The sequence below is a fragment of the Indicator indicator genome, chromosome 1 (genome assembly GCF_027791375.1).
Source record: "Indicator indicator isolate 239-I01 chromosome 1, UM_Iind_1.1, whole genome shotgun sequence".
Taxonomy (NCBI): Eukaryota; Metazoa; Chordata; class Aves; order Piciformes; family Indicatoridae; genus Indicator; species Indicator indicator.
In genome coordinates this window covers 9397049-9670932 of record NC_072010.1, presented here as the reverse complement: position 1 = coordinate 9670932, position 273884 = coordinate 9397049, and the positions used below count along the sequence as shown (strand labels likewise).

At 39.9% G+C, this 273884-nt stretch overlaps 2 protein-coding genes across 4 annotated transcripts; one reads left to right on the top strand and one right to left on the bottom strand.

Annotated features, from left to right (window-relative positions):
• The first annotated feature begins 85635 nt into the window (after positions 1-85635).
• On the top strand, positions 85636-192407 carry NOX4 (NADPH oxidase 4). 3 transcript variants are annotated; one of them, XM_054385493.1, is made up of 18 exons: positions 85636-85692; positions 86506-86601; positions 97815-97925; positions 98900-98984; positions 99603-99700; positions 101739-101766; positions 104941-105013; positions 109406-109486; positions 113785-114013; positions 115328-115492; positions 115641-115703; positions 133076-133136; positions 158496-158577; positions 179835-179954; positions 183449-183557; positions 184126-184194; positions 186263-186363; positions 192287-192407. In XM_054385493.1, the coding sequence occupies exons 1-18, from the start codon at positions 85636-85638 to the stop codon at positions 192405-192407; spliced, it is 1749 nt and encodes a 582-aa protein (XP_054241468.1). The 3 variants fall into 3 exon arrangements, with proteins under 3 accessions (XP_054241468.1, XP_054241484.1, XP_054241476.1); XM_054385509.1 differs by lacking the exon at positions 179835-179954; XM_054385501.1 differs by lacking the exon at positions 85636-85692 and having other exon boundaries at positions 86529-86601; positions 97819-97925.
• A 22606-nt stretch (positions 192408-215013) lies between these two features.
• TYR (tyrosinase) lies at positions 215014-266944 on the bottom strand. The gene is made up of 5 exons (XM_054386288.1): positions 266102-266944; positions 255915-256131; positions 246401-246548; positions 222685-222866; positions 215014-215237 (listed from the first exon to the last, which is right to left on the bottom strand). The coding sequence occupies exons 1-5, from the start codon at positions 266942-266944 to the stop codon at positions 215014-215016; spliced, it is 1614 nt and encodes a 537-aa protein (XP_054242263.1).
• Positions 266945-273884: the final 6940 nt, after the last annotated feature.

The window sequence follows — 273884 nt, the reverse complement described above, 5'->3', positions numbered from 1 at the left end:
TTGCAGTAGCCTTTCATTCCTTTGAGTCACAAAGCTAACTTCATAGGTGACTGGGAGAGTGGCTTCAAAACTTTTTGGAAGTTGGAAAGAAGAAGCAGCTTACAAATCACTTACAAATTACTGGAAGAATGGCCATTTCAGTGTGGAGGTAACAGTGTCTGAGGACAGCTTTTATAACTTCTCTAATAAAGGTGTGTTTGCTTATAGCTGCCAGTCTTTGTTACAGATTTAACTGTAAATGAAAGGATGCTCAAATGCACAGAGTTCTGCTGTGGAACTGGTGATAGGCTGGCTTATGTGAGAGGGTTATGTGCCAGGGTTTGAGGGAATACCAACAAGGGGACGTCATGTGAGCTACTGACTGCTCTTTAGAGTTGGAAAAATGGATCAAGTCTTTTTAACAACTAGAAGTCTCATGGTTACAGATCCTTCAGCATGGGAGTGGGTAAGAATTGGAACAAGCTCCCCAATGAAGTGGCATATACATTCTTGCAGGTTAGCAAAACATCTGAACAAATCCCTGTGCAACATCATCTTACTTGGACATTAGCTCTGTTCTGAACAGGAGTTGATCTGATTTGACCTCATGGAGTCCATCCTAACATTCTTCTACTGATTTTAATGGAGAGATGCTTGTGGATTAATATGCAGCTTGCTTTGTAAATGTTAAAGCCTGTGTTTCTCTTTTATAATTTTGCCATACAGATAATGAAATGAAAAGATTTGCCTAGTTCCCAAGGGTTCTGTAGGATTAAATCATTTATTTTGAAAAAAAGTAGAGAAATTCATGAGCTCCAAGTCTCTATTATGCTATAGAACTACTCACTAATTAAATCTGAAGTGTTTCTGATAGAAGTTATTATTACATGCTTCATGAGTGAATTAAATTAGATGTATTGTTGTAAAATGTCAGTAGAAGAGCAGGAAATGAAATCTAGAAGACTTTTCACCTAAAAAACTTTTCTTATACTTTAATCTAGCTTCATATATTCAAAGTATTCAAAATACCAGCTTCACACTTTTTGCTCATATAAGGCATGCAAATAATAAGTAGAATTATAGCTTGTGCTTTCCTTCCTCTTGTATTTGCTATAAAAATTACATAGATAAAACTTTCTCAGGGGCCTAGAAATTATGCTGCTTTTGATTTTTCTGTCACTGTAGTATTTTAGAAACATCCTATTCTACAAGATGCCACATATGTCTGTATACTGGAAACAAATCTTGAGATTTCTTAATACAGTACAGCATTTTGGGGTAGTACATTGTAAAAGAAGGAGGAGGAAGGTACTGCAAGCTAGAATGAAGGCCATCAAGTATCTGTGCTAGATATGGAAAGACCTGAGGTAATTCTGAATTGTAGCAGAGATCATCTCTGCACAGGTGTTGCAAGATGGCAAAGGATAAAGCTAAATAAACATACCTGCACTGATTTAACAGCTCAGCACACCGTATGTGGGAGCCTTTGCTGCTTACTCCTTCTGTTGGCTTCACAAGTCACTTTTCTCCCAATTCTGCTATTCACTGGGCTGCTCATGAATCGATTCATTAGGCTTCAACAGCATGGCACAGAGGAGTATTTACTTCTCTCCACTTTGCTACTGGACTACAGTGTGAATTGGCCTGTGTCAGATAAGCTGCGGACACTGCAAAAGGTGATCCAGGGAGTATCTGCCCTTTTTGTGGAAGCAGGATTTGAATTGGCTGCCCCGTGCCTGGGGGAACCGGTCAACAGCCAGCTGACATGAGCCAGCAGTATGCCCAGCTGGTCAAGAAGGCCAATAGCATCCTGGCCTGCATCAGGCATAGTGTGGCCAGCAGGAGCAGGGAAGTCATTCTGCCCCTGTACTCAACACTGGTTAGACCACACCTTGAGTACTGTGTCCAGTTCTGGGCTCCTCAGTTTAAGAAGGACATTGAGATACTTGAACATGTCCAGAGAAGGGCAACGAGGTTGGCGAGAGGTTTTGAGTTTAAGCCCTGTGAGGAGAGGTTGAGGGGGCTGGGGTTGTTTAGCCTGGAGAAGAGGAGGCTCAGGGGTGACCTTAATGCTCTCTACAACTACCTGAAAGGAGGTTGTAGGCAGGTGGGGGTTGGTCTCTTCTCCCAGGCAACCAGTGGCAGAACAAAAGGACACAGTCTCAAGCTGTGTCAGGGGCAGTTTAGGCTTGAGGTGAGGAGAAAGTTCTTCACAGAAAGAGTGATCTGCCATTGGAATGTGCTGTCCAGGGAGGTGGTCGAGTCACCATCCCTGAAGGTGTTCCAAAAAGATTGCATGTGGCACTTGGAGCCATGGTTTAGATGTCACAAAGTGTTAGGTATTAGGTAATAGGTTGGACTTGATGATCCAACCTCATTGATTCTGTGATTCTGTATTAATATCACCATGAGAATATAAATGGCCTAAAATTACTGCAGAATTCTGCCCACCATGGATGAACAGCCTTGAATCTTTCTCTGGATTGAGAACAAGTCTTTACAGAAAGACTTGTTCTTCTGTGGCTGTTATCAGCTTTTGCCTTTCTAGGGCACTGATCTTTCACATATAGCAGATTGTTGCAGTGGTTCTTCTCATAAAGAGCTGGAATGCCAATGTGTAAAACATGGAAAATTGAGCAGAATTAGTGACATACACATGGAAATTCTCTCAGGCGTTAGGGCATAGCTGATATCAAAATATATACCTTCCTGCTCTGAGAAATCAATAAACTACAATTTAATCATGTTGTGACTGCCTTCAGATGAGCATTCTGACTATTTTTGCTTCCTTCATAGCTGCACTGGAATGCTGTAAAACCTACTAATACCCTGGGTTTTGCAGGCTATGGGAGCAAAGGATAAGAGGATTTTTTTCTGTGCTTACCTAGATAAGGTTAAATTTTATTGCCTGTTAAATACCCCTCTTTACTGATGGCAAGTCACAGCCAGTATGTATTCTTTGAATTTTACAGAATAGTGGTGTTGCTGTGATTATCACTCATGTGTGTATTTTGGCAGTTTTGGTCATCTGTTGCAGCTGGAAGAGATTCAGTATGTTTAGTCAGAAGCAGGGATCCATTTCAGTTCTGTTGGTGAACGAGACATAGCTTTAAATTTTAAAAACAAGTTAAAAATAGACCCCACTGCTGTGGACATTTGTGTTTGCTGTGTGATTGCATCATAACGCAAAGTATGAGGCTTATTTTTTTTAATAGTTTCCTGTTGTGGATTTCATTTTCTCAGAAATGAGAAGCTAATAATTCTCAGTGGCATTTTTAGTGGTTAGATGTAAGAAATAAATATTTGCTCCAGACTTTTACAATGTCTGTTTCAATTTTTGTCCTAGTCAGGACGATTTTGTAGTTGGAGATTTCATATTCTTTTATTTCTTTTATTATACAGAGAAATTAGAATGCTTGACCTTAGATTGCTCCATTTCTCCTAGTCAGTTTGAAGCACTTTGTGCAGGGTACTTTTAATCCTCACTGAGTTTGAAGTACAGAGTCTTTCTGACTCATTTGAGGAGGCTGTAGTGGACAGGAAGGTCTCTGATTTCTCAGCCCTGTGTCCTGACCACAGGACTACAATAACTTCCCTGAATCCAAAGCCTGTATCATTCCTTAAGTCTACACTTGACTTTTAAATAATGAGCCAACTAGTTCTTGGTCTTTGAAACTGCTGTCACTGCAAAGCTGTTTTGACAAAGCTAGGTGTGCACTGTGTGCATGTAGAAAACAAACAAACAAATAAACAAAATACTACCACAGAAAATTCCACTTACTACACCATTAATTTATGCCATCAGTAAAAAGTGAAGAGGGTTTTTTCCTTCCCCCATTTGTCTGCACATTTCAAATATTGTCTTTACTTGAAAAATATCCCAGTGGCTCAAATGAACTGCACCCCAAGCACACTCCCAAATACTTCACTGATTTTCAGCACCGCACAAAAATCTGTACTGTTAGCCTGAATCACAGCACTCTTACTCTCTAGTTTCTTTAAAAAGAAACTGCAGTGGTGTGAAATTGGAGTGATATAGAATTAAATTGGTCTCCTGAACTTTGTGTGATCACCATGCACAGGACAAATTGAAGTACACTCAACTTCATGATAAAAAAAAGCAATTGAGAGAGCAATAAAAGGATATGCAGCTGTAAAGGAAAAAAAAATGAGCAAAGGACAGAGTTCAGATTAAAGACAGAAGCTGAAGAAAGGCAAAACAAGAAATAAACAAAATAACTCTTGTGAAAGTCCTGCAGTGGTAAGGGGAAAAATGTTTTCTCCTGACCTGACCTCTAAAGAGAAGTCATCAGTTCTCTGAAACTCTATGTGAAAAGGAAGTGCTAACATCTGTTTTCTCATGTTCAGTCAGTGAATTTGATATTGTTTGAAGAAAGAAATTAATTCCAAGAATTCAGTCATATTGGCTGTTGTACCCAGCCATGTAAGGAAAGCCCTCTTCTGTTGATCTTTATATTGAAAATGCATCATTTCAGCAGAGCTTGAAACAAGCACTAAACTAAATTGACTGAAATAAAGAATCTGGCAGATTCCAGTGTGAAAGAAATTGGATCTCTGAGGTCCACTTCTTCCCTCAGTCACTACAAGATTAATTACTTCAGTTGTAAATGCCTTTTCTTCTTTTGTTAAGTGATACCTTAATAATTCCAACACCACTGTGGTTCAGTTACAACTGCTATCTGCCTTTCAACCTTCAAATATGAGGTCAATGAAATTAGTGACTCTGAGGAGACCTGTCACATATACTTGTATTTTAATTTGTATATGAATGGCAGGCATGAGAGGGCAAGTCCCATTTGTGTCTCAATCGGGTTTCATTACTGGATATCATTACCACAAAGAAAGATCTCCTCACATGTGCTTCAAATGCTGTGTAAGAAGTGCAAACCAGACTCATTTCCTGCACCCCCATACTGGAAGACTGAAGTAAAGGAATGTATAGCAGTACATACAGGGATTATTTTATTTTGTCCCGCCTGACTCTTACTGGAGACACAGAATTCAGCTCTGTCAAAGTATTTGGTGATAGAGCATTTAACTCTTAGTTCTTGCCCTTCAGCAGCTGCTGATGGTCAGTGAAATTGGTACAGACTTTAGACTTTGCTGCTAAAAAAAATAGTAAAACAAACCCATCGATAAGAACTTACAGGATCTTTCCTGGATGCTAAGAAGGAACTGCAAAGGCTGACTGTATTCTGCATCCAAACCTGTAAATGTGATCACCTGAATAAAATTACATCAGTTTTGTATAGACTGTATGGGACATTTCATGTATTTTGTATTATAGGAGCACCTACAACCTCAGACAGGACTGGTGCTATGCATATATAGGACTGCCAGTGAAATATGGCACTGTAGCCATACATACCTGGCTGAAGGTTTTGATGAGCATTTTACCTACAGGTGCAACCATTTTTTTCTTACTTGAAGAGCTTAAATAAAGGCAGTCTGATTTACTACAGCGTTTCACTTAGTCCTTGGAGAAACTCTGTTCTACATTCTGAACCCACAGGATGAATCCGTTAGACAGTCCTGCAGAGGGAGGTTAAAAAAGGAATGTTGCCAATAGCAACTTGTTCTTCTCTTGGAACAAGCCAAATTTATTTGAAAAGACATCACAGAAACAGGGAAGATGGGGAGAATTAATGGAAAGCTTGTATTGTGCTATTTTGAATTTATAAATGAAATAGCCTTAAATTGCATCAGTCCTTCTGATGCTCTTAACTACCTCAATATCAGCTTTCTGGACATCACAGTCAATCCCCAGCATTTGTAGTGATGCAAGACCATGCAGGGGTGATGAGGCTGGCAATGTTGGTAGGATTGGTATTCTACTAGACAAAAGATGAGGATCACATGAGAATCCCTTGCTCTTCTGCATACAACTGTAAAAATTCTTAGAGCTGGACTGCAGAGCATGAGGAAGAGTGAAGGAAAACACAATAATTGAGGATCTCTGAAAGCAAAAGGTAAAAGAGAAGAACTAAATTTCTGAGAACTTGCATATATAAGTAATGAAGCTTAGAATATCTTACACATGTTGCTAACCCTTAAATGAAAGAAAAGAGTGATAATGCATATTCTTTATAAACGCTATTGAGAAAATGTAATCGAGGCATAATTTCCCTGTTTTCCCGCACTACTTACATGTAGCCACCAGATGGCAACCACAGACTGCCTACCAGTCTGAGCATAGTCACCTCTTAAATTTAACTTTTGTGACTCGACCATAATCCGACAGAGCCACTTTGGTTTCAAGGGAGTCAGCGAAAAGACATGCAACTGTAAAATGAACATCACAGGTTTGGTTCTTCTGATTTACACTTATACTTGCTTTATAAAAGTGCAGCTACAGCATTTACAACTTGGGAAAGTGAGGAATCAGGCCTGTGGAATTCATATGTCTGCAAAGATGTGGCTGTGTCAATGCATTTAAGTTCACAAATTCATTTGTTGAGAGTTACATTCTTCTCACAGATGTTTTTGTGGTCTGGTCAGGTCATGTCCAGAGCTTGTGATACATGTTCAATGGAGTTACATTAGGCTAAGCTAGTGGAAACATTGGCCCTAGTTTTACATCACCTGGTGTCATGAAACCTACCAACTACACTGACACTCGTTAAATCTCATACGTTCCATATGAGAGGCTCTTTTCAACTTTCTTCATCGCTATTTGGTCTTTCCTTCCTTCTTTTGCTTTCTTTCACCTTCAGTCAGGTCTGCTAAGTGGGAGATATGAAAGTAGTATAAATTAATTGGAATATGCCTCCTATGGAAAGCCCACTAGGATCCCATTTGTTTGCTTCAGCTCAGCCTTCCACTCTTGTATACTGATGCTAAAAAAAATACATCTGTTCTTCCCCTTTGACATCATCAGTAGCATGAAAGTTGAAGGCTCACTTACATAAGACTTAGTTACTTGAAAGCATATTCCATAATTCCTCAGAGAGATGATTGTTGGCATTTTGAAGAGAGGGAGTTCTGCTGGACTGTGCAAATTTGTCATGGGATGGGACCTTCTTAGAAGAGGGCTTAACATTTAAATAATGTGGAGATGTTATCACCAGGATGAGTAGGGTCACATCCAAGATCGTAGAGTTTATCAAGACAGAACCAAGGGAAACACCAGGCATTCCAGATTACTAGCACTGTAGCATTCACTAAACAAACAACATCACTTAAGCCTGTTGTTTTCCTGAGCTCTTAGAAATTATTTAAATTTTGGTATATTAGCTACTTAATTTAGAAATTACTGTCCAAGGAGGACACAAAAATAAACACACGAAAAATTTTCCTGTGAGCTGCCCAATGTGTGCTTTGTATTCATTTTATATTTTGCCTGTGTGCTGTAAGTTTTTCTGAACTGGCAGGATTTGAGGAGTGTGCAAAACCCAGCAATTTGATATCCTTGGTGCTCCAGTGGATAATTTGGGTAGGCAGCCTAAGAGAGGCCATAAATAACTGAAACATGCATGAAACAAAACTAAAGAACATTTGTTTATTTCCAGAAGAAATCTCTTTATATTATGGAGCTTCTCTGTACTTCCTGGTTGCAAAGAAGGGCAGAAAATGGCTCTCTAAATCTAATTGGACTTTGGCCAGCCTTGAGAATATTGATCTAAAAGGACTATGTGATTTTTATTTGGTTCTTGAATTATTTTTTTTTTCCTTAGAAGCCTTCAAAGGAAGATTAAATTCCAAAGAAAAACTTGCATGGATGAGTGGATGACAAGAAAGGCTGCTAGAACTTCCCCCAGACTGCTTTGTAATGGAGGATAGGATGGTGTGGGGTAGGGGCAGTGTATGCTGTCTACAGCAAAATGAAATACCAGAACTTTTTGCATGGTTGGGAGTTTAGAATGGGTGGTGACTGGGAAATCTTGTGTAGGGTGAGGAAGAGCCAAGTAATGGACTTTTCTTCAGTCAGCATGTGATGCAGATGAACAAAGGGAGGTTTTCCTTCGTGCTGCAGAACTACTTTTCTATAGATAAGTCTAATCACTTTCCAGCATGAAGTCTTGACCATCAGCAAGCTCCTGGCTCAGCAGGCTCTAGTGCCACCCTGACATGACTCTAGGCTGATGGAAATCAAGTCATGTACAAGTTAAAATGAAACATTGTACTAGAGTACTGGGATCACAGTGTCTCATAGTAGCACAGTGTTCTTTTTCACAGAATCCTGTTGGATTGTAAATCTGTAGCTGAAATACAGGGCCACAGGCTCTTTTCTTTCTCTGTTTACTTGGTGGTGCTGCAGGGTGATAGGATGCAGCTCAGGTTAGCTAGTTAACAGGAGGGAAGTTGGGGTAATACACTTCGATGTACCTAGAAGGGTGCACAAAGTGAGAGCCACTCACATGGGTCTGTGGTAAAGCTTGAATTAAAGTTATGCCCCAAATATTGCCAAAATGTGCCTACCTGTTTTTCTCACTCCCTGCCTTCCCGCTCCTTCTGGAGTGGGTACTCAGTCCAGAGCTGAGAAAACAAAGGGCCAGGCATCAACAGCTGGGGTAAACAACCCAACTTGCCTTGTTGAGGTAAACAAGAGCACATGCCCACCTTATGGATGTTTGTGCTGTGCTTGTGTTTCTTCCAAGTACGGGCATATTCTGGCTAAATGCTCTGCCATTGGCTAATATTGTGTTGACCAAGTTTGACTATTGGCTAAATCCAAGCCTCGGGGAAATTATAAGTATTACCCAAAATTGTGAACAACTTGCTCTTTTGCTATTTTGCACTTTTGCTCTGCTTCTGCTCTTTTGCTCTTGCTCCTTGCACGTGCACTGCTCTCGTGCAAGGAGAGAAGCTGCTACTCGGGAAGAACCCTCATGCCTCAGTTTACCCGGGAACCAGCAAAGAGACCTTTGCATAACCTGCACTGAAACTATACAGCCCGCTTAGCGTCGTATCTGCAGTCCCACCAGTAGGAAGAAGCTGCCTATCTGCACTTTGAACGGGCAGAGACCTGGGAAGTCAAGCCCCGGGGAAAACTTGCCCAAACCCTTTCGGCAGTTCTGTGTGTGTCTGCTACAAGCACAAAGCTGCAGACCTGCAAGCCAAAGCCGCCTTTGTGCACCCGCTTGCAAAGCCAGAGCTGCCGCTCCTGTGCCACCCTCTAAATTGCGGGAGAAGGAGCCACCCGTCGGTCCATGCCTGAGAGCCTAAGTGCCAGGGCAACCCAGCTGCCCCGGTTGAAATGGGGCAGCCAGAAATGGGGGAAATGGGGCAGCTAGAAATGGGAAAAGCCACCGAGAGGAATCAGCAACCCTCGCTCATTTTTGAGCTGAGCCAGGAGAAAACCTGCTCCACCACCACCCCCCCCTCCCCCCTCCCCCGCCCCCCACCATGCTCTCCAGCTACTCCGGTGGAAACTGGGGAACTGCTCGCCCACAGCGTTCTGCAGACTCCACCACCAGCACTGAGCGAAGCGCTTGAGAGCCTGTTCCAGGTGAACCTGCCTGTCAGCAGCCTCCATGCCGCATCTCCCCAGCAGCTGGAGAAAGCTGCCTCCATCCGTCCAGAAGGGACCGCCCCCGGGAGCCAGCCACGGCAGCAACCACCTTAGCAACGAGCCTTTGCCAGTGAAACTGTATCTTTTGTAGAGCTCACGTGTTTAACACAATTTTGGTTCTGTTCAAAATCCCCACGCTTTAACCCGTATGGTATTGGAACCTGTGGATTACAAAGCAGCACCGTCCAGTTATGCCCAGGGTCATAATTCATGAGAAAAAATTGGTTTAAGTCTCTTTGAAAGGTCCCTTTAGTTGTATGTGCCCTGACACCTACCCTCACTGCTGTATTCAGCTGTCAGGTGCCTGCAGAGTCTCTCCATGGTGGACAAACGGCAGATTGCACCCTAGTTTTCTTACTGAGTAATTGTGTTGAGTTTTCTAATTTAGTTCAAAATTGTTAAACCATACCAGTTTATGGAATTATAGTCACAATCGTACACTAGAATCTGCCTATATGTACTGTTTAAAAGTTATTAATACTTTTGCTAGTAAACAATATTATTAATAGTTTGTATTTAATAATTTATGGTAATAACTATGACAGGGTCCCTCACACTTAGACCTTCCCTCTTACACATTGGCTGAAAAAGAGCAAGAGGCAGAAGCAGGGTAAAGCCTCAGTTCTGTGAGCAGCCATTTCAATTTATTTTCCTTGGTTTTGATCTGAGGACTGGTCTTCAAAAGGGACATAGGTGTGAAGTTGATTCTTAAATAGCTTCTTGTCTCAATTCTATGTTAAACAGCAGGCTGCACAATTGGAATACTGTATGGATGAGAAATCACAGGCCCACTTTCCTTCCCATGTATTTAATTTGCTGGTAGCTTTTTTGAAAGACTTTACCATTGGGTGATTCCTGACCTATTTTGTTTCACATTTGTAGACTGGGAAGGATTGCAGCAGTTACTGTTTATTCTCTTTTGGAAAAAAAAAATGCTGGCAATGCTATTTTATTTTTATTTTCATCTTATTAAAAAAAAAAAAAGTTACTCATGTCCTCAGGCAAGGTGATCATTTGCCTTCAGTTTAGGTAATATGAAAGAACCTCCCTGTTAGAGCTTTTGCTTTGAATATTGAATGTCAGTCCTTCACTGAAATAAAAGATCCTTGTATCTTCAGGATGTTTTCAGTTAAACATGGATACCCCAAAATGTTGGTACCTTTCTCTTTCCAGGCTTGAAGATCAGATGGTCAGTCCTGAATAGCTAAGCTATTGTTCATTTCTATTAGAGTTTTTTAGACTTTCTGTCTTTAAAAACAAAATCCAAGATGCCCCCAAAAGCAATTTCACACATCTGAGATTCATAAAATGGACTCTTGCTGCTGTGAAACAATAGCATGATTTATGATAAAAAATAGTTGTATTCAACTTGGTATTGCTCTAAGGAGGTGGTAAAAACTGACCTTCTAGAATATATACTGTATAATAGATCTCTGTATACTGTGTATAGATCTCTAATATCTGCTATAGTATAGACTTCACTTTTAGCAAACAGACACAGGAAAGAATAAACATGTTATATTGCTGTTACTTAAGAGGGATACAGACTATAGAGCACTGCAGGAACTGTAAATTACTTGCCAAAGTTCTCTCTGCTGCAAATCAAAGAGTTATATTACACCTTTAAAACACGTTTGCAACGGTCCTGTCTATGGAATATTTACTTTATGAAGGATCCTTGAGGGTGCTAAATGCTTTGGTTGAGGGTGAGAGATAATTTTTAGGTTAGATAAAGTACTCTTGCAAACATCTTTATCTATTGTTTTGCTGGGATGTTTGGATACTTCCTAATTTTTTGAATGGAGTTGTTAGTAAGGATCATGTTATGGCACTGAGCCAACCAAGTGCTTTTAGCAGGAGAAATGTTTGTGAAGCTCAGTTTGACTGTTGGTCCTTGCCTTGATCCTACTGCTTCAGGAAGTGATTGTGCAAGGACTATACTCTTGGACCTTTTTGATGTGTTGTGTGCTGCATGGCAACAGAAGAGCACAGAGGTTGTTTTTGCCAGATATTATACATAAGGAAGTTCCATCTTGCATATTTGTGGGTTTTTTTAGAATAGAAACATCTTGAACTTTTATTATTATTATAGACAATACCTGTTTATGTTGCAGTGAACAGTGGCGCTACTCCTGAGATCACATGAAAATGCCTCTGCATTTACATTCCTATCAGCTGTATCCTTTACAGTACATGCTTTTATATCTTTACCTGCTTCTCATATACTACACTGGGATGCATCTTTGTGGGGAGATGAGTGTTGTTTAACAACTGCAATAGAAGCCTGTGTTAAGACTTTAAAAAATGACTAGGTGTTGCAAGAATTCAACTCGAGAGAAAACAAAAGACTGTAGACTGTTTTTTGATGCTGTTGTTCATCTGATTTTTCAGACATGAGAATCTGCTTTTGGAAAATAAGTCTCTCTGGATTGTGTGAAGGTTTATGTCTGTGAGACGGTCTTTACTCTCGCTCTGACTTACTATGTCAACTGGAAAGTGATCCCCTGTTATTTTGGGGACTCATTATTCTATAGAATAAAACACGCTCATTTTTATTAAATTTTGAGTTTCATTCACAAAAATTTATACTGCATCCTTCAAATGAAAATTATTACAGTTAAACAGGTCTTGGCTTTTCAGTCATTTGTGCTGCTACAACTGTGTAGAGGACAGTAGAGCAAAAGGAGAATGCTTTTCAAGATAGAAAAGAAAAACTGCTTTTGCAACCATAGTGATAGCATACCAATTGTACCTACAAAATTCTTATTGAATAACAGAATTATGCATTGGAACAAAGGGGCGAGGCAGAAAATGAAATGGGTGTACCTGAAAGGATCTTGAACAGCCTAGATCAGCAATAGATTGGCTAATCAGATTTGCTGCCTTGAATTTTACCCCAAAATAAGTTGGAGCGTAGCTTCATTAAAGGACTGCAGTGTTTTGTCTGTGTGACACCATAAAGAAAGCATTTTAGTTTTTCAGGCCAGTGTTCTGCAGGATGAGAACAGTGCTCTGAGGTTAGAGATGAGCACTGTAATAACATTAGGCCAAGGAATGTTGTGTGGATGCATATACCTGTTTTCTTATGTGTGTGTTTGGTTTCTAACATATTCTAGAGTATTATGGCTCATTGACTCCTCTGTGTATGAAATATAAGAGAATTCAGCAGAAGGTGAAGGATTCTGAAACCAGAATATTGGCCTCTACATTGCTCTACAAAGCTCAGAATGAATTGAAAGTAAAGCTACACCTCTTTGTTTGGGACTTATTTTAGGATAACTGCAGCTCAGACTGAATGAAAGTAAAACTACACCTCTTTGTTTGGGACTTATTTTAGGAGAGCTACCAGATGGAGTCATAGAATCATTTAGGCTTGAAAAGACCATTGATTCCAACCATTAACCTAACTCTACCAAGTCCACTCCTAAACCATGTCCCTAGGCACCACATCTACACATCTTTTAAATACCTCTAGGGATGATATTATGAAGAAATCTTAACATGCCACACTATAAATTCAGGTTGTAAATTTTGTTCTATACATTGCATGCTTACATTTTCTTTTAAACAATAATGGTGAAACAATTTGTTTCATTTAGATTGAAACTTCCCCATGCAGTGTTAGTAGTTTGCAAAGTGAAGTTCTGTGTTAGGATGAGAGCCAAAAAGTGAAACTATGAATGGGCAAATGAGCAACTAATTTGTAACAGAAATACTCCTTCAAATGTAGAATTGCATAATTGGAGCGAAATTACTTTGCTCTTCACAAACTAAGAATTTGGGATTTTTTGTGGGATTATAGTTCTGCATTAGGAAATTGACAAGTTTTGCTGTAAATTGTAGTCTAGATGGGGCTATCCTTCCCATTATGAGGGTTCACTGGGATGATTTTTCTAAGTTAAATAAAAGTTTGATCAGATTGGGTAGCTTTACTCTCCAGGATTAATGTGTATGGCTCTTGAGTAGTTTAAATTTGAAGACCCTGTCACAAGGTCTCCACTATGATTAAAACTGTCAGTTACTGAAAGGCAGATCAATCTCAAAAAGATTTTTGGGTGTAATACATCATGCAGCCAACCTTCTTTCCTTGTAGGACATTTATAGTTGTCATTACAGTGGCTGTCTGAAATGAAGAGCAGTCATGATATGTGGATGTAGTCTACCTGGACTTTAGCAAAGCCTTTGACACTGTCTGCCACAAGAAGCTCCTGGCAAAGCTGGCAGCTCGTGGTTTGGACAGATTCACTCTGAAATGGGTCAAGAACTGGCTGGAGGGCCGGGCCCAGAGAGTGGTGGTGAATGGTGCCACATCCAGTTGGCAGCCAGTCACTAATGGTGTCCCCCAGGGATCAGTGCTGGACCCCATCCTGTTCAATATCTTTATTGATGATCTGGATGAAGGAATTGAGTCCATCATCAGTAAGTTTGCAGATGACACCAAGTTAGGAGCAGGTGTTGATCTGTTGGAGGGTAGAAGGGCCCTGCAGAGGGACCTGGACAGGCTGGATGGGTGGGCAGAGGCCAATGGGATGAAATTTAACAAGGCTAAGTGCAAGGTTCTACACTTTGGCCACAACAACCCCAAGCAGTGCTACAGGCTGGGGACAGAGTGGCTGGAGAGCAGCCAGACAGAAAGGGACCTGGGGGTTCTGGTTGATAGCAGGGTGAACATGAGCCAGCAGTGTGCCCAGGCAGCCAGGAGAGCCAACGGCATCCTGGCCTGGATCAGGAATAGTGTAGCCAGCAGGACAAGGGAGGTTATTCTTCCCCTGTACTCAGCACTGGTCAGGCCACACCTTGAGTACTGTGTCCAGTTCTGGGCTCCTCAATTCAAGAGAGATGTTGAGGTACTGGAACGTGTCCAGAGAAGGGCAACGAAGCTGGTGAGGGGTCTGCAACACAAACCCTCTGAGGAGAGGCTGAGGGAGCTGGGGATGTTTAGCCTGGAGAAGAGGAGGCTCAGGGGTGACCTCATTGCTGTCTACAACTACCTGAGGGGAGGTTGTAGGCAGGTGGAGGTTGGTCTCTTCTCCCAGGCAACCAGCAGCAGAACAAGAAGACATAGTCTCAAGTTGTGCCAGGGGAGGTATAGGCTGGATATTAGGAGGAAGTTCTTCAGAGAGAGAGTGATTGCTCATTGGAATGGGCTGCCCAGGGAGGTGGTAGAGTCACCATCACTGGAGACGTTCAAGAGGAGACTGGATGAGGCACTTAATGCCATGGTCTAGTTGATTGGCTAGGGCTGGGTGATAGGTTGGACTGGATGATCTTGGAAGTCTCTTCCAACCTGGTTGGATTCTATGATTCTATGATTCTATATCAATCCCTGTGGACCTGGCAAAGAGGTAGCATGTTTTTCTTTTTAGAAAGGGTAGCAAGAGTGGAATAAAGTTCTTACCAGACTGATATTGTTTTTTAGTTAGTGTTTTTTCTTTTCTGGGCACTGGAGCACACTGGCTGGTAACACTCTAGGGATGGTAAAGTGCCAGTCTTGTACTGTATAGTGAAAAGATGTTTTTCCTTCCAAAACAGAGATGAAAAATATCAGTCAGCTTCTCTAAGAGGGACAGACTCTGGATTTACCTGTTCTATGTGTTTCTGCTTTCTTCTTTTGCATTCCCTTTTTTGCCTTGAGTGTCACACTAAAAGACTGCTTTTTTGTATCTCTTTGTAAGTAGATTCTGTTTACTATTCAGCACAATTTCTATAAAAATTAAATAGGAATTAGAGGATGACTCAGTACTTGAATCTTAGACCATTTCAAACAGCATCTTCATCCTGTAGCATTTTCTCTCAGTAGTCTAACTAAATGTATTCTCTTTCGTCTACATTTTTTAAGCCTGCTCTGGTATCAGATGGCTGGGTTACATTTCTGTAACCCTCATCAAGCACCATCATCTGTCCTTATGCATCTCTAGCATTCAGCTATGCCCGTTGATGCAACACTGCCAGGAGACAATAAATTATGATGATTTTGTCCATAGGAGACCAAGTATCTGATATCTGTTTTCACTCACAGTTTGAAACGGGCACAGTTTTTTCTTCAGCAGTCTGTTGCTGAAGGGCATGTCCAGGACTTTACTGCCAGCTTATTTAAAGCAAATTGTATAATTTGAAGCAGGAATCCTGAGGCCTAGCTATCCATTTATAAGTTTAACATGGGTTTAATGGAAAGACTTCAAAACAAGAAGATGCTGGTGCACATTTGACTGATGACATCAGACACGGTGGGTACAAAAACAGTGTCAATATGAAAATGGGGAACTCAGAGAAGTACAAAGAGAAGAACTGATGACGAACTTAGATAAACCCAAGAAAGTGTTTATTGGACTGGAGTATCACTATGTGATACACTCTGTGCTCTTTCTGTTACTGGAATGCCAAGGATTCTGCCTTGGTCAGTCTGTTCTTGCAAGAAAGATAGTCTGTCATTGACATCACCCTTTTTTTTCCTCTCAGTGTGGCAAAAGGAGCAGATGTCATATCCTTAGTGCCTGTGTATCTGAGTGAATCTTCCTCTGAAACAACAAACTAGTAATGGAGTCAAAGCTATCAGGGGCTTCCAGGGCTTTTGGAGCCTGGCATGGGAACCCTGCATGCGCAGAAAGTCACCAGATTTACTGCATGGTCACTGTCTACTCAGTAAGTCTTGCACAGTTGCTGTTTGGGCCATTTTGTGCTGGCCTTCTCCTGATGGGACTAGGACTGACATGGTCCATGACTGAAAAGAAGCACTGACAAATTTCCTAGCTCTTATATCCCGAAGCGTCAAGGCTGACTGAAAAAGATTGGTAGTCCCTGGAGTTCAGAGTCCCCCATAGCAGGTATCTGATGCAAAATAGCAAACCTGTAAAAATGCATGAAGTAATTGTTTTCCTCTTTGGATTGCTCTTGGAATTGTTGAGAAGAAACCTTTCACACTCTTACAAGCTTTCTTTGGAGGAGGATCCCAGTTATCCCTTCAACATACCCATAAAACGAGCAAGGCACTGCCAGCAGACTGTCTTTTCCTCCTTTAATGTTTTCATGGTGTTTTTGCAGGATTTTAGACATCTTGTGAACGTACAACTAGCAATGCTTGTTAGTTTTGCTGACAGTACAATGCACAAACTGTATGTGTCCCTGTATTTTCTTATCTGGTCTTCTGTCAGCATATCTTTCTGCATTTTTGCAGAAAGCCAATTAGCCCCTCTGCACCCCTTTAAAAGCAGTCAGAAATCATTGGATAAAGCTCACTGAAGTGAAACTGCTGTTTAAAATAGCATTTTAAGACTCCTGTAGTTAATAGCTTCCTTGGAAATAAATGTTTGTCTAATCAAAATAGCATCAAATCTTTGCAAAGGCATATGTCCCTTGTTATCTATCTGGAGCTCCAATAAATATAATGTTTTTCCCCTTGAATGTACCACCTTACAGCTAATGAAGCCAGGCCAGGGAAGGTAAGCTGTTTTCCATAACTTTAGTTACACATAGTATTTGTGTCTTTACTCTTTAAGAACATTGATTTCAGAGGAGGCTTTGAATCAGTTTTTTAATTTTGTATGATTCCTCTGTGATTCAAAGACCTTTTCACAATCATAGTACCAATCAGAGAATGCAAAGAATCATGGAATGCACTAGTTGGAACTCTAGAGGTCATCTAGTCCAATCCCCCTGCAGTAAGCAGGGACATCCCCAACTAGATCAGGTTGCTCAGAGCCCTATCAAGCCTGACCCTGAATGTCTCCTGGGATGGGGCCTCCACCCCCCTGGGCAACCTGTTTCTGTCTTACACCACCCTCATAGAAAGAATTTCTTCCTTATATCTAATCTAAATATGGCCTTCTTTATTTTAAAACCATTGACCTTGTCCTAGTGCTACATGCCTTTGTAAACAGTTCTCCCCAGTTTTCTTGTAGGCCCTGTTCAGCTACTGGAATGCCCCTATCAAAGCTCTCCAGAGCCTTCTCTTCTCCAGGATGAATAAACCCAACTCTTTCAGCCAGTAGGAGACATACTTCAGCCCTCTGATCATGGACCATCAGGTTCATGTTCTTCTTGTGTTGGGGGCTCCAGACCTAAACACAGCCCTCTAGGAGAGTCCTCACCAGAGCAGAGTAGCAGAATCTCTTCCCTGGACCTTCTGGCCACATTTCTTTTGATGCAGCCCAGGATGAGACTGGCCTTCTGGGCTGCAAGTGTGCATTGTTGGCACTTTATTTTTTGTAAAACTATAAGATATGATGATATTTGCTTATCTTTCACAGAATCACAGAATTATTGAAGCTGGAGTAGACCTCTGAGAACATCAACCCCAGCCTGTGACCTAACACCACATCAACTAGACCATGTCACTAAGTGCCATGTCCAATCTTTCCTTAAGTACCTCCAGGGACAGTGACTCCATCTTTGGTATGTTCTGCTCTTATATATCCAGTGTTAAAACATAACCTATTTTTCCATATCTTTAATTAACAAAAAAGCAGTAAAAAGAAACTTCCTAAGTTGGTTATTCAGAGCTACACACCTACCCACCAAGGAGTCTTAAAGATTTAAGTTATCTGCCAGTATTCTTACTCAAATATTTACTAGGACTTTCTTAAGCAATGAAATTACCTTATTATTTTCCCTTCTCTCATTTTTTCCTCAAAATCTAGAATCTTGGTTTCTCAACTGAAGCCATCCAAGGAATGCTTCATGCTAAGAAGAAGAAACAGAAAACATCCAAAGAAGATTAAAATAACTTTGCTGAAACCATCTCTGATAACTTGGCTTGGTCACCAGCTCCCAGTCCATAGCACTGCAAATTTTGTGCTAGTGTTTCGTTCACTCGGGTGTTTTACAAAGAGGGGAACTTGAATCTGATTTTTTTTTTAATTTGTCTTTTGGCAGTCTAAGTGACCTGGTAATTTATACAGCTGCCTATCTGAAGTACGTCACTACTCAAAGGTCTTCAGACATCATAAGCCCACATCTGAAAATGAATGAATATCTCTATTGTCTCCATTGTATGGAATATTTTTTTCATTTCAAAGAAATATGCCTAATAAATTAACAATAGGGCAGTTGTACTAAATACACACTGTTCCATGTTACTGTCTCCCTAGTTGCTTCAGCTGTCTGTCCACTAGCTAACAAGCAAAACTGTGTCATACCATTTTAATACCTTTAGAGTATGCTGCAGAGATGCTCCAAAGTCTCAAAATTTTTCTTAGCATGCAGAAATCGTTCTACTGAAGTTAGAGAAAGTATTAGACTGCTGCGTCATATAACCCATCTGAGATATTCCTAGCTCCTTGTTTGCTGCAGAATATAGCCATCTAAAGAGGTTAATCTGTACAAGAAGCAGAGATTAATCAGGCAAATCAAAATAAAGAAAATCACAAGTATGATGAGGTGCATCTGCAAAATGAGGATGTTAGATCAGTGTTAATTAAACAATGATTTTTTTAAAGGCACATGAATGCTATTTTTAATAAATGCAATGATTTTTCTTACCTTTAACACCTGCTTTATTTGTGTATATGTCTTTGATTAACAAACCTTGTTGGCTTTTTTCCTTTGTGTGTCGTTTGAAGCACAAAGTAATACCACAGTATCACAGTACATTAGGGGTTGGAAGGGACCCCCCCGCCAAAGCAGAATCACTTAGGGTAGTCCACACAGGAATACATCCAGGTGGGTTTTGAAAGTCTCCAGAGAAGGAGACTCCACAATGTCCCTGGGCAGCCTATTCCAGTGTTCCGTCACCCTCACTGTAAAGAAGTTTCTCCTCATGTTGAGGTGGAATTTATGTTCAAATTTGAACCCGTTGTTTCTTGTTTTATTACTGTGCCCCACTGAACCACTGAAGAGAGATTGGCCCCCTCCACTTGACACCCACCCCTCACATATTTATGCACATTGATGAGATGCCCTCTCAGTCTTCTCTTCTCAAGACAAAACAGCCCCAGGGATCTCAGTCTCTCTTCATAGGGGAGATGCTCAAGTCCGCTAATCATCCTCGTGACTCACCATTGGATTCTCTCTTTCTTGAACTGGGGAGCCCAAAACTGGACACAGTATTCCAGGTGTGGTCTCACCACGGCAGAGTTGAGAGGTAGAAGAACTTCCCTAGACCTGCTGGACACAGTTTTCTTGATGCACCCCAGGATCCCATTGGCTCTCTTGGCCACAAGGGCATGTTGCTGTCCCATGCAGAACTTGCTGTCCACCAGCACTCCAAGGTCTTTCTCTGTGGAGCCACTTTCCAGCAGGACAGCCCCTAACCTGTACTGGTGCATGTTGTTATTCCTCCCCAATATGTGAAAGAAAGTGGAAAGGAAGAGGAAAATTCTTGAGAAATTAAATTAAAAAATAAAAAACTTTTATTTCAAAATATTAGAAAAACCAGCCATATAATTTTTAGAAGAGTTTCTTTATCAAAATCAACATTTTACAATTTTAGGATTTTTGTCTTTTTACAAAATACTTTTGTCTACTTGAAAATTAAAATAATTCTAAAACAAAGTCACTAGTTTTAGATAACCAATTGAGAATAAAAGAAGAAGAATAGAAACTTTTTCAAGCAGAGGAGGGAAGGGAACCCTATTGTAAAAACTTTTAATTGACTCCTCATTTACTCTAGGTAGCAATTTCCGAAAGTTAGTATTTGAACTTTTTTCTGAGCCCAATTCAAAGCACACTGAAATCTATTAAGAGCTGTGGCAACAAGTTATAGTGGTGGAGATAGTTCAGATAGGATATAAAAGCTAAAACTTAAGTGAACACCTCTGAAGCAACAGTGAAACTTGAATTAAGTCTGAGGCTGTACAGTTCTTCAGTATGGACTTTCCATCTTCCACATAGTATCTACCTTTTGCAGGTGAGTTTTGGGTTGTTTATGATGTGAGCAACTCTGCCTCAGTGATTTCCTAGGCCAGATTTCATTACTGCTAGTGAGTGTAGTCTGAAGAAGTACCACTATATTCTGGACCACAACAACCCTTAAATTGACCTGGTATCACTGCTAGGCAGTGGGGTGCCCCAGCGTGGGGCACCAATTAATTATAGGGTGGTAGGTTGGAAATTACCCCCCAACAAAAAGTAGCCAGATCAGCTCAGTGGAAGCCAATGAATTGGTATTTACAAGCAAAATTACAACCTAGAAATGAAATGAATACGTACAAAATATACAATATTTACAGGTATTTACAATTATAAACAATGCAAGAACCCCCCTGGACAAAACCAAGGGGCTACTAATAGTTTCCCCCTCCCTGCTTGTAATAAAAATGTATATTTTTGTATATTTTTATATATTTTATAATTGATATCTTGGGTGGTGGTATCTTCAAACACCACCATAACTTATTTACAAACTAAGTATTCACAGGTTCAATTTCGTCTGTGGGTTTTACACTCCGCACATAAAGACAATTAAATGATTTAAGCACAGATCTAACATTTCCAATACAGCAATTCAAATTGGAAATACAGGTGCTGTGATTTGTGGGTTTCCCCCAGATGGGATTCCGTGGCAGATTTGGCTGGGTACTCAGGATTTGCTCCTCTGTTTGGTATCTTCCCAAATGCTGTGGCTATGATTCGAGCAGCCCCTGGTTCAGAGAGGGCTAGGGGGCTCCCTCGCTGGGCTGCAGCCTCTTCTGGGATTCAATTCCATTGGAGTTTCTCTCCTTTCTGTCCTGGTCCAGGTGCAAGGCCTGGGTGAAGTTGTTGGTCTGCTCAAGCAGATTCTTCAGGCAGCGCTTGGCTCTTGTCTCCTTGTGGTAAGCAGGCCCTCAGCTGCTACTCGGGCAGCATTTGGCTCTTGTTGCTGTCTGGGTGAGAACAAGGCAAGTTACCTGACCTGTTAGCTTTAAATGCTGTCCCAAGACAGCCCTTTGTTAACACAGAACCCTGATAAGTGGACCTCTAGGATGGGGCATATCCAAACATGGCCAGGAGCACACACAGTTCACAGCTGTGTTACAAAGTTAATTACAAATGGTACATGTTTTATCTGGACCCCAGGAAGTGTCCAGGATCGCACATTCACAGGTTGCTTACAATGTTAATCACACGTGCTATACATTTACCTTGGCTATCTGAAGCCCAGGAACTGTCCAGGTTAGCACATTCACAGGTGCTTAGCCCATTGTCTGGGCTAGGGCATGTCTGGGGGGTTGACCCTCCAGGACACTGCTCCCTCCCTGCTCCCCTCCCTACTCCCCTGTACACGGGACAAGAGCAGAAAGTTGCTGTTACTTAAGCACAAGAAGAACACATTCATGGTCAGCAGAAACACAAGTTAGTATCTGCCAGAGCAAGGAAGCCGAAAAGACAGAAAGTTAGTTTATACAAACCAACTTTGTTAGTAGTCTGTCCAATTAGATTATTTAGAGTTTATCATTATTTTCCTTTTCACATCCAACAGTAATTTATTTAAATTCTACTACTTTCTGTTCAAGATTTGTGGAAAATTTTCTAGGCAGAGCCTAAAACTACCACAGGCAGTCTGATTAATTTGCTCATGAATGAAAATAGGAAGAGACTACGTACAGTGAGGGCATAACCTCTCTCTCTCTCTCTTTTTTTTTTTTTTTTAGGCTTTTAAAGGTAGATGGCTTTAATTTATCTGGTTATTGAGGGGAAATGGAATGATCAAATAGGAAGATGGGTTCTATCCTTCGATAGTACTTTATGTTATTACAACGTCAAAAGTCAGGGAAATGTGCCAGGGAAAGGGAAGAGCATCCTATTAGAAAAGAGCATAGTCTGAAGTATTTTTTTTCAGTGTCTTGTGGCAGTGACATATATGAATAATCCATCCACTAGGGATAATGTGATAATGGTAATGCCATTGTGGATTGCATTTGTATCACAAATGTCCACTGCTTTTGGTCCTTCTCCACATTAGAGAAGAGGGAAGATGCGCCTTCAGGTGAGGTGATAATGCTCTGGCAGGCAGGCAAGCTGCATCACTCACTGAATAAGCAATAATATATTGATCATTCAGGAAATACCCTGCAGAGCTGCTTGCCCTGGAAAATTAATCCTTGACTAATTGATGCATTTTGTAGGAGCAGAATCTACAATAAGTCTTAAATTACTTTCATTTCATGTTCTGTAATTTCAGTTGTGTATGTTGTGGGGTTTTTATAGAGGATGGTTAAATATTTGGTTTGGGTTCACTGTTTAGTGTTAAAAAACCCACGACAACACCTTTTTCTTTGATCTTCAATAAATTCCTATTTTCTAGGTTTCTCACATCTTATCTGAGTTGGGAACAAAATTCTTAAGTAGGTAAGCTTCCCCTTTACTTCTACTGTACCAGGAGGAGCAGAAAACTGCAGAGGAGAGACTGAGCATTAGGGTAATTTTTTTCTTGTGTATGAACCAAAATATTTTTAATAAGATATGTAAGGTACTGCAGAATACTTTCTCTGCTGTAAAAGAACATTTTTCTGCCTTTCAGAACAATACATTGATAGGGCTGGGGGCTGATTGTATTTTACAGTCATCGTTCGTGGGTCTAGAGCAAATTGTCGTGCTAATGAAATAAGCCACCAAGTAAACTAGAAAAATACAATGTTATTGTGGCCTTGCCCTTTTCCCAGGGCTGATTCAGGTGAGTCTTGGCAGCTTGGGATTTTCATATCAGTGAAGTCCACAAACATTTATTTAATTTTCTGTCAGTATTCTCCCTCATAAGATTTTCAGTAGAGATATATTTGAGTCTTGTGTAGCAAAATATCTGGCAAGCAAGATAAGTATAAGAACTAAAATAGACATAACCAAAATTCTGTGGTCTGACACTAATAAAGACTGCTAAAATCCACTTATCACACAACCCTTCTTAGATTTGATATCTGTTGCAAAATAGAGTCATGCAACTCCATAGTTATCTTTTTCTACAAGTCAATGAACATGTCTAGAAAGAAAAAAAGGGCATATATTGGAGAGGCTGGAATTGCATTTCAGAGCCGTAGGAAAATCCATGACTTCAACATCAATCAATGATTCTTCAACTGAAATGCTTCCTTGTAAAATTCTGAAAATATTAAAGCTGGATGTACATCAAAAGTCATAGACAGATATCTAAATGCCTTCTGAAGTTGATAGGGTTGCCTGAAAACCCCCTCTGAACATGACTTAGAGAGACTTGATCATAGAAAATAGTTTTGCAAAGAAGCACGGGTGAAGAAAAGGAGAGTATGCATGAAAATATATGTGAAGCAGGTGAATATATGGATTTAAGTTCCAAAAGGTGCTTATCCAACAAATCCTTAAAATCTTCTATGGTGGAGGTTCCACCAACTTTATCAACTTATTCATGTCCTTCATTGTCCTTATTACTGGAAAGTTTTCCTTTTCAAATATTGAGCAAGATCTCTGCTACTGCAATTAAAACCCTAATACTGGTTTTACTCATGGTAGGCACAGAGAGGTTAATCCATATATATTTTTATGGCTACCTTTTATGTGTTTGAAAAGTGAATAGATGTCTCTCTAGTCTTCCCTCTCTAAAGAAAACAAGCAAATGTTATTTTATTTCTTCTAGTAAAGATTGGTTTTCTTTTTATTATCCGTGTTTCCTGAACTTTCTCCAGTTGATTCACATCCTTTCTGGACTGCCATGTGGAAAATTAAGTGACTCCACTATCAGACCTGTAAATAGGTGTCCTGGAAGAGATTCAGGTGGTAGATGGTAGTCTCTAGTCTGACAGAATGGAATGCTTCCAGATTCATGCATATGGAATATTGAAATGCAGGCATAGGTGAAGCTGTGCTTAATCAATCAAACCAGCTGTCATTGAACTTAATCAAAATCTTCTGCTCCAGATAAGATTGTCTGGCATTCCCAGATGATGTATCAATTGCATTATGAATTCAATGTATGTGGAGTCAGGTTTTGCAGCACCACACCCTTGTAAAGCTGAGACTTTGAATTTAGAAGATATGAAGTGAAGTATGAAGTAGCTGTCATTTTTTATTTATTTTTTTTTAACAGGCTGTTAGCATCAATCAGATAGATCATCGTGCTTCGGTGCACTTGACTGAGTTAGTCATTCTAACAGACAGAAACCCCAGGTGGATTGACTGGTAATATACCAATTTTTATCATGGGTTCCATTACATCCACTGGTTCCCTCATGTTGATATTTTGCAGGAAACACAGCACCTATTTTGAATTCAACAGAACAAGGGTTTGCTGGAAAGTAAAAACATTACACGATACCTCCTGGAAACACCTGGCATTTTCTTGTATGTTTAGAGAAAAAGAAAAAAATTCTTAATATGATGTGCCTGAGAGTCACACACAATGGTAGGGTTTGCAAGGGACCTCTGGAGGTCATCTAGTCCAACTCCCCTGCAAAAAGCAGATTCTCCTAGATCAGGTTGCACAAGAATGTGTTCAGGAGAGTTCTGAACATTTCCAGAGAAGGAGACTCCACAACTTCTCTGGGAAGCCTGTTCCAGTGTTCTGTCAACCTAAAGGTAAAAAAGCTTTTTCTTACGTCTAGGTGAAACAGAATCGTTATTAGCATAGGAATAATTTTGGCGCTTAAGAAATATCATTCAGTCAAAAAAAAAATGCTCATTTGACAATGCAGAGGAGTTGGAACTGTGGTTATTAACTTTTCTACATCACTCTTTTACTGTATAAACAGTGATGTACTAAGTTCAAAAGGCTAAGGCAAACTCTACTAAATCATATATTTTAATGTAGCTATAGAATTCACAGAATTAACCAGGTTGGAAAAGACCTTCAAGATCATCAAGTCCAACCTATCACCCAACACTATCTAATCAACTAAACCATGGCACTAAGAACACAGGTAAACACATATTTTACCCAAAACAGAATAAGGTGTAATGGCATCCAGTAGTTAGAAATGTATTTGAGGTGTATGATGCAAAGAGAGGTATGGAAATGAGAGTTTGGATTGGAGGTTAGAAGAAAAAAATCAGTCCGAACATAGAAGTATGGAGAATGCCAGAAAGATGCTCGCTATAAGCCAAGAAATTGCCTTTGTTATACATTAATCCCCTCTGTTCAAGAGGGTACAGATGCATATAAACCACCAGCAGTATTAAACATGTGCTGTCATCTGGCATTTTCACAAGTTCTTATTCTTTCTGATTCAAAAGAGGCCTATTTAGCTTTTCTTTCTGCTCAGGAAGGTAACCATGGTGCTAGAAATAAAATATATTGCCAAGAAAGTATGCTGCGTGCTAGTACCCACCTAAAATAATGTAAAACAAATAATGGAAGAGCTTCATACAATCTAAAGGTCATTGCATTTTTATTACTATAAAGAGCAGGGGGCAGAAAAAGGCATTAAGTTGAATACTTTATTAGAACAATAAATGTAAAACATCTAGCAGACTGAAACAGTCACAAAAGGTTTTTTTTCTCTCATGGTAAGAAAGCTGAGGCTGGGGACCATCTGGCCAGAGGTCAGGATGTTCCAGCTTATACAAAAAGACTATAAGGATAGATTATTTTCTTAGCTTACCATTGTAGCACAAATATATGACTAAGTGTGAAGGCATATCTTAATGGCCAAGCTAAGTCACTGAGGTCTAATAAAATGGAGGAATTTGCTCTCAGAAGAGATTGGTCTCGAAATGATGCAATTACTGGACATGCAGTAGAAAGTCTACTAGCTAAAGTATGCCAAAAGATAAATATTGAGGAGTCAGCTGTCTCGGATCTGGTGGAGGACCTGTTGAAATCTGTACTCTAGGCTTTAAAGCTAAACTGAGAATAAAACAATTTATGAATGTTGACCTAGACTTGAAATCTAAAGAAAGTCAGAGACATGAGCCAGAAATGTGTCTTTGCGGTAAAGGCTACTAATGGTATCCTGGGCTGCATTAGACAAAGGTTTGCCAGCAGGTCAAGGAAGGTAATCCTTCCCCTTTATTCATCACTAGAGAGACTACACCTGGAGTACTATGTTGAGTTCTGTGCTCCTTAGTACAACAGACCTAGACATATTGGATAGTGTCCAGCAAAGGGCCAGGAAGATGATGAAGGCACAGAAGCATCTCTCCTGTGAGTAAAGGCTGAGAGAGCTGGCACTCTTAAGCAGAGAGAAGAGAGGCTCAGGGAGAACTTATTGATGTCTGCAAATACCTGAAGTGAGGATACAATGAAAATGAGACAGTCTCTTTCAGTCACTGTGCTCAGTGACTGGACAAGGGGAAATGGCCCCAAACTGAACATCAGGAAACATGTTTTTGTTGCAAGGGTGACTGAGCACTGGCACAGGTTTCCCAGAGATGTTATGAGGTCTTCATCCTTGGAGGTAGTCAGAACTGTGTGGCCTTGGTCCTGAGCAACAAGGTCTACATGACCCTGCTTGAGCAGGGATGTTGAACCAGGTGACTTCCAGAGGTCCCTTCCAACCACAACTGTTTTGTGATTGTGTGACACTAAGAAAGTAAGGCATTTGCTATGGTGCTAAACATGAGAATGGCAAAAAGTGAAAGCTGATCATAAGTGCAGTTCCATGTCCAGGGAAAAGGTTCTGTCCTGTGTCATACTGTTATTGGATGACTCAAGCAGAAAAGAAACTTGCATTAATGCAAAAATTAAGAGAAGCCACTGCACTATGTGCTGACAGTGTGAAATAAACCAAACCTGTTTGTATAAAAGATTTTTATAAATGCAAGACTGGTTAGCAGACAATATCACACAGGTCCAAAGAAAATATCTTTCCTGGATTGAAAAACTACCTAGTTGAATAGATCGAGAATTCATTATATCTGCAGCTGAATAATAGTATTTAGTTTTTGAAATGGTAAAGGGAAATTACAAACTCCTAGGGAAACCCTTGGAAAAATGTGGGAAGGGGGTTATTCAGAGCAGAACTGCTCTAAATCAGGTTCATGACCCAGGAACACGCAGTCATCCAAAAATGGGCTACTACTACTCTAAAATCCAAAAAAGAAGTTCGGGTCATGGAAAAACTGATCTGCATTTTATCACAGCTAATAACTGGAGTCATTCTTATGGCAGGTATCTGCAAATTTGGCTTGCTGAAGTTGCTTTTTGCAAATCTGGCACAGATTGAAGCAATAGTTTGTAGCAACTGGCTTTCAGGAACTGCTCTGCTTCAGGGGAAAGTCATTATTAGAAACTGTGTATTCTGGAAGTTTTCTGCAGTAAAAGGAGAAAAGGAATCAGGATGTAGAAGTGATGAAACAGAGAGAATTCATAGTTCTTTGGCTGAATTTTTGAGCAACAATAGCTAAGAAAAAAATCACTTTGCAGAGTAAAGATTTTGGAAAAATCTATATATCTGTTGAACAGCAGTAGAGAGGAAAATAGGAGAGAGAAGAGGATGAAAGTACAGTTTGAAAGGCCTGCAGGGAATTTGATTTTGTGCAAAGCCATATGATTAAATGAGGGACAATAAACCATGAGAATTTCTGTTCAGGAATTATAGTTTTGACTCAAGGACCTGTGTCAATGCTTCTGGTCCAACATACGATCTGCACTGAATATCCCAACTCATTAAACAAAGTAATGATTTTATTGGTATGAATGAGGAATTCTGGTTACCTTAAGAAAATGAAGATTCCAGTGAGGTTTTAGTTTATGGTTCCGGTTAAGAATGAGGACAAGACTGCTAGACTATGAACAGAATTAGGGCACGTAATTTTAAATACTTCCTGACTGTAAAGTAGTTGACACTTTGGATGTAGCAGGTCATCTTGAGGTCTCACTCACAATGGTAAAATTGACCACTGGAACTATAAGAAGACATCAAAGATGTTGGACAAGAGTTGTTTTCATAGTAGATACCTTAGAGAAGAATTTGGGGCTGTATACCTGTCTTATGTGACACTTTGTAGTCATATTCTGTGGTGAGCACTTTGCCTCTTCCAGATCTGCTAAACATTGACAGGTCTGGAAGGGGTAGGTGTGACTTACCTGATCTCCCATGCATGAACAGTTTTATGGCAAGCCCTTCAGAAATCAGTGGAATGCCCTTTGAGTCAGCACAGATCATTGAAGACAGTATTTCACTGATTGAAGTGGAAGGGCTAATCCATTGTGTCATGTTTCCTTCAGGTGCTTATCCTAGTACAGTACAAACCTTTTGCGAAAAGCTGGTGTATTTGCAAATTGGCAGTGTGTGCAGTGGAAAGCTGACAATGTGAACTAGAAACTGGGTCCAGAGTCAGGAGGAAGAAGATACTTAAGCTGATAAAGAGATTTAAGGCTGCATGTGACACAGCCCCTCATAAGTTTACAATATCAGAATTTCACAGCTTTTCTATTAAAGAAGATTGGGACTTTTCAAGGCTTTTTAAATTTTGGTAGTCTTGTATTTATGCCTATGCTGCTTCACAGACTGAGCAAATCGCTGCAGGAACTGATCTGATAATATCTAGTATTTCCAGGTTTGAGGTCTGTGCTCACTGTTTCTATGCTAGCTGTGTTTTAAAAACCTTTTCATGTTAGTGCAAATGCTATTAATTTTGGAGGGAGTCTTGGTGCAGGAATATAAATTATTAAACAAAGAAATAACTTGCAACATTCAAAGTCTGGATTCCCATGAGAGGGACATTGAACCAGACTCATGAATTCCTAGAGATGATTAATGATTACAAATGAACTCTTCAGTCATCACTTGTGTGGGAAGAGCCTTGTATCCCTGCAGCAAATCCTTAGAATTTTGCAGGGCAATTTGCCAAATGGTTGAAGAAACTGTAATGCTGCTCTTCCAGTTAAAAGTGAGTGTAGGCACAAGTGTGGCATCTCTGATTCCTTCTTTAAGGCTTAAGTAGAAAAGAAATCAATTCTCAAGGACATGAGTACACCCTGCGTGACAGCTGTCTCTTGCTTTCTATCCATATTGTGCAGAGGTGCAAGTGGTGCTGGCTGTTTTGCTAAGACACTGATTACAAGGCAGAGAAGATAGACTGCAGCAATAAAAATTTTGCAGAGCTAAAAACACATGCATATCCCAAGTCTGCTATAAGGTAGATGTTTCTGTACTGCTGCTTGTGGAGAACTCATTTGCTAAAAGCAGCTAATGGAGTGAGTTTGTCTATTCTCATATCAGTTTAGAGTTTCTAATGTTAAAATACATGAAATTGATTTATCTTTTTACCTGGCTCTTCCTTGCCTGCAACAGTCATATTTTTTTTTCTTTTTGTGTTTTTGACTGTCCTGCCTTATTTCTCTTCCTTCTTTATAGTCTACTTATATGCTGTGATTTCCCTGAAATCTAGGGAAAATTGATCAGCATTCACAGTCACCCCTAGGACAGTCTGTTAGAAAGCATGTTGATGAAGAATAGCTGATGAATTCCCAGTACCAGATGTTCTGTCCAACAGCTAACAGTTCAGTGAGAGCTGTGCAAAAGTATATTGCTCAGTCATCTTCATGATCTAACAACATCTGGTTTATTTGCAGGTACCCTCTGCCTCAGTATATATATTAAATTCTGTGCACTGCATTATAAAGGTAACTCATTTATTTTGCATCAGGCTGTGGGGGAAAATAGCTGCTTTTGTCAGTAAATCAGTCTACTAGCTGTTGAAAGAAAATAAGTGGAAATAAATGAGTTTATTTGCTGCTGTTTCAATTCCCAGCTTTCAGATAATCCAGAAATTTCAATAGCTGTCTTCTGTCTAACTAAATCTTTTCCCCTCTACAATTGTTAAAAAAAAACCCCAAACAATTCAAACCAAGAAAAAACCCAACAACAACAACAACAAAATGGATAAACAATCAAAGAAACATAACAAAAAATAATACATTGACCCCCCCCCAAAATCAAAACTAACCCAGAAATGGGATGCACAGTTTGTTTTCATTAATTTTATTATTTCTGGAAATACAGCCACAAGTTGTTAATCTCTTGATTGTGAAATTTCAGACTTCTGGAATTCAGAAAGTTATGTTTTTGGAAGATCAGAGAGTTAGCAAAATGTCAAGCTGGGACAAAATTTATTCACAGTGCAGTATTGGTAGAGTCTGCCTGGACCTACACAATAATATGAAAGGGAAAACATTTTTGTTAAATCCCCACTTGATTGGCATGGGCACAAATGATTCCCACTGATGGCAATTTGAGGCTGCTTAGATTTCCAAACTTTGTGGTGCAGAATGGAGGATGGAGTGAAGTTCAGCAAGTCTGTCCTGGTCTCAACATGATGTCTTCTCAAACATTGATTTGGTAGTTAATTTCTTCTTGGCTTCCTAGATCCCACAGCTGATTTTATCTCACTTTTATCATTAAAGAACAAAGATACCTTGCTACTGCTGAGGTGGGTGGTACTTTGGACCTAGACAGCGCAGTATCTACTTGTCTACAGTGAGGAGAGTGGAGGGAGCTGCAGGACTCAAATTATAAGTGGAGAGCTAATGGGATGTGGATTCCTACAGGTGTGGCTAGAAAGGCTGTTGTGAGCCATGATGGTAGACATCATAGCCTCAATAGTAAGCTGTTCCTGCTGAGAAAGGCCACAATTAAACCATCCATATTGGAGGCAATCTTAAAAAAAAAAAAAAAAAACACAACAAAAAAAAATCCTGCATCGTCCTTTCTTTGGGGGCATGAAAAAAAAAAAACCTCAAACGATTTGTGCTGCTGCTGTGTACAAGAAGCCAGGTTAAATTTTTTGTTAAAGGTCCATGTCTTGTGCAGAGCAAAATGTTTTCTCTTTATGCCTCCTCACCTGTTTATCATGATATAAAGACTTTTTCCAGAGCCCTGGAGATCTAGACCCAGAGATTTGATAGGAACATAGTGAAATTCAGATGTTACTTGTTCATATGAGGACTCATTCTGATTTAATTTGATTTGCTCATTAATCTAGATTAGTAAAACACAAGGTATCTGTATGAAGGGATATCCTTGCTTCTTGCTGCTGAAATAGGATTTTAGTGGTCTGTTTATTATAAGGCTTACTGTGATACCCTTTTTATTTCTTCTAATAACAGGTCTGTTCAAATACAGAGAAATACTTAACGGTACCACAGTCTTGTCAACTAAGCACCACGAAAATAATCCAATGAAATCTTAGGTTGCAAGGCTAGCTTTATACTTGGTTACATTGGTACAATTGCATAGATGAAGTTTCCATCAACTGCAGTGGGAGATGCACTGCCTCCGTGAGAGCAGATCTGAACTAGTTCCAACTTGGGGGCTGTGAATCTTGACTGGATATATGAGCCTTATTATCTTCTTTGGCTGACATAAATCTGGTGTAAATATGAGCTGCATTTGGCCAGCAAGTTAATCACTGTTGACACAGACCATCTCCTTGTTGGTCATCTGGGATAACAGCAAAAGAAATGCTCTGTCTAGTCCTGTGCCTCACTGTGTATGTTTAAATATGTTTTGTTGTTGATTCTTTCTGTTAGCCTGATCTCTAATGGTGTGGTTAGAGCAACTCTGCTTAATGCCTGTTCTTCAGTTCAAACCCCAAATACAAAGGGCTTCTATGTAATTCAGCCTTTCAGTTCTGCAGTGAATATTAAGACTGTAGAACAGTACTTGGCTTTGATGGGTTATATACAGCTGGATATATGAGATCCTGCTCTTCTGCCTTGTTGAAGGCATTCTCAGGGCAGGGTTAAAAGTATTCCTCTCAAACAATCGATTTAAAATGCACTATACTGTCTTGATCTTAAAGCTCTCACTGACATCTTCACGGGAACATGATGTACTTACTGCAAGTGAATTTGCAAACATCACAAAGAAAACATAAGGTTTTCTTCTCTGCTTCCTAGAATTGGTATCAATTAGATCACAAGCTCCTTTTACAAGATGAGGGAGAGGAATTTGGATGTTTGCTGTGTTGAATGCCTTTTGTTAATAGCTTGAGAAAAAGCGGAGGTATCTAGATACATATCTAATTTGCTTATGTTGTCCTAGAGAAAAGAGCTGGTTTTAATGATTAAAAAAAAGAGCAGGTTTTAAATATTAAAAACAACAAACAAAAGACATACTGAAGCAATGTCATACAAAAATCCCCAAGCTGTTGCTTGGTGTTTTTTGGACAAAGACCTTGGCTGAAGTCAAAAACTATTTCTGTAGCATTTTCCTCCATCAGCTATAATGTGTGCCCCCATTTAGGCACTTTTTTTCTCTATCAGCTCTACTTGTCTTGGTGTGTTAAGGGTCATGGATGGCATTTTCTTTGTTAATGAGGGTGTGACTAACTCTTTTATTCTATTTCCATGCTGGGTTTCACATTCTATGATGAAGCAGTCTATCAATCAGAATGTCCATCAGCCAGGACCAGGGCTGTCACTCAGACCAGACTAGCCACCAGGCTCTTAAAGAGGGATGTGGTGTGGAGAGCCAGTGCTGTATGCTGTTCTCCCCAGAAAGCAGCTTCATAGAAAGCACAGATATATGATAGTATTGGACACTGTTACATCTTCATCTAGAGATGCAGCTTTGGGCAGGGCTTCTATTTTTGGTGCATTCCACCCCATGCACCTGACTTTGTAGAGAGAGGGGTTGGGTAGCTTACATGTGGGAAGATGAATATGAATGCTATTGAGTTTTGGAGCAGGTGATTTGAACTGCTGATGGTCGTTTGTTATTAGTGTTAGTGCTTTTTCTGTCTTGAGTGAGATCAGCTGTGGATAAGCATTCTTTTGTTTTGTAGCTTTTTTTTTTTTTTTTTTTTTTTTTTTTTTAGAACTGGTTCCTGTGTAACTCAATTGCCTTGAAAAATTTTGTACTGCTGAGTTATATTTCTAAACTGGGCTAGTTAACTCAATATTTTTCCCATCATAATGGAATATTAGGAGGAAAGTTATGCTGTAAAATTTGCTGAGAGCAACGCACGTGCATGTGGAAAGGCATCCTTTGTGAGGTGGTTTTGTTCTCTTTCCTCTGAGTTCACTTTTATGTCCTCAGTTCCTTCCCAAGAGTGTTTCTTCAGTTTGTGCTGCGTTTCCCTTTTTTCTGTTCTTTTTGATATTATCAGGTTCTTTGCTAAGCATAGCCCACTCATCTGTGCTTTGGGTAATAGCATTCTACTATTTGTTTTTATTTGAACAAAATAATTTTCATCCCCTAGAAGCTGCTAGTGACTGTAGCTAAATTTCTTTTAGATATAATTTTCCTGATTTTTTTCAACTTCCTTACATCATTGCTCTCATTTTTTTCCTAATATTAGACTATATGGTTCATCCGATTATATTATTATCATTATTGACTTTTCTTCTTTATTTACAAGGATTTAGTGACTCTAAGAACTCATGCTTTTGCACTAGTTCTTTTGACCAAATGCTATATTCCTTTCTCTTTAAAAACTCAGTTCTGTTGTGCTCTGCCTTTCATTTCTTTATTGGCTCATCAGTCAAGAATAATCTAGTCATATTTCCTCATAACTGGGCTCAGTCAAGAATAATCTAATCATATTTCCTTATAACTGGGCTATCTGTTTTATGAAGAAAGGAATTTGTTTAATTACTCCTTGTTCCTAAGTAACTACTCCTCATTTTAATGTATTTCTTTGGGGAAACCAAATCACCACCTCCTGTATTGTCCTGAAACACTTTTTCCTGTATAGGTTTGTTGTTTGAGTAACAAGGAAGGTTGCAGAACAGACAACAATACTTCCCTGATGTTCTCCTGAGATTTGGGGGTCTTGTAAGTAAAATATTGCTGCAATCATGAATTGTTTTTTACTTTGCTCTTCTGCTTTTCTTCTTGATTTGATTTGGTGATTTTGAGTAGGAGGATGGATACTCCAATTTGGAACAAGCATCACCAAAGCCTAGAAATTTTAATGTAAGTAGTCTGTCTCTTTAGTCTTTGCTCTCTTCAAAGAGCAATGCTAACAGCTGATTTGTGATGCTGCAGTCTCTCTGAGTTGAAGAAAATATATATTAATAGTGCAAATATGTGCTAGATTGGGTATTCAGCAGTGGCTGATTTGAATCAATAGCTACCTTTTGGCACTGCCTAGATGATTCTGAGGTGAAAGCACACAGATAATGACTGGACTATTGTGGTTCAGCAGAATCTGGGAACACATTTGAAATAAGGGCAGCAGCTTGGGCCACCTCTACTTTGCACCCTATGTGTGTTCAAATTACTGATGGGAAAGGCTTTCAAGATGTGTAGGTGTGATTTGGGAGTTCTCTTACTAATGCATTTGATAGCTTACTTTTGAATAGCGACTGTTTGCAATGAAATTTTAGCCTTGTGGAATTTGCTTTTGAGGAATAGCTCTAAAGTTTCATCCTGAAGTATTCTCAGAAAAATAGTTGTTAAAAAACTGCATGAGGATGGAATCAAACCCTTCTATCTGTCTATGACTGATGTTATTGTTATTTAAACTTTGGTATCTGCCTGAGTAGCCTCCTCAGAACAGCCATTTCCTCTAGTCATCATTAGAAATTAGTCTCTTGCTGTTGCTAGAGTAAGTTTTGTAAGGACCTTTTTGATCATTTTTTAAAGGAAGAAAAGAGTAAAAAGGCAGGGAGTCAGAAATATTTATTGTCTGAAATAACAGTTCAATAAATCTGTCTTTTCTCATTTCTAGAATTCCATTTGAATAATAATAATACAACAGATACAGTTGTTCATGTGGAGATTAGGTCAGTTGTCAAGAGTTGTGGGGAAATGCAGGTGCATGCAAAAAAAGAGGCCTGATTTAGAGCACCCATTTCCCATCTCCCAGGGGAATATATTTGTTTGATGGAAATGCTTCATAAGTGAAAACACTGGTCTTCCTTCTATGACACTTTTTAACTCCAGCTGCCAAAGAATTTCTCAATGCCAGAAAAGTTTCACAATTCGTGTTGTTTTGGGAGAGACAACTGAATTACCAAGCAGACATGCCTTGCTGCACTTGTACAGGACACAAGACTAGAGCCAATATCTCTTAGATATCCACTTGTCTCTCTAAATACCCTCGATTTTCTTATAGTTATTTCTATACACAGCAATATTAACAGGTGGAAATAATCTCATTTATTCAGTGATATTATTCATGACCAGGCATTTTAGTATGGCATATCTTGCTTTGAATGATTTGCATTACCTTTCATGGAAAGAAGGATGCTAGATTTGAAGACAAAAATGTATTTAGGAAGGCAAAGTCCCTGGGATCTACATCTGACTGGTGTACTTCTTCGGTTTTGTCTTGTGCCTTGATTTCAGCAGTTTGGATGAATAAACTGTAAACAAGGTCTGGCTCAATCAGTGCTGTAGGGCTGAAAACAAATAATTATATAATGTTAAAAAGTGTTCTCATGAAGAAATTACTATCACAGGGCAAACAATGCCAGAGTTCTGCTCCTAGACTTGTTGTGAGACATTGGGAAACTCAGATGTAATTACTACCCTGCCTCAAAGGGATAACTATGTGAGGATAAACATATTAAGACTTAAATGGTCTGTGATGGTAGAAACAGCTGGCCATGGAAAGTCTACGTGGAATTTGGTACTAACCTTTTGTCAGCTCTTGAATGTGATTAAACAGATATGATTTTGTTCAGTGTAAAATTCCCAATTCTAATGTATTTGCTTTAAAAAGGAAAAAAAAAAACCACTACCTTATGTCTATAGACAAAAATCTTAAAAACATGTTAAATGTAGCTTAGATATTTAAATGTGAAAATCTGCCTTTTTAATTTTTTTCCCCAATTTCATTGGTTGCAGTGGATTCATAGAAGTATTTTTAATGCCTGAGTGTGGCAATCTTCTACTAGCTGAATTATCATCCAAAGATAAGATCAAAATAATATTGTAACTCTTAAACCAGGAAAATAACATTTTATAGAACAAAACAAGATTAAAACTGATCTCTTGCTAGATGGGATAGAAAGAGAGTTGGATGCCACTCATTTCTGAAATTTCTTGGCAGAGTTTGAAACCACTTTTTGACAGGGTCATAAGTTAACTACTGTGGAATTAATCCCTGGTGCAAAGCTAGACCATTTCAATATGTGGTAAAAGTGAGAGAATTAGTTTTCTTAACCTCATCTATCTCAGCAGTTTCCCAGTCTGAGAGACATCCTATGGATGGTTCTTTGATTTAAATAATTGCTTATTAATATGCTTGACTTAACAAGAAAAACTGAGCAGCTAATTAATTCCTGGATGCAACAGACTGGTAGTTTTACATCTGAAGTTCAGGTTTATGATGGAGAGGTTATTGATTTATGAATTATGAATATTGAAATATGAAAATTAATTTTAACTAATATTAAAATTATTAATAAACGATTGATCACTATTTTATATACAGATTCTAGTGCATGATTGTGAGGTATATTCCATAACTCGTTTCGTACTTACAATTTGAACCCAATTAGAATATTTACAGAATTAATTTCGATTAAAGAATGAAGTTGCAATTCCGCCGCTTGTCCACCAGATGGCGACTCGACAAGACGCTTCGCACCTATATACAGGGAAGAGATACAGTGTTAGAGGTTCAAGCTAGAAATGTTACACGAGCTAGGCGCGGACTTTAAACTGAATCTTAGTGGGTGCTGCCCACGCGAAAATGAAAAGATACGCTGTGTCTTTTGTTTGTAGCAAAGTCAGTTGCTAGGCTACGCTAGCTGGCTGCTGGCTGCTCGGCTGCTTATGGGGCCAGTCCGTTCCAGGGATGGGCTCCTGGGGCTGAGGCTGCGGCTACTGGAGGGCCCACGGCGGGGCTTACCTGCGGACGGCGACGGTGGGGGCAGCCTTCTTCTCCCGCAGGGGCAGGGGGGAGAGGAGGGGTGTGCGGCATACACTTCTGCCGGTCGGCAGGTTCCCTTCTGGAAAGGGTTCGGGCGGCTCCCTTGGAGCGGCGGCGGGCGCAGCCGCGGCTGGTGGGGGTTGGTTCCTGCTCAGGTCTTGCAGAGTCAGTGAGGCTCCCGGGAGAGCGGCCCTGGCGGGGTCGGCCAGGTGGGGAGGGGCGACGGTTCCCCTGCGGGCGAGCTCCGACGCCTCAGGTCGGGCTCTGCGGCAGGTAGTGGTCGGTGCGCTGACGGAGTGGTCAGAGCTGACGGAGCAGCTCCCCTTGGCTCGAAGTGAGCTGGATTGACTCTCTCTCGCGGGTAGGTCCCGACTTTGAGTTACCCAGGGGTTTACAGGGCAGCTAAGCAGGCGGTTCCCTTTCTCTCTGCGAACAGAGCGGGGTGACGCAGGATGCGGCTAGGCGCTGTCCCTGCCTTCATGACCTAGCACACAGTTGTGGCTCGTTGTCTGCTGCTTTAAGGCCGTAGCAGACATTTGGGCTGCTGACACTAGGGCTAGTCCCTTCCCCGTCTGGGCTAAAGGCTTACCCTTGGAGTCCAGTCCTCTTTAAGACACGGTGGGCTCTCTCCTGGCAGATACGATGCTGTAGCTTTCTGGGGCTTCCAGCGAAGGACTCTCCTTTGCAAATTTCCAGGTAAACTGAGGCTCGGCAGCCCTTCCAGGGTTGCTGGCTTCCCTCCACACTGCAGGGGCCGCTAGTATGCTTGCAAGCGGAGCTTGATAGAATCGATAGCAAGGAGCTTAATAGCAAAGGCTATAGGGCTTAGACAAAGAGGCAAAGAGAGAGGGTAACTTCTTTAAAACTTGAGGTAATACTTATAAGTTTCTTGAGGCTGGATTTGGCCAGTGGGCACTCTTGTCAACAACCAGCTTTAGCCTATAGAAAGCGTGAAGCTAGAATTGTGCCCTTATTTGGAAGGAGCATGAGCATCCCATGCAATGGGTGCATGTTGCTGTTTATTCCTTAGAAGGCAGGTGGGGTTGTTTATGCTGTCTGAATGGTTCCTGGGTCCTTGTTCCCCTCAGTTCTGGTCTAAGTACCCACTCGGGAAAGGAGGGTGGAAGGAGGAATGTGGTAAAACACGTTGGGACAAGTTTTACAGTATTTGGGGCATAATTCTGGGCATATGGTGCCTTCACTACAAGGTTATAGCATGTTATTCTGAAAAGCAGGGTTTCCTTTTTGGGAAATCACAGAATATTTTTTTTTTTTTGGATCAGACCTTCAAGATCATATAGTCCAACCTTTGACCCAGCATTACAAGGTCACCACTAAACCGTGTCTGTAAACATCAGGTCCACACACTGTTTAAACACATCCAAGGATGACGACTCCACCACTGCCCTGGGCAGATCATTTCAACGTTTGAAAAGCCTCTCTGTGAAGAGATATATCCTAGCATCCAGCCGGAACGTCCCCTGGCGCAGCTTGTAAACATTTCTTTTGGTCCTGTAACTTGTTACCAGGGAGAAGAGGCTGGCCCCCTCCTCACTCCAACCTCTCTTCAGGTAGTTGTAGAGAGTGATAAGGTCTCCCCTGCACCTCTTCTCCAGACTGAACAACCTCAATTCTCTCAGCTTCTCCTCACAGGACATGTGCTCTACACCCTTCACTGGAGACACTTCAGCACCTCAATATCTTTACAGTGAGGAGCCTGGAACTGAACACAATACTCAAGGTGTGGCCTCACTAGTGCTGAGTACAGGGGGATGATCACCTCCCTGGTCCTGCTGGCCACAGTGTTTATAACAGAAGTTAGGATGCCATTGGTTTTCTTGGCCACCTGAGCACACTGGTGGCTCATACTTGTTCAACTATCAACCAATACTCCCATGTCCCTTTCCAAGTTGTCATGGATTGAGTTGAATCTGCTGGTGTTACTCATACCATGCTGCAGTCATGTCAGCTTCAAAAATGAAAGTACTGGCTGGAGCAAAGTATTATAGGGCTTGAAGTTCAGATTGTAACATGGGAGGCTTCCTGCTCTGGTTGCTGCTTCTGGGTTCTGGGTTCTTGAGTGTTCTTTTGTGTTGGAATGGTGGTGGGACGAGGAGGGATGGAGGAGTTGTTTTCTGGCTTGGGCTTTTGGCTTGCTTGTTTCTGCTTGCTGCTGCTCTGCACCGTGCTTTTTCTGCAAATAGGCTAAGGTAGTTATGCATTTTGTTCTGTGTTTATCTGATTTTGCTCAGTAAACTCTATTCTTATCTCACTTTTTTTGTGTCTCAATCCCAAGTTTTTGTGCGTTATTTTTCCCTCAGTTCTGTGTTGGGAAAACAGAAATACACAGGTTAACCCACTGGTTTGGTATGACTCATTTTGTTCTGATTTAAACCATTACACAGCTTTCCAGCCACACACTCCCAAGTCCATAGCTTACCATGGCACTGTTATGACTCAAGCGCAGGACCAGGCACTTGGCCTTTTGAACCTGATACAATTAACCTTAGCCCATCAATCTAACCTGCCTAGATTTTACTATTTGAGATTATGTAGACTCTTATTTTCCTTGATGGTGAATATTTGTGGAGTAATGATGCAAGAATCTGTCTGTGTGACAAAGGACAGACATGGAAGTTTTCAATTTCCTTGACTAGCAGCCACACTTGTTGCTAGACGTGCTTCTGCTATGGAGATTTGGTATGAAGTACCTCAGAACCCTTACAACTGTCACCTTTCTTCAGAGGAATAACAGACTCCAAGTGGTGACTGCACTTAGGACAGAAAATGGAAGCAAAGTTAGGTTAAAGGGGAACTAAAGGGGAGGATGAAGTTTTTCCTTCTCAGGTAGCTAAACCGTAGTCTCTGAGGTATTACTGGTTTGCAGTGACCAGTGATGAACAGAAATGGAGCTTACAGGTTTCCTCCAACTTTGTAGATTGTGAAGACACATGTGGATTACCCTATAAATTATTGCAATGTGAGTAATGATACCTTTGTACATATGATTTGAGTAATGAATAGGATATGATTCCAAGTTGCTGATCCTCAGTGTTGCTGCAGTCCAAGGCAGTTAAGAAAAAATTGGACTTGCGTTCTTAACTCCAGTGTATCCTTGAATGAAATGTGAAAGGACTGGAAGCTGTTAAAACCACCAAAGGATACCTCCTAGCCTCAGAACAATGAAGGAGCCTATAGTTCAGAAGAATGAGATGTAGTGAAAGAGCACTTTAACAGGACTGCCTGCTTTCCAAATCAGACTTAGTTATTGGAGGAAGGCTGCCTCCAAACTTTAAAAAATAAATTCTACAAAAGAAATCTGGGTTTATCTTGACCTGTGTGTTGTTCTTGCTTTCCAAAGTTGAAAGGCAGAACTTTGTGTATTTCCCTTAGATGAGAGAAGGAAGTTATTACCTAGACTGATTCAGATCTCTGTCCTTGAATTCACAGAGCTGAGATCACTCCTAGCTGTGTGAAACACATTAAGTGCAAAGGTGATGTGTGCAAGGACTGCAAAATTAACATCACATCAGAACTAGATGGCTTATTGATCTATTAAATAATCACAGAATGGTAGTATCTAGAAGGAACCTCTGGAGATTTAGTCTAACCCCACTGATAATGCAGGTACACCTAGAGGAGGTGGCACAGGAACACATCCAGGTGGATATTGAAAGTCTCCAGAGAAGAATACTCCACAACCTCTCTGGGCAGCCTGTTCAAGTGCTCCATCTGAAAGTAAAGAAGCTTCTCCTTAAGTTCAAGTTAAAATATTCAGCTGCAGTCTCAAAATTGGAGTATTGTATACATTAAATATTTCTGTCTTGAAAGGGGAAAATTATTAATTACCCTTACAATAATAATAAATGATATGGCAAACAGGTATTAATAATAGATATTAACCCTTTATTAATGAAATATGACAAAATTTGTTAAATAGGGTCATTGTATGGTTAGGATATATATTTACAATGGGAATATGAAGTCTTGGGGCAAAATACAAATGATTTTATGCAAACTAGGAGGCAATAACTTGGAATGAGAAAGTCCCTGAGAACAGATAGCACTTGATTACAGTGGGGGGAGGCTCGATAAGAACCTTTAAACCCAAAGGACAATGAATTGATTACTCACAGCTTGTTTTCACCCACATGGGGGATACTGCTGCCATGTCATGGCCCTACCATGACAATTTCCTTTAAGTATTTTAGAAGATCATGAACATCCTTCTTACATTGTGCTTTCTTAGAATAATTAAATGAAAGCCCATGTCTGAATCAGGTTTCATACCGATATGTTTGGAAATGTATTTATCTGCTTAAAATCATAGTGGACTCTATGCACTATCTAAATCTTAATTAAGCCCAGTGGTACCAGACAGAAACAACCTTCTTCACTTAGACTTTGTCAGACTACGGGTATTTGACTGTATTATGGTATGGTGACTGAGGACAGAATTTGTCCATTTACCTAAGAAAAAGAGAACTTCTCTTTAGCATGTACCCATAGTCACATTTTAGGGGAAGAACAAACTGTGTACTGCTAGCTGAGATTGTGTAGCTTGGACACCTGGAATGCATTCACTGCATTTCTCTACCTGGCAGTGAGGGAGTCCAGCAATAAAGCTAAAAACACAGAAAAGTGTCTCTTGGTATCTCTTCATTGTTATTTCAGCTTCATGCTATGGACATACAAATAGTTTCCATGGGAATTATTGTTGTTATAATTAATATTACCTACCAAGTTACAATTTTAGAAAGTTAAGCACAAGTGGGATAACTGAATGACTGATCAACTCTAAGATAATATATGAAACTATGTGAACTTGGCAGTGCTGCATGTAGGTGATGTCCCCTGATCTTACAGCTGAGTCTTGTAATATGTCTACTTCATGTAACATCTGTTTTCTATTATCTTGAGTGTATTTTAGCTACCTAACTCTTTCTACTGTTTCCAGTTGTAAAAGTGTTACTTTCACAAATAAAACAGTTTCAATAGGCGTGTCTCTACTGAGCAATGAATCTTGATCTCTTGGGAACTGGAAATGAGCCTTACCAACACTGATGGAGCTTGAGCGAATAACAGTTCTCTGTTTATCTGCAGAATGCTGAAGATAATCACTTCCTTTCTCTGGACAAGGAGAGCTTTCTTTAGTCCTAGACCTCTTGCTCTGCTCTCTTATGCACCTGCTGTGTTTTCCTCCCACTTACTACTTCAACAGTGCCATTGATTTATAGTAGTGTAACCCAGTGATCCTTCTGCAAAGGACAGGAAAGTTGATGTTGTAAAGAAGTGAAATTGGGACCAAATCTTATTAATGGATAAATATATAGGTTTTTACACATTCAGTCCAAATATTACACACCACTGGTACCTTTTCAGGATACCCTGTCTCATTAGGGGCATAAGAATGATCAGAGGACTGGAAGACCTACCATGCGACAAAAGGCTGAGAGAACTGGGTTTGTTCAGCCTTGAAGTGAAGGCTTTGGGGAGACCTTAATACCACATAGCAGTACATAATGGGTGGCTACTAGGATGTTGGAGGCTTCCATTTTACAAGGAGTCACATGGAAAAGACAAGGGGCAATGGATACAAGTTAATCCCAGGGAGATTCTGATCAGACTCCAGAAGAAAAATTTTCACCCTAAGAACAGTTAGACATTGGAATAATCTCCCAAGAGAAGTGGTGGATTCCCCTACACTGATCAGCTTTATGACTCAGCGTGACAGGGTGCTGGGCCATCTCATTTAACCTACAGTATCACCTAGAAAGGTTGGACCAGATGATCCTCGGGGTCCCTTCCAACCTGGCATTCTATAATTCTATGTAACTGAGTGAGTCACTGATCAATAGAGAACAGTGACAGTTTAGTCAGTTTTACCAGTTTTCTGTTAATGGTTTGATGGAATCCTCTGAAGTTGCCTAACACATGCCTTGTTGTTTGTTTTTTATCATGAAAACAGAGCAAGCCAGCAAACTTCCTGGTAATCCAAGGGATTTCTAAACTACCTGTGTATGAATGAATATCGTAGAAATTATCTGTTTCTATAAATGTATTTGCACATAGGGAAATAAGGACGTAAGGCTCTCAAGGAAACTTGAATAATATAACAGAGATCCATTTAAGCAGGGACAAACCCTCTGTTGCTGTTAGTCTGCTGAACAGTCTGGTACCTTTCCTTAGTCATTAAGTCATCTTTTAACAAGGTTATGAAGGACTTTGATGTTACTGCCTTGTCCTGGCGGCTCAACTAACCAAGAAAAATGAATAAAGTCAATTGCCAGATTACCCACTATAGAGATGTAACAGAAGTACATTGACTTACCCAGTATCACTTGTGCCTGCACACTGAAATTGCTGGACTAAGGCTCTGTGTTTCATGCTAGGAAGAGGGCTGTATGAGGAGGGAAAGGAGGTACGGGCAGTGTGTCTGCCACAGATTGCTTTTACACTGTGGATTCTTTCTATCAGAGACAGAAGCTTGCCATGCAAATAGCACCTACCACAATGGGAAATGTGCTCTGTTTGACATCTCTTAGCACAGTCCAAAACCTATTTAAGTTCTCAAGTCCACTCCAGGTCCTTCTAGACTGACTTCTTTGGCTAGCCTCCTATGTTTGATACAAAGTGGGCATCATCTTTTTTTCCCATGGCATGACAAGCTAGTTTCTAGTTTGCAAGTGTGCAAGGCGTTTTATTTAATGACAAGGCATTTTATTTAATGAAAAGGCATCAAGGATGAAAGACATACCATTTATGATGGGATAGATTATAATTTATTCTGGACACTGAGCATCTTCCACATTTAAGGCAGCAAAAGCATTGTCAGAGTGCAAACGAGAGTGTGGTAGTTTTAAGCTGTGCCTAGGAAAATTTTCCACAGATTGAGTAGGAAAGTGGTAGAACGGATACAAATTACCATTGGATGGAAAAAGAAAATAATGATCACATCTAAGTAATCCCCTTGGACAGATTACTAATATAAAGTTAGTTGTGTAAACTAACTCTTTTTTTCAGATTCTTCACTCTAGCTGATACTAGCTGGTGCTTTTTCTTAGCTGTTGCTGACCTTGGCTGCGTTTCTTGTTGTGGCTAAGTGCTAGAAGCTACTCTCTGCTTTTCTCTCTATCTTTTACCTTGTATAGGGTGGGGGAAGGGAGCAGGGAGGGAGAAGCTATTAGTAGCCCCCTGATTTTGTCCAGGGGGGTTCTTGTGTTGTTTATAACTTGTAAATACATGTAAATATTGTGTATTTTGTACCTATTCATTGCATTCCATATTTCTAGGTTTTAGTGTGCTTGTAAATGAAAGCTTCATTTGCTTTCAACTGAGCTGGTCTGGCAATTTTATTTTGGGGGTAATTCTCAAAATGAGTGGGGGAGTAATTTCAACCTTCACAAAGAGCAGCAGGCTGAGAGGAGGTGAGGAGGTGAGGTAGCTAGGTATGTATGTCTTAGTATGTATTTTATCTTGCTGTAGAATTGCCAGCACAATCCTTGCTATCAATACAGACTAGGGGATGAGGTGATAGAAAGCAACGCTGAGGAAAAGGACTTGGGGGTGCTGATGGACAAGAAGCTGGACATAAGCAGACAGCCCAGAAGGCCAGTCACATCCTGGGCTGCGTCAAAAGATGTGCTGCCAGCAGATACAAAGAGGTGATTCTGCTACTTTACTCTGCCCTGGCGAGACCTCACCTGGAGTACTGCATCCAGCTCTGGAGCCCGAAATATTGGAAGGTCATGGACCCGATGGAGGGGGCCCAGAGGAGGGCCATGAAAATGATCAGGGGGTTGGAGCACCTCTGCTATGAGGATAGGCTGAAGGAGCTGGGGTTGTTCAGCCTAGAGAAGAGGAGGCTCTGGGGAGACCTAATAGCAGCCTTCCAGTACCTGAAGGGGGCCTTCAAGAAGGTGGAAAGAGACTGTTTACAAAGGCCGGTAGTGATAGGATGAGAGGCAATGGCTTCAAACTAGAGTAAAGTAGATTTAGATTGGATGTTAGGAACAGGTTCTTTACCATGAGGGTTGTGCAACACTGGGACAGGTTGTCCAGGGAGGTGGCTGGGGCCCCATCACTGGAGATATTCAAAGTGAAGCTCAACAAGGCTTTGGGAAACCTGATCTAGTTGAGGATGCCCCTGCTGACTGCAGGGGGGGTTGGAGTAGATGACCTTCAGTGGTCTCTTCCCACTTGGACTATTCTATGATTCTATGATCTGTAGTGTAACATAGGGGAATAGAACTCATGGACAGCCTTGTTTTCTCTGCATCTCCTAACATATGGCCTAGGGCAGTGTTGCTGGTACTTTGCTATGCAAGAATCACAGGCATAAATCCCCATTAAAAAAAAAAAAAAAAAAAGAAAGAAAAGCAGGAGATATGCTGTGGGGGGTGGACTGTTTAACATTGGGTCTCTTCTTAATCCTGTCTTCTCTGAGTTAATTAAAACAGCTACTACAGGACTACTCTGTCTGACCTAAATAACATTTCTACAACACTGAATGCATGGCTACGTGGTATGTACTGACATCTCAGAGACTGAACCAAGTGAAAAACATGAAATAATTACAGCTAGAATTAAGGAACCAGTGTTTGCAAGTTGGTGTTAGAATTGATCTCTGGGTTTGGTGATTGTGTCCCCACAGGGGAGGATCTGCAGTGTGCACAAGAGGTGAAATTAGAATTCTGTAAAGACTTGGAGGAGAGCATGGATCTTAGCAAAGTAAGTACTTCTGTGAATTCATCTGTGCTGCTTAGTTCCTATTCTATTTTAGATCTGACATATTTGGTTTGGGTCCAGTTTATTTTAACTGGTCCTGTATCAACAACTATTCTTTTATTTCCACATTTGATTAGTGGTACCACAGTGAAAAAAAGACCTGTTTCCTCAGGTAATGCCCAGAAAAGTTTATGAAAAACCTCAGGAATCAAACGTTCTGTTGTGAAACTGTCAAAATCCAGGTGTTCTGAATTGCAACAAGGACTGACTTTGGTCAATGAAAGAAAAAGAAAAGATAAATAGACCATAAATCACTAATATTTTCATATGGTCTTTTTCTTGAATTCAAGATTCAGTGCCAATCCCATGTCTCTAAGGAGGCACAAATTACTTATATGATTTTATATTTGATTTATTTTTCTGATATGCTTCAGAAGCTATCCATTAAAAGACGCCTTTGGAATAGCAACTTAAAAGGATACTTCACTGCCTGGCCACTGGATACCCCCCCTGTTAATATAATTATATGCTTTCTTATTCTGTTTACAAACTTGCATAATATTTAAACCCCAGGGGGGAAAAAAAGTAAATATCTATATAATACATATACACTTTACAGATAAGCCTTCTAAATTTAGCTACATTAACTGCACCTCACAAAGGTGGCAAGACAGTCTGCTTCTCCTAAGTTCTACTTCTCTGTAATCATTATATCTTTTTAATGGAACAGTCCACAAAAGGACTGGAAAAATCTAAAGAGCTCATGTTATCAGTCACACAGATGGGCTCAGAATATAATGCAGACAAATTGCATGCTGCCTGCTCAGGCCAACAGATTGCCCATTAAGGACACATAATCTGATAATGATTTAGGATGCATTTGTGAGCAGAGGGGAGCTGAAGTTCTGGCCAAAGTTGTTCCCACTGAGTTGGAATAATACCAGTGGATGATAATTTATTAGCTAGAGCCCATAGAATTGAACCACAACTAGCTACTTGGATATATTACCTCAACCTACCATGCCAGAAATGGGCAGCTGTATAAAAGCAGCTGCTGAACCATACTCTGAGGCTGCTTTGTATTGGCTCTTTTCCACAGTAAGACTCATGAAGGGCATACAATAAGTGTGCCACATCACCATAAAGTCAGATTTGTACTTCTTACCACTTTTCCCTTTGATCCCTATTTCTTTTTCTGACAATCAAGTGCTAACACTGATGCTGATGATGCTTGCATTCTAATCCAGGTAGATAATTTTTAGTTATTTGATGTTATAGCCAAAAAAATCCAAACCCAAACAAATGAAAAAATTGCCTTTTAAATGCAGTGAGCACAAAACAACGGAACATACCACTATCTAGCCTCAAAATCCAACTTCAGTTCTTCCTCCAGCTACTGACTTTAATCTGCTTTCCTGATATACAGTACTTGAGAAGGTGGTTAGCAGGGTGCAATGAGCCAAGTAATCAAATAAATAATTTCTCTTTGGCTCACCTACTTTATATTAGTAAATACGATTATTTCTGTTTTCTCTGCTTATTTCATTAAGTGCTATCCCAACTGACAGAGAAATGGTATTTTATGTTGTGTATTTCTAATGCTTATAAGACCTTTGCACTGATTTATGCATTTCTATTTAATATTAGTAGTTATTAAAGTCCTTTCCTGTGTAGAAATTGAAAGATTTCATTATTTCATCACCCCAGAAGGCTTTGCATTGACAGTTTTGCTGTCATCATGGTGTTAGTCATTGCTGGCAGCATTTTTTTGAAAAGACTGGTCCAAGTTAGAATCATAGAATAGTAGGGTTGGAAGGGACCTTCACAGATCATTGAGTCCCTGCAAAGCAGGACCACTTAGGACAGGTCACACAAGAACATATCCAGGCATTCCTTACTTCACAGATGAATTCTCAAGCTGTTCTCCAAGCATGTGCTCTATACTGGGGCCAAAAGATGGCTTTGAAATTGCATTTTCTTGGGGTGAGCTCTCTTCAAAAGGAAATAGAGAATTGCTAGAAATATTTTTATTTATAAACTATCACAGAAATGAGATGTATATTTGGGGTGTCTGAATGGGAGTTTTGAACTGCAATTGGAATGCTGCAACACCAAACTATGCCAGGGTTGGTAATGGATTTCCATTTATTAATGACAGTGAAATACCTGGGTCTGCTCAGCTTGGCCTTCTAAGACTTTTATTATTCATATAAAATACTTTTTACTATTTACATAAAATATCTAAAAGTCAACAATTACAAAATTTCAAAGAGATTCAGTAAATTCTATTTATTTATTTATTTGTCTGCATCAATAATGCTTACAAACCTCTGATTAGATCAAGATCCCTATGGGCTTGGTATTATACTTCCTTCTTCCCTGTGAAGCTGACAAAGTGAAAACAAAACCAGAAAAACATTGCCCTCTTACACCATCCCATTGGTATAATCTGGAATATTTTAAAATATTTAAAATACAAAACCATTTAAGGAAACACTATAAATCAAACAGACATAACATCACAGTCTGTCTGAGAGAATTAAGACAATTAAATAAAGAAGAAAAGTAAAAAAAAGACTTGCATCCAGGGGGTTGTTGACTATCCTATGTAAATGTCACTTGTCTAACCCTCCTCTGGGTGTCTGGATCCTCCAAATAGCCAATGTAATTTAGATAAGAGATATGAACTAACACATACTGTTTTGTTTCTAGGGCTGTATTCAGATTCTTGTCAGGTGAAATTAGATCCTGTCAAGCTCTGACTTAGCAGGACTAGACTGCTTCTTGCAGCCAAACTACCTTCTTCTTTGTACACTCAGTGTTGAAGTGCAATGTAGATGTGATTCTGAGACCACAGGAATCCTTTTCTTGAAATTTATGCCAGGATTCTTGAAAGTCTGGTCATACATACACACAAAAAAAATGTTGGTTATGTTGTGGATTTTACCTGCTTGCTGAAGGGTGCAGATGGACTTGATAACCAGTGTTAGATGTCTGTAACTGAGAAGTAAACTGCCTTAGTTTTATGAGTAACAAGCAATATACTGTTATGCTGCAGGAATAAAATTGCTTTCATCTATCTATCTATCTATCTATCTATCTATCTATCTATCTATCTATCTATCTATCTATCTATCTATCTATCTTTAACCAAGCTGTTCTTTTAGCACATCAGATTTTTTTTTTATATACACAGAATACTTAAGCAGAGCCCAACATTAGTGTTTATTTTTCAAAGCAGCATCTGTCCTTCTCATTTCCTTAAAAGTATTGATGGTACAATAATAAATAACTAACAATCAGAGAGCTCTTTCTAAAGCACGATACAAATCAGAAAATCTGTTAGAGAACCAGGTATGATATTCAGCCAGGGGACTGAACATAGCTTTGGGAGTAGGAATTTATGACACTAAGCAGTTTCACATGAATTATTTCTCTAAAGAAATCCTGTATTTGAGAATTAGGCAGGGACAAGATGACATTTAGGCTGACCTACCAAGAAAACAAATTTTGTTTTTATTATTTTAACAAGAGCTACAGATGCTTATCTGAGCATCTGCTAAATTTACCCTGGTTTTGAAGTTTGATACAACAAATGAATACTCAGTACATTAATATGAATTATTAATAGGTTTTTAAAAATAAAAAGGAAGTCTTGACCCATCCTGGGTGGGCAAAGGCTATAAACCCCTGACCTATACTTTGTCCTTTTCTGAGTCCAAGAAAGCATTATTGTAATGTTAATGACATTGCCTCAGTTTAAAGTGTTAGTGTCTGTAGTTAGGGCTGATTTGATTACTTATTTCATATTGATGTAAATTTGTAAACTAGGGCATCTTTCAAAGGCTGCATAAAAGCTGATTTGTGGCCTGGAGAATCATGCAAATACTTGCAAACATGAGTTATTCTGGGTCATAGTAACAGAGACTATGAATAAATGAATGTTAACTATTTTTTCCCAAAATATGATTTTTTAAAAAGGAAGAAACTCTTTTGATTGCAATCACAGTGTTCTAGTCATTTTACAAATAAAGTCTCAACCTACAATTGCATTACAATTCTGCAAAGCTTCCCACATTTCCTGTGAAGTCACACATTAGCTAGAAGCACTTTGTTCTGCCACCTGGGGTGAATTGTTTTATCCACAGCAAACATCTTAATGGAATTCAGTTGCCTTAGACATTTCTGAGTGTGGGTTCCCATGGCTGTCCATGGTCCTACTGAAAATCACACAGGCCCAAAGGGAGCAAGTGAGTATGGCAAAGCCCACGAAGTTTTTGCCCCCAGTTGTCCTTCTGTCCCTGCTGGAGAGGATTTGGGGCCATTCCTTGATTATCTCTGCCACTCTAAGTACATTAAAGGTAAATTGTCTTCTTAATGAGGTGAATAAGTCATTGGGCCACTCCACCTGCTTGATCAATGTTGTTTTTCCTAATGTCATCTCATCAGCTGGAATGCAAATAATAATTCACCAGAGCAGCACAGGGCTCATCATTGTACAAGCAAACAGCCTCAGCCTTTGTCCTGCTTCATGGCTGAGACTGTAATCTTGCTGATCTCTCAACCATTGTAGCCTAGCAAGTCTGACACTCTGAATAAAATTAGAAACATCTCCCTTATCTTTAAAAATTTTACTCTTCTTAGTGCATACTAATAAGCTCAGTGTCAATTTGGTATTTAGTTGGAGTTTTTTTGTTTGTGGGGGGGTTTTTGGTTTGGTTTGCGGGGGGTTGTGTGTTTGGTTTTTTTTTTCTTTAAATTTGATTTAGCACTGGGGGTTTAAAGATTGTATAATTTAAAAAAAAGGGGAAAAAAGAAGAAAAAAAAAAAAAAGAAAAAAACCCAAACATGTATATGCCTTAAAAATTCTATCATTTACAATTTTTCCTGAGTAAGGAATACCCTGATTAGGTCTGCTTCTGGTTCTCCACAGTTAAAAGCAAGGATATTAAAATTGCTGACAAGTGATGGAGCACTTGGAGTGGATGGACAGGATAGATAGACAACATACTGTACCAGGAACATGATGGTTTAATTCTTATGTTCACTGGAGGGAAACTGGTCAGCTTCCAATGCACCTTAGCCTTTGCACACATAACTGGTACCATGCTATATTTGCTGCTGAAGCTGAAGTTGCACTATCATTAATGTGGGTCAGGAAATAGCTGCTTTCTCTCTCCCTGCTAAAAGACAGAAATATTTTGGGATATGTTTGTTAGTTCCTTGTTTCCAAGGAATTCATGATGGATTTAATGGGATGCTAAATGTCCTGATTTTTCCTCTGGGGTTAATTAAACTTAATTTGAAACACATTTTCAGAGATGACAGGCCATATCTCTGAAGGACTGAATGCCTTCTGTTCCCTCAATTAGTCTGAATGCATGTTAATTGACGGTTTGGTAGTATCTCCTAGATCTGCTATTTTAAGGTGAAGCATAGAAATATCTTTGTAATGTTACCTGACAAGCCCTTTCAACTTATCAACTCAATGTGTCTATTCTGGAGTGAGAGCTTTGGGGTTTTTTTCTCTACGTCATTTAGTTTTACAGGACTTAGTGGCTGAACCTTAAAAAGGAGGATTAAGGGTGGTAAAAATAGAAGATTACTCAATTATTATATAACAAATATGACAAGTTCCAACTTAAGATGAATCCAAAAAAGGGTGGGAACAAGCAGAAGAAAAAATAAAGAATTGCATGGAAATATAGTTTGGTTCTCACCAGGTTTCTTCTAAAAGCAAGGGAGATCACGAGAAGAAGCGATTTCTAATTCTTAAATAGCATAAGATCATAACTCTTAATTTAGAGCCAAAGAAAGGGATTCACGTGTTAGTATGCCTGTGCACTGTGATTCATCAGTAGTTGTAGGAGATAGTTTGAATCTCAAGGAACAAGTAGGATCAGAGGAAGGTGGGATGAGGTAGATTTTTTTTCTTCTTTGCTGGGAAATTTTTACTTTACACACATGATAACACAGCATTAAAATGCATTGGACCAAAAGAACTACTGAAGCATTTTTTCCTCCTAGTCCCTTTTACTAGGCCACTTTTCAATATTAACAGCATCCTTTTTAATGAAATAAATGAAGAAAATTCCAACTTTTGAAAACATGTTATCCTCTTTCCACCAGGCCAAAGGGAGGATTGATGACCAAGAGATTGAAGAGAATTCTTTACTTTTGTAGGGTGCTGTACATTTTTCTCTTTCTTTTATTTTTCATTATCCCCTTTGCTGAAAAAGAAAAGAGTGATTAAAAAATCAGAGAAGAAAACTACCCAACCAAAATTTTAGTCTGAAAGAGAAAGAAATTTTTTAACTCTACGTTATATTTAGTCAGTGGAAGAATATAGAGAGTTGAAAACTGAAGAAAATGTTTCCCTCTTGAAACATGCTACTTGAATTCCTCCCTTCTCCTTCACCCTTTATCATCTCTAGTTCATGTTCAAGTTGTTGTGATTCCATAATATTACTATGAAGGAATGGTCTAAATATTCATTAGAGACTTTAAACTTAGTCTTATACTTCCCTCCTCTAGTCTCAGTTCTGAGCTGCCTTTCTCTCTGGAAAGAGCTCTGAAAGGAGTAAACAGATGAAAGCATGAGAAGTGGCTTCCAGGACCACAGGGTGCCAAGCAGGCATAAGTGGGCTTATTTTGAAAACCATTCTTGACTTCTAAGGCTTCATAACTTCTGAAGGTTCCCTCTTGTTTCTAGAAAAGAGTCACATTTACTGACCTTGTGCTCCTTATCTGAAAAATATTTTATCTGAATCATTTATGGGGATGTCTGCCTGGACAGAGGGCAGGTTTCATGCACAAGGCTGAGATGAGACAAGGGGAACTCACTGTTATTGGGCTGGAGGTGTCATCATTCCCTGTTTCACCCCACACCAGCTCCTTGGAAATGTGCTCCTGCTGTTTCCTATGTGCAGTTTCCAGACATTTTCTGGTCTGACTGAGCAAGGTCTGCTCTGTAACTCCAACAGAAACATTGCAGCTGCAGCTCAGGAGGTTCCGCCTCAACACAAGGGGAAACTTCTTTACTGTAAGGGTCACAGACCACTGGAACAGGCTCCCCAGAGAGGTTGTGGAGTCTCCTTCTCAGGAGACTTTCAAGGGCCACCTGGATGTGTTCCTCTGTGACCTTAGCTAGATTGTATGGTCCTGCTCTGGCAGGGGGGTTGGACTCGATGATCTGTTTGGGTACCTTCCAACCCCTGACATCCTGTGATCCTGTGATTTAATGTGCATAGATTTTATTGTTATTTTCAGCCCTTTGTGAACACTACCAGCTCTTGGAACCATCAGGAAAGCATAGGCACAAGGCAGCACTCAAGCAGAGAGGAGATGGGGGTCTTAGCTGTTTCAGCAGTTGCCTGTATTTGACTCTTGCTTTATAAATTAGAACATTGAAACAGTCACTGTAGTTTCTTTAAGACTGAAACAGTTTTGGAAGATGATCAGTAGGAGCAAAGATACATCAGCTTGTCCAAATGTGAAAGTAATGCTGACAAACCTGTACTTTTTCTATGGTCTAATACCTCTCCCATGTTAATTAATTAAGACTTCACATCTTTTACCAGTTAATTGAGGTATAAGAATATGAAGAATCTTGCCCAAGGTCACATACTGGGGAACTAGTGGCTCTCAGGAGCCTCTGTCTTGCTCAGCAAACTTCCCTGCTGGAGTCGGAGCAGGCAATAGTGCTGCTTAATTGAATTGGCATTCTGTGTCCCATTTTGTTCCCTGGAAACTGCAGAAGTCTAGTATCAGTAGAAGCAAAATATTCCTGCTCTCTGATCCAGGATTCAATTTGAACCAGACATTTGTTTTGGTCCCTAATGAAAGTTCATTCCCTTTGGGAGTAACTCCCTGGCACAGCAGAAATTTTTCTGGAGGAAATGCTACTGGGCATCGAGGGTCTCAAGAGGAAGCTAAAAAAAGATAAAGTTTGAGAGGTGGTGTTTCAAAGCAGAGACAGATTGTCTTGGGAACCTTTTCTACCCTACAGCTGAAGCCTCTATTATCTGAAATTTGGCATCCTTGAATGCTTTTGATGGTGTTTATTTATTTTCAATTGCTGGTATATGCTTTAAATTGCAGAAGTGGGGAGTACTTTGCAGATTATCCATGAGAAATTGTCTCTTTCCCCAGGCACTACCCAAGACTCAGGATTGTTGTTTTGTTTTCTTCTTTAATTTGACTGCTGGCTGTCATTGTCGATCTTTCACTGGTGACCTTTCAGTCCCATACTCTCTCCAATCTGCAGTTAGTTAACTGTGAATATATGTAGTTAAGCTATGTCTCACAGCAAGGGAAGTATTAGCAGGCTGTATATCATTAAGGGTTTTTGGGTTTATTAGTCTTAGAGGGTTTTAGATCTATCACTGTGAAATTATCATGACATCTCCATCTGCTTTCTCTTGACAGAATCACAGAATCTTAGGGGCTGGAAGGGACCTCAAAAGATCATCTAGTCTGAGCCCCCTGCCAGAGCAGGATCACCTATACCATATCACACTGGAATGCATCCAGGTGGGTCTTGAATATCTCCAGAGAGGGAGAATCCACAACCCCCCTGGGCAGCCTGTTCTGTCATGCTCACAGTGAAAAAAAAATTTGTCATGTTTCCATGGAACTTCCTATGCCTCAACTTTCACTCCTTGCCCCTTGCCTGTTCTGTCATTGGGCATCATTGAGAAGAGCCTGACTCCATCCTCTTGGTTCTCACCCTTTACATATTTATAAACATCAATGGGGTCACCCCTTAGTCTCCTCTTCTCCAACGTGAAGAGCCCCAGCTCCCTCAGTCTATCCTCATGAGGAAGATGTTCCACTCCCTTAATCATTTTTGTGATTCTCCAATGGACTCTTTCAAGCAGTTCCCTGTCCTTCTTGAACTGAGGGGCCCAGAAGTGGACACAATATTCCAGATGCAGCCTCACCAGGGCAGAGTAGAGGGGGAGGAGAACTTCTCTCAACCTGCTGACCACACCCCTTCTAATACACCCCAGAATAGCATTGGTCTTCTTGGCCACAACAGCACATTGCTGGCTCGTGGCCATCCTTCCATCCACTAGGACCCCCAGGTCCTTTTCCCCTTCACTGCTCTCCAGCTACAAAATGTAGGCTTTGTGTAGTCTGTGAAGTGAGCCAAAACTATTCCCTCACCAACACTGTCTTAATTGTAAAGCACTGCAACTGCCACCATGCTTTAGGTTTATGCCAGATTTTGTACTTCCTCATGTAAAATACTTCAGTAATGAAAGTTCTAGTAACACCAGTCATACAGAGATTTGGAGGCACCAACCAAAAAATTATTGATGTTATTGTATAAGGGGAAAAATATTTTCTTTGGAGATGTAATTAACTGACAAAATTTTATTTGCTTTGCACTCTGTCTTCCAAACACAGTCAAGGAATTGCAATTGGTGTTCCCTGGCTGGGGAACCTGCTGGTTCAAGACATGCTCTTCCATCTGTAAATCCCAGAATCCTTCAAAACCCGAATCTGCATCCCGACATTTCAGCCCCTGTCTATCTTCTGCTGCATTATCAACTAGAAAACGTCACAATATTTTCACCTTGTACTACCTTTGGTGAGATTCTTGTGACAATAAGAATCAGCCCCCACATTTACTGGGAATTTGGAAATGGCATCAAATGTGCTTAAGCTTCAAAAAGAGAAAGTGGCAAAAGACTGAGGTGACTGTTAGACATTGTTATTTATTTTTATCTTGATGCTTTGCTATGGAGCAGGTCACTAATAGGAGATCACTGTTAATATAGAAAGATAAAGGTGTTTCTTCACAAGTTGTATTTGAGTGTAATAGAAATTCAAACTGGTAAAACTGCTGCAAAAATGAAGTAAAGCTTTGATAAATAATAACTTACCTTTTTTTGGGGGGGGTGGGGGTAGAAGGGGAGCAGGGGTGTCATCACAGTAATAAAATAAAAATAACAAATTCTTGTCCCAGGCTACAGGCTTGCAATCATAAATTTACAAATGATTGTCATAATATTTTCATAATGAGTGTCCTAAAACACTCTAATACTAATGAAAACTGTGAAGTGCTTTTTCTGTCTGCTGGATGTCTGCAGAAGAGCTAAGTGGCTGTGAAAGCATCAAAGTCAAGGAATTATTCATGCAGATATACTATTTCTAGGCTCTTTGTCAATTTTATGTTGTTAATATTTTAAATTTCTAGGGGTTTATTTTATTCTATTTTATTTTCAAACCATGCAGTGATTTGGAGTGGGATAGGTATTGCTTTTCAAGACCACCATGATGTTTGAGTGCACTGGCAGGCCATAATTGTTCTGACTGACTGGCTTCACCTCAGGACCTCCACTCCATGCACCACTCCAGGAGCTCAGTTTAAGTTCAGGCTGTGTCATTATGTCTTGTCTGAGCCATAGTGTATATAGACAGCTGTACACTACTTTTCTACCCCTGACTGTTACCTGGATGTACATATCTTGTCTTTAGTCTCATCTCCAGCCTGTCTCTTGCTGCTCTGCCCCATTTAGATACATTCCTCCTTTGTCTGGAACTGCTGCTGGATCCAGTTAACAGCATCCTCCTCAAATACGTGGGACTTGCACCCTACATCTGTTGTAGCCACCTGCATCTCCCAGCTCATCCTTCCTTGTGCAGCAGCCCTGCTCTTGCTTCTCCCTGATACTGGAAACTTTTGCTCTCCTTTTTGCAGAAATTCTAAGTAGAAGCTTATCTAATATCTTATGAACAGCCAGAAATCAAGTTCCATTCAATCAATATCTTGATTAAACAAGTTATGAAAATTAAAATTGCCAGAATTAAAGTGGAAGCTAATCTCAAGATGCTTAGCATCTAAGGGAGAGAGTGTATGTATGAGGAGAATGAGATATGTTTTATTCCATCAAACATGAGTGTATTGGCAAACGGTGGGGGAAGAAGGGGAGAGATGAGTGAGAGGCATTATGTGCAACTTTTAGAGACAACTGATTTGGTATTTAGAAGAAGAAATTTTACCAATTTACCAATGGGATGATATGTGGGAAATGGAGAAAAACAACATGAATTTCCCAAGAACAAACAATATTCAATAATCCAGTCATTTTCCCTGATAAGATTTCTAGGTTTTGCTAAAAGAAGCAGCAATAAATTTCCCTTATCTTGGCTTCAGTAAAGACTTTTAAAACAACAAACACAATGCTGTAATTGGACAATATTTTCCCATCAGAAAGAAAGAAGTATTAATGCTATTGACCAAGGCTCTGGAAACCTGTCTGTGATTGTGGTCTCTTCCCAGGAAGAAGTCATTGTCCAGCTGTGATACACATCTGGGATGCAAGACTTCAGATTACCCTAGAGAATATCCCTGTTCTGTTTGACTTTGCAAAACAGAGCTTAAGTGGACAGGTCATGGTGTTGGGAAGGAACAACTGAGAAAAAGATAAATTGAACTAAAGGAGACTATTGAAACAAATTCAGGATGAATTTTAGGGAATGTAAATACGTCTTAGCTGGATAACAAAAGAAGGTATCTAGATATCTGAAGAATGAAGCTGTTTATTGGTCATTCAGTAGTCACAGAAGGAGCAGAACTGAAATTAGAATTAATTTTAAGACAGAGATTAAGTAGTTTAGGAAATAAACTTCCCTGAGTTGTTCCTTAAATGTCTGAGAACAGACTGAAAAGGTTCTTCCCAGTCATAGTTTAGTTTTTTCCGTGGACTGAGAATGAATTGATTTTGACTGAGAACAAGACTATTGGGCAACTCTGACAACTGTTGTTCCCATTTTATATTTGTATAAGGTCTATGGTTTACTACTGTGTCCTTCAGTTTCTCACAGAATATTTTAGTCTGTTTAATTTCCCCCTCAATTATGAGAAATATTTATGCTATGCTGAATTAACTGCTCCTGTGTTGTTGATTAATGGATGATTCATGGAGACAGAGATCTTTTTTCTGGTTTTGAATGGTAGTAAGACTGTGCCCGCTCTGATATACAGAAAGTCAACACCATGAAAATTCTGTTCTGTGCTCCAAATAAGTGATTGCAACTTTTTTTTTCACAGAAAACTATCTTTAAAATTATTTCCTGCCTGGTGGCATTCTAGAAAGTTACAACTTCTGGTGCCCTCTTGCAACATTTGAAGAATTTGAGAACTACTAACTACTGCTACTACTAAGAACAAAATGGTAACAGGTCCAAACATCTCCTTTTAATATACAGGCAAAGAAAAAACCTGAACTTACAGTTTTCTGCTAAAGACAACATCATTTCTTCAAGCACTAACATTAGCTATGTTGGTGTACGATAAACAAACCATGGTGGGACAGTTAAAATTTTCAGACCCTGAATGGCCTGCTGAGTAGTTGCAGTTCTTTATGTTTGAGGACCTGTTATATAGAATCATAGTATTGTTAGGGTTGGAAGGGACCTCAAGGATCATCCAGTTCCAACCTCCCTGCCATGGGCAGGGACACCTCACACTACATCAGGTTGCTCAGAGTCTCATCCAGCCTGGCCTTAAAAACCTCCAGGGATGGGGCTTCTACCACCTCCCTGGGGAACCAGTTCCAGTGTCTCACCACTCTCATGGTGAAAAACTTCTTCCTAACATCCAATCTGAATCTACCCATTTCTATTTTTGCTCCATTCCCCCTAGTCCTATCACTACCTGACACCCTGAAAAGTCCCTCCCCAGCTTTCTTGTAGCCCCCTTCAGATCCTGGAAGGCCACAATAAGGTCACCTCGGAGCCTTCTCTTCTCCAGACTGAATAACCCCAACTGTCTCAATCTATATCTTAAAACGCAAAGACAAAATTATTTTGTTTCTTATTTCCATAAAGTGAATCAATTAAGGTCCACAACACTGAAATAATTTGTTTCAGTCACACTGAGACTTAATGCATGCATGTTCACAGTGGTTTGACTCTGAAGTCCTGTGCTTGAGGAAGTTTTACTTATCAACACACCTTTCTGTTTTTGAACTTGTGTGAAGAAACAGACTTTAAAAGACATCTGAGAGCTTCCCAATTGCCTTTTTTTTTTTTTGCCATTACTTGAAGTCAGCCAACAAAACAGTGATACAGAGGATAGCACAAGAATATTGCTGCTCCCAGGAATTTATTTTTTGTTGATAAGCCCTTATAAGCAAATATAAAACCCCAGGAGTTGCCAAGAATGGACCTATTAAATATCCAGTATTAACAAACAGAGGATTCTTGTGTTGGAAAGAAAGTAGAATTTTGTCTGTAGTCTCTTAAGCCTAACAAGAGAAAATTGAAGCACCACATGAATTTCTATGAAAATGTACATCATCAAGGCAACACTTTTTTATAAATTCTGAGGATCTTACAGTTCTCCCAGTGCTGAGAAAATATAACTTGAAATTAAAGTTAATGGTATCTTCTAGGGAGAAGAGTCAGTGCAAAAGTCTTCTTTGGTATGTGTGAGGGAGGATCAGGGCTGTAGAACAAGAGTGGTAATGGCCTCAGGATTGCACTGCTCCTGGAAGAGGAGCAGTGGGACTGGGAGCTGGAATAGTGGGAGGAAGGTAAATTAACATCCTGCCCCAAGCACTGAAATGACTCTGTAGGGCTCTTCCATATCTAAACTGCGGTATAATACCTCCTGTTGAGAGAATAAGGGAGGTGGAGATGATGCCATGCCCACTCTTACATCTTTGAGAGATTACGATGAGAGGGTGCCATCTTCATGAAGATACTAGGCTGCTTGTAATACAGAAATTCCTGTTAGGGTGTATCAAGGTGTCTGGCACCCTGCTGCTCAGGAGTGTATAGGAAGCAACAATCTCCCTCCAATTAGGCAATTAACTAATTATGCTTCTCATTGGAAGTAATTATATAAAATTGACTCATTCATATTCATAATTCTTGTGTTTCTACATGGTAGATACTGTTTCCCTCTATTAAAGTTTGAATTATAGCAGCCTATATCTGCTTGTGTTTCCATTTCTGAACACTTCTTACCTCTTCATGTCTTTGGCACAGATGCTCTTTCTGAAGCAGAGGCAAAAAGGGAATGCAACGTATTCCTCCCTTCCGTGACTTCCCAGAACTTTTATTGCTCCTTTGGGGAAAACATTTTAACAAGGCTACACATTATGCATGAACTGTTCTGTTTTCTCTGGAGGAAACCAACATGCTTTCTGCTTTACAGTTGAGAAGGTGATTCACTGTTATTACCGAGCCTGTGTAACCTAGAAACTGTATGTGTAATGTAAACCTCTTCCATTACACGCAACATCTCATGGCTGAAGATCAGTTTTCACTATTAGAGACGAGGATGTGCTGAATGAGGTACTTAAGACTCTCAGGAGGAAAACCTCAAAAATTTGTTAGCTAGTTATGGAAACACACAAACCCTGGATCAGGATATGGAGCACTTTTACCTTCAGCTACCTCAGCTACTATCTCCTTGTGAGTATAAGCACACATTGCAAGAGGAAAGAGGCTTGATTGCACAAGTGCCCTTGCACACTGCACAAATCACAGACATAGGATCATAGAACCATAGAATCAGTCAGGGTTGGAAGGGACCACAAGGATCAGCTAGTTCCAACCCCCCTGCCATGGGCAGGGACACCTCACACTACATCAGGCTGGCCAGAGCCTCATCCAGCCTGGCCTTAAACACCTCCAGGGATGGGGCCCCAACCACCTCCCTGGACAACCCATTCCAGGCTCTCACCACTCTCATGGGGAAGAACTTCCTCACGTCCAGCCTGAATCTCCCCACTTCCAGCTTTATTCCATTCCCCCTAGTCCTATCACTACCTGATAGCCTAAAGAGTCCCTCCCCAGATTTCTTGTAGGTCCCCTTCAGACACTGGAAGGCCACAATAAGTCTCCTTGGAGCCTTCTTTTCTCCAGACTGAACAGCCCCAACTCTCTCAGTCTGTCCTCATAGGAGAGGTGCTCCAGCCCTCTGATCATCCTGGTGGCCCTTCTCTGGACACCTTCCAGCATGTCCATATCCCTCTTGTAATAGGGGCTCCAGAACTGGACACAGTACTGCAGATGGGGTCTCACCAGAGCTGAGTAGAGGGGGAGAATCACCTCCCTTGACCTGCTGGCCACACTTCTCTTGCTGCAGCCCAGGATCTGGTTGGCTTTCTGGGCTGCAAGTGCACATTGACAGCTCATGTTGAGCTTCTCGTCCACCAGCACCCCCAAGTCCCTCTCCTCAGGGCTGCTTTCCAGCCAGTCACTGCCCAGCCTGTAGTTGTGCTTGGGATTGCCTTGACCCAGATGCAGGACCTTGCACTTGGTCTTGTTGAACTTCATGAGGTTGGCTTGTGCCCACCTCTCCAGCCTGTCAAGGTCCCTCTGGATGCCATCCCTTCCCTCCAGTGTGTCTGCTGCACCACACAGTTTGGTGTCATCAGCAAACTTGCTGAGGGTGCACTCAATGCCACTGTCCATGTCACCAACAAAGATGTTGAACAAGACTGGTCCCAGGACTGATCCCTGAGGGACTCTGCTTGTCACTGGCCTCCACTGGGACATGGAGCCATTGACAGCCACTCTTTGGGTGCAGCCATCAAGCCAGTTCTTTGTCCTTCTCTTGGTCCACCCATCAAACCCATGTTTCAGCAGTTTGGGGACCAGGATGTGGTGTGGGACAGTGTTGAAGGCTTTGCTTAGGTCCAGGTAAATGACATCAGTTGCTCTCCCCTCATCTATTAATGTTGTGACCTGTTCATAGAAGGTCATTTGCACTGTGGTAGTCTAGAAAAATGTGACTGCGTTTAATGAAACTGTTTTGCATTAGGCTGAAAAAAACAGCAATGGAATTTAACCCCAAGCTTAGATTAGATCCTTTTCATTTTGATTTCATTTTTTTAAGTGAAAACAGATCTTTTCCTTTGTTTTTTTTGGGGGGTTTGTTTTTTGTTTTTCCAGAAAAGAAATTAAAAGCAATGTCCCTATTAAAATGGTGTCTTAAGTAGAGTACAGGCATTCATGAGTGAATTTATTTCCTCTAATTTGCTTACAATTTTCCCTACTACCAAAAAATGTCTTGGACAATTACTTTTACTGCTTACTGTGCTTACTGTGATATAGTCCCTTATGGTGTTAATCATAATTCTTCTCTAATATTTCTGCAGGAGAACTAATCTTTCAGTTCTCTGTATTTTTATGTATTTTAAACTTCCAAAATATTCACTGTATTAATGTGGGGGAACCTCATTACCCCTCCTAATGGTGAACCTGAGTTCTCCAAAGAATTGCTGGAACAGATTCATGGCCAACTCACTTCTTACAACCAGACGACACAAGCAAAAATAGTATGAGGTCATCTTTTTCCAGTGTCTGAACATTTTATGCTGTGCTACTGTTTCGAGTACATCTTTTCCCTTAGGTTCATGTGTATCTCTTTCCAGACAGTCAATTTTTTTTTTTTTTAAATCCAAATCAACAAGTTGGTCTAGCAAATTAAAAACAAATAATCTTGCCAGGAAAAAAAGATTAAAACTTAGTTATTCAGTCCTTGTTTATCTCAGCTGGAATGATTGATGGGTGTTTTTTCTTCTGCTCTTTGGCTGCTTCCTCTTCTCCAACTTGAGTTTAAAAACTTCATAACAATATTTAAACTTCAAGTAATACTAATATCTAAACATCCTAAATCTTGAAATGCAAATACTTGAGATACTTAGCTTAGTCTTCAAAATTGCTTAGCAGGCAAGTTCATTAACTTGCTAAGATTGTCTCCAGGAAAGCAAGCATACCAGTTATGTTTAATGTATTGATATGTTTTAATTGCTTGGGGACTAGTTAAGAAATCACTCTCATACGTGCATAAGCATGGCATATATTGAATGATTAAAATATTATTCTTGTTTTCCTTAAACAAACCAGGAGACATCTGATTTTTTTTCATGACAGTCTTGGCACCATGATTCTGAGCTGGTTGTTTTGGCTCAAAAGAAAATGTTAAATGAACAAACATGCTATTTTCAAATAACATGCAAGTTGGAGGAGAGGTCAGTTATACCAATAGGCTTCTACAGCTTGATTTGAAATGTATCTTATGAATAATTTGCTTCTTAATGAAATTACAGGGAATGCCAAGTGAAAAAAAAAGCATATACATATGTTGAGGAACTGTCTCCTGGAAAAGTGATTCTGAGACAGCAGCTGGGACATGATCCATAGCAAATCAAGTGCAAACTTCAAGTGTGGTGGTGTGGCTGAAGGTAAACACAGTACTTGGATCTACCACCACAGGAACTTCAGATCAAATAAGGGTGTTGTTACAGTCATGTGCAGAACGAAGAAGATCACTACTGGAGCATTTATTCTAGATCTGGTTACTTTCTTCAAACAGAAGTATCAAGTAATTCCTAAGCATTCTGAAAAGAAGTGAGAGATCTGAAGTTTGTTTAAAGGTGTGGTAACTGAGCCTAATTAGTTTACAAAAAAAATATTGCAAAGCCGATGAAGGTACCTTTTGAATACACTAACAAGAAATCTGAGAGTACATGCTCTTTGATTTATCGTTGAGATCCCAACTCTAGAAATTGATGACAGCAATTCAGATTGAGAATGGAGTGAAACATTTGAACAGGAATGTTAACCAACTACTAAGAACTATTACCAATAGCTGTTTAAGATCTTTCTATTTATCACTCCAGTGTCTAAATGAGAGTGGGTATCTTTAAGAAATATGACTTTGGCATCAAGTATTTCTTCTATATGTTGACTGTTGGAATTGCTGGATAGAGTTCTTTAACCTGTGATACTCTGAAAGTAAGGCAGGGTGATCTTATTTGTAAGTTGCTTTTAAAACACTGTTAGCAGTTGCCTCAATCTGTCATACATCAGGTTTGACAGAGTTTCTCAATCCAATTTCTGTAAATGATGACTGGCCAACCAAAAGCATCTTCCTTTGGAGACTGTAGTTTAAGCACCCCCTGTCCTTCCACTCAAAAGCAAAGAATTCCAATACTTCACAGCAAGTCCTCAAAGAATGGAGCTAGCTGTGGAAATAGAGTGAGAAAAGACCATTGAAACATTCATTGAAGAATGTGAAGATACAGATAATTATAAAATAGGTGTAGGAAATATGTTGTTGGGAGGAAAAAAAATGCATATAGATTTCTAGGAATCCCTGCTGATGCTGAGGGTACTGATATGTAGCCAGTATTGTTGTCTGCCAAATTTTTCTGAGTGTTTCCATCTAGCAGAGCCTCTGGAGGCTGCTCTCACTCCTTTTTCCACTAGCACATGAGTGCTATAAGATGGCATTGAATGCAAATGAAAATTCCAAGGAACTCAGTTCTTCCTCTATAATAATGGAGATTTACTATACTATTAAATATTCTTTCTGAGGACAAACCCACTCCTTTTGTCTGGATCTGAACTATATTTTGCAATGCAGTGGGGCTTTGTTGTTCTGCCTTCTACCTCAGGATGACCTTCTTGTAATGAAGTCAATTGCATTACAGTCTGATCTGATTTTTCCCTATCCCAACGTGATTTGCTCTATGAAACTTTGTATGGCTTCATAATAACTGATCTGATCATAACAAAAATTTATCTGCAGACTTGGATGATCTTACAATCCTTGACATGTCTCTAGCTTCACAAGAAGAACCCTCATTCCAAGTTACTGACACAGAAGTACAAGGCAGTCTTTAGGATGACTTTACTGAAGCATTTTAAAGTTCTCTTCTTCTGCCTGCAGCTTTTGGTTGATTTTAGGGGACAGGCCAGATGATTCACTCTATGCACTCCTGCAGCAGCCTGATCCTCATTTTTATGTTTTCTCTGGATTGTTTATGTTAGAATGCATTACAGAATTAAATTCAACAAAATCCTGTCCAATAAGGACAAGGACTGAGAGTTCTTCCTCTTCTTATTCCCCATTTACCAAGGGGAAATCTTGTCTAACTAATCTGATAGCCTTCTATGAAGTTATGACCAAGTGGGTAGATGAGGGCAGAGCAGTGGATGTAATATATCTTGACTTCAGCAAAGCTTTTGATACAGTCTTCCATAACATCCTCACAGAAAAGCTCAGGAGATGTGCCATAGATGGCTGGTCAGTGAGGTGGATTGCAAACTGGCTCCACAACAGAGTTCAGAAGGTTGTCATCAGTGGCACGGAGTCAACTTGGAGGCCTGTGGCAAGTGGTGTCCCCCAGGGATCAGTACTGGGCCCAGTTCTGTTCAATATCTTTGTCAAGGACCTGGATGGGGGGATTGAGAGTACCCTCAGCAAGTTCCAGCAAAACTGGGGGGGTTGGCTGACACCCCGTCAGGCTGTGCAGCCATCCAATGTGACCTGGACAGGCTGCAGAGCTGGGTGCAGGCAAACCTCATGAAGTTTAATAAGGACAAGTGCAGGGTCCTACATCTGGGGAGAAATAACAACAGGCACCAGGACAGGTTAGGGGCTGCCCTGCTGGAAAGCAGCTCCACAGAGAAAATGGAGCACTTGCAGTGCTGGTGGACAGCAAGTTCTCCATGGAACAACAATGTGCTCTTGTGGCCAAGAGAGCCAATGGGATCCTGGGATGTATCAAGAAAGGTGTGTCCAGCAGGTCTAGGGAAGTTCTTCTACTCTGCCCTGGTGGGAGCAGACCTGGAATGCTGTGTCCAGTTTTGAGCTCCCCAGTACAAGAGAGACAGAGACTGCTGGAGAGAATCCAACAGAGAGCCATGAGGATGATTAGGGGACTTGAGCATCTCTTCTATGAAGACAGACTGAGATCCCTGGGGCTGTTTAGTCTGGAGAAGAGAAGACTGAGAGGGGATCTGATCAATGTCTATAAATATCTGAGGGGTGGGTGTCAAGTGGAGGGGCCAGGCTCTTTTTGGTGGTTCACAGTGATAAGACAAGGAACAATGGGTTCAAACTTGAACATAGAACATTTCACCTCAACGTGAGGAGAAACTTCTTTACAGTGAGTGTGAGAGAGCACTGGTACAGGCTCCTCAGGAGGGTTGTGAAGTCTCCTTCTCTGGAGACTTTCAAAACCCACCTGGATGCATTCCTGTGCAGACTACCCTAAGTGATCCTGCTCTGGCAGGGGGGTTGGACCTGATGATCTCTTGACGTCCCTTCCAACTTCTGATATACTGTGATACTGTGTGATTTCTCATTTTTAGAAATGCTGTTTACCATATCCCTTTGTTTCTTAGAAGCTTCACATTCTTTCAGATGACCTTTCTTCTATTTGTCTTCAGAGGTGGCTAAAACCAGCTCTGTTGAGATAATTAAATCATATCCATTTTTCTCTCTTTCCCAGTCTATGTTTGGTTATCTTTCTTCTGTGCAACTATGTGATTGGATGTTGTCATACTGCATCTTTTTCCAAGCTGGCAGCAACATTTCTCTCTTCACGTTCTTCTCACAAATTATTTCTTCTGTCTCTTTCAGGAGATCCCTGAAGTACCATCAGTCTTCAATAATGTCTCTTTTCACAGTTTGTTTCTGCTTTCAGAGACTTTTGGAAACTGCTCATTACTTCTAAAGCTTCCTTTTCTTTAAATTTTCTTTACTTATTCCTTCTGTTTGGCCATACTGTACTAGATCTTAGTAAGTAGGAATCCTGATGGAATTTCATAAATTTCAGCTACAGCATGATATTATCCCTCCACATTTCTAGGCTTATTTCCTTTCTCTGCAGATTTAGTACAACCTTTACGTGTTAAAGATTTTTTCTTGGGTTTATTTGTTAACCTGACAATCGGTCCTATTCTGACAAAACCTGACAGTTGTCTTAGTTGCTTATAGAAATCTGTTGTACTTACTTCTAAAGGTTTCAGTTTCTTTTATGTACCTGACATATATTTGAGCTGCAGAGTCCAGGAGCAAAGTCAGGGTCCTTTTGAACAAGTGCTACACAAACAGTGCCCATCCCTTTCTTCTACAACAAGAAGAACAACTGAGAAGACAAAGTGATTCAAATTTGAGAAATAACTAATAGCAGAATTGAAGGTTGCTGTCCAGGAAGAAACATACATTTGAGGAGGAGTATAAATGTAGGTCTTCAAAATCCTGGTGAGTTTGGTGAAAATTAGTGCAGAACAATCGGACTCATAAAACAGTAAACAGGAGATGTCAGATGAAACAGGTTGGTAAATAGTCTTAAGCAGGCAAAGAAAATATTTGTTCATCTGTAGTTCAGCTGTAAAATTTCTTTCCAGTGGAGGTAGTGGACACTGAAAGTCTACATGGTTCTTAAAGTGATGGACATCCAATGGGAGGAAAACTACCTCTAGGATTAAAAAAAGACTAATTCTCAGAAACTCCATGGTCCATGAATAGTGAGACGCTGGGATATTATTCCACAGAGGCATCCCTAAGACTCTCACTGTTTTTCTCTGCTTTTTCTTAGACATCTGACCCTGGTTGCCCGCAGAGACAGAGCAGCATATGAGGCCATTTGTCTGACCTGGAGTGGATATTGCATGCTAAAGCATTTTTTCCAGGCTTTTATAATTCAAACTTAGACGTTTGGAATTCAATAAATAACGATACAAATTACATGTTGGGGTCACTTATCACTGCACAGAGACTGGAGCCTCCAGAACAGTCAGTTTTGAAAACTGGACCATCTTTACAGTGCTAAAGAGACTTATCTTTTATGTCTAGTCTGCAGAAATACATCTACTTGTGGGCTGGAGAGCACATAGTCCCCACAGCATTTCCCTTGTGAACTGAATTTGCCTGCATGTTGCATAGCCTAGAGAACTAGTTTAAAACAGAGGCAAAGGAAAGGAGTCCAAACTCTCTCTCTCTTTCCCAGACTCTTGTTTAATTAACTAATACTTGACATGTGCCTGGCAAGACAGCCAGAATAAAAAATTCTTTTTCAATCTGTGTGGGGAAAAAAATATCTTCTATCGTCCTGCTTTGTTTATTTAGCACTGACAAAGCACAAAGACGAGAAGGACTATTGGTCTTGTAAAGCTTGTAATGTAACAAGTAGAAAGCCAACTTGAGGAGACAGAAATATTGAAGGACGTAGGAACTGAAGAACCTCATGCATTTAGAATCAGAAAGCATGTTAGGGACAAACCACTTTAGTTTCTTTTCTGTAAAATGAGGAAATTTCAGAAGGCTGCTTGCAAAGTTGAGAAAGGTAGAGACTCATATTCTCTGTGGTAATGTGGATCTCTGCGGATACAATAAAAAAGCTCCCAAGGAAAAAGAATATTCTGTGTGCAATGCAGAGAAGTGGTAAGCCACATAATGGATGAAGAGGAACGAAAAAAAATTGAAATAAATTTGTGAACAGCAAGATGGTTCATTTGCTGAGCACTCTCCATCAAAGGATCTAATTAAAAAAATTCTAGCACCAAAACCTAAGATTTATTCACAGAATCACAGAATTACAGGATGTTAAGGGCTGGAAGGGACCTTGAAAGATCATCTAGTCCAACCCCCCTGCCAGAGCAGGATCACCTTACACCGGATCACGCAGGAATACATCCAGGCAGGTCTTGAATATATTCAGAGAGGGAGATTCCACAACACCCTTGGGTAGCCTGTTCCAGTGTTCCATCACCCTCACAGTGAAAAAAATGTTTCCTCATGTTTACATGGAACTACTCTTATTAAGAGTAGAGAGTCTTCTGAAGATAAAGGAAGGAGCTTGATTAACACATCTTGTTCTACAGAGGTCTGGATTAACATGACAGGATGGCATACAGCACTTTTGGTGTTGAAAGGTGGGGAATTTTTGTTCTTATTTTCTTTCCCCCTTTTTATCTAGTCATTCTGCTGCCAGATTTAAATGAATATCCATCCTCTGTTCCCTATAACTTCGTTAAGTTTCTGAAGTCTTTCTGGACCTTGTCACACAAATGTCTGTTCTCTGGAGCTGTCCCTGGACCAATCATTTTGTTGGTAATCTGTCAGTTTGTTCAGTCTTTGTGATTATGGTTCTGAATGCCAAAGGTATTTGCATGGCCTTAATTACCACAGTTCCTGACTCCTTCACATTAGGATGATATCTCCATTTTATGCAAGCTTAGTCACAACTTCATGCTCTTTTAGATGCATAATTTAAACACTAGCAATTCTTAAGCTTCTTAAAGTTTGTTCTTCTACCCAAGCCTAGGCACCTTTTGTTCCCAGCAGGGATCAAGTTGCTCATTATATGCACTCACCCAATTCATGTTCTCATCTGAAAATCTTAATGACAGTTGAGCTAGATCTGGTAGGTCTTCTCAAATTTCTTATCAACCTCAGAACTTTGTTAAATGTTATTGGATTTCTTCTCTTTCAAATACAGAATGAGATGGTATCTGTTTTTATTCAGTATCATAAGAGTGAGAGCCTACAGGCAAGATGCTGCAGGATTAGGGATAAAATACCAGCTGGAGGGAAATAAACTCAGCCTGTATGCTATGCAGAAGGGTACCCTAATCACCATCTCTGGTGATGGTATGACAGTGTTTTCTACACAAAGATTGGTGGTGAAACTCTGAAACAGGTTTTTCCAGAGAGGTGGTAGAAGCCTCATCCCTGGAAACATTCAAGGTCAGGTTGGATGAGACTCTGAGCAACCTGATGTAGTTGGAAGATGTCTCTGCTTACTGCAAGGGAGTTGGACTAGATGACCTTTTAATGTCCCTTCCAACATAAAGCATTCCATGATTCTATGACTCTGTAGGGTAGAAGATAGCTCCCTGAGCAGAGAGGGAAATCACACAACCTCATTTCCAGACTCTCCTCCAGTCTTTGTTGTCTAAGACACTTGACTCTAAAAATACCTTGCTGATTATCATCATTTAATATTACTGTGTCAATCACCAACCTTAATCATCCAGTACTGTTGACTTCAGTGGCCCACTTACTAAATTCATCAGCAAACATATACTGAGCTTTTTACATTTTGCTTTTTTTGCTAAAAGGAGCTTGCTGCAAAACACTCAAAAGCTACTTCACTGACCTCCTTTGAATCTTTTACGTTTTGTACTTACAAAAACAACTTGATATGAATTGCCTTGACTTCAATCTATCTTCTTGTGTCTTTCCTATCTTTCACAGAATCACAGAGTGTTAGGGGCTGAAAGGGACCTTGAAAAATCATCTAGTGCAACCCTGCTGCCAGAGCGGGACCACCTAGACCAGGTCACACAGTAACACATCCAGGCAGGTTTTGAATGTCTCCAGTGAAGGAGACTCCACAACTCTGGAGAAGATGAAAAGTCACAGTCAAGGATAATGTTAGCCAATGGTAATGTTCTTAACATGAGTGGTTATTTAGATATATAAAACCACTTCTGTCATTCTTCTTGCGTGTGCACAGGATCACAGGATGATAGGGGATGGAAGGGAGTTATGAAGACCATCCATTCCAACCTCCCTGCTAAAGCAGGCTCACCTAGATCAGGTTGCACAGGAACGTGTCTGGGTGGGTTTTGAAAGTCTCCAGAGAAGGAGATTCCATAACCTCTCTGGGCAGCCTGTTCCAGTCCTGTGACACCCTAAAAACAAAGAAGTTTCTCCTTATGTTCAGATGGAACTTCCTCTATTCCAGTTTGTATCCATTGCCCCTTGTCCTGTTGCTGGGCATCACTGAAGAGTTTGGCCCCATCCTCTTGACATCTCCTTTTTAGATATTATAAGCCACACAAGAAAGATGCTCTAGTCCTCTCATCCTCTTCATAGTCCTCCCCTGCACTCTCTTCAGTAGCTTCCTTGAATACACTAGCTACAGGCCTCCAACTTGACTTGGAACAAAGGATCACAACCCTCTGTCATTTGTCCAGTTTTAAACCCACCTCACTATACACTCATCTAACCCACACTCCCTAGGCTTCCCTACAAGGGTGTTATGAAAGACAGTGTCAAAAGCCTTGCTGAAGTCAAGGTAGACCACATCCACTGCTTTCCCCTCATCTGCACAGCCAGTCATGCCATCTTCGATAGCTACCAGATTGGTCAAGCGTAATTTTCCCTTCATGAATCTATGTTTACCAGTCACTCATTGAGATGTTTCTTTTAAGTTTGTTTTTTAAACATAAACACAAGAATCTTGGTGTAAATCAGTGATGACTTTTTAGATACAATGTTGCCAGACCTTCTCTGTATTATGTTTGCTTGATTATCTCTGGAATGAAAACAATGCAAAAGCAAACTTTCCAGCCCCCAAGCTATGTTACCCCAAGGAACTGACATTTCTAGGAAGTTTCTGCTCAGAGATACTTGAATTTAATTTGCTAAAATAACAGGAAGACAGTTTTTAATGTTACAAGTTAAATAACAAACAACAGTAAAAGCTATATTACAAAATGGTTTTGATTTCCTTTCTAGCTTAAAATAACGCAAGTGACAGAAGGGCAACAACTGTGATTAGAAATGTTAAATAACACCAATACTTTGTCAGCCAGTTTTGCTGCCCTTCTTTGGACATGAATCATAGAACCATAGAACAGTTTTGGCTGGAAGAGACCTCTAAAGGTCACCTAGTCCAACCCCCTCTGCAGTAAGCAGAAACATCCTCAACTAGATCAGGTTGCCCAGAGCCCTGTTAAGCCTCACCTTGAGTATTTTCAGGGATCAGGTCTGAACCACCTCGCTGGGCAACCCATTCCAATGTTCTGCCACTGTAATGGTAAAGAACTTGTTCCTAACCCTCAGCCTAGATCTACCCTTCTCTAGTTTGAAACCATTGCCCCTCGTTCTATCTCTACAGGTCTTTGTAAACAGTCTCCCCCCAATCCTTCTTGTAGGTCCCTTTCAGGTACTGGAAGATCTCTATCAGGTCTCCCCAGAACCTTCTCTTCTCCAGGCTGAACAACCCCAGCTCCCTCAGCCTGTCTTCATTGCAGAGGTGTACCAATCCCCTCATCATTTTCGTGGCCCTCTCTGGATCAAATCCATCAGGTCCATGTCCTTCCAGTATTGAGGGCTCCAGAGCTGGACACAGTACTCCAGGTGAGGTCTTACCAGAGCAAAGTGGCAGAATCACCTCTCTCGATCTGATGGTCACACTTCTTTGATGCAGCCCAGGATAATGCCCTAGCAACTCAGTGTCTTTCTCTTTTTTTTCTGTGAACTAATAGGGAAAAGTGCTGCAAAACTCCAAGTGCTTGTTTTTTGTTTTTTTTTGGTTTTTTTCCCTTTAATTTCTACATCTCTGCTGCTTTTGTTGCTGGAAAAGGAAGGGTGTGTGAAGAAGCACTGTTCTTCAAAATACATGGCTTTTTGCTTTCTTTGAACAATCGAGTTTCTAAATACCAGTTCTTTATTTCTACAGCAAAGCCAAAGAATAAAGCTTGGTGGGAAACCTGAAGTCAAATGTTATCTCGATATTGAATAGGCAATTGTGAATTCTATCACTTAGAAACCATATGGAACAACAGGTAAACAATCAAAACATTCCCCAGCAAGAACAACAGTTGCTCTGTGGTAGGTACAAATTCTTTGTTTGATGAGAACAATGTTACTCCAAAGAACTGGGAGCTCTTTATTTTAAAAGATAAACTGTATATATTTTTATAGCTACAGCAAACATGAAAGAGGAAATGGATGTAAAAAGTGTTCCTGTTAGGTACTTGAAATTGAAAACAATGATGCTTACAAATATTGTGGGACATAAATGGATGAAAATATAAAAAGCATATTCCAAATCGTCATCACAGTGGCTTGTTTGGTTGTGGCTATAACAAAATCAAGTTACTTTCAATAAATATATATGTTTGTCTTCATACATGAGCATGTGGAATTTTGTTAAAAGGGGTTGGAGTTTATGCACAGGTTTGCCTGGAAGATGAGACGAACTGTTGTATCACTCCTGTGTTAGCAGTGTGTGGCAGTTTTAGGCTGTGCCTAGGAAAATTTTCCACAGATCTTGAGTAAAAGTGATAGAATGTACCATTGGATGTAAAAGAAAAATAATGATAATGTCTAAATAATCCCATTGGTCTGATTACTAACATAGTTAGTTATGTAAACAACTACTCTTGCTCTTTTTGGTTTTCTTCACTCTACCTGATACTACCTGGTGCTTTTGCTTAGCTGTTGCTGACCTTGGCTGCATTCTTTGTTGTGGGTAAGTACTAATAAGCTACTCTCTGCTTTTCTCCTTTTTTCCTCTTTCCCCCCTCCACGTACTGGGGGGAAGAGGGGGAAAAGGAAGAAGCTGTTGGTAAGCCCCTGGTTTTGTCCAGGGAGGATTCTTGTGTTCTTTATAAATTGTAAATATACGTTGATATTGTATATTTTGTACATATTCATTGCATTCCATATTTCTAGAGTTTAGTAAATATAGCTTCATTTGCTTTCCAACTGGGCTGGTCTGGCAATTTTATTTTGGTGGGCAATTTCAATCCACCATACAGTTCTCAGTGTGTGATGCCTTTTTTTGTGTCCTGTGCGATGTGGTGACCACCCAGGTGCTCAACACTGTCACCCAGGCATGACCATTGTCCTCACAGTGTATCTTACCTAACACCTGGCTGACTGGTTCATAGCAGATGATGATTACAACATGCTAGTGGAACTATTGCTCTCAACTAAAAGGGTAAATATTTCTATTAGTACAACAGATGATACTGTTCAGTCTCCTGTGAGATACACATATATTTATGTATTTACTAATTCTTTTAAAGATGATAGAAACAGTTTAAAGATGACTCTGGTTGTGGGAACTGTTCCTCTTCTTCCTTTCTTCCTTCCCTGATCAAACTTGCTGAGACATCAAAATGTTTTTAAGAACTTTATCTCAAGGTAAGGGCTGCAGAAGCTTGCTGGACTTCCTGTTCCTCATCCACTTTCTTAACATGCAGGACAAACTCCACTCCTCTACCTTCCTCACACCTTCTGAGACTGATAAACCCATATGATCATCAGTGCTGCTCTAGGGAATGCTGTCCCTCAGGGAGGAGAGAGGAAGCACACGTGGTTTTCTTCTAGTGCTACCACCTTCCAGCCACAGAAGGAAGCCTATGCAGACACCAGAGAGTACTGCAAGGAGATAGATGTGTAGCAAGAACAGTTGATACAGAGTAGAACATAGGCTGGAAGCCGTGGATTCTGCAGTAGACTTGGTACATAGGTACGTTGGTACAGCATCTGCTACTGTTGCTATAGCATTACTTTATCGTCTCTTGCTGAGGTTTTTTGGAGGTTGTTAAAAGAAAGGAAATATCTGCTTCAGAGAAATCATTGGTATTTTGAATTACAATAAAAACTATCTTCCAAATTCTAAAGTGGAAATTTTAAAAATCTTGTTTGGGAAAAACAGAAAGGCAGTTTAAATTTTCATTGTTGTATTTTGTAATGCGTTGTTAACATGTATCAAAAGTTCTTAAAACATATCACAGCTTGTCAGAAGAAATACAGTGAAATTTTGTATCTCAAATTACAGCAGTCACTGAATACTAATGAAATTATTGGGTTTTCTGGGTCCATCTCCTTCTACTGCAATAGTGTGCCCTGGTTTTGCTGGGACAGTATCCCAGGCCAGCCATGGGCTGCAGGCCATTAGCAGTTCTGAGTCAGCCAACACAGCTAACTGGAGTTGGCTCACAGGTGTATCCCAGACCATGTGCACCACACTCAGTATAAAGGGGAAAGTTTGTTGTGGAGAAGGAAGCCTCTTGCCAAATTCTTCTTCTTGTGTTTTTTCTCATCCTGCTCTTCTTCCTGCTCTTGAGGACTGCCTTCCTGGATATTATGACTGCTGCAATTTTGCTGGACTGAGTGTAACTGTAAATATACATCTTGTATTGGATATTTCATTAATTTTTGCTTCAACCTGTGGATGTCCTCTCTGTTTCTTGATTCCCCTTTTATGCTAGGGAGGGGTTGTTGGGTGATAGAGTAACTGCTAGAGTTGAGACTCTGTTGTGGGCTCAATGTAGGCAGTGTGACATGTCACACTAAAGGCAAAGGTAAGTATATGGTGAACTGATTTGAGGGGTTGTTGTTTTTAATGAGTTGTGTTAACTGATTAATGTGCTACTCCGCAGCAATGCTAGGAGCTGAGACTGCAACTCGATTTATACTTTCTGTTTGTGCTCTTCCTCTTTGCTGCTTGCATTTTGCATCCCTTCATGCACTGGGTAAGAATTTCAGTATCACATCCAAGCTCCAGCCTACTCTGGAAACTGATGGTAGGGGAATAGAGGTCTAAGAAAGCATAAGTATGGTATCATATACCACTCAATAATAAGCAGCTCTAGGTCTAATGGTTATCTTCAGACACAGGATTCATTAAACTGTGTTCTTATTTGCTCCAATACTCCATGGGATATATTTTGGTTTGTTGGAGTGAATTGGTCATTTATTAAAAAAAAAAAACACCTTTCATCAAGTACATATTTTCAAAAAAGAGCTGAAATGTTTACAGAAATTAACTTACATATTGATCAAGTTGCTACACGTCTCAACATTTTAGATGGGTAGCTGAAGTCCTCAGTTTCCTGAGAGAGCATATCTTGGTGGAAGAAGATGTGTTGATAACAGTTGAGATAACAGGTAGCTCTACCTGCAGAGAAAGCTGGAGAGAAGGGTAAAGGAAACCACAGACACAGGGTATAGGAAAACAAGCAAGGGAGAGAAATCCTAACAATGAACGTGAGCAGCAACCAGCTAATAAAACGAATTTTTTGCTGAACTAGCCTTTTCCTTTTAAAAAAACATTAATTATTGTCAAATGAAACCTTATAGACTCGCACATTTTTAAAATGGCAGTACCTTAGTGTTCCAGCAGTCTACTTGTCGATGTTGGGGAATGTTATTTGATGAAAGAGATGGCATTGAACTGAAAAACTTATTTCCTTTGGGAAGCAATTTAATTACAGAAAAATGTTTTTCATTTTCACAGATAATTTGCTGTATCTTGTTTATTCATTTTTGTCTCTGATGTCAGTCTGTTACCTTTCCTGGCAGGAAAATGTAAATGAATTTCATTCCAGGCAAAGAGTATTTCACCCTCCCATAGTGTCTTAAAAAAAAAAAAAAAAAAAAAAAAAGGGGGGGGGGGCAAAATCTGCTTCATATTAAATGATTGAAAAATGATGCTATTTACTGACCTTTGTATTTTAAACTTCTTTATAAATCCTTGGGGACTCAAAATTCTTTAAAATTAATTAGTATTAGCTGGTTAGTTGATACTGCCATTTACATTTTTGGCTTCCAAAGTAGATGATGTCAGCTTAAATTCCACTGAAGGTACAGGGCAATAAAAAGAACATCCCGAAAATCTGTTCAAGAATACTTGATATATCATTCATCATTTAAACGATTTGATGTGCTGCAAATGGTGTATGTGAGCAAAAAAAAAAAATCTATAAAAAAAAAATTAAAGGATGAAGCTGCTTTTAGGCAACAAATTGTCAAGTGAGGAGGAATTACTGCTGTAATTCCAAAAGCCCAGCATAATTGAAAATACATGTCATTCACCTCTTGTTCATAATACTTTAAACAAAAAAGGATGACTAGAGATAGAAGAATTCTTACTTGAGGGAACAAAAGCATCTTTTTTAAAAGTAACATATTTTGCCCTGAGATGAAAAGTGGAATTACTGAACAATTTTGAGTGTGGATAAATTGAACAAACAATGTCATTATCTACACTATTTCTTTTTTAATCAGTGGAACTAGATTTGCAGAAAGAAAAAAGCTTGAAGAAAACATGCATGAAGAAACCAAGCAATTCCTGATACTCTGCTAGTATTTGCAAAAAATGGCTGTTCAGAAAGCATGTACATTTGTATTTTCCTAACGAGGGAACTAGTAGCAATAAACCCCAAGACAACAAACCCATGTTATCTTGGTATGTACTTCATGCTTTTTCATCAGCTACAAGTCTTGATACTCTCATTCAAGGTGTCCCAGGTTTTTTTCCATTTGTTTCTTTTGGTTTGAGTTTGCACTACTTTTCATGTACAAATGTAAGCTTTGCTCTCTTTAATCAATACATAGCAAACTCTCCCTGTAATAAATTCAGCTTTGGTACACTTGCCTTTTGTAGCAGTTATGTGCCTCTTTTCTGGGGATATCTCTTTTTCAACAACCTTTGGCAAACACATGGAAGACCTGCAATACAGAAAAGTGACTGCAGCAATTTTTTTCAGATGAACCACAAATAAGGAAAAAGATGAACAGGGCTGTCATGAAACATGGTTGTGGGATGCTAAACGGTTGTGGAAATTATTCACTTACTGTATAGCTGAGAGTTGTGACTCCTGTGCAAGAGTACTTATTTCTCATGTGTGGAACTGGTCCCAAGCAAACTCAAGACCCACTTTTCATGATACAGCTGGTTGGTTCAGTTTAATCAGCCTCACTAGAAACTGCTTCATTAATTTGCAAGCATTTATGTAACACTTGTGGCTTCAGAGGAACAAAGAACATTAACTGTAACATAAGTTCCTCTTATGCAATAAGGAGACTTTCAGAAAACTGTCTAAAAAGAAAATAACTAAGACTTGTACTAACCTTTCACATAGGCACATTGTAAAAAAGGGCATGGTCTGAAACAAAAGTCCTCACAGAACATTAGGGGTTGGAAGGGAGCTTGAAAGATCATCCAGTCCAACCCCCCTGCCAGAGCAAGCTGGAATGCATCCAAGTGGGTCCTCAATATCTCCAGAGAAGGAGACTGGTTATAAGCATATCTAGCTATGCAAGCAAATCCTAAACTTCTAGGTACTCAATAACACTTAAATGTGTTATTAAATGTTAAACACATTTAAAATGAGGCTTCTCAAGCCAGCAGTACTTTGTGTCAAGATGCCTTAACAATAGGTGTCTCTAATAAAACTGGCTCTGCTTGCTCAGAATACTGAGGGGAGAATAAGGAGAAATACCGGCAGTATTTTGTTTTCAGTCCAACAATTATGTGACCCTCAGTGATGTTGCTTCTCATTTCCTCCTATGCAAAACTTTGCTTCAACAAAGCAGCTACATATGGGCTGAAAGCACTAAGCAAATAAATCCTTTCACTTAACTTATACTAGACCTCAGTGCTTGGTTTTTGCAAGTTGAATGCATGCCTAAGACCTTCACTGGATGAGAGCCTAATTGAATAAAATAGCGGATTTGAGCCTATCCCCTATAATCTCTTCCATAACTTTCATAATCTTTCTTCTCTAAACTATCTTGCCTGATACTGTTTACCTTGTCTTAGCACTAAATGCAACATGATCCATAAAAAGTTGCATGTTGAGCTTCACCGAGCTGAACAGGGTGAAGGGATCCTCTAACGTGAAACTGCTTCTGTAGGTTGTAGGAAGCAGAGTCTGATTTAATTTGGAATGCAGTTAACTGTCAAGTAAGGATATTGAGCACTACTTCTACAAAAATAGTTGAATTCTGGAGTAAGGCCCTGTAATTGTGACAATAATAGGCATATTCTCAAGAAAGTTAAGGGGATTCTAATTAAAAGAAAAACATTGTGTTCAATATTAAATTGAAAGTAAAATATCAGAAACAAATTTAGCAATTCTGACCCCCAAAAACTGCTGCTAAAAATGGAAGGTGTGGTGAAGTCAGGACCGTGCCTGACTGGTGAGAGTCCTGGGTGGCCATCCCTGCTCACTGTAATGATTGATGGAAGGTGTGTTTGGACTAGAAGATATTTTATGAAACTGGATCATTTAACAGTCTTTCACTTATTCTGGGAGATATTATACAGTCCTTTTCATAAAACAATAGAGCTCTAAAATTTAACAAGTTGTTGGTGTTTGTTTTTTTCCTCCCACTACTCTTACTGGAGAGATCTTTTAGTGCTTTGCTACACCTCATCTAGTTTCCAGGCTAAACTTAATTGTGAGCAGGGTATAAATATTTATTCAGGCAGTGGTGTTCCCCTTTATTGAAAAAGTGGTAGAGTACTTTCCCTCACTAGTGTTTACACTTTCATTGCCAACTGTAGTTGCTTTGTCTGTCTGAATCCCATACCACCATTTCTCTCCAACCTAAGCAGTTCTTTAACTTGTTCTGCATTGCTTCCCAACTCTCTGGCAAGGGCAGCTGTATGGCACAGTCAGCTTTTCTGCCTGAAGTTTGTACTACTGGTCTGGCAGGTTCTAGTCATTGCTTATGTGGTTTTGTTATGACTTTTGTTATGATTTGTTATTTCGTTATGTGTTTTTGTTGTGATTTTTTTTTTGTTAGTTTTGGTGGTGTTGTTGGTGTGTGTTTATGTTTTTTGTTTGTTGTTTTGTTTCATTTGTTGGTTTGTTGTGGGGTTTTTTTTTTTATGTGTGTGTGTGGGTTTTTTTTTTTCTGGTACTGTTAGTACCTTTCATCTGAGCACAGGAATTTGGAGATTTTAGTTTCTCTTGCAATAGCACGTATTGCACTTCAGAGTCCCTATCTGCACAGGTAGCAAGATGCATCTTGGAGGCAGCCTAAAGGCATCTTTCAGAAGACAAACATTTTAAGACAGAGTGATTAGGGGAGAAACATGTCTATAGGCCTTTTCTGCATTCCCATGGGTATTTCTTCCTCAAATATGAAGACAGCAGTGAACTTCCACAGAATTTGCCTCCATAAGTGATTTAAGCAAGTTTTACAAAGCTAAATGAAGCTCCAGATTAAATATAAATAATACAGTTTTATGAGGTATTTTTATAAGGGATTCTGAGGTGTGAAAATGTGAATAGATAAAGAATGAGCACTTTGTCAGGTGCCAATTTCTAGTGGATTATCTGAATTATCTGACCAAAATTTGGTCGGTTTCTATTTTGCTGTATCAAAAGTGCTTTCCTAATTTCACTTTTTTCTTTTTTTGATCATGGATAAAAGACAGCCTCAGTTCTCAGAACTCCTATGTTATCTTCATGCCCTCCTTTGCCCTTACCTTTCCAATTTTTCTTCCTGCCTTAATAACTTCGTAGTGAAGAGTGCAAACAGCAGTTTGTCAATGTTAATGCACAAAAACATGCCAGTCTTTCAGATCTGCAGTCTTGAAGTTTTTAGCTTTACTCTCATCCAAGGAAAAAGTTTTTCCAAGAATTGGAGTATTATGAATGTTTACTCAATGTTGATATTTATGATGTTTGCATAAGCATGTTGTTGGATGTTGTACTGTAGACTAAGAGTTTCTGTAAACCACACTCTGTAAACTGTAAGAGTTGTAGTTTATACTGTAATTGCTTAAAAATTTTCAGTTTCTTGATGAGCCTCTGGAAAACCTGGGTACTGCAGATTATTTGGCACTGATCTTTGTGTCTTGGCACTGAATCAGGATGCCCTGGCACAATGTTAGCATGCACTATTCCACCTTGGGATGCAGTCTACCAGATATGTAAAAGAATGTTTTATTTCTTGTCTTAAATTATTGCTGCACATTCTTAACCAGCTCTCTCTCCCTACCTGAGAAGTGACTGTGCTGATATGTTGCATTTCTTGCCCATTAGTTGCTCCAAGACTTGGTTATTAATGATTCCACTAAAGTTCTGGCCTCTCTTTGAAGGACATCAGGTTTTTATGATTGTTATTCAGCGGTAATGTTAGTGTGATTGCTCTGTAACTTTTTCTTCACATCAGCTCTGTTCAATAGCTTTTATTCATGGTCTGGAAGCATTAATAATCTTCAGTGCAGCACCGTAGCTAAATTGGCAAACACAGTAACTTGGCACACAAGCAGAGGAGTATCCTGTAATTTATTATGATACTTCTACTCCTACCTATCATATTAGCGAGCCTAGTTTTGGACTGTTGTATAAAAACAAAGGTTCCTTTTGCACAAAAGAAGATGAAATGTCTACTAAAATCCCTCCAACTCTAGGAACCTTGTCCTGTAGGGAAGAACTAAGGACTAAATGCATGTTCTGTTTGGTTAACAGGGAAGAAGGTTAAAAAAGGTGACTTAATTGTAAGTTATATGAAACTGAAAAGTGATTTTTGAGGGTAGATTCATTTCCATGTAACAGCAAAATACATTATAATGCCAGTGCTCCCAAAATTATTTTATGCCTGTTTGGTCTAAAAACACTATGCAAAAGGAAGTAAAGAATGATGAATTAAGAGATTGTTGATCTTGGCACATTCACATTGTGTCTATTTCCCTCTTCAAAGGTTTTAAAATAAAGGTAGAGGTGTTGTGGGTTTTGGTTTGGTGGGTTTTTGGGTTTGTTTTTGTTTTTTTTTTTTTTTTTAAGCTCAACCTCAAACAGCCAAATTCAGAAATAATTGATTGAGAATCTCTGGAATGTCAGTATGGGGGAATGTAATAGTTCCTTTAAACTCTAGAATAAATGCAATATGTGTTTTAATCCCTGGACTATTCTCAGACCTGATCCCCAATCATCATGAAATAAAGGAGAGGCCTATAAATTTAATGTAAGGTAGAGTGGACCTTTTAAAAGGTACAAAATGCTGTGAGTTAATGATCTGTAAATACGTGATTCAATTCTGTACTAAGTGTTCGAGAAAATCTTACAGACAGTTAGAAAAATAAATATAACTGACATTTCTCTCAAATTGTCAGGGAATGCACTCCAGCTGTATTTATATACACATTTTCCCCATGTGCTATTTGCTTGCATTCTTTTGTGACAAATGATGTTGCCTTGTGTTGGAGTTGTCATGCTATCTTTCTTGTTAGAATCAGGAATGTGCACAAGGTTGTTTAAGGACAAAATACTGTAGGACCTCTTCTCATAGTTTTGAACTTGTGGCATGATGCTGAGCAGTGGCTGAATGTCTTGGTTTAGGAGAATTTCAACAGAAGTATCCCACAGCCTGCTAATGCTACCAGTGCACTTGTGCCTTGCTGCCCATTTTGCTGTGTGTGCAATAACTGAGGATCAGATCTCCACCTGCTGTCTGACATTTCATTTGAAGTCTTTGGGCACAATTTTAACTTTTCTGGTAAATGTAAAGTGTGGGCCTGAGCTGTGTCCTAGACACTCCAGCAGCAGTAAATAACATGTTATCATGAATCACTCCACCTCCACTGAAATTAATAAACTTGGCTGTCACCCAAATCTGGAGAAGTATTTCACCCTAAGGAGGCCTCAGAGTCCATCACAGAGCATAGAAGAAAGCAAGTTGATCTTGTGGTATGCAGCAAATCCAGTTTTAAAAAAGGAAAGAAATGACACAACATGTAAAGCCATAAAAGCCATATGCCAGCACACAGGATATTACTCACATTGCACAGATCTTAAGAGTGATGTATATTCTGATTTCTGTTTTACCCTTATGTTGTGACTGCACACTATAGTTACAGGAATAATGATACAGGCAGAAATCATATAGCTTAAGTTTAATGGGAAAGTTTTCAAGAAATATAAGTTCATTCGTAGGGAAAGCTTTCTCTTCTTGGTTTCTCCTGTGGTTGCAGTTTTTGCCCCGGCATTTTCGGTTTTGAAATTTGTCTCATGTATTTTCTTGCAATGAAAATGAAAAATGAACTCTCATCCTAAATCTCTTCCTAGATGATCCTCTCAATTCCTTAGATGCATGCTGTTTCCACTCAGTCACCATCCCTTTCTGATTTTCTTTGACTTCCCTCTCTCGCATTCCTCACTGCACAGTGGCTTACTTGGAGATTGTTTCCTTATTTGAGCCTAGTGAAGGGCAGCAGTTAGGAAACTTTCCTCGGATGTGAATGCAATGCCTTCAATTCTTTGAGAAGGGTCCAGCTCTCCTACTGTTGGGCAAGTGCTCTAATCACTCAGCTATTATGCAGAAACTGCACTTTTCCCATTCACTGTAATGAAATCAATGCCAATGTTTCCTTTTCCTCCCATGAGCTCTGAGAAAACACACTGGATTAATCTCCCTAGGAAGGCAGGAAGAATTTAAGGGTGCCTGTCTGCCTAAGTCTAGGCAGACAGCAGAAGACGAGGGTTTTAGATCACTCCACAGATGAGAAGGACACAGTGTTGCGCTCACAGCAACTTCTGTCACTCTGGGAAGTTGCAGGATGATCATGACATGATGAGAGATGGAGGCACCTAGAAGTTATGGTAATTTGACTCTGTATCACTCTCAGGTCCATGCATAGTATTTCAGCACCAGAAATTTTTAAAGACATCTGTTACATTAAATAGAACACACAGCAAAGTGTTTTAAAGTACCTGGAAAAGCTCCACGAGAGTAGATTTGAGTGTAGCAGATGTTCACGGGAAGCAGGCTTGGAAGGTGAGTGTCTAGTCAGGGTGAAGAAGCAACATTACCAGAGAAAATATGTGCTCAGTCTCTAAGAGAGGGTAGCCACCAGCTGGTAGAGTGAAGCACAAAGACCATCATAATTGGAGGGTGGGTGTTCAGGAAGTAGAGAAGAGGTGAGTTTGTGCTCAAATGATGTTTGATAGTCACATTACAATTTTTCTAATTATTCAGGTTATAACTAGCATTTGTGGCCACTTCTGAGTGCTCCTACCAAGAAGCTTAAAAACCATGCTCATATATATCTAGGATTATTTAAAACAGAGAAAGAAGACAGAAAACTTCCAGAGCTCCTTGGGAAGGCAGCCTTTTCTTTGGTGGAAGAATGTAATTGTGTTAGTGTGGCATTGGTCTCTGCCAACCTCTTCTCGGGATACTGATTCAAAACCTTTGGTTGTTTCTAGGGATAAAGAAAAAGAGGATGTTTCCTACAAAAACAAAAAAACCCCACAACAAACAAACAAACCAACCACCCCAAAAAAACCCCACAAACAAAAAACAGAACAAACCAACCAGAAAACAAACTAAACCAAACACACACACACAAAACCAGGAACCCCCCCCAACAAAACCAAAACCAGAATCAATCAAAAAAAATCCTGCCCCCCCCCCACCCCCCCAAAAAAAACCAAACCCAAACAAACAAAAAAAAAACCAGGAAAAAACCCCACAAAATCCACTCCTTGCTCTGTGCCTAGAAAATCATATCTAGTATACAATGTCAACTGCAGCATGAGTCATGTATTCCACGTACATTACGACGCTTGGTAAGTGGGCAGTGAAGTACAGTTGCTAGCTCCTGAGTCACCAGCTTCATGTGAGTAGGCAGTAAAATCCTGCATAAGCTGATTTTTTAGAGACATTTCTAAGGGTATTTTGAAGTATAGCATATGGCATGGGCACATCATTTTGGTTTTGTTTGTGCTTGCTGCAGCTTCAGCTTTGGCCGAGGCCCCATGTTATTAGGCCTGACATATCCTACAGATTTTATTTTCTGTCATTCCAGCTTTGTCATGCTTGTCTAGAGAATTTTCATCATCTGGTTCCCTGTAAGCAGCTTCCATTTCTTTTTACATGCCAACAGAAATGAGGAAGTGAATGGAAATAGCAGATAAGATAAATAAACTATACTATTTCTTCTGCTGTTAGCACTGCTTTGGCATCAAACTATGGTACTGGTGAGTCTTAAATTCAAAATATGTATTTTCCCTTTCACTAGTTCTCCTTTTAGTGTCATTTGATGATATAAAATAGCTGTAATTCTGTGTCTTGCTGTTCCAAAACTTCACCAGGCACTTAATATAGCTGCAGAAATCCTGACACTTTCTGCAATAGGGCTCTTGCCAAAACAGCCCCAACTATGCTTCACAGAAGCCATGCTCTACTTGTACTCTTTACACTTAGGGCCACATATGGGTCAGACACAACTTCCATCTTTATATGGAACTTAGTTTCCTCCGAGTTTTCCCTGGACCTTTAGTAAGGAGCTCATGAGTAACACAACAAATGGCAACTTTCCGAGTTGCAAGAGAAAGACAGCCAGCTCAAGCTGGACTGGATGAGGCTTCTTAGGCATGGCATCACCTGGGAAAAACAGCCTTGGTCTGCTGCCAGCTGTCGTCGCTGCTGCTATCAGAAGAAACAGCCATGTGCACTGCAGTGCCCGGTTTAGAGTGAAAGCGCTCCTGATGACTCACGAGGGTGTTGTACTTAAAAGTTGCTAGCAACAAGGGTGTTTCTTAAAGCTTTTTCCTAATATAAAAATCTGTAGCTGGTGCAACTGCCCCTCCAAAAAACCTCACCAAACCACCACAAAAAGTAAACTGGTTGCAAAGCCTAGCAATCAGAACGCTGGACTCTGTGGCGGTGGAGGTGCCCATAGCACCCTTTCTGGTGGCTGTAGTGCCGCCCGTAGCACCCTATCTGGTGGCTGTTGTGCCCTTCTACCCCTTCTCTGCCGGCACACTCTGTTATTCTGTGCTGGGCACGGCAGCCTGGCTCTCGCAGTATCACCAGGAGACACCTGATGGAGCAGGATTGAACTTCTAACAAGCACTTTGTGACCCTTCCCAGCTTTCAAGGACCTCATGTACAGCAAAGCCGTAGTTTCTTGGATAGCTTCTTTGTTTTCCCCCGAATTACAGTACAGATGCATGCACAGCTGCCTCCCCCACCTCCCGCCAGCTTTTTGTATCGCGTTTCAGCCGGGGCGGGGAGAACCCCACGGACAGGATTCTCCATGAGGAAGGAAACGCATTTTTCAAGGTGTAGGGACAAGACAAGCCGGCGACATCACTTCGCGGCAGAGGCCCTGGCAACCCAGAGTCCCTCCATAGGTGGCCCCTGCGAGCCCTCGGCGTCCCCGATGCCCCGCCCGGCTCCGCTTTGGGTCCCTGGGGAGCGCCGCGCACAACGGGCGGCCGGCGGCAAACAAAGGGGTAGCGCCCGGGGGCTGCAGCGGAGCCAGGGGGACTGGAGCGCGGCCGGAGCCAAACGCCCCGGCGGCCGGAAGACGGGGCGGGGGGTGAGGGGTGGGGAGAGGGGAGGACCGGCTCAGCCCAGCTGAAAAGGAGGGCTCGCTCGTCGCCCCCTCACCCCCCCCCCGGGTGCTGTCCCGTAGGCGCCCCGCACCATGGCTCTGTCCTGGAGGAGCTGGATGGCCAATGAGGGGAGCAAACATCTCTTTCTGGTAGGGGGCTGCCCCCAGGATGTGTCCCCTCGGTGGGGCTGTCCCGCAAGGAAGTTTCGGGAGGTGGGCGCGGGGTGCTGGTAGGCGGCCAGGGCCAGCCCAAGCGGCTGCCGGCTCGGCGGGGCACCGGGGAGTCCCGGGGATCGGGGCGGGTTGCAGACTGGCCCCAGGCCCACTGCAGGATGTCTCAGCCGTGCTCGGCGGGACTCGGGGACTGGACGCCGTCGGGGGTAGTTGGCTGGGATGCGCTGCGGGCCGTGTGCGGCTGGCTGGGATGCGCCGCGGGCCGTGTGCGGCTGGCAGAGCGACACGCGTGTGCCCTGGCCCGAGGACAAGGCAGGAGTCTCTTTTCCTGATGGGGCTCGGCGCACGTTGTAGTTGGGTTTGCTCTTTGTTAGATCCTCTTGGGAAGAGTTTTCGTGAGAAGATGCGTCTGCTTGGAGGTTAAGTTCTTCGTGTCTTTGTCTCTTTGTTGCGAGTTTTTATTCTCTGAGTCTTTTAACTGCAATGTCCAAGCAAAGGTTTGGAGCAGCATTTTGTATGTGGAGGGCTTTTCCAGCTCTCCGTAGTCTTAAATCACAAAGGTAAAGGTTTGTGAAGTTCAACGAAAGTGAAAATTCTCTCATAGGGGCTATTATTTAGTTTTAAAAGAAATGTTAAATTATTTTATGCTGAATGCTTAATGTTTGTTTTCCCATTCCATTTACGTATGGTCACGAAACTACAGGCAGATCAGATTATGAATGGAATAAACACCGAAAAGTTTGCAAATGTAATTTTCACTTACAATCTCTTGTTTCTGTTTCATTTTAGTTTTTCTGGCTCTCTCTCAATGCATGGCTCTTCTGGAAAACCTTCCTGCTCTATTATCAAGGGCGGCAGTATTATTATTTACATCAAATGTTAGGGGTGAGTGACGCGGACATTACTTTTGCCCTGGAAATCGGGATGCTGGGAGATGGAAAAGGGGCAGAATGCATTTGCTAATCGGGGATGACACAAACTGCTTGTTAACTCTGCAGTCTGGGAAAAGTAAGTAGGAAATGACTGGGGTACCGCTGACAGTTGTTTAGGAGTAGAAGGTAAACAGTGTTGAGAAGAAAAAGATCCAGTCAAGTGTGAAACAGCTATCCTTCCCCTTCCTTTCCTTCCTCCCAGTGTTCCCAGCTGCAGACAGGCACACAGGAACACAAACATGCTCAACAGATGACTGGAGCTCAGCTTTTTGTCATCAAAATGTTAGCTAAGTTTATGGGCTCGTGCGGACAAATTTCTCTTAATCCAATCGTTGTGGTATATATTTACTGATGGAATTCTGACAGGTCTGATTTCTTTTTTGGTCTTTGTCATCTCCGTAAGGTATTCTGTTTTATGTAAGTCATTGCAATTTTGGTTTTGTATTCTAATAACAAATTCTTATAATCTGAAGAGTTTAATGAAGATCTGACTATTTTGGTTTAACAAAGGTGACACCATCACCACCAGAAGAACCCAAAAAGAGAGTTTGAGGAAGTGAGATACTGGTCTGTCTTGTCAAGTTATCTGGAGCTAAACAACACTAGAGTTGTTTGAAATGACTTGTATTCAAAGGGTTAGATTAAGGTTTAACAACTTTCTAGAGGATGCTCTGGGATTGCTTATAATTTGAGGAGAATGTGGATGAACAACACTGTCACACTCAGGATGTATTTCAGTGGAAAGCTGACATGGGGTTAAAGTGCAGGTGATGCATATCCTAACCTGCTATTGAAAGTGCTTATGACTGACTCAGATGTGTTCAAGAAATTAATCTTAGCAAAGATAATACAAAAAGATGGGAATGAAAATACTTAAATCTTTCATGATGATGACTCTCCTGATAGGAAAAGCATGAAAACGTGTTTAATTTTACCATTATCTCTAATGGCTTTGCAGCCTAGGGCATCCATCTGCAAACTCTGTTCCTGGCAGAGCAAGTGGGTTGTTTATAGAACAAATGTTCTTGGGCTAACATGTTGGGCCAGATTGTCAGCTGGTATCAATCAGGAAAGTTCCTCTCAATTCCAAAGTCTTATCTTGTACCAGCTCATTGTCTGGTCTTCTTTTGGTTTTCGTGTATTTCAAAATGAAAAACACATGCAAAGTAATTATAAAGCATATTCAGAACCTGTGAGATGATTCAAGCAACAGATTTCCTTGTCTTGGTCAGGAGAGGAGGACCAGGAAGCCATGCCTTCAAGTTTGTCTGTGTCTGCAACTGTGGGGAAAAAAATGCCAAAGAAGTTTACATTTCTAAAATGAGGAGGAAAGTGAAGAACTAAGTCTAGAAGATACTTTTGGTCAAAGTTCTGAAGCTAATTTAGAATTTTTAAAAACAACAAAGTAAAACATTACCATAATTCCTTCACTTTTTACACTTTGCCTAAATATCATCTTTAGACCCCAAAGTTAGCTTCTTCCCTTCTCTTCAATATTTTTAGCATATGCATATAAAGCATACAGATTATTTTGATAAGGCTGGAAAAACTAGGCTCAATTTTAGCCTGTTCAGGAAAGAGAGTAAGCATATCCACACTACAGCTGCTGTTACTTTCCATGGGGAATTTTTCTTCTCTTTCCGTGGGCCCATCAGCATATATCAGTCTCTTCTCTGTTCCATACGTGGATGCATGGCTTGCAGTGCCTCTGTGTGCCATTTCTGGATGTTTGAAAATCCTCCATTTATAAATTAACAGTTCATTTTACATTTTTATTTCCTCGGTCTTAACAGAATGAACTTTTTTGCAGACACTCATATGCAAATGTATTCCTTTTTCCATCCAGTTAATAAAAAATGGCAAAAAGGAATGGTGTTTTATTAATAATACCTTCTTTTCTCCTGTATTCCAGGGAGGTCTACTAAGGATATTTTTTTTCTCTCTATGTATGCTACACTAGCCTAAAATCTCCTTAAGAGTTTCTGCACTTGCAGCACTGAAAGATTTGCCACAGGTAATTTCATTGTTTACCAAGTAAAAGGATGGAGAACAAGAAGAGTTGCTGTAGGAAATCAGATTGTGTTAGGAAATAAGATTTTGGACTGAATATCCTGAATGTATTCAACTCTGCCATGTTTTCATGTAATGTCTTTTTTTTCCTGATGTGGAGAAAGAATGAAGTTAGTCTTTTATTAAGTGGTGAGTGAAGTGGTTCACTTTCTTTCAGCCTTCTACAGATGAAGGTTGCTCAGTTTTACTATTTTCTGATTGCATCCTCTCTGACCTTGAATAGATGCTCAGCATAGGATTTTAAAATTATGTAGGAACCTAACTTCCACCCAATCTTTCAGTGATCATCTCTCTGATCCTTAATTCTATACCTGTAAAAAGACACTTAAATGGGTATGGTGGTGTCCTGGAAGCGCAAAGAGAATAAATAAGTCAAAGGCATTGGTGTGCTAGAAGGAGGTTAAACAACCCATTCTGTCCTATAAAATTTAGTGAGTAAATTTATGTTGTGACAGCTGTCACTGCTTCGTTCAGTTTGAGTCCTCTTGATGAGACAGTGAGCTCCATCCCTGGAGGTTTTAAACCAATTGGACAAAATTCTGAGCAAACTTAGTTTGTTGTTGAATCTGCTTAGAGCAGGAGGTTTGAACAGAGACATCTTGAGGTCTCTTCCAGAGTAAATTCCATGATTATATGATTCTTGTGGTGTAAGTTCAATCAGAACCTAGCAGATATAAAACCTATTTTGCCTTGAACCATGCCTTTGTGTACATAATTGATGTAACAGCACAGGTCATAGACTTACTGCATGAATGCATTTGTTTGGGCTGATTCAGGAATATGATTCAGATAAGGAATAATTACATTTAATAAATAAAGTAAACATTTAATAATAACATTTTATAATTACATTTTATACATTTAATGATTACATAGAGATAAGATATAATTGCATTTAATAAATAATATAAATATTTAATAAATGTTACCTTGCTTCCTCACATTGCTTAGAGAAGCCTGGGAAATGCCTAGCAGACATGGATTTCTTATAAAAGAATGTGGCAAAGAAGAAAGGAATATCCTCATCTTTATGTTCATGATAGATATTACAAGATGTAGTAGGCATGAATTACAGAAAGGAAGATTGATGGATTATGTGCTGTGACTCCAGAATCTTCCTTATTGGAGGTTTTCTGTCTGCTCAGTCAGAGACATTGTATAAATGATTAATTTCTTTGCAGACTTCAAGATTTCGCCCTTAACACTGAGGGTGTTAGTCCACAGGATTTTTTCTTGATAGTCCCCTTGAATGTGCATCTTCAGCTTTCACCTTGAACATTGCATTGCCTCATTTTAGATTTTTTTTTGTTTGTTTGTTTGTGAGAACATTCTTGCCTTCAAACCTTTGTCCCTCCTGGACAGCCCACAGTTCAGCATCATTACTGAGATTATTCTCAGTTATAAGCCACTGAAGAACTTGGGGTTTGCGGCATGTAACTCAAATGGTAATAATCCTGTGAAGGACATCTATATTAGTGACTTTTATAGGAGAACTTCCACCTTTGCAGATGCATAAGTTGTGAAACTGTCAATAGGGGAGGTTCAGTTTGTGGAAGTGCATCTCAAATGATTAATTGAAATTTTTACTACTGTATCATGTAGACTTGTGTTGGAAACTGTCATATTGTCATCATAGCTCCTTGTTCTGAGATGGGCATGGCATAATAGTCTGTGTAGAACAGACCTGAATTATGGCCAAAATGTAATGATCATTCGTTACATTATAGAATCATAGAATCAACAATGTTGGAAAAGACCTCAGAGATCATCGAGTCCAACCTATCACCCAGCACCTCGTGACTAACTAAACCATGGCTTCAAGTGCCACGTCCAATCCTTTTTTGAACACCTCCAGGGACAGTGACTCCACCACGTCCCTGGGTAGCACATTCCAATGGCAGATCACTCTTTCTGTGAAGAACTTTTTCCTCACCTCGAGCCTAAACTTCCCCTGGTGCAGCTTGAGACTGTGTCCTCTTGTTCTGCTGCTGGTTGCCTGAGAGAACAGACCAACCCCCACCTGGCTACAACCTCCCTTCAGGTAGTTGTAGAGAGCAATAAGGTCTCCCCTGAGTTTCCTCTTCTCCAGGCTAAACAACCCCAGCTCCCTCAGCCTCTCCTCATAGGTCTTGTGTTCGAGGCCTCTCACCAGCCTCTTTGCCCTTCTCTGGACACGTTCAAGTGTCTCAATATCCTTCTTAAGTTGAGCCCAGAACTGGATACAGTACTCAAGGTGTGGCCTAACCAGAGCTGAGTACAGGGCAGAATGACTTCCCTGCTCCTGCTGGCCACACTATTCCTGATACAGGCCAGGATGCCATTGACCTTCTTGGCCACCTGGGCACACTGCTGGCTCATGTTCAGAATTATGTGTTACTGCGGGGGTTCCATGGCAGTTAACAATGGCAGGTCTTAAAACAAAAACACTTGATTACTCTCCAGAAGGCTGGTTTTACAGACCATATTACCTACTGTGTTCTGATATGGGGAAATAATACAATGTAAAGGAAACCTTTAGATGCAGATGTTGCGTCATTTCTGTATGACTCTGACTCAGGTATGACAATAAGCAACTTTCAGCTCTGTCCATGAATTGCATTGTGTTGTGAATCTTTTCAGGGGTCTTGGGTACCCTTAATCCCTTGCCTCATGACAGAATTTGTAGAGTTTAGATCATGCTGCATCTTGCAGGATCAAACATTCATTCTCTTGTTGCTAATTAATATATAAAATTCTGTCACACTTTGTGATGTTGCTACAGAAGGATGGTCTGGAAGACTCAAATCTTGAAGATAACTTGAGATCCCTTCCAGTCTGTGCATTTATCATTCTTCCTGGCACAAATAGAAATGCAGCAGCACCGACAACTTTTAGAAGTGTATTTCCTGAGGTCAGGACTTGAGCAGATTAAATTAATTGATAAATAGATTAATAAAGATGAACATTTGGTCTGAAATCTTGTAAGTGGATGCACTTTCTTTGAAAAGTATCAGAGAAGCTGGAAGTTAATACTGAATTCCAGATTAAGGTAGTTGCTTTGTTCAGACTGAATAACTGATTTAAGCAGAAGAAGTACATCTAACACAAAGAGATGACATATAAAATATGAACATGACCTAAATACGTGGTCAGAAAAAGAAGGAAAGCCTTCAAGAAATGCCGTTTGGTGAGTTGCAAGTGAATGGTGAGAATATTGATTATCAGTAGAACAGGTAAGATACCCCATACCTCATGAAAGAGTTAAAATATTGCTGACATTGTCCACGCTTGATGTTTCTGCCTTTTTGTGATATCATATCCTACTTCTGATTCATACATGCAAGCAGAAGACTGAAGCTGAATTAGCATAGAGAGTTGGTCTGCTGTTAAATTCTTTGTGTAGGACACTGCTAGGCTTTGTTATGTTTTTTTTTTTCTAATGCTTATATACTTTTCACATGTGATTCAAAAATATGACACCACTTACTCTTAAAATAATTTTTAAAGAGTTGCCATACATGCAGTTGGGGTTTACAGAGTCCTGACTTGAAACCTTCCATCTTCAGGAACAAAATGAAGTCAAACTTTTGTAGGTGTTTTCACATGTTGTGGTAGGTTTCTGCTACATTTTCCTTCCTTTCAGCTGCTATAGGTTGCTTGGTTTGTGTTTTGTTTTTTTCTTCTTCTAGATATCAGATTTGACAGGCCTAGGGGGAATAATTATGTTCTGTACAGTTCAGATCTGTCCTTCATCTTAGATTATATGCGCTCTGTAACTCAAAACAAGGAGTACTTCATAAAGAAAAGCAAGTCAGGTCAAAAGGAAGCACACTGTGTAGTACACTTTGTCCCATCTACAAAAATTAACTTTCGTAGCTGCTCCACTACTGATGTGGGGGGATGATCTGTGATCTGTGTCTACAGAGTAGCACGTGGTTTATGAGTCTTCCCACAACCTTTCAGGTTGCCCTGAGTGTTCATCTCATATTTTTATATATAACTGATCAGCTTTGGGGAATTCTGTGGTACACAATAAGATACTTTAGCCCTCAACCTAATATTGAAATCATTTGCCTAACTACAGTGAATCTCATTTCCCCTACTATGCTGTCAGCAACACAGAACATTCAATGAGAACTGATTCTTTAATTCTCTGTCCTACTTGGCACATGCTATGAGCGTAGCCAGGAACCCATCCTGTTTTCTATGGAACTGTATGTCAGACAGGGATAGCTGGAGAACCTATATTCCCACTATAGAGCCCTTTTCTGCTTCTTTGAAGAAGGAAAATACAGTGATTGCTTTATACTTGTCTGGAGACAAAAAAAAAATCTAGTCTAGTTTTTAGGATTTGAGTTTGTAGTGGAACCAGTTCCCTACTATCCCTAGCACTTCCTCTATGAATTTGATTAATCCTCTTTGCCCCTCCATGAAATGGGATAATAGCATGTATAGTGCTATGTAGGCAGACTACAAAAGGAGGTTGTCAAATGGTTGGATTTGATGTCAGCAAAGGTGGATGAAATAAAGAGTCCAGTAGAGATTTTGGTGTTTTTTTTTTTCCTCCCTTTTTAATCTTACAGAAGTTTCCATGCTACTAACTTAAAATAATACTTTTTTCCCCTCTTAAAACAGCAATAATCGATTAACTTAGGAAGAAAAGAGGATTATATTCCTCTCATTTCTTAGCTACTTAATAAGGTTATATATTCCTTCTAGAACCAGTGAGTTGCCTTGGAGCAAAAATCATCTCTTACTCTACTATTGTTTAAAAAGACAACAATACAGTATGTTAGTTTGTTACTATGCCACCCAGGCAATGCAAAGGAAGTCAATAAAGAGACAACTTGGAAACAATTTGGAAAGAATTAGATATTTTTAGCCCTTAGATATATATTAAGAGCAAACAGTATTCTGTTATTCTTCTGGGTCTTTCACAAATTGTGATTCTAAGTATTGCTAAATGTATTACTTTACCATTGTTTTCAAATTGGTCATGGGGTTGTTGCTGCAAACATTGGCCAACTTTATTTCTTCAGAAGAAAACCTTAAATGAACCGTTGGGGAAAATATATGAAATGCACTTACTAAGAGTGCAGTGCGTGTTTGAAGAAGTAGTTTGCTGCTCTCTTGTTCTCATTTTTTCCCTCCTTTATACAGATGCTGATACCATTGAATTGGAATTAATATGAGAGCATTCTTCCATAGTGATTGCATTGTGAATAGATATTTGCTATTTTGTTAAATGGAAAAACACAAGGATGTATTAGTGGGGTAGTGTTTTTCAACTCAGCATAGCTGATCAATATTCTTTCATACCAGTTAAATTGCTTGACATTTAACTTTTTTTTTTTGCAATTAGTTATTTATTTTATACTACACAGTCTAAACCAATGTTCTGCACTGTTCTAAACTAGACTGCTTTGCTGAAGTTTATGGTTTATGTTTAAATTCAAAAGCAACATAAGTTCTAGAAAAATCTAATGATGTGTCATAGGCCATCCAACAGAAACTGCAAGTTTTGAATTGCTTTACTTATTGTATCATAGCATTTTTCTGGATTTGAAGTGTTACTCAAGAGGTACAAAAATGGTTCAATTTACTTCTGGCTTTTGCATAACGTTAGTTCTACAGAATTCTTGGGTTTTTCAAATCGTGCCCGTTTATTCACTGAAATACTGTAGCACATCAGCAAGCACTCATAAAAATGCTTATGTGTGTTTAATGACCATGTTATTGAAGTTATTGCTTTTATGAGGTGTATAGCTCATTTTTAGCTTCCCTTTAGAGGAATAATAATTAATAAAAATAGCAACAGTCATCTTGTATATGCAAATGGCACATTATAAAGACATGTTGCTTGCCATTAAGTCAAATAATTTCAAGAGTATTGCTGTTTTATGGGGTAGTCCAAAAGATATTTACAGTGTTTGAAAATCTCTTTAAGCTACTGTGGACAAGTATAGAGAAATATTTATTGTGGTTGTTCACTTTTTATTTTATTATACTTTGAAATGAAAAGTGACATCAGCACTCAGTTGCTGTGGACATTGTAACTGGTGTTCAGTTTTAGTCATTGCATGGGCTCTGAACCAGTTGGGAGAGTCCAGAGGGGTCAGGAGAGATATTTAAAATCAGAAGAACATGACTTGTGGGGGAATGTAACAAGAATGGTCTCACATTGTGCATGTGAACAGAGTGTGAAGTAACAGATGAAACCGAAGCATGGGAGGGTTTATGTAGAGGAAAAAAAAACACTGAGAGTACATTGGAAGAAATAGTGGAGGCTTGGAGAGTAGGAAAGAACTCAGGGATATGGTTCATCCTAGTCTTATTTTCTACAGTACATTCATTTAGACATGCTTCTGTTCACAGAATCACAGAGAATAGTAGTGTTTGGATAATGCCTCTGGGGGTCATCTAGTCCAACCCTCCTGCTAAAGCAGATTTGCCTATGTTAGATTGTACAGGAATGCATCCAGGTGGGTTTTGAAATTCCAGAGGAGACTCCACAATGTCTCTGGGCAGCCTGTTCCAGTGCTCCATCAACCTCAGAGAAGTTTTCCCTTCTGTTTAGGTGGAATTTCCTGTGTTCTAGTCTGTGCCCATTGCCCCTTGTCCTGTGTCTAGGAACCACTGAAAAAAAGTCTGTTGTAAGTGTCCTTGGCGTAACTTCTGTGAAATCTGCTCCTAGGATGTTTGCCAGGAATGATGCATTTACATGGCAGAGGGCAACGACAAGCACATTTTATGTGGTAATTGTTCATACTTCTCATAGGCAGCTGTTAAGAGAAGGTGCCCTTATTACTGCTTTGTTCTATGGAATCTGGTAATGTCTGGTGAGGATGTCCCTACCACTCAGATCTAGATAAACAATGTAAAGTAGCCAGAAGAAAAAATGAGGTTTCAGAGGAAAGCTTGATGCCTCAGGTGGATTAAACATCTTTATGTTCTGTTTGCCTGCTGCTTTTGTGCCCAGATGTGCTGCAGAGAAGTTCAGGGACATAGGTGTTATGAACTATGAAAGGAGGCAATTTTGATCTTTCATTTTGAAAAAGTAATAAATCTTAAGTAATTTTTATTAGATATTTTGTACCTGTTCAAATTGTTTGCATGCCTCTGCAACGTTTGAGTTATCTTATAATATTATAATAGCTTTTTATTAATTTCTTGAGGAGTTGAAAAACTTGGGCTTTAGAGAACATTGTAAGAAATATCATTCCAGAAATCTGTTGACAGTCTAAAAGCATCTTTTATATAACCTAGTAAAATGGTAATTCAACCTTATAACTAGGGGAACAATGGCGTTTTGCTAATATTTTAAAAATCCTAAATGAATGGGAGAATATAATAAGATTAAAAAATACAGGGTTATGACATTAACGTGTGCTTTGTTCATTTATTTGACAAGTGTTTTTATTCTAATTATATAAGTTCCAAATATACCAGTGAAAGCATTAGTGACATTAGATTTCATTACAGTTCCCAGCTGTTGAGTAGTTAAAAGGAAGAAAAGCTACTTTCTTTAGGTCCAGATATGGTACTGCATAGTGTGAATGGAGCAGGGGCCCTGTGAGAATTCCATAACAGCCCTTGAAACAGTGTTATCATTTCAGTTTAGTTGAATCACTATTTGTAAATTTTTTTTTCTGGATTGTTTACCAGAAAATCATTGCACTTTACTTAAATGGCTGTCTAGTATCTTCTTGCTGTTTAATGCTTTTTCTTATTTAATTATGCCTGTTGAAGCTTCCAGGTAATTTTTTGGTGGACACTTAGTGTTGTCTCAGATATGTTTTGTTCCATGTGGCTTTGAGCACTGATGAGGATATTGGTCCTTTCAGTATAAAGATGTCATTGGCTGACATAATTGCTGACAGATTTAACTTTGAATAATTGTTTGATGAGAAGGTGAGAGCTGTTGCCCTTGGAGAGGTTTTACCTCTGTGTAGAAGGTTTTTAACCAGTATATGTAAAGTACATCATGAAACTCCACTATTCTGATGCGTCAAGAGAACATGGAAACTGTTTGGTTTTGCAGCAGAGAAAAAGGATGTTGAATACAGGGAGGCTAGGGAAAGGAGCAAAGCCTTACACAGCACTGATGTGGCAGGAAGGGTTTGTGTGTCATCTGGAAACAACAACCACGCTAGTTTGGAATCTGCAGCCATGCTTTTTTATCCCTCTCTAGTCACCTTTGCAGTGCTCAAAAGGAAAGTCATCCAAGGAGGACTCTGCAGAGGGACCTTGACAGGCTGGTCAGATGGGCAGAGTCCAAGGACATGAGATTTAACACATCTAAGTGCCGGGTTCTATGCATTGGCCACAACAACTCCATGCAGTGCTACTGGCTGGGGACAGAGTGGCTGGAGAGCGGCCAGGCAGAAAGGGACCTGGGGGTGCTGGTTGATAGTAGGCTGAACATGAGCCAGCAGTGTGCCCAGGTGGCCAAGAAGGCCAATGGCATCCTGGTCTGGATGAGGAATAGCATGGCCAGAAGGAGCAGAGAGGTCATTCTGCCCTGTGCCCAGCACTGGTTATGCCACAGCTTGAGTACTGTGTCCAGTTCTGGGCTCCTCAGTTTAAGAAAGATGTTGAAATGCTGGAATGTGTCCAAGAAGGGCAACAAAGCTGGTGAGGGGTCTGGAGCACAGCCGTATGAGGAGAGGCTGAGGGAGCTGGGGTTGTTTAGCCTGGAGAAGAGGAAACTCAGGGGAGACCTTATTGCTCTCTACAACTACCTGAAGGGAGGTTGTAGCCAGGTGGGGGTTGGTCTCTTCTCCCAGGCAACCAGCACCAGAACAAGAGGACACGGTCTCAAGCTGCACCAGGGGAGGTTTAGGCTGCATATTAGGAAGAAATTCTTCACAGAAAGAGAGATTGGCCACTGGAATGGACTGGCCAGAGAGGTGGTGGAGTCACCTGTCCTAGAAGTGTTTAAAATAAAACTGGACGAGGAACTTAGTGCCATGGTTTAGTTGATCAGATGATGTTGGGTGGACTTGATGATCTCAAGGGCTTTTCCAACCTGGTTAATTCTGTGATTCTGTAATACTGATACCTAAACCATTAGAGAGAGGGTCTTTTCTCCTTGTAACTCTTGCTATGTTTGTTCAGCTAGGATTGTGTATTAGCAGAGCTTCGGCGTCTGTCCTCAATCTCAACTGCTGCCTGGTCCTTCTGCCGATGTGCCGTGTTCTCTTGGCCTTCCTGCGAGGATCTCAGAAGGTAAGTACTGTCCTCAGAAAGCTGCAGCTGAGAAGAAGGTCCAGTCTAAAAATCATAGGAAAAAGTTCTGTTGCATCCCTGTTATTATACAGTATGTGCCTGCATGGTGCAAGTACCAGACACTCAGACACTGGATTCATGGCTCCTTTGAAGACAGTGCATTAGCTGGCATTGTATGGTTTGATTAGACTTGTTGTAAGGAAGCTTTCTTCAATGAATTTTTTAAGGGTAGAGAGTTGCTGTGAAACTGTAACCAGACAGTCTTCTCCAGCTTTCCCAACTATAATATGAAAGATAACTGTGTCCTCTCTACTGCTTCCTGGAACTTTTTCTCTGCATGGCTAGAAATGTCATACTGGAGATGATAGAACTTTGAATAAAAATACCCAAACTGATACTTTTGGTGTCACGGGAGAAAAAATAGTTCTGGCAAAGTTAAGAGAGTTTTTTTTTCTGTACCAGTGTTCAGTAAGCGATAGTTTAGCTTTTTTTGTGATTTGCCAATTGGTTTTACAGAAATATAAATAATACTTTTGAGGAACATCTGTGTTTTGTAGATGTTTAAAAATTGAGCCTATGAGTTCTGTTTGTCATGTGACAGTACCTGTCAGATTTGATGCCTATGTATGCATATATGTATGCAAGTATACCTTTCCCTCTGATCCTTCTCCCTAAAGATTCAGTGATGCCTACAGTGATTAGTGCTAGAATTTCTTAATTTTAAGGCCAGAAAGGACATTGCTTTATTTGCTCTCGACATCTGTGTAACACAGATCCAACTGTAATGTCTTGACTAAGACCTCAAAATTGATTCATTGACATCGTCCTGTAGTTTTTTAATTTAGGTGCTGTGTTTGCAAGGGTGTCAAATCTAGTAAAAGCTGAAGCTGCTGTTACATCACTTCAGTTGCTGTTAGTATTTTTTTCTTTGCTTTGATTTAGAGGAGAAATTGCTTAAATTCTTCCCTTGTTAGGTTGCCAGCAAGAAAACCAGAAGGCTGCTAGATAAAAGTAAAACTTTCCATGTGACGTGTGGTGTTACAATCTGTATCTTTTCAGGTAAGAGATTACTGTGCTGAGCAGCAGCTTGTGTGGGAAGCACACTAAGGCTGTGCTTTGTGGTTTTTCTTGTGCAGTACATTTGGGGGTAGTCTTGCTCCGTACTTCCCTGCCTTAAACTGTGAATGCTTGCTTGGATGTACGTGGGCTTTGGTTTATTTTTCTTTTAAACACATGGGCTTACATTCTAATGCCAGGCTTTAAATTTCTTAAAATTTCAGTTTCTAAAAGGACAGGTATATGAGATCAGGTCAAAATCTGTGACCCTCCATTGTGCCTAAGGAATCTGAGTGAAGAAACAGGGTGCTGCAGGCTTAACTGCAGAATACACAGCAGTATAGAGAAATGCCCAGTTTTGTGAAGAAGGAATACTCTTTGAATGTTGTCTCCCAGGTGAAGCATTGTAGTACATAAATGATTGTTGTAATGCTTAAAAAAAAAGAATCTTAAAATGCGTAACAGCTTTCTGTCATTAATATCTACAACTTGATTTATTTTAGCAAAAGAATTCTTAGTCCCTGATGCTGGGGATAGCTTGGCATCTGGGTAGCCACTTTGCTTCAGGGGAACATCTACCTCTTGTTTATAGATCTCAGCTGCACTGCTTTTTGTTTTCAGTCTTACATGTTGCTGCTCATCTGGTGAATGCTCTTAATTTCTCTGAGAACTACAATGAAGACTTTCAGGCACTAAATGCAGCAAATTATCGTGGCGAGGTGAGCCAGCTTTCATATTTTACTTTTAAGTATATAGTTTAAATATACGATAGTTTGTATATTCAATTCTGTTGTGTGATCTGTCATTTGATCTATACAATGCTGCTGCTTTGTGCACTGAAAGCTCAGCATCATGTGCATTGCTGTGGATTTTACTTCTTTTCTCTGGACAAATCATGTAGCAAGCACTTTCTGTTTAAGCCATCAGGATTCAGTGCTATTGGATTATGAGGGGGATGAGGCTGTCATCAAGTCCTTTCACCTTGCACCCCACTTTGCTTGTCTTCTGCTTCTCTCTGTTTATTAGGTGGGCCTGGCTGAGATGGTTCTACTGTTGTTTAGGAAAACATGTTCTGCATTTGTGCTGTTTAGACTGTAGTGCTATGTGCTGGATGAAGCCAGCCTGATCTAGTGTGAGGTGTCCCTGCCCATGCAGGCGGGTTGGAACTAGATAATCCTTGTGGTCCCTTCCAACCCTGACTGATTCTATGATTCTGTGATTCTATGTACCCTGAGCATTAGGGGACAGTGAGGTTTGGGACTGGTTTTACATTTTTAAACTGCAGTGGAAACTGGAGTATATATGCTGAGTGGAACTAGTTACCTGCATGATCTAGACTTAGGAAATACGTGGTTTGCATGACTTCTCTGAATGTGGTGCAGATCCCTTGCAGACATACCAGAGTCCTAGTCCCACCTCCAGGTGCTTCTTATGCATTTAGCACTGGAGAGATATTTTCAGATTTTAGGAGTAAGACCAGAGTCCAGAACTCTTTCTTCTTTGGGTTAAAATCAAGTTCTACCTTGTTTATTTTCATTCTATTTACAAGTTCTGCATGGCTTGTCTACCAGCTTCATTAGGAAAGATTTAGAATCACCCTACCCCAGCTGCATCCTTTCCTGGAAAAGGAGTGCTTGATTCAGCCCAGGTTCATGAGGACTAACAACCAAGGTCTTCCGTTCCCTGGGTGAATGATCTAATCACTGAGCTATTCTGTGGCAGGCAGACATGCCAACACCAACTATTGTGCTGAGACTGGAGTGTCTGCATGTGTTAGGAGTGGTCTAATGGTCTTTCCCTCATCAGGAACATTAGCAGGAGCTTGCCCCAGGCAAGAACATGGCAGGGTGTGCATGGCAGCCTCTGTACTGAGCAGCCTTAGAAATTTTGCAACAGAAAATTGGTCTCAACAAGTTTTTAGTAACTAGGGTCAAACCCTCCAGGATTTTAGGTACTCTACTAGCTCTTGAACCTTTGTGCTTGAATTCCATTTAAGCCTGTTCTTAAATTGTGGTGGACAGCCTGGATGTTACTGTCATTTTCTGTACGTGGGTACGCACATCTGGACACAGACAAGGTCAGTGAGAGAGACGCTTCGTTCTTCCTGACCAGTATGAGATTTGGTCACCTCCCTTCATTGAGTTCGACTGCAACTTTAAGAAAAAATTTTTTACTTTGCAATGACGACAAAACCCCATGAGGCATAGGTCTCAGGGGAAGTGAGACAGTTTCCTCTGAGGCTGACATATCTCCTCTTCCTTTCACATGTGTTGAAGGACACAGGAACATCTGTCTTTGTATTGTTAGCTCCTTTGTGTTCAGTCTTGCTTCACTAGAGTCCAGTGCTGATCTCCTGGGGATGTAACTGGCAGTAAAATGCTTGCTTGCTTGTCTTTCATTTAATGTCTCTCCTGCTCTCCTCTGTCCTCCCAAAGGTATGAGGTAACAGAGTAAACTTAAATTTTCAAAAATAATTCTCTGTAAAATTATCTAGATCTCAGTTTTTCATAGCAGATCAGAATTGTCTTCATATGGAGAATGCAAAGGCTAAATTAGGTTGAGTTTATGTTGAATTGCTGTCGATATAAACAAAAATGTAAACCAAATCTTAAATCCATTTCTGCATCTGGATTTAGAGATTTCTTATGCCTTTAAGTATATGAGCTTTATGATCTGTTTATCATTATTACATTATTCATATAGATATAAAATCACATATTGATTTTATCATTTTTTTTCCCTGTCTTGTTTTTTCAGGACCCGAGGAAACTGCTTTTTGCTACTGGTAAGTCTGCTGCAAAGCTGAATGAGAGTTTGCTGCTTCTCATCATCACTCTCCAGACAAAACATTTTGATCCTGTGTTTGCATGCTCCATTTGTTGTATCTCAGCTAGGTTGAGATATGTTATTTTTGTTAACATAACCTGGGTTTGCTTATCCAGTAGGCAGGAGGGAGGAGTTACATAAGCCCTGTGGTAGGATGAGCAGCATCTTCAAAGCTGTTGTTGTACAGATGAGTCAGTAGAAAATAATCAGTTTCAAACAGAGATTCTGCATAATACTAAACCCAAATTTCTAAATGATCCAAATTCTAGAAAAAGAAACAACAAAAAAAGTGGTCTTATTGCTTCAGCTGGTTTATTTAAGAGTTGGTTCAACTTCAGAGCCATCTAGGAATCAGGCTTCAGTACTAATAAAGAGTAAGTAAGGTAAGACATTTCTGGTGCAGGAAGTTAGAAAGGAGCAATGTTTGGGTGTGGAGGGATAGGCACAAGACTGAGCTGTGGTGCTTCACAAGCAGGTAAAGATGCTTTCTGATGTCAACTTTCTCTGCTGTCCTTACTTAGATCAAATGCAAAAATCCCAACTCAGTAGCATTTAGGGCAGGGTCCAAAGGAAGGATTGCATGGAGTTGAAAGGGACCCTCAATGGTCATCTTATCCAACCCCCCACAGTGAGCAGGGACACCTCCAACTAGATCAGGTTGCCCAAGTCTGTTCTTGAGTATCTCTAGGGGCACATCCCTGGGCAGCCTGTTCCAGTATTTTACCACTCTCATTGTAAAGAACTTCCTTCTTATGTCTAACCCAAATCTACCCTGTTCCAATTAAAAAAACCTTGCCCCTCATCCTGTTGCTACAAGCCCTTCTAAACAGTCCTTCCCCAGCCTTGCTGTAGGCCCCCTTAAGATACTGAAATGTAGCTGTAACATCTCCGTGGAGCTTTCTCATTCAGCCCCAATTCTTTCAGCTTGTCTTCATAGGAGAGGTGATCCAGTCCTCTGATCATCTTTGTGGTCCTCAGCCACTCCAGTAGGTCCATGCCCTTCTTGTGTTGGGTGTCCCATAGCTGGACACAGTAATCCAGGTGAGGCCTCATCAGAGGAGAATGTCAGAATCACCTCTCTTGACCTGCTGGCCACACTTCTTTTGATGCAGCCCGGGATGAGACTGGCCTTCTATCTGAGCACATTGTTGTGAAAAGCTGGGATTCCAAGTCATCTTCAATTTATAATTACTCAGATCACTCCCTAGGCTAACAAATGGAAATTAGCATTTTTATTTTGTGCTGTGGAAGTGCCCAGGCAGGGACCAGGATTTTTGCTGCACCAGGAACTCTGCCATTATGCCCAAAAAATGGTCTCTTCCCAGCAGTTCACAACTAGATTTACTGGCAGATTTTTATTCATGTTTTTAACACAGTGAAGAGAAGGAATAAGGAACGGGGAGGATTTATAGTGTTATAGCTTTCCAGATTAGTCAGGAAAGAACCTTCTTGTGTGAGGCTAGCTGTGGGAGGAACAAGTATTCAAGATTATAGTTAGTGGAGGAAAAGAGAGACAGGGACAGGGAGAAGTGGAAATACTAAAAATGCACTGATTAACTGGGGCAAGGTTGTGAGTTTTGCAGTTTGATCAAGAGGAGAGTTGAAGAACTGGATTTAAAGGTGATCTGTGGCTTGAGAGATAGTGTAAGAAGCTGGATCAAGTGCTGTGCTGCAGTTAGGTTGGAAGTATTTGTGTCAGAGGAGAGATTGATTGCACACTACATATCAAGAGAGATGAAGAAAGAAAAATGGAGAAGGAGGCAAGGGAAAGAATGCACACTTTTTTTTTGCAACTGTTTTTAATTGTAACCAAAGGGACAAAATTTTCTTATGCAGTCCATGACAAAACTCCCATTGATTGTAGCACAAGGATTTTTTTTCTGCAGGAGTGATTTGGGATGTATCAGATTTTTGGTACTGGACTTTTCAACAAATGGATATTGAGAAGCTTATAAAAAGATTTGAAATTCTCTTTATTGCTGAAGAGTCTAAAATTACAATCAATTATTTAAAAAAAAATTAGCTTATTTTTATCAATAGGATGTGATTCTGTAAAAACTCCCAGACCATTAGAATCTGTGATTTTGCTATTTATGTCTATGAAAGCTGTTTGAGACACTTTATTTTAAGACTAAACCAGCACTTACTTAGCTTTGTCCTTGGTGCTTAGCATGACTGGCTTTGTTTAATCCCAAACATGGCTTTTAGGGTAACCAGAGACTATGCTTTACAAGTATCATTCTTCAATAAGTAAGTTTTGGTGTAATGCTTCATGGATTTTAGGTTCTTAATTCTCAATTCATATTCTTAAGTCCTGGGATGACAATTCTGAAGATAAGGTGCTCTGAAAAAGTGGTAACTTTGGATGGTATTTTTCTCATCTATCTTTAGACTGATGGTATTTATGGTCAGGAGTCTACTTCAGGATGAGAGGAATCATGTAGAAATACCCATTTCTCTCCTTTGCATTAAAGAAGAGATGAGGATAGACTAGTTCTGGTATGAGTGTGCATCTGAGCAGATGAGTCCAATCCTTTAATATTTTTTTAACCTTTTTTTCTCAAATACTGGTTGGAGATTGCAGATGTTTTTCAAAGGGCAACAATTTCAGGCATGATAAATGCCATGGAGAGTAATTTCAGGCTTTCTCATTCCAGGATGAAATGGGTTGGCAAACAATTGTAGTGGCAGCTTGCATGGAGATTGATTTGCTTGAAGTTCCATCCCTGACCAGGTTTCTAATTGTTGTATTCAATAAAGTTTTGGGTTTGGAATAAAAAAGAGATACAGAAATTTGTACAGTCTTACAAATAGACAGGATTTGCTTCTGGTTACCTGCTTAGAGACAAATGTCATGAGCAAATGATTACAGCAGTGAAGACTAATAGTAGTATAGTAGTGATGCATGATGAAATTCCAGGAAAAGGGCAGTTTTCTCTGGGAAGTTGGGAAGTAAGACAACAGCTCTTCTTTCCTATTTTAGTTTGATACAAGAATTGCCTCCAAGAGATAGTGTCTGCAGTAGTTTGACTGAATCATGATTTGTCTGATAAATTCCACTTTCTTAAATGGTCATAGGAGACAAGTATTCCTTTTCACAGTTCAAATACAAGCTGTCTTGTGTCTCTTTTAGTTCCAGGTCTGACTGGAGTCATTATGGTGTTAGTGTTGTTCCTGATGTGCACAGCTTCTACGTATGCCATCAGGTAAGACAAAATCCTATCATTATGCTGAAAAATGCCATTTGGGTAATCATATTCTCATACTGATTAGAAGGAATGAAGAGTAAATGTCAAATGAGGCAAGAAGTATTTAAAGGAGTGTTAAAAATACCAGCTTTCTTGCCCTATTTTTCTTTTTAACCTATCTTGTAGCTGAATTAGCGCAGTGAATTTTGTATTCATAAAGTTACAAAACCTGATTAACTCAGTTTCAGAGAAAAAATACTGTTTGAGGGGTGTGCTCAGTTAAAAGTCTATAACTTTAAAAATGCAAATATTTTTTTTCCTTTTGGTGCGGGGAGGCAGTAAACTAAGCATATGGAGAGTTCTGTTTGATGCAGAAATTAACTCTGCTTGAAGTAAAATAAGATGATATCTTTGTCTTAATTATTTTCACCAATTAATTGTAACAGACTGCAAAAATCCAGCAACAAAGGATTCATTGCAAAGAAGGAAACAAAAACAGAACTCTGCTACTTAAGTAGAAAGCTGCTTTTTTTTTTTTTTTGGAAAGCCCTGCTTCTGGTTGTCAGATACATTCTTTTAAATTTTGATTATAATATAAAACTGCAATGCAGTATTGGCTCAGAGTAGCTGCTGGGATTTCTAAGTGTTTGGTCCTCTAACCATTCATATTCTGCCCTGATGTTATTGAACACATATTATAGGACGTTTGAGTGACCAGTACTTTGGAGGAGCTTGCTCAACATTGCAGCCTTTTTAAGGCTTGGATTCTGCAGTCAAATCATATAATCAAAACCCTTTAGTTTTTATAGCAGTCTCTGATGAATTCGAAGACTGATTATGTAAATCCATCATCTCATTTTGGCAAACACTGAAGGATACTTTCATTCCGTATCTTGAAACATTAATGGTGCTCCACTGATGTGTGCTAGATATGTGGTTTTGAACTCTCTGGAACTAATCTGTCTTCCCTGAGTAGCAATGTTATCGAGCACTGATTCAGGAAATTAGTTCAGCAAATATTTGTGCACTGCTTTTAGACAAAGATCCTTCCAGGGTTGAGAAGTGCTGAAGAAGTGCAGTCGACATGCTGCACTCTGGGTAGTCCACACAGATGACTCTACTTGCAAAAGAAAGACGGTTTGGGGAAGATGGAAAAATAAAGCAGTTACTTTGTTCTGCAGCAGTGAGCCGGAACAAAGGCCTGTTTTCTCCAAGGCCATGATAAATTAAAAAAAAAAAAAAAGAACAGTATTTTTTAATGACTGGAAAACTTGGGAAAATAAGTGTAGTTGTAAACATATGCTTGGAAATAATAAAGTTTGAGTTCATGCAACAAAGGTTTACAGCTTCTGAATTTACATGCTTGTTATTTCCTTCTTTGATTATTGTTAAGTGCAAATGCTTTTCCATTTTTCTGCCACCTAGCCAGCCGAACCAACGCCCTTAAGAGATCTGCATCTGCTGGTACTCTAGCAACAATTCTGATTTAGAAATGTTATCCTGGCTTCTCGCGCAGGCATACAGCTCAAGCTTGTCCTTATTGTGTGTTTTAGTAAGGAAATGAGCTTCTGTGTGCATCTTTCTGTCCTTTTTCAAACTCATTCCCTGTGGATTCTCACGTGCCTTATGATGGCTAAGCTCATGTTATAGTCTTAGGAAAATTAATTGTAAATGTTCACTGCCTGTCAGAAGGTGGGCTTTAAAAAAAGTATTTCAGAGAGTATTGTACTCTCTTGGATTTCAGCCCTAATCTTTCACAGTGATCTGCTTAATCATTTTTTCCTTCATCTGCTCTTCCTGAATTTTTTCTATGCATGATTATTCTGCTAGTTTCATGCTTTTGCTTTTTCAGTAAACTGTATGACTAAGTACTGGGAAGATTGAGTTAGCTGCTAATGTTTTAGAAGGGGAAAGTGAGTATGGTTTGAAAAAATTTCTAAATTTTTGCCATGTCATACTCAAGAATTAGACCAATGTTTTTCACTCACTGGGTTTTGTTTTGCTTTGTTCTGTAAGGGTCATGAATTTAATAGAAATTGCAATAAATCTTGTGAATAAATGTTGACATTTCTGCCAACTTTCACATTTATGTTTTTTAAGAGTATTTCCATTGATCACCATACTTTGGAAACCATAAATTTAAAGGAACATCAAAGTATAAGCTGCTCCAATGTCAGCTCTCTTTGTAACCAAATATTTTAGTCTTCAATTTCATCTACTAAATTCATCTATCCATCCATCTATCCATCCATCTCTCCATTCATCTATCTCTCTTACAAAACTAGCTGTAACAGAGTTGAAAGTATTTAAAAAAAAAGCATTGTAAAGAACTCTTCCCTTACATTTCTCAGTACTCTTGCAAATCTTCACCTGAAAAATTCTCAAGTAGGTTAACCAAAATTAAAATGAAATGCTCAACTTGTTCTCAAATCTTACATTCTTAAGAAATGCATTCATTCTGTGAATAATGTCTATTTTAAGACCCAACAGTCTGAACATTCTGAAGAACTATACAAATATATGTAACAGTAGGAAGATTATTTGGTATATTAGAATACTGTTTTTATCTGTAAGGTGCACAGTTTAAGAAGTTTAAGAAATGTATAATTTAGAACGCTGAAAGTATGATTCATGGTAAGAGGTTCAAGGGTCTACATCCCTTTAATTAAAGGAGGGGAAATTGGGAGAACTTGATTACCTTTAAGGGAACTTCCTTCAAGTGAGGAATCAGGATTTTAGGGTAGTGGTATCTGCAGGAATGCTGATGAAGAAGAAGAAAATGTTTAACTGGTGGGAAGGACAAGGAGTGTACAGTAATTTTAATCGTAATAATCAGTTGTTGGAAACAGCACATCAGAAGCTGGGATTGACTTTCCATCACTGGATTTTTGAGTTACTGCTTTATTCTAAAAAAAAAAAAAAGTGCTCAAGATTCAATGAAAATTAATTCAGTGTGCAGCATTTGATATTGTAGTAAGATACCACATTAAACTAGAGCTCCAAGACCTGTTTGGCATCTGGGGGTGTATGTTATTTTCTTTGTGCCTTCCCATTGTGCTTCCACTCCCCACACCATCATCCTTTGCTTTCATCTTACTGATGTTCACTCCCACAACTCCTTACAGATACAGTGACTGCATGGAAATGCGTACAAGGGAGTGGGTAGTTAGAAATGGATTGAGCATCCTCAGTAGGAAAAAGTGTTAGCTAAGTAAGGGAAAAAAATCACATGGTGAGGCGAGGTGTTCAGAGCCCCTTGCTGTTGCTGAGTTCCTTAGAACTTCCTTTGCTTGGATTTTTTTTCTTTTTCTTTTTTTGGTGGACCTCAGATTGTGAAAATTATTTTTTCTGTCCTGAGAAAGAAAACAGTTCAGTCCTGTATTAGAAACAAATGCAGTGCACTTTTCAGATGCATGGAAGCAAGGGTGGTTGGCTGTTATGTAAACTGGGGGAAAATTCTTATGTTCTTAGAGTTATAAAGTTTTTTGTTTATTAATTGTTTTGGCTTTAGAGTGGGAGTAGGTTTTTTGGTTTTGGAAGGGACTCTCCTACCATGCTGTGTAGCGTGAGAGGTGTGTTTGTGTGCTATGAAGTAGAATATTTTCATAACCATTTGGTTGTTGTTGTTTTTTTGGTGAGTGTTTTTCCTCAAGAAAAAACACACTTAACAGAAAACAGCTCCAGATGGGTATTTTCTTAGGTAATGTAAAAAGAATCAAGACCAAACAAATTACTTCTGAAGTCCTTTTTTCCCCCTTCACCTCTCCTGATCCTTGCAGTGGTAATGTTGTTCTTGTTCCTGCCATGACCATCAGTCCTAGAGCTCCACCATATGTGGCTTTCTGCCCCCAAAATTCTCCTACCCATCCTCGTGTTGATTCCTTGCTCTGAGTCCCATTCCTCCTTTGTTTCCTTCCACTCTATACACTCACAAGTTTCTTTTACCTTTCTCACCAGTCCCTCTGCTGCTGCCTAAGCTTCCTGTTTGTATATTGTACCAGTAGTGACATGTTAAACATCACAAGGAGAACTCAAAGAGGCACTCACTGTAAAGAGTTTGAGTTTTGTGCCTGGAGACTGGAGAACTATTCTCGCTAAAAGGATCTGATTGGAACTAAGTAGGACATATAAAAGCAGTGAATTTTCCTAATTTAGGAAGAGTTCTTCGGCTGGATCTGTACTCCTATGTCCTTCATCTCTTTCTTAGCTTTTTGCTTGTGTGCCAGTCACCCATTCTTCTCAACATTTAATTGCTTTTAAGTACAGTGTGCCTGTAGGAATACATACTGGGCTTTGCATATTCTACGTGACTGTGTGGTATATAACAATGCCCTATGTGCACAGATCTGCTACTGATTAGCAGATTCCATCTGAGTGGAACAGCACTGAACCATGATTTATTCTTTTCAGGGTTTCAAACTATGACATCTTCTGGTACACACACAACCTTTTCTTTGTCTTCTATATGCTGCTGATGCTTCATGTTTCTGGGTAAGTAGTTGGAAAACACTGCACCTTTTCCTGAAGGAAAACCAGAAAGAGCAATTCTCTTGATTACTACCTTTCCTGAGCTTGCTTGTCCATAGTGGGCCAACTTCTTGACAAGATGCTACTGTATTCAGTTTTTCAACAGGAGTTTGTTTAAATATGGTTCACATTGTTGCCTGGAGAATTGTGTATTACTACAGCCAGCTAGTACAAACTTCTTCACTCTTAAGCTTATTCTTTGTCCATCTTACCAGTTTCTAGGGGGAAATTAAGAACTTATTATAGTTTCTTTTCTTTCCCTTCTTATCTGGCTTCTGAGAGGAGAATGTGAAGCAAAGTTGCTCATCACTTTATCTTTCCTTTCTACTTTCCATTTTGACTATTAAAGGAAGGGAAAGAGCAACCTCTCCCTAGTTAAGTCTTTTCCATTGCTATGATACAAAACTTGCTGGTTTTTTCTTGTTTTCACAAACATCAGACGAGTGTTCATGTGCCACAAATCTGATGGTCAGGTGTCTGTCAGGCACGAACAAGCATAGCTCTGCCACAGAGTGAAGCAGCATCCACAAGTTATGCTGTGTGACAGTCTGGTCCATTAATAACTCTGAAGTTTTCATTGTGAATATAGGTGCAGAGATTGGTACAGGGAAGGTGTATTTGAAAAAGGTGTATTTCTTTATGTTGCCAAACATCTATGGAAACATGGGGTGCTGGAATGTCCATGTGACGCAGAGCACCGCTGCTTAATGTAAACAGTGAAAGGTAGTTAGGCCTAGCATGATCATGGTAGGAATATACTGTAGAAAAAACACAAATGCAGCTAGAGATTTGGTGAATTGAAGTAACTAGTTCAAAACAATTTAAATACCTGGACACAATTCCAGTTCTCTGCGGATTTTTTGTTGGTTATGTTTTGGTTTGGTTTGGTTTGGTTTTGGTTTTGTTTTGTTTCATTTTGTGTGTTCCTGTGGCATAGCTCTTGCTAATACCTGAGGAAGATAGATCTAACCTGTTCTCTGTATCCTGGGGCATAATCAACTTCTCCTAAATAATTATTGCAAGTGTTTGCCTAACTTCTTGAAAATGTCTGGTGACTTATATCTTTTAACCTCTCAAGGCAATCCATTCCTGTGATTATTTGGAGTATTTTTCATGTCCATTTTATTTTATCTCCTCCACTGTATGGTCCTTTGCCCATTGCATTCTTAACTATGTTGCCACTTCTTTGTGAGGGAAGAATTCTAGCTGAAGTTTGCAAACCAAGACTGCAGTACATTAAACAGGCATCTTCTTGTACACAGCCTCCTTAGTATTGAATTGGAAAGCCATTCAGTGTGAGTCTAAAAGAACTGTTAGTTAGAAGTGGGAGAAAAATGAGTCATGGAGAGTGGGAGTCAGTTCAAATTTAAAAGATGCCTAAATGTAGGTTTCTAGATGTTTTCTAAGTGTCTTTCTCCCATTATAGTCTAATGAGTTCTAATAAATACAGTCAATGGAGCTTCAAGGATGCTTCAACTAACCTGCTGCTACAAAGATCTATGTTCAAGGGATATGCATTGATTGATTTCTAGGCTCCATTGGTGATTTAGGAGATCTCTTCTGAGATTAAAGGAAGCTTAGATATCCACATTTAGGTGGTCAGACGACTCCTGCATGACATGCTTTGAGATCTGCAGATGCATGGGCACTTACTCTACAGAGCAGGCAAGGAGATTGGGTGAGGATTTACCTGTATTGGGAGTTTCTCCTCTTGAGAATTTCCAGTAGTCATGGACACTTGTTTTGTTTAAAACTATTATGGGTATATTCCTATATTATCCAAGTGCTTTTCAGCACTTTTCAGGAGATTCTTGAAGGGCATTATCCTTAAAGACTTTCCTTGCTCTTACACTTCTTGCAACGTGACTTTCAAATATTTTAGTGGATTAAGAGGTGGAGTGTATCTACTTTAATTAATCTATATGTCAGTAAATGCAACAACAAAAATAGTTTGTGTAAAATAGAAGCTTGATGCTTCTAATATTAATCTAAGGAGCTATGAAACATGGAAAACAGCTGAAGCCAGATCCTCAGCTGATCCAAATTTGGTATTACTCTGGAGTTACATGGGTTATCCTGGGCCTTGGGAACTGAGAAAAAGGCCTTTGTGCTGTCACTAGTGTTATCGAGTGATTTATCTTCCAAAGGCTGAAAATTCTTAAGATTCCACCCACATACTGAACTTTAGAAGACCCCTCAAGCAAGTCACCTTGAGCTATGCAGCAAATGGATGATAAGACAGAAGCTGTGCGATTCTCTATAAAAACCACTTAGAACCATTAACCTCTATCTTATCATCACAAAAATCTCAAGAAACAGTGCTAGATGTTTTCCAGTTCTAGCTAAAAATGAAGTTTTTCTCTGTTTTGGAGATAGGAAGTTGGGACTGAGGTTGGTAGATACCTGTGCATCTCTGCATGCTGTCTTGCTCAGCTTGTAGGACACTTTTCATATGGGAAAGACCCTTTTTGTCTCCTGTTTTTGATTGCTAAAAGTGTCTGCCTCCTACTTACTGACATCCACAATGAGTTTTTTTTGTATTTGAGTGTTGCACTAAATAACTGTAGGAAGCTATATCTTGGGCTTCTAAAGAGCTGTACAGAACAGCCTTTCTGGGAACTGATCTTGGGTGTGTAAAACAACTTGCCTTTCCTTGACAGCTTTAATAGTAGGAGTCATTGCAGTTGCTCTTAGCAGGCAATTTTGTCATCCCAGCTTGCCACACAATTAGCATGTTTATAATAGTTTAAACAAACTAGAGATGAGTGGAGAGGATGCTCATGTCTTCAGTACAGCTATTCATATCTCAAGGAAAAGTTTCAGCGCTCTTTTGGGATGTTCTGAGAACAGAGAAGCTGTGGGAGCAGCTGGCAGGCATGCACAGAAGGTTGATTGGAAAAATAACTTGTGGTGTGACTTCCAGCTGTATCCATCAGGCACCATAATATTTATGGAGCAGAGAACTAGCATAATACCAGGGGTATCTGTCACTTGCAAATATAGTGACCAACAGTGATGCCAGATGCAAGCAACAGACATGATCAAGCAATTAATACAGATGGGAGTGTGGGTGTAGGCACACAAACACTTCCCAAGTGATTCTCCCAGGGCTGGATGTGGAGTTTAGAGTGAGCAGGTTTAACTTCCAAGCTGTACATTATTCACTGTGGGAAGCTTGTTACTAGCTGTCAGGACTGCATTTCAGTAGGGAAGATTGCCAGTAGCCTGTCAGAGCCCATTTAGGTTGGGAATATTGCAGATGCCCTATTTCTCTCTCTTCTGGTGAGCTAAACTCTGGCACCTTTGCTGCTGTGTGTATGCATTGGAGCATATGTCCTTGTGTTTGATTGTATGCTTGAGAGGAGCCTTTAGGATGTGGCCTAGCACTCAGAAGGTGGGTGTCACCTGACATTGTGTCAGTGTGCCTTATGCCCTATACTGCTGTCATTTAGGTATTTTTGTGTTTTAAAATGCTCCTCCTCCTGGGTTCACTGTCACCCAATCCAGATTTGGAGGCGATTTTTGGGGAATTTTATTGCTAATATTACCAGTTCTTCCCTGGTTTTGATGATTAGTTCATGTGTTGGCATATCCCAGAATGTCTGAGCGATCCACTTGCTAGTTTCTAGCTGCAACTGCAAAGTTCTCGCTTTGTTTTACTGTAAATTTAGCTTACAAAAGAAGCATGGATCCCACAGAATATTTTACAAGAAAGGTTCCTTGGCTATCATGCAGGAGTCATTATTTTTTCCTTCTGTCTCTTTGACAAGATGATATTCAAAGGAACAAATTACACTGTTGTGGCAAACCTGATAAACGCCAAGTAGTGGGAACATTCCTGCAGTCTATGATTTGGCAACCTGGCCCACTTCTGCTGCAGACTGCCTTAAAAAGCAGAGCTTTCTGACTGTAGGGAGGATGAGTGAAAGAAGCCTGGGTGTGATTGAACTGGAAATGTGATCATTTATCTTTTTTTTTCAAGGCTTCCACAATATCTTCCCTCTTTCAAGCAGTATTAAGCTCGAGGCTGTTCAGTAGGGGAGTGCCAAGTGAGCTGGAAAAGTTAAACCTTGCCTCTAGTGACAGAAGGCTCTATTGTTACAAAGCTTCCATCTCATTGAAAGTTCCTGAAAGCAAGCAGAATAAAAAATCTTACAGAAGATGAACCTCGTGACTGCTTTGTAAAACGCTCTCCAAATTAAGATAAGTTGCTTGGTTTTGACTATTACTTCAACATCTTTGCTATTTTTATTCTTCTGTAGGGGAGTGCTCAAGTACCAGACCAATTTAGAGGAACACCCTCCTGGTTGCATTAATCCTAACAAAACACTCCATCAGAATATGATGGTGCCAAAGGCTTTTGAAGATCTGCTTCCTGACTATACTACTGAACCTTTCCCAGAGGACTTATCAGTACCAGAACCCTTTGCACGAAATAACTTCATGAGAATTTGTTCTGAGGAACCCAAGTTCCAGTCACACTTCCCAGAGGTCTGTATGATCCGACGTTTCAGGTATTACAAGCCATGCCAAGTCTTTCAGTCAGCTATAACCACTAATTATTGCTTTTCCAGACCAGATGTTTTATTAATGGAAAATATTATTAAAACCTTTTCAGGCATTCAAAGATTTGATGGGGAAAAAACAATCTGTATTAAACCCTGAACTGCATTTTAATGTGGTGCATAGAATAGGGTGGAAAAATGTGAAGGGATTGGCTGTGATGTTCTTTTTTATATGACACGATAAGAGATGTATTTGTCTTGCTAAAAATGTGGCTTTAAATTACAGTGTAGTACTCAAGAGCAAACATTTATATAACATATTCATAAGGTCTTTTTGTAAGTGTTATGTGGCAGTAATTAGTTAAAATAATCAAACTCCATTGGTTCTCTCTTTTACCATGTGGATGAAGTTTTCACTCTCCTTTTTGGCCTGCAGTTGGTTGTGGTTTGGCTCTGTACATCCTGTTGTTTGCAGACAGGCTTGCTTTATATGTGACATGGATAAATGAGTATGATGACAGTGGGAATAGAAAAGCCTTTTCTTTTTCTGTTTTCCGTTTGCCTTTTGTTTCATTATGTTTTGTGGCAGCAACATGTTCTTCATCCAGATTTTCTCTTTTCTTTTGGGTAAAGATGAGCTGGTCTGTATTGACAAGTAGCCTGAGGAAATTTGGGAATACAGAGTTTACAAGTCCAATATGCACAATTCAAGATGTTCCCATAACAAACTTTTATTATTACAACTATTACATTTATTACACCAGTATTACTACAACTGTTTACTGTAGAACATGTAGATCCCTTACTTGCTGCACAGGGAACCCATTTTACTATGGAGCTTATAATCATAATGAGAAACAATCAATTCTACATTGAAGTCCTCCAACAAAGTTATTTGGATTTGGATTTTGTTGTGCTAACACTCCCAAATTAGAAGCATCAGTGTATATCTGGCTCCATATGACCCGCAGAACATGAAGAATCTTCTGGAGGGCTGAAATCAGTTGCGATGTAACTACATAAACCCAGAGTAACATGGTTGCAAAGGAGGTCATTAACATTTTATTCTTGATGAGTTTGATGATTGAATTTTTTTGTTCTTGTGGGTGGTGCTGTCAGTCAGATTGATTAAGCCTCCATAATGCTTTTGGATTTCTGCACTTAGGGGTGTGGAAGTCACGTGTGACCAGAATACCGTTTCATAGTAGATGTGAAATGAGGTTCTGCAGGTGCAGTTTTGAAATCAGAAGACATAAAATGAAAAGTCCTTGAGGTAACATAATTTTTGTTCTCTCAATAGACGTGGATTTGGATTTCTGGACCTCTGTGCTTGTACTGTGTAGAAAGGCTGTACCGCTACATCCGCAGTAATAAACCAGTCACAATAACTTCAGTGATAAGCCATCCCTCCAATGTCCTTGAAGTAAGGATGGTGAAAGATGATTTTAAAGCAAGGCCTGGTCAGGTGAGTTATCATGCTCCTAAAAAATAATTGCTGTTCATGTAGCATTGTCTGTAGGGATGACTTTCACTTTGTATATGCTAGCCTGTCATTGAATGTTTTGAATGTATCTTTTCTATAATTTCAATTTCTCTGGGTGATTTTATTTCAGTATGTCATTCTGCACTGTCCAAGAGTGTCTGCACTGGAAAGCCATCCATTCACCCTTACAATGGTAAGAAATATTTTTTTTCCTATTGTACATATCGGATGAGCAAAAAGCAAATGGTCTTTATTTCCTTCAAGGTTAAAATTCCCTCCAGAAGAGCTTATGTTTCATTTATGAGTATACCAATGAATATGAAGTGGCATGATTATTGTGTATGACAGTACTCAACATTTATTTAATTTTCTCCACTGCTGAGAAAATGATAATGGGATTTTTTTTCTCAGTCTTCCATAGGTGAAAACCAGTAATAAATAAATAAATAAAATCATTGTGATTTTGATTATTGTTTTGTAAAAGAGATTTCAACCTCTTTTTATAGACCTTAAAAAAAGAATGAGAACAAATTGTAATGCATTTTCTGTCATCCTTCCTATTCAGTGAAAAGACATTCCTGCATTTTCCTTTTCCAGAGTTATAAGAGTTTAAAGAAGTTTCTAAAATAGTCTTCTGTTTTGTTTTTATATTAAGAGATATATCAGTGACTTAGTGATACAGCAGTGAAGTCATGCAACATTGATATTATTACTTACTCAGCTCAATTGATCTAGAATGAGAACTGGAACCCCTGGAAGCAAACTGGAATAAAGTAAACTTGTGTGTATATATATATATATAGAGAGAGAGAGAGAGAGAGAAAGAGGGAGACAGACCTGAAGTTCTCCGGGACTGATCGATGCAGAGGTCTGGGAGATGCTATCAACAAATCACTGTACTGCACTGAATGTTATTACAAATAACAGAGCCTGAGGTTGAATATTAGTGTCAGCTTTTTCCTTCCAAAGTGAATAAAGGCTTTATGATTGCCTGAAATGGATGTTCTTCTTCCAACCTGAATGTTTCTATGATTCTGTGATTCTTTGACTAGACCATGGATATTAAATATTCATGTTTGATTCTTTTCTTTGGACATCAGTCCAAAGATACTTTATCCCTCACTGAATTGTACCTAGTACTATGGAACAGCTGAGATGTTTTACCTGAAATTCAGAAAGCACAATCAAATCCTGTCTACTTCCAGTTCTTTGGTTTTGTGAGGTATTTTGTTTTGTTTTAATTATGCAGAGCTAGCAGGCAAGTAATTTCAGAGGGGAACCCACACTAAATTCCACCCAAAATAAATTTTGTGCTGTAATTCTGGGTGTGAATCTCAGTTAAGGAAAGCTGCCTGTGCCTTAGCTTGGTGAGGCAATATTGACACTTGCTTAGCCTGATTTTTGTAAAGTTTTCCTGGCTGTGCACTTGGCCAGTAGAAAATAAAAGTGATTTATTATGTCCAATAGGCAATTTTTAAGGCTTCCCTCTGTGCTATACTAGATATGCAGTGCTGGAAAATTCTATACATTGAGTATAATGGAATGGTAGCTGACTGTTTTGTGCAGAATGATTTGGTCAGTATTTATATATTTTTTATTTGTGTAGTGATCGGAAGATATATTTAAATAATTTAGCATAAGTCTCAGTTTTGTCTTTACAGACATTTGGCCCTAGCCTAGCTGTATTTAATAACATTGCACCTCTTACATACCAGTGGACACATCTTATTTAAAAATTAATCTCAAAACATTACGTTCTTGAGTTCTGACTGTCCATCTCAGTTGAGATTAAAATAATGGTAGTAATTTGATCATCAGTAATAAATGTAGTTTGGAAACTAAGGGCCTCTTAAAAAGATTTACTTTTCTTATAACAGGACACTGCTAAAACAATGGATCTGTTGATTCTAATTTCCAGAAATAATTTTATCAAATAATATTAGGCCTGGTTTAGTAGCCCTTTTTTTTTCTGGCAAAACTTTTTATTTGTTATGATGAGGATTTTTATCAGAAAAGAAACTGCTGATATGAGCCTACTGGGTTAGATTATAGGATGAAGTTGAGTAAGATGTTTTATTGAAGCAAAGCTCATTGTGTTAGTTGAGGATTTCATCCAGTATTAATATGGCATACTATAATAATGCATGTTATGAAAAATTATTTTTGCATGAAAACTTCTAGATCTAAGAGCTATGAGTTTCTTTCTTAATAAATATAAATAGCTCATTTATATTCAGATAACATGCAGCATATTTTCATACCTAACTCTAGTTGAGAAATTACAGTTTAGGTAATTTTTACAGTCAGGCAGTGAAAATGTAAGATTAGAACTACCACTTTCCACATATGCACATTGCATTAAGTCTTAGGTATGCAGTACTAGACTAGGAAATATCTGTTCTGTTCATCTTCAGTGCTCTACATTTTCAAGTACAGTGGTATCCCTCAGCATAACAGCGTACATATTTTAAGTATCACAAGATAGGAAGTTACTGCTGAGTTACTGAGCTTCATTTTTATTGCCACAAACATTTCAGTAGAACATCCACTGTGCTGGAGAAATGCTGTTACTGAGTAAATGGCTCTTTTACAGCATAATGAGGATTTGAAATGTGTACGTTTATGACTATCTTTTTGCTCGGCCTAAGCAGGGAGCAGTCATTTCCACATTTCTTTCTAGGTCATAGAATATGCCTTGGGCTGCTGGCCTTGCTTAGAAGGCTGTTTTTTCGTTGTTTAATATGATGCCAGGCGTGGGACTGTGCTTGTAGAGTGTGTAGGAAATAGCTTAACTCAGTATTTGTTCTGTTCCCATCTGACCTGCTTGTAGGTCAAGCAAGCTGGAACACCACTGCTGCTTCTTTTGTTGGATCATGACAATCCCTGAGTTGTTTTTCTAGGCTAGTGTAGGAGAGTGGTACTCAGAGCCACACCAGATGCATCATGAGGGGCAAATACTGGAAGTGCAGCGCCGCAGTGACTGCAGCAGAGCTAGAGGGAAGACTGTGGCCTTCTTGCTGGTGCTGTTGGCCTCCTTAGAATCAGAATAATTTGGGCTGAAAGGGACCCTGAAAGATCATCTAGTCCAATCCCCTCTGTAAAGAGCAGGGACATCTTCAACTAGATCAGGTTTCTCAGAGCCCTTTCCAACCAAACCTTGAATGCTTGCAGGGATGGGGCTTCTACCACCTCTCTGGGCAATTTGTTCCAGTGTTTCAGCACTGTCATTGTGGAAAAGAAAAAATCTTTATATCTAGCCAAAATCTATCTTCTTGTAGTTTAAAACCATTACCCTATGTCCTATTGCAGTTGGCCTTACTAAAAGGCCTGTTCCCAGGCTCTATGTGAAGTCCTTCTCTGAGCCATTGAAGCATCTCTCTGTGCCGGGATTATGCTTAAAAGCCAAGAAGTGACCAGTTCAGATATATCTTTATACTCTTAAGCAAGGGCTATAAGCAAAATTGGAAAGGAAGGTATGAGTCAGTGTGAAAGAGTCATAGAGCTATTTTACTAGTCCCTTCCCTTTTCTAGGTTGTGTAATATTTACAGTTTAGCTCAGTCTCTTACATAACATTGAGGTGGAGGAAAACACTGGGAGGTTGTGTAAAGGGCATGAACCCGCTCCTGTAGCACTCTGGCAAAGCTCCCACCAGAAGCTCCAGCCAGAGGGAGCTCTGAATCTTAACCAAGTAAACATAGAGGTAGACACTGTTCAGAAATGTGTGTGGATTTTTTTTTTTTTTTCCTTTTTGTCACTTGAAAGTGTTCTTCCCCCTGCTGGTGAAAAGAAGGAGCCAAAGTCATTGACACAAAATGTGCTTGTTAATTTGGAGACCAAAGTCCATATTGCTCTGAATTCACAGCTGTCAGTCTGGCTTCTTTGTTAACCTGTGACCTGGCCCTTCTGTCAAAGTCTCCATGTCACAGAATCACAGAATGGTTGAGATTGAAGGGGACCTCTGGAGGATGGAGACTCCACGACCTCTATAGGCAATCTATTTCAGTGCTCAGTCTCTCTCATAATAAAAAAAATGTTTTTTCATGTTCCAAAGGAATCTTCTGTGTTTTCAGTTTGTACCTACTGCTTCTTGTCCTGCCCCTGGCACTGAAAAGAGCCTGGCTGCATCCTCTTCACACCCTACACTGATAAGGTCCCCTGGAGCCTTCTCTTCAGGCTGAACAGTCCCAGTTTTCTAAGCCTTTACTCAAAGGAGGTGTGTTATAGATCCTTGGTAACTTTCATGGCCCTTGGATGGGCTCTACTGAGTGGTCATAGAATGGTTTGGGTTGGAAAAGACCTTAACAATCATCTAGTTCCAACTCCCCTGTCATGGGCAGGGACACCTTCCAGTAGACCATATTGCTCATCCCGTGTGGCTCTTTCTTGCTTCCATTCCTTACAGACTCTCACTTTCTCAAGTGAGTTCAGGAGCACCTTGCTCATCCATGTTGGCCTCCTAGCACTCTTGCCTGCCTTCTTCCATCTTGGGATGTGCTGCTCCTGGACTTGGAGGAAATGGTCCTTGAATACTGACCAGCTTTCTTGGGCCCCTCTTCCCTCCAGGGCTTTATCCCATGATGCTATGTCAAACATATCCTTGAAGAGGGTGAAGTTTGCTCTCTTGAAATCCAAAGTAGTGAGCTTGCTTTGCATTTTATTTCCTTGAGGAGCTCTATCATTTCATGATCGCTGTTAACAAGGCTGCTCTCAAGTTTAACATCACTCACCAGCCCCTGCTTCTTCGTGCGGAAAAGGTGCAGCATAGCACCTTTTCTTGTGGATTCCTTTACCACCTGGAGGAGGAAATTATCATCAGTGCACTGCAGGATCCTCTTAGGTTGCTGGTGCCCTGCTGTGTTGTCCTTCCAACAAATGCCTGTGTGGGTGAAATCTTCCATGAAGACCAGGGTTTGTGAACACAAAATTGGTCCTGTTTGTAGAGAGCCTCATCCACTTGATCTTCTTGATCAAGTGGCCTGTAGCGGACCCCCTCTATGATGTCTCTTTCTGTTGCCTTCCATTTAATCCTCACTCCCTCACTCACTCTCTTCACCTATCCTCAAGGAGTGCTCCATCGTTTCCAGTTGATCTTTGATGTAGAGGGCAACACTGCATCTCCTTTCCCCCTGCCTGTCTTTCCTGAAGAGTTTATACCATCTAATCCCACACTCCAGTCATGAGACCATCCTACCATGTCAGACTAATGTCTATGACATCATAGCCCTGCAGTCATGCACATGTTTGTATCATGCACTTGTCTGTATCTCTGGGGGTTGGTCTCTTCTCCCAGGCAGCCAGCAACAGACCAAGAGGACACAGTCTCAAGCTGTGCAGGTGAAACTTTAGGCTTGATCTTAGAAAGAAGTTCTTCACAGAAAGAGTGACTGCCCATTGGAATGGGCTGCCCAGGGAGGTGGTGGGGTCAATGTCCCTGGAGGTGTTTAAGAAAAGACTGGATGAGGCACTTCGTGCCATGGTCTAGTTGATTAGTTAGGGGTAGGTGATTGGTTGGACTTACATTCTGGAGGTCTCTTCCAACCTGGTTGATACTTTGATTCTCATATTGCTTGTTCTCCGTGGTCTGTATATTAGCATAGAGGCATTTAACTTGGGCCACCATTGAAGCTGGTTTATTGACAGGGGTTTCCTTATCCTGCACTTCAGGTGCTTTCTTCCCAGCCTGCAGTCCAACTCCAGGCCCAGAGTGCCTGTTAGTATCATTGACCTTGATGTGAGATGGATCTCTCTCTTGAGGTGAGAAGCTCAGAACTGGACACAATACTCCAAGTACATCCTCAACAATGCTGAATAAAGAGGAAGGATAACCTCCCTCAACCTCCTGGCAGCACCATTTTGTACACTCTGAAGTGTACATGGAGATCACAATTTTCTCTCATGTTTGATGTGTAAGGTGGCATTTTTTATCTCCATTTTTGAGGCATACTTCCACCTTTTTTATTCACTAGTGACTTTCTATTCACTAGTGTGACTCCTTGACTTTGTTATCTACTGAAAAGGCTGGGAAGGGTAAGGATGGGATGACCCAGCATCTGAGATTCCTGCAAGTGACCTGCTGGCCAGTTCAAGGTAGTTCATAGCAGGCTACTCGCTTCATGTTGTCTTCATTGCTCCATTGTCTTTGATTTCACTTTAACAAAATGCTTTCTTTTTAATGTGTTTCAGAGTGCTTCTTTCACTGGTTTCTATACACAACAGTACACAGCTGTCACTGTGCTGTGTAAAAAAAAGTGTGAATAAACACACCCTGTGTCCAGCTTACTTATTTTAGATAGGACATTATTAAATCTTACAATTGAATCTGAGTAGAATACAATCAACTCAAAAGATATTATGATCTGTATTGGGGAGAAATATTTTATGTATATAAGTATTTTAGTTAAAGGTTTATAAGGGGACAAATGATTTTTGTGTGTTTCTACTTGATGAACACTTCTAAGGAGATTTGTCTTTCAGACCAAGTGCACAATATGGTCTGGAGATCAGACCACCCTAAGAAACATCAGAAGTCTCTGTAGTGCTCTGCTTCTCAAGACTAGACATTTCTTTATACTTTCAGGGAAGAAAGTATGGAACTCATGCTGTGGAATGCAGTTTAAATGTGATTGTCCACAACAATCTTTTAAAGTCCTTGGAAAAGAAAACAATCATTAATAATAGTATGGATTTCTAGTAGTAAGGATGATCCTTCATTACAGTTCATATATCCACTCTTTAGTAGAGAAAGCCCCAAATCTTATCAAAACTAAGTTAAAAAAAAAAAAAAAAGCTTATGGAGATTCTTCCTTCTATTTTTTTTTTTTACATTTTGGGAGGTGTTTCCTCTGACTTCATTCTTGTTGCTCTTTGCTTTTTGTTGTAACTTCTATGAACAAGAAGAGACTAAGGTTTTCAGTTTACAGTAGCACTGCTTTTCTTTCCATCTCCATCTTACATTTTCTTCTTGGTGTTGAGTTCCCTCTCCTTCCAGACACTTAACCACACTACTGACTATAGGCAGCAGCATGAAACCTTAGTACTGACCATTTAATGGCTGCATGCTTCCTGTATTTGCTAATGAATGACTTCAAAGGCAGATTCCCCTTCAGAATATATATTACTGTCTTAGCAGAAAAAGTGACTTTTCTTATGTTTTTTAGAAATTCTTGCGTTGGTATGCAGTGATTGACAGTAAGCCTCACAGAAATAGCTTTGTGTTTTTCAGATGTTAAGTGCTTCAGAAGATGTGCTGGGTCTTTTCATGTGGTATCTACTGAATCTACTACACAGTCAATGAAAGCCACAAGCTTCAGTTTAGATGACTTAGTTACCAAAAGACTGGTGTTTACTCCCAGCACTTCGTAAAGCTTGGTTGGTGACTTTGTTGTTTTCATAGGGTTGATTTGCTTGTGGCAAAAGAATGCAGGAAAGATTTCCATCACTTCACATGGAAATTAGACTGTGACAAACTTTGAAATAAGGAAAAAACTGAGATACAAATTCTTTTAAATTTGGAGATGGCTCAGATCTGAGGTTTGGTGAAACTTCTGCTTTGCAACAAGCATCCACAACTGTAGGATGAAATAATTTGTTGTTCCACATTAATGTCAGTTTTGGTTGTCACTAGCTGAAGTCATGCTCCCGTTTTCCTTTGGAACTGAAATCTGTGTTGCACACAGATAGAAGATAACGTCTTGCCCTTGTGGTGTGAATTCAGAGCTGACTTAGACTGCTGTCTGAATAGCTTAAAGTTTAAAATTATTTTTTCTGCTGCATGCATGAAACAGTGTGAGCTGCTCAAAACTGTTCTTTGGGTGGGTATCAATTCTAAACTAGAAGTATTATCTAAGGAGAAAAAAAAAAGTCCAGATGGTACATGCAGTATCATCAAAGCTTCTTTACTGCTGTCTTTATTGTGGCGGCTATGGAGAAGAGTCTAGTAGATACTGTGATGATTTATTGAGTCCGTTTGCTTTATCCTCTTGGCTGAGGTTGAATTGCTGATGGAAGTTTTGTTTTATGGTGACAGCATAGATGTGCTATTTGGAATAGTAATATTTTTTTTTCTCCCAGCTGAAATCTGTGGTCTCAAAGGATTGTCCTCTCTCATTTGTGACAATGGTATGTGTACAATAAATTATCTTTTGGCACTTCACTGTAACAAGGTATATGAAGTATTACTTTAGCACCCAATACATGAGATGTCAGAATTGTATGCATTATATGTAGACACTGAGATAACACCTGTGGTAGACTGGTACCCTTGTCACACAAAGCAAAGGAGAGTCCTTTTTACCACTCCATAGTTCTGTAGTATGAGGGCATGACACTTTCCCAAGAGACTTTCAGGAGCCAGTCTTAAATCCTCTAGATCACACTGACTAGAGAAGGTGTTAGAGTTAGTTTCTGGGAACCTCCCTTGGATGCTGGAGAGGAGGGGTTCTTTAGGAGTTTCTGGGAACTGAATTCTGCATGCTGTAGTTCCTGTCTAGTGATTTCGGTGACCTGACCACAATTCTTTTCTTCATTGAAGTTGCTCAGGCAAATAATTCATATTGAATTTCCCTGAGATTCAGGACATAATTTTATTGTAAGTGATGGAACAATAAATCCTAGCCCACTAAGCTTAGGCTCTTCAGGCAGAAAAAAAGCCTCACCTGTTCTGAATAGGTCAATCTTCACTGACTGCCCTGACATAGAGATTTCATTCTTTTCTTCCATCATTCCTCCTGACCCAGCACCACTGTTAGGATGTACCCTGCTGTCCTCCAGTTCCCCTTTAAGTGTCCAGAATACCTTTTGCAAAAAAGTAAAAACCACGTGTTGTTAAGATAACAAGTGAAAATGTGATGATGTTAACCTACATTGTAAGAAGTTGACTGTCCACATAGACAGAGTACCACCTCTTCTGCTCCTGTGAACAGTGAAACATTAAATATATTTGATGAACGTCCTTGTACTTTTCTCATATCTAGAAAGCTGTCTGGGACCTCGTCTGTCAATCCAACACACATATATTATAGAATCACAGAATATTAGGGGCTGCAAAGGGACCTTGAAAGATTGTCTAGTCCAACCCCCCCTGCCAGAGCACACAGGAATGCATCCAGGTGGGTTCTGAATATCTCCAGAGACTCCTCAATCCCCTGGGCAGCCTGTTCCAGTGTTCTGTCAGTCTCATGGTGAAAAAACTTTACCTCATGTTTCCATGGAACTTCCTATGCCTCAACTTCCACCCATTGCCCCTTGTCCTGTCATTGGGCATCACCAAGAAGAGCTTGACTTCATCCTCTTGGCACTCACCCTTTTTATGTATTTATAAACATTAATGAGGTCACCCTTCAGTCTCCTTCTTTCCAAACTAAAGAGGCCCAGCTCGCTCAGTCTCTCCTCCTGAGTTTGATATTTGTCGTCTTTTCAGATTAATACTGCTTTAGCATTGAAGTTGACCTTTGGTGACTTTGTTGGGTTTTTTAATTAACACATACATGGTAGCTACATGATAGCCTTGTTTATACTCAGACATAGATAATGTGCATAAACTCTTGCTGAGGTTTCTGTGCCTCTCTGTTTAAGACATACTCTTCATATCCACTGATAGTCTTTACAAGATAGGGTTAATAGAAGCAGATGGCATGGAAGTGGCACATATAAAGCAAAAAATAAAACTGAAGCAACCCAAAACAAAGACTCCAGCATTCAGACTCTACAACTTTAAGAAATACTTGCTTTATATTAGCATGAGTGGCTGCTGCTTCAGATCCTCCCAAGAGGTTTGGCTCTTCATTCAACGTCTAGATCCTAGTTCTGGTGGCAGGTAAGCAGTCTTTTACCTGCAGCAGACAGTTTGAAGCTTTCTTTGAAACTAGAAAGGAGGTTGTAGACAGGTGGGGGTTGGTCTTTTCTCCCCAGGCAACCAGTGGCAGAACAAGAGGACACAGTCTCAAGCTGTGCCAGGGTAGGTTTATGCTCGAGGTGAGGAGAAAGTTCTTCACAGAAAGAGTAATTGGCCATTGGAATGGGCTGCCCAGGGAGGTGGTGGAGTCACCATCCCTGGAGGTGTTCAAAAAAGTTTGGATATGGCACTTGGAGCCATGGTTCAGTTGTCATGAGGTGTTAGGTATTAGGTAATAGGTTGGATTTGATGATCTCTGAGGTCTTTTCTAACCTGGTTGATTCTGTGGTTCTGTGATTCTGTAACCTCCCCTACTTCCATTCTACACAACAAATCTGCGTTTGAGTTTCATTGCAGCAGAAGCCTGAAGTTCTGCCCTTTTGCTGGTTCTCCCATCTTTTTTGTGCAGATGATTAATTTGAAGCAGATCATATCAGGAGGTTCTGTAGTGTGACATCTTTCTTCCTTTACTTCCACATACAGTTCTGTATGAGCAATAAAAGAAAAAGTCCAGAGAAACTTGAATTCTCTGCTCATATATGTGGACAGTCAGATCCTTGCTGTGCCATTTACAGCATGTAGCAAGTTAGGGAACCAATATGTGTGCCCTTGTTTAATAAAGCAAAGCTGAGTTTTTTAGAGGTGAGAGGACAGTTTTGCATATGCAGATACTTGGATCCACCGAAAAAATCAAATATATGTTACTGGAAAAAAACCACTTTGTATGATTAGTATCCAAATTAAAATTCTATAAAGTAATAATTGCTTTACAGACAGAGAAACTCTTTAAAATCTATTAATCATCTCAGAGTAGGTAGAAAAAATACCTTATGCATACATTTTCTACCTTTAAGGTTTGTCCTTTCATTTGATATTTTGCAGATTTCCTTGTTACCTTTGCACCTCTGTTTAAACCCATTTGATGTCTGGATTTAGGCATGATGGGATTACAAGATGATAGCTCTGATCTGTACATTCACATTTTTGGGCTTGATGCCTTGTCAGAAAGCTCTCAGCAAATGATAAATGAGTATAAACAATGTCACATGTAACACATTTGCTTTTCTAAGAGAAAACCATCATTTTGTAGAACCAAGGTTGTCTTTATCCCTAAATAATCCAGAGATAATTTTAAATCGGTGAAGGCGTTAACAGTCTAGGGATGAAATTTTAGCTCTAAGCTTCTTTTAACCAAGAAATTTTGCACTGTGAAGGAGCAAACCTGGAGCTGATGGAGAAACACATCCTGTACTGTAAACTTGAGAAATAAATTGTCCACAACAGGAAAAGCCTAGGGGCCAAATTCTGAAATACTTCATTAAAAAAAAATGAAAAACTTTTGGAAGTTTGCCTGAGTAAAAAGTATGTAAGGACATCAATAGATAAGTTCATACAGACAGATGAATGAAACCAAAATCTAACATGATGACATACTAATAAGATATGTTAACTATCTTGTGCAGTTATTAAACTTGTCTTTATGAGACGATTTACAGAGCATTTAGGGAAATGCAAATATTGTGAAGTATTTTGCTGGCAAACTAAAGAAATCCCTAGAGCTTGTCTGCTGTTCATGGAAGTAGAAAATCTACCAGCTGTTTGACAAAGAATTTAAGTAAAACAAAAATAGAATAGATTAATACTTGAGATGCCTTCAGTACTTCCTTAGACTTGTTTATTTGGCTTGGTTTTGGGCTTAGTGGTTTTTGGGGTCTGTATAAATCTCTAAGTAAAACTTCATTTTCATTTAAACTTGCAAATCTGACTCTTTTTGATCGAGGGAACATAGAAATTGTTACATTCAAGTTCACTAAATCCTGAGTCCTTTAAACAGAAGGTATCGGTACCCTCTTATGAGCGCATTTTTTGTTCTAATATTCTGATGAAAGTAAATTTACAATACATAACAAGCGTCTACTGACTTTAACAGAGAAGTGTGTTTTCTTCCATTAGAGGTAGTGCTTCTAGATTAGCTCCTAGGTCAGGTTACAGAAGGGTCAAGGGAGTGCAGGAGAATGTCAAAATGAGAAAAAGCAAGAACAACTTTTAAGCATGAATACTGTTAAACATGGACAAAATGCTAGAGAAAATGAAGCACCTTACCTCTTGCTGTCCTAAAATTAAGATCATCTCATTATCTGGGTTTGGGATTTAGCCTTGCAAAATACTGTGTGCTGCTAGGGTAGTTTGGGAGGGACATAGCATACTTCAAGGTGTTGATGATGTGACTAGAAAACCTATGGGTCCTTTGATGGTTCTTTTCATGAGTGCTCCACACCACTGAGATCCAATTAGCATGAGTCTGGAGATAACCCATGAGGATCCCATTAGGGATGATGGAGAAGGAGTTTTTTGTGCCATTCAGTTTCCTTGTTCATGTATTGGTCAGCTCAGCATAGTGTTTCTTGGCAATGTGTCTGCCTACCCTTGGAGAGGCAGCCTTGGGCAGAAACATTGCTCTACAGACAAAGGCTTGCATTCTGAGCATAATGTGTTTTGGTTTTTCCGCTAGCTTGCAACTTAAAATGCATGAATTATATGGGCTGAATCTTGCTAACGTTGAAACAATTTGACTGTAGAATCATAGCATTTTTTTTTTTGTTGGAATAGGCCTCTAAGATCATCAGTCCAACCATCAACGTAATTAAGTGCTGTGTCCACATGTTTATTGACCACCTTGAGGGACACTGACTCCACCACCTCCCTGGGTAACCTATTGCAATGTCTGACTGTAAAGACATTTTTCCTAATATCCAATCTAAACCTCCCGTGGCACAATTTCAGGCTATTTCCTATTGTCTTATCACCTGATACTAGGGAGAAGAGACTGATCCCCACCTCACTACAACCTCCTTTCAGGTAGTTGTAAAGAGCAGTGAAGTCTCCCCTCAGCCTCCTATTCTCCAGATTAAACAATCCCAGTTCCATCAGCCACTCCTCATAAGACTTTTTCTCTAGACCCTTCACCAGCTTTGTTGCCTTTCTCTGGATACACTCCAGCAACTCAATGTCTTTCTTGTAGTGAGAGGCCCAAAACTAACACCGTATTCAAGGTTATGTTGTGGGGAGTTGGACTTGATGATCCTTACAGCTTCCTTCCAACTCATGCTTTCTATGAATCTATGAAATGTAATGTCCCTGATGGGATGAAAGGCTAGTCAGGAAGTTTTTTACCTTGGTTGAACTGCAGAGGCAAAGAAGTACTGACTAGTCTGGAAAAGTATATCTTCATAGTGCATCTATAGTGTCAACAAGGTAGCAGCTGGGCTGTTAGACTTACTAGAAAACAAAATAATTTTACTTTGTTCAACAGTGTCTATATTTTATGCAGCATTATATGTTTTCTATAAACCATTGTTCTCTTTACAATCTTAAGACATCTATTATAATCAAGAGTTGTGTTTTCTTGTGGAGAAAGTGAAAATAAGAGAGAAAGGCTCATAGACTGACACTTTAGAAGACAAAACAAAAACAGCATTGAGAGTAGGATAACAACTGGGACTGCAGGGTGTGAAGTAGCAAATGCTGAACTACAGACTGCCAGGATTTAGTAGGTGTTGGTTTGTGGTCTGTGTTAGAGAAGAAGTCAGACCCCAGATGACCAGGATGATCTTTATTGATGCTGCAGCTGACCTCAGCACCCCAGAGGGCTGTGGTGTGTTTTTTTCCACTAGCTAAACTGCAGGTGTTTGGGGTTGTACAACGAGTATAAGGGAATGGAAGGCGAAAGGGAAAAGTGTTTGGGATAGGTTCTGCAGCTGGACAGCTAACAGAATCAGCTTTGCAATGGGAGGGCTCTGGCTGAAGCAAAGAGTATTTGAGGCATGGTAGTCTTGCCTTGATCATCCGGACACCCTTGATACTTAAATCATGTTCCATGGTTAGGATTTCCCCACATTCTGATATGTGAGTGTCTACTAATGTCTGCCAGTTAAATTAGGATAGCTGTAGGGCCAAGGCTCTAACAGGGAGAGCCTTTAGGTAAAATCTGATTTGTAAAGTAACATGAAGCAGGAAAATAAAAAGTGCCATTTTAGGCAATTTCCTATGCTTTGAAGCAGAGTTCTGTTTAGAAGAGTAGCTCCTCAGATTAACTTTTTTTTTTTCCTCCTCAGAAATTTGCTTCTTACGGGATTCAAACAGGGGCAGCCCAGTGTAACAAAGTTCACCTTTTATGAGTCAGACTGAAGTCTAGCTACTATTTTTTGGCTACCTTTATATAGCATGCCTGCGTTTGTCATCACTCCTCTTCGTTTTCTAATGCCAGGATGAATCATTTTAGGAATGTTTATATCAGTTCCCTGTGTAACCAGACAAGCTACAGCTTACTGAGCTTCTGAGGTTCATGTTTTCATTTTGCAGTTGATAAAGTTGAAAACCTTTTATAATTTTCTTTTTTATTATTTTCTTTCCCTCCCTCTAGGAGGGAAATAAGTTGGCTGTGTTTAATTGGCTGTGTTTAGTTCTCTTCTCCTCACCTTCCCCGTTCTTCCACTTTCCCAAACATGTGAAGTCTTTAATGTGTTTTTCTTGATCTGTGTAATGGTTTGTCTGAGTCTGGAGCAAGGATGGGCTGATGAAAAGGGATTTGCAGTGCAGCTGGTTCACCCTAGCAGGCAGGGATACAGATAACAGATCAGGGCTCAGCATTTTGTTTTTCCTGCCAGGATACCCACAAATCCGTATTAGGATCATATTGTGGCTTTCTTCCCAAACGAAAGCTTTCCTTGGAGGAGTTTCCCTTTAGTTAAATGCCACAATGAGCTTTTTAATTCCCAGATGCAGAAGAAGATGAGGTTTCACTTTGTTCTTCCAGATCTTTGTAAGTTGTGTACTATTCAGGTCATCTACTACAACACCAAATACAGACTTTGGTGTTTACTGTGGTGCATCAGCTTGAGAGCAGTATCTCCAGATGAACTTGTAAGGAGCTTTGTTTGCAGGGCATACATAACTTGGGCACCATTTTAATCCCCTTTATTGTGGTGATATTGTGCCATGTTTTCCCAGTCTGTGAATCAGTGCTTCTGTGACAATGTTATAATCAAAACCTAACTGTCTAAGGAGTATTCATAATTCTTACGGTAGAGATGCACAGAAAACCTGGAGACTTTCAGGCATTAACTTTCTATTTTCTTGTTAGTTTGTCGTTGAATCACCCCAACTCACTGCACCCTGAGGTCTAAAAATGGTGGTTTACAATATTTAAATAGTATTTAATATTGTTCAAATTAGTTCAATAGGTTTTGTCCTGTTTCTTGTTCTGGGAAGAATTCTTGACTGGGAGTAGATACCAGTGATGAAATATTCAGGGTATTGTAAGCTGGAGACAAAGATGCTGATAACATGGTTTTCGTCTGCTGTATGTTGTGCTCTTGTATGTACAGATTTCTCCACTGCCCATCATCTCTGGTAGATTTTTATACCAATGTAAAGTGGATGTAGAACATGAAACATTTAAGATTATTAAAAAATTATAATCTGTATTTTATCTTGGCATACAGGCCAAGTAGAGTAGAGTAGAGTTATAGCTACTGGTGAGTGTAATTAATTCGTTGGTTTATAAGCGTTAACTTCTCCAGGGATTGATGCAAATTGCCTATGTGATAATTTGCATTTGTATTTCAAGTTAATTTGGAAAAAAAAAGGGGGGGAGGGAAGGGAAATAGTATGGAAAAGTGTTTTTTTTGTCACAATATAGGATAATTTATATTCCTTAAGTTTTATCTACATACAAAATACGGTTCTCAATGGTTTCAATGTGGAACTATATACAAAAATTGAAAATAGGCATTCTAAACTTGCTTACATGTGATTAACAGCTCTGAGGAAATCTACCAAATTTCCAATGCTAAGAACATAGTTTGATTTCTATAGGGATGTAAATCTGCACAGTATATTAAGTGTAACAGAATTTCTTTGTTTTTCAAATTTTCTGAAGGATTGCAAAATACTGGCAGATAACTTGATTAGTGTAGACATTCCTACCTGTAAAATGTTTCACTTTTTAAAGATATAGATGGCTTGAGGTTAGACTAAGATTAATATAGTTTCACATAATTGCACAGTCTGCCACAGTTGTTTTATGTCCCATAGCATTTTAATCAAATGAGTGCTACAAACGAGGTTCAGTTAACTCTTCAAAATGCCAGAAGAGCTTGAAAAGCCTACCAATTGTGACCTTTTGCTTAACAATATCTAGTGTCCCTTCTCATTACAGACTACTCAAGCTAGTGATTTATGTGCTTAGAAAACACTGTTTATTTATGGAAAAGGATTTAAAAGAAAGAATTTGTATTTCAAGATGGGCAAACTTCTACAGTTTCTTCTTGGGCAGTCTACTGGGCAATAGGGAAAAAATACAGGGCTGCATACAGCTTTCACCACAGTACAGCTAATAGTCACTGAACTGTTTCTAAGGCTCCCAGATAAAAAGCAACAGGGGGGAAATCCAAATACTATGTGCCAAAATGCATTTCACCTGAAGCAGCTAGTGTCCCTGGTCTCTTGTCCTGTCACCATGCATGGTAGTGAAGAAAGAACCTTCATGAAGTGTTTGACACTTGCACATGATATCCTGGTCACCAAATTGGAAAAGCATGGACTTGACAGATGAAGCCACTTTTATTTGTAATATAGATGTATTCCTTGAATTTAAGTCATCTCCTCAGAATTCATACTTGTCTGTAACAGTAAGGGAAAAAAAAGACACAGTCATCATCTATTGGGTGTTGGATTCATGTTGGAGCATGGATCAATCATCAACAGGTTCTAAGAAATTCATCAAAACTCATTAGTAATATCTTCTATCAAAAAGAAACCAGTAATGTTGATTTGTAAAAGGCAAGTGAAGAATCTTTTCTGAAGGAATAGTTGCTTGTCCTGATCATGTGTGAATTCTTCTGATGTACCTGCAAAAGCTGTCCAGACAGCACATTTAAAATCACCCTGTGGCTAACAAGGAACAGGACTGAGGGAGCTTCGTGGACCTTTGGCATGGCTTGACTGGAGCTTTTTATATACAATAGGATAGATAAGACTGTAAATAATATCATTCCTGTGTTGATAAGCACAAGTAAGTAGTCCCAAGGTGAGGGCGCAGATGAAGAATGGTGACTGCAAATTGATTTTTATCATGTGCCATGTAATCTGAGGTTTTTTCCTTTGCAAACTATACACTCTTGTGAAGGGCAGCAAAATCTCACTTTTCAGTTAGAAGGCGGCATGAGCTGTATGAGAATGAACACCTTGAAAACATGTGCCCTGACATTCAAGAATCAGGAGTCAATTAAATGCCTTGATTTAGGAGTGATTGGAATGTCCCTGATTTTGAATAGGGACAATAGTAGAGGGAGTATTTCTGCACTGTTGTACCTTCACTTGATATCATTGCTAACTAAGACTTAGTGAAGTAGCTGGTGCAAATCACACCCCCAGACAAGCCCTTTCTTCTGTGGCCAAAAGAAAAGGTGAAGACTGAGTGTAGACTAAACATACAGGACTTCCTTAACTATACTGATGCTAGACTTGCTTTTAAAGGGTATAGCTGTTGGTATGGCTCCTCAAGAATGACCTATTTACAGTAGGTTCTGTCTTAAGAATTGTACTTTGAATGCATTTTGTTATTTTCCGGTTATTCAGAAGCAGTTCTTAATACATTTAATATTTTTAGTGCCCTACAGATACCAAAGCAACGTTTGGGGTCCACCTTAAAGTAGTAGGAGACTGGACAGGTATGTAGAAAACAAAAATTCTCTTCAGAGACAAATACCTTTACTCAACCTGTTATCCCTTTCTGGCTTCAGCACAATTGCACCATCATTGTGGTGTATTCTATCTAGAGACCATTCATGCTTGTTTTCCCAAAGTTTTTATTACATCCTTGATGCAACCCCTGCTTTATTCAGATGTACATTTCTTCAGATAACGTGTTTTTCCAACTACTAACATAACTTCTGATTGCAATGTAATACTTTACAATGTTCCTCTATTTCTGCCTCTTCTTATTTTTGGGAAGCCTGCTGTCCGGTTGCAGTGCGGTGCCTCTGTGCATAGTAGTGTCTGCAGAAATGTTGAAATGTGCAGCTCCAAGATAAGCGGATTTTGATGCCAGCAGTTTGGATGGCTGCCAGGTTAATTAATGCCTGTGGTACCCTGAGATTACAGGTTTCTTTCATGTTCTTCCATACTCTTCCATTGCTCTTTAAACGTCCTCCAGACAAAGGGGTGTAAGCCAGGATTCCCCGCAGAGTAGAACGGTGATTTTCTGCTCCCTGTGACAGTTGTATACTCGAGTGATAGTTGTCATTATTCCTTGGTGACTGGTGTAGCATACCATTTCCTTGTAAGGAAGAGTAATACACAACACCATCTTGTTCATTTCTTATGAAGAAATGTTTTTCATGTTAATTTGTATCAGTTTGTGTGTGTTTGAGGAACTAAGTCAAATAAGCTTGTAGCCCTATAAGGGATTAGATCAGTTCAGGGAGAGTAAGTCCATGAATCTGTTGAACTTGTTGGTCCAGCTGCATACTTGGCTGTGGAAGTCACTGAAACTTTAACAGGCAAAAGTTGGGAGGGCAATTCTGTGTGCATATATGGTCCATGAACAATCTGATTTTCTGTGTTTGCCTGAAGTATAGGTTGTTGGCCAGACAGGCAGATTATGGGCCTAATTAGCTTCTGGTCTGCCCCAGAATGATGGCTTTTTCATGACAGGCATCATTCCTACCTGGGAGAGGAGAGTAGGCTATTGGGACAAGCGTGGCGAAAAAGTATTAGCTAAAGGAGTTTTCCAGAAGAATTGGCATCTTTGAAATTTTCCAATTGCTTCTGTGGTGTAAATTGCTCTCTGTTAGCATTGAAATACCATTCTCCCAACTCAGTATTTATATTCTTCATTGAGAGGCAACTCTGCTTAGGCAGGAACGTACAAGGTTCAGGACACTGTCACATTACAGACACTATTTCTCGTATTAATTTTGCTAAACAGAGAGATCTCTTCCAAAGTCAAATGTGCTGTCAAGAAGCAGGGGGTTTACCCAACCCTTTATGTCTCATCTGTACAGTGGAGCCCTCTTCTCACTCAGTCCCTTAAGCCCTGTGACAATTAATGGTCTCTAATCCACTGACTGTCTGAGGAAGGATTATTATATTTGCCATGTTCCTTATAATCTTTAAGTGTGCTCTAATGGCTGCTTCTGGAGACAGGATATTGGGCTGGAGGAGTTTTTATGCTATATACTGTCTATTCGAGCTCTTCTCACAACTTACTCTCTCAGCCTTTATCCTATTTATTAACATTCTCTTTTGTATCACATTTTCATGTTCCTGACAGTTTATACCTGACACCAAAGAGAGTTAAAAATTTATTTCAGAGAACTCAATTACAAGCCTAAATTAAAGGACACAAGAAGTGTGCTGTAAAATGCAGAGAAGAACCACTTAGTTTCAGACATTTCTCTTGTGGGCTTCAGCTCCTATTGCCTGCATCTGGGAGATGTGGTAAAGGAACAAATTCCTGCCATTAGCTGTAAGGACTTGAAGGGAGGATGCACAGTGCTGACAAACCAATTCTTCAAGGTCAAGTGTCTGACATTGAGTGTTAATGTTTTGAAAATTTATAGTAGAGTACCTTGTGGCCTTAATGACTATTTTGTAGGTTGAGAAAGCAACTGCATGTCAAGAGAAAAGATAAGGTAGTAGAATTGTCAACTCCTGATAAAAAGTTGCTGCTAATGGAGAGTCATTTGTTGCCCAGATCCTAGTGCATATCATTTTAGGTGTCCAATAGAAGAGGCTGAAAGAAGTGGCTTCTGAAAAAGTGACTAGAAATACTTTTTTTGCATAGGAGCAGGTTTTTACTAGATTTTCAGGCAATTCTGTTATTTGTTTGTTAAAGTAGTGACAGAAAACAGGTCAAAGAGGAAGAAACTTCAGAAATGGTAGTACTGAGACCTTTGCAAACTAAGCAGTAATCCAGACCCCTAAGTGATGTATTTCTTGCTCCATTGACATCAAATGTTGATTCTGAGCTTAGAAGAGCTGTGAACCTGCCTTTCTCAGAAGCACGGTGGGACAAATGCATGTCATTCCCTCCCATTATGCAGGCAGTGGCAACCTTTAGATAAATTTCCAATGATTTTTCATTTCTCATCTGTTTTATGGTGGTATTAGTAACTGCATTGTGCTTAGGTTTTGCATTCATCACAGAAAAAAGACACAGGTACCAGTATTGCTATAATATATGCCTGTGTATACCTGAAATAATTCCCATAGCTCCCTTTGTAGACCTCTGACCTGTTTTTGTGTCTAGTTAGGGTGAGATGAATCAGACCCCAAGCATGCCTTTTTCCTCTTTATTCAATGTAGAGAAACTCTAGATATACACATTGCAGCCTCAGAGGTAGTTAATCGACAATTAGATGTCGGTTTTCCTTTGTAAAGGTTCCTAACATAATTCTTCCATCTTTTGCCAGTTTTGCTGGGTATTTTGAATAGTGGAACAGATGTTGTAGACCTCCCTAAAGAATGATTTTGTGATTATGTAATTGCTATCCTTGTGCTGACATGTGACTGCTTAAGTCAGCACCTATTGTGTTAACAAAACATGTTGTACAATTGTGGTGGCTCATACTATTAGTGCAATTATTTTGTCATATTACAGAGGTGAAACTTATGGCTATAGACCACAGCTTAGTTAAGCTGACAAGACAGACACCCAAGTTACGATGGTTTATAGCAGCTGATCTGTGGTAATTGCAGACATGAAGCCCTGCAAGTTGGGTTAGCCCTGTGGCTTAGAGCTAGGCTAGCTGCCTGGCAGTTATTGCTGCAGAGCTGGTAGATGGCAGCTTTCAACCTTACAGTAACACTGAAATCCATGCAGGACTGTCCTTGTGCACAGATCCGAGATGGCTTGGCTAATCAGCTGATACTGTTACTAGCCTCCCTTCTAAACATCACTTTTGTCCTGCATCTCTTCTGTCTCTGTGATCACCTATTTCTTCTTCATCTTTGAAAAAAAGGTTGACTTAGTATTTACAGAAGGAGTTTTTGAAAGTATTTTTTTCCCCACTTACTGTCTAGTTTGTCCTCAGTGTTGTCTATCAGCCTTATGCTTCCTCTGTCCTTGCTGCTTGTTTAGTTTTAAAGCTGACATTTCATCTGGCACCTCCAGAGGATAAAAGAGAGGCTATGGGCCATGCCTTGTGTCCAGCCACTTGACAGCAGTGAAAAAACCCCATGGCAGTATATCAAGACAACGTGTCTCATTCACTAGACAAACTTCAGGGTGCGAGACAGAAAGTGATATTGATGATGCCAAAATAACAGACTTCTGAAGCCCTGCAGCATGTTTTTTGTGGAAAACAAATGCACAGCACTCAGAGGTGTTACGGTGAACTGCATGCTTTCAGGCAATAAAACCTTGCTGTTATGTTGCAGTGTGTTGCTGGAACAAATTGAAGTGGGACCGTGTTTAAAACACTGCTGCTGTTCTACGCTCTACGGTAATTTTTATCTTGTAGTAGTAACATCATCCTGCTGTGTAGTTCCATATGATCCTAGAGATATCGACAAATCCTGTCCACTATTCTGAGCAGCATGATGTTTATTGTGGGGATACCATAAGAGCACTTTAATACCACCCATTGAATCTGAGACTTCTGCTCTATAGGTTACTAAATGTCATGGCAGCAGGATGTGTTGATATGTTGATATGTGCAGAAACTCTCCAGCTAGAGCCAGAGCAGACAGATCATGAGGTACTGATCTGCATCACCCTAGTAAGCTCTAGGTCTCCTCAGAGAATACACTCCTTTGCTTAATTCTGTTGTTAGAGGTGAGAGGGTATGTGGTCACTAGGTTGTTTAGGACTACTTTATTTTGGATCTGATGTGCGGAGGTTTAGATTGGATATTTGGAAAAAAATCTTCACTGAATGGTTTGTCAAGCACTGGAACAGGCTGCCCAGAGAAGTGGTTGAGTCACCATCCCCGGAGGTATTTAAAAGACGCGTAGTAGATGTGGTGCTTAGAGACACAGCTTAGAAGTGGACTTGGCACAGTTAGGTTTACAGTTGGCCTCAATGATCTTAAAGGTCTTTTTCAACCTAAATCATTCTATGATTCTATGATGTTAATTTTTGTTAGATATTGTCATAGTCTTTTTTTCCTGGAAGATCTAGTTTTAGAGCAGGAATTTTCAAGGGGGAAAAAACCCAAACAACAAGAAGAAAAAAACAAAACCAAAGAGGCTCTGGCCAGCCTGATCTAGTGTGAGGTGTCCCTGCCCATGGCAGGGGGGGTTGGAACTAGATGATCCTTGTGGTCCCTTCCAACCCTGACTGATTCTATGATTCTATGATTTTCCAATTAAACCCAACATTTTTCTGGAATGTGGCATGTGTATGAAAACATGAATCTTGTTGAACTCCCTATGGGCTAAAACTTGAGACAGCAAAGAGTACACACCCCAGATAGTTTATTTTTAAACTGACAACAATTTTAAGGCAGTTGTTTGGGATTTTGGAGTCTGCCTAAGGATGTTTTTGCATGCTCTCCAGCTGGAAAACAGCCTACCTTTTGAGTGGCTCTGAAGGAAGAATGACCTAAGCTTGTTGGGCTGGAAGGCGTTGTCAGATTTTTCAGGTGTATCTATGTGACTGTGTTAAGCCCTTGCAGCTCTTGGTTTAGAGAATGCCTGAAGCATCCCAAGGCTTGCTATGCATTTCAGTGCTTAGCTGGAATTATCAGCAAGTGTAGGAGCTAACAAAGCAGCAGTGTTTTATTTCCAGTAACTCCAGGGACAGTTTTAGACATATTGAACTAGTGGATCATTCAGTGAATGTGCTACTATATTCTTAGTAGATTTTGATTCAAACTGGAGGAATGTGTGAAGCAGAAGATGACAAGAGGGAACAGTAAGACTACAAAGTCTGCCTACAGGAGGTGACAAGGTTCTTCCAGGATCACTAAACCTGCTACTGCGTTTCTTTAAGAATATCTAGTGAGTTTCTTTAAGAATATCTTGTCACTGGTGACGAACAGTTGGTCAACTCTCTTGCTATTTATTACTTCAAGTTCTGTTTGGGCCTTTTTTATTACATGTATTTTGTTGTGTTTAGTTAATCCATGAGATTTCTGGTAGGGTGTAAAGGCATTAATGATGTGATACTGTCAGTTGTTCCAGCAAAATCAGTGTGTGGTTTTGGAAGCAGAACACAGAGACAGGGTAGATGCTATGTTCCCCTGTTAAGAGTTTTATGACTACCAATCTTATATTGTCAGTGAATCCTACTTAGACTTCTGAGAAAGATATCAGAATTGAGGGCTAAAAAGGTTTAATTGTGTTTCTATTGATATGATTTGAAATAAGTAATAAAAGTAATACTGTTACATTCCTGGGAGGTTAAATTGCCTTAATATATTCAGCTGAAGTGTGCAATAAGGAATACTAATTTTATCTTCATTGCTATTTCTGTTCATCATTTAATTTGTTTATGACTGCAAACAAGCTCAATAAAAGGCAGGATTAAGAGAATGGAGAAAAGAACAGGTTTAGTTTACTGACTTAATACTGAAAGTCCCTTTCTTCTGATTAAAGAATTAATGCTGAAGGTGAACATCTGAATTTTTGGCTCCAGACCTGGACTGTTTCACATTAGTGGAACTCCAGCTGACTCAGGATCAAAACCGGTATTAACTTGAGTCAGTTCCTGTTTGAACAGTTAATGAGTTTTACCTCTATAGGGAAACAAGGTTTTTAGATGAAAAAGTTGCCTTGAAGGAAATTTCATTCTAGTCTGAAGTCGTTCCTTCATGTGTCTTCTTATCCTAATCATGTTATTCTATTATTAAAGGTAAACTTCAACTTTTTTGCATATTCCAGACTTCTATAATCAGATAATGATTATAGAAAGTGACATGGCTGAATGATGTAAATTAATTTTAACCTTAGATCTAATAGACACAGGATGTGTGGATGTTGCTGTAGTTAGGAACTGATCCAAGAATGCAAGATTGAAGGATTCCTTGCCATGCTTCATATATTTTAAGTTTACGAACTACAGGAATGAAGCCTGTGGAGCGCATTAACATGTAGCAGCTGATGGAATCTAAATAATCGTGTGGAAAAAAGCTCCTCTCTACTTTGAAAATAGAGTCACAAGATATAAAAGCTCTAAGATATGTATTTGAGTGGACCACTAGGCAAATTTCTGATTTTGTAATCCCTGTTTATATTATGTGTTTGCCTGTTTACGAATTGCCTGTGTTTCACCTTTTTTCTTTTAATCTTTGCTTAGGGAAGTCCCATTCTTGTGTTAGTCTTTGTGCAGCTGATTCAAGCCATGGATATAGAAAGTCTGTCTGCATTTCTTGGTTCTTTGTGTGAGCACATTTAACAAGCTCAGGTGTGTAATGTTTTCTAGAAATGGGAGAGTATACAACAAAACGACAGCTCCTCATGTGTGCTTGCACTGCCCTGGGGGCAAAAGTTGGGCTCTCCTAGATGCCACTCAAGTTTTGCTGAAAAATCCCTACCAAACATCTTGTGTTGCTCATATTTCATTGAGACTACTCCCTCAGAGGCCGAAAGAAAAAGCAGATGCATTTCAGACCTGGAATGATGAGCTACCACAGTTTTAACAATTGCTAGTTAAAATATCTCGAAGGTTTTCAAAGAAACCTTTGAAGGTTTATTTTTCTGGGATCTTTTTCTCAGAGACTGTAAAAACTACTGTAATTAATTAGGGAAAATATATTTTGAATTTAGAACATTAAAAAATAGGAAAATAAGAAAGTGTTGGTATTTATTTTTATGATCAGAATGAATAGTAATCTTTGTGTGCTCTGAACTCCCACATAATGCTCTAGAATATCTTAGAATAATTTATATATTATAATAATATATATATATATTAGCCAAAATCAAAACTTGGGGTCAAAATAGTCTGTGAATTTTTCAGTTTCAGCCTTAGGATGTCCAATGAGCTCTTTCTGTGCTATTTGTGAAAATGAAGCTCAATTTTGTGATGATGTCATGATTTAGTATTTTTTTTTCCCCTGGTGTTTTGGTGTTTCTTTGGGTTTTTTTCTTCTTTCTTCCATCATTTCAGGCAACCACCACTGGAAAACGTGTGTGCATTTTAGTAGTTGCCTCTGTATGCAAATACTTAAAATGAGCATGACACCTTTGAACTTTCTATTTGGCTGATCTCCGGTACTAATTTCAAGCTTTAAGACCTTGCATTTTCTAGCTCTTCTCTTTCTGCACTCTCTTCACTTCTAACATTCACTTTCTATGCAGAAGTGGGCTTGCTCTTCAGTAGAGCTCTCATCAGTGATTTGGGCTGCAGTGAGATTGAAAGCATAGTTCTCTTTTGCCATAAAGACCACCAGCAACAGTGGTTGCTGGGCTATTCAGAAGACTACCTATCATGCTACCTTGTATTATTCCTTATTCCATGGTCTCTCCTACCTGCTTGTTTATACAGGTGCTGAGTCAAATCTTGGATTGGAAGGGAGAGGGCTCATTGCTTGCTCAGAATTTGTTCTGTGCTCAGCAGTTACCTCTGTGGGAGTTAATTAAAACTCCCACAATGCTGTAAATGTCATCATGATCAAATAACATGGTTGAATACTATTTTCACTCTATTTACACAGAAAATATTTTATAGCTCCTTGTTGGCATGATATTAGTGTTGAAGTTCCCTTTTGGAATTCCTTTATTGCATTATTTTTTCTCCATTCCATAAGTATGTTTACCCCACTTTTCACCAGCTGCATGTCCTCACTCACTGTAATCATTAGACTTCCTTAAAACAGCATCTCTCTCTTCCCAAATACAGTTTTATTTCAAGTTGCATTAAAATCAGTGCTGGCCTTGTTTGTGTGCAGCAAATCCTACACCCCAAATTCTATCTTCAGTTTCTTGCAACCCAGCTTTGTGTTCATGTGCCACACACAGCTTTCTGTTCTATCCACTCCTTTGCCTTTTTTATATGCATTGTTTCTCCAGTGTGTTAATCACTATCTGGAGAATTAGGGTTTCACCAGGAAATATAATGAGAGTATGATCCAACAGTTTTTGAGGGGCGTCTTAGAGCCACAGCTCTTCCTTCCACAGTCTTCACATTAAATTGTAAATATCGTTAATACAAATCAGCCACCAACCAGCTATATAATTATCAACTGCAAAAATAGTATTTGTGTGAAAAGAATGGGTTTGTGACAGCTGTAACAATTTTTCTTCTTCCTTAAAGGAAACAAAGTAAACCAAAGTTCAGAACTTGCAATGAAAACACCATGTTGTGACAATGGGCGAACAGCAGGTTTCCACAACTCAAAATAGATACTTTGGTATCTGCTATAAACAGAATAGAACAGTTTAGTTGAAAATGTTTATGGCTAAACATTTTATACAGACTTAAACCACGTATGAAACTAGATGCTAATCACAGCTCTGGACTGGATTATAAACCTTGTGGTTCCATGCCTCAAAAAAGTGGATGCCCTACTGCAGAACACACATGTGAGAGCATTTTTGTAATGGGGATGGAGTCAGACTGCTGGTGCAATCCAGTTTTTAATATAAAGCCATCCTTTTGTGAGTGTCAGTCCACTAAATTAATCTGTAATAATAGCTGATTTTTTTTTCTTTTTATCAGGTTTTGAAATTAAAAAGGCAGTAAGGCAGAAATGCCTTAAATACTCCATAAAATTCTAAGATGCTGCGATTTTAAATTAATTGCTAGTGTGCCCAAATTTTGAGTGAAGTTTTCAATGGTGGCTGCTATGTGCTGAATGTGGCATTTCTTAATGAGACAAACGACTCAATTATCTCGGTATTAACTAAAGTGCTCTGAGGCGAAACTGTAGAAAGGAATTCTTAGGCTGAAAATCACTTTCCAAAATGTGAATAGAGTTGCAGCCTTGTCTGTTGTGGTATGCAGAGCAGAGTGTGCTGTGACAGCAATAAATGGTGCTTTGGTATGAAGAGCAGCAGCTGATGGGCAGTGCGCAGTGGGTATTTTGTTTCACTGACATCATAACCCACATTTCTGCAGCTCAGGCATGTTCTTGTTCTTCCTCTTTTTCTTTATTTAAAGTCCTTTTTGCTCAGAATGGGGGTAAGGTGACAGAGTTTGTTTCAGAAAAGGATATCATGATACTTATATAGTTTGTGACATTTGAAGCAGATTAGACCGAAGTACACTATAATGCAATAATATTCCATAAGAGGCAAGTTTCTGATTTTTTTAGAGAGAGGTAATATCTTTTATTAGATCAGCTGAAACAGCTGGAAGAAAACAGGTTGTCTTTCAGGCATGCAGTACCTTCAGCAGCTATGAGAAAGGGGCAGCAAAGTCAAAGCAAAGAACAGGGAGTGAAATAACATTCTCTGTTATTTCTTAAAGCATTTTTTTCCTTGAGAAATGAAAGTGATAAAATTACTTAGTAAATAAACAGAAGATGCCTTCCCCCTGCCCTGCCCTTTTTTTCCCCAAAAAAGTTGATTTACCTTCTCTATGAAAAATATTATTTGTTTCTCAAAACATTAATGTGGTCAAAAATACTGTCTGAAGGCAAAAAATACCACTTGTAAATACTCTCTCAACTGCCTCTTAGGATTTGTATGTCTCCAGCTTGCTTTATCTTCTCTTGGATGGGTTTCCAGTTCAGGGTATGTTTGCTGTATATGCTGTGGTCTCATTCTCTCCTGGAGAGAAAACACACTTGCACATAGCAAATAACAGTCTGGCTGGCAGCTCTGACTGGCAAATGGGATGGACACATGAGAAAACCTCACTGTGACTTGCATGGAGTGCTGGGTTTTATTTATTTATCATGCTGACAGACATCCCTAAACTTTGGCATTTGGATACGATTTTTATGTTTTAATAATTACTTTTTTTTTCTGTTGAAGTCTCAACAGAAAATATCCTACCTAAATAGCATTTTAATTGAAAATATTTGACCATCTATAGAGAACAAAATTTGGACAATGCTTTACACAAATCATCCTTGTGTTTTCAGTAAATGGAAGAGACCCTGTTCTGTATGTAGAAGATCATAAAAGTGGATGACTGCTTAGCTTTATGACTTACCTGAAAACAGAAAATTTTAAGTTGGGCTGTAGTAAATATCATGATCATGAGTAAGAGAGAATGCTTCTGTGCTGGGGAGAGAGCCTGAAGTATCTGTGAATCCAATAGGCACATTTGTGGGTTTATGTCTGCTGAACAAGGTGGGGGACTTGGCAGAGGTTGGCATTTATTGAGGGTTGACACATTTTTCAGTATTGAATGGGGATTTTGGGAGGAGGAAGCTTTTCCATAGATTGTTGTCTATTTTGAGTTTTGCTGAAATGACTGTTGTGATGATATTACTGTACTGTTGACAATAACTAGCTCACCTCAGCTGCCGAGAATCCTCCTCGGGCTATATGAAATGAAAGTAAATCAGTGGGCAGTTCATGCTCTCCATTGCAGTAAGCAGTTTTAAGGACTACCATTTCCCAAAAGTTTAACATATTCCTTTATTCATTAGGCACACTGTAAGTGCCATTTCCTCAAGCAAAATGCCACAGACTCCCACGCACCTTTTCAAAGATGAAGCTGTGATGCTTTGCGGTGCTTTGCCAAGTGGCTGGTGCCAGATTGACAGCACAGAGCTTTCCCTTAAGGATTTCACTTACACCATGTCAGCTGGGTGTCTCTTGAGCTTAGCTGTGACTGGTTTGAAAAAAGGCAAAATACATAATTAAAGGAAGACATTTTTGTAATTTCTGATATTTGATATTTGCATTTTTAATGGGTTGAGGGGATTATGATAATGGTGCCCCATTATTAGCAAGCGTGCCAAATGAAATTTTCTCAGTGCAGTTTCCAAATACAGCAGCATTTTGTCAATCCAAACGTCTATACCAGGATTTGCCATCCCTACACAAAGTGGGTTTTATGATTTCTCTGCCATTTTGTAGTGCTGAATTTGTGATGGTACATCAACGCATTGCTGTATGCCAGGTGTCTTGGGTTGAGCTGGAACAGCTGTGGACAGGGGACAGAAGGTATTTTACCCCAAAGGTGTAAATACAAACACTCACACAGAACTGGAAGTTAAATAGAAATAATGTTTACAAAAGTAAAACAAAGTACAAAAAGGTATTAAAGGAAAAGGATAGCTAGCTAGCTAGCTACCTAGATATGAAGAGAGACTGAGATCCCTGGGGCTGTTTAGTCTTGAGAAGAGAAGACTGAGAGGGGATCTGCTCAATGTCTATAAATATCTGAGGGGTGTGTGTCAAGTGGAGGGTGCCAGGCTCTTTTTGGTGGTTCAGAGTGATAAGACAAGGAACAATGGGTTCAAACTACAACATAGAAGGTTTCACCTTGATATGAGGAGAAACTTCTTTACAGTGAGTGTGACAGAGCACTGGAACAGGCTGCCCAGGGAGGTTGTGAAGTCTCCTTCTCTGGAGACTTTCAAAACCCACCTGGATGCATTTCTGTGCGGACTACCCTAAGTGATCCTGCTTTGGCAGGGGGGCTGGACCTGATGATCTCTTGAGGTCCCTTCCAGCCTCTGTTGTACTGTGATACTGTGATACAATCAGAATCAGTCCTGACCCAGTCCCCCAGCTAGGCCTGAGGCAGGCCTTGCTGCAGCAAGAAAATGCAGCTGTCCCCAGCAAGTCCTCCTCCATGCTGCAAGCAAAACCAAAAGCCATGCACCCAGAGAGAGCTGTCTCTTAAACAGAGAGATACAGGAAGAGGGAATAGAGTAACAAATTACAATACCCTGTACCTCCCTCTTAGGACTTTCTAGTCCCCTGGAGGACTTTTATCTCTATGGTTTTGCAATTAATCCCTAACCTACAACACAAGGTCATGACTGGTAGCTAAAAGAATCGAAAGACAGATATCTAATGGCAGCTTGTAGGGATAAGAATTGGCAAAATAACTTTTTCAGAGACCTACATGCAGAACCATTTCTTTACAGTGATGTAAGAAACGGTGTAATCTAAACCATGTTAAACCACTGGTTCTTTGTTCTAGAAAATAGTTATCAATGTAGTAATGCATAGTAACGTTTTCAAGCTTTTCTCTCCCATTCAAGGCTGGGAATGCTTCTTTTGAGTAACAAACTTTGTGTCATGTATAAACATGTTTATGTTGTATTTACATTCATAACGTCGTGATAGTTGGAAGATGGGGTATAGCAATTGGGTAGAAAAAACCTATTTTAAGGAGACTCAGCACAAGAGGTAGTGATAAGTCAGGAAATACATGTTGTTTTTTTTTAAGAAATTATTAATTAAGTGTAACTGAAAACTACCCAGACTAGATTTTATATAGTAATTTATAGCCAGGGAGTAGGCTGGCTTAAGTTCTCAAGAATTGCTTGTCTAATTCAGATGTAAGAAGAAATAACAGAATTGCTCAGAGCAGGGTGAAATTAAACCAAAATTTTGATATGTTTCATGATACACTTGTGTGCATTATGTTTTATCATCTATCCCTTCAGAAAAAAAAAAAGGAGAAAAACAGTATCTAAAGTCTCATTTCATTTGCCAGTCATTCAAATGATTTCCTGCTAAGGTTTTGATACTGTCCTTTGAGAGATGTTATAAGAGATGGAGCCTCAGATGTGATTAGATCTTTGGTAAAAAATGTGCATTTCTTCCCAATGGATCATCCCCAGCTGACTAGCAAAATTTATATAGAAAACATGATCCAGCTGAGCTCTGATCACTTTATCCTGTGTTATGCTTCAGTGCAACTAGAGCTAGGAGTGCTTATAGAGAACAAGTTGTATATGTTCTCTGAAAGACACAGGCAGCTAAAAACACAGGAGAAATAATTTTTTTTTTCAAAGACCTATAGATGCGGTGCTTAGTGACATGGTTTAGTGGTGGTCTTGGCAATGCTATGTTAATGGTTGGACTTGATCTTAAAGGTCTTTTCCAACTTTAATGATTCTGTGGTTCTATATAAATGAAGTCCCTTAATGACCCTTATTTGGAGCCTTGTTACTGTTATTTCTGGCGTTTGAGCGTAGCTACATGGTTGACTGGCCAGATGTTTCCTCCACAGGGTGTCTATCAGTGCTCTGTCCAAACACTGTCTCTTAAGTATTCAGAGTATTTCAGCTTTCCCTCTGTCCCTCAGCACAGACCCTGAGAACAACTTAGCGCCTTCAGTGTAGATTTTCACACAGCTTAGCTGTGAGGAAATAAAAGTTAATGCTTAATGACCTTACTAACATCAGTTAAGCCTCCATGATTAACAACATGATTCACAGCTTCAGTTTGAGGAAAGAGGGATGAACAATCTCACTGCTACCTTTTATCATAAGATAGAGGATGCATTAACAAGTAAGCTCCTGTTCTCTTATGTAAACTCTTTTTTTCTTTAACGTTTTCATTCCCCTTTCCACCCTTACCTCAACTAAAACAAGCCAGCGTCTAACCTGACCAGTCATGTCAACTGGACATCCATAAATCCATGGGGCCTGATGGGATGCACCCAGGGGTGCTGAGAGGAGCTAGCAGAGGTCATTGCCAGACCACTCTCCATCATCTTTGGTAAGTCATGGCAGACAGGAGAGGTACCTAGGGACTGGAGGAGGACAAATATTGCTCAAGTCTTCAAAAAGGGTAAGAAGGAGGACCCAGAACTATAGACCAGTCAGCCTCCCCTCCATCCATGGAAAGGTGTTGGAGCAACTTATCCTTAGCACTGTCCTTAGGCATATCAAGGACAAGAGGGTCATTAGGAGCGGTCAACGTGGCTTTACCAAAGGGAAGTCATGTCTGACCAACCTGATAGCTTTTCATGAGGACATAACAAGGTGGATAGATGATGGTAGAGCGGTGGGTGTGGTTTGTCTTGATTTCAGTAAGGCATTTGACACTGTCTCCCACAGCATCCTTGCAGTTAAGCTGAAACAGTGTGGTCTGGATAATCAGGTAGTGGGGTGGATTGAGAACTTGCTGAAGGAAAGAAGTCAGAGAGTTGTGGTCAATGGGATGGAATCTAGTTGGAGGCCTGTAACTAGTGGAATCCCTTAGAGGTCAGTACTGGGACCAGTGCTGTAAAATATATTCGTCAGTGACCTGGGTGAGGGAATAGAGAGCACTGTCAGCAAGTTTGCAGATGACACCAAACTGAGTGGAGCAGCTGACACAGCAGAGGGCTGTGCTGCCATTCAGTGGAACTTGGACAGGCTGGAGAGCTGGGCAGGGAGAAATTTAATGAAGTTCAACAAGGGCAAGTGTAGAGTCTTGTACCTGGGAAAGAACAACCCCATGTACCAGAATAGGTTGGGGACTTACCTGCTGGAGAGCAGTGAAGGGGAAAAGGACCTAAGGGTCCTAGTGGATGGAAATTGACTATAAGCCAGCATGGACTTGAAAGAGTCTAGCGCAGAGCCACAAAAGTGATTAAGGGAGTGGAACATCTTCCTTATAAGGACAGACTGGGGGAGCTGTGGCTCTTCAGCTTGGAGAGGAGGAGACTAAGGGGTGACCTCATTCATGTTTATAAATACGTAAAGGGTGAGTGCCAAGAGGATGGAGTCAGACTCTTCTCAGTGATGCCCAACGACAGCACAAGGGGCAATGGGTGGAAGTTGAGGCATAGGAAGTTCCATGGAAACACGAGAAAAAATTTTTTCTCTGTGAGGGTGACAGAACACTGGAACAGGCTGCCCAGGGGGGTTGTTGAGTCTTAATCTCTGGACGTGTTCAAGACCCACCTGGATGAGTTCCTGTGTGACCTGGTATAGGCCCTGCCCCTGCTGATCAGTTAATGAAATCTAGGGTGACTTAAGAAAGGATTTGGCACGAAGAACTGGAATGTACTTAGCAGTGATATCTATAGGAGCATCCTTTCCCAGGCCAAAATCACAGAATCACAAAATGCATCGGGTTGGAAGGGACCCTCGAAGGTCATCTTGCCCAATCCCTCTGCAGTGAGCAGAGACGTCTGGTTGCTCAGGGCCCCATCAAGTTTGTCTTGAATGTCTCCAGGGATGGGGCCTCCACCACATCTCTGGGCAACCTGCTCCAGTATTTTACCAATCTCATTACGAAGAACTTCCTCCTTATGTCTAGCCTGAATTTACCCTGCTCCAGTTTCAAACCATTGCCCCTCATCCTATCACTACAAGCCCTTCTAGACAGTCCCCCCCCCAGCCTTCCTGTAGCTCCTCTTCCTTCTCTGGAGAGTTTCAAGACCCCTCTGGATGCATTCCTATGTGACCTGCACTAGATTCTGTGGTCCTGCTCTGGCAGGGGGGGGTTGGACTCGATGATCTCCATAGGTCCCTTCCAGCCCCTAACATCCTGTAAGTCTCTTCAGATATTGAGATACCATTATAAGGACACACCAGAACCTTCATTTCTCCATGCTGAACAGCCCCATCTCTCCTATAAAGCCTGTCTTTATAGGAAAGATACTCCAGCCCTCTGATCATCTTTGCAGCCCCTTATGTTGCTCAGGGACAGGTTCATCAGATCCAAGTCTCATGGCATGTAATTGTTCCAAAATATTCTGTACTATGTACTTTTACATAGGAGTGAGTAAAGCAGACAGAGCCAGACTCTTCTCAGTGGTACCCAGTGACAGAATGAGATGTCAAAGAAGCACACTCTGACCCCAAGGTTTCCTGAAGCAGATTCACAGGCATAGAATCCCACAAAAATAAATAATGTAGTGGAATGGCACAGCAATAGAATCAGGATAAGCTGAGTGCCTTTGGAGAGGGACCCTAAACAAATAAATTCCTGGCCATTTATACTCTTACAGAGTGTGCATCCACCCTTCATGTGATCTTCATGAACCTTTCATGTGCCCTTTGGTCCAATGGTGATTCTCACCTGAGATCTTCTGACACCTTCTGTCTGCTTGTTGGGATCCTTCACTGTCTCCAGGCAGGCTGCTGTCTTGACTAGTTGCAGCTGCTGTTGATGTTTGTATCTTCCTTATCTTCTAGTTTGTGTTGGCTTTGGAGGCCTTGTCTTGCTTGAGTAGATACAAGTTCTCCACATGTTCAGCAAATTAGGTGAAAGATTGCAGCTTACAGTCTAAGGTTTCAGTAAATCTGGCTACTCATGCTCTATAAGTAAGCTTACTTATGTAAGTAAGGCTAAGCAAACAGCATACTAAATCACACAACATTAGACTCTGTTTAAAATTTACTTAAGCTAAACAACTAGTGTCTCTTAACAGAAGAGGCAGTAAGCATAGACTGAAACACAGGAAATTATTTTTATATGTAATGAAAAGCTTTTCCACTGGGAGGGTGGTCAGGCATGGGAACATATTGCTCAGGGAGGTTGTGGAGTCTTATCTATGCAGATATTCAAACCCCAACAGAACGTGGCTGTGAGCAACCTCCTCTCACTGACCCTGCACAGAGCAGTGGGATTGGACTAGGTGATCTCCAGAGATCATCCTCTCTTTAACAGTTTCCTGCAATCCTATGAAATTATTGTGCAGTCATTTATTTGCTTATTCAAGTGTAATAATGGAGCTGTGTCTGTATTAGTAAGAGGGTGAAGTGACCCCATGCTTACAGTCTAAACCACAACCAAATATGCATAGACAAAAGCCCAAGAATGAATTCTCAGTAACTGGTGGTGGCTTTGTTATGATACAAATTTTTAGCCTTGGATGGGATTAAATAAATTGTTTTGTGTCCTCCATTTGAATATGTTTAATGGAAAGTTTCTTGTGACTTGTTCAAATGTATAAGATATATTACACTTGCAAGCCTATATTTAGACCTGGCTAAAAATACCAGTGTATGTATGCATGTGAATATGTACCAATGTGTGATATATTTGGTGACAAAGTAATACATGTGGCTGAAAATTATATGACCATGACAACCCAAGAATAACACTTTGGAGACATTATAGTTATTTCCATTAAAACATCAGCTCAGTGCCCAGCAGCAATAAAGCAAAACATTATTAGGAGATGAGTAGAGAAAAAAAACCAGAGGAGATTACTGTGCAGCTGGCTATTTCTGTGGTGCACCCAGGACTTGAATCCAGTATGAAGATCTGGTCCTGATCTATTAGACAGGATACTGGACAGGATTCAGGAAGGAATGACAAAGAAGAGCAAAAGCATGGACAGGCTTCCAAGCAACTGACTGTTCAGTGACTCTTTAGCCTGGAAAAGAGATAATTTAGAGTAATATAGCAGTGGTCTACAAAATCATGCATAGGACTGGAAGAGTAAGTGGATAGGACCTGAATATTCATGGTTTCTGCTACTATCAGAACTTCTGGCCATCAAATGCAGTCAGTGAGACACTATTTCAGAACACTCAAGATGATGGATCATCATGTCATAGGTAAGAAATGCATGGAACTTTTTATTAGAGGATGTGGGATAGATTAGGAGGTTTATTTGCATGGTGCACTAGGCAAGTACTTTAGAAATAAGTCAGAGTGTTTCTTAATAGACAAAGAGGGCAAGACAGCAGGAGGATCTTGCCCTGTCCTCATTCTTCCATAGGTGTCTGCATGGGAAGTGAGATAATAGGGTAGGAGGGCCCTTAGAGTGAACCAGTACAGCCTGATGAATTGTGCCTCTGATCAGCTTTTTGAGGCATACCATCTGGAACCTTGCAGTGCTTTGATAGTATTGCAGTAATTGCACAGCTGGATAGTAGCTTCATTTCAGTGTAGCTTTTGAAAGGTTGGGCTTTCTCTAGTTTCTGTATCAGGTTACAAGTTACAAAGAGAGAATCAGTAGAATCCCACCCCATCACATAATCTGAGTCCCTTTCTTGTGAATGTAAGGACTTTTAGATCAAGTGTCACAATTTGCCTTGAAGCCAAAAAGGGATATACTGATGTATGATCATTTCTTTTGGCATGTTGTGAAAGAGGAAAGTGCAGCACTAGTGAAGAAATCATTAGTTGAGCCTCTCTGCATTAGCTCATGAGGAGTTCAAACAGCCTTACATGGCCTAAGGGAGCAAAAGTAGAACTGGGTGCTAAAAAGTCTGTTTAAGTGACATTTGTGTTGGAGCATCGGTATCTTTTAAATCTGAAGTTACTGTTTTGTGTTGTTTCTAACCTCTGTTTGATTGTTGCACATCATAAATGTTGAGTTGTGGAATGAACTCTACTGTCATGACATAAATAGTCTTCGAGTGTAGTTAGTACCTCTGAGAAAAAAAGGTTTCTTGATGAAGACATTTGTTTTGAGCTCTGGCAGTCTAGCTAATCCCTAGCTCTGCCAGGGAGTTGCTGTCTAACCTACAGAAGGATTTCTAACTCAGTAGTGAGCACTGAGACTGCTTAACTGGTGTTGTGTTTTCTTCTCTTTACTGGCTGTCTGGGGAACCCAGCTCTGCCAGCAGAGCTAATAAGCAGTCTGTGTCACTCACTGCTGTCTTGTTGTCAGACATATGAAATGCAGTCAAAATATGGTCCTCAGCATCTCTCTTCCCTCTTTTGAAACAAAACCAGTGATATTTTTTCCTTCCCATCATTCACCTTTCAACCTCCCAAGGTTCATTGGACAAGAACTCCCTTTTAGTTTGTTTCTTCATTGGCTGATTTATGGATAAGCCCACAATCTAGTCAGAAATAAACCTTTCCAAGCTAATTTTGACATAGTAGTTGGAACATTTTAAAGACATAAGTACGTATCTAGTCTTCCAGCAGGGAAAGGACATGCTGATGCCAGAATCGGGGAGGGAGAATGATTTTCAGCTGGTAAGCACAAAGCTAGAGAAAGAGAAGGAGCTAGCTACTTTTTAAGAAGTAAATGCAGCTTGGGAGAGAAATCAGACTATTAAAAGACTTTTCATCAAAGAAAGGAGGACTTTTCTGCAGGTCCAGAATGACTGGAAGGCTCACTGCTGATCTATGTCAGCAGTGACCGGTTGATTTCCTTATTTACCCCTCCCTGCTTAAACAAATTAAAATCCTGAAAACCAAAAGTGTTGAACAAGAGAATGATCACTGTTTATTCACCTGGCTTGGAATACGAGAGACCACTTGCCTTTCTGTAAAAGCTTATTTCCTTTAAGTAAATATAAAGAGTGGCATTTATGTTTGTAATTTTCAACTTTCTGGATTTTTACCATCTTTTAAATTTTTTAGAAGCTCTGTAAATGGTGGGTCTTCAGGATGAGTGATCAGGAGGGAAGGAAATGATGGTGGGAAAAAAAAAAGAGCCTTAAACTCTGTGAGGCTTAATGGGCTGAAAATCATGAAAGTTCAGGCTACTCAAAAAGCCTGTCGATTTGTATCAGCAAAAGTATGTCTCAGGGGGATTCCAAGGTTTATGATGTAATAATTTTGGACCCCTTAGCTCATCATCACCTCATAATTTTTTCTTTCCATCCCTTTTAACCTAATGGGGAATATTTGTAGCACTCATTCTTAAACATGAGAAAAGTCACAATTCCTTAACTTCATAAACTTTGTCCGTGAGTAAATCACAGGTCAAACTAAAATATTGGACACTTTGGTTTTATGCCATCTTGTTGCTTATCAGAGTTTTATAGCCTTTAACTGGCAAAGACTTCTTCCTAGGCACCTTTTCTTTTTACAAGGCTCTGAAGAGCTACTTATGACATCATTTGCAAATTTGCAGAGCTCAAAACCAAGTCAGATTAGTGGGTCTCAAATCCTTTTAAATGCTGTTGGCAGTTTTAAGGAAGCTGATTTATTTATTTATAAATTATTGCAAGGTGCTGAGGAGCTATTCATGACATGGAAGGTGCTCCAGACTACTTTGCATTTCGTATATAGCTGGACAGTCATTTTTAGTTTGAAATTTCAGGGGTTGCAGAGTGTCTGTGGGGTGAAAGATAGAACTGAGACTGGTATCTCAGTGAATGCAGAAGTGGTAAAGGTAGTTGCAGAAACACAACTGGAAAATATCCAAATGCAAGAGCAGGTCACTGGATAGACCTTTTGAAAGCCAGCTAGGCTTCTGGCCCACAATGTTCTGTACTTTTTCACTACTGATGCTATTATTTTCTCCCATTGTCTAGTTGCTTTGTAATCACATTTTTGTTTAGTCTTATGAACTGTGATTTAAAAAGGAATCCATAAAACTGATATAAAAAGTCCTTATTTCATAAAAAGTGATTACCCTTGGATTTATAGTCTTATTGAAGTAGCATGCATTTCAACCTGTTTTTATTAGAGGTTCAGAATAGTCTGGAGCTGCTGGGTAAAAGGTGGTTTGGATAAACAAAAGAGTAATATCTCAGACTCCAGCTATATACTGCAATGGTATCATAGGTATGGACCTATCAATCACTGAAAGTACAGGAATTTGATTTTTCAAGACCCTTGGAATTCAGCAGAGTGACTTTGCTGTATTTTGTAGCAAGAAGGATCAAGGAAAAAAAAGAACCACAAGATCTGACTTTGAAAGTCAAACCTGACACAACTGTGTGACTTTAAGCTCGTCTTTGAAGTACTAAAGCAGTAAGAGCTTTAGGGTTGTGACAACTTCAATAAAAGGGCAGTGCTCCCTGTGCCATAGTGTCTCTGTCTACAGAATGTGAATAATAATGTATTTTAATTCACAGAGAACTTCTATGCAAACTATTTTTCTTTGATTTGAGAGCCACAGATATTAAAAGATCATAAAATTTTCCTATGTCTCTCCACCTCTTTAGTAGTGTATCCTGGAAAAAGGGCAATGTGACTATGTAACTAGTTCACATAGGTTTCAGCCTGCATGCCCATTTTTCTGGCATTGCCATTTATTCACCACACTGAGCACAACCCCATTTTGCTTGACAACAACAATGACATGCACCTAAGTATTTCAAAGTAAAAACTTCCCTTGAAATGCATCCTTCTGTCCTTGCAAATCAATAGCTGGTTTGTCATAACTGGTATTGTAAAGATGTTAAGTTGGCGTTGGTACTGATATTCCAGTAGCTGACTTGTGAATCTGTGAAGCTGAGAGTGGGGTAAGAGAAAGAAAGGGTGAGAAAGCGGGAAGAAGAATTAGATAAGAGACAGGAAAGAGAAGTATGTGCAAGAGGGTATTAATTCTCTAAAGGTTGTAAATGGCAAACTTCCTCTTCTCCCTTGTAGTTTACAACCTTCCTGATGTAGGAGGACAAGGGATAAGATTGTGTTTTTGCAGAATTTAGCTAAGCGTAGCAGTGGCACTGGCTAAATTCAACTGAGGACTTCTTGCTGATCAAGGATTTGGAAGGAACTGTGTGCTCAGAATGAAAGCCAAGAGGAAATGTAGACACTAAGCATGATGAAATGTTGAGTTTGATCACAAGAAATGACTGCACAACCATTCTTGATGTCTGTGAGAGTTTTATCTTGTGGATAGACTTACAGGATAGTCAGAGTGACAATGTCTGGAATGTTACAGTCAGGAGAGTGACAGAACAATCCATGACATGATTGATCTCAGAACAATTAAAAAGAAATCATTAGGAGGCTACCTACTCCAGGCTTTAACTAATGCAACTTTCAAGGATAGAATGAGGGACAGAAAAGATAATAGCAGATTTTTGGAAGTAAGCCTTTTAAAACTTGGTTAAATAATGTTATTCATGCTTTGTTAACAAGCCAGACCAGCACCTGGACAAAAGCATCACATTTTAGGTGCTAAACTGTAGGAAGACTCAATTTTAGGAGATGTCTCTTTAAAATGATCTAAGTAATGATAAGATTGTCTGTGACTTGGTCTGATTCCCTTGATCAATTAGTGATTGCAAGTCATAATAATGTAAAAATGCTCTAATTATTATATCACTTCTCATGTCTTTTATTTGTTTTAGTAGCATGAATTAGAAGAAAATCTTAGTTTGAAAATACAATCATGATTTTTTTTTTCTTGCACTTCTAAAAGTCTTCTCTTGTCAAGTATCAGACTTCTGATAATCACCTTTGAAAGAGCATCAAGAGTACCTGTGCCCTATCCATAGCTGCCAAAGCTCCCATCGCCTCTCTTATAACCTCACTGGATAAGTCCCTAGAGGCAATACTATAATTTTCACCAGTGTGACTTTTGTACTGTACACACACATGTGTAGTTTGAGAGTATCACAGACCTCAAGAATGAAGTTTGTACATAATGGTCCTGTGGGCTTCTGTTCAATGTGCCCTTGCTCTTAATAGAATCTACAGTACATGGGGGCTATATATGCTGGAGGAAGTTGTAGGATGCATTTGAGATGAGGTGGTGGAACACTACCATATAGCCTAAGTGTTGCTATGGAAAAATGAGTAAAGTCATATGGTGAAAAGAAAATACATCTGCCTGGGAAATTTGCCATAGTGTGTGTGGGGGGGAAAATAGTTGACTTGAACTAGAACAAGATCCATTAGAGAAGCTGTTGAGGCCCATGTCAGATGCCATAACTTGGCTGCTCTCATTCCAGTACTGGCCAGCCTTGTCATATTACTATTCAAAATAGTTTTGAGATCGTGGCTTGTTGAACTGAGTCCTGGAGTGCATCCAGGTGGCCTGGATCAGTGGGAAAGGGCAGCAGCACAAGAATGAAGGAATACGGGATAGAGATGGGATATGGCTCTCTGCCTGGGTTCTGTCTATCTCTGGCAGAACAATGGAGTGGGTTATATCTGCGTGAGATGTGTTTTGTCTCTCCCAGAGAGTCACAGATCCTTCACAAGGTCTGCCAAACTCACTCACTCTTATGTGGTACTGCGCAGTATTGAACTGAAGAAGAGCCTGTCTGCCAATGTTTTACATTGCTGTTGCACCTGGTTGTGGGCCCTTAAAAATAAATAAACCAGACCACTCCAAAACCAAATCTTTAATCATGGTGACTTGCACCACATTCTGGAGGTCGAAGCCCTCTATTCATGGAAGGAAATGCTAGCACTCTGTTTGCCATTGAAAACGTCCTCTAATTCCTCCATGAGGCACACACAAAGGTGGTTGTTCATACGAAGCCTTTTTATAACAGGTTTATAGAAATGCATCAGTAGCTTGAGTTGCCTTGGGAGATTCCTGAGGTAGGGGTGGAAGTTAATGTGCTTCCTCTGAAACATGCAAATTGGATATTTTGCACTAGTGAAAGTTTCATGGAGCCTTTCAGTTCTTGTCCAGTGGCATTTGAAGATCGTAGCATATCATCTCTAAGAGTGACAGAGCATATCTTCATGCAGCGTATTTTCATGTACCAGAGGACAGAGAAAAAAAGCAAATCTCTACATCTTACTAAGAATTCAAGATGTCAGGAAGCAGTTGTGTGGCAAGCTTTTAGCCAATACAAAAAGCAGGTTGTTCCCTGAAAGATGCTCACTGAATTTCACTTACAGTGTTGCATTCATTGTTGTCCAGATTCAGTTGCTGTCCAAGTTTGGCATAGGGAAACCTATGTTATATTGGAGATGCAGTAAAAATTTTGGAGGTACAAGTGCTTTTTTCTTTCAAAATTAATCTGAATATCTGTAGAGATAAAAGAATGAAGATACTAAGTATCATACTGTGTTTCTTCATTGGCAAATCCTGGTATCTTCTCCAAGATGTTTGCAATGCATCTTAACCAGATGATGAAAGACTAGTTCAGACCATCTGAGACAACTGACCTTTAAAACTGAGCCCTTAAGAAATGTTTTCTTTGACTTTATTATTCTTTCTTCAGAGTGTTGTAACTGTATGAAGCATGCATTTGGGTTTGTTACTGTATTTTTTGTTTTGGTTTGTTTTTATTTTCCAGTGTAGAGACTACATAGCAGAATTGTATCCAAATTAGTAGAGTTTAGTTGTGATGACATAGCAGTACACAAAACTGAATGTTAAGAAAGTCATCATATACTAACTTGTAAGAAGTAGGAAAGCTGCTGTAGTTCCCTTTCAGAGCTGGGAGATTCAGACGTTTTTTCCAATGACTTTCCATCCCTTGATCTTCTTACCTGTAAACTTATTGTTATAAAATATTTTGAGATACCCAGGGAAATAAGGGGAGGAAATACTAGGCTTATCCTCAGGGTCAGTTCCCAAGATGAAAAACGTGGAAGAGATAGCTAGCTTAGGAAAACCCATAGTACATACAGGTACTACACACAACACAGCCTACAAACTGTAGTTTAACAAATGAGGGATAAAATCCTGTGGCTGAAGAATTCAAACCACTGTTACAAGGTATTGCAGGAAGAGTAGGAGAAGCAGAGACAGGAAGGGTATCACCAGTGTCCTAGGTTTCTGTACCTAGGTAGTTCTGTACCTAGTTCCGTACCTAGAGGTAGTTGCAGGAAGGAAGCAGAACATGTCCTGTGCTAGCGAGAGCTGTGGAGACTGCTAAGGAGATTTGTTCTGGATAGGAAATTCCCTTACATCCCTGAATCTGAATTACCATCTTCCAGGAACTGAGACTTTGATACTGATAGAAGCTTCTTACACATTACATGTAACCACCTCTAAGGAAAACCATCAGAGAAAGGCAGCTACACAAAGCACATCCACCACTTCACTTGGTGGTCAAATACACTAAGTTACAAAAGCCTTCCCTTCTGCAGCTGTCCCTATAGTTCAGTTTTTAATATACACAGTAATAATCAAAAAGCAATGCAGTCTTCCAACCATCTTTGAAAATACCAATGAGTCAGTTATCCAAGGACTTGTACTTCAATTTAATTTAGATTAATTAATTAATGTTTATTTAGATTACTGTAATCCTTGAGTGACTGGTGAATTCTTAGTTGTTCCACCTTTCTTCTTAGACTAGGCTCTTAAAGGCAGGGACCGTTTATGGCTGGCAGTGTATGATACCCAGAAGACCTCTGCACAGACCTCAGAAATTTGTAAACTCTACTAGAATTTAATATTGGATAAAAAAAAAAAAAAGAAGAAAAAGACATTTTAAAATATCATTAAGTAGGTTTACAGAAAACAGTGATTTCTAGTCTTAGCATCAGTTTTGTATGAACACATAGGTGTTATTCCCTATACACTTGGCTTTGTCCTTTGGTAAATATTGCTGGAGAAGAGAATTCACTGATACTGCTGCTTACGTACTTGTAGCCTGAACTTATAATGCAGAGTCACAGTCTGGGTTTGCTTTTTTTTTCTTTTCTTCTTTTTTTCTTTGTCCTGACAGAAAGATTTCGGGATTTACTGCTTCTACATTCAAATCAAGACGCAGAGATTCTGCCCATCTTTCATCAGAGGCGCTATCCCAAGTAAGTAAGATTGTCTTCTTGGGAGAAATAAAATCTATCTATTTGCAGCATGGGAAAGTGAAACATTTATAGCACTGTCCATGTTCATGGTGTGAAGTCTGGAGGCAGAATTGTCAGGGAGCCACACGTACACTGAGCTTTGCAGTCTTTCAGTGATGTCAAGGATGAGCAGACATGCTTTGCAAGCATGCCCAGCTGTCAGTGGGGAGGTGGTGTCTGAGTGCAAGACATTAAGTTGCCTGGATCAGTGTCTGATGGAGCTTTGTTTCACTTGACACTGTGTTGACATAGGCAGATGTTTTGTCAGACTAATCCTCACTGTTGTCTTGTGGGATTCCATCATTTATGGTGAGAGATTCCCTTGGATTTCAACAGCTTCCCTTCTGGAATCCTTCAACCACTAGAAAAGACGTTCTTTCTGCCCTTTTTAGGGAGATATAGATAGATACATATATATATAGATAGATAGATAGATAGATATACACACACACACATACATGTATGTGTGTATATATATATATATACACACACACATATGCAGGAAAACCAAAATGGTAGTGTGATGTGTTTAGGAGGTCTTGAGTGTATTTAATATCATAAAATAAACTTCCTCTTCTCCTAAGTGATATACCTGAATGAAGCAATAAATGCTCCCTGTTATTATAATGGTTAATAGAAACATTCACTTTCAACTAAGTCTGGAAAAGAGGCAGTGAAGGGCAAAGAAGAAGTAGTGCTCACATTAAGCATAACTAGAGTGAGCAATGAGAAAAGGCTAAAGCAGAATGGACAGAGGAAGGAGAAAGAAAACTGTCTGGACCCAGTCTAGAAGTCATGATGGAAGTAAGCAAAGTTATTTAGTTTAGATATTTTTGTTAGCAAATTGCTGAAATATATAAGAAGTCAGTGAAGCTAAGCATTATATGCAGCTCTTAAAATCCAATAATAGGAATTTTTTTTAATAGCAAACAACAAATAAAGGGGCTGAATGCTGAACACCAGTCAGCTCCTCACTGTGAATACTTAAAAATCAAAGCACTCAGTGGTAAAACCCTGATTCTGAAAATGGTGAAACTTTAAGGGAGGCTTGATTTTATCCCCCTGAATTTATTGTTTGTGTTATCTACTGTCACTGTTTTACTGGAATGCCATCAAAGTACAATATATGAAACTGTGGGAGGTACCTTATGTGGATGGACTGGTCCACTTATTTCACTAGGGCTTCCTTGAATTATTACTTTTCTCCTCATCCTTCGGAGCACTGGAAGAGTTACTTTTGCATGGCAATAAAATGCTTGGCTTGGCTTAGATGTTTTCACTTTATAGTATGGACAGTGCCAGACTGGTTTGCAAAACTAGTTTATCATCCTTCCTCAAAGAACAGACTCACTGCTGTATAAATCATTCCTAAGGTGTCTGACTTTCCATTTGCTTACGTGCAATTTATTGCTAGCGTTCTTGGCAAGTACAGTCTATTAGCAGTATTACGCATTGTCAGATTCATGGGTGAATGAGTGCCTGTTGTCTTCAGCTCCTTGAAGACTATGCAACAAATAGTTTGCAGTATGAAGCTCTGTTGCTTGGCTCACAAAATGATGTTTTCAGCCACATTACTTGACAAGATTGACTGAATCCTCTAATATACAATATCAACTAAACTTTGACACCTAACTGAGAGAAGTTTGTGTATGTTCTTAACAGCAATAGATTTCTGTTCATAGCATCATTAATTTCTGCATATTTGCTTAATTGTTACCAAAAACTATCATTCATTGTAATTCACGTCTGCTGACGTGGCCTAGTTTGCTTAGGGCTTGTCTTTCAAGTGAAATACTGATGTTCAGCAATGTAGAAAACCTGTTCATCTTCATACTATACTTTGTTTTATTCCTGTGTCAGGTTTTTTCCCTTCCCTTTGCTCATTTCATCAAAAGGTCAGTTAACAGAAATGAAGGTAATGAACAGACAGATCTCAGAAATCACTGTCTTCTCATTGACTTTAGGTGAGCAATGACTGGTTGTACTACATAAGGAGCAGTGAGGCCATTTGAATGAAACATTGTCATGAGGCACAAGTTGGAGCATGTAATGCTTAAGGAAATCCTAAGAATGTGGAAGGTTAAAAATAGAAGAAAAGTTGTAGTAATGAGTTAGCAGAGTTTAGTAGGTAGAAAGGACAAAAATTTGCACATATTTAAGAAACAAATGTCCAAAGGAAGGAAATTGGATAGGAAGATGTTCAGCATCTCTCAGGATATTCAGAGTCATAGTAATAAATATTAAAGACCAAAAGAAAAAACTATAATCCATCAATTTTTGAAAGAAGTAGAAACCTTGATGTTCTGACTTGGGTTATGTTCTTGTACATTGATTATATTAAGACCTGAACACTTTTGCAGAGAACAGCAGGATAATTTTGGGTATGTGTTTGTTCTCAGAGAAAATGTCTGCACTCTGGAATGACTAGAAGTTTTCTAGAATATGCATGTACATTGTTGTGGGTTTGCTGGGGAAATGTGTCAAGGAAACATGTTTTGCACTCCTGGTCCATGGAGGGAGAGATGCAGAATTATTTTAAGGTCATTGTGTTTGCTTGAGTTTATTCTGCTGGTTTTGGCTTAGCTAGTGAGTGAACACCTGCTTTGTCATGTGGATAAGATTACAGAGAAGCCTGAGCTTACAAAGGTTAAAACTTGTAAAGCCATACGGAACATCATCCTGACTTCTTCAACTTATCATTGTATTTCCACAAGTATCATGGCATCTTGAGCACTGGTTCTCACTGTGCCCTGTGGGCTGAGATGCAGTCCTATGCCAGCACATCCTCACAGCATCCACCCAGTCAGCCCAACCTGCACTGTGTCCTCTCACTTTTCTTTAGAAGGCTGCAGAGCAGAGGAAGCTTTGCTTTTGTCTTATGCTTCACTGACATGTAGATATGTGTCTTAGAAAAATTATAGCAATTGAGGAGGAATATAGAGTTATGTGCTCACAAAAATGCCTACAGCAGAGTTCCTTAATGAAACATATTGCACTGCACATAGTTACAGATTACTGAACTAGTCTAATCCAGGCAAGTCTTCTAGGTACCTTAAGTGACTATCAGGGTATAAAATGCATGGCTCAGAAATCAGACATCATTAGACCTCCCTCATCCACCTCATCAGGAAAGCTGTTAATCCATAGAGAGAAATGTTTTGAGAAGAAAATCTGTTTCCTAACTGGCACAAAGCCATCATTATATCTGTGAGGATTTGCATTCCTATAACTAAGAATAAACCTGCAGCTGTGGGCTGCCAAATGGGTTGGGGTGCATAGCTGCCTTTGAGTGTACGTGCCTGTGAGGAGGCTGCGCAAACGAGCCAGATCACAGACATACCTGCAGCTTGTTCCTTCTCTTCTTCAATCCATTAACATGCTGAAGTCACTGAAGTGAGTTACATCAGCATGATCAGGCCTGTCAACAAGCTAAACCTGTTACAGTAATTCTTATCCCAATTCATTACTGAGCACTAGGATGCCTGTATCTCATTAAAAAAAAAAAAACTTGTCAGAGTTTCACTCAGCACATTTCTGCAGGCACTTTTCTCAAGTTAGTGTCAAGCTCATACTATCTTTGATTGCCTGCTTCTCTGAGGATGCTCCTGTTTATCATGCAGATTCACTCATAAAATGCAAGAACTCCTGAAATGCTGACACAAGCCTCAGAGGACTACTTCCAAAGAAGACGCTATTTTGTTCCTTGATTGGGCTGCAGGGTCCAACATGTGGGCAGGGTGGTTGGTGCTAACAGCAGGATCCTAGGTCACTCCATTCCATCAGGGTTTTGTGGTCTTTCCCACTGATTCCACTCTGCTCCTGATCATCTGTGATACATGCACAAGAGAAGGATGCAGTTGCCTTGAAACACCAAATAGAAGTGTGTCTTTAAGTTGGGCCTGATAATGTGAAAGGACAAAAAGATTCAGAAGAACAGACTGATAAGGGAAGTGTTAAAAGGGCAAGAGTGAGAAATTAAGTTGGTGGATAAAAAAGGCAGGACAGAGGCTGACATTGCACAAAACAATGTTTGAGAGGGATACACCAGAAACGTGATTGGTGTTACAGCTTTTTAGCAAATTTCTCTGCATACAAGGGACTTGACAGTTCAGCTGTAGTTTGTTCTCAAGATACTGCTGAAATCCTCAAGTGTTTCTTGTTTTTCTTTTAGAGAGTTTTTATTTTTCCATCCTTTATTCTCCTTCAGAAATACCTGCAGTCTTCATTCTTATCTTTTGTGGGTTTGGTCAAAAAATTCTTGGATGTTTCACTGGTTTTAAGAACAGAAGGAGCTGTTACGTTCCAGCTCATCTGAGTCCTTTCTTAACACAAGCCGTAGAGCACTGCCGAGTAATCCCTGCAGCAAACTTCTGGTTCAACCAGAGCATGAATGTTGAAAGACAACCAGCCTTTAAATTGAGATGTTTAAAACTGGAAAATTCACAAGCTTTTAGATCAGTTTGTTTAAATTTTCAGTTACTTCATGTGTGTATAACATTAAATTACTTTAACTTCAGTTTCCAATCTTTACCATCTCACTACACCATTGTCTGGTAAACAAGAAAGTCCTGTACCATCTGAAATGGCACCTCTGTACAAGAGGTTGGAGGTCATTTAACAACTTAACCTTTTCTTGCACAATAGCTTACTTAAAAGATCTCTCTCTAATAATCTGTATTCTTTCTTTCTAAAACCTTTCCAAAGTTTTCTTTTTTTATTATTTTTCCTTTGTTTGTTGGGTTTTTTTTTTGGTTGTTTTGTGTTTGGTGTTTTTTTTTTTTTTAATAGGCATGGACAGGAATTGAGAAAATACTTTGGTAACTGTTTCCATGATGTGCTCATAAAGAAATAATGGCATTTCTTTGTAGTCAAATAGGGAGACAGTGTAAATTGAGCACTATCTTGTTATTTAAATTGAATGACAGTGTTGAACTTTGAAGAAAAAAAAAAAACTTAGAACCTAGCAGGTGTCATGAAATAACATTTCAAATAAATTTATTTTCCATCAGTCATAAACTTACAAACCTCTCTTTGGCATGTATCCTTAGTAAATTAAGGTAGATTTCTTGTGTGTACACAAAAATATCAGGTCATTTTCATGTCATAAAACCCCAGAAGATACAAGATCAAGAAGGATCTGGATTTTTGTATATGCATCGAGCTTCAAATATATTTTTTGGTGATTTTTGAAAAGCAGCAGAAAGTTTCAGCTCAAACAAAGCCAAACAGTGTTATTCAATTCTCATCATGGAGCAGTCTAGACAAATAGGCGGCAGAAAGTTAGTGCCCTAAACCATTGGGCCATCTGGTTCCCAATTGCTACTCATTTTAATGATAATGGATCTGTAATGGATCCATGCCAGTTTGCTACAGCTTGAGATCAAAGCCAAGAAATTGATAATATTTCATAAATAACACCCAAGAAATAAAACTTGTATCTTTGTAATTGTCTTGAGAATGTTTTTCTTTTTAGTGGAAATGAATTTGTAAAGTAGTGAGTTGTGGCTTCTGGAAATGGTAGTGTTCAAACAGTGCATCTGCTGAGACTCTCCCTGAATCCTGGATTTAAGCGTGCATAAGAGGAGCTAACAGGATTATGGCCTAGAAACCCAGTTCAGTTCACATTAGAAACAAATGCAACATCTTCCTTGTCATTCAATAAGAGGGGAAATTGTGACCTCTGTGTTCATCATTCAGTCTTCACTGTAAAGGCAAAGAGATTTTTAATTTTAAAAAGAGGTGGAGAACTTTCATAGAGTGATTTTCTATGAAAGACCTTCTCTGAAGTGCTTTACAAAAGGTGTTCCCTTACTACAGAGGAGAAACTGAGACATGGCACTCTAATGTAAGTTACTAGTATCACCCAGGAACAATTCTCCTGGGGACAAGGCCAGAAAAAGAAATCAGGTCTTCCACAGTTCTCTTGGTTGTGTTCAACTTGCTTTCTTGTCTAAAATAGCATCTATCCCATTTTCCACTGCACAAACACGTGGCCTGCCCATACTGCTGAAATCAGATGGGAAAATGCCAAGTGAAAGAGCCTTTCAGAAGTGCCCACACAAGCACTTTAAAAGCTTTGTGTAGCATTGTACTTTAAGTGTGAAAATTACTGGGTTTAAGCGCTCCAAGATTTATTTCAAAATACAAGCTAGAAGCTGACGCCAGCAGCACTGAACCCTTAGAAAACCTGAGTCTCAAATAGTATTGATTATCTGATAAAAAAAAGAGATACCTACTTAAGGAATCTGTAAGGACATTTGAAAGAAACATAAGCTGTTTGCAGTGAAGAATATATATATATATTTTTTTTAGTGGTTTGAGATTTTACCTCTTATTTTTCATTATTTTTCTTTCTTTTTTTAACGTGACTTGCAGTGATGCTGGGTTATCCTGTAGAATTTGCAGAGTTGAGCTCCATGGCAGTAGACTATAAGTAAAGAACATTTCCTGTCATTTGGGATTTTAGCCACATGGTCAGAACAATAGTGGCAATTGGGTAAAGGCTGGTAGCTGTTTATTAAAAAACAACCAGCATGTTACAGGAGTGATCACCTCAATAAAAATGCCAAGTATTTGATCTATTGTTGAAATCAAAATGAAAATGGGAAGAAAGAGGACAGCAATTTGTACTATGCACTTCATGTTTGGTCTCAGATCCCTCAAAGACTCATGTGAACACAAACTAGACCAAGTCAATATCTTGATATATTCAGGACTGCACATTAAACTCAAACACAGCTCATAAATTCTTCAATACAGAATGTATATTTATTTAGAATATCAGTACAACGCCGTAGTAACTTCTAGGGCAAAATAAAGACACTTCTGTTCTGTTTCCGAAGGCCTGAGTTTCAAGTACTAACATACAGTGAACCAATTCCCTTAAAATCAGAGGGAATTTTGCTGCTAACTTTTACACGGCTCAGACCTGAAAACTAAGAAATTCTCAAGAAACAAGTATGAATCTTTCAGATGTAGAGAAATCTGGGGCAAAACCTATATCCTCTGAGAGATTTATGCAGCAGCATACATGTAAAATCGAAGCTCCGTGTGCATGTATATTCTCTTTTAAATACCAAGCAATCTAGAATGCAAGTTTAACTTAGCTCTGTTTATCATAGCATGGCTGAGGCTCATTAGCAGTCACGAACTGTTATTCAAAACATTGAAATACTCCCAGTTGAGAAGGGGAAAGGAAAGACTGCGAATAAAAGATGCGTAAACTTTTCAAAATGCTTGGGAGATGAAATCGTAGCTTTGTTCAAAGTGAATGGTGTTAGACGAAATATTACTGCTGGGTTTCATTCTGGTGTTTGGGAGCATGAGCATGGTTCTTGGTAAAGCCTGAGGAGCAATGTGAAACTGGGAAATTATCTGCTACCAGATGTCTTGAAGGATGCTTCTTTTAAAACCAGCTCAAAAATAAGTTACAGTAGTTCAATGCAGAAGTTGTTAGTGAAGTTCTTTGATTCATTATGCAAGAGAGATTTACAGTGGTCTCTTCTGGCTTTATTTGCAGTTTTATCATAGTTTTAAAAATAATGGCTTATATTGGTTTTAAAAAGTAGTTCCATAATTGCCATAGTTACAGGCTTTTGAAAAGGAAGTAGAAGTGCTACAGAATTGTGGTTGTTGACAGTAGTGACCACCTCCTTGAGCGAGTCCTCCTTGTTATGGATAAAGGGGAACAGCATTATTCATTCACTCGTATATGCCTACCTGCACATTAACAAAGTAATTTTTTGGCCCTGTGCTTTCAGTGTGGGATGCTGGAAGCTGTTTTCTTTCATAGAACATGTTAAAGGTGGTAGGATATTTTGGTGGTGTTTTGTTAGTAAGTCTTGGTGAAAAAAGAGAACAAAAAGATTCCAGCTATAATAAAGGGGAAAATTGACAATATTATGCCTCTGAACATGTAGAAGAAACTGAGAAGGAAAAAGGAGTTGCCTACCATGTTGTCCTTTATATTTCAGATAAGACATAAGCAAAACTTGTATTTCCTGGTGTCTTAAGTAGGACAGTAATTTAGCAACTCGTTGTGGTTCTGTCCCTTCCCTGAACAAGGTTTGAAGAAATAGGAGAACTGTTACATAAGCATCTCAACTGTGCTACAAGTCCCTCTTCATGCTATTTAATACAGCAGAAAACAGCATACATTGAGGTAGCAGAGCAAATGCATGCTTTATGTAAGAGCAGAGGGGAGTATGAAACTTCAAGTCAAAGGAGAGTTTCACCTGAAATGGGCAAAGGTAGATTGTTTCCATCAGGACATGAGCCTAGATTTCAGTTTCAGCAACATTTTGATGTGTGACTCTGGTAAAGTCCTTCATGCATCAAGTTGGGCTTTAAACTCTTGACAGTCAGGGGCAGCAAGAGACCTGTGTTGATCTAACAACTGTCCCCCACCCCTTCTGAGAATTGGGTTATGGGATGCCAACTGGACCACTCTGAATTAAGCATCCTAAAGTAAACATGTAGGTCACAACCCCATTTCATGGGGGAAGATGTCTCAGCATCGTGCTAGAGCTTAGCTCATAAGTAACTTATTGAGTCTTTAAAACTGGCTGTGGTAAAAAATCCACCTCATCCTACGGTATGTTATTCCAGATGTTAATTATTCTTCATCATGGGGACGGAAGTTGACTGCTGGGAGATTGTGCCCAGTAGGCCAAGCATAGCCCCAAGGAAAGTTCTTCTACAACTATGTCGTTTGTAAGAATCACAAATGCTTTCAAAAAGCCAGACAGCTAGCAGCTGGAAAACATTGTTAGCAGCTGCAGAACAGCAACAGCCTGTGATACTAGCTGCCAAATCCTTTCTCAGTGTTGCCTAATCAGATAGCTTCAGCTCTTCATGAGCAAAACTGGAGACTAAAGTAGGTAAGTCCTAATGCAATAGCTGTTTGAATGAAAGATATGTACTGAGTGGTGAAATTTAGAGTTTCTGGATGTTTGGGGTTTGTTTGTTTTGTTTTGCTTTGGTTTGTTGGTTTTTGGTTTTGGTTTGTTTTTTTTTTAATGAAAGAGTTTTGTGGATTTCAGATTTGTCAGCAAATCACTAGACTAAGCATCTGTACCTAAAATGAAGCATTACATGAGTTGGGTGAGGTGACTGGGAATATTTTTCTTTGGTATCATGAATGTAGTGACATTTTTTCTCCTGCCAAAGAGATGAGAGAAGCTGCATTACAAGCACTGGCCAGAAAGAAAAGATATTAAAATCATTTGATTCAGAGCCTAATAGCTTGCATGTAACACTTTGCTTTATGACTTAATTATCCATTGCTGTCAAGGTGTCTTTGTAATACAAGGTTTAAATTAAGTTTGTGTATGGGTGAAACTCATTTAGATCCAAACTCTGCAATGAACTTTCCTTGTTCTTCTGAGAGCTTGCATAAGGGAAAATTGCTGCATGCTCCAAAAACCCACACAGGAGCAGGGTCAGTCCTCCTCCTCCAAAACCGTTTGACCAGTATGAAAACAGTAACCTTTATTGCAACTTAAACAATTGTCAGTGTAAGTGTTCTCTCTATTCTCTCTGGTTTCAAAAAGTACTCAGAAGTTGTCTAATGAAAGCGAAATGTCTAAGCACTTCTGAGGTCTTGGGTCTTGCTTTCCTCCACATGCTGCATTGCACTGTTACCTAAGAATATCAGAGCTTAGTATTTCCCTTCACTGTACACCATACCTTTAAGGCTTAAAATGTTTTTTTGTAGAAACATTACTGTTAGTGATTTTTGATATTGGAATCTTTAAGGTGCAATTACTTCCTCTTTTAGACAAATCATTAAAAACTGAATTTCTTTATTATACTGATTTTCCTCTGTTAAGCCAATTCTGAAACTTTTAAAATGGATTAAATTGTCCTTTTTAGCATGGGTAGTTGAAGCTTCCTAAACAATATTTGAAATGTGGGCGCATTTAGTTCCACTGTTTTCTCCAAAATAAAGGTATTTGCATCCACTCTTTGAACAGACTTTGAAAGATATTTGTTATTGATTGTGCTGTGGTTTTTATGGTGTTAGGAAAAATACATCAATGGGAGGGGTCAGTGACAATTTCTTCATCACTTGGTACTATTTTTACTGGATTAATGGAAAAGAAATGGTGGCAAAACTGGGCCATACATTTTCTTGTGCTTCATCGACAGTTGTATTTTCAACTTGGATGAGGCAAGTCGTGTAGATGTAATGTTACCTTGTGAAGGCATCATAATCCTGATGGTCTGGCCATTTGGGCACTGTGAAGATGAAATTCTGTCATCTTACTGTATCAAGAGTATTTTCTGCCACTGCAGTTTTCAAGAGAAGTTCTAGGATTTCAGCTTGCTGCATCAGTAAGTTTGAAGTGTGTTGGAGAGATCCCACTCACTTAGCTCAAATCCAGGAATCTGGCACTTCATTCAAGTTGGTATAAGATAAAATCTGTCAGAGTTGTAAACTGAACTCAAATTTCCCATGATTTTTCACCAATAGCTGCAAGAAAGAGTAGAGAGTACTAAAACCCATTAGTTAGGGTAATACACCAGACAATTCAGTGGCCGTGCCAGTGTTTCTGATTGGGAAGGGTAGGGGCTGCTGTCCTGAAAGGTTACAGCTGCTGTGCAGAGTGTAAAAAGACATTGGATACATATTTCAGCTGTGTCCAAGTGAAATGGTATACTGCTTTCTACCCAAAATACCCAAACTTTCTGTGAAGGACATGCCAGCCTCTCTGACCTGTTCTGTTTCAAGGAGATGACATGAAATTTTGCTTCAGCTCACATATGTCAAATATGCTGGGGATCTGAAGAAAGTTTGGTTTCTGAACAGCTTGGAAAGAAGTAGTGATGCTGAATATTGTGTGGTCTGAGAAAGAAGGTGGAAGAAGGAAGAGAGGGAAAAAGAGCAGGAAGGAAGACAGATGCAGCTTTCTGTTTTCTGCACAGTCCACACATTACATGGAGCAAGATAGCTTAATTCAAAAGAACCTTATGGGGTTAGCAGAGCAAAACGTAATGAGCTTGTTCAGCTGCATAGGGCTTTGATTGTAATGAGAGCCTCTGGGCACTGCTCTTCTGAGACAGGCAGGCGATGCTGGTATTGATGGACAACTTGAGCTCCTTCTGTCTTCTGTTGGGGAGGAGTGTTTAAAGAATGTCTTGTTAATTTACTTGTGAATTGCTGTGTCCCCAGGAGATAACAGGCTGTGAGTTTGCCATCTCCAAGGCTTCTTTCACCGGTGATGCCATTAGCATGCACTTGAGCATGTAATTCCAAGCTTTAAGTGCAGCAGAAGTGCTGTCTCCTGGGGCTCAGCCCCTGTTTCCCTCTTTCAGAGTCAGCACAAGCAGCACTTCTGAGAAGGAGAACTCTTCCAGCTTTCACTGCCCCGTCTGCAGCAGTGCTTTGCAGTTTGAATGCATTTCTGTGTGTTTGTCTTATGTGTTTTGCCTTCATGTTATTAGGTGGCAGTAACTGACAGTGTAGTGGTTGATAGTTAACTTCTATTTTTCTCGGTGGAGATTTGCATTACGATTAAGGAATCCGTTTTAAGGGATTGTTGCAAACAATTCTAAAGATCAGCACAGGAAGCTTAAGAAGCCCATTTATATCTGCATTGGCTATACTAGCTATACATGCTCAAATGGAGTTCCTCCTCACTGAATTAACTTTGTTGTTAGTTATTTGGCCCTGCACTCAGATTCTGGCACCAGTGAATAGAATCTGCACCACATGGAAATGCTTTGGCAATTAAAAGCCAGTTAAATTTGGCTTGTTCCCCTGTTCCATCCTTCTTATGATGTTCAAGAGGAGTCATGACTGAAATATTTAGCATCCATTAATAACAAAAAGGATATCTTGATTCTGCTGAGTTTGGAGTCGGTTTTTCTCTGCACTGAAGGTCCCTTGAAGGATGAAAGTTCAAGGGACATTGAACCATAAAACTTGTTCACAGGAAAAAAGATATATCACAAGTGCTTCTAAATCACATATGGTTTTATTACCTTTGGGTCACTGGTGGTAAAAAGAAAACCTTGTGCACTCAAGTATTTTAACACTGTCATGTAAGGTTAAGCAAACTGATGAAATATGCTTTACAAGGAAATTATATGGCTGGTGCCTTAGTCCACAGTGATCTTTACCCTTTCTTTCACTTGTTTGTCTTGGCAAGACTTCTCAAATAAGATATGAAACTATCACCTACCCCTTTTTTAAACTGTGTATTAATCAGGTCTGAAGATAAAAGCCATTACATGGACAGATGAAAACCCTAAAGTAATTATTCTCTAGAAACGCTCCTTTGTGCACTGTTGTCCTTTTCTCTTACTTACTCATTAAGAGCTGTGATCCATATACTGATGGATTTATGACCACCATTATAGATAACTCTATAGGCCTCAGACTTCTAATGGAGTCACTGTTCCAATGCTCTTTGTTGCCTGAAAAATATAAGTGTCTAATAGACAGATGCTGTCACACAGTGTCAAACTGACTTGCACAAATTCTCCTGAGAAAGGTGTGGCAGAGAATGGGTTGGATCCCACCACAGCACCTAAGCAGCTGCTTTCATCCTTTTTCTTTGTGTTCTCTGTAAAGCTCCTACCCCAAAGGGCAAAACAACTTTTGATTAGGGACCTTGGGGCACTAACACAATGGCTGTAGCAGTAATAACATTAGAAAAATGATGGTATTTTAGCAAATGTTTGATGAATACAACCATTAAGAAAAGCATAAATGCATTTTTCAGAGTCTCAGAAATGAACACTTTGAAAGTGTTCACCTGTCAGTCCAATTTTTACTTTACAATTTGTTTAAATTACAATTATTAAGGGAACTCAGAAAGAAAGTAAATGGTATGTGGAACACCTAAACCACTGGTCACAGTTGATGGATAAAGGGTGAGCTCTTAAAAAAAATGAGATTTGGTAGATGGGCAGAACCTTGGGTAGTGGGATTTCATCCATAGTGTACTGCCCATGTATTGATGTATTTACTTGCAAATAAAAGTACCACAGCAGGATAAATAACCAAAAGTAGACTCGAGATATATGTATTTGTATATATACATATATATATACACACACCCACTTGTATGGTGAATAATTGCTTGATAATACACCTTTCAGTCCCACAGGACTAAATCCTGGTATCATGAAATTCAGTGGCATTTTTGACATTTGTTTTGCCCTGGAGTCAGATTATTTTTTTTTTCTGTAGAGAATAGAGCAAAAAATAGTTTAAATAAGAATACAGCACAGTGTATTAAAAAGAGAAAAAGTCAGTGCCGACAGGTGGTAAGCAACGAATAGTTCTAGAGCAAAAAGAAGTGAGGCATCAAATATACTGCAATTCATCTTGGGACTTGTTCTTTTCAATATATCAAATAATGAATGACAAGGAGGGAGATGTAAACATCAAGCTAATTAAATCCTCAGATGATATTGGACCAGGGAGGATACTATATTTCAGAGCAGATGGAATCAAATTTCTGAATGATCTGGCAAATTTCAGGAGGTGGGTGGAAGAAAAGGAAGATGAGTTGGAATAGGCAGAAATGTCAGTTCACCAGGGGAGAAATTATCATTATCATAGAAGAAACAGTGACAGGGAGGGTGAAATGTTAGGATCATACCTAGCACTTTTTTAACAGCCTCATGCCTGTGTGTATCAGAATATTAAACCTGCTAAATGAAGCATTCCTGATCTTGTGATGTGGAGGCCTGAGAAAGTGTCACTACCTGGTTTCGTCAAAAGGCACAGCATAGTGGAGGATGTAAATGACACTCTGGAAAAGACAGTGGATCTGCATGAGGGAGATGAGATTAAAAGGATGGATTTATTGCCCTCTCTGACTGATCAAAACTGGCATTTGAGGTCAGACCTGAAGCACAGTCTCATGATCTGCATTTCACAATGACAATGAACATGACAGGGATCAGCTTGACTGTTGCTTGACCACTGCTTGAGTATGCTTCAGTTGCTTCAAGTATCCCATAGTACCCTGAGATACTGACACTGCAGGGATTTGAACTGACAGGGGATGTCCTCTCTTGGTGAGTATAATTTACCAAGTGAGGAAGAAGGCTCAGTGCTGATACTAACACTGCCTGTGAGAATGACCCATACCATCTGCTAGGGGCAAGTCTGAGATGACCACCAAAGGCAACAGTATAGGCAATAAGAAGCTTCCTGTAGATCTCGGAAGAGACCAAAGGTCAAATATGGATGTGAATTGATCCAAAGCAGAAACACTCTTTGCAGGAGATTAGCTGATAATTACAATGCCATTGAAATAGTTATGGAGAAACATGGCCAACACATTCAGCCTAATTGTGGTTGCTGGTCTACAGTGTCTTACTACTTAATGATCTAACAAACTCAGTTTTCCAATGGGGAGTTACAATGGGTGGTGCATTCATTACAGAAATTCTTTTTTTGCTTTATTAGCTGAGACAAAAGCAGTAGAACACACATTTACAGAGAAGCAAGGTACTTCACAAAGTAGATACTCTAATTGGTAAGGAAATCAGTGCAAAATTGAATTCCTTGTTATAAAATTAAGTCATATGTGATATTTAATCAAAGGAATACATTTTGGACACATTTTATGAAAAAAAGAAGACAGTGAAAAAGGCTACTATGGAGAAGTAATACAACATTAATTAAGAATATTGAGCCCAGAATTTGGTGCAGAAAGTAAATGTTCTTTCAGGGAACAAGTTATCTGAACACATAATTATACTTGATTGTAGTTTTTGTGGTTTTACAGACCTTTATAAAGAAGTAAGTGAATGGTCTAAATTGTTGGGTTTTTTATCTCTGATAGTCAGTAATGAGAAGTATGGGTTCTCCATAAATACTTTGGACATTAATTAGACATTTTTATTAAGTTCTGAGGAAAATCAGCTTCTGAGACACTACCTTCCAATTGCTCTGGGAGTCCTGAACAAAGAGGAGCCATGCTTACAAGTCAGTTCTGCAAGTTTTCAGTGATGTTCTTTTCTCTGAGAGGGCATCTAATAAATGTATATAAATATATGAGGACTAGGTGTCCAAACGGAAGGGACAACCTCTTTTCAGTTGCACTCTGTGATAAGTCAAGGAAGTTCCACCTCAACATGAGGAAGAACTTCTTTATTGTAAGGGTCACAGAGCACTGGAACAGGCTTCCCAGAGAGGTTGTGGAATCTTCTTCTCTGGAGGTTTTCAAGCCCATCTGGATGCATTTCTGTGCGACCTGTACTAGATTACATGGTCCTACTCTGGCAGGGGGGTTGGACTGCAACCCCTAACATCCTGTGATCCTGTGATCTACCATCCCTCTCATTCCTCTGTTCAAAGTCCAACTTCCTATAGGTAGTTATACAGCTTTTGCTTTTATAGGGTTCCAGCCTACTCCAGTGGGATCTCCTTGAACCTGCATTGTGCCTCAGAAAACCATGTATCTCAGTTTAGGGTTTACAGAAGGAGCCTTATCCATGAAAATGCAGATTCCTGCTCTACTTTTCTACTTTCCTGCCCTTGTCATCCTGCTTTCTCAGTATATTTTCTCTTGCTAAGGATGTTGTGGAAATGGAAATTCTTCAGTCATCTCTGGTCCCTTGAGTTTGTAATAAGCTGAAGGACAAGTGATTTCATTTTGTTTTGCCCAATCAGGAGAAATAAACGGAACTGAAATGTAATAAAAGAAATTGCATTTCTGGAGTTTAAAAAAAAAATTAATTTGGCATGTTTCTGTGAAAATAAAATCTGATGCTAATTGATTCCATAGGGTTTTGAGCCATCTTCGTTGTTATAGTTGGATGTTTCCCTAACTGATGAAGCAACTGTAGAAGAGAGAAGGAAAGTTCTACAAGATCTAGTACATACTATAATAATATTTGAGGTTGAAAGGAAAAACTATAAATAACCAACCAGAAATTAAATTAATCAGTTAAAAAAATGGAAAGGATGACCGATGGATGATAGATTGGACTGGATGATCTCGAAGGTCTATTCCAACCTGGTTAATTCTGTGATTCTGTGAAATCTGAATTGGAATCATAAAAATTTTCAATTCTGAGCAAAACAGTATATAAAGTTAATTGGATCTGCTGGGTTTTGCAAGCTTATTTGTCTAAGGGGCTGCTGTTTTCTTTAATGAAAACATCATCCCTCACAGTGTCAGGAGAACACATGGGAATCTCTGCTCTCACATGCCAGATGTCACATTTTGTTACACTTCTAAGCCCTGAAAGCCATTGTAGTTTCAGAAATCCATACAAACCAAGGATGATGTGCTTTGTTCAGTGGTGATTGTTCATCTGTAAAAGGCTGTTGGTACTGAAATGCTGTCAATAATCACAATCCTTCTGAAAAAGAAGTGTTAGAGTTTACACTTACTAATTGAGGATTAAATAATGACATGAAGTATCCTATGCTGACTTCAAAAGATGAAGCAGCTGTCATGATTTTTACTGCAGAAGATGTTTGAAAATCTTTATTAGTAGGAAGAGCAGCTTTGAAAAATAAAACAATGTAATTTGTTGTAGCTAAATTTTTATTGAAAAACGTGAATTGAGCCTTGGACTCCAAAGTGGTCTGGAACACCGCTGTAGTCAGTTTTCCTTTCTGCAGGCTTACTGTATGAAAGATGTAAGTTTCAGAACTAAATGATTTCCAGTAATTCTTCACTTATCTGGGTTAACTTAGTGGCCTGAAGAAAGAGGTACACGAGGAAGCTATCCTGATATACACAGTCACACAGCAGAGAGAGATTGTCCTGACCAAACCAACTTCTACTAGAAAAACATGACAGAACAGATGGATACAATCAGACAGCAAATTTCAAGGGAACAGTGAGACTGTACTGGGGCAGAATATGACTGAGCTGCATACAGCAAGCATGTTGTTAGCCTAAGTACTGTCGACTTCTGGTCTGTTGGTTTTTCAGATATTAGAGGAAAGAAGAGTCTGAAGAAGAAATTTGAAGTAAGATAATGAAATAGCTGCAGATGTTTACAGAGTTTTCCTCCCAGGCATGAAGGGTGGTGTGGGAGGAACATGAAGGCACTTGTTTGAATATTTATCATGTGGAGGTGGAGGCTGGTACTGTGGGTTATCAGAGGGAGGTAGTAGCATCTTTCTGGTGTATGAATTACAGCAACAGAAGAGTGTAAGGAGACTGTTTCAGCCAGCAGACAGTTCCTTGGAGGCAGTACTTACCTGTGGTTTTGGTAGGACAAGTTGAAGAGAAGTACGAGCATGGGAGGAGAATTGTTTACTTGACTTTATTGTGATTTTGGAGAACTTCATTCAAAACCATTCAGGAACATGGAAATCAACAATACAGGCTTTTCCAAGGGAATCAGGGGAGGGATTCAGCAGCGTATGAAGACATCTAACTTTATGTATTTTCGTGTGAGCTAGATAGCAAAGCTCCAGTTATCTCAGTGCATAAGTGGAACCAGATTCAAGTGCCTCAGATGAGGTACCCAGTGCCACTTCAGTTCTTCTTGGCCTTCAGCTGCCATTCCTGAGGGACACTGATCTCTAAGGTCGTTTTGAATCTAGTCAGTACAGTCAGCAGACACAGACAACAACTCATCGCATCCTGACTCTCTCTAGGCTCCATTAACTATATTTACTGCATCTCTTTTAACTGTATGAGAGGCTTACTGACTAAGCTCACACAGATACTACCTAGGTCTTAGTGACAAACTGAATACTGCTCCTAGGATATAGAATCTTATACTGCTGGGCAAAGTCCTTACTCTGTGGATGTTGATGAGAGTTTTGACAAAAAACTCAGTTACTAGGACTTCACTTTCTGTGTTCTATGTTAATTAAAATTTCCTACAAGCTTTGGAATTAGCTCCCCTATGCATGTGTTATTCTACTGATATCCTAAGTAACGTCTCACAGACTAGGGGGGGGGAAGAAAAAAAAAAAAAAGAAAAATGGAGCAATACCAGCGTTACAGTTGGGTAGTGAAGTCCAATATAAGCATTAAACTCTACTGAAGGTACCTACACTCTAAAGAAAAGCATGACACTGAGGTCCTAGTCTGACAGAGGTATGAGCAGAGGTCTCCACACATCACTATGCAGTTTCTTGGGAAGGTAACTTGGATCTCAAACACAGTACAACTGCCTGTATCCCTGAGACAGGGTCCCTTGGTTTAGAAACAGCCTCCTGTTAGTGCAGTTTCATTGCCCAGCACTGGAACAAGCTGCTTCAATATTTCTCTACTGCTGTACTGTACAGTGTAAGTGTGCTTTAAATAGAAAATATGTTCACCAGCTATCTGTAAGATGCTTTCAAATAATGTACTCTACTGGTTTTTTTCTGTTATGTTCTGTTTTGTGGAGCTTTTTTTTTCCCAGTTTGTGAGCTAAGAAATTGTGCCAGAATAACTGAGAGCACTTCCAAGACTGGAAATGAATACATGTGAAAATAACAATTCATTATTTGAATAAGTTTGCCTGAGGGGGAAATTTCAGAACTTTTAGTAAAGTGACATTCCCTTCCTTCATGTTAATTAAATTAAAGCTGGGGTGGGGCTGATAGCAGAGCATAGAACAGTAGTGTGATATATTTGGGGCACAACTCAAGAAACAAAAAGTCATCTTACCTCCCTTGGTTTCTCTGTCTTTTTATTAAATGCTGTCCATGACTGAATCACTGCTCTGTTCATCACTGTGCTGTTTGATACAGCATCAGGAGGTTTGTTTCTTTCATTGACTTGAATAAAAGAAGGATCAATTCCTAAACAACCATTTCCATCAAGGCATCAGAGCCACATTTCCTTTAGTTATAAATTATCCCCATAGTAAAATGGGATTAAATACTGCATGTTTATGACATCCAACAAAATCTTCCATGGAGATCATGTTATCCTTGGAATCAATCTTTTCAGGCACTCTTGTAGAGTGGGTTAACGCAGTAGCAATATTTCTCCAGCTTTTTCCCCATTTTTCTTTCTCGCACTTGGAAGCAGTGACTTCTGGCTGTCCTGTGCTAGACCACATGCAGGCACAGCAGGAGCCTTTTGGCTTCTCTGATTGCATTTGCTGTCCAAACAACTGCTCCTCACTCCCTCAGAGGATGACACAGTGGGCAGAGAGAAATATTTTGCAGGCCAGATGGGGCTAATGGGCCACAAACTGGAACAATCTGACCAAAATATTTAATTGAAGGTTGTTTCTTGAATTTCTGGCATGTAGTATGCACCAGGCTTTGTCTGGTTTGTGGTGACCAGATCTAGTTTATCATGTTGCAACTTCTAATCATTTCAGTGGCATTCAGCAGCAATCAGACAATTTAGAGGGATTGCTTCATCCCTTCTCAGATCAGACGTACTTGCATACTTCAGATAGTCTTACATGCAGTCCTGCTAAGTGGTAGATTATATAACTCTTGTCACATCCACTGTGGTAATTTGTGAAGAGATCTTCTTTGCTGGTTTGCTTCTATTGGATTTGCTTGTGTTTTTCCTGCACAATGTTGGCTTTAAGTCTCTATATACAGATGAAAGTTAGTGCTGCTTCTGCAAAATGTGAGGAATTTCCCTCAGGCCTATGCTTGTACCCTTCATACCTTTAGAAACAACTCTCCAGGTTTTACCAGCTAGGCAGAATCTGATTAGGGTAGTATGTGTAAGAGGTATGCCAGGAATGACAGTGAAATTCAGTTGCTGGTTTTCATCATTCAATAATTTTCTTTTTTCTTTCTGCCCTACACTGAAATCCCAAAATTAGAGCTCTGTTGCAATGTACATCTGAGACCCATAACATTTGTGGAGTTCTCTCGAAATGTCCCCTGGACCAGATTAATTTCAGAGTAATGGCCTGCTCTCTATATTTCTCCTGTTATTTATTTAAATAAGAGTAACTCCTTTACCTCCTCAAATGACAGTGCAACATTTAGAAGATCTCTTAAAGCAGCTGCTGCTGCATTCTGCATCACCAGTGGTACCATTTCATTAGTGGGAATCAACCAATTTTAAGCAAATGGGGTATAAAGTGTTATGTAACAGGAAACATTTAATGAGAAGATACATAAAAGTTCTGGTTATATTGTGTACACATGTCCAGTGAATTTTTTTGTGGCCCCATTGTGCAAGAGAACTTATCTGTGCTAAGCAAGGAATTAGTTCATTTTTCTAGTGTGCTCTTCATGCCAGAACCTGATCTTTGAGATTCTCCAAGAGAAGGTTTGTTGAATACTGTAGTGACTTCAAAACACAAAGACATAAATAAAAATAAGGACATTTTAGTTGCAGGTAGCTTTTTTACAAATAACAGTGCTGAATTTTGGTTACTTAAAAACATCTACTGACAGCACTTCCAGTGCTTTCTGATGATTACTGTGGCTGGCCCTTTCTCTCCAGGCAGGACACCAAGAGCCAAGAAAGGAGTTTATAAGGCAGGGCACCATTAGGGATCATTCTGTTTGCTTTCAATCCATCAGAAAGTAGCTACTTATCCGTGTTTAGATAAGACATAGTAGAAGGAATCTAACATATAAGGCATCAGGATGTCAGCAATAGAGGCCTGAAAGAAATTTCCTAGAAAGGACCATATTGGCAAAAGACACCCAGAGAAGATATATTCTTGAGTAGTAATATGCCAAGGGTCAGACCACAAAACTAAAAGAAATAACAGACTGACATCTTAAGTCATGGCTAAGATCCAGCCCTCAAAAGGAAAGATCAGATGAGAGTTGGAAGACTTTGTCTTGAAAATGAGACATCTTCACTGCCTTTAATTCTCTGGCTGATGTTACAAAGGAGAAAGCTTATGCCCTTTCACTGGACATAGTTTAGTTGCATAATAGATCAGTATATGTGCGGTGTAAAACTGAAACTAATATACACTAAAACTGTTTGGTGAACTCAAGCCAGAGGTTGATCTTAGTCAGATTTTAGGGCTATTTGTGAGTAAATCGGGCTTGGTTGTGTTTTGCTGTTGATTGTACATATTTGTGAATGTTGTGGATAGTGTATATTTGTACATATTCATTGCATTTCATCATAGATTGTAGTTTTGCTTGTAAATACTTTTCATTTGCTTCCAGACTGAGCTAGCCTGGTCATTGTCGGTGTGGGCGGGGGATTTCAGCTCTTACACTGTTGCAATATCCAAAGACTAGGAGAAAATCAATACAAATTCTTTGTAGGGTTTCAATTTTACCTCACTTTTCATCTCTCTGATTTTAGCAGCTGTCTGTAAAAGTGTTCTTTTTGCTTTTTCTACAGACTCTATGTGGATGGACCTTTTGGAAGCCCCTTTGAGGAATCCCTAAACTATGAGGTCAGCCTCTGTGTAGCTGGTGGTATTGGAGTTACACCATTTGCATCAGTACTCAACACACTGCTGTAAGTGAGCTTAAGGCTTTTAAAGTCATTTCCCCCCAGTTTACCATAGTAGTGATTATCAGAAAGCCTTTCAGAATATTTAAAGCTTCCATTAGCATAAGTCCTTGGAGAGAAGTGGACAACTGGGGTGTCCCTTGAAGAGTCTTTTTATTTTTTTTATTTAAAGGCTTTGGCATTCTATTCAGATCTGAACTTTCACCTCTTGTTTCTCTGTCACATTGGTGTCATGTTTTTCACCAAATCTTGCCCTGTGTCCAGTTTGGCTCCAGTCTTGACTTGCTCCAGTCACTGGACTATTTCATAGGAACTGGATAAAGCAGCAAACCTTCCCTGAAGTGTTGAAAGACCAGCTGGTTTTGGGAGGGTTTTACAATGCACAGCTGAAGCATTTGTTTGAAGCTGAACATGCCAGTGGCCAGCTGTAACTCCAGAGTGAAGTCAAAACCCTGTAATTTAGATGCTGTACATGTTCTTCTGTCCTTGATCTGGGCTGGATGCTACAGTGCTAAGCACTTCTGAAAATTATCAGTCCCACCTGTCTCATAATGCTGCAGCCATAAAAACCATCTTGGGCTCCCTTATTTTCTTTTCCCTGAGAGTGTACTGATCATACTCTCAAAAAGAGGCTACATATCTGCTGAAAGTCTGGGTCTCAGGTGGATAAGATGACTGTTTCCCTCATGATGAATTATCCCTGGGAGTGTTCAGCAAAAATGTCACAGATCATAATGACGGGCCAGCAGCAAGTAATGAGATGTTTACCAGTGTATTATCAGAGGCTGTAGGAACTTGCTCAGGCATTGCCATAGGGTAGTGTCCAAAAGTTTTTGCAGTATCTGTTTATTTAGATAAAGCCATAAATTGGCTTCCACGTAGCCAGTCCCATAACCTGACTTTGTAGCCCATATTCGCACTGTACGAGGCGAATCATTCGCTGATTCTCAGAACGAGTAAGTCTTAGCCTGCTTCCCTTCTCAGTATTTAAACATCAACAAAGCACTGCTTTGGTAAATGATCTGCCTGTTGTCTTTGCCTTGGCTTAGAAACAAAAATTGGCAGGTGTGAACACACAAATTGCTTTATGATGCCAACGCTGCAGGGCAGTAGGGCCAGTCCTGTTATGTCAAGGACATGCAGGTCTTCGGGAGGTCAGAAGCTTGTTGACATGGTCATTTATTTCATGCTCAGTTGTGTTCTGTTGTATGTATACAATTTAATTCCTACTCCTGCCCTTCCCTCCACTTAACTGTTGAACTCTATGCCCTATTTTAAGAAAATATAACTTACATTAAGGAAAGCTAGTGACTTTCATGCAGAAGGGTCTGTAAATAATGACTTATTATGGGCAGTGGTGACATAAAAACACAGAAGTGTTATATAGAGGTAGATTTGGATGTAATGGGGGATTGCAGCCTTATTGCATAACATATCCTGCTGGAGGCAGACCCAAGCATATGTGTCTGAGTTGCTATTTTAAATTTATGCTTGATTTATTTCATGAAGTCTTGCAGCCCAGACTCTTTCTCACTGAGAATGGCATTTTGTTACCGAGCTAGAGAATTTCAATACAAAATGCTTGCATTTTTATCTTCTTTTATCCTTTTTGATTATGAAAGGCACTTATTTTTCTTGCTACTGCTCATAATTATCTTGTCACATCTGACCAGACTATGACCCTTCCTAAGGGCTTGTCTTAATATAGGCAGTCAGAAGAAGATGGAGAAAATACTGTTCTGCAGCTCAACGTTTTTGTTGTTTTTTAACCCTAAACAGCAACTAAGCACTACACAATTGTTCTCTCACTTCCCTTGCAGTTTAATAATTGAAATAAAAGATGATAATAACAACAATCCTAACTGTAATTAAAAGTAACATAACAAAATGAGAGAGAGATGAAACCCAAGGAAAGAACAAGTGATGCACAATGCAATTGCTCACCACCTGCTGACTGATACCTAGTCAGTCCCTAAGAGGTGATCCAGCTCCTCCTGGCCAATTTCCTCCACTTACATACTGAGCAATATGTTCTATGGTATGGAATATCCCTTTGGCTAGATCAGGTTAACTGCCCTGGCCATGCTGCCTTTCAGCTTCTTGTGTACCCTTGCACTTGCAGAGTGTGGGAAACTGAAAAATCCTTGACTTAGGATAAGCACTACTTAGCATCAACCAAAATTCTGTGTGTGTGGTCAACATTATTCTCATGCAAAATCCAAAATACAGCACTGTTCCTGCTAGTAGGAAGAAAGTAAACTCTGCCCCAGCTGAAACCAGGACAAATGAAAAAGCTGAAATCAGGACTTGAAAGACATTGTACTTCCTACTCTTAAAGCACTCTCTATGGGGAATTTATGTGAAAGGGGAATTTATGTGAAAGGTGAGTTCTCAGCCTCTGCATGATGCTGACAATGTGTCTATCCTTGCTCCTCAGGCTTGCAGTGGAGGTTAGTGGTATGGGAAGTTAAGACAGTGGTTGGAGCTATCATTTATTTAGATCTTTTAATAGTATACCCTTGTTGGATATGCTGGCAACACTGGTGTTTGAAATAATGCACAGTGGCTATGGTGAGATGTATCATGAAACTTTTCATCTGGGTTTGGCTCCTGGGACTAGTGTTTGAAGTTGACAGGCTGTGGCCTTCTCTATCTGAAAATTATTTTGATAGGAAAAGGAAGAAACAATCTGTGCACTGACCATTTCAGTGATCAGAGTAACAGAAAACAGAACTGGCCAGCCAAAATGATACTTCCCGTATATTTGTGCTTTATTTGAACTTATTAATCATTGAGATTTTTTTTTACTTCTGTTTTATTTCCCAGTTCATTCCAGTCCTCCCTTTGTGCTATATTTGTGTTTTATTTGAATTAGAAATCTAACACGATAGTCCTGTTTTTCTAAATGCAATGCTAGAATCTGCCCATGACTGCACTTTACCCACCAGCATTTTCTAAGGATTGTAATATATCTCACAGTTCTCTAACACAATGGAGCTCTGATTTGATTTGGTCTTTATGATTTCACTACAGTATTAATTATAATCAACCAGAGCCTTTCACGTAGAAAGGCAGAATTAAGTCCTGACATTATTGCATTTGTCAATATTTTTGTCTTATGGATCGCTTTATAAACCTAATAAAGAATTGACATAATATGCTTGAACTTAGAATGTCTGCTTTGCTTTGAAATAAAAGTTTTATGATGATGCATGAATCCATATTTGCTGCCCAAATCATCTGTATAGCTGACAACTTCCTAATATGGAAACAGAGTCTGTGAAGGGAGTTAAGTCTGTGCTACAGATTTAATATTCTCAGGATCACCCCAATATCAGTATTGGCCATTTCAGTGTCTGATGTGTCATAGGATGGAGGACAACTTAGCGGTTAGCTTCTAATGCAAAATTCACATTTCCACTAATGAATATAAACCATCTTAGTATGTTTCCCTTGTAAATTATGATTTTTTAAATTTACCTAAACATTTTCTTTTCAAGTGATGACTGGAAATGCTACAAACTCAGAAGACTCTACTTCATATGGGTGTGCAGGGACATTGAATCTTTCCACTGGTTTGCAGATCTGCTCTGTATGTTACATAACAAGGTAATGAGTGTTGTTTGGGAGGGGTACTGGCAACTAAGTAAATGCAAGTTATGTCCACACCACACAACTGTCATGCAATAAAGCAGGGTAGCCTTGCTCAAAATAGGTGAGCTCCAGCAGTACTTCTGCTTGGGCTACCTGACCAAGAATCTATTTATTGTTGAAGCTGCACAGAATGGTTTGAGTATCTGTCACCAGTAGTTCATTGCACAGTGTTCCTATGTACCAATAGTCTGGACACTTATCTGTGGAATTTATGAGATGGAAAAAGAACATCCATGTTGAGAATTCTGGGTGGCCTTTAGCCGTCTGGCTAGTAGACAGATCAAGAATGGAGGGAGTTTTACAATTTTGGTGAATTTTAAGAGTGAAGACCCTAGAATAATGTTATGTGTGCACCATGATGTGCAATATTCAGAAATTTGAAGAAGTGCTGTGCAAGTGTATCTTCTTCATTAAAAATCTTACTTCACTGATGCTGAAACCCATGTCACTTAATGCAGTAGGCACATGTTTATATTAAGAGAAGGGGTATTACTTGACTAGCTGTTTTTTATCATCTTCCCAGCTCTGGCAGGAGAATCGACCAGACTATATAAATATCCAGCTGTACCTCAGTCAGACAGATGGAATACAGGTATGTGGCTAAACACTGTTTATAAACCAAACTAGACCTTCAGGTAGCAGATAATGCAAACTGACAGTCAAAGGCAAAAGACAATTACTGTAGATGATAAAAACAGGAAATGAGGCCATAAACTCAAGTGATTGATTCATTGCTAGGGCAAGAGAGCAAGTCCATTCCCATGGCATTAAGAGAATCTAGTCTAGTAGCCTTAACTTGAGGAGATGTCAACAGAAATCCATATCTTCTTTTTCTAGGAAAGAGGTCCTTCCAGGCCAGGCCATGGACCAGATGGTTGTCCATGTTTGATGGGAAATCTGCAACATTTCTGGGCTAAGAATCAATTCAGAATAGTTCTAGGAGCTTTCAAGCTCAAATCTTCTTTTCAAATAAATATTTTGAGAGAAACTATTTTTAAAAGCTTTGTATTTCTTTGCCTCAAATACAGACAAAAGTTACAGATTTCTTGATGTATAAAACTGGAAGTTGCACTGAACTGTCAATTGTTATGTGCTACCAACCCCAAAGCTGAGCTAATTCCCCAGCTCTTGGCATCTCCTGTAGCTATTTACACTTGTGATCTTCATTTTACATTATTTAGCACATGAGCCTAGGCTTGATTCTTCATCCTGCTGTGTTTGGAAGCTTTCCATTGACTGCAGTGGGCCCAGAACCAAGCCTAACAATTACTACAAAACATGAAATGCAGTGAGAAATCATGCCCAAAGGATTTTGATCTGTCTGGTATCAGGTGGAGAAAACATTCACAGCTTTGGTAGGAACACTATCCAATAGTCTAAATTATGTGATAGCTACAGTAGTTATGAAAAGTGCTGCACAAATGTAATGCCTGGATAACATATGTTGATAGAAGTGGGATGCTTGAAAGTATCTCATTGGTGAACTTGGTATGTAATTGTTAGGTTAAAATTAAAACCTGATGCAGGACTGCATTGCAATGACACAGGAAGATTGTAATATAATAGAGAACCCAATGCAAGTTTTCTAGTATCATAGATCAAGCAGGTACTAAATTTATTTAAAGTCAAGTTTGTTTTAAATCTTTCCTTAAAATCACTTTTCTTTTGTGACTGTTGAGCAGAATTGGCATAAACCATAATGCTGCTCATGATTGCTCAAGGGGGAGTTTGAGAACCTCAAGTCTCTATTGCTGTACAGCTTATGTGTTCACTGATGTTGGTCCAAAGTGTTGACTGCTACCAAAATTATGGCAGTTTTGCTTCATGCTCACTTTGCTCAGAAGTAGCATCACTGGGTGACAACAGGGGACAAAGCCCATCTTTCAGCAAAGGCCTCCTGAACATGGGAGGGCAACAGAGGATACATTAGCCAAGACTGTCTTTGCATTACTATGAGCAATGTTTTAGGTTGTTCAGCAGTGGGGTGAATGTGGGAGCCAAGAAAAGATGTAACCTCTCTGCCTTTCTATCTCATGAGGACAGATACCCAAGGAAAGGTAATGCCCTGCAGTTGAAGAGCATTTCACATTACCAGAGTGCTGGTGTGTTAACATTGCTGGAATGGGTTAAGTTCCATTTGGGGAGCAGTTTCAGCTCATTTCTGCTGTCAGAGCAGCTCAAAACAGCTGGCAAACTAGTCTCAGGGAGAAATGTAAGACTTTTCCCTTGTTACTTTTTCAGACCTAGTCGTCTTAATAGTTACTTGTGCAAAGTTAAAAAAGAGACTTCAGACAGAAATACGATTTTTGCATCAGCAATGTTTCTTCCAGTTTAGCATTAAAAGCCAGTGAGGGAATGAATAATAGGAGTATGGTTATTGTTTTATGGCTTAAATAAATTGGTTTAAAAGTAATGGGGAGATTAATGAGCAGCTGCATGAGGAACAATGTATAATGAACACCAAGGAGAGCCATTGAAAAGGCAGTGAGTAGTGTATTGGTGCATGAAATGGCTGCAGTTTTAATCACAACTGTCTGATGCTTGTGCGCAGGTTTTACACCTCAGCGATATGGTAAGTCAGCCAATGTCAGAAATGGGAGCCCTGGGTGATATGAGGCAATTTGCAAATCAGGCAGAATGGAAATTTTTGTTTCTTGCAGAAAATAATTGGTGAAAAATATCAAGCTTTAAACTCAAGGCTTCTGATTGGACGACCCCATTGGAAACTCCTTTTTGATGAAATAGCAAAGTGTAACAGGCGGTAAGTACCTGTCTGCTTGAAAGGTGCCACAGCTGGAAGGCTGGAGGTTATAATTATCAGTTTCTAGCTATGTTTGTATGAACATAGTCTTTGGGTTTTGTTGTAGAGTGTAATGTTCAAGCTACTGATGTTGAAATTATCTAATATTTTGTTGTGAGAGATAGCCTGTACCAACTGAAAAATTATTTTTCTTTGTAGTCAGAACAGTTCATCTTTTCATGCAGCTAGAATGTTCAGTGGCCCAGAAAAGAAAAGTAATAGATTTCCATCTCATTGCACAGAGGTGTTCTTGTCCGTGGCAATATCTTGCTTACAGCATATGGTGGTTTTATATATAAAGTTGCATTTTTTTAAATTGTTGACTTCTACTATGATTGTCATGCTGTGTAGTGCTGGTTTACAAACAAAATGCACCAGGACAAATCTGACTGTCCTATATTGTTTTTATACAGAATATATATTGTCTTTGAAGATTCCTGGCACTTTTTTACTCTTTTCTAAGACTGAGCGATGCCTTTTTGCTGTGCTAGGTGAACATATTATGATCTGAAACAAGACGGTTGTAAACCAGAGACGACAGACAATTAGACTGATGGAATGTCTTTGTCCAAATACAGCTTTGTTGCTTGAGTATTTAACCCCCACTGTCAGTTTTCTCCTTCAAAGGCTGATCTGGTAGAAAGGATTGTGTGAATCTTCCCTAATCCACCTTTGGCAAAGTCAGTGGTGTGGGAGCAAAGCACCCTTAGCTGTTCCTAGTAATTTGGGTGCACCAGATTGAGTGGTCATTCAGGAGGGTGATTCACCTCCAGAACTTTCCCTCAAGAATTTTTTGTCCTCTATTGCACTTCCAAAGTTGCCCATGATTTATTAACTCTTCTCTTCTGAGGTTGGGTATGTCTATCTGATCCCTGGCACTGATTCCTGGCTCTTGAGAAATGTTGAGTGCCAGTGTGGATCACTGTGGGCAGAGTAAGATGCTGACAATATGTATCTTAGATTCATGTCCTAGAGGATGTTGTGGGCAGGGTCCCTTTATAGAGTACCTCAAAGTCTGCTGTAGAGGAGCATCCCTAGTAGGATTCTCACAGTGTGGAGCAAAGTGTCACTTAGAGAAGCATTTTGTGGTAAAGAATCATAGGAAAGAAAGGGAAATAAAGAAGTCAGAGAAGCAAGTTGACTGTCTGGCTCAGAGTCTTCTACATAGAGGACTGCTGACCTTTTATACTCCATTCTAATGTCTTTTTTTGTTTAACTGCATGGATGCAGTTTTAAAAGATGAAAATGGTAAGGTTTCTGCCACTTCTTTGCAAGGCTGTAAGTGCACATAATATAGGTGAAGCTACTAATGGTTGTCATGCTTGCTTTGTCTTTTGTACTTTCCATCGCATTACTCCTAATGAGAGTTCAAGTACCATTTCCTTTGCATTTTCACATCAGATCTCCAAATTGTGCCACCATTTCCAAGCAAGATGTCTTTTACTACTTAAATAATGTTCCAACTCTTGATTATCTTGCAGCTGGCTAAGAAGTAGACTTTCTTACCGTTTGTCACCCTTTTATCAGTGTGTAGATCAGATCTGTAAGATGTAGTTACATGTAACATGATAGACAGTAGCAAAACCTGTAGCTCAGCTATCCCACAGAAACTTATCTGTTGTAGGTGAATATTCATAGAATCACAGACTCATAGAATGGTCCAGACCAGAAGGGACCTCCAAAGGTCATCTAATCTGACCTCCCTTCAGTCAGCAGGGACACCTCCAGGACACCAGGTTGCCTAGGGCCTCATTGAGCCTCACCTTGAATATCTCCAGGGAAGGGGCCTCAACCACCTCCCTGGACAACCTGTTCCAGTGTAGTAAAGAACTTCTTCCTAACATCCAGTTTAAATCTGCTCTTCTCCAGCTTAAAGCCATTGCTCCTTGTCCTGTCACTGCAGGCCCTTGGAAACAGACTCTCCCCATCCTTCTTCTAGGCCTTGTTCAGGTACTGGAGGCTGCTATTAGGTCTCCCCTGAGCCTCCTCTTCTCCAGGCTGAACAACCCCAGCTCCCTCAGCCTGACCTCGTAGCAGAGGAGCTCCAACCCCCTGATCATTCTTGTGGTCCTTCTCTGGACACGCTCCAGGGAATACTCTCCCTCTTTCCCTGGATGAGACAGGAACTTCCGTTTTTCTCCGTAGTCCAATTTCTAATCTCCTGCTAACTTTATTTCAGTTATTATTTCATAGTAACTTTCTACCTAAGTGACCCTGCTGCAGTACTCTGCAGTACTGAGACAAAAGCAAAACCAAAAAAAAAGACCAAAAACAGGACAAACACATTTACAACATCTGGTACCAGTGTCCAGGCTTTCACATGTATTTGCAGTCATCCCCTTGGGCTTGTTTATGGGCAGCCAAGATATTTTCCACTTTTTATCTTGTGATTTTAGTAAAAGCTGTGCATAAATAAACATGCAGCTGGCAAACCTCTCATCGGTTTAGCCATCTGGTTGGTTTGTGGTTTGCGAATTGTTGCTCTTGTTGCTGTTTGGGTCCCAAATAAGCAAAGTGCATTTGTAAGTGTCTCAGCTTTGCCAAACCTTCAGAGCATGACATGGGACAACCCCAGCATCAGGTTCCTGATTCTTTCCTCTGGACTAAGAGGAGCAGACTTGTGCCATCTACTGTTGGTATTTTATATGACGCCTGCATGTGTGTTGGGACAGTTTACATAATAAATTACTGGTCTGGTTTTTCATGCTCTCTTTTTGGCCATGGAGCAGCAGCCTTGTTCCTATTCAGTTGTGTCCTGGATGAAAAGCTTACACCATGCCTTGGCTGCTACACTTTCTCAGTTTAGGTTAGGTCAAATGGGCACATGCTTTTCTCCAGGTAGAGAATGACCTAGAAAAAGACAAGGTGCATTTCTAATGCACTATAAAGGAGAAACCTCTCTCTAGGAATGAATGCAGGATTTAAAATGGGAGCATTTCAAGTCCTGAGTCTGTTCTTTCTAGGTAACAAAGTATTTCAAGTCCTGAGTCTGTTCTTTCTAGGTAACAAAGTATTTCACCTCTCCCCCACCACTCTCAGTTCGTAAAATGGATGTAACTACATGCTGACCTTCTCATCTCATAGGAACACTGAGGAGTTATTTGCATAGTGCTCTGAATGAGTAAAATCCTCTATTAATGTTTATAATTATTAGAAAGAATGCCCTATAGCATAGCTTCCCTAACTATAAACATGTTAATGGTATATACAAAGATTTTCAGACATAGGACTACGTAACTGCCTGTCTTCATCTAAGGAACAAAATGATCCATTGACCCAAACAAGTGATATACAATTAAAGCTCATCAGCTCAGGACAGTATTGTGCTGCTCTGTGTAGTAGCTGCTTTCAGCCATCTGCCTGTTTGTATCACAGCAACCAGGAAGGAGCTGAGTGAGGCAGGGAGGAAGATATCTGCAGGCAGGGAAGTGGGGATGTAGGTGGGGGAAGATGTGGGATGTGAATTGTGGGATGTAAGTGGTATGTGGAGGGGTGTCCAGAATAGATGCTGCTGCTGGGTATCCTGGGGAAGAAGTTTGTGAGTGTCTGGCTCACAGCATGGGGTTGCAACTCAGCTATGTTTCAGGAGACCCTTAGCCACAGGGTCTCCTGTGGCTTTCTGTGATTCTGTTTGCTAGACAAAAGTTCTGTTGCTGGGATGGGAATACATGGCAGTATGTGCTGCTTAAGTATGTCTGTGCAGTGAGGGCTATATATACTATGAAGACAGGCTGGGAGAGTTGGGGTTGTTCAGCTTAGAGAAGAGAAGGCTCCAGGGAGACTTTATAGCAGCGTTTCTATATCTGAAGGAGACCTACAGGAAGGCTGGGGAGGGACTGTTCAAAAGGACTTGTAATAGGATGAGAGGAAGTGGTTTTAAATTGGAGCAGGGTAGATTTAGATCAGACATAAGAAGGAAGTTCTTCACAGTGAGGGTAGTGAAATACTGGGACAGGTTGCCCAGAGATGTGGTGGTGGCCCCATCCCTGAAGATATTCAGGGTCTAACTTGATGGGGCTCTGAGCAACCTGATCTAGTTAAGGATGTCCCTGCTCACTGCAAGGGATTTGGACAAAATGATTTTTTAGGGTCCCTTCCAACCCAATGCATTCTATGATTCTGTGATATATGAAATGAAAGGGAGAGAGACAAAGGAGCTCTTAGGTTTTGTTTATCAGCTGTCTGTGTTAATTAGACTAACAAAATAGCTCAGCAGTTACATGCACAGTGTAAGTCAGGTTCTTGTTGGCAACTCATGCACCCTTTTTCTCCACTGCACAGATGAGAGGGTGTTCAGAGTCTGCAGATGCTGAGGAATCTTATTTGAGAGCAACGAGCACTAGCATTCTCATTATTTCTGCATATCCAGCCACCCATCTCTTGTCCTTAAAAGGAGTACTGCTAGGATAGGAAAGTTTGAAAGATAAACATAAGGGTGAGAAAAGTGCCAGTTAAGAATATTTGCCATGGATTGATATGAGAGATGATGTAATTGAAGGCAGTGAGAGTCAGCATTGTAAGGACACCATGGCAGTTACCTGATCAACTTTGTGATGCTTTCTGATGTTTGAGTCCTCAGTTGTATCGTACCATTGTTGCTGTGCATGGGTATAGAGTGGACTGCTGTGCTGTTCAAGCTGCTGCCTAATATCAAGCACATACACTTGACAGTCTGCATCAAAGATTTCTTCTTTTGTGTGTTAGCTCACTTCTCTCAACAACCACGTATGCAACCAATATTAAACTGTGCCTTCGATTATCCTGCATGTGCTAAAAAAAAAGAAATAGATAGATAGATAGATAGATAGATAGATAGATAGATAGATAGATAGATAGATAGATTAAATAGTTACTGGGTAAAATACTGAAATGGTCCTGGAGGTAGGGCCCAGAATTCAAGTCTGCAGCTTCTTGGTGAGTACCGTAGATCACAACAGTTAGAGCTCTATTCTCTCTTGCATGCATTCCCTCCATCCCAGTGGGTCTTTGAGATCTTCCTTTGTAGCTCCTCAGCAAGAAGATAAAGAATTTATTTTTGTCATGGTATAGAAGAGACAGCACTGCATCCTCTTTCCCTGCTCTTTCTTTTCCCTTCTCATCTTTCAAAAAAAAAAAGGTAATGAATATGAATGGTTCAGTCATGCTGTTGTAGATGGGCACTGTTCTGATGCTGACTGCCGGTCTGAGCCCTCAGATGCTGTATGACTGTGAGTCTGAGTTGCAGCCTGTTCTTAAGGTGATCAGAGAGCAAAGAGCTATTGTTGATGGAGTGGCATGAAAAAGTCATGTTAACTAATGAACCCAGGCTGATAGCTGTGGATGATGAACAAAGATCCTATTGTGTGTTTGGCTTTTCATAAGACTCTAATATACCTATTGAAGGAAGGATCACATACTAATGTGAAACTACAGTGGCAAAACTATTCTGCTCTTGCTAGAAATAATCATGGGTTAGTAGTGCTCTGTTTTCATTAGTGCAATGAATCACTGTTAGTGACTAGATCTCCTGCCAGTGTAAATCACAGCTTACACTAATGAAGTCGTTACAGTCAGACACAGTTTTAATGAAAGAAAGTGATTAATCGTGGGAAAAATCAGAGTGGGAAGCAGTAATTTTTCATCTCTTGGTGTCATGAGACTAAGATAAGGCACTTCTTTCAGGTTTATCTTTAGTCAAGTAAGTCATAGGGCTTCTTGTGGGGGATAGTTGGGAGAGATCTAGTGGCTTCATGTTATCTTCATGATCTAGTGAGCTGTTCTCTCCTCAGAATCTATGCATAGTTGGCTTATGTATAATAGAGTGAGACCAGAATCTAATTCTGTCTATTGTTAGAAGCCTCTGTTTATTTGCAGTGTCATAAGTTACTCTTTTTTTTTTAAACAGGAAAACCATTGGAGTTTTCTGTTGTGGACCAAACAAAATATCTAAGATACTTCATAAACTGAGCAACGGCAGCAATTCTTACGGGACAAGGTTTGAGTATAATAAAGAATCATTCAGCTGAACGTCTGTTGGACTAGCAAGACTATAGAAGACAAAAAGTGCAATTACTTCTTTGTACAACTTAAAAGTTCAACTGTGGTTTAAACAGAAATGTACCAAAGAATAGCACAGATTTTCTTATTTATGTTTATTTAAGATATTGGAAAATGATGGATGCAGCAGTATACCAACAAATAATAAGTGCTTATGCTCAAACCCAAAGGAGCTCGCACAGTATTTGTGGCAGCAGTAATTCTTTGGAGTCGTTTCTGTTAATTAAAAAGTACAGAAGCTGAGGAGAGACACAATTGCTTTAAAAACTTATGGAAAAGAATCTGTGGAACATTTGAACTTTTTTGACTTCAATCTTCTGAAGCTAGATCAGTAAACCAAACCCCAAGTTAATCCAAATGAAAAAATGTAGTGTATTACAAAGACTATTGCTTTTGTTGGTATACAAATCTCATGGCTTTGAGGTGGAAAAAGTCCTGTTAATGATTTTATGCATTGCCGAATTGGGATTCATATTTATAATATACAGTGTTACTCTCACTAGTCAACTTCTGTAATGGTTGTGACCATTCCTGAATGGAAGAGAGGGTGGAATACGGAGAAATGTAAGTTAACCTATGGAAAAGTGAGCACAACTGTGTCATGCCTGTGGGTAGACTCCATCATGATGTAAATCACAGCCTTTTGGTAAGCAAACATCTGTACACGGAGAACTCTCTGCCTTGAATTTATTCAGCATTCAGTGAGTTTGCAAAATGTGTGATTTATGCAGCCAGAAAGATGGAGCAAGAAAAGTGATTAAGGGGGAGCAGACAGGATACGGTGTTTTATTATACTGTGTACTCAATATGGGAGTTGCACTTAGTTTGCACTCACATGCCGTGAATGTCAAACACTTGGAGCATTTAGATGCTCTTTGTAATTATTTTACAATGCAGCAGGTTGAAATCCAATTTTAGAGGTCCCAGAGTATGTTTACTTGACTGTGATCCTCTGAGTACCTTCCCTGGAGTCACACTTGCTTGTGCTGATGTGATTGAAGGCAGGATCAGGTCAGATCTACAGCAGACTAAGAGTGAAGCCCTCATTATTGTGTCTTTTTGTAGGCAGACAGAAACCTCACAGGAGTTGTAGAAAGGTTTCAGTTTGTTCCAAAGGGGAGGATCTGAAACATCCAAATTTAAGCTCTCCTCCACCCCACAGCTGTTTTCCACTCTGCTCAGAGTTGCCATGGAAGGGTTGGAAGTTGAAACAGGCACTTTGTAACTTTTTGGTTCTGAGGAGCAACTTTTTTTTTCTTCCTCCATCCAATAGCTGATCCAACTCCCTTTATTTCTTCTTTACCTTCCTTTTTCTTATTTTGCTGACAAGAGGGCATATAAGCAGGAGTCAGACACTTAGCTGGCATAAATAGCGCATCTTAATAGAGCAGCATCACTTTATATACACTGAAAACCTACTCTTTAATCTCCAGCAGAAGCTTGGGAGCAATACTTTGTCATGTTCACAGCACACAAAGGTGTAAGATGGCTTAGCCTCTCTTGTGCCTGTGGTTCACCTGTATTTAGCACAGTGCATTAGATTGGGTTTGCATCTTTCCAGTGAAGCCTTTTTTTCATTTTAGTAGACAGACACTAATTTTCAGCTCTGTACAGGGATCAATATCGGTGTTCAGAAAGAAGCATTTTTCTTGTAGGTGGTGTATGGGCATGTTGTATGTGTTAGTGAAACTGAGTTTGGTCTTTGCCTTGGCAGCTTCTGCACAGGAGTTGCCCTTGGTAGAGCATCGTGTCTGGATTTTGCACTGAAGATTTTACCTCTGGCTCTGCCCAGTTTGAAATTCAAGGGAGGAAGGAGTCAGAGATTGCTAGACATGTTCTTACTGATGAGAATTCTCAAAGTAGCCTAGACAAGAGAAGCCAGAATAGAAATACAGTCTGAGATGGAAGCCTACATTACAGCTACTGATGATTTTTTTTTTTTTTTGAGGCTGGAAGGATCATTATTTTCACATTGAATCTCATTCATCCATCACTGTAAGACTGGAGACATGCAGCAAAGGATTAGATCTTTTTTAGTTATTAAGATTTATTTCTAATACTGAATGCACGGGGTTTGTAATAAACAGAACAGTGATGGCAAAACACACAGATATTGGATGTTTCTGGTACTGCAGGCTTTTTTTGTTCACTGGCAGTAAGGTTAAAGCATGATTGAAATTATGGCTGCCTCTATTAACCTCAACCACAGTGATATTTTTCCTCTTGTTTTGGTATCTAGTATCTAACAGGTTTTAACTACAATTTAGACTCACAATGTTGTTCATGGTTTCACTTCTCTCTGGTAGATACTAGTTCTATTACCATATAATGAGCAGCTAGTTTCGTAGCTATGTCTGTGCTAAAACAGATTGTATTTTTCTGGCTCAACTCCTATATAGGTAGTGCTTTACAATTAAAATAGTAATACAAGTTCTGTGCTCATGTTCTGCATTGTAGCAGGAGCTGACTCTGCATGTAGGCAAGTTAAATGCTTGTCATTGCATTAGGCAGTGCTGTCAGAGCAAGAGATAAGCAGAGGCAGGGTCTCTCAGAGTCATTGTCTTTCTTTGCCCTGTACCAGCCTCAGCTGATCCACTCATAAAACAGGATTGGGACTGTGTGACTTCCTGGAGTGTTGTGAGGCTTAATTAATGTTTTGGGATGACTTCAGCACACCTGCAGTGAAAAGATCTGTCTAATTGCTATGCAACTGTATTTGTGTTTTATTTTGTATAAACCTCTCTGTGGCTGATATGAATAATTGCTAGACCAGGTGAGAGTGAGTTTGGGAAAAGGCTAGAAGCCCCAGCTGATTTTTGATTTTCCTTGAATAGTGACTGTGACTTGGCTTCAAGAGTGGCAAATGTTAGGATAAACACATTCTTCCTACAGGCTCCATTGACTTTGCTGCTTCTGAGTGTGTCTCTAGCTTGGAAAACCAAGCCAAGCCCTCTTTCAAACTCCACAGCTCTTTTATTTGTAAGCCACATGTATGTGAAAATATAACTTGGTGCCAGACAAGTGAAGGCTGACAGCACTTAATTCCACTTGTACAAATCGACCGTATTTACATAATTGAACATTTCTTTATGCTTTAAACTAAGTGGGCCTGCTGGCAGGGGGAAGGATCCCACCACGTGTTCTGCCATGTCTCACTCAGTCTCTCACAAAACTATAGACCCCTCAGTGTTTGCTCAGCAAGATGTTTGTGTTCTATTCATCCTAAACGTCTCAAGCTTTTTCTTTAAACCAGCAGTACTTCCATGCCATGGCAGAAACCAAGCCCTTTCCCTGCAATGGGAGTCCAGCCCTCGTATGGCAGTGTGAGATTTGGGGCTTTACAGAGCTAACAGCTGGATGAATCATCACTGAATTATATGTATGAGTAAGTGTTCACTGCCATAGTGAAGGGCCACAGAGATGAGCCATGATGGAGCATGGCAAGGCCTGATGAGGAGCAACCTTCACCTCTGACGTCAAGCAAAACAGCCTGTCCCTCCATGATGATTATTCCAGCCTTGAGTTTGGAGCAGCACTTCTCTACCTCAGCATATGTTACTAATAGCATGTGAGTTCTTCCTTGGTCTTTTATCTGCTCTTCTGGGAGACAGGACTGAAAGGAATATGAGCCATCACAACATAAAACTTTGAACCTGGGCTGGGGAGATGACACCAGTGCATAACACAATGCTTATCTGATTACTGCACTGCTTAAGGTAGAAAGTTTAAGCCAAATCCATTTTTTTCTGCAAAATGCTGATTGTTTTGCGACATCAGACTAAAGAACAGGTGCTGTAAATGCAAGAGAGAGAAACCCCTTCTCTGTTTAATGACTCCTGCTCACACAAGCCTGATGTGAAGAGTGTTTGAAAGTGCTGTGCACCTTCATCTTCCACTGCATCCTGACTGCAGGCTTATTCCCTCAGCATTGAATCCCCATCGTTGTCTTTGGTTGCAGATCTTCACCTAATCTTGTTCGCAGATGTGTCTTGCAGGAGAGAGAAGTACTACATGTACTTGCAGCCATGCACAGTCTGATCTAAGCATGGAGCAACCTGTGAGCATACTTTGCAGCCAGTGCAAGCAAATGCAGAGCTGTCTCTTTGCTTCTAATGCTCCGAGTACATAGGTGAAAAAGTGATTTGGAGCTAGCTGAGAACAGGTAAATAATACAAGCATCAGACCAGCTGTTTTGGGAACAGTAATTCAGCTGTAACAGCCTAAGAGAGCAGAGGAGTAAAGATTTGGTAAGACATCTGCTTTTAGAATAGCAGCCTGGGAGAAAAGCCTCTGCTCAACACTAACACACCAGGTTATATTTTCAAACTCCAGGACTTTGCTTAGAGAAGGAGGCTAACTAGTCATTGCCTATAGCAGCTTAAATTCCTGTAAGTCAGAGAGGAGACATAGTTATTAAAATGCAATGTTTACTTGTATAAAAAAATAAAAAGGCTTCTAGGGAGATTAATTTTCACTTCAGCCTGGCAATCATTTCATAAACATGCCAGTATGATTTAAGACAAGATGGATCTGTTCTTCTGTGGATTATGCATTTGATTTGTCTGCAGATTTCCCACCCCTCACAAATAAAACCAGATTTTATTGTTTTAACAAAGAGGATTTAACAACAAGGTTTAATCAAAATGCCACTGGTGTCCGTGCTGAACTGAGCTTTTCTGCAACGAATGTACATTTTTCAGGGATAATACAGCTGATGACTCAGCTGTGAACAGTGATTTGGGGGTTACATTGTCTCTGCTGCTAGAGTATTTCATTGAGGCCACCCTAGAGATGTGCTGGTGAAATGCATGGAGCTGAAATGAGAGTCTTCATTCCCATAAAGAGATGGCTATTTTAGCACCTGTAGTAAGCATTTTGTATCACAGAAACTCTGGAATTTCCTTTGTAGGTGCAGTAGATTAATTAGCCAGCATCTTTTAAGGTTGAAGCCTGAGTTGTCTGCTGGACTGGCGTCTATAACAAATGCTCTAGCAGAAAGGTTTTGAGCAAAAAGTGCTTCTCCTTAGAGGGCTGGATGTGTATTTGTGCAGGTTTAGTATCCTGCTAGTTGTATCACCTATGTTATAAGAAGTGTGGGATCTGTTTTGCTGCCATGGAATGCTGTGCACTTCCTCTGAGGTTATGAATATCTCCAGATTTGCAGTGAATACTGAAGATTTGCTGTACTTGAAGTGTTATCCTCTGTAGAAGGATCATATTTTTAAGAGACAGCTTCTGGTGCTGTTCTACAGCAATGGCTCTATTCCATTATTACAGGGGCATGGAGAGAAAACTGGAGAAAGTCCCCCATCCTATTTGTAGATTGCCTCTTAATGAAGTTCTTGGATTTCTGAGGATGTTAGACCTTGCAAAAATATTTACATGCTCTTCCTGGTAGTCCATCCATCTCACAGTCCAAAATCTGCATTCTTCCTAGTGATTTTTACTGTTGAACCAGGAGGGGGAAGCCATGAGTAGCTCCTGAAGCAACAGGTAAATGCTATCAACTAAGCAGTAAACCAAGGGCAGGGGAGAGCATGATGAATACCAGCAGTGAACAGGATGAAATATTTTGAACCTGGGAGCAAAAGGGAAAGAGTGAGAGATTTTTTCCTACCTCTCAACTCTAGAAATTACAAGCAAGTCCCATTGTCTGGATGTGGATACAAAATCTCCCTGGGGTTTGAGAACTAATACATGCAAAGACATTTCCTTTCTATGTACAATTTGATTCTAAAGCATGTAAGAAAACTAGTCTGTTTTAGTAAACAGCATTGACTCTTTCCAGTAAACCTCTTTCAAAAGAACATCTACTTTTGTTTTGCAGCTTTGGGGCTGGGAATAGCATCACCTTTTCACCAAAAGACAGCAGCGTGTTCTCTGTGCTAGCTGTAAGTTGCTTTGACAATTGACTAAATAAATTCTGTGTTCGTTGCTGCTGACCCTAGGTAAGGACAGCCTTGAGGATTAGAAGCAGTGTTACATAAATGTCTAGTGTACATAGCAACACTGAGAAGAGAGATGCTGCTGCATTGCTTTTGGTGCACCAGTCACACATTAAAATTCTGTCACTGCAAGGTCACGTTGCTCATCTCATACTCTACAACCCTGGGGAAGAAATTTGGATGAGAGATGGGGGAGGAAAAGCAAAAACTTCCTCGTTGTGCTGTAACCAAGAATATATTTATCAACAGCAGGGTATTTCTTTTGATTTCAAAAGAGCATGTCATTTCTTTTTGAGGGAAAACAGATTCTCTCTTGGTGCCATGAAGTGGTGTTTGTATGTTAGAAATGTAACACAGTGATAACGGGTTGCTTCTGAATTGAATAAATAATGCCTCTGAGCCTTTTTATCTCCCTTTAATAATCTGAGAGAAATGCAAAATACCAGAGAGCATGTAGAGTGGACTGTGTCCTAAGCTGCACTCAGTGCAGCACAGTTAGAAATGCTGCACAGCAACTTTGCAAGCTGCTGGGAAGAGGCAAGGTTTAGGGCAAGGAGGAAAAGAACTTTTGTAAGGAGAAACACAGCATTGATACATAATTTTTAGTCAAAATCAGGCCTTGTCACAACATTGACCATTGTCTTTCAATGGTGCTGAGTCAGAGCTTATCCTAAGGGTACGCTTTGGCATCAGGGATTGCTGAGGGCTCTTCAATTGAGTTTGCAATGTGAGATGAAAGCAGATTTAAATGCAGCCAGGTGAGCCATCTGAGTGCACTAGCTTGGAGCTCAGGCCTGTCATATTTGAGGGTGAATCATGGAGACAATGAGCTGATGTGACTATAAAGTGCAGTCTCAGTCATGTGGCTAGCTGAGGGTATGCACACGTCCTTTGTATTTGTGTAGCTTTATAGGAGTCTGTTCAGGAACTGGGGAGCAGGGTGCACTATTGTACCTCATTACGTGTTAGATGCTTGAAAGCATGTACTGGTACTGTCCAGAATGATGAGGACAGTGAATGCCAGCTTCCACTGCAACTGATTATACCCTCATCATATTTGCACTAGAGTTCATGAGGAATAAATGACCAAATCTCTGCAGAGAAGACACAAGTGCTGTGTTTTTCCTTTATTGTGTCAAAACAACATAAATAAACGTTAAGAAATATTTGATAAGAATATGAAAATTCACCTATGGCATTATTCTATTTGATTGCTTAAACATCAGTAACTGTTTGATACATGCTTTTTTTGAAGAAAAACATAATGTCTCCCAGCAGAGTTTAAAAACAGCCGAAATGCAACTTCTTGGCAGAATCTCCACCTAATAGAGAGGGGGAGCTGAATGCATTGGTGCTTTCATTAATCTCAGTCCACTCCTCCCCATGGAAGATAGTAGAAGCTGAGCTTTCAGATGAATCTTCTTCTCTGTGTAATCTGGAGATGTGCTCAAACCTTTGGATCACTGGAAACAGCTTACCCGTGCATCACATAGTCCTCCTTTTGTGTTTTCTCTCCCTCTATAGTACATACTAGGCTTCCCTCACCTTCAGCTTATCTTAATGAGTAAAACAACACTTTGGAAAATTCAGAGGTCCTCAATTTTAATCCTAGCATACACCAGCCTTTATAATACTCCTAATTACGCAAACCAATGGTGATCTTGTAGTCAATTTGATTGAAAGTGATGAGTTGCAGCATCCTAGTCCTGGAGATGCATTTTAGAATGAGAGAAGGGGCAGTGCCACAAGGACAGCTGTGTAGAAAACAGGGGAAACTCATAAGAGCAAAGATTGTGTCATCTTCTGAATGAGAATCAGGGGGTTGTGAAAGTCAGATCATTTGTGGCCATCACTGGAATTAAGTCATGTTTCTGCTTTTGCATATAGGCCTTTCTGGACAGCAGGCAGTGATGGGAAGGGTTGCTTTTTTCAGTTACCTTCTCTATTTTCACACAGGCCCTAGTTATCAACTGCATATAAATTCCTTCTTTCACTGAGTAAATATTTCCTTGCCTGGTTTCTTTGCTTCAGGGAGCTTGAGAGCTCACTGTTTATAAAGGGAAAGAAGAAGGATTGTGCCGTTAAGCAGACAACTCCCAATACATGTTCTGCTTGGCATCTTTGAGAAGAAGGCTGCTGGGACTGCTGAAGGGTAGAGCTTTCACTGAGATTCAGATGTGACCAAGAGCCTCTTCCAGGATTCACACACTGATGAACCTCTGGGCTTTCTAATTTTTTTTTTTTTTTTTTTTGCAAGAAGTAGCCTTAACCTGTATGTGCCAGGTTGTGAAACCCTTAATTCCACTGAGTTTTTCTCTTCCTGTGTTCCTGCTAATCACCTGACAGAGCAAGTTCAATGAAGCACATTTGGGTAGGAAGTGGTTCCCTTAGGCTGTGGTAGCTGAGGAGGAAAGTCATGTTTGTGACATATTTTCCCAAACTGGTCTCCAAAACAATCTTTTGCCTGAGCCAGCTATGTTAGTTTCATAAGGTGCAGGTATTGGTTGTTGATTTTTTTTTTAATGTTTTTTACATCTTTTATATAAATGTATTTTCATTGCAGAACAAGCAAACCCAAACATCCAAAACATGTCTGTTTTTAAAAAAGTTCTTCCATTATGCTTAGAAGAGTGGAAAGCAGCTGGAAAAAATTCTTGAATGGCCAAGCACTTTTTTGGTTTGTTTGGTGGGTTTGGGTTTTTTTTTTGCTTTCCAGCCTTCATTAGTGAAAAGTACTGTTCAAACTAAGCAATGCTACTACAAGTGGAGATTTGACAAGTGGATATCTTCGGTTTAAAACAAAGCATATCTCTAGTATCATGTAATCTGAACATTTAAGGCAATGTCTATAGCTCATCTAGACATGAGTTGCTCTACAACTTGAGCTCAGAGGCTGGATTAGCAGCTGGGGACTCAAGGGACTCTTGAACACACACTATCCCTTCCATGAGAGAGCTGTGTGTACAGAAGGTAGGGAGCGTGTTGGACATTTAGTATTCTTTAACTACAGCTTCCATTATAGTGGTTTCTGAAATGGTGGGGATGCAGAGATAAGAAGATAAGAAGAATGATCCATTTTTTCCATTACTTTGGATAGTTATTTGAGGCTCATGAGCCATAGAAGACTTTGACATTGCAGATGTCTGAGAACTGAGCACACTGATGAGCCAGTGTGGGTGAAAAGACCTTAACCTGTGATCCCACTAGTCAAAGGACTTTGTTGAACCTGAGTGCTACACAGATAGAAGATAATTAATCAAAATCCAGTCCCAGGAAGTAAAATATGCACCCCAGATGAAATTGTTTGGAAACATTTGGAAAAGCAATCAATTAAGCTCAACTTTTCTTTTCTTTTCTTTTCTTTTCTTTTTCTTTTCTTTTCTTTTCTTTTCTTTTCTTTTCTTTTCTTTTCTTTTCTTTTCTTTTCTTTTCTTTTGTTTTCTTTTCTTTTCTTTTCTTTTCTTTTCTTTTCTTTTCTTTCCTTTCCTTTCCTTTTCCTTTCCTTTTCTTTTCTTTTCTTTTCTTTTCTTTTCTTTTCTTTTCTTTTCTTTTCTTTTCTTTTCTTTTCTTTTCTTTTCTTTTCTTTTCTTTTCTTTTCTTTTCTTTTCTTTTCTTTTCTTTTCTTTTCTTTCCTTTTCTTTTCTTTTCTTTTTTATTTTCTTTTTTTTCTTTTCTTAATAAGCTTTGGAAGTCATTCTTTCCAGTTAACATGTATAAGACCTGTAGTTGGAGGTCTTCACTTTTTCACTACTGACTATATTCTTCCTTCACTCATTCCTGTCTCGAAAGAAAGAGGCCAGTAAATCTGTTCTTAATTTCCAGTTCTGTAATTATATTTTTTGCCCACTAGAACTGAAATAAAAATAATGCTTTAAAAGGAAGGCAGCTTTTGCTTTTTTATCTCTGTACAATGTGCAAGATAACCAGTCTGGAAGCTACTACCATAAATGTCCACAATTTTCAGTACTCAATATTCTTTTCAGAGATGCCTGTTTACATTAATGTAATTTCAATCTGTTCTCATGTTTTTGTAAATCAGGACGTGGTACAATTCTTTGGAGAGAAATATCTGCTTAGTTTCCAGGTGGAACAGAAAGCAAAACTTGGTCGTGAACTTTCATTTTTATTTTTCCCCCCAGGCTTTCCTTTAAGAAATAGAATAGTACTTACTGAGTTCATACCCATAACAAGTCATACTCTTGTGATATGAAACAGATCATTTGGTAGCTTCAGCTTGCTGTCCCCCAACACAACAGAGGAACTCCAGGTCACTATTGTAACTGCATGGCTTGTAAGCTTTCAAAGAGTGAGCAATAAGCTTTTCGATTCTATTAGTTCCCAACAAATGAAGCAAAGCTTTTACCAGTTAACTGTATAAGAAAGCAGAGCTAGAAAAGTGATAATAAAAAACCCTTGAGTTCATTTTTTTGTTCTCTTTCTTTTTCCTGAGATCTCTGGTGGAGTATCTGCTCTTTTTCCTGAGTCATGTGCAGAAATCTTTCTCCGTAGTTTCCATTTCTTAATTATACAGTGCTGTGAGGGTAGATGCAAACCTTTGGCTAAAAAAGGGATAAGGAGAAATCCTGGAGTTTATCTCATAGCCTTACAGTTTCCCTAAAATCCAATCACTGCTTAGGATTTTCAGAGTGACAAGAAGAATTCAGGTTCACTGAGGTTTTGATACCCAGCTGCATTAAGCTTCTTCTTCAAATCCCACATTCTTTTTCCTTACCTGTGAAATGGGGACAGCCACACCTGAAAGGAATTTTATGGATTTGCCTGGCAAATGGTCTTTTATTTCCAATTTGTTCAGTTAAATTGCAAAATCCTGTTTGCAATATGGAAGCTTCTTTCCAAACAGACTAGGCTAAAATAGCCACTTTCTCTTAATGGCCATCCTGACAAGAAAAGTATTTGGCTGCTGAGTTTTGCTGCTGTTCACATGTTATTTTTACATTAACAGGTCACCCTAACTTGAGTTTATGTCTCTTTACTGTATGTGACTAAGCACCATACATTTATTCATCATGTAATTATGTCACTGTACTCAAGGTATTTACAGGAAGCTTCATGACTTTGGAATAAACAACCATTCCAAGACTAAACAAAACATAGTTGACTTGCTGTTTGCAACTTGCTTTTAATTAATGACATGCTGCTTTAATTGTGGAAGTATTGTGTATGTGCATATGTGTGTATGGATTACTGATAGCTGGGGAGACTGGGATTTCAATGCTGAAACAGAGGCTATAATACTCTTTGAGGTGCCCAAAACTAGCTATTGTTTCCACACAGGCTTGGCAGATACCTGAAGTACCAAAATTGTACTAGGCACCCTTGTTTAGCCACCCAGAGTCATTTTCTGACTTAAAACATTAGATACACACTTACTCCGTGTGCCACCTCTTGAAATTTCTGATAAAACCAGATTATTTGAAATGAAGGAATATTCTTTTTTTTTTTCTTTCCATCTTCAACTAAGACCATCTCAGAAGCAGAATAAAGTTACCTTATTCTCATACTGTGGCAGTTTAGGCTGGGTGCCTCCTGTTACTGCCACACAAGCTACACCTCTGGTGTTCCTAGTGTCCAACCCAATAAGGTGGACACAGGAAACGGCGTATTTCTGCCCATAAATCCTGCCCCCTATAAATTCATCTACAAAGTCATTCCCTTGCTCTTTCTTCCCTCTCTGCTCCCATGGGAGATGCTCTCTTATTGGGCAACAGTAGGGGAGTATCTCAAGGCCTTTTAGGCCTGTCTACACCTAATGCCAAGAGGAGAAAGGAGGGGGGTAGCCTCAGATCTGGACAGCCTGAGACTTGCCTAGCAGCAGGGGGGGAAGAAAGTGCCCTGGGGGTTTTGGGTACACCCTCAGGTGGGGAGAAGGGAAGAACTGTGAAGCCTTTGGGTGTTGTGTAAGGGACTCTGTATGCTTTGGGATTCTTTGCTACTATGCTTTGTAGGTTTTTTTGTAGTTTCACCAATTGCTATTCCATTTAAACTTTCCATCCCTCTCCAATCCATTTGTGTGAGTGTCATTGTTTTGTCCCTCTCGGGGCAACAGAGGATCTGTCTGGCCTTAAACCAGAACACGTACACAGTCATCCCACAGTGGAACTCAGAAGACCAGACCATTGTGCTCTCCTTGTCTTTGTCTTTTTAGAGCACAGTGGGAACAGAAAGCAGCACCTGCCTGACCCTAACCCACAAAAATCAATGAGGAACACAGCTCCCCCCAGTACCAAATGTGTGTAGAAATCCTTCTCATTTAAAATGAGTACTTGAGGGGCCAAGTGAATGAAACATGATCTAGGCATTTGCTTTAGCTCTGGTTAAGTATTTCACAGTGGGTTTTATTTGAAGCACCTCTTCAGACCATGCTACTGTTGATGGAGAGCTGGTGTTTTAAAATGATCTTCAAGATGCTGCTGATTCTGCAGCAAATCTGAAACAATTGGTTTAAAACTCATAATCCACTTCCCAGTAACGTGGCTGGGGTTTTTCTGCCAGACCAAAGCACCCGCTTGAGCTTTCTGCAAGTCATTGACTGTGATGGTCAGCCTCCACCTAATCATTTCTGCATTTGGCAGGCTTGTGGGGTTTTAGAAAGAGTACACGTGAAACATGGATTAATACAAGTGTGCAGACTGCTCTGAGATTTTTCAGAACTGCTGTCAAAAGTTCTGCTTAATTCTTTATTTTGGAGAAGGATACACAATTATACTGCATAAGTTAATTTCAGGGTTGCATTTTTTGCTTTCTCATTCCACAGCAGTGTTGATATAATGATGGCAAAAAGTACTATCCCTCTGGAATTAGTTTAACTGCAGCAAGATATAAAAAAAAAAAAAAAAAGGCAAATCAAACCCACAAACCTTGTGTATTCTTTCTCATTTAGTTTTTGCTGCTAGGTTAAGAAAATATAGAGAAGGTTAAAAAGTCTCCACATCAGAGAAATTCCTGAGCTGTGGAATGGTAAAAGGTGTTTGTTTATTTATACTTAGCACAGGGACAGTGACATGCTGAGCAGTTATCAGAGGAAAAATTGATGCTTTCAAAAATTACTGTGGTGGTTTTTATTAAGAAGAATATCCTTTCCCACCCACCTTCCCTGTGCCAAGCAGTGAGGTTTAGAAAAGATGTGAGTTTGCTCATGAGCTTTGATTTTTTTTTTTTTTTGTCTGATATTTGGAGAGGCTTTATGAGAATCAATTCATTTCACAAATGCATTAGATCAAGAGAGAAAAATCTCTTTGTTCAAACGGGGAGATCAAGGGAAGAGGAGCACAAAAATTGGGGGGGGGGGGGGGGGTGTGGCACTATTTGTTTTAACAAAACCTGGCTAAAACTGCTGAAGCAAATAAACTCCCCTTACACTGGCCAGCAAGTGAAATATTGCAGTCTGCTGTTTTCCTATCAGAAGAGAAAAACTGTGCTTCCTCCTCCCCTCTTCAGCATTATATAGGCATCATTGATCATGATAAACTCTTGGTAACAAGGTGAGCAGAAGGGTGGGCAGCAGCAGGCAGAGGCTGCTCCTGCTAATAGATGAGGTTTTCTTGAGAGAAAAACAGCAGCCGTAGGCTGAGCAGCAGCTGTCTGCCTGATCCAGGCACCAGCCTCTCATGAATTTCAGTTATTTAATGAACCAAATCTCCTTAAGTAAATGAACACCTTTCTCACATAATCAGTGGGGAGATATGAAAGCCTTTGAAGATCTCCAGGGAGATCCGATTCACCTGACTTGGATTTTTGCATTTCAGCATACAAAAACTGTTTCTCAGTAGCTCCTTTTCCCATGCATTAATGTTACTTGGAGTACACAGTACATTATATGTTGCAAATGCAAGTGCTGGCTAGGTGTAAATTTGCTTCCCTTTCCTAGAATATCTCAGCTGGAGAATGATCTGAAAAAGTAGTACAAGTTACAAAACTGAGACAATCTGAACTGCACACAAGGGGATCCTTACCTCTGCTTGATTCTGAATTAGGAGGCAAAAGGGATTGGTAGCTCATTGTTGATCCCACCAGCTTCCTGAAAGCAGGGGAGCAGCCATACAATCCAGTTTGGTTCTTGATCACAGCAGGGAACCTGGTTCTTAGCCTTAAATATGCTCTAAACTGCATTACAGTCACATGGATGTCACAGAAGGGGCAAAGACTGGCACGTTGGAATAATTAATAATCAATACAACCTGGATTTTTTCTCCTCAAAACCCATCATCATTTTTTATATGCAAAATTACTTAAAATGATCTGCACTTTTCATCCATTTCCCTTTTCCAACTCCTCCAAAATGTAATTCTCATTAATTTAATGACTCCATAACTTATCATTACTCTTGCTGGTATTTTGTTTAGCTTATGCATAAGCATTAGACTGAGCTTAATAACAGTACATTTTCTAATCTGAAATTGTGCATTGCGGACTGATGACTGATGGTCTGAATACCCAACAACTTACCCCATGTCCCTTCCCAAAACCGCTCTTCTGATTTTCCTGAAAATTAATTTTGTTACTTCAAAGTTTCTGATCTTCCTACACATTAATTTTCCAAATGAGCCTTCATGTAACTTTTTACTGTACTATGTCTCCTTGTAGGAGAATGTCACCTTAATCATGGTGACTGCAGTGATTCCCCAGTCTCATCTGTACCCAGACTGCTAAATGCAATTTCTAAAGTGACAGCCTCCTGCAAACATCCCTGTTTGGTACTCTAGAGTGTCATGACTCCTAAGATGAGACAAAAGGCCATAATGTTGAAGTCTTGGTGTCTAGACTTCTGGATTTAAGCATATTTGTTCCAGGAAAAGGGAAAATTCTTTCTGCCTAGAAGTGATCTGATTTTCCAAAGTGACAAGCACCTTTTCTGGTAGCAGTAGCAAAGACAGAATTGCCTCATTTTCCTTTAGGCTCTCAAATGAGAGTTGGCAAGAGCCTGCTTCTCCCTGATTCTTAATAGGAGCTTGGTGCTTTAAAAGTCAGCCCTTTGGATCAAATAATTGAGATGACTGACTGCAGAACTAAAAGACTAAAAGGAATTTTAAAGAAGCATCTCAAGTCCATGATGGTGTTAGAAGACATGGAGCCTGGATTCTCTGCTGGTCTGTATCTTCCATGGTACCGTGGCATTGACAAAATCAATTTAAAATAAATTTCTGCTTTTCTGACTTGACGAATCATATATTTACTTGTTTTTGATCTAAATGTCTGTAATGTCATCCAGACGAAAGGAGAGCTGGAAGAAGAGTTCTTATAGGGCTTGTCTGCACACATATATGTTGCGTGATTTTTACTACTATAGTAAGAGTATAGTTCTATAGCAACTCTCTTGCCATAAGTGTATGTATTTTGCTATCAGCTAATGGCTGTAGCTCTCTCACTCTGGGATGTGTGTTGCACATCAGTTAAAAAAAAATAAATCACATCTTCTCATAATTACACCAATAAATAATTCTGGATACAGATATTGTTGTGATCTCAGTCATTTGATATTTTTCTAATTATACATATATTTCATTCTATGCAGCCAGGTCATCTGACAAATAAATCAGTCCATAGTAAATTTAGCAGAGCACCATTAATGGACCACTATTTTCCACCCCAGCAATCTCCCAGTAAATTTATGAGGAGACAGTCCAGGCTTTCAAGTTCTTATTAGCAGATCTCCCTGACACTTTCATCTCTGTGACAAAATAGGCAGCACATTTTTGTAATGTTCTTGTCTTTGGATGAGAGGGTCACATGCAAAGAACCTAAGATTTTAACACTTTTCCCAGAAATACGCTGTCTTCTTTGTTGTGTACGGACTATTTATTTGCAATACCTTGCGTGAAGGAGAGGAGGTGACTAATGATATTAATGTCGTAGAAAAGCTCATCAGCATCAGTCACTGGTAGGAAAAAACAGAATCTGATTACAGGGAGGGTTGTATTGCTATGTAAGGCCAGGAAAGCCTGGTGCGTTGCTCTGCCTTAAGAGGCTCTGCAGACTACTGTTGCCAGAAATGCTTGGAACCAGATGTACAATGGCTTGAAAATGTAGCACAGTGAAATGGTTGTGTTCAAATTTTTCAAGAAGCAATTCAAACCGAAAATGTTTTACAACATTGTTATGTTTGCAGGAAGATGTGTGAAAATTTCTCCACAATATGTAACCAATCTGAAAATGCCCTATTTGCTTGTTATTACCTGAGCATGTTTCTATTATTGTAAAAACACAGGAGGTGTTTTCATACACCCAAGTTCCTTTAAAATCTGTATGACTCACTCAGACAGCAACAGTGTAGGTACCACCCCTGTGGGCAATTTTGCATTGCCATCACTATAACAGCCTCTGTAATGTAGGACAATCCCACCACTGAGCCCTCAGGGAGTCCTTTCCTGACAGATAATACAGTGTGGGGCAATAGGAGAGAGAAGTCATGTAAGGCTGAATCAAGTTGCATGAAGGAAGATGATCTGAGGTGCCGTGCCACAGTTAATGTTTATGGCTGATCTGTTTCAAAGATTTTCTCTGCATACAGGGAAAGAACTAGTTTCTCTACATATTTTACTAATCCAGCAGATTTCCAGAACTTTTTGGCAGCATTTGAATTCCACATGGCTGATGCCCTCAAGAGAAGGAGTTCATAGGCACGCTCCTGCGAAAATGTCTGTGTATAAAATAGGACGTCAGAAAGCCTAATGGATGCAAGATGGATGTGCAGAAATAACTTGGTTTTCTATAGTTATAATAGCTACTTCATATCTAATTCCAAGCTTATTACAAAAATTACAGTAAAAGGCCATTTTTAATGACAAGGTCTCAGTGCTGCCAATGTTTAGCTCACTATGGAGGCTGATTCAAAAACACTACATATGTGTATACACAGATGGGGAATTGCAGATTTAACTCAATGGAGAGGACAGGTGCTGAAAATACAAATTGGGGAAAATGTGGGAGGGAGAACAGAATAAAAGACTAACAGCTGCTCATTGTCCTGCCTTGACTAAATGTGACTCTTAACAGTCCAGGAAGAAAAAGACTGGGCTGGAAAGTGAAAGACTTCATAGAGGTAACAGTCTCCGGCAAAGTGCAGAGACATACAATGCTGTAAGCAGATTATAATGAAGTTGCCAGGTGTCCTGTAGAAGATTTCTGAACATCAGCCATCAGTATTTTTATTTCATCACAGGACACAACATGGTGCTGACACTGAAAATACATCCCTGGATTCTGAAGCTGGTGATGACAAAGACTTTCAGACAAGTCTGACTTCAGCGCCCGCTGGGATCAAGGTTATGTGATTGCATGGTTCACATACACAGTATCAAGATTTTATGACACCAAGCACTGTAATGTTCCATTTTCAGCACTGATTCTGACAGAATGAACTACCCAAGCCTGAGCCAACTGCCTAATGCCAGGGGGAAGTGTCTTCTTTCACCTTGTCCAGATAGGCCAGATATAGGGAAAGGGAAAGGTAGGTAAGGTTGCGTTGAAGCTCTGCCCACTTGGATTCAATGAGATTACATGGCAAGAGCACCTTGTGGTGTTATGCTATTCCCAATGAAAAACAAACAAAAAGCCCCCACCAAATGTCTATGAAGAAAAGAGATCCTTCAGCACTTAACTTACTTATGCCTGATCACAGGAATAAGAACAACCCTGAACATGACCCTGAGAAGAAAACTGATGTGCCATTGCATTTGACACCTGCAGACAGAAAGCGCAACATCTCCTGTCCGTGCAGGTGATGTGTGCCAAGACAACACTTAGGGCAGTGGTGCTGAAAGGGTCTCCTCCCTCCTTCTGACCCATACAAAAAATTAGATGGCTGCACTAAGCTAACATGTTGGTTCTTCAAAATGTCAATGGGAAGTATTAGGCCTGTCTTCAGGACAATTTCTGCTGACCCAAAATGGCTGATGTAAGATCAGTGCAGTCAATCTCCACCTGACAGTGATGTTCACTTCCCTCTCTGAAGGAACCAAAACAGCTTGGTCAGAAAAGAGTATCAGGTTTTCATGTGCTCTGAGTCAGATACAGTTCTGAAGAGTTTGAACTCCAAACTGTCGGGCCAGTGGTCTAAGCAGAAATCACCACAATGATGGAGAGAATGAGTGTGTGTTCTTTGTGTCAAATTTGTCCTAGTTACTAAGATTAGTATAAACTATACTATTTATTCTCTGCTACAGATCATGCTGATTGTTTGAGACAGTGTGTTCTTTGTTCCCTTTCAAAGCAGACATGCTCTCCAGGTCATATGGTGAGTGGGAATTAAAAGGGAAAAAATGCTTGCTTACAAGTATAAAGGGGAAACAAATTCCCTTTCATCATTTAGAGCTAGGTTGAGTTCTCTGTGATGAAACTTATAGGGGAAGACAACAGGCGATTGGAGCCTTCACTGAAGAAAAGGGAATAGAATGAGCAATAGAATAAGCTAGTCTGACAGGAATAAGCTTGTCTGACATGAATAAGCTTGCCTGAGATGAATAACCTTGCCTGAGATGAAGCTTGCCTGATGATCTGAGTAGAGCATAAAGAGACTTTCACTAATAGGTCATACATTTGGTCACAAGGTATGGATTATGCATTCCAGACTTTAAGGGGAAGAAGAAATGATCAAGAGCAGGGAAAAAAAAAAAAAAAGGGAAAAAAAAATTAGGAGATCTGAGGAGCCAAAGCTCCACTTTCATCCTACCACACAGAATGAGTTGTCATGGCCAAGAAGGGAGACCCAGGGAACACTGGTGAAGGTCTTCTGCAGAGAAACTACCAACAGCTGAGGCATAGAATGAGAAATTACTTGTTGGCCATGTCCTTTGTCCTTTGCAAGGTGTGACATTTGGTAAAAATTGCCTTGACTTATGTGAAAATGCAGTGTTGTCACACCGTGGAATACTGCAAAGGCTGAGATAAGCTTTATATAGTTAGGATTTTTCTATCAGAATGGTTTTTCAACAATAACATCACTTTACTGACACTGAAATATTTTGCAGAAAGTCATTTTTCGACAAACTTCCATTGTAACACAAGTGTTGTCTTCCTGCCAGGTCATACACCAATACCAGGGATCATGATGGTGATGCAGTCCATCTCAGATTGTTGCAACCATTCAGACTGTCTCAGAACTGGACATTCTACCCTTGAGGAGGATACATTTAGACAGGATATTAGAACTAAATTCTTTACAGTAATGGTGGTGAGACACTGGAACAGGTTGCCCAGGGAGGTTGTGGATGACCCCTCCCTGACAGTATTCAAAGCCAACTTGGATGATGCCTTGAGCAACCTGGTCTAGTGGAAGGTGTCCCTGCCTATAGTGGGGGTTGGAACCAGATGATCTTTAAAGTCTCTTCCAACCCAAACTATTCTATGATTCTATGATCTGGAGTTTTTAAGGTGCACAACTCCAGTATTTGTGCGTTACCAGCTCTCCATCTGCCCAGTAGAGCTGAGTGGGAGCAGGAAATCAAGTATTTGCAAGCAATCATTCACCTAAGGCTTCTGTGAACTGTCCCCAAATAGTTTTGTTTCAAAGTTATTTTCCCCATATTTTTTCAGAAGAATTTTGCAGAAGAAGAATCACATAATAATTTTAAGTATTTCTGCCAAACCACAGTTGCTGAACACAAGTAAGTGTTTTAGAAGAATCACTAAGCACCAAAAGATGTTTTTCACTGCTGAGGATTTTCCCCCACATTTTAATTAGTTGAAGAAAACCAGAGCAGGCAGGCAGAAAGGGACCTGAGGATGCTGGTTGATAGTAGGCTGAACATGAGCCAGCAGTGTGCCAGGTGGCCAGGAGAGCCAGTGGCATCCTGGCCTGGATCAGGAATAGTGTGGCCAGCAGGAAAAGGGAGGTTATTCTTCCCCTGTACTCAGTCAGCACTGGTCAGGCCACACCTTGAGTACTGTGTCCAGTTCTGAGCCCTTCAATTCAAGAGAGATGTTGAGGTATTGGAACGTGTCCAGCGAAGGGCAACAAAGCTGGTGAGGGGCCTGGAACACAAACCCTATGAGGAGAGGCTGAGGGAGCTGGGGTTGTTTAGCCTGGAGAAGAGGAGGCTCAAGGATGACCTCATTGCTCTCTACAACTACCTGAAGGGAGGTTGTAAGCAGGTGGGGTATGGTCTCTTCTCCCAGGCAACCAGCAGCAGAATGAAGGTCCACAGTCTCAAATTGTGCCAGGGGAGGTATAGGCTGGATGTTAGGAGGAAGTTCTTCAGAGAGAGAGTGATTGCTCATTGGGATGGGCTGGCCAGGGAGGTGGTGGAGTCGCCGTCCCTGGAGATGTTCAGGAGAAGACTGGATGAGGTACTTAGTGCCATGGTCTAGTTGATTGGTTAGGGCTGGGTGATCGTTGGACTGGATGATCTTGGAGGTCTCTTCCAACCTGGTTGATTCTATGAAATAGTTACTAGTTGTAGAATTTGAAGAGCATCCTCAAATACACTGCAGAAAAATCTCTGAAATCCATTAACATTTATGAAGTAAAAATTTGAATATGAGTGTTTTTCCTCTGTTGCTAGCATTTATTTCTACCAAAAGAATAGTCTAGCTTATATAAAATACAGACACCTTGAAGTATTATGATATCACTCCTTTCCTCTTGCCTGTGCCTCGATGCCAAGAAACATTTAAAATCCAATGTGTTGTGTTCTGCTTTAATAATTTCTGAGATACTTTTTGAAGGCTTTCATCTACTAGTAGCTCAGATCATCAGTCAGAAGCTATAGGAAAAGAGACAACTTTTTTCTGTTTAAGACCAGAGTTTTTCAAATGGGAGAACAGCTTCTTTCAGGAAAAGGCCTGTTTCTTGCTGAGCTGGAGATGACTTTAGCCCATGCCTTCTTTAAGCAGCTCATCAGGCACTGGCTAGTTTCTTAGCTCCTGGGGATGGATTTGAGATTGTAGACCTTTATTTCTACTGCCAGTGAAATATATTGGTAGTGATTATCAGCAGCTGGAGGGAAGAGTGAGAAACAACTCCTTAGATGCCAGGGTCAGTGAAGAAGGAAAACGAGGATGTGCTCCAGATGCCAGAGCAGAGATTCGTCTGCAGACTGTTGTGAAGATCAAGGTGAGGCAGACAGTCTCCCTGCAACCCATGGAGGTTAACGGTGGAGTAGAAGAACGTGAAGGCTGTGGAGGACCCCACATCAGAGCAGGTAGATGCCCAAAGGAGGCTGAAGGCCTGTAGAGAACCTGTGCTAGAGCAGGGTCCAGGCAGATCCTGTGAAGAGGAGCCTACATTGGATCAGGTGTCTGGCAGGTTTTGTGACCCTATGGGGGATCCATGCTGGAGCGGGATGTTCCTGAAGGACTGAACCCCGTCGAACAGACTTACACTGGAGCAGTTTGTGAAGAACTACAGCCCATGGGAAGGACCTGCTTTGGAGAAGTTCATGGGGGACTGTCTCCTGTGGAAGGGCACCTGTGCTGGAGCAGAAGAGTGTGAGGAGGGAGCAGCAGAGATGATGAGTGATAAACAGACTGCAGCTTCCGTTCTCTTTCCCTCTGCTCTTCTTGGGAGAAGGTAGAAAAATTGAGATAGAAGTTGAGCCCAGGAAAAGGGAGGGATAATGTAGGCAGTGTTTTAAGAATTTTTTTATTATTTCTCATTATCCTACTCTGGCTTTTAATTGGCAATAAAGTAAATTAATTTCCCCAAGTCGAGTCTGTTTTGTCTGTGACAGTAATTGCTGAGTAATCTCCTTGTCCTTATCTAGAGTCAAGAGTCTTTTGTAACATGGTCTTTCTCATTGTGCTGCCAAGAATGTGAGTGATAGAGTATCTTGGTGGGCACCTGGCAGCCATCCAAAGTAAAATCACACCTTTGTTTTGTTATGTATAGGTTATCTGTATAGAATAGATGCATACCAATCAACTCAAAGTCACCCATAATATAAGCAATTGCTAAGTCAAAGTGAACAAAGGTGGGCACAGTAATACTAGGTTTCCTCTGCTAAAAACCTCTCAGCTCCTCATACAAGTGCAAGACGTTATAGAACATGACTAACTGGTGCATTTGAGATGAGAAGTGGTTTCTGAGAGCCTGCTTTCTGCTGCAGATGGCATTCAATCAAGGACAAACAGGACATTATGGGAGCTGGAGGGAAAATATTTCTATCCTAGAAGAAAAATGTGTTCATAGGTCATTCATTTTGCTCAGAGACACCACATATTTTGCTCCCTGGACTAAAGGGCACTTTCTGTTCTTGCCTTCAAACACAGAGACAGTGGTGCAGTCAGGTGCCTCTCTTAAATCTGCGCACCAATTACATGGATCAGGCTGTGGGATTGGAACCTACAGTTATAAGAGAACAAATTAAAGAGCATAGAATTTTGCATTAAAGCTACCAAAACGTGAGCCAGTCTGGTTTCATAAGAACACGATTTAATCAAAGATAGGAAATACATGTTGTTCTTTGGGTGATGTGGTAGCTTATGTTGGATCTGAGAGATTTTTGTAGATGTGAATCTGATAAAATACTACAATAATGGAGGTTACAAAAGGCACAAGGAGCAAGACTTTCCAGCCTGCTTAGGCAGCACACCTTAACAAGGTATTTGTAAACATTAATCAAACACTGCATGCTTGATTAGCACATTAGTAACATTGCTGAGTTACTGGAGGCCTCTAGAAATTAGACTGATAAGATATATTGTTGTAATCTTCACTTTCTATGAGCAAGGGCTGTATCTCTGAACGAGTTCCTCTTCTTTTCTTCTGGCAGGCTAGAATGAGCCCTGTGAGCAGAGCAGTAACTATGCCTCCAATCACAGCTGCTCCAACCAACCAAGCCCAGATCTGACGGGCTTGCTCAAGGTAGGGTACTAAAAACTCCTCGAAAGAATTTTGTGCTGGGTGGGAAACAAACAAACAAAAACAAACAAACAAAACCCACAACAACAAAAAAACAGAAAAGAAGAGGTTCTGTGACATGATGCATTGTACTGTCCATTTGTAGACCTTCAGTCCTTATGGTCTATTTCTTAATCTTCATATTAAAGGCAGGAGTAGTACTTTTTATGGTTTTGTCAAAACTGTAAGAGTCAAAACTATAAGACTATAACCCATGAAGTTTGATAATGCATGGCCAAGGGTCCTGCTAGCTCAGCATCCTGTTGACAATAACTGAAGCAGAGCACTAGGAAATGTTTAAGAATGAGTCAAGCCTATCATGATCCTTTCACAAAATACTTACCCAACCTCTAACAACTTGCAGCTCAGGGGTTTCTGAACCACATGTGGTGTCATTGTACATAATAGTTATTGGAGATTTTTTTTTTATTTTTCCCTTCCATCAGCTTCTCTAGCTGCAGTTTGAACTTTCTTCTCAACTTTACTCATCAGGGAGATCCTTGTCTTAACTGCGTTTGAGGCAGATAAACAAAAAAAGCTTCCTTTCCCTAATTTTGAACCTGCCATCTGCTTGTTTCCTTTAAAGGTTCTGAGGAGAGCCAGTAGACTATTCTCTGGTCACTCACAAGACCTTAAAGAAGGAATTGGGGTCATCTTTCTCTGGTGAACCCAGGACAGCTTCTCACCTAACAAGTGAGAAGGCAGCACCACAAGCTGCCTTCTTGCTTTATGGTGGGAACATGTCTGTGCTTTTTTGTGCTTGCTGTGGCATACTGAAGACCTTACCATGCAGGGCTCTCACTTCACAGCCGAGGTTGGAAAGTAACCTTTTCATACAGCCCAAACAACCTGTTGGTTTGGATTTAAGATAACTGTCCCCTTGGGTCAAGGTGAATTTGGAATCCACATCTGCCACTTACTAGCTGTAATTCCTATTATTAGCTGTAATTACGAGCTAGCTACTGGGGGAAAACCCCCCCGCCTCTCTGGGAAACCTCTCTTATGATGGTTTATTTTTTTAATAATGTTCATGCATCTGGACTGATTTATGTGTACTGAACCACATTTGGTGTGATATACTCCCACAAAGGCTTTAAATGTCTTCCTGTCATCTTGCATTTTCACTGGTGCCCAGAAAATAATTCCATATATCTTCTTGAATCACAGTGCTTCTGAACAGATGCTGTTATGTGCACTGTGCTCTGAAAAGATGAGTTTAGTTTGCAGCACCTTTAAGATTAAGCTATCCTTACCACTTGATGGCTGAATCTCTGAGATGTAATTCCAATTCAGGCTGAGTTTAGACTGAACATAGTTTCTTTGTCCCTACAATGCAGCTTCACTTTGGGGAATGTCTATTTGTTATTCCTCTGATCCTTGTTTTTCAGTTAATCCAACTTTGTATTCTCCATTATTCTGCCTTCAGGTATTCACATTCAGATTTCTGCTTCTGACCTCATTAGATATATAAATGCTATACAACACAAAGAATTTAAAAATAAAATAGATTCTTGATGTTTTAGTGTGAACTGCACAAACCTCTGGGTATAAGATACCTTATCTCTTTCATCCTTCATTTATCATCTGTGAAATGAGGACAGTACTACTCACTGAACCCTTTGCATTGTGAATATAAATTAATATTTCTGCAGGACTCAGCTGCTATAGTGATCGGCACCAAAGAAAAGTGTTAGAGGAAACATGTTCAGGATAACATTTTTAAAGTCTGCAATAAATCATACATTAGGCACACACTGCTCAACTGAGGAAATGAAAGTCAAAAGTAAAAAGGATCGGATGTCTGGTTCTTAATGAATGCTGTCTATGCTGTGTAGTAAATGAGGTGGCAATCTGGGGAAAAATAGTGTGCAGTTAAGATCATGCATACATGTGGAGGTGAAGGGTGAATTATGGTTGTATAGACAACTTTAATGTTATCATTTCTTAGCTTTGTGTGCCTGATTTTGTAACTCAAATGTTTTTTTCAACTCAACTCTTATGCTTATGTTGCAAACATTTAATCAGCCTATTTAAAATGGAGTCTGTTATGATAGAAAATTAATACGTGACAGGAACTCAATTCTTTTCCTGTGATATGAAGGTTTTCTAAGGGTTGTCTTAAATTTGTACTTTGTCCTTGAACCATCTCCCTCCTTCAACAATATGTTGGAGATCTGAGCTATCTTCTTCCAGTAAAACATAACATGATTTTGAGATGAGATGTCAGATTTCACAGCACACCCTTTCAGAAGGGATTAATCTATTTAATTATATCCTGATGATCAGTCAAACTTTCAAGCTCAGTTTGTAGTTTCTGGCTCAAAGCCAAAAGCCATCTCCTGGCATCTACAGCCTGTTTCTTTTTGCCACCCAAAAGGTGTTTGACATTGCTATCATAAAGTTGCCATGGCAACTCTCAGGCATCAGAGGATAGAGCACCCTGGGATATCCTATAATCTGTTAATCTGTGTCTCTAACACAACACTAAAGCTATGACTGTACTACCTGGCAATTATGCAAGCTTGGTTTTCAAGTATTTCATTACCATAGTTCTTTAACCTCTAATTGTGCAAGGCCCAAGAATGCAAGACTGCAAGCTCAAGTGCCCGAGTGTTTTCTAGTGGCTACCAGGGAAATGTGTCAAGAGAGTGAATGGGGACAACGATACATAGCTGCTTTGTGGGACACATTAGTCAGTGCCAATTCCATTCCTTTTCTATCTGTGTTTACAGTCAAATGATAATCCTCCCTGGAAGCTGCAATTAAAACTCAATAGGTTCATGACAAAGCAAGCAGAAGCCAGGTGGGACTGGTGCTTGGTAGCTACTCTTCTGTTAGTGATTAACACAAACAGTATCTCCTCATCTTGCTCTTTTTGATAGGAAAATATCCGTGATTAACCTCAGCCAAGGTCTTAGAATCCAGCTCTTGACATACTCTTTTCAAAGAGCTTGCTAATTCTAGGCAGCATCAAACAAGATATTTCTTATTCTTGGTGCATCAGATCATTCTTTTTAAAGGTAATTTAAAAATACAAGGCAGACCATTTTTGTGGATTGCCAAATGTCATTAGGAGGACAGGAAACTGCAATGTGTGTCTCCTAAATTTCGGGTAAAAATGTAAATGTTCCACGCTGATTGAATAAGGACTATTCTGTAGGAAATCTATGATTCTTACTGAGATTATCCTTCTGTGGTTCTGTCGAACTACATTATCGATGTAATGGATCCAAATGATTTAAAACCCCCAAACCACCGTAATATTTAATTGTTTTTTAAAAGTATTTATGTATTTTAGATATTTCTTCGATGTAAATTAGAGGATGGTAAAATCTTCCAGGGTTTGTTCCACAAAATAGAAATAAAACTCTGGTCAGCCAAGAAATAAAAAGAACACATTTTCTATCATTCATCCATTGCCTAGTGCCCCACTTATATATTTGCAGTCTCACTATTTCATTTTCTGCTTGTAGCATGATGTTAGGTTCTAAAGAAAACCTTGAGGCAACACAAGCATATCTTTTTAGACTGATCTTTCAAATTCTTTTCTTATCCTGGTGAGCAAGTTATTTCTATTTGTTTCTGCCATTTCTTGTGTGTGCATATTTACAGATTGTGTCCCGCTAGGTGGTAAAAGCAAATACCCATGAGACTTCCTGTATCAAAACTAGGAAGTTGAGCAGGGAGGGGTCCAGGTCCAGGTTGTGGAGTCCCTCTTTCTGTCTTTAGGCAGGAGCACTTGTCTTTGCTGTGATGGAAAGCTCACAGCTCTGACAAACTTCGTCAGTCTCCTCACTGTTACAGTTTGAAGTGACTTTTGTAATGTTGTCTTCTCATAAAAATGAAAGACAGTCTGAAGAAGACTCAGCCATATTCCACAGTCTTTGGACTTCAAGAGATGCAGCACAAAGGATGGTAGATGGTTGTTTATGGTAGAGCTATGGTGTTTATGGTAGTGCTGCTGGTGTAAACGTAACCTACTCCCTTTCGGTTCTGCCTTCAGCCCAAGGTGGGTAATTATGATCCACCCTCATTATGTGGCTGTCTCTAGAAACAGTGAGAATCAGAACATTTCTCCTTGAGTAACAATAGCTTTATAATTAATTTTTTCAGTGCCGAAGTTGGTTGGAGTTTTCTCCTGTTGTCTCTGCATAGCAATACTGTGGAATTCTGCTCCCTGCAATGATGGCACATCCACAGAGTGGATTACTAGCAGAAATTAATTACTTTGGAGTACTGAGATGAGATAAATCAAATACCTCATAGCATTTATACAGCAATACTTTTTACTTTTTGTTTGACAACCTCAGCTAATACTTTCACTTCATAGTTGCTCCTTCATAGTTAGGAAAAGGGGAACTCTGGCTATAGGACACCAAATATCAGCACACTGTATGTGCCACTAGGGTATTAGTAACTCACCAAAAGATAAATTCCTACCCCTGAATGACTTCCAGCAAAAAGAAAACAACTACCACCAGATCAGTTTTTAAAATCCATATACCTGTTTCTCCATTAAGCATCATTATGCAGTCATTGACATATCTGCTCATGCTCTTCTTTCTGATAAATGTATTTTTTTCATTCTGTTCTCTTTGATTCTCTCCTGTTTTAATTAAACTTAATCTACACCTCCTTATCTTTGCCTGAAGAAAACCTCAGGACTAAAATGTTCTCTACTCATCTTTGATTTAATTCATATATGTAAACCACTTTCCAAGGTAGCATTTCTCAAATGTTGTCACTTTTAATTGCTTTCTGGTGTCCCAGCATCCACATTTTATTGTGCGTGTCACTGGTTTATCACGGGCTTTTAGGTGCAATATTGCCCTTTCATATTCTGACCAATAGTGTGTGCTTCTGAGTGGGGAGATTCAGCAGATGCCTCCATGGTGGTGCCATATTTGCCTGCTTGTATTTCTGAGAGAAAAAAAAAATAAAATAAAGACTTAGTTCAGGTCATGAAATGTAAGTGGTCAGAATAGCTCTTACCATAGAAAACTGTTTTCACAGCTATTGCTAGCTGGTGTCATAGGTCTTTCAAACTTTTCTTATTGATGCTAACAAATGTTTTCAGTAAGTCATGAGGGTTGTGGTAGTTTTACAGTTCACGGTTCTCATGTCAAGAGAATCTGTGTGTCTGCTACAGTTTCTGCTCAGATCAGCTCCCTAGTAACTAGACATGTGTCTTTGATTCCTGAGGGATGGATTTCCACACATGCTGTTGTGACCACTTCTGCTTCAGGGCTGCCATATGTATAAAAATAAATTAAGCTGCAATTAAAATAACCACATACTGTCACACACTGATTTGCATTTCAGTGGAAAGCAGGGCTGCAGGTATTAGCTTCTCCTCCAGGGAACAACAACAATGTAATTTAGCATTAAAATGCCATTTTGCTACTGGATTCTTTCCAAGCCTTATTTTTGAGCAGCCAGACTCATGATGCTGTATGTAGTCTTTCTTCATCTCTTCCAAGTTGTTGGTGCTGTAATTCAGACCTGTTGCCCTTGATGCTTTCCTTCAGCCCTTTTGTTTAAAAGCAAACAAGATCTGCCTTATGTGCTTATCCCTCACTTTGTCTTCCTCTTCCTCTTCCTCTTCCTCTTCCTCTTCCTCTTCCTCTTCCTCTTCCTCTTCCTCTTCCTCTTCCTCTTCCTCTTCCTCTTCCTCTTCCTCTTCCCCTTTCCTCTTCCTCCTCATTTCAAATATCTGCAGAAATACCACCTGTTCTCAACCACTTAGATCTTCACAGATATGATGGGTTTTTTTTTCCATTGTAGCCTTTTCCTATTTGTCTAGTAACTCCTGGCTGCCAGTCACAGACTTTCTCTTCTCCCTTGACTATGTGGGATCTTTCAGGGAGGACCAGTAGGCTTTCCTGCCTCGGTTCCTCTGCCAAGAAATTCCTGTTTACCCCTGCATTCCTTGAACAGGAATCCCACATTCCTATCTGAAGAAAAGTCTGAGTCTAAACACTGGAGTACTAAAAAAAATCTGAAAAAAATATGATGAGATTCCAGCCATTTTCCATTTGCGACCAGTTCTCTTAGGAGAATAAATAGCTTAAGCTCTGTTCTTCTCAGTGTGATTAACAAGAGGTTGAGTGACATCTGAGGATTATCTGGGCTTTCTAAATGAGGCTGAATTTCATCTTTTCTGTTGATCTTTCAAACCAATTAAGGAATTATTTTCCTTACCCCCTGTGTTAAGAATACAGGCAGAATTTTGTAAGAATTTCATTTTCTGAGGACTCTGTGCTCCCCTGGGAAAGAGACCAGGAGGCAATAGAAGTGAATTGTTAATTATAAATAGTTTATGGTTTGCTTCCTTTTGTAGTACCAGTTCAGGGCTTGGTATTTCTGAAAGTCATGATATTTGACACTTTTTTTGGTGACACAGTTCTAGGAATAATGTGGTTTTAGGAAACTAATGGCTTTAATTAACACTATGTATAAGTACCTCAGGTCTTGATAAGGAATTAAATTATGGCAACATGGATTAAAGGGAAAAAATGCTACTGCTAATAATGATTTAGATATTATATTCGAAGCATTTGCTATATTATTTTCTGTCTGAATACTTGGGGTTGACCAAATTGTTTATGACATGTTAGGAGAAATATTGACTTCCATCTTCATATTGTAGTACTAAAACTATCTTTACAGGAGAGTTGTAGATTCCTGTCATTACATATAAAGTGACTGTGAATCAAGCTAGATTTTTCTTGAGAAGTGAACAAACAAATTAACTGCATGATTGGACAGTTTATCAAGTATGCAGAAAAGGAGGGATGCCCTGGGAACTCATATTGTTTTGATAAAGACAAAAAGTAAGCCTTGAGAATGTGAGCATCGCTAAAAAGTCTCTGGAGCTTTTGCTATATAGTTGTTTGACTCCTAGCTCTTAATTGCCTTTTAACTGAAGAGCTACATTCATGGAAATTTTTCTGCCTCAAACAGGAAAAGGCTTTTGGTACTGAGGTAAATTTTGCTCTGGATATTTAAGGGATCAGACTACATTTATAAACCAGAAAAAGAACTCTGCATCTGCCATCCTTTAAATCACATCCAGACATCAGAAAATCCCACTGGTTCCCATTTCTGTTGCACTTTAATAGCAGAGCTGGACAAATGGCAAACTGGAAATGCAGCACTTTTTCTTCCCAGTTCTGATCATGACCTGACCATTTAGGTCAGATTCTACTCCTATTAGGCTATGATAGTTATCACTGGTGTCAGTGACACAATTTCAGTTGAAAGTTTTCTTCTAGTATCATGTTGGCTCTACATCAGACCAGAAATATGAAAACAAGCAAGTATGATTTGAGATTATATCCAGGGAAAAATCTGGAATAGATGGGCATTTTAATGTCTTCTCAATTTACAGACATATTTCAGGTTGTAGGCAACAAGTCTGACATTTACCCAAGATAGTAACATTACCTGGATTTTGCAGATACTCATAGTCATATCCCAGCTCTCTTGAGGATTTAAAAAATTCTCCATTTCTGTACAGGGGGATAAAGGGGACCATGTAATTTTCTCGATTGTGCCCAATGGGTGCATTGGCTGCAGGGTAAACTTCTAGCATGGGCCTGTGTCTTCTTAACCATTGCTCAAAAATGCTGTAAAAAAAAAACAATTAATCAATTAACGGCAAAGACTGGCAGAAATTTTCTTCCTGAAGATTGAAAAAAATGTTTTTATGCCTTTTTTTTTAAAAAAAAAAATCTGGGGGCATGCAATGTCTTGTGTTCATGTGCATGCAATGATTTCCAAATCAGTTGGTCTCAGCTACTTCAATGCAGAGTTCCTATCCAAGCCTACTTAAACCGAAGACCTGCAGTGCTACAGAGAAGCCGAATATGCTTTTAATTCCATAAATGCAGTTAACTGTGTCTTTGTGATTTGACTGCAGTTTCTGCTTAGTAAATCACATGGTTCTGAAGGATAGAGAAAACAAGGATTAAAGAGCTCAGTCCTTCCTCCTCCCTTAAGAAACATCTGTGACTGAGTTTGGATGGTCTTTTTGCCAGCTACACAGGCCTGTTCCTCTGTTTTCTGTCCACTGTTACAAGGGTTTTCACATCTGCATTAAAGTATGACTTTATCATGGTGGGTTTGACATCACCAAAGAGGTGGAAATATCTGAGGAAGAAAAGATAAGCTATGCGAGTCCAAAAATTTGCAAAAGCAGGTCAGCTGTCAGGAGAAAAGTCTTACACCAGCCATAGCTTCTTCACTGACCTTGGTCTATGCCTAGCTGTTTTACATGTTCTCACTCCTCTCAGCTGCTGTTGTGCAGGGTTTTATTACCTTTTCTTAAAGCACCAGACAAGAGCACACAGTCTCAATCTGTGCCAGGGGAGGTTTAGGCTCAAGGTGAGGATAAAGTTCTTCACAGAAAGAGTGATCTGCCTTTGGAATGTGCTGCCCAGGGAGGTGGTGGAGTCACCATCCCTGGAGCTGTTCAAAAAAGGATCGGACGTGGCACTTGAAGCCATGGTTTAGTTAGTCATGAGGTGCTGGGTGATAGAATGGACTTGATGATCTCTGAGGTCTTTTCCAACCGTGTTGATTCTATGATTCTACTACTCTATGATTCTAAATATATTATCACAGAGATGGTACCACTGTCACTGATGTGCTCAGCTTTAGCCAGCAGAGTCTGTCTTGGAGCTAGTGGGCACTGACTCCATTCAGCATGGGGTCAGATTCTGGTATCTTCTCACAGAAGCCAACCCTAAAGCCCTCTTTTTGCCAAACCTTGCTGCATAAACCAAATACAAGCTATCACCCACGCTTCTAACCTCAACTGCTCCTTTCCATTTTTCTCTACCAAAGTTTGTCCCATTAGCCGTCTGTCAGTGCAGGGTTGTATGTCTGCCCTTCAACTTGGAAGCAGAAAGCTGAAAGGCTGCAGTACAGGAAGAGTTGTATTGACATTTTCAAGTCAACTACTAGGTGTGTTTGGAGAACGAAATTAAGAACTCTTCAAAACATCCTCAGATCTGCCTTTGTCTGGGCTTTGTCTGCTCAGCTCTTTACTTTGTTTCAGTCCTCAGATGCATCCCCTGATTCCATATGCTGATTACATAGTGACCTTGGCTTGTCAGCATACACCTGGATGTGCCAGACTGGAATAAAAGAAGTGGGAAGACGCTGGAAGGAGAGCAGTTGCAGGTATCTTATATGTGAAGAAAAAGGATGCTCTTTGAGAATATATTAGTAGGAGGAAATTATGAGCATCAGGCTCAGGAAGTGATTGCTGTGTTCTTTAATCAGTTAGGAGGCATGGAAGTGGTCTAAAGAGACCTGTAGCCTGTACCTTAGTTGAGATTTTTTTTTTTTTTCTCAAGAATTGCTGCTCTTTGACACTGGACACTGGCTGGAGGACACAGACTTTTCTCTTCCTCTTCTAGTTAATAACCAGCTGTGCAGGGCCTCAAGTTATCTCAGAAAATACTCTGTAATATCAGGATCTCTGCAGCACATCCAGGGATACTGTTGGTAGAATTTTACTTTCTTTCTTTGGGCAGAAATGTTGAGAAATGTGTTGTCCACCCCAGCAAATTAAAGCCCTCTTACATTCATCAAGAGAGGCAGGGCCAAAGCCTTGGTTCTTTTTTAGGATCAAAAGATTTATTAGATGAAAACATCACTATGCTCATACACCTTGTCAACCCTTAACAATGGAGGTATTAATCTTGATTAAAATCTTCATTTGTGACTCTCATCTTCAGTTAATTTCATCAGCCTTGTCTAGAAAAACTTGTCAGAATATTAATGTTCAGCAGAAGCTTTCAGATGGATAAACTCAAACAATGATATCAAGGCTTCAGCTACAGTTATCACAAGAAAGTTTGAACAGAAACTCTGTAATCAGATTGCATCTTTGGAGAATGGCATAGAGAAATTGAGTAATCATTATAAAGTGCATAGAATATAGAAGAAACCAGGGCATTAATTTAGCTCCAGTGGAGATAGGGAAGTGTTGGACTCCAGTCCCTTCCCTGCCTTCCTGTTGTGATTTGGGCAAGGCACCCTGGCTATCAGTGCCTTGTATTCCTAGCAGTTGTAGAAGGAAGGTGAGACAGCTTGTCTCTTCAGCACAAGGCTGTTAGAGGTATAGAGATACTTTGGTTATGGGGACATGGTAATATTTTAAGAAGGCCGCGGGCACAGAAATTGGACTGAATTTTCCGTCTAAGAACGATCCAGATCCTAATTTTTGAATGCTCAATCTGAGGCACTTCTTGGGGCTTGGTTGAAAAAAAAAAAATGCTCTGCTGTCACATTCTGAAAATCTGGAAGGCTGACAATCACAAGGTTCCGAGCTAGAAGTCGTCATTCATCTGAAATAGCTTTGTATTACATGCTCTGAAATCCATCATCCTCTCTAGATGACTTAAATATTGCCACTTCATAGCAGTTTCAAGAAGAATCCCGAGGCCAGTAATCTTTCAAGCAGAATGCAAATGCAAAACATTTCCATGGAAATGAGCATATGTACTTCTGGATTCTTTCAGTTACAGTGTGGCTCCCGCATTGGATATTGAGCATTTCTTGGCAGTAGCAAAAGCATTGAATTGCCTGCCCTTGCAGCTGATCTTTAGATTTAGACACAGTCTCATGCTTCTAATTACTGGTATGAGTTGTGCTTATACACAAGGTGTGTCACACAATTCATTGTTTATGCACAGCTCTCTTCTTTAGCCGTCATAAAAATCACAAAATCCTTGCTAAAATCTGTTTCATCTTACATATCTGTAGAAATCTCAGAAACATCTGTTAAGGTTTTAGAAGTCACACTTTCCATTACTCCCTTTGGAATAGTTGGCCTTGTGCATTTATCTTAGCTTTGGTGTGTTTGTGTTGCTGTTTTTTTTTTTAATGTTTTGTTTTTGTTTTGGTTTGGTTTTGTGGGGTTTTTTGTTGTTCTTGTGGTGTGGTTTATTTGCATGCTGTAAAATATTAGGATCATATTCTGATTGCTAATAGAGCAACTGGGTAAAGTTGCATTTATTCTTTCTACTTATAGACTTGTTCCTGGCTTATTCAGTGAGATGGGCTTGTAAAACTTGTTTTTATATTTATTTATTTATTAGCAAAATAATGCATGATGCTCAGTGTTTTCATCAGGACCCTCATGTTTTTCTTCTTTTGCCTGAGAAAATCTACAGATTTAATATAACTGTAGTGTTTCTTACATCCTCTTCTGTTTGTATTTCTCCTTTTAAAAGGGGAACACTGCCATTTCCCTGCCTTTCTCATATATTGTAAGAAAAATAATGAAAGAAGGAACCTTACCCTTACCTTTCATGATATATTTCTCAGCTATGTGGAAAAAGAAGCCTCCCAATTACATCCAGATGGGAAGAAATTCCATGGAGAGGGTACAACTTCAGCTATGCCTCTTTTGTGAAGTACAAATAGTTCTTGTTTGGCACCATAAGCCATTTCATATCAGAGAGTTTTATGACTCCCCAGCTGAAGCTCTTAACTTCCTTCACTTATTTTAAAGGAAAATTTAAATCCTGAAGTAACCTGTGGCTTTTGCTGTCAGCCAGGTAGTGACATTGGCACACTGCTCCTGTCCTTGGGGACTTGTCTTAAATGAAAAAACTTAGGCTAAAATATATATATGGATTTTTTTTTAAATGCAATTAGCATAAAATGTGCTCTTCTTCATGCAGTGCAATCCTGTTTTGTAAGCAAAGAGAACACATCTGAACAGTTATGATGAATCACCTGACAATTTCTTCATGTTTTTCGGTCTACAAAGACATTGCTTTATCAGATAATGGGCACGTGGTTTCTGTGACAGAGAAATCAGTGCTTTCAGATCAGATTTTGATCCAGTTACTCTTGATACTCTTTTTCCTTTTCTTCCCTTAAAAGAAGCCCTGTTGTAAGTTATTTCCTTTTAATACCTTGAAAATAAATACTTATTTTAGACACTTAGCTCAGTAGCTACAAACCTGAAAGAGCTTAGGGCTGCAGAATTAAAGCTACACACAGACAGACAAAAATGCTTGTGTAATTAGCTGGTCTCTTTATGGACTGACAAATATCCTAGTAGAAAAGCCAAGCTTGTGGCAGAATAGCAGATCTGAGATCCCTAGAATTGTTATCTTGGCAAACCACTGCTATTACTTTCTCTTTATATGAGTCCCTGCATCCTCCCCTAGCCCTGAGAGCCTAACAAAGCAGGACTATGAATTAAGTGACATCTGAAGGGCTGTTTTATTCCACATTTCCTCCCTTACTTGACATAATAAGACTGAAGATAACAAAAAGACAGATCAGGTTCTGTGAAATCCAATCTCTGTATTTCATCTGTGCAAAAAAAAATCATCTGGGCAGAAGTTCAGTGAGAGAGAAATCGGTCCAACTCCCACAGCAGTCTGGTTTATTGCTGTCTTCCTCAGCATATAGACAAAGAGAGCAAGCAGATAATTAGTGATTTGTTTAGGTAGGAGTGATAATTTCCAGAGATGGAGACATTTTTAGCATGGCAATCCCAGCTAGACTGGTGTCATTTGGGAGATGTTGGCAGTGCTGAGGAGAGCAGATGGGATGTGAGTGTGGTAGGAAAGACAAGGCAGGATAAAGAAGAGCTAATCAAAAGTCATTGGGAATTTTATTCAGAGAATAGAAATGGTGAGAACCTAATCGAAGATCTAGCAGATGTAAACCATAAATCCTCCAAGGTGACAGCTCTTACCTAGATGGGTCATGGACAATCAGGACTGATACAGAAATTTAAAATATGGAAATGAACCAAATGAAATGGAGATTAGTCTCCTGATAACCCTAATGTCCTTTGTATTTCTTAAGTGGGAAGCAAAAGTGATGGGGAAGAGGCAGCTTTTATTTAAAGGCCTTGGATAGATTAAAAAATAATTCTATCTTGATTAGAGCAAACACTGTTTCTGACTGCAAGGCTTCTCCCTTTGCTTGAAGAAATCAAAGTGCCCCAAGTGCATGTCCCAGTAAGAGGTTAAGGAACTAAAAAGGACTGGAGAATAATTTGAATTTTGAAAGATGCCCTGACTCACATTTAAAGCTCAAACAGGCTCAGTCTTTCTATATTGCACTTCCAAAGCAGAAATTGTTGAGTATAGTATTAAAGACTGAAGTTTTTGAAATTAGTAGATTATAATGATCAATAGCATATGCAAAGATTATTTTTGTTGTAAGAAATAGAATTTAAATATTGTAGAATGGATTGGACTTGGACGAATTTAGGCTAAAATAAGGCTCCATGTATCTAAACTTTGGAAAAACTGATCTAGGGACATGATAAATTCACTATCACTAAAACCCTCTAATTCAGTCAGAAGCTGCATGCTTGATGCAAAAATAGCTGAGGGAGGTTATCTGGTTAGAAGAATTCTGAAAAAGTCATAAAAGCAAAGAATATCCCTCCTGCATAGTAGAGAAACTTCAGAGAGTGTTAAAGGCTCCATTTTAATTTAGAGAAAATCAGCACAAAATGAAAATGACTTGCTTGAGTTCATACTAGACATGCTGTGGTCGAATGCTGGTGTGCCAGCAGGTCAAGGGAGGTGATTCTCCCCCTCTACTCAGCTCTGGTGAGACCCCACCTGGAGTACTGCATCCAGTTCTGGAGCCCCTATTACAAGAGGGATATGGACATGCTGGAATGTGTCCAGAGAAGGGCCACCAGGATGATCAGAGGGCTGGAGCACCTCTGCTATGAGGACAGACTGAGAGAGTTGGGGCTGTTCAGTCTGGAGAAGAGAAAGTTCTGAGGTGACCTTATTGTGGCCTTCCAATATCTGAAGGGGGCCTACAAGAAAGCTGGGGAGGGACTTTTTAGGCTATCAGGTAGTGATAGGACTAGGGGGAATGGAATAAAGCTGGAAGTGGGGAGATTCAGACTGGACGTGAGGAAGAAGTTCTTCACCATGAGAGTGGTGAGAGCCTGGAATGGGTTGTGCAGGGAGGTGGTTGAGGCCCCATCCCTGGAGGTGTTTAAGGCCAGGCTGGATGAGGCTCTGGCCAGCCTGATGTAGTGTGAGGTGTCCCTGCCCATGGCAGGGGGGTTGGAACTAGATGATCCTTGTGGTCCCTTCCAACCCTGATTCTATGATTCTATGAAACCTCAGCTGTGGGGCTGCTTTGAGCCTGCCAGTCTAGATGCCTCTCAGAGTCAGGTTATACCATTGCAGTGCATGGATTCTCTCTCTTTTTTTTTTTTTTTTTTTTGTTTTAAACATTTCCCCTCCTAATATATCTGTGTACAGATCTCTCTAATTATTAACGAGCTTAATATCTGTGTGCACCCACACTGATAGGTCTAAAGAGCTGGTATGTGGCAAAAAAAGTAATAAAGACTCCCACCTGGTATGTTGATGCTTTGGTAGTTTAAATTTTCATTGAGGGCAAATATACTTTGTTTTTGCAAAGAGGTAAGGTGCTTTTACAGAGAAAATTAAAGCCATCTATAAAAGACATGGATATATCACTTCCATTTAATTTTGTATAAATAGACCTGAATATTTTCCTTGTTCTGCTCTGTACAGACCAGATTACACACAGGAAAATGAAACGAGCCTTAGTGGAAAATTAATTTGGATAAAGCTCCTTGGTTTAAAGGGGGGAGTATGAGTAGGGGGGGGAGGGGAAGGGAGATTGATTTGAGGATGATTAAAAAAGGCCACCAATATCTATTACTGAATTCATATTATTCTATGAATAATATATGCAATGGGGTTGTAGCTAATGAAAGGATGAGTCAAGAAATAATTGGGTTTATGTTGCCAGTGGGATATGCCAAGCAGAGTGTAAGTGTGTGCTGGATAGCTTCATACTGTTCCAGATAGTGTTGTGTGATCTGAAAAAAAAAAAAAAAAACAAAAAAAAAAAACAAGATGCTGCTCACAGGAAGGAAATTTTAAAATCAAGAAAAAGTGAAGTAGAACAATAAGTGTAGCTGTTTTCTTTATTGTTTTGGAAAACATCTCTCCTAAAGGTATTTCTCGACATGTCTTTGCAATCATGAACAGAGCAACACTTAAGTGATTGCAGTGGAGATGAAACTAGATCTTAAATATCTGTAATGAAAGATTTCCATGTATTTAATCACTGCAGAGACACTGTCACAGTGTAAACTTAATTGGCCTTTCAGGAAGATTTTCTAGGAGAAGTTTAATATGATGTGTTTTACTTTAAAATTAAGGGCATCTGGAAAGAGAGAAAGGAGGAAGAAGAAAGTTCAGTATCTCTGTTCAAATTCCTCTGACACTCAATTAGGAACATGTGCTACACTGTAGGTATCCTCAGTAAAAGGTCTACAGTCCCCTCATGATGAAGTTTCATGGACACTCTGGGTCCATGAAACTACAGAGGACACCATCCTGCTTTTCTGCTGCCTTCTCATATTCACTTTCCTTGTAAGCATTTGTACCACCATGCCATAACCAGGATTAAGGAGTAGATCTGGTTTAAAAGCAAGCATCTCATTTGTTTTGTTATGGGATAGCTGAGGTGACATAAAGTCATGGACTTGACTTTGCACAATGGCCAGGACCTGCACAAGAGTGGAACAGAGGTGAGCACCTCCAGGTAGCACTGGTGAGCAGGACTTCTTGAATCTGTGTGCTGATGCTGAGGTTGTAAAGTCAAGGCACTGCATTGTTTGCCATTGTAGGTGGTTATAGTGCAGTGACCTTTCAGTTTTCTTTTTAAGTTGGCTAAAGACAGGACTGGGAGGCTCAGGCAGGTTGTAAACAAAGTACACCAGTCATAATGTGGATGTCTGATTAAAAACTAAGATGCTGCCCTCAATTATTTTGAGAAAGACATCCAAGGCCTCTGAGGCTATGCCTCCTCCACTGCTGAATCACTGCTGAGGATTGCCATAAGTTACAGTGCTCACTCTGTGTCTAGTCCAAGCTGCTGGGGAACATCCAGGCTTTCACCATCACTTCCAAGCTGCCAATATGCAGCAAGCGTCCTGGGGCACAATCCTCTTCAACAAACATTTGCAGTACAACTGTCAAGTCCATGGACCAGCTGCTGGAGAGATCTGTTTATGCATTTGAGTGAGGCAATAGGGAGATCAGGGAATCCAAGGACAGCTAATGGGTAGGCTAGATGTTTAAGAACAGTTACTGCAGAATCTAGACTGTGTATGTATATATCTACATATGTGTATGTGTATTTTCCCATAGCAGGCTTTCATCCTGGTCAAAGAGGTCAAGAAGATGAGGTTGTTGGTGCTACTGGAATGTGTGTGAGTGCTATATTTCTTGTGTTGATCTGTGTAGTTGGCCAAACACATATGCACACGAATATATATATACCTATTGTGTGTATGTGTGCCTATTGGGAATATATTCTCAAGCTCTACTGGTTGGACCCAAGAACATGGAGCTGTGGTAGCCATATAACCTTTGGGCTTGTAGATTTGACACCCCCTAACACTTTCAACACAGACTTGCATAAAATAGATGAAGAATGATGTTTTAGCCCAGTGGAGCTGTTCCCTCACAGAAGTTGTGCTTCTGATTTTATTTTATTTTTTCTTGGAGCATATATTCTCATGTAGATTGATTATGTCTTTAAAATATGAATATTAATTTACAGGAAAGGCCTGGCCTACTTTATTGTTTCCCTTTATTCCACATTCTGAACCAAAAGGTTGGAGGGTTTTGTGGACCACGGTGAAACAGACCACCTGTGACAATGTACAGATGACATGAAACCCTGTACTTATCCGGGGGATATTGGCTGCAGGCTGCCTCACAAAGGACCATTCTCTGGATGAGGCATAATAACATGCACTTTGCTGACACCTTCCAATCCATTATGCAGTACCACTAGAGCTGGGGACTTATGTGTCACCTACAGGTCTTGCCACTGCTCTGCTTCATCGTCCCACTACAAGCATCCGTACTTCCTTCCATCTCCTTTGTTCTCCTTTATGGCACTGCACAAACTGAGAGCTTGAAAAGCATCAAATAAAGCAAATAAGAGGGAGGAAGATAGTAAAGGTATAGGCCCACACAACCAATCCCATCTAGGAGACAGCTAAAAAAACTTTCTTTGCCCATGTCCCACTTTGTCAGAAGTTTCAGGTTTACTGCAGCTCCTGAGGTTATGAGGTATTTTTCATATTCCCTCTACCAATATGATTTAGAGCAGATTTTCCACCTGTCTATAATATGTCCTTAACACCTCTATAGGATTAAGATAAGTGAAGGGGCTTCAGCCTTTGCAGTTGAAACTGTTCCTCTTTATCTCAAACAGTGTGCATATCACTTGGGTGCAGAGGCCTGCATAGCTTCTAGTCATTGCTCCAATAATCATGTAGTGCTCCAAATGTTTATCTTCTAGAAAAGAAAAGGTAGCAGCCCATCGAGCCTCAGTTGTAAGAAAAAGCTGCTCAGGAACATGAGTAGTGCAGAACGTTCAGATAAAACAATGCTGAGCAGAGATCACTGCTGGTGGTCTTGGATGAGATGCTGCTTCTTTCTCAGAAAGAGCCACTGAAGTCCTGCATTTCTATTCCTCATTTGCTCTGCTGATTTCTTTGAGTCATGTCATGAAACGCCTAGGTATTCCTAGAAGAGTTTGTTCTTCTTCATGTAGCTACTTGGGGTTCCAACCCTGTTGCATACAAGTCTGGTAAACAACTCCCATAGCACAAAGCTGAACATGCTGACCAATCCAGTAACCTACTTTCCCTGTTGGTGAACTTCACAGAAATATTGTTGTTTTTTGTCTTCTCAGAACACTGGGTAGGCTGAACCAACACGTGCTGAGCCTTATGTACGATCCCTTGCTGAATGATTACAACATACAGCTTTATTCCTGCTGGAGAAGGATGGATAAATTGAGCATGACACATTGCTCACAACACTAAAGGCAGGAGCTGCATTGGAAATAGTGTAGGAATCTGTGCAGAGGAACGTCAGTTTTCTCTACTGCAGCACTAGGTAGTACCCCATTGCAACCCAGCTATGCAAAAAGAAAGGCAGCTGCTGTGGAAGCTTATTTTGCATCTCTACTGGAAGAAAATTATAATCTTAGGTGAGGCTTAGCTGGGCTGAGATTTGGTTAGATATCTAATCTAAACTCTATTTCTTTTCTTAGGAAAGCCAGCCTCTGGTTTACAGCAGTGAAAGTCAGCAAAGGTGCAGGTGACAACTTCTTATTCCTTAAAATAGCTGTCATCATATGTGTTGTTTCATTCCTTTCTGCCAAACTAGGGCAATGTTTGGCTAGAAATCTTTGTTTCTCACTCAAATTTAGGTCTCCAATGCTACCCAACACTGCAAACCCCAAGATATAGATAAGACATTATTGTGTGTCCTGTGTTCTTTGTAAATACAGAAATACAAATGCAGATGTGTTGCATGGCGGGAGGAAAGTGTCCAGTTGTTGGAGCATATATCCACTGTTAACTTTCATCTTTGCCATGGTTTGCAGCTAACAGAGAAACATCACTTGAAGTAAGAGACAGTACAAATGCCAACTGCTTCAAAGTTTAATAACTAGTTTCCCCTGAAGAGAAAGATAACAAGCAGATTAAAATGGACTACTGAGGAGCTAGCTGGACTGACTCTATGTTACCCACTCCTGTGCTCTGTAATTCAATTCTTTTGAGACTGAGGGATTGTCGTTATTGAGGTTCACAAGGGCATATAATACATAAATCACATCTATGGCAGCAAAGTGATAATTTCTTTTGATGAATAGAAAGTAGCTATATGTGGGTGAGAAAAGTACCATGTTTTCCTGTGACTTTTTACAATTTGAACAATTCCATCAGCTATTATTACAGAAGTGCTGCAGGAAGGAAATTCAACGCTACCCTAGCTGTCTGCATCAGAGCTTGTCTTGATTGCTGTGTCACAGAGAGAGCTTTCTCCTCCTCCAGTGTTAAGAGAATAGGTGAAGACTAACCATGTGGTTCTTGCCAAGAGTCAGGGCAAAGAAATCTTTCCTTTTAAAAACCACTAATCGCTTGCATAATATGTAGTGTACAAAGAGATCCATTCTGTAACTGCGTTGGCTGAACTAGAATGTTGCAGTGAGTGATATGAAATATGTACTTTAAATGGGACTATTTGAACTGAAGCTCCTGTATTATTGATTTTGAAGAGAATGATGGGTCATTACAAACATCTATCCTGAATAATAACGTGGCAGGTGAAATTGCCAACTACTATATTTCACCTATAAAACAGAAGATGTCTATTTAACCTTCCTCTTGCGATTCCCCTAAAGCAAGGTGGATCTGCAGCATTTTAGGTTTTATATGTGCTTAAAACATAAAAGAACATTTATCTCCAGAGCCCATTCCTTTCCCTTATTTCTCTCCATCTCTGATCCTTTATGAGCTATCTGTTGTTTCCAAGATGACTTATTTAAAAGTGTGGGTTACTTTAGACACAATCTCAGGTATATTATAAAGACCCAGCCCTTGTCTGTTGAATAGGAAAAGAGGTCTTCTGAAGGAGGGTTGCTCTAAACCTATACTCCTTTTCTTTTACTTATGACCACTACGCAAGATAGAACCATGGTGTGATCCTCCAAAGCTGTTACTGCACCCCTTTGGGTGCTTCCAATTGCAATAGCAGGAATTGCAGAAGAGGACTTGGAGGTACTGGAGGATGAGAAGTTGAACATGAGCCAACAATGAGTACTTGCAGCACAGAAGGCCAGTAGCATCCTGGGATGCATCATAAGCAGCATAGTGAGTAGGTTGAGAGAGGTGACTATGCCTCTCTACTCTGATCTGGTGAAACATCACCTGGAATATTGTGTCCAGCTCCTCAGCAGGTCCAGAGGAGGGTCTCAAAGACGATCAGAGAGCTGGAGCACCTCTCCTGTGAAGACAAGCTGAAAGAATTGGGACTGTTCAGCCTGCAGAAGAGAAGGCTCTGGAGAGACTTTATAGCTGCATTTCAATATCTGAAGCGGACCTACAGGACGGCTGGGGAAGGACTGTTTAGAAGGACATACAGTGGTAGGACAAAAGGCCTGGAGCAGGGTAGATTCAGGATGGACATTAGGAGAAAGTTCTTTACAATGAGAGTGGTGGAATACTGGAACAGGTTGCCCAGGGATGTGGTTGAGGCCCTATCCCTGAAGGCATTCAAGGTCAAAGCTTGATGGGGCCCTGAGCAGTCCGTCTAACAGGAGATGTATCTGCTCACTGCACAAGGGCTGGACAAGATGACCTTTGAGAATCCCTTCTACCCTGACACATGCTGTGATTCTGTGACTTACCGAAACATGTTAGAGTCCAGCTCCCGTACCTGACGTATGATTTGCCTTTCTGCCCCAGACACAGCAGCATCAAAGGAGAGATTCTGGGGAGTTGTGTTTCTCAGCAACACCCCAACCTTCCCACTTACACTCTGTTTTTCATGGATATATTTATATGGTATTTTGCAGTAGATATGAACTCACTACCCACATACTGAGCCCACTTTGAGTGAGTCAGCTCCATCAAACAAGCTGAATAGCTCTGGTTAACATGCTACTAATCCCAAGAGGTTAAGAGGGGCAGGTTAGCAGCTCCAGTTCAGTGCCAGCTGAGGGCTTGTGCTAAGAGAGGGAGTATGTGTTCTCCTGCACATTTGTGGACAGCTCCAAGGGGAAAAATAAAACAAGGCAAATCCTTCCCTGCTTTCATTTCTAAAAATTTCCATGCTAAAGTTTTCCAAACCTTCAGTACTGATATGTTCTCTATCTCCTACTTGTAGAAGTTTTTCTGTGCCCATAAAGAGCTTGTGACCAAAGTCATTCCTGCCCCACCCTCATATGAACCTCTGCTGGAGAGTGTTCTTTTCCCTCCGATTTCCTTTTTGAGAAATGAGAGCTCTTTTGTGTGGAATGAGGGCTTCCAGCACAGCAGCTGCTGGTAATAAGGTGTTTGTCTAAAGCATCAGAGAAGGGTGAGAGATGAGCTACCTTGCTGCTGAGCTGCAGGGCCTGCTGGTGGGCTGTGGCTGTGCATGTGGATTAGTGCTCTCTCTTCCCAGTAGAAGATAGGTAATACTCAGGAGACAGGGAGAAGAGGCAACTGCCACACAGTGTGCATTGCAAAAATGTAATTAATTCCTTCAAGATCTTTGGAGATGGGGAGATAACTTTTCCAGGCTCAGTCTTATTACATACCCAAGTGATGGATGGGCCATACACCTTAAGCATTCAGGTGTTATAGGTGTTTGTATTACAGTAATTTCTGAACTTGAGTTTAAACAGACTCTGTGCTAGGCATTTTGCAGAGATAAGAAGCATTTTGAGTGGATTCATCTGATCAAAAGACAAAAAGGTGCTTCAGGTGCTGCTTGCATATGAGCTGATTGCTAGTCAGTAACTCTTTGACTATAGACTTACTGACTGTAAGTGGGGGTCAAAGGGGATGTCTGCATTGTAGCTCAAGTAACACAGCTTAGCCAGTGCTGAAGATGTGTCTCCTTAGAAGGAGAATCCATCAGTTCTACCAGCTGTGGCTCTGATGTAGGCCTACATGTTAACACGTAGGTGAGGTGTAAACATGTCATTGGCTCCAATGGTGATGCTCTCACTCAGCCATGTGCCAGGGAACAATGGAGCTCACTGGGAAAGGAGAACTAAGGTATAAAATAATCTCCTATACAGAGCTCCTCACACAGACTTAAAAATAATGTGGCTTTGGGGGGCTTCTTTAAATATTGTGCTACTACTCCACAAAGATAATATTTAAGTTCTTCTACAGCTGTCCTCGGCTTCCTGCTGCTTGCTCTGTCTGCTTTTGAAGTTAGCTTTTTCCATCTTTATCCATCTTGCACATATTCAGCATATGCACAGTTTACCTGAAATTATTCAGCCCCCACTGACACTATGAACATGATCCTATTTTCTTACTTTGTGTGTGTGTGTGTGTGTGTGTGCAGTAGCACTTTTTAATCCAGTTGTTTAATTCTAAAAGGCAACCTCAAGGTTATGGTCGTGCATCCAGAGTAAGACATGACTGTCATACCAACTGGCTCCCACAAGATTTCACTCGGCTGACAGATATCAAAAGATATATCAGAAAATTATGAAAGCTTTTAAAATAGTATTTGGGAGAACCAGGGCCTGTCCTAATACACACCAACATCTCAGCTTTGTTCTGGAAATGGTGCAAAAAATCCCCAGTTCAGGAGCAAATACAAGGGGCTTCACTCATAAGAGCTGCTTTTGCTTAACCCTGTGCATAGCAATATCTCAGTGGTGTTCAGATTTCTCCTTCGTGCCAGGGACAGTTACGGAGATGACTTCACCTCATCCACTGCTGTTTGGTAGGATATGTTGCTGGGTGCAGACTATAAAACACTGAGCTGACATGATGCAGAAGGACTGTGGGTTTACTGTTGCTGGGGAAGGAGGTATATTGCTAATGGAATCCTCTTGACCTGCCTTTTCCAACAGATTTCATATGGCTTCAAGCCATATTTCATTCAGCTCCAGAAAAATATGAGTTAGGCTGTGTCATCATTTTTTTGCAAGCATAGCTCAGAAAGTAATAAGAGTCTTGCTGTGCCCATATCTAGAAAGAAAATTAATCATATGCTTAGTTTTTAATGAAGAGATTTCTCTATTTTCACACTGCTTAATTATTACCTGATATGTCATTATATTACAGTCTCCATCTCAGCTGTGCTTAAGTCACTTTTTTGGGTGTCTCTAGGTTTCCATGTACTAAATGAGGGGCGAGCAACTGATGTCATTTACCTGGACCTGAGCAAAGCCTTCAACACTGTCTCACACCACATCCTGGTCTCCAAACTGGTGACACATGGGTTTGATGGGTGGACCACGAGATGGATAAAGAACTGGCTTGATGGCTGCACCCAAAGAGTGGCTGTCAATGGCTCCATGTCCCAGTGGAGGCCAGTGACAAGCAGAGTCCCTCAAGGATCAGTCCTGGGACCAGTCTTGTTCAATATCTTTGTCGGTGACATGGACAGTGGCATTGAGTGCACCCTCAGCAAGTTTGCTGATGACCCCAAGCTGTGTGGTGCAGCAGACACGCTGGAGGGAAGGGATGCCATCCAGAGGGACCTTGACAGGCTGGAGAGGTGGGCACAAGCCAACCTCATGAGGTTCAACAAGACCAAGTGCAGGGTCCTGCATCTGGGTCGAGGCAATCCCAAGCACAAATCCAGGCTGGGCAGTGAGTGGCTGGAAAGCAGCCCTGAGGGGAGGGACTTGGGGGTGCTGGTGGACGAGAAGCTCAACATGAGCTGTCAATGTGCACTTGCAGCCCAGAAGGCCAACCAGATCCTGGGCTGCATCAAGAGAAGTGTGGCCAGCAGGTCAAGGGAGGTGATTCTCCCCCTCTACTCAGCTCTGGTGAGACCCCATCTGGAGTACTGCATCCAGTTCTGGAGCCCCTATTACAAGAGGGATATGGACATGCTGGAATGTGTCCAGAGAAGGGCCACCAGGATGATCAGAGGGCTGGAGCACCTCTGCTATGAGGACAGACTGAGAGAGTTGGGGCTGTTCAGTCTGGAGAAGAGAAAGTTCTGAGGTGACCTTATTGTGGCCTTCCAATATCTGAAGGGGGCCTACAAGAAAGCTGGGGAGGGACTTTTTAGGCTATCAGGTAGTGATAGGACTAGGGGGAATGGAATAAAGCTGGAAGTGGGGAGATTCAGGCTGGACGTGAGGAAGAAGTTCTTCCCCAGGAGAGTGGTGAGAGCCTGAAATGGGTTGTCCAGGGAGGTGGTTGAGGCCCCATCCCTGGAGGTGTTTAAGGCCAGGCTGGATGAGGCTCTGGCCAGCCTGATGTAGTGTGAGGTGTCCCTGCCCATGGCAGGGGGGTTGGAACTGGATGATCCTTGTGGTCCCTTCCAACCCTGACTGATTCTATGGTTCTGTGATTCTACGAAATGGGAAAAAAAAAAATGATTCCTTGGCCTCGTGCTTTGTCTGTGTTGTCTCCAACTGGAGACAGTTCAGGGTAAAGAATAACTCTTATTTTCATATATTAAAACAAGTCTGGAAACCTAGTGTTGCTTGACAAGAATTTCTAAAGATTCTTTTTGAATCTTTTCACTCCAAGTGTTCCAAATTCTTGAAGCAAATAGTTTGTAACTGCTAAAAAAAAGTTCCTGTTTCCTCTCAACATTTCAAAACAAGAGAGCAACTTGGTTTCTCTCATACCATTTTTTGGTTTAAAAAACCTGAGTTGACATTTAAGAGAAAATGAAAATGTTCTGTTTCAAGAACAGAGTAAAAATAAAAAGCTCTTATTTTGACATTTCCTGAGAGTGAAAATCAAATTTCCTCTTGTTAAAGTATTTTCCAACAAAATCACTTTTGACATAATGCTAACTCTTGTTTTTGGAGTGGAAGAAGAACTGGCATGAAGGTGAGAATGTTGAGCCCACAGGGACTGGGAGTGTCCATAAAAGTGGTTTAGAGAATGGGTAATTCATTGCTGGTGTGCAAATTAAGATGTATCGATTTTGATTTCTAATTTATTTTTTAACATATTGCTCCATATATGATTTTCAGTTTAACACTTTACTGATAATCAGTGTATTAATGAACATCTTATTGTTAGATCCTTAGATAAGCCAGAGTCTGGCATTTCCTAAAGTTCCCAGTTCCATCTTGTCACTGAAGAAGGGGTTATTTTAGCATCCTGCAGAGGAGTCTATGGCAGCTGATGTCGATGAACATCACAGAGACATTTGCCTTGATTAGGCAGAATTTGTAGCATTTTTATTGGGCTCTGTAGCTGATGCGTAGGAGGATTTCTCCTTCACTAGCTTGGAAGTATGCATGCCTGCAAGTTGCAGTAAAGGAGTCTCCATTTTCTATGTGACCTTATGCTTGACACTGATTGCTTTCAGCAGAATGCAAGTACACACACACAAGTACACATGAGCACAGCTCCATCCCCAAAGGTTTTGTCCCTTTGAAACAAGACTTTCATCCTGTGTGATAGCAAGCAAAAGAGTAACTGAAGCATTAAGATCAGTATAAGGATGTCCAATTAGACAGTCTCTTAACAACAGAGCTTATAATATACACATAGGACAAGGGATAACAGACAGATGCAAACATCAGTGTGCTAATGTCTGAGTTATTCTACAAATGTCCTTTTGAAAGGAAGAATGGTGACTGAATTTGTGGATGTGTGGTGTAAACAATGTGCAGTCATGAGGAATATGGAGGGATTTAGTGCCAAACAGATATGGAATGATGAATTTATTGAAGGGTGAGTTCTCTAAGAATCAATATGGAATTAATTGGAATTGGGCAGTGAAGGGCCTTGAAAATAGATACCAGCAATCTATCTGATATGACAGAGAGCCAAGAAATGATAGAAGGGTGTGAAAAGAGAGGAACACTTGGGAAGAACATTGGGTTAATTCAGTGGCTATTGCAGCAGTATTCTGAGCTATGCAGTTATGCATGAAAGCTGGAGAAATAGGTCCTATAGTGGTGGCATCACTAGAACTGACAATCTGGGCCTAGCTGTAAAATTAGCCTAACAAGACTAGACTTTAGAGATGCATGACACTGAAATCCTACACTCTGTTGTGTGTCAAGAAAAACAGTTCTAAATATCTTGCTATGAAAGTCATCCATGGCATTGTAATAAATCTCATCCATTACTGCAGAACTTAGAAATGAGATGAGAACTGGGGCCCTATTGCCTTAGCTGCCTCCTGAACTGGCAGATGGAGCTAGGAACCAGTATAGTCCCCCTGTAATCCAGGAGGAAGTGGTAAGAGACCTGCTGAGCCACTTGGATCCTCACAAGTCCATGGGACCAGATGAGATCCATCCTAGGGTGCTGAGAGAGCTGGCAGATGAGCTGGCCAAGCCTCTCTCCATCGTTTATCAGCAGTCCTGGCTCACTGCAGAGGTCCCAGATGACTGGAAGCTGGTCAGTGTGATGCCCATCCACAAGAAGGGCCTGAAGGAGGAACCAGAAAATTACAGACCTGTCAGCCTGACCTCGGTGCCAGGCAAGGTTATGGAACAGGTCAACTTGAGTGAAATCACACAGAACCTACAGGATGGTCAAGGGATCAGGTCCAGCCAGCATGGATTTAGGTGGGCCATGTCCTGCCTGACCAACCTGGTCTCCTGATCAGGTTGCCCACCTGGTGAATACAGGGAAGGCTGTGGATGTAGTCTACCTGGACTTCAGCAAAGCCTTTGACACTGTCTGCCACAAGAAGCTCCTGGCAAAGCTGGCAGCTCATGGCTTGGACAGATTCACTCTGAAATGGGTCAAGAACTGGCTGGAGGGCCAGGCCCAGAGAGTGGTGGTGAATGGTGCCACATCCAGTTGGCGGCCAGTCACTGGTGGTGTCCCCCAGGGATCAGTGCTGGGCCCCATCCTGTTCAATATCTTTATTGATGATCTGGACGAGGGGATTGAGTCCGTCATCAGTAAGTTTGCAGATGATACCTAGTTAGGAGCAGGTGTTGATTTGTTGGAGGGTAGGAGGGCTCTGGAGAAGGATTTTGACAGGCTGGATGGGTGGGCGGAGGCCAATGGGATGAAATTTAACAAGGCTAAGTGCAGGGTTCTACACTTTGGCCACAACAATCCCAAGCGGCACTGCAGGCTGGGGACAGAGTGGCTGGAGAGCAGCCAGGCACGAAGGGACCTAGGGGTGCTGGTTGATAGTAGGCTGAACATGAGCCAGCAGTGTGCCCAGGTGGCCAAGAGAGCCAATGGCATCCTGGCCTGTATCAGGAATAGTGTAGCCAGCAGGACAAGGGAGGTTATTCTTCCCCTGTACTCAGCACTGGTCAGGCCACACCTTGAGTACTGTGTCCAGTTCTGGGCTCCTCAATTCAAGAGAGATGTTGAGGTACTGGAACGTGTCCAGAGAAGGGCAACGAAGCTGGTGAGGGGTCTGGAACACAAACCCTCTGAGGAGAGGCTGAGGGAGCTGGGGTTGTTTAGCCTGGAGAAGATGAGGCTCAGGGGTGACCTCATTGCTGTCTACAACTACCTGAAGGGATGTTGTAGGCAGGTGGGGGTTGGTCTCTTCTCCCAGGCTACCAGGAGCAGAACAAGGGGCCACAGTCTCAAGTTGTGCCAGGGGAGGTATAGGCTGGATATTAGGAGGAAGTTCTTCACAGAGAGAGTGATTGCCCATTGGAATGGGCTGGCCAGGGAGGTGGTGGAGTCACCGTCCCTGGAGATGTTCAGGAGAAGACTGGATGAGGTACTTAGTGCCATGGTCTAGTTGATTGGTTAGGGCTGGGTGATCGGTTGGACGGGATGATCTTGGAGGTCTCTTCCAACCTGTTTGATTCTATGATTCTGCGATTCTATGATTCTAGTACAGAGGTCTTTAATGGCAATTTATTTTTCGCTCTGCTATTTAGTTTTTCTTGCAGTTTGCAAGGGGAATTGTTGGGGTGGGAAAAGCAGAGATATAGAGTAAATTAGAAGGAAAAGAAGAAACATTCAAAGGACAGAAGCACAGTGAGAACAGATGAAAATACTATGTGCCTATAGAGATGAAGGATGTGAAAAAGCTGGTGTAGAGGAAAGAGTTCCTATTCAGAGCACAGAAAACACACTGGTGAGCTCAAATGGGACTATGGGCCCTTGCTTTCACTGCTTGTGCAGCTGCTCCTTCCAGCTTGAGTGGGTTGACTCCTCCCTTGTTATTCCCTTGTGCTGACTGTAGAGCATATCTGAATAGCAAAGAGATTTGCAATTAAGAGAAATGCTTCAGAGAGCTAAAAAAGCTCTCATTTTTGCTGAATGTATATTTTGTTGATTTATTTATTTATTTATTTATTAAGCCATTCAATTAACAACTCATTTTCAGGGTGGTCACTTTCTTTTGCCAAGAAATGATTTTTGATCCCTAGGTCCTCTAGCTAGTAAATAAGAAGCAAGGAACCTCATATAGCATTGCTAAAGAAAGCTGTTTCCTGGGTACCATCATACTTCTCCTCTGCTGAAAGAGGATGACCTAAATAAAAAGGGAAGTATTTGTAAGCAAATACTTTGCTTTCCCCCTAAGACATATCAGCTACACCTCTGCTCTATCCACCCTCCCCTCCCTCATTTTGTGCATCAGGCCGTAGATGAGAAAGGCTGGAGGGTAGCAGATGGGAGGCAGTGTTGCTCAGTTAGGAAAGTAGCTCCTAACATTTGGCTCACACCTGTCAGCAGGCTCCATATACACTTGTTTATCCTCCTCTGTACCATATGTTTCTGAGTAAAATCAATTCCAATGATCTATTGCCTTATTTCTATCACTCCTATTATGGTCGTAACTGAGCATTTCACAGTCGTCAATGCACTTACCCTGACAAGAGTCCCTGTTGCGTAGGCATCTAATATCACCCACTTTACAGATGGGTTAGCTGAAGCTCAGATCAATTGCTCTTCAAAAGTCTTGTCAAAATAAATGGGAAGAAAACACATCTCCAGGAGATGTGAATTTGGGAGAGGAAACTGCATGCTCAGCTTTACCCAAGGAATTTGCATTGGAGTATGGAATCCTTCTTTTGGGTCCTACATGGATACTTAAAGTGCTGGATCATTCCCAATTTCTTGACAAAGAGCTCTTCCTTGCTTTTCCAAGACCCTGCAGACCTGTGGTTGGTGGTGTTTAGTCTTTTCACACCATTTTTCAGTGTGAAATCTCATCTCACAACTCTCCATGTCCTCACCAAGGCCTGGAAGAGATGCTGTCCTCGTCAGAGATTTAGTTAAAAAGTTAGTTAAAAGCCCATTGGCTCAATGTAGTGATAACTCAGCTCAAAAGCATTCTACCCAAATGAGAAGAGCTGATAAGAATTAAAAAAAAGCCTTCTGCTGCTGTGGAGACTGTTTCTCCCATTACCTCTATTCTTTAAATTTTTACTTGCCTCACAATAAAGAACACCTTCACAGCCCTTCGGATTTAAAGTCTATGTAGGAGAGGAACAGAGTTTTTTTTTTAAATGTACTGTATGTACCTATCAGTCACCTACTTATTAATTATAACTAAAAGCATGATTAATCTGTCATGGATAAGGCTGCTAAGTAAGCCTAATCATGCTAATGCATTTCTGTCACTTATACAAAAGGCAGTGTTATTATCAGTTTTCACACCCATGTATGCTAAAGCCCATATACACAGCAGCTGCAGAGCTTGCTTTCTGCCACAGATGGTTAAGGTTGCATCATGGATATCTGTATTGCCCCCACAGTGCCTGTGCAGTGTTTTATTTCTTAACACTAGTAGGATTTAATTATGTTATCTTTTGCAAATAATTTTAATTTCTAAAAGAGATAACAACTTCAGTTGTGAAAATTACTTCCAGGATCTTATGATTACGACTTGAATTCCTCTGTAGAAGGGGTCAGCATGAGGACCAAAGTGTTACTTAAGCTCTACAATCAGTGGGAATTAAGAGATTCATAGGTCTTATACAAGTGTGAATACCTAAGGAAAACGATTATTTTCATATTATAGACCATAAGCTTTCTGCTCTGTATTTCTTTTCTCTGAATATTCAACTGATCCATTTTTTACTAGCCTAGAAACTGGAAAGCTAATTTCCATGCACCAAATTCAAAGTTTGTAATCATACCTGAAACACTGTGCCTCCATCTTGTTAAGCAGCCATTAAGTGAATATGCGAAGTCACAGCTAAGCTGCACTGTTTAACTTCTAAAGAAAAGCTTTTCACAGAAAAGAGTTTCAAAACTGACACCTCTAGGAGGCTAATTATATCCTATGGTATTAGGAGTAGAAGGCAGGTGGGTCATCCTTTGAAGGAACCATTCCACAGATGACTGGGTGACCTGCTTAAAATTAATGCCCTATTTCTGGATGAGTAAAGTGTGAAGAATACCACTATTAGGCTCTTTATATATATATATATATATATATATATATATATATATATATATATATATATATATATATATATATATAAACCAAGGAGTAAAAGTCCAACTTCAAATTTGTCTTATTACACCTGTTAGCTCTTTGGTTAAACAGAATAAAGTTTGTAAGAGTTTTGAGGTGAAATGCGTGAAATCAAAAAGCTTCACTTCAAGATGATGTCTTCAAGATGATGTCTGCAAGATGAAATCTGTATCCTTTCTGTTCTGCATGCCTCAGTGACCCAAATAAAGAAACAGTTTTTATTTTCAGCTGAATAAGTGCCTTGCAGGGTCTCAGTCAGTAGGGTTTTGAGCATAAAAAATTATGAAAGAATCCCACAGGTTTGCACAGGGTAATAGGTTTTTTTATCTAGCCAAGTAGAATGGTCAAGCCATATTTTGTAGCCAAGTAGTGGTCAGTGTGTGGTGGGGAAAAGTAGAGGAAGATTGGTAAAAAAAAAAAAAGTATAAAGTGCTCCAGAACAAGTGTTGTTTATGTGGATTTTACAGTCTCTGGCTTAGCTAACATTTATTGTTCTTTAATGATCACAGTTTGGTGTAATGCAGTTGTTAGTAAACCGTAGTCCTTTGAATGTGTTATAGTGACACAGAAGTTTTTAAGGTCACCATTAAATCTTGGAACGCTGCCCTCAGCATAGCAATTTTACTCTTTTCTTGCAAAATTGTGCTCCCCTATCCTTTCTTATTAACAAACATGACATTCTTCTGTTTGCTTTCCTTTCATTTTGCACAGCTGTACTCTTCTCTTTCGTCAAGAGACAGTCACAATTTTGTCACACCGAAATACAGATTTGTTTTTCTTCTTTATTTATGAATAGCACACTCGGATTTTCCTTGTGGAATATAAATTAAAACAGCACTAACATTTAGAAATGTAAAGGAATTGCTCCAACTGATTATAGTCATGTTAAAATGAGTCATGCACTTTTGGTCCAAACTTCCTGACATACACATCCATAGATATTAATCACTATGACGTCACTGAAGAATTGGCACTGAATTGGCACTGAAGTATTGGCAATAAAATCTGAATGCACTTGTCAATTTTTCAAATTATATTTAATCCAGTGAACATACAGACAGGTTAGGAAAGGCACTTGCTCTCAAATAATAGCAGAGCTCAATTGCACATGTCTGAAAATGCAGTGCCTGTGAAGGCATGTAAAATATTTACAGTTTTGAAATGCAGGTGAAAACCCACTGTAAACCACAAAATTAATTATATTTACTAAAAAGAACTAAACTCACCTGTCAACAAATGCATGGTGTAGTACAAACACAGGATCATTTGCAGAGCCTTGTACTTGGGACATGGAGCCATTCATGTAGATGTGAAGTGCATTGTGCAAACCACTTTGGGAAATATTTGAAATTGCAGTCCGTGGATCAGCAAAGCCTGTATGTTCAAGAGGAAATCATATCACGATATGACAATGCATATAATTCTTTTTTCCAGTAAGACTGAAGATCAAAGTACCTCCTTTCACTCCATTTATGTTCAGCTTTTTAGACAAGGGCTTAGGAAAACACATAAAGACATGCTAATGTATTTCAGAGGCATAGCAAAGTGGAAATTAGAATAAGCTAAATTAAAACTCCTGCAATGTAGCTAATGTAGCATGTCAGCAAATGTACTGCTTAATTGCTTTATATTTTTAAATTTCTTTATCCATTGTGTCTGGCTGTTAAAAGGCAGCATAATCCCTGCAGACATTTATGCGTGTACAATTATTCATGTTGAGAAAGTTTATTCAGTTTAATTTCGTTTTTGATCTCTGCACTTACAGGTTCCTAAGATAACACAAGTTATTATATCTCATCATATAATTGATCATTTAATATTTTTTATCTCTACAGAAGACTTTCTTCTATTGATAGGAACAAGCACAATACAAGCTATAATCTTAACAAAATTATTTGGAAAATAATCAATAATCTTCCACAGTCAGAACTGTAGGATGAAAATCTGAGTTGCTGTTATTTTGCAGGGCACTTAAAATATGAGCTTTGAGAAGAGGTCAAACAGATGAAGTCTCAAATAGAAATACTGGAAGAAGTGTCTCTCCATTAGTCTTTATTTGGTAGCCTTTTCACACCTTAGCTCTGATATTGGTAGCTTTTCTCAGTATCCTGACAGCCAAGCTTCCCCTCTACAATGCAGGGACTCCTAATAAAAATCAACATAATCATCTGATACTTCTATGGGATTTTCCAGGAGAATAAAAGCACAAACACATAATCTTCTCTCATTTTATTCTTTATACGGTCTAGGCAGAAGTCTACATGTTTTATATCAGACTTAAAATTTCTTTACATCTTGCAAACACTTGATCTAGAAATTCATTATAAAATATACAGAATACTTCTTTTGCTTCTGGACAACTTTTCATGAAGCCTGCACCTGAACAAAGTGTCTCAATATTCAAAAGTTCTGTAGCTGGGATGACTTTAAAAAACCCACCCTCCAGCTCCCAGTTAGTTGGAGTGCATTCAGTCAGTGTCAAAGGTGATATCATGTCTAATCATGCACATAAGTTCTAATATATGATTTTTTGCTTTGCACACTCCAGGAATAAAACCACAATGTGGTGTCACTTTATTTTATTAGCCTGAGTCTTATACTTTCTCTCAGTCTTTTAAAAAGACTTTAGTATAATCAGCTATCCAGGGTGGGATACAACGAAATTGGGCACAGCCATTAAAAAAGAATTTGTGAAAACATGAACAGTTTTTTCAGAGTATAGGAAACTTTGCTGAATTGGCTGCAATATAGTCTGTTCTACAGCAAACGTGAGGCTACAAGAGCAGTGAGCTGAAATAAATGCTTCCTGTCTCTAGATAAGGGAGTGCCACTTTCTTCACCTGCCTTGCCCCACATTGTGCCTTCCTCTCCATTATGCGAACTGTACCTCATCAGTCCTTCTATGAACTGATTTAACTCACTAGTCTGGAAGCAAACTACCCTGGAGCGTGAGATGTCAGGTGTTTTCCAGGCTGCTGAGATAGAGTCCCTCATGTAAGGGTACGGTGAGATAAGAGCTCCTGGAGCGCGACTGTGTGTTGGATGGAGGAGGCGCATAGAGAAGCAGGATTATCCCTGATGGAAGTGAGCTGTTAAATCATCCAGCCAGTATAGGAAGCTGTACCATTCAGACATCCTTTTAATTATAGTGCACTAGAAATAACCATTTTACTGAAGTTTTACTAATTATTTCAATAACAGAAAAATCACATTTTTGATAGATCATAAACCTGATTCTGCTTCTTTTCATAGCACTGCATTTCAAGCAACAGTTATTCAGTGGATCTGAAGTAGCTTCACTGGAGCCACGCCAAATTAGATCAGGTAGGGATTTAGTCCAAAGTTTATTACAGGAGGAACTAAGGTTGCCACTCAAACTTAGGGCTACCTGTCAGTTTTTAGGATGATACATAGATGGTTCTCAATGAACATGCAGTTGGGTCAGGTATATTTAATCGAGTATTTAGTCGTAATAACTGCAAATTTTGCAATCTAATAATGGAGACCATGGAAGTCCATGTACAAACAGTCAAGAGCAAAGCTTTATCTATTGAAAGCAGATAATATTTTCAACAGTTGTTCATTTGCCACTGACTGAAGCATTCTAAGAAAACTTAGCAGAGGGCGTTAGCAGCATTCAATGCTATAGGAATTGAGGAACCATTCTAACTCCTCTGATTATCTTTGTAGACCGCTTAATATCTGTGGAATCCTTAATATCATTAACCTCTTAATAATAGTTTTTCAGGTGATTATTTTTTGTTGTTGTTTTTGTTTGTTTGTTTGAATGCTAAAGATGTTTCTCTTTCTTGGCTACTAGTTAGGGAGTGGGACTTTCAAGGTCAAGTTCTGCTTTATATGTTCTTGAGAGGATCAAGTGCACCCTCAGTAAGTTTGCAGATGACACCCAGTTAGGCAAAGATGTTGATCTGCTAGAGGACAGAAAAGCTCTAGAAAGGGACTTGACCAGGCTGAATCTAATGGGCTGATGACAGTGGTATGAGGTTCAACAAGGTCAAGTGCTGGGTCCTGCCCCTGGGTCATAAAAACCCTTTGCAATGCTACAGGCTTGGGACAGTGTGGCTGGAAAGCTACCCAGAAAAAAAGGACCTGGAGTTATTGGCCAACAGCCAGGTAAATATGAGCAGCAGTTTGCTCAGGTGGCCAAAGAAGGGCAATGGCCTCCTGGCTTATATCAGGAATCAGTAGGAGTAGGGCAGTGATTGTCCTCCTGTACTCAGCACTTGTGAGGCTGCACCTCAAATATTGTGTTCAGTTTTAGGCCTTTTAGCACAAGAAGGGCAATAAAGCTGGAGAGGGGGTCTGGAACACAATCTTGCAAAGAGCAGCTGAGGGAACTGGACTGACTTAGTCTGCAGAAAAGGAGGCTGAAGGGAGACCTTACTGCTCTCTATAGCTGCCTGAATGGAGGTTGTAGTGAGGTGGATGTTGATCCTTTCTCCCAGGTAACAAGCAATAGAACAAGAGGAAATGGCCTCAAGTTTCTCCAGGAGAGGTTTAGATTGGGTATTAGGAAAAAAATCTCCACTGAAAGAGTTATGAGGTATGAGAACAGGCTGCCTAGAGGGGTGAGAGAGTCATCATCCCAGGAGGTATTTAAAAAATGTGTAAATGTGGCACTTTGGGACATGGTTTAGTGGTGGACTAGGCCATGTTAAGTTAATGGTTGGACTCAATTTTAAAGATCTTCCAACCTAAAGAGTACTGTGATTTTTATGATTCTGTGTCTGAGCCCAACTGGCTGATATATTTAGTCCCACTCTCCATGGTGAAAATTTTTTCTTTAATAAGTGTTTCACATTTTAGAGAAGTCAATAGATGTATCTACTTTTAAAATAGGAAGGAATAAGAAACGTTTAAGAGTTTTACAAAAACTTTTTAAAGAATTTTAAGACCACGTCCTTGGTAGACCTTGAAGTTAGTGATGTTCTTCTGACTTATGTTCACTGAGTTTTTCTTCAATCTCCCAGAAAATTTGTCAGGGTTTAATCTCACATATTTTCTCAAGCCGTGTTATTACTATAATCTCTCTGGTGTAAGGTAGCTGCAAGGTCTTGAGGGCTGTAGTAAATGAAAGTTGTGATTATCAAATTTAGAACATGACGCTCTCTTGAATTTTTCTTAAAATGACTCTTGTAGACCTTCACCGTGTTCTGGCCTGAATAGCCTTTCTAGTTCTCTAGCAAAGACCATCTGAAACTTGACAGCACTTTCTCAATGTGCACTATTAATTTACCTAGAGGCTGAGATTTGAGCTGGATGAGGAATGTTGGCTGTGGGCTAAAACTTTTTTAATTTTGGGTTTTCTGTTAGCAAATTTCATTTTGAGAAACCATTTTTCATTAGCTGTGGGGATCACAGTGAAAATACAAAGGAAAGTTTTGCAGATGAAAATCTTTCCTTCCAGAAGAGAATGGGAAAATGCCATAGTAAAATGAAATCACATTTTGAAATGTTGGATGTTTTATTCTATTATTTCCTGGCAGAACAGCAGTTACAATACATAATTGTGACAGAAAGTGGAATGCTCTGCTTGATACCTTTGCTTGATACCATGAGTCCTGAGTTAATTCATGAATAATGAAAATTACATAGAGTTTTTAAATTTATTTTTTAATATTCTTTTGTCACTTTTTGAAAACTAAAAAGGCACTGATTTTCATTTGAGGTTACTGTGAATAAAATATTTTCAAATGTGGAACTTTCTCATTAAAAAAAACCAAAACAAACTCTATTTTTCAGCCATCTCTTCTTCTTAGGGGTAACATTCATGGTGTCACACGAAGACTGAACTACACAAAGAAGAAACCAAACTATTTAATTTGTCATCAGCTAATCCACTTCTGATTTGATGCTGATAAAATAAATTGATTTTCTGTTATCTTCTTGCATCCATAAAGTATCAAATGAAGTCACCTGTGTTCCCCATTAGGGCCACAATTCAAGAAAACTAATTTAAAGTAATTGCTTCCACTTCAAAGAATCATAGGATCCTACAACTGTTGAGGGTGGAAGAGATCTTTCATACCATCAAGTCCAAGTGCTTGCCTGGAATTTACAATCCCACCACTACTGCTAAGCTAGTACTATGAAACTACGTCCCTAGGTACCACATCCATGTGTCTTTTAAATACCTCCAGGGACGGTAACTCCACCACTGACCTGGGCAGCTTGTTCCAATGTCTGGTAACCTTTTCTGTGAAGTATTTTTTCAAGGGGCAATGTGAAAACTGCTTTTAACCTGTTGTTTTTCAGTCAGAGCAGAAACTGACCTGTGACACAAACTGACCTGTCCTAGAGTGACAAGGCAACCCATAGGCTCTGCCTCTGGGGGATGCTGTTTTATTGAACAATATTGACCTTTGCTGGTTATGCCTGCTTTGATTACTCTTCAGTAATATAATTTCTGTCTCTATAGCAGCATTTTCTGTTAGTGAAACACAGATTCAGCCTGTGTTGTTAGCATCTTCTCACAATGATGCTGGGACCTACCCCTTCAAAGGGTAAAAAGGTGTTATCTTTGTTCCAGTGCACTCAAGCATGGAAGATCATGAAGTTTTGACCAGAAGGAGTTATCCTACGTGATCAGCTCTTCTAAGTGACCACAGGTGTGGAATTAAAACTGAGAAGTAAATCTCACATTGGTGTAAATCAGGAGCTACTCAATTAAATTCAGAATCACAGAATCACATAAATATTCAGATTGGAAAAGACCCTCAAGATCACCAAGTCCAACCGATAACCCTACTCTACAAGGTTCACTCTTAAACCATATCCCCAAGCATCACATCCAAACGGTCTTTAAACACATCCAGGGTTGGTGATTCAACCACCAAGTCACTGCCAGTACAGTCAATGAACTTACTTTGGATTTACTTTAGATCTAAAGGAGATTAGGATTTGACCTTAGGTGTGTTGGCACAAACTTCTGTAAACAAGTAAAGAAGAACTGAAAAACTTTTTGATTAAAAAAAAAAGTAAATCTTAAGAACTATAGAGTGTCAACAAGTTTGTAAGAATGCCATCACATAGAAGCGGGCACTGGCACAATAAGTGCAAGCTGACAATTTAAACTTGGCATCTATACACAGCAAAAAACCAAGCAGGCCATTTGTAAGGAACTAACCCAATATGGAGGGTTTGGCAATATGACTTGTTAAACATTTCAAATGTTGCCACTCTCTTTTTCAACATTAGCCATGTATTCCTGGTTTCACATTTCAGTTCTCTACCTTACAATCATAGAATCATTAAATTGGAAAAGAGCATCAAGATTGAGTGTAACCATTAAGCCAACACTGCTTAGTTCACTGCTAAACCATTAACCTAAATGAAGTATCTACATGCTTTTTGACCGTTTTTAGGAACAGTGATTTCATAACTACCCTGGGCAGCCTCTTACAGTGCCTCACAATCCTTTCAGTGAAGAAATTTTTCTTCCCCTGGGATAACTTCCTCTCATCCCTTTGGTCGTTACTTGGGAGATCAACCCCACTTTGTTACAACCTTCTTTTAGATAGTTGTAGAGGGTAACAAGGTCTCCTCTCAGACTCCTCCAGACTAAACAGCTATAGCTCCTTCGGCTGCTCCTTATAAGACTTGAGCTCTAGAGCCCTTCTAGAGTACAAACTTCATTTCCATTCGTTCGACACACTCCAGCAACTCAGTATATTTTTGTGGTGAGATGCCCAAAACTGAATACAGTATTTGAAGTACAGCTTCACCATTGCCAAGTACAGGGGCTAGATCATGCCCCTACTCCCACTGGCCATGCTGTTCCTAATACAGGGCAGGATGCTGTTTGCCTTCTTGGCCACCTGCACACAGAAATCTTGTCAGTTAAATAAGTCAGTTGACAGAAATGTTCGTGGTTCTGTGGTGAAAAGCTGTGTTGAAATAATTCAGGTTAAAAACAAAAATATATTCAAAAACAATATAATATGCTATCTCAGCATAACACTGTGCCTGATGGAATTAGCTCCATCTCCATAGTATTATAGATAAATGCCAACTGAGCCACATCTGCCTTGCGTTCAGACTTGTCACTAAAAGGCTCCTTATCATGGAACACTGTGGACACAGTTTCACTTCACTGATCTCTGGCTTTAATGAAGTATTCTTGTGGAAAGAAAGCTAACATCATCCTGTTGACCTGTACTATCTTCTATATCAGCTTTTTAGTACTGTGGATCTCCTTTAGTTGTGCTATAAAAGCTAGACAACAATCTAGGATGTAATAATTGGACTGAGAGTTGGCCCATGAGTAAACACAGTCCCTTAGGAGAATTTCCTTTAGAATAGAAAGGCTTTAATGTTATTTATTTTGCCTTTTTTCCCCTTTTATTTATTTTTATTTCATGATTACAGAGCTTCTAAGACAGGGACACTTATTGCCTCAGTTTTACCCCATGGAGCTTTTCCTCACTGTACCACAGCTTTCCAAACTCCCTCCACCTGAATCCTACACAAAGTCACAAAGGTCCACCTTCACCAACAGGAGAAAAGGACCTGTTCAATGTCTTCTCTTCTATTTTTTCAATCACAGAAGGGATCTTACAGATGCTTTGAAAGGGCTGTGTTGAATGTCAGGAAGCAACATCAGGATGGACTGATAAAACAGTCATGCTCAGCTCTGCACTGAGCTAACTGGATGCATCCAGAAGCCACACAGCACTATGCCCAAGATAATATATGCTGCTTCTGTAACTATCTTTTGAATAACTTGCATACATCCTCAAGAACATGTAGTTTTTTCCTCAGTCTATTAGAAGAACTACCTAAATCACATGAAAACCTTTAGGACCTCTTGGCGGCAACCATGACATGCCTCACGAGGCATTTGGAGAGTTCCAAATGACCACAGTGCTGATCTGGAGCATCATAATCTCTGTTAAGAGAAAGATGAACACTATTCAACTGTTACACCAAGCAAAAGAACTCACTTGAAGGAAAGTTTGATCTAGAAGAGTTTTTCTCAGATACAGTGACATTGTCATTATTCAGATTAAAGCATGACACTCTTGAAGTGTGAATGGCAGATGACACTTAGATCAACAAAGACCAGCTGTGACTGTGCTTGCTAGCCATGAAATTAATGTGACAGAGACAGCATCAGAGAAAAGGTTTGATAGATTAATCAGACAAAACACCAATTCTGATTTTAAAGTTATAGTAACTTCTAAGTTTTTTGAGAACTGTAGGTGCTTTCCTGATCATTGTGTAATTTGTACTTTTGTCATTTTAAAGTAGCTAATTATTTTAAATATGAAAATGTATTATTTTTTCTCAAAGGGGTATACTTGATCTATGACTCTGTTTAGCTGCCAGTTTAGACTTTATGCTGAAAAAAAATAGTTTTTTTCCCTTTTTCTGCAAGTAGTCACTGAATTATTGTTTTTAATGAATGTTCATGATACTAAAATTTATGCTGAGTAAATGAGCAGTCCATGTTGACTTTGCTTCACAGTAAACTCATGTGGGTCTGCATAACTTCCATAGACTGTGCCTTTGCTTTTGTTTACAATACTAGCAGCATGATGACAGGCCCTCATTATTTCATATTGTTTACTTCAGTTCTTCAGCACTCCTCAGATTACACCCCTTGCATCTATTCATGCTCTTAATGGAGAAAAATGTGAGCAAGCCTCTACTCAACTATGCCACCTTTTTATTCCCATTCTTCATGTTGTTTCTGTTTACAGCGGTAGAAAGCAGATCTATGTTCAGAGCTGGAGTCATTTAATGTCTGGATTCTCTGCTGGGTTCCACATTTTCATTTTTTTTAGAGAAGGAACTGGTTCACTCTTTTTAAACTTTTTTTTTTTTTTCATTTCCCCAAGAAATCTCTATGGCATTTCCCACTGTCTTAAGAGTAACACTGAACATATTAAAAGCTTTATTTTCTTATCTTCACACCAACTCTTATATTGCATTTTTTCAGCCCTTGTACAGTTTCTTGCAAGCAACAGTCTCAGAGGCACCAAAAGTAGATCATACCTGATTTAGCTGATATATGGTACTATAGAAATATTTACTGATACATATATAATGTGCTTTCCTTGTTTATTGCCAGTTTATCAAGATTCAAAAGGGATTGAGTTTACAGATAGTAACTATTCCTTTTAGAAAAGAATCCTTTATTATCAAATTAGGAGCATTCAAAACTGATTGGATAGTTAGATACTGAAGATAAATCACTGAATTCTTTGGGAAATCATGCTAAGGGTAATTTTTGAGGTATAACGTAATTCCTTAATCTTTAGAGTTTATGGAGAAGTCTGCTATGGAGTTCACAGTGGCAGGATTTAGGCATACAATTGGCAGCATCCTCTTTCACACTTTTTGTCCAGCCTGGACTCTGAAAGACAGTGGATACCAGGGCAAACCTGTAACCCACATAGGTATTGTTATGATCATGCATAAGTAGATTGTTACATGCAGTGCTGTACTTATTTTGCATGCCTGGTGCTGAGTATAGCAGAAGACAACATCTCCTAACACAAGGATTTAGGGTCTGATCTAGTTGTAGTTTCTATTTTCTTATCAAAAGGTTTTATCACAATTTCTGTCTATTGCTATTCCAGGAAGAAGTGTAACTTTTTCTTTCTTTTTGAGTGGTGTTTCACAGAATCATTTTGAACTTCCCAGAGTTTAAAGACTCTAACTTCAGAAAGAATCAATTTAAAGATGGAAATGGCATAATGAAGTAAAACACGTTACCTTCCAAAGTGTTTCGGAAACTGTAATTGGCCATTTTATCCATGGGTCCAGATTCATACTGAGGCAGTGACAGACAAAATTCAACTTCAGCTGAGGATGGCAGCCTTGGGGTCCTTGATTTATCATTGTTCCCAGGATTTCGCAGTATAGGCCCCTCACTTGTGGCATTGCACAAAGCCTGCTGGCTGTTGTACTCTTCAGACCGAGTACAAATTACCTGTGTGAAATACTTTCTATTAGCAGAGTTGCAATTGTAAAAAATAAAAGAAAGTAAAAGAGATACTTTGATTTTTTTTTTTTTAAGGAGCAAAGTAAATGTATAATGTATTAAATTTGTTGCAGGAGCATATATTAATTCCTATGTATGATTTTAATACAAACAGTGTTACTTCATAGAAGACACTCTTCTACTACAAAGCACATTTTGAAATAATACACTAATCTGTATCTGAAGCTACCCATTTGGACTAAGGCATCAATTCTCATTTATGTCCATGAAAATTTAAGGCTAAATTCAGTGTTACCTACAATGAAACAAGACCCAAATAGAATTAAATGTTGCTGCTTCAGTTGCTAAATAGTGCCTTTTGACTTCAGCAGACTACTAAACAAATGATAATTGCAGATTTTTCTCCCTACACAGTAAAAGGAGAAATTATTTACTTGGAATATATATTAAAAAAATCTTTTATTATGAAAATATCTATCTGTCCTTTGTCAGATTAAGTGGTCAACTGAAATACCATCACGATGGGCACTGGAGAAGGACCTAAACCAGAGAGATAGATACAGATATGAAATACCATCAGCATCATTTTACATAAATATTCTGTTCCCAGGCAAAATCCAGTTACCATGGCATAACAAGTCATTATTTGTCAGATGAACTGTAGAAGCTGCCAGCCCAATTTGAGACTCTCGGAAGAGCAAGGTGGTTCAATGTAAATTCAAATGAGTGTCAGCTAATTTTGGTTGAGTCGAACTCCTTCACATTTGCCATGGTTTGAAAGTGCCCACACAGACTGTCACTAACTTTGTGTGGACAAAGAACAGGTCTCATTATTGAGTGAGACTTTATAGGGGAGAAAACACAAACGAATGAACTCTCCTGTCTTTCACATTGGAGTCATATTTCTATTTCATGAACCAAAACAATGAATGAGAAGGTTCGTGGAAGAAAATATATCTGCTGTGAGTGGGATGGAAGAACATGAGATCCTCTGGTAGTGAAGGGGATGGGAGATTCTTTTTACCACCACCAGCTGTGTACAATTTGCTAGACTGAAACAACACCCTAAGACGACCTCTGCAGTCAACAGAGAGAGGCATCTCCTGAGTGTGATTCAGACCTCCTAAGCCAGACGTTTGGTAGGTGAGATGTACTTACCTCTAAGGATGTCTAACTCTCTTCATTGACTAACTTGATGAAAGAAAATGAGTGAAAAAATCAATTCCGAAACTGTCTCTGAACTGCAGTTAGCAAGGGAAGCAAAATTAAGAGTGTTCAAGTAAATGCTCTGCTTCTGCATTAGGATGGGAGGAATCAAACCCTGGAGGCATGGATGTGTCTGTAGTTACTAAAGACAGAGCCAAAGGCAAGTTTTCTTGCTGCCTAACTAACTTTTGAATTAGTAGAAGGAGATGAGAAGAATCCTTTTCTAAGTGATTTGACCACAAATTCACAGAAAATGTATGATGGAGCTAATGATATAACCTAGATTTCTTAAGAATCTGAAGTTCTTAAATGCTGTTTCCTACGAATATGGATATTTTTCTTTTTTTAGGAGATAAGAAAACTTCTCAGAGAAATTTATCCTCACAAAATGCACTAGTAGTTGAACTCTGCTCTGGTTTCTTAAAACTACTAAAAACTACTTGGTATGTGTAGTCAGTTTTCCAGCAGACAGTTTCATGTGGTCTTGTCCCCTGCCCAGAAGCTCAGAAGAGAGGAGGAGATCCATGGTTATCACAGCATCACAGTATCACAGTATATCAGAGGTTGGATGACTTCAAGAGATCATCAGGTCCAACCCCCCTGCCAGAACAGCATCACTTAGGGTAGTCTGCACAGGAATACATCCAGGTGGGTTATGAAAGTCTCCAGAGAAGGAGACTCCACAACCCCCCTGGGCAGCCTGTTCCAGTGCTCTGTCACCCTCACTGTGAAGTTTCTCCTCATGTTGAGGTGAAATTTTCTATCTTCTAGTTTGAACCCATTGTTCCTTGTCTTATCACCTTGAACCACCAAAAAGACACTTGACACCCACCCCTCAGATATTTATACACCTTGATGAGATCCCCTCTCAGTCTTCTCTTCTCCAAACTAAATAGCCTCAGGGGTCTCAGTCTCTCTTCATAGGGGAGATGCTCAAGTCTACTAATCTTCCTCATGGCTCTCTATTGGATTCTCTCTAGCAATTCTCTGTCTCTCTTGAACTGGGGAGCCCAAAACTGGACACAGTATTCCAGGTGTGGTCTCACCAGGGCAGAGTAGAGAGGTAGAGAGTTTATAAACATGAACTGTAGCTATGGTGCTGGTTTTCTAATTATTTTATGTCACTGAGTTTATTCTCATTAAAAGGAAAATTGGGGCTTGACACAGGCAATGCACAGACCAATGTCTCTAGAAGTGCTCTAGTGAAGAAGATAACATGTTTTGGCTGGTGGACCTCAAGTGGAGCATTTTGCTCAGAAGCTACATATATGCAGACTTTCTGTTTAGCTCTGTTTCCTATGGCCCTTGTATATTTACATATCTTTTTTTTTGCCCCCCCTGACATCTCCTATCTTTTCCTCCTTTCCCCACTGCCATGGGGATGTATCCCCGCTGTGTCCTGAAGAGGAATCCTATGCTGCCTCCAAGACTGGATTTTCAGAGATTCAGACAGGGAATCTTCAAGCATGAGCCCAAACACATTAAACAAAGGAACATTTCCCCTTCATTATGTTTATCCATTTCAGTGGGATTTAATACAACTGTTAATGTTATAAGGCTCGTAAATGGTTAGAGTGCTGTTTCTTTTTCTTTTCTTTTTTTTTTTTTTTTTTTTTTTTTTTTTTTTTTTTTTTTGTCCATTTATGTCTCAGTGTACTGTTTGACTAACCAAATTCATCCTAAACAGAAGCCAGATTCCATAAATCATCTGGTAACTCATGGTCAAGCGATGCCAGCATAAGGGACAAGAATCAAAATGTTTATTTGTGATCTTCTGCTATTTGTTCTGAACTATAAATTAAAGTCTGTTCATAAAATTAGACAGGATGCTTTTCCAGAAAGGTATAATTTATGTAATATAAATTATAGGTCTATCCTGAAACTATAATTTGCTGTTTTATCATTCATGTGATGTGTAGGTGATAACAGAACATAGGTCAGTTAAATGGTTCACTCTGCATGTCATCTGCATAAATCACACACAAAACAGGTCACATCATTGCTGCCTTTTTATTCAGCAGGAAGAGATTGTATGAGAAGCACACTGTGTTAACATGATTTTTAATTCCCTTTCCAAACAATTCTAAACAAGTTTCTCTGTTCACCCTGGACAAAGCTTTATATTCAATCTCCACCAAGTGCCGGCTCTTCTGCATGCGTAAATTGATTGGCTCCAGGGAATTTTTTAGGAAGATGCTATAAGGAAAAGCTTATGTAAGTAATTAGCAGAGCAAATGCCAGTAGATGGCAGTCCTGAATATACAGCATAGCTCCTGGGCCTTGTAGCATCCAGCAAAGAAAACCTTTCTGTGCGCTGCAGCTGAGCTCTTTAACACAGCTCTTTGTACAGCTTCTTAGAAAACAGAGTGTAAAAGGGTGGAAGCGCTGTGGCTGTCTCACACCTTTTCGCACACGGGAAACCCTTTTCTCTTTTGAAGTTTTCAACTGCTTCCACAGACCAGCCCCTGCACCTAAATAAAGTGAATTGCATTACAGGAATCTTCAGAAGCGTTCAGCCCTTTGCTATTTTTGCATTCAACGCATTGTCAGTTTTGGTGGCAAATTCTTTGAGGTCGCTTTGAACTTAGCAGATCCATGCTCACAGGGACGTACAATATATGTAATATATATCCTAATACCAGGAAAAGGTGAGGAATAATTTTCTACGGTATTGTAATAGCTGCTCAAATACAGAATGCTCTGAATTTCCCTAGTTTGCTGGGGAACCACAGCCACTCAAAGGGCTAATCCACATCTCAGCTTTCTTTAGAGCTAATTCCTTGCTCTGTGTCTCTCCTGAGCCCATCAAACAGGAGTCTGCTCTCATCCAGAAACTGTATCAGCATGTTTTCATAGTGCTGTGCTCTGGGTTAATATAGCCTAGAAGGAGCACTTCACACTACAGCCAGAGCAACCACATGACTTGTACCTCTCTGTTGTCCATCCCAGCTCTCCAAAGGGTGTGATGTGGGAACTTAATGACACATCTTTATGTGTCCCTTTGTCCTATATAAAGTCTGGACTCCTGAACTGGAGCCTCCAGTCTCATTATGTGGCCAAAAGAGATTTTGCACTGATTCATTGCCTTTCTCCATATTTCTCCAGTTATTCTCACGTCCTTGCTTGGAACATCATTAAAGTGCAGCACTCACACTGGATTTAAAACATTTGGCAGTTGTAAAGAGGTTTAATTTTTGCTTTTTTGGCTGCATTAGGGCCTGGCCTAATCCGACTCTAATTAAGTGGCATCCAGAAGCCATTTACTCACCAAATTGGGAAAATGCAAGGAAATCCCTACAGAGCCTTGCAAGAGAACAATCTGTACTTTGGGAACTTGCTTTTATAGTCAGAACTTTAAAAGGTGATATACCTATACCTTCCTGGAGGTGTTTAAGGCCAGGCTGGATGAGGCTCTGGCCAGTCTCATCTAGTGTGAGGTGTCCCTGCCCATGGCAGAGGGGTTGGAACTAGATGATCCTTGTGGTCCCTTCCAACCCTGACTGATTCTATGATTCTGTGATTCTATGAATTAAGCATTGTCATTCTGCCCAGGGAAAGGAAAAAAGCACAATTCTATAGCACAAAGTTTTCAGAGACTGTGTGTATTCATGTTGTAAGAGACTGTGTATATTCATATTTTGTTCTTCATGTACTCCTCAATGTCAGTGAGAGTGGAAAGGGAAAAGAGAAGTCAAAGAAATTCTAAGAAACATCTTTGTGCAAGGCTAAGGCCATTAATTATCTTTTTGACCCATTCAACATATGCATTCACTGGAGGAGCTGTGAAACTCAGGCTAAAAAGAGATGAGACAAACATGAAGTGACAGCACTGAGACAAACTCAGGGCTTTCAAGGTATTTTCTCCGCCTTCAGTAAAAGCTGCCTGAGTTTCATCTCTTTGCTCAGAGGAAGCCTAAAACTAGCAGGTAGGGTACACCCTGTTCAGCACCTCAAAATGGTGCTGGGGTAGAGTAGGAAACTCTGTTGTCAGTCATTACTTAAATATTCATTGACACTTTCTGGTTTGGCAGACTGTGATTCTGTGCTCTCTGGCTGTTTCCAAGCTGTACAATCAGTACATGTACTGTCTCCATGTCTACCACAAATTTACAAACACATGGTAAGCTCTACAGGTAAGCTTCTTTTTCTGGTAAATTATTAACAACCCACATTTTAATGAAATTCTTTAGCTATTAATTCAGACACTTCTGAAAATGCTTGTTTTTTAACTACATGGCTCCTGAGCAAGCACAGCTATGTACAAGAGAACAGGCAAGAAACCACAGGCCAAATTCCTGTCACCCACTCGTGATCCCATGGAAGACTGGGAATTATTTTAGAATTACATTGAAAGAAAGAGGTTGTGGACAGCTGAGTGGCTGTTCCTGATGTGCACAGATCTTGATTGCCTCAGGCTGTGGTAATGAGGTTTGGCATGTGGAGACTTATCTCTCATAGGAAATATTTCAAATTTATAATCCATGTAAAGGTATTATTAGGAGATCAATCTTAATAAACTCTTATTTTTCAATTACTTACTTCATGTGGGCTGTTTTTTTGGTTTGTTTGTTTGTTGGTTTTTTTTTGTTTGGCTTTTTTTTTTTTTTTAATTTACCAGCATGTAGCTGGCACCAAAACCTATTAAACTGCAATAAGAACTAGTAATTGAGTTCATGAAATACTCAGGTGTCCACAAGCAGAAGCATGTAAGTCTTTGGCTGATTTATGAATTAATAATTGCTGGATTCTGGTGTTTTGTTGTTTTTTTTTTTTTTTTTTTTTTTTTTTTTGTAAAATTTCCTGCAGGTTTTAGAGATAAACATAAAACAGTACTTCAAATGATACTCTCAGTCTATTCACTTAGCAATTCAGCTCCCTGATAAACTGTGCTTAGAATTAAATAACTGTCTGAATAGCTGAATTTTTTCTTATTAAGTCATATTTTTTCAGGTAATGGATCTAAAGTACTATCATTATTAGTCCAGGAGTATTATATCCATTTTCTATTTGTGTGACTTGTTTCCCTTTTGTAGTGGCTTTGCATTTGTGTAAGTCATTCTGCAGGGTGGTATAGAATGAAATGCTAAGGGAAATTCTTGTTGCTTGCAACAAAGTATTGGCCTCAGGCTTACACCAGCTCATCTGCAAGCACCCTATCTCTCCATGTCATCAATTACTTCTCTCCAGTCACTCTTATTTCACAAGAGACAAAATACACAGGGCTAAAGTTGGTGGTATAGCCTCCTTGCTACAATAGCAAACCTAAACCAGCACTTACATTCTCCTGACTTATTTTCTCCATCATCTGTATAGAACACTGTGAACATCTCCAAACTCCAATGTTAACTACAAGCAGAAATATACTGTTTTTATTTGAAGAAGGTTTTTGCAAAGGTAACTCCACAGACTTCTGCTATTTCTCCAAATTAATTCTGGTGCAAAGGAGATCAGAATTCCACCTCTATTATTTAACTGAGGCATTATAATTACTTACGTTTTTTAGCAAATCTATTATCCTGAATAATCATAGAAACAAGCACTAAACCAAAAAACTCTCAAGATGTCATGGAAGATATCCATTTCCCACATAGCTTTCTCTTAAGTCAACATGGAATAGCAAAATTTCATAAAGCTTTAGTAGGTGTCATGTACTCCTAATTTTGAATGCAACACTTGATTCATCACAAACAAGTGATTGAAAACATGAGAAAATCCTTCTCACCTACCCTAAAGCATGAGCCAAGCAAACAAATAAAAACAGTAAAGATTCCTGACAATCTTGCTGGTAAAAACAGAGGCAGGAATCAGAACTGTCAGTTAGATAATGAACACGGAGAAAACATGGACAGATAATTCACTCAGCTAAGTGATAGCAGCAGTATGTTGAAGAAAAAGTAAGGCAAAAGCAAGAATTTCAGCATGTATTCATGGGTATCCATGTTGCCATAGCAACTTCTCAATGGAATAAAGTATTTTCTCCTTTCTTTGGGGATTAAAAAAAAAAAAAAAGAGAGAGATGCTGGTCTGCAAATAGGTACTTTACTTTTTTTTTTTAAATTTAGTTTAATATTATTTTTTTCCCAATAAATCGGTAACTGTTTCCTAACACACAGACATTGTTTTGTTATTCTTTGGAAAGAAGCTTAAAATTCTAAAAAGCACACCATATTCTAGATGTCTTATTCTAAAGGTTTCTCTTGCCCTCTTTTTACTTTGAATGATTATTAAAAGCCTAAATTCTTTCACATTTCTGGATCCTCCACCCTTTTTTTTTTCCCCCTCCTCTCTTGCTGTTTAGCTACAGAGCTTGGATAGTCAGCATATTGTGCAGCAGATCTCTGGCTGTTTTCCTGTTCATGCTAAGGCTATTTTTATTCCTTTTTTATTTTCTGGAGTGAGAATCTGATCTTTTGCTCTGTGCTGCTTGAAGGAAATGTATCAGTGGTTAATCCTTCATAAGCAATTGTTTTAATTTGGATTCAAATCTAATAAAGAAATATCATTTTGCATTGTATCTTCACCCCAAACTCACTGAAAATGCAGATCTGTTCAATCTCTTTCTTTCTCTAGATAAGATGGCAGAGATATAAAAAGGCAGAAGGTGTTGAAGGGGAATCATGACTTTGGAAGGTAAAGTTATTTTAGTCTTAGCTTGGAAATATTGATAAAAATGTGACATTTCCAGAAGTGGATAAAAAAAAGATAAGTGGTAAAAGCCATTTTCAGAAATTACTTGGAAAACTTCAACAAAGGAATTAGGTGCCCTTACCTACATATATTGTCAATGAATGTGTCTTCAACATAGCACAATTTTTATTATTTTCATCCATTAAAGTTATATAAAAACTCCTCTTAAATCAACTTGTTTCATAAAAATTGTCTTAATTTGCAGAACATGTTTGTGGGAACTGACTTTAAATGAGAAGTCGTAGACCCGACTGTTTCTTAAACGTATTCATTATTGCTCATAAAGTTTCTGGGTACTTATTACCAAGATGAAAAATTTCTAGTAATCTTGATATGATTAGTAGTACCTTCAAAAAAAAAAAAAAAAAAGTCAAATGTAATTATCTGATCCATCCAGGTATTTTAGAAAATTCTGCCAGCACCTTGCCACCTCCTTTGTGCAATCTGTTGCCTACTACCTTGGTTTTCTTATCCAGTATTTTGTATTGATAGCTCCATTCAACATAACCAGTGGAATTCTAATTTGATTTAATTGACTTTAACATTTTACCATTTTCAGCTCAGTGCAGAAGAGCATCAGATCTACTGCATTCTGCTAATGGAATCTAATGAAGTTACTAGATTTCTACTGTTAGAAATCAGCAGAATCTTAGAAAACACATGCCTGTAGCTATATCTATTTTATGGATATGCCTACACTGGTGAATTAAATGTGGCCAGGAAATTTCCTGGGAACTGCAGCCAAATGGCATGAAATAATCCATGTCTATGCCAGTAAAATCATCTTAGTCTCCCAAACACGGTGGCTAGATGCAGACATTATCTTGGAAATGGTCTCTGAAGGGTACATTTCTGGGAGAGAACTGGCCAATACATGCAAAATATATGACAGAAAATAGTTTTGTTACAGTATATGGGAATGTTTGAATTTCCAGATATATAAACTGCCTATATTTTTCAGAGGGCACAAATCAAGACTAAACACAGTATAATCAGCCCAGTTGGTTGATGTTTTGTACTGCTAGAGCATCAAAGAGCTGCTGGAGCTTTTATCTCTTTCACTTTTCATTAGATCACTAAAACTGCCCAAACCTTCATTTGGGCTGTTGCTGCAGAAATAAATAGAACAAAGATAGATTTACACCAACATAATCATAGACTTCAGTGCCAGAAGGGACTGTTGCTATTGTCATGATGGAGTGTGTCTATGGAAGCCAATAAACCTTTGTCACTGTATTTTAGGTGATGTGGCAGTAATGAGCAAGAGACAAAAATATGTCTAGAAACTCTCAGTGTTAGAACAGCACAAAATAGTTCAGCTATATGAGAATACATAACCTATGTAAATATGCACATTTACCTTGGTTTAATTTGCTGTGCTTTTAAGTGGCAGGAATATCTGTTGAATTTACTTCCGAGCTCCTCTGAGCAACAGAGATTACTTCTTATATATCTTATGTGAATTACATAGATGTTTTTTCTGCATTCTAAAGATTCACTTTCTTTGGTTTTGGTTTGGCTGTGGTTTTTGGTTGGGTTTTTTTTTTTTAATTGAAAATAGACAACTTAACTGCATAGCTTTTAATTCTTGGATGGAAGAAAGCACTGTGACATGGGTAGAGCCTCTGAAAACTCTGTTTCTGTTTCCATCATTCAGTCACCAACTGCCTTACGCCTTGTGCACTAGCAATTTGTGCAGACAAATCCTGTTTTTTTTCTCATCAGACTCCTTCAGTAACCTGTTTAGCCTGCTAAAAGCATAAATTTTCCTCCTTTCACCCTAACTTTAGGTTCTTAATTAAGCAACCTAAATCCTGCACTCAGAAAGAGAATAGACACCTCTAAATGAAGACTATATCTACATACAATCTGAATTGCTCTCTGGTAGTGCTTGTTGTTTTCTTCAGGAATATTTAAGAGAATGAAGCATGGCTAAGCTCCCAGATTCTGTACCTCACTTACACACCCAAAGTCAAGTAAGGTAATTGTGGCACAATCAGCCTTCCCCTTCCCCTTTCCCTTCCCCTTCCCTTTCCCCTTTCCCTTCCACTTGAACTGTCCTTACCTGCCACGAGGAAAAAAATGATGCTGGGCTGAGTAAATTTGGGTTGGTAGGATGTCTGCCACCCATGTATTCATCAGTGCAGACCACACAGTCCTCTGCATCTCTCCAGTCCCAGTAGGGGATAGTGAAGTTCTCATCACCTGTTATCTTCTGGATCTCACGTTCCCAGAGGAGCAGAAAGACTCGGTGCCAGGGCAGAAAGCCAGGGGCTTCGTGGGCAAAATCAATGTCCCGCCACACATTGGACCCACCTAAAAGCGTGTCTCGGGAGGCATAGTAATGCATCCACACAAAGAGATCATACACATTGATGTTTCTGAACATGGGGTTGGAGCCATTGTTCATCTGAGTATACGTGCCAGTAGCAATAACGTAGTCCTGGTTAGGGGTGTTCTTTGCCAAGTTAAGGTAGGCAAGAAACTTGTCTTTCTCACTGGTGGTGAGCTGGAAGATGTTTCTTCTTGTTCTCAGTTGCCTTTCAGTGCAATTTAGGCCTGAGAAACCAAACTTGCATTCCCCACAGTTGAATCCCATGAAGTTGCCTTCACATTTACATGTCCTGTTGTAAAACACAGAGGGCCAGTCCTCTCTGTCATCCACTCCTGAGAAAGGGAACTGTGGTCCCAGCGGAGCCTGAGAGAGAAGAATATTCTGGCAAAACCCTCTGCTAGAAAGCTCCCCACAAGGGGACCCGTCTCCATCCCAGGGGGGACAGCACTCCTTCTTCAGCAAACTCTGTGTGTTTGCACAGGCTCTGGGGAACTGCCCAGCTGATGGCTGAAGGATGACTAGCAGGAAACCCACGGCAAACAACGACATCTTTGCAAAGCAGCAGGAGAGCATTTGAGCTACGCTTCAGTGCGTGGAGTGCTCTCTCCGACCCCTCCAAAGTCCTGGCTGTGAAAGAAATTCCTCCTCTCCACCAGGAATGCTTCACTGCTGACTTCTGCTACAGTGCACCGCTCAGTGTGCTTCCCCATTCCTACCCTGGATGCATTTACACACAAAATACTTCTCAGAGTTAATCTGATTATCACATGTTCTGTGTGAAAGACAAGTGACTTTTCTCCCATCCCCCACAGATTTCAAAATACAGGCATTTATTATGAACTTTCATCTTCTGTCTAGCACATGATTGCTTTCCTTTGGCAACTGGAAAGGAAGTAAACCAAAAATTTGGACACAGAAACAATTGTTGGGTTTTCAAAGCCCCTGTTTGATTTATATGCTTTACAGTAAATGTTTGTTTAAAAAAAGACCCAGAAGAATATGATCAGTTAAATAAGCACAGTGAACCTAAAAATGAGAAAATAAACAAATCTGGGGGAAGATATCTATATTTTTATGAGAAAGCAAACACAGGATGTGGTCATATTAAGTGTGAACTTAGGGTAGAATCAGAATAGCTTGGCTTGGCACTTTTATATTCAGTGTAAGCTGCTGTTCCCAGGCCAGCATAGAGCAAATTAACCGAACAAGGCAAATGATAAGATTTTCAGAAAAAAATGTTTTATTTCCCTAGAATCCATAATGCTTCACACTCTGAAATCTGCAATCAAATTTTCTGCACAGTTTTGTGAGGAGTACAGGCAAGATGCCAATAGATTTGCAGAAAGTACTTTAAACAGCTGTCTCTGGACCTGGAAAACAAACCTTGACTCCTGTTTTTTCTCCCATCAAAAAGTTTGCAAACACCGTATCTGGTTAGTTGTTTGCTTTGGTATTGTTTCACTCAATACTCGGGTTTTGGAGTGAGTATTCTTCTTCTTTATTCTAGTATGTCAGTGTGGTAAGAGCTAACAGAGATGACTGGGTGGCAATAAAAGTTATACATTATGTGAAGTTGCCCCTTGAAACAAAGGGACAGCAGTTGTTTTACTGCTGGACAGAATGCACAGGAATTACCTACAGTTTCCTTCAGCTACCATTGTTCTGAGCAAGGGTGGTTTTGTTTGATTTATTATGTTACTAAAAGCATTGTGAATTATTTCTTATGCTTAGGGAGAATTCCAGCAGGGCAGGAAAAACGTATAGGCAAATGAAGTAAGAACTTTGCTGGGAAATGATGCTTTTTGCTGGAATCAGCAGGTCATCACATGACTGTGCTGAGGAGCACGAGGTGCTGTAATCCTGCAGCCTTCTATGCCTCAGGTATTCCAGGGGATTATCCCCAAAGTCCTGCTGCTGGGGAGCCTGTGATGGGGGAACTTGAATCAAGAAAGGGAAAGGAAAAGGAGTTGTCTTTTGAGAAAAAAAAATATTTCTAACCACAGGCTGATATTTACTGTTGGTTGACTGATTCCCCCAGTTTCCCTGTTAGGCTTGTAAAACAGATTTGATCACAGAAATGTTACCTGTTTGATTTATTTTATTGTCTCTTTGTCTGACGGGGAAACTTTTCAGATTTATTTTGTTTACTGTTCTTCCCATGGAGGCTAGTGCAAAACTACTATACAGGAGAATAGATTCATTTGAGGATAAAGAAATATATATTTTTTTAATCTTCACTAAAAAGCTAAAAGGATTGGGAAAGGTTGGAATCAGAACCTCAGAACAAACCAGAAAATCCCTCTGATATGACCTCATTAATGTTTATAAATATGTAAATAGTGAGTGCCAAGAGGATGGATCCAGCCTCTTCTCGGTGATACCCAATGACAGGGCAAGGGGCAATGGGTGGAAGTTGAGGCATAGGAAGTTCCATGGAAACATGAGGAAAAAATTTTTCACTGTGAGGGTGACAGAACACTGGAACTGGCTGCCCAGGAGGGTTGTAGAGTCTCCCTCTCTGAGGTATTCAAAACGTGCCTGGATGTGTTCCTGTGTGATCTGTGTTCTGTTGTTCGTCTAACAAAGCCATCATATCTGCATAAAAATTGAGCATAAGTGCAATTGAGGCTTCACTTCAACATGAGGAGGAACTTTTTTCACTGTGAGGGTCACAGAGCACTGGAACAGGCTGCCCAGAAATGTTGTGGAGTTGCCTTCGATGGAGACCTTCAAGACCCGTGGATGCATTTCTGTGTGATTGGTGCTGTATTCTATGATCCTACTCTGGCAGGGGGGGTTGGACTAGATGATCTTTTGAGGTCCCTTCCAATCACTACCATTCTGTAATTCTGTGATTCTGTGATCTATTTAGGCAGACAGTCATACACGAAAATACATTTACTATCTTATTTTTATATTTAAATTAGAATGTTCAGTGTTAAAGAATAAGAATCTGAGCCTTGCCAGTTGTCATATGACAGGTTTCTGAGGCAGCTAGTTAACAGAAGAATCCCTTTGTGAAGTGGTATGAATGAGAAACTCTGAATGAGGAATGTGACTGAGGAGCAGCACATGCCCTTCCTGACCTACTGTTGAGAAGAGTCCTGTTTTGAATAACTGTCAGTGATTCAGAGAGTAGGTAGGAAATCAAACTTTCCATATATTAACATCCATAAGCATTAAACAAGCAAGAAAATAAATGTTCCTATCCCAGTGTGTGACTGCAGAATTACCAAAACATGAGACAGTCACACCTTACATGCTGCATTGGGGCAAAATTCTCTTCATTAAAAAGACCTCAGGGACTTTCCATCTCTTTTGTGCTTCAACCCAGCACTCTGTGTTCCATTGTTCATCTAACAAAGCCATCATATCTGCATAAAACTTGAGCATAAGTGCAACTGAGGTTCCACCTCAACATGAGGAGGAACTTTTTCACTATGAGGGTCACAGAGCACTGGAACAGGCTGCCCAGAGAGGTTGTGGAGTTGCCTTCTCCAGAGACTTCTAAGACCTACCTGGATACATTCCTGTGCGACTGGTGCTAGCTTCTATGATCCTGCTCTGGCCGGGAGGTCAGACTTGATGATCTTCTAAGGTCCCTTCCAACCCCTAACATCCTGTGATTCTGTGATCTGTGATCCTGTGAATTTAGTCTTTTTTGTCTGAAAAGTCTTTCCCTTACGTTCTGCCAATGGGTTGGCATCATCTTGCCACATGCTCTGGGACCCATTTCTCACTCCTGGCTCTCCATGTTTGAAGGTAGATTAAGGCTTACTAATTTAAGTGGCGCAAATGCCAGGCAGACCGTGGAATCAGCATGGTGAAAGCACGTCACTTTCTTTATCCAAGAACATAAATGATGTGGTTTTGGTGACCATATCCAACTCCACTGGATTCCAAAGCATAAGTGGTGAGGAATCACTTCACCTTTGGGACTTGCAGAGGCAACTTTCAGCAACAAACTTGCATGGGGCTCCTCCACATGTTCCTAAAAATTTTAACTCCACCCTGAAGTTTGCAACTGATTCAGTTGGAGTATTTGTTTTGGTCTAGTAGAGTATCACAGTAGTGGCAGTGTTTAAAATTTAACTTGTGTTTTCATTACAAAGTCCTTAATTGCTTTGTAGAAATGTTAATAGTTATTAGAAATATAACCATCAGACACAGAGTAATGAGATGTCTTCCTGTACTTTGTGTGCTGCCTTGCTTGTGGCATAAGGATCAGATTAGCAGCATCATGCTGCAGTATTAAACCAAGCTTCTCACAGACATGGCTTGTGGATTTCTGATGTGGTAATGGACAAAGAAAGGGAAAAACCCAAGCAAAAAAACAATGGCATTGAATAGAGGTTCATTTTCCCTCATAAAAATAAATCTTTGTCTCCTCAGACATGATTGGTCTCAGCTTTCTTCCTTCTGGAAGATGTCACAAGAGATTTAATTTCTGGGCTGCTGATACAGAAGCAATCAAAGTTTCAAGTAATATTAGTGAGTTTTAAAAAATTCTGGTAGCTGGATGATAACGTGAAGAAATTATCTCTCAATATTGCTTGTTAACATTTAGAAATCCTGTGGGAATTTTAAGGTCCAATTATCTATGCTGAGTAGGGATAATATTAAATATAGGATGGGAAAATGTAATTATTTTAAAAGACAGGTAAGAAACTATGAAGAAAAAAAGGCTGGATGGATTTTCCAGCTCATGTCGCTCAGTTCCAGTGGACAGAAAAACTGTCAAGAGAAAAAGAGAAAAACAAACATGTAAAAAAGAATGGTTATTTGAAATGGATAAGTTATTCAAGATGAACAATGAGAGAGACTGACAAATGAAGGAGTCTATTAACCATCCAAGAAATGCAATCTGACAAAAAAATAGCCTCACATTGTAGTCTCTGATCCTTACCTGTTACTTGCTGTTCAGCATCAGAACCCTTATCCACTGCATACGACACCTGATTTCAGATGTTTTCCTGAGTCATGCTGAGCCTACATGTAGCAAAAGGAGAAAGCTTTTCTTCACCATGCCCCATGTTCCAGATGGAGCTATCAGACTCCTCGATGGTCTGCCAGTGAGTTAAATTCGGCTCCTGGAGTCCAGGAGAAAGAGAACAGGAGTAGATGTAGGATGATTACAGATCATAGGCATTATGTTCTGGTCAAAACTAGAATGAAAAAACCCTCTTCAATTTGCTGATAAATGGGAAGGGAAAATTTAAGAAGAGCCTTGCTTATCACTAAGAGCCATGAAGCAGCTATGCATTTAAATATTACATGAGGAAGAGTAAAAAAACTCAATTTCTAATTAACTCTTTATCCTTATGTGAAGAAAAAACCCACAATGTTTCTGATTAGAAAGTGAGAATGTCAGTAAGTTCACTCCTACTAATTGAAGTTGCCCATAGCTAATCTAAAATTCAGTGCAATGTTCAATTAAGTTTGGTTTGTGTGGCAATTCAAAGCACTCCTGTCCTGTCACTTCTGCCAGTCTTACACCTGAAGCCTTGAAGAAGGAATTCACAGGTGTAGTTTCCCAGGCTAAAGCTGCGTTATCAGGGTTATGAAGAGCAACCTTTGCAACAGCATATCAACAGGTTTCCTGATCCTAATATAAGCTGGTCCATGCATGAATCCCCAGTCTTAACACCAATAAATCAGTGAGAGAATACAAGGCTGGTGCTTTGTTTCATGGGTTTTGTAGTGCACGCGGAGAGGTAAAATACTTGTTTTAACAAAAACATAAAGGTGTGGACAGATGATATTTGATTGGTCACACAGCCTGCTGGCACAAAGTTAATCTATCATTTTAACAACATTGAACCAGTAAGTTTTACTGGATCAATGCTTTTATTATGTGGTCATGTTATGTTTGATCTGATTCTGGGAGCCCTGGAGACATGCTAGAGCGCTCGAAAATAGATATTCATATTGGTCTGAAAACGTAGGCTAAATATTACAGACAACACCAAGGAGTAAGAAAAAAGGGCACTGATCTGTACTTCAAAGCAAGTGAGAAAAAGCACTGATGCAATTAAAGCAACAAAAGTATAGAAAGAGCAGCAAAAGAAAAAAGACAGTTTTCCCCTCTTATAGATTGAAGATAGTATGAAATAGATAGATGATAGTATGAGCTATCAATATAGTCTACATGATTTGGGTTTTTTGCTGCAGGCAACACAAAACTAACTGATACCTATCAGACTCAATGACAGGACAGCATCTAAGGGGCATGCTGAAGCACTCTTTTCCATAGTCTTATTACGCTCCCCTTAACACCTCACCTCTGTTTTCAGCTCTCTGCTGAAGGGCAGCCTGACTTCTGGCTTTTGGGACCATGCTGGGCAGACTGGAAATTTCAGTAAACATGTCTGAATGCTTTCCTATCATCTTTCAGAAGATAAGTATTATACAATTTTTTGCTACTGTGTGGTTGATGTGTGAATTTGATCTTGATGGCAGGCTAAGGCCCAGGTTTAACTAGGTGGATGATAGTCTGCTGGTTGAGGAAATCCCTATCTCATCTAGTAGCTCATTGTGGCTGAAAGCACAGAAAGTTTTTCAGCATCCTACAAGGAAACTATTCATATTTTTGCTGACTTAATGTTCTGGCCTGCTGAGGAGTCAGGCAAGCACTCTAACTCATGCAAAACTACTAGGGGAGAGACTAAGGGAGAGACAAAGGCAGTCTTTGCTCTGTTGGAGGTGTCTTGGACTGGCTCACCCATTTTTCAAAGCTGCATCCTTTGCCCTTGTGGCAGGTACCCCACAGCTGTGTCTCAGTCAGCTGCAGAGTTTTGCTCTTGCATTTAAAAACCTATAATCTTCCTCCTCAAAGGAGTGTCCTCTATTAAACCTAACTCTCTGCAGTCTGACTGGGAAGAATCTTCCTCCTGGGCTAACACTGTGCTTGGCTTCCCTTCAGAACAAAAAGTGTGTCTACTCAGTGTCTCTAGGCCTGTCTCACAAACTTGTCTTGCTCTATGTATCCATCTCTGCAGAGACATAGAAGACTAATAAAAACTCCTGATAGCTGCCTGTTGGATTTGTGTGTGTCCATGCTTTGGAAAACAGATAATTGAATAGTGTATTAAAAATGAGAGAGTGGCATTTAGCATAGAGCAAGTCTCAACAGCTCCTGGTGGTAAGGTAAACACAGCTTTGCAATGTCAAAAACTAAACTTGGAAAAGGAAAGAGAGAATTATTTGAGACAGGTACATGGAGTCTCCCACTCTGGAGATATTCAAGACTCCCCTGGATGTGTTCCTGTGTGATGTGGTACAGGTGATCACAGTATCACAGTATATCAGAGGTTGGAAGGGACATCAAGAGATCATCAGGTCCAACCCCCCTGCCAGAGCTGGATCACTTAGGGTAGTCTGCACAGGAATCCATCCAGGTGGGTTTTGAAACTCTCCAGAGAAGGAGACTCCACTACCCCCTTGGGGAGCCTGTTCCAGTGCTCTGTCACCCTCACTGTAAAGAAGTTTCTCCTCATGTTGAGAGGAAATCTTC

Bases quoted from the DNA above. Each gene is read 5' to 3' on its own strand.
- NOX4 (XM_054385493.1), top strand. From the start codon at position 85,636: ATGGCTCTGTCCTGGAGGAGCTGGATGGCCAATGAGGGGAGCAAACAT. The intron at 109,487-113,784 runs GTAAGTAGTTGG...ATTCTTCTGTAG, and splicing joins CTGATGCTTCATGTTTCTGG to GGGAGTGCTCAAGTACCAGA. The intron at 115,493-115,640 runs GTGAGTTATCAT...ATTTTATTTCAG, and splicing joins TTAAAGCAAGGCCTGGTCAG to TATGTCATTCTGCACTGTCC.
- TYR (XM_054386288.1), bottom strand. From the start codon at position 266,944: ATGCTCTCCTGCTGCTTTGCAAAGATGTCGTTGTTTGCCGTGGGTTTC. The intron at 256,132-266,101 runs GTAAGGACAGTT...TATTTCACACAG, and splicing joins CATTTTTTTCCTCGTGGCAG to GTAATTTGTACTCGGTCTGA. The intron at 222,867-246,400 runs GTGAGTTTAGTT...TTTTTTTTACAG, and splicing joins CACCATGCATTTGTTGACAG to CATTTTTGAGCAATGGTTAA.